At 38.1% G+C, this 288,358-nt stretch overlaps 8 protein-coding genes, 3 long non-coding RNA genes and 1 pseudogene across 11 annotated transcripts; 6 read left to right on the top strand and 6 right to left on the bottom strand.

Moving 5' to 3' along the window:
- The first annotated feature begins 69,646 nt into the window (after nucleotides 1-69,646).
- Nucleotides 69,647-77,220, top strand: LOC107809847 (vacuolar-processing enzyme-like). Its single transcript, NM_001325844.1, is given in 9 exon segments — nucleotides 69,647-69,952; nucleotides 73,003-73,167; nucleotides 73,245-73,401; nucleotides 74,021-74,106; nucleotides 74,254-74,453; nucleotides 75,048-75,096; nucleotides 75,370-75,576; nucleotides 76,395-76,601; nucleotides 76,774-77,220. Coding segments are annotated over 9 exon segments (1,473 nt in total). The 5' UTR covers nucleotides 69,647-69,733; the 3' UTR covers nucleotides 76,957-77,220.
- A 10,274-nt stretch (nucleotides 77,221-87,494) lies between these two features.
- On the bottom strand, nucleotides 87,495-94,509 carry LOC107809845 (vacuolar-processing enzyme-like). The gene is made up of 9 exons (XM_016634538.2): nucleotides 94,273-94,509; nucleotides 89,818-89,982; nucleotides 89,574-89,730; nucleotides 89,282-89,367; nucleotides 88,967-89,190; nucleotides 88,614-88,662; nucleotides 88,237-88,452; nucleotides 87,939-88,145; nucleotides 87,495-87,820 (listed from the first exon to the last, which is right to left on the bottom strand). The coding sequence occupies exons 1-9, from the start codon at nucleotides 94,435-94,437 to the stop codon at nucleotides 87,683-87,685; spliced, it is 1,407 nt and encodes a 468-aa protein (XP_016490024.2). The 5' UTR covers nucleotides 94,438-94,509; the 3' UTR covers nucleotides 87,495-87,682.
- A 4,453-nt stretch (nucleotides 94,510-98,962) lies between these two features.
- On the bottom strand, nucleotides 98,963-99,852 carry LOC142162741 (uncharacterized). Its single transcript, XM_075219412.1, has 2 exons — nucleotides 99,178-99,852; nucleotides 98,963-99,082 (listed from the first exon to the last, which is right to left on the bottom strand). Exons 1-2 carry the CDS (start codon nucleotides 99,850-99,852, stop codon nucleotides 98,963-98,965), a joined length of 795 nt encoding a protein of 264 aa, XP_075075513.1.
- Nucleotides 99,853-100,978: 1,126 nt separating this feature from the next.
- Nucleotides 100,979-103,045, top strand: LOC142162740 (uncharacterized). Its single transcript, XM_075219410.1, has 2 exons — nucleotides 100,979-101,114; nucleotides 102,567-103,045. Exons 1-2 carry the CDS (start codon nucleotides 100,979-100,981, stop codon nucleotides 103,043-103,045), a joined length of 615 nt encoding a protein of 204 aa, XP_075075511.1.
- An 8,349-nt stretch (nucleotides 103,046-111,394) lies between these two features.
- Nucleotides 111,395-112,466, bottom strand: LOC107795900 (uncharacterized). Its single transcript, XR_001650271.2, has 2 exons — nucleotides 112,188-112,466; nucleotides 111,395-112,075 (listed from the first exon to the last, which is right to left on the bottom strand). It is a non-coding gene; the product is annotated as an uncharacterized LOC107795900 (long non-coding RNA).
- Nucleotides 112,467-121,905: 9,439 nt separating this feature from the next.
- LOC107763491 (vacuolar-processing enzyme-like) lies at nucleotides 121,906-157,898 on the bottom strand (annotated as a pseudogene).
- LOC107795901 (uncharacterized) lies at nucleotides 123,327-127,547 on the top strand. The gene is made up of 2 exons (XR_012708325.1): nucleotides 123,327-123,755; nucleotides 123,930-127,547. It is a non-coding gene; the product is annotated as an uncharacterized LOC107795901 (long non-coding RNA).
- Nucleotides 152,661-155,247, top strand: LOC107763492 (uncharacterized). The gene is made up of 3 exons (XR_001643033.2): nucleotides 152,661-152,797; nucleotides 154,406-154,554; nucleotides 155,001-155,247. It is a non-coding gene; the product is annotated as an uncharacterized LOC107763492 (long non-coding RNA).
- Nucleotides 157,899-163,482: 5,584 nt separating the features above from the next.
- On the top strand, nucleotides 163,483-169,504 carry LOC107763489 (uncharacterized). The gene is made up of 4 exons (XM_075250897.1): nucleotides 163,483-163,532; nucleotides 167,165-167,258; nucleotides 167,801-168,211; nucleotides 169,228-169,504. Exons 3-4 carry the CDS (start codon nucleotides 167,834-167,836, stop codon nucleotides 169,309-169,311), a joined length of 462 nt encoding a protein of 153 aa, XP_075106998.1. The 5' UTR covers nucleotides 163,483-163,532; nucleotides 167,165-167,258; nucleotides 167,801-167,833; the 3' UTR covers nucleotides 169,312-169,504.
- Nucleotides 169,505-174,865: 5,361 nt separating this feature from the next.
- On the bottom strand, nucleotides 174,866-179,603 carry LOC107763487 (vacuolar-processing enzyme-like). Its single transcript, XM_075250893.1, has 9 exons — nucleotides 179,375-179,603; nucleotides 177,198-177,362; nucleotides 176,945-177,101; nucleotides 176,629-176,711; nucleotides 176,306-176,523; nucleotides 176,133-176,181; nucleotides 175,725-175,958; nucleotides 175,373-175,579; nucleotides 174,866-175,272 (listed from the first exon to the last, which is right to left on the bottom strand). Exons 1-9 carry the CDS (start codon nucleotides 179,525-179,527, stop codon nucleotides 175,135-175,137), a joined length of 1,404 nt encoding a protein of 467 aa, XP_075106994.1. The 5' UTR covers nucleotides 179,528-179,603; the 3' UTR covers nucleotides 174,866-175,134.
- A 6,417-nt stretch (nucleotides 179,604-186,020) lies between these two features.
- LOC107763488 (uncharacterized) lies at nucleotides 186,021-193,157 on the top strand. Its single transcript, XM_075250889.1, has 5 exons — nucleotides 186,021-186,141; nucleotides 187,508-187,777; nucleotides 188,116-188,221; nucleotides 191,577-191,720; nucleotides 192,521-193,157. Exons 2-5 carry the CDS (start codon nucleotides 187,521-187,523, stop codon nucleotides 192,806-192,808), a joined length of 795 nt encoding a protein of 264 aa, XP_075106990.1. The 5' UTR covers nucleotides 186,021-186,141; nucleotides 187,508-187,520; the 3' UTR covers nucleotides 192,809-193,157.
- A 98-nt stretch (nucleotides 193,158-193,255) lies between these two features.
- Nucleotides 193,256-195,060, bottom strand: LOC107819254 (putative protein phosphatase 2C 72). Its single transcript, XM_016645345.2, has 5 exons — nucleotides 194,810-195,060; nucleotides 194,397-194,705; nucleotides 194,189-194,306; nucleotides 193,850-194,073; nucleotides 193,256-193,737 (listed from the first exon to the last, which is right to left on the bottom strand). Exons 1-5 carry the CDS (start codon nucleotides 194,990-194,992, stop codon nucleotides 193,543-193,545), a joined length of 1,029 nt encoding a protein of 342 aa, XP_016500831.1. The 5' UTR covers nucleotides 194,993-195,060; the 3' UTR covers nucleotides 193,256-193,542.
- Nucleotides 195,061-288,358: the final 93,298 nt, after the last annotated feature.

The following is a 288,358-nucleotide window of genomic DNA, read 5'->3' as shown; positions in this document are numbered from 1 at the left end:
TGGGATGGACTCAAGAGAATTGATAGTCCCAATTAAAGGGTTAAGCCTCGAGTGAGTATTTACCCAACTTGAACCCTAGTTGCTTGAGCTAATTTGCCTACCCATTTGGTCTCGAGAGAGTTAATTGGGCAAAATCACTCTCTCTACCGAGAGGTGTGAGAGTGGGTAAAATTGTGCAACGGTTATAGCATAAGCCCCAATTATATTAATCGAACCTTAGTAACATCTACCCATCAATTAGTCACCTAGGTAATGTCATGACCCTAGTGCCCTTCTTCCCATTAGATACAACTTAGCAATTATCTCGTAGCATAATTTATTTTCAATTAATAGTTTGATAATAGTAGTTTATAATCAAAAAACCCAAAAATGTATGGAAGTGACTTTAGGAACAAATACATAACTCGAGTCTAGATAGATACTCGACTTCATTCCTAGCTCCTTGTGGAAATCGATCCGGACCCTCATATCGGGTAAAAGCTATTGTGGTCCTCTCTTCCTACCTTTTAGTAGTGTGGAGTTGGCAGCGATCAGTGAAAACATCACAAGTTAGTCAAAGCCTTTGTAACCGTAGTGTGACAAAGTGTCTTGTGGTAGAAATACCACAAGTTAGTCAAATTCTTTGTAACTAGGATAGTTATAGAGTGGCTTGTGATGAAAGTATCACAAATTAGTTGAAGTCTTTGCAATAGAGTTATTGTAAAGTGGCTTGTAATAGGGAGATTTCAAGTTAGTGAAGTTAAAAGCCTATAGGTGTAGGTCGTAGTTTTTTTATCCCCTTGTATGGGATTTTTCCACGTAAAAATCCATGACCTTATTTACATTCAGCTTTACTAGCTTTCACTGCAGAACCTGATAAAGGACCAGGTACTCTGCTATTTAGTGGACACATAAACTTAGCACTGTACCAAACTGATATAGGACCAGATCCCTATACAGTTTGGTTCATCAGTACTTTCAGAGGAAACACATAGAGAATCCGGTTCTCTATACAGTATGGTGGACCAACAGTCTGTAACACTTATGATGAGTAAGTGTAAGGTCTCCAGCAGATCATGTGTGTACTAAGACGTGTGAGCTTCTGGAAAAGGAGCCCTAAGGCATGAATATTTATCCACCCATATGGTAAAAAGCCATGAGAGAATCAGAAGGTAGATACAAGTTTCAACAAGTAAAAGAAGCAAGATGAAGAAGGGAACGAGGTTCTCAGCTAGAGAAGATTATCATTACTTACCACTCAGGAAGGGAGATATAAGCATTTTGAGTTACCTTCAACAATAATAGAAGTATGTATAATTGGCAACACCCATCTCAGTTATGCCCTATAGGGGCTAACAGGTGTAGTTTAAGAGGAGGACGGGATATCAGGATCCAGATAGGGTTAGAGTAACCCAAAATAGTGAATGTATTGTTTGTGTTAGTTGACATTTTCGGAGATTATTGCAAATGTGATAATAGATCTCCTTGTGAGACACCCAGATGATGCACTCTAGAACAGTACAACTAGATATGAATACTAGAGTGTTCAAAAAAATTTAAAGATAGGCAACCCAAAGAGCCAGTGGATGGAGTAATGGGAGCTAAAAGCAAGAAGACGTCTTGTTGAAGTTTTCAGAACAAAGTGATAGAAATAAATATTAGTGGAAATAAGAAGAGAGTTAATAAAGCATTATGAGTAAGATGTGACACATGGATGGCAATGGTAGATAAACACATGACAGTGGTATAGAGTCTATAGTAAAGGGACGGGAAAGATGAGAGGTGACATGCCTTGAGATAACAAAAGAGTATAGGCCATAAATTCATATCCTCATTTCGAGAAAAAAGTTTGTGACTCTAACGTGATTAGCAAAAGGAAAAGTTAGACCCTAGAGTAATAGAAATCAGTATGGACCGGTGAACAAGATAAACTAAATATAAATTAGGGACTGAGTGATTTGGTAATAGTCACCATCATGAGGATTTCAGAAATTGCGTTCCGGCGATAATAGAATGGACAATAGAAGAATAGCATTTAAAGGTCATTCAGGAAGACGTTTCCCTAAAGCAAGCAATGTGAGTAAAGTTAAGCTTAAGGGACTATGTGTGCTAGTTACACTAAGTGAGGAATTTTCTTATCCTTGTTACAGAAGGATTATCGCAAGGCAAGTAAGGGTCATCGATGATGTGAAAAGATGCCAAAGATGAAGAGATAAAACATCTATAGGTAGATCGTCGTAACGCTAAATCTTAATACTCCCCTAAAGGGGGAAATATGGAGTGATATGGCATTAAGTCAGAATTTAGTGGTTCTAGTAACTATGGAATGGTAAAGGAAGAATGCAATAAAAATGAGAAACGGATGAGATTTGACTTATTCAAATCCTACATATATGCTACGATTCCAGAACATTATGCAAACACGATGTCAAGCAGAAGAAGTAAGGGTTTCTGCCCGAGATGTTATTGATAGATAAAGAGCCAGTGCGAGACGTAAGTTAAGACAAAGGAAATAACCTAAGAAAGATTACGCGAAATATTGATATGAGAATGGGCCAATGAGTAGTTAGTAGTTGATTTAGGAAGAGCCTAGTTATGGCTAGACAAGAGGATACAGACAAATCAACAGATTGTGCAAGATAAACATAGTGAACCCTAACATGGGAATTCAGTCTCGCAGATATGACATTGTAACCCTTGAGAAATATTCAGATAGGAGATGTGGTAGTTAAAGGTACCGTATGAGTGTTACGAAAATAAAAGAGAGTGTTACTGGAAAGACAATCAAAATATTAGTTCAGAAGCAAGCAACCCTACAAGCACAAGGGCATGGAGGTAAGTAACTACGAATAATTATAGGCGAGTACGAACATCAAAATTCTATCGGGAATACGATGTAATGAGCTCACAGCTTTACAAAAGTTAGAGGGTCCTCCCTAAGTAATACAACAAAAGACTAGCTGAGGAAATAAGGAAGAAGGCTTCAACCTAAACATAGTAACTTGAAGAAAAAATGGTCATATAAAAACAGTCCCATTACAACATGGTATGCACTCCATAAAAAAGTGGCACCTACCGTGGATAATAAACGGAAAGTAAAATCAAAAGTAATATTTGAGATCATATGAGTTGCACAAACATTCCGGCATGCGTGGGAACCAAGATAAGCTAAGTATGCACACAACAAGGAGGCAAAAAGAACATGAAAAGTAATAGCTTACATTTAAAGAAAAATGAGGGGGAACGAAAGGAATTATTCGATCAATGATCCATAGTTAGTTACGTTATGAACTTAAGGTTTTAGAGTATTATCCATGCAACATATAACAATCATACAGCCGTAGAATATTCTGGTATAAGCTAAAAGAAAGAATTGAGCCCAAGTCATAGACAAAGAATTGAATTGTTAGAAGATTGTATCATGGATATTCCATAGCGTCTATGAAAGGTTAAAGTAATACCATGAGCTACAGATTGGAAGATAGCTTAAGCCTACATAAAGGTTGATCAGTGGGAAGAGGAAACTAAAGAGTTACATTAACTAAGTAAATCGGGAGTCTAATACTGAACCCAGAAAAATTATAGAAATCGTGATTGAAAACATTACTGAATGACTCTTAATATTAGAGGTACAAGATAAATAGTACAACAGCCATATTCTATAATGACCCTACAAGAAATCCAATTAGAAGAGTACCAGCCTCATAAAAAGTTAGTATGGAGCTACCACCAGATTGTGTATGCACCAGAGGTGTAAGTATTAGAAGAGAGCTTCAAGTTGTGGATGTGAATTATACCTATGTGAAAGGGGGGGTTATGAAAGAGATAGAAGATATGATGTGAGACTTTAACATAAGTAAGGTAAAGGTGGACAACGTACGAGATACTCAAATTCAGAAGGTTTAGAATAGTCCTTACTTCGGATAAAAGGCTAGAAGTGCGGGGATTCAATATCCAAGAATGATAGCAGCGTCGTCAGTGGCATATCTTCCCGCCTATGGTTTCCAAGTACCAAGAGGTCTAGTTAAGAGAGTAAAGAAGAGTTAGAGATTATGTGATGTCTTGCTTGATGTTCCAAAATAACATAAGGAAATCTATGGTGCAAGCAAGTTGGAGGAAGGTTGCGAGTAATATAAATAGATGTGTATAGGTCGTAAGCTAAAGTATGGTAAAGCGACAAGATTTTAGGAAGATAGGCATAAGGACAAGAAAGGGCGAGTAAGAAGGTGACGAGAAGTGAATAAGTCCTCGTGATTAAGCCCGGGAAAACAAAAGAGCTAATAGTTTCTGTAAGTTATAGAAAGCTCAGTATAGCCTGAATGAACTCAAAGGAGTCTAAGACTAGTAGTATTTATAAGAGATGGAATGTTGCCCTGATAGTAGAATAAGGGTGTAATTATGATAGATAAAGGATGACGTTTGGGCCTTCGATTGAGTAATGATTTGAAGAAAAAAAGAGGGGGTTTCATGAATTGTACAGGATTAAAATACCCACATAATGTGAATCACATTGGGATGCTATGAAATAGGGTTATGGAAGTATAGTATCACCCCCAGGTGGATCAGGAAAATCACTTCTAATGTTCCTTGATGCGATGTGAACCCTAGCAGTTGTGTTACATAAAAGGTTAAGTTATCAGTGGTAGATTATAGATCAATATTGAGGTGAATAAATAATGGATAGATAAAAGTTATAAAGTATGAGATGAGATTAGGCCATCATTCCTAAGATGAACAGTAATGAGGAAGCATTAAAGGAACTAAACTTATACAAATATGATAAGCAGTGAAAGAGTAACCTGGAGTTTGGTAGCAGACCTCAGTAACGATAAATCGAAGTAGGAGTTATGGTACATCATGACCTACCTAGATGCAATAAAGTCATACGGATGCATAATCGGGTGTATGAATTAAGATATAGCAATATTCGTAAGTTCAACAAATTACAGAGCAAAGAACTTCAGTGTACTTTGTCACACCTCCTTTTTCCGCACCAGAGAGGGTGCAAGGGAGTTTTTCCAATTAAAGGACAATCGAAACGGGATTTGTTTATTTATTTCAGAGTCGCCACTTGGGAGATTTAGGGTGTCCCAAGTCACCAATTTTAATCCCGAATCGAGGAAAAGAATGACTTCATATTACAGTCTGCGCACCAGAAATCCGGATAAGGAATTCTGTTAACCCGGGAGAAGGTGTTAGGCATTCCCGAGTTCCGTGGTTCTAGCACGGTCGCTCAACTGTCATATTCGGCTTATTTATCTGATTTTAAATACAATTATGAACCAATGTGCCAATTTTAACTTTTTACTACTTTATTACTGTTATTTCAAAAGAATGTGAACATCGCTTAAAACACGTCTTTGGATTGCGTCACATGAAATGCACCCACAATCCGGAACGCATCTTATTTGATGTTTTGGGATCGGGATTTGGGTCACATGAAATGCACGCCCAAGTTTAAGAAAATAGATTATTAAACACGCGCCTAAAGCGACTATCGTGTTATTATTTTGGGAAGGCCACGAAATTCACTAAGCGGCCCTCCTGAATTCTAAGTAATTTAAAACGAATATTTACTGAGGGCCCCGCAATTTGTATTTTTTATTCGGCGAGGCTCATCTCATTCTTATTTTTAAAAGGATATCCTATAGCAACTACGTTTCTTGTCGTGTTCGTCTCTATCAATTGAAAGCAGTAGATAGTCCTAATTAATTACATGTTTGCGAATTGTTCGTAGCAACATTCAGAAAAGCTTGAAAATCAGAAATGAGGCTGCATGTGCAATCAGCCGAACAAATAATCATAGGCCCAAATCCAGCCCATGCGTGAAAGGCCAGACCTGGGCCACTGCTTGTCCGATGCGGACCTGCCCAGTCTGTTTTGACCTAGGCTCGACCTTTATGAGGTTGAGGCCCTGAATTTGTGCTCTTTATCTTAAAACATGATCTTAAGGGTTATACATGGCAATTTATTAGAAAGGAAAGAACCTATTTACAGTATACGGATTTCATGCTTGGACTATACCACAAGCTCATACTATACCATTGAACTAAGTAGGAGATACCACCTACTGCCTTGGGCATACTCTCATCATCAACCTATATGCACATTCTAGCATTCAACTACCATACATTGACATTTATAGGCATGAAGACTGTCTCTAGTACCCAGAACAGAATGTAAAAACTATTACACATTACATGAATATTTAATATAACAATCTATGTGCAAGAGTCATCCTTCAAGATTCTTCATTTTTGCATTCATACTCATTTTCAATTACATTTCTTGACAGTGCATTGGTTGTGTACCTGGTATAGAGGAACAAAAGAAGAAAGAAAAAGGATCAGCTGAGTAGTGAGCAAACAACAGCAACAGCAGAATTCGCAGCAACAACACAGCAACAACAACCAACCAACAATGATGAAGCTCAGCAAGGAGTCGAGCAACAAATAAACAATCCTAGAAAAACAGAGTAGGAAATAACAGCCCAGAATGTTGAATGTAACAGCAACAGAAATCCAATGACCACAAGAAAGCTTGGCAAACGACAGAAAAAGCAAAGCCACAAAGACAACCTGATCAAACTGGACTCTTACACAGTTTCTTCTAGACAATACTCATTCACAATGTTCTGAAATTTATTCCTGTTTTTTCCTTTTCCAGTTTTCTTACTCACAGAATCTCTCAAGACTCAAAAAATTGAACCTTTTCTAATGGAAGGTCTCCTCTTTTATAGCCTAACCTTAACACTTTACAGTCTGTTTTACAACTCAAAATTGCCCCCCCTCTGTTGTTTTTCCACTCACTTGTTTTAAATAACCAAGCTCCCATGAAATCCCTGACAACCCCTCTCTCTTTTTGGTTGTTAAAGTGTACTGATCACTTGTTTGTTTAACCAAAGTATGGGTAGTAGGAATATAATCTGACAGCACATGCTGTCCGATTATTTTAATTCCTTAAAGCAAACCATACACATGTTGCCCACAGTCTAAACCAAATGGCATCGTGTTTTAAAATCAAAGCCTGAATCTGCCATTATAACCTTTCCCCTAGATGTTATTTAATTCGATTTGAACAAAATCAATAGGCAATACAATTCAGTTTCTAATGGGACTCAAATACGATCACAGCAGAAATAAGCAATACGAATCAAGTTGTTACCATTAACGATTGAAACTAATTGACGACATATATCGACTCGACTATATTAATCGTAACACATAACAATCAATCGTTCATATAAACAACACGTATAGAGTCCCGAATGACCTCAGACAAATTTGTTCAAACACTGGGAACTTATGTGAATTAAACTCGTTTGACGACTAATCTAATTGATGAACACGTATATCACAGGGTATATTCAGAACCCAAACAGAAGACAATTGGCCAAATAAAAGGCCTTTAACAGAGATGGAAGAAATCCGAATGAAAAATAACAAAATAACAAACAAACACAAAGAAATATGCTGACAACTTAATTAGAAATAAAACAAAAGAAAGGAAAACTTACCGAAAATGTTTAAATCAAACAGACCCAAATCTGATTCAACTTCGAATTTTTGAGGCCGAACAAACTTTAATCAGGGCGTTCTCACATGAGAACACCTTGATTAAGGTCTATTAGACCTCAAACCCATGTCAAACCTGGCCGGGTTCCCCAGGTGCATGTGTTTCAAGTTCTGGATTTCCAGATCTGGATTTTTAGGAGTTGTGGGTAGATTCGGACCAAACCAAGCTTGGTTTGGTCACGAGGAAGGTCAGGGGAGTGTCTGGTATGAAGATGGGGTGGTTTGGCATAGGTCCAGGTTCGACTCAAATCTTCAAATGAAGATTCGAGTCGAAGGAAAGTGATTCGAGGTTCGTGGTTAGTGGATTCGTGTTCAGGGTGGTTGGATGCTTTAGGGGTGTGAAGGGGGTGGTCACCGGCGTTCGTGCCGCCGGGTTTTGGTGGAAAGGAAACCAGGGCGGCGTTAGGGTTTGGGGGTTTCAGGGTTCGGGGAAGGAGATGACTGAAAGGGGGGGTTCGGATAGGGGGTGCGGGGTAAAGGGTCAAGTTTATATATGGAAGGGGAAAAGAGATTGGAGCCGTTAGATCAAGTGATCTGAACGGCTTAGATCTATTGGTGGGTAACAGGACGGGGTCGTTTGGTATGGGAACGGGGTCGTTTTGGTTTAGGTGAGGGGTTGGGTTAAACCGGCTAAATAGGTCGGGTCATGAGGGAGCCAGGGACCGTTGGATCAATGAGGTTGGACGGCTCAGATCAACTTGCCTGAAACGGCGTCGTTGAGGTGAGTTGGACAGCCTGATCTGGACCGTTCCTTTGAATCAGATCAACGGCTTCAAATGGGGACGCCGATACGACGTCGTTTGAGTCCGTGCTTGGGCAGGCTGGGTTTGGACTGGATCAGTACTTTGGTTTTGGGCCTTGTTTCGGGGCCCAAAATCGGATTTTCCTTTTCTCTTTTTTTTCAATTTAAACAAAATTCCTAACACAATGTAAAAATTAAAATAAACCTACTCACATATTGAGTGACACCCACAACGATAAACACACATAAATGGACAATAAAAAATAAAAATAAAAAATAAAAAATAAAAAAAAATGGTTAGATCACAGCTTAGAACGAACGATGCACACATATATTTTTTTGAATTTTCTTTTAACGCCAGGCATTTTGTATTTTTGTTTGGTAATGACTAGATGTAAAATGGACAGACCCATAATTGACTAACAACACATGTCACGGAAAACTCGAAAAATTGTACAGCGAAATCATTTGTCACTATTTTTTATTTTCTTTTGGAGCGATTGCTCGTAAAGCAAAAATCACGTGCTTACAGCTGCCCCTCTTTGCACGAAGACACGAAGGGTTTTCGCGCAAAGATAAAGCGAGCGATTTTTGCCCGTCCGAATACTCCGTGTGAAGCATTTTTTGAAAGATATTTGACCGAACCTTTGCTTCAGAGGTTTCCTACATATCCTGGGCTGAACAGGAATCAGGTCAATGTAGTTCGGGAAATTTTGGTAGCTGGGACTACCGTGTGACTGTATTGCTTGCTGTTGTTGTGCGCTGTTGTATGCTGCTGTAGGATGCTATTGCTCAACCGATCTCCCTGTTACATTGCTCTAAAAGGAAAAACAAGAAGCTAAGCTAGAGTGTGAGATCTCATATATCTTCAACTTGTTCTTGTTGTCTTGCTTTCTTGTCGGCTGACGCTTTCCTCTGACGCCTTTATTTTGTGAACTTGGAGATGATGCTGGTCCTTCACCTTTTCTGAATGTCAGTTCTCATCACTTTGCTTGATTTGCTGGGAACATGGCTTTCTTCCTTAAATCTTTCAATGGTTTCTTCAGTGGTATGGCTTTTCATCAGAATTGTTATGTTGGGCATGCCATAATGTTTCCGAACTGCTTCTTCTGAGACGCGTTCTTTCTTCCTTTTGAATGTGCGCTTGCTTTGGCAGACTTCTGCTTCTCGGTGCTGGGGATTTTATTGTTTTTACTGCTTGGGGCTCTCTGTTGTAACCTTCCGTCTTCAGGTGGGGCTACTGATTCCAAACTCTAGAGCTAAAAGTGTTCCCGCATTATACTGGTGGGCGACCTAGAACTTAAAAGTATTCCCGCATTATACTGGTGGGCGACCTAGAACTTAAATGTATTCCCGCATTATACTGGTGGGCGACCTAGAACTTAAATGTATTCCCGCATTATACTGGTGGGCGACCTAGAACTTAAAAGTATTCCCGCATTATACTGGTGGGCGACCTAGAACTTAAAATGTATTCCCGCATTATACTGGTGGGCGACCTAGAACTTAAAAGTATTCCCGCATTATACTGGTGGGCGACCTAGAACTTAAATGTATTCCCGCATTATACTGGTGGGCGACCTAGAACTTAAAATGTATTCCCGCATTATACTGGTGGGCGACCTAGAACTTAAAATGTATTCCCGCATTATACTGGTGGGCGACCTAGAACTTAAAAGTATTCCCGCATTATACTGGTGGGCGACCTAGAACTTAAAAGTATTCCCGCATTATACTGGTGGGCGACCTAGAACTGAAATGTATTCCCGCATTATACTGGTGGGCGACCTAGAACTTAAATGTATTCCCGCATTATACTGGTGGGCGACCTAGAACTTAAAAGTATTCCCGCATTATACTGGTGGGCGACCTAGAACTGAAATATATTCCCGCATTATACTGGTGGGCGACCTAGAACTTAAATGCATTCCCGCATTATACTGGTGGGCGACCTAGAACTTAAAAGTATTCCCGCATTATACTGGTGGGCGACCTAGAACTTAAATGTATTGAAATTGTTTCCCCGTTCTTCCGAGAAAATTTTCGACAATCGGCAGAAAATTTTCTGCCCCGGTTTTGGTGCCTTCCTTGGCGTTGCAGCTCGCTGTCCTCATCAATCCTTTGTTTTCCTGCAGCAGACAGAAGGATTTAATTAGTTTTTATCGTGGTGGTAGAGGGTGCCTTTCTGGCGGATGATCTTCCTTTCTTCCCCTTTTCTTGCTCTTTGTCCCATAATTGGTCGGCGGGCAAAGTTGCCTGTTGGGGGTCTCTAGCGTGCTGGGGATTGGTTTTCAATTTATCCCTTTCTCTGCTTTCTCTTTAAACACATGATGTGGGAGTCTGCTACTAACTCCCGAAACCACTCCCTTTTGGAGCATACTTCTCCCAACATTTCCGAGCACAATCCCTGCATTGCCTGGGGCCGGCCTTTAAGACTGTTTGTATTATCCTGCATTGGATGAATTCCCCTTCGGTTTCTGGTAGTAAGCTTTGAAAAATCCTTTAAAGACACATTTTAGGAAAAGAAATAAAGATATGGACAAGAGAAAAACTTTCTGAACCAATATTTTGTGGGAGGAGACAATCCAAAGGACTTATCTGGAGGACACAACTGGTCCCCGTGATCATGACGTGCGCCATAGATTCCCGACCCAGTCTATTTGTATCAATCGATTTGCCGGATGGTCTGACTTGCTGGGGATGATAAATGACTGTCCATGCTGTTGCAAATGTGGTAGCTTTTGTTGATTCGTCTTGTCGCCTCATAGTGCCCTTCGAGGGGTTTTCACTAATGAGACTCTCTCTTTTCTCTCATCTCCCGGCGCCTTATGGTGCCTGTGAAGGTTTTCACCAATAAGACTCTCTCATTTCATATCCCTCATCTTACATTGCCTCTCGGTGCCTGCGAAGGTTTTCACCGATGAGACTCTCTTATTTTATTTCTTTCGATGAGTCGGGGCGTTGTAGATACGACCCTCTCTTCTGGAGATTCCTTTGACTATCAATTCATTCTCGGTCTCACGATCCTTTTCTTTTCTGGGGATCAGTGTATTATTCTCGGTCTTATTTGCCGGATTTGGCATTTCTCGAACATTGATCGGGGGGTCTTTTGGATGTTGACGTTGGTTTTGGTGTGGGATTGAAGAAAGGCTACAAAAATGAAAACAATTTGAAGGGTGATGTGTTACAACTTTTGGAATCAAACCTTTGTTGGAACTTAAAACATAACCTCTGCCCCAGTTCTCTTGCTTGGGGAATTTTTTTTTTTATGCTTATGTTGAGCTATGTGCGTTACGCACATTGTGCCTATTATGCACACTATGTACATTATGCATCCTATATTTGCTATGATGCATACTATGTACATTATGCATCCTATATTTGCTATGATGCATACTATGACCGAGCCGTGAGGCGCCTACGTATCCTCTTTGAGGAATCAGGTCAAACGTAGTTCCCAACGGTTTTATATTTCTTGATTTTTCTTTTCTTTCTTTTCATTTTCTTTTCCTTTTCTTTTTCTTTTTCTTTTTCTTTCTTTTCGTGATTCCAAAAGAGGGGTATTGAAAGAATTTGCTCAAGGCCCAAAGGGGGAAGCGAGGGTTAAAAGTGTTTGGATAGAAGAAAGAATTGCCTCCGTCATCTCATTATTCAACAAATGCCAAATACAAACAAATAAGCCAAAATTGCCATAATTTAAAGAAATTACGCATAATATCTCTTGACTGCATCTGAATTAATATCCATGTCGACACATCTACCTTCGACATCTGTCAAACACAAAGCACCATTGTCCAAGACTCTGGTCACGATGTAAGGCCCTTGCCAATTTGGGGCGAATTTGCCTTTTGCCTCGACCTGATGTGGGAGGATCTTCTTCAATACCTGCTGCCCTACTTCAAACTTCCTGGGGCGCACCTTTTTATTATACGCTCTTGCCATTCTCTTCTGGTACAGCTGACCATGGCACACTGCTGCCAATCTTTTCTCATCTATCAGGCTCAACTGTTCCAATCGAGCTTTGACCCATTCATCATCATCAATCCCGGCTTCAGCGACAATTCGGAGGGACGGAATTTCGACCTCCGCTGGTATCACGGCCTCAGTTCCATACACCAACAAATAAGGAGTTGTGCCTATGGAAGTCCGGACGGTAGTGCGGTAACCCAACAAAGCAAAGGGTAATTTCTCGTGCCATTGTTTGGACCCTTCCACCATTTTTCGCAGTATCTTCTTGATATTCTTATTGGCTGCTTCGACTGCTCCATTTGCCTTAGGACGATATGGGGTGGAATTGCGGTGCGTAATCTTGAATTGTTGGCATACCTCTCTCATCAAGCTGCTATTAAGATTCGCACCGTTATCCGTGATGATCACTTTTGGGATCCCAAATCTGCAGATGATATGGGAGTGAACAAAGTCCACCACTGCCTTCTTAGTTACTGATTTGAAGGTTTTAGCCTCAACCCATTTGGTGAAGTAATCAATGGTCACTAGAATGAACCTATGACCGTTGGACGCTGCTGGCTCGATGGGTCCAATGACATCCATGCCCCATGCTACAAACGGCCAAGGTGCTGACATCGTATGTAACTCTGTTGGCGGAGAGTGAATCAAGTCTCCATGTATCTGGCACTGATGGCATTTCCTCACGAAAGTGATACAGTCGTGTTCTATGGTGAGCCAATAACACCCTGTTCGAAGGATTTTTCTTGCCAATACATATCCACTCATGTGTGGCCCACAAACTCCAGCGTGTACTTCTGCCATAACCGTTGTTGCCTGCCGGGCATCTATGCATCTCAACAATCCCAGATCCGGGGTTCTTTTGTACAATATTCCCCCACTGAGGAAGAAACCATTCGACAAACGCCGAAGGGCTCTTTTTTGGTCTCCAGAGGCATGTTCTGGATATATCCCCATCCTGAGGTATTCCTTGATATCGTGAAACCAGGGTTCGCCATCCGCTTCTTCTTCTATGGCATTGCAGTAGGCGTGCTGATCACGGACTTGGATGTGCAGAGGATCAACATACATTTTGTCAGGGTGGTGCAGCATTGATGCTAAGGTGGCTAAGGCATCTGCAACCTCATTGTGAACTCTCGGGATGTGTTTGAACTTTACCGATCGAAATTGCTTGCTCAGATCATGCAAGCATTGTCGGTATGGTACGAGTTTTAGATCTCGTGTTTCCCATTCTCCCTGAATTTGATGTATCAAGAGGTCCGAGTCTCCCAAGACCAAGACGTCTTGGACATCCATGTCAGCAGCCAGGCGCAGACCCAGAATGCAAGCCTCATACTCGGCCATATTGTTGGTGCAATAGAAGCGTAGTTGAGCCGTAACAGGATAATGCCGTCCTGTTTCAGAAATAAGTACTGCTCCTATTCCAACCCCTTTTGCGTTTGCAGCTCCATCGAAGAAAAGCTTCCAACCCGGTTCCTCGGGTAATTCCAACTCGTTCGTATGCATCACTTCTTCGTCAGGAAAATACGTTCTTAAGGGCTCGTATTTTTCATCAACGGGATTCTCGGCCAAATGGTCTGCCAGTGCCTGGGCTTTCATGGCCGTCCTCGTCACGTAGATGATATCAAATTCTGTGAGCAGAATTTGCCATTTTGCCAACCTTCCCGTGGGCATAGGTTTCTGAAAGATATACTTCAACGGGTCCAAACGGGATATGAGATAAGTAGTATATGAAGACAGGTAGTGCTTCAACTTCTGAGCTACCCAAGTTAGGGCGCAGCATGTTTTCTCGAGTTGAGTGTACTTGACCTCATGTACTGTGAATTTCTTGCTAAGATAGTAGATGGCCTGCTCCTTCCTTCCTGTGTCATCATGTTGCCCCAGTACACAACCAAATGAATTTTCCAAGACCGTCAGGTAAAGGATTAGGGGTTTCCCGGGCTTAGGCGGGACCAATACGGGTGGATTAGACAGATACCCTTTGATTTGGTCGAAGGCCTCCTGACACTCTGTTGTCCAACCTACCGCAACATCCTTTCTCAGCAGCCGAAATATGGGCTCACAAGTTGCTGTGAGTTGAGCGATGAACCTGCTGATATAATTGAGTCTACCCAGAAAACTCATTACCTCTGTTTTGTTCCTTGGCGGTGGCAAATCTCGGATGGATTCAATTTTGGATGGGTCTAACTCAATCCCCCGTCGACTGACGATGAATCCTAGCAACTTTCCTGATGGAACCCCGAATGCGCATTTGGCCGGGTTAAGCTTGATATCGTACCTCCGGAGTCTTTGGAAAAATCTCCTTAGGTCTGCTACATGGTCCTCCTGACGCCAAGATTTGATGATCACATCATCGACGTACACCTCAATTTCCTTGTGTATCATGTCATGAAACACCGCAGTCATTGCTCGCATATACGTTGCCCCGGCGTTCTTTAACCCGAACGGCATTACCCGATAGCAGTAGGTTCCCCATGGCGTAATAAACGCTGTCTTCTCAGCATCCTCTTCGTCCATTAGGATCTGATGATAACCCGCATAGCAATCCACAAAGGATCCGATCTCGCGCCCCGCGCAATTATCGATCAGGATATGAATGTTGGGTAGCGGAAAATTGTCCTTGGGACTTGCTTTGTTGAGGTTGCGGTAGTCGACACATACCCTGATTTTTCCATCCTTCTTAGGGACTGGTACCATATTGGCCAACCACTCGGGATATCGAGTGACCCGAATGACCTTCGATTGCAACTGCTTGATCACTTCTTCTTTGATTTTTACACTCATTTCTGTTTTAAATTTCCTTAGTTTTTGCTTGACCGGAGGGTATGCCGGGTCAGTGGGTAGTTTGTGAACCACTAAATTGGTGCTTAATCCAGGCATATCATCATATGACCATGCAAAAACATCTTTGAATTCCCTGAGAGTTTTGATCAATTCTGCTCTGACATTTGGCTCAATGTGGATGCTAATTTTGGTCTCTTGGACGTTATCAGTGTCTCCTAGATTCACAGCCTCGGTGTCATTTAAGTTAGGCTTGGGTTTCTCTTCAAATTGGCATAGCTCTCTGTTTATTTCTTCGAAGGCTTCACCTTCGTCACATTCAGATTCATCGTCACAAACGACCTTTTGCATCATCGAGTCAGTTTCAGATTGATTTATTAGACTAGGTCGAAGATCCGCTGTGCATGCCATGTCATTAGAACCAGTAAAAAGAGAACTGTCCAGAAAGAAAAAGAACAAGACAAAAATTAAAATGAGACAAAAGAAAAGAACTTTATTAAATTTGCGGGATAAAAAGGGTTCACACTTTTACAAAACGAAAGTAAAATTTGGATTACACCCTTGAATAATCCGATCAAACAAACAAACAAACAAAACATTAATCAAAGCCTACTACCAAGACTCCCCTCGGACAGGAAGAGGAGTAACCGTCCAATTGTTGGTCTTGGCCTCAGGCCCCACAAATTGTATCTCTGTTCTGCTGGGACCCTCTCCAGCTTCCACCATACTGACATTCGCGAATAGTCTCTCAAAACTTTGATTCAGGTCTTCACTTATGCCGATCAAAGGTCCTCGAATCTTTGGGATCGCTGACCCCTTGGCACTAGCTTTAACAAAAGACCTTGAGAGGCGTGGCACTGGTTTAGGCAGAAACCAGACTCTCTTCTTCATTTTTCGCGCTTGCTTCCTGTCTGCTGCGGTTGGTTTGAACCCCAACCCGAAAGTTTCCAGATTCTTAGGAAGGGAGACAGGTTGGACTATCCCTTGAAGTTCAACTCCCAGGCCTTTTCCCGGCACAAACCCATTACCCAGCATTTTTGATACCATCATGACTGTTGCGGCAGTCACCCTAGGGTGCGGGATGATTTCTCCTTCAGAAATTTTGTTGGCCGACCCTGTATCGAGAATCTGGTAGACCCAGGGACCCTTGTCATCAGTGGTCTCTATGAAAGGCACAATGGTTCCGCCCATGGTGCATGTTGTATCCTCGCCGTGCAACACGACCTCTTGTCTTTCCCACTCGAACTTCACTGTCTGATGTAGGGTGGAAGGCACCGCTTTAGCTGCGTGAATCCAGGGTCGTCCTAACAGCAAGTTGTAAGATACCGTGGCGTCCAATACCTGGAATTCCATGGTAAATAGGACCGGACCAATGGTTAATTCAAGTACAACATCCCCCACAGTGGCGGTTCCGTTTCCGTCAAACCCCCGGACACAGATGCTATTCTCCCGGATTCTTCCACGGTCAATCTTTAACTGGTCCAGGGTGGATAATGGACAAATATTGGCGCTTGAGCCGTTATCCACCAATACTCGAGTTACCACCGAGTATTCATATTTGACAGCTAGGTATAGAGCTTTGTTATGCTCCGTACCTTCCACCGGCAGGTCATCATCTGAGAATGACACTCTGTTCACCTCGAAAATCTTGCTAGCAATGGTTTCCAGGTGGTTTACAGAAATCTCACTGGGTACATGGGCCTCGTTCAATATCTTTAACAGGGCCCGACGATGTTCCTCGGAATGGAGGAGTAATGACAATAGTGAGATCTGGGCAGGTGTTTTTCTCAGCTGCTCAACCACAGAATAGTCTTGTACTTTCATCTTCCTCAGGAAGTCTTCAGCCTCTTCTTCTGACACTGGCTTCTTGGTTGCCACTGGGTTGGTTTTTCTTAACTCTACCGGAGCAAAACATCGACCTGATCGAGTCAGCCCTTGCGCTTCACAACTGACTTCTTCCACCTGTTTTCCTTGGTACGTCACCACTGCTTTTTCATATTTCCAGGGCACAGCCCTGCTGTCAAGCATTGGCAGTTGGACCACCGGCTTTATGGTCACCCGTTCTCTACATACCCCTTTCAACATGACTGCCGGTGTGGGCAGGATCCCTGGTATTACCAACTTGCTTGGCTCGGGTTTGCTTGCTATGACGGACGGGCTCTTCCCCCATATTACTACCGGCTTGACGCCTTCTCCCTGCGACTGTACATTTGTTCCTCCACTGATTAAGACTTCTTTTGGGGCAGCTTGGATCATCATCACTATTTTTGAGGGTTTTCTTAATTCTCCTCCCTCACACACCAACTCAATCATGTGAGTTTCGTGGTGCGCTGGCAGTGGGTTTTGGTTGATGTTAGGAGCCTCCGGTGTTTGGACCTCGATCTTATTGGTGTCAATAAGATCCTGTATGGCATGCCTTAACTTCCAACACTTCTCGGTATCGTGCCCGAGCATCCCTGAACAGTATTCACAACTGATTGAACGATCCAAATTCTGAGGCGGGGGATTCAGTTCCCGAGTATGGACAGGACTAACCAAACCCAATTACCGCAGCTTGTGGAACACAGCGGTGTAGGTTTCTCCCAGTTCGGTGAAGGTTCTTTGCTTCCGCAACCTGTCATTTCTGGCATCTGGATTTCCCCGGAAACCTGCCCCTGAAGGATTTCTATATGCCCTTGGTGGAGGGTAAGTGTTTTGTGGTGGTGCATATATGTTCTGGGGAGCCGGTGCGCGCCATTGTGGGCGAACCGGAGGCTGAGTGTATACCTGGGCTTGGTGTACGGAATAATGTGGTTCTCGAGGTGGATAGAAATTTTGTGGTGGGTTGTATGGGTAGTTTGACCTGTGAGGCCTGGGTTGGTTGTAGTGCGGCCTGCCAGCCCTGGACCAACTGCCTGCCTCGATCGTGGCAACCTCTTCTTTCTTTCTTCTTAACGCACCTCCCGTGCCGCTTTGAATAGCCTGGGTTGTGGCCTTAAGTGCCGAATAGTTTAAGATCTTGTCCGACCTCAAACCTTCTTCTATCATGACCCCTATTTTGACCACCTCGTTGAAAGATTTTCCAATCGTTGTCACCAAGTGACCAAAGTAGGTTGGATCCAATGTCTGCAAAAAGTAGTCTACCATCTCTCCCTCTCTCATGGGAGGATCGACCCTAGCTGCTTGTTCTCTCCAGCGGAACCCGAATTCGCGAAAACTTTCCCCGGGTTTCTTCCCAGTTCTCAATAACGTGAGACGGTCAGGGACTATCTCCAGGTTGTACTGGAAATGACCTGTAAAAGCCTGCGCCAGATCATCCCACGTGTACCACCTGCTGAAATCTTGCCTGGTATACCATTCCAGTGCAGATCCACTCAGACTTTGGCCGAAATAAGCTATCAAAAGCTCATCCTTGCCTCCTGCCCCTCTCATTTTGCTACAGAATCCCCGCAAATGTGCCATGGGATCACCGTGCCCTTCATATAAATCAAACTTGGGCATCTTGAACCCAGCCGGAAGTTGGACATCTGGGAAAGGGCACAGATCTTTGTATGCCACGCTGACTTGATTGCCCAGCCCGTGTAAGCTCCTGAAGGATTGCTCCAGGCTTTTGAACTTTCTCAACACTTCATCCTGTTCAGGGGCCTTAACCGGCTTCTCAACCTCTGCCGGTACTTCCAAATGGGGATTGTAAGCCTGTGGTTCGGGTGCATGGAATGTAGGCTCAGGGGGATAGTATTGTGTATCATGAGCCTGAAACAATGGCTCACTGGTCGTTCGCTGCAAAGGGGCTGATGCAGGTCCCACAAAAATGGGAATATTGGGTGTTGGGAGAGGTTGATGGGGTGGTGGAGCTTGGGAATCATGAGGGCTTCTTTCTGGATGATAGAGGGGATTTGGGTGGCTTGTGGAAGGGCCAGAGTGAGGGTACTCCGGCATGTGTCCCAGTGTCTTAGGGCTCTTTTGTGTTTTGGCCAGGGCTAGCTGCATTGCATGCATCTCTAGTCCCATCCTTTCAATTTTTTCCATTGCTTCTTTTAGCAACTGGCTCATCGGCCTTTCTTCCTCATTACTATTCTCTGAAGTTGTCATGCTTGTTGCTACCGGTCCTTTGGATCTGGTTTGGTATGAATGTGTTGCCAGAATTCTTTAACAACTAACTGTCTGGTATCAGACAACAACAAACTTTGTTAGTGTTAGAGCTTAACAGATTTGATCATAACACATAGAGGATGCAATGCACCTAGGCAGTTAACCGTTTCTACATGCTTTGCTTCAAACCACATGCGTCATCCTGGTTTGTTCATTCGTCTCTTTTTAAAGTATTTTGCGAAACCCCGCGTTTTATTTTATTTACATTTTTTCCTTATTTATTAAAAGCGGTCGAATCTTATGGGGATTGCCTACGTATCACGTCCCCGCGTGAATCAGACCAGGCGTAGTTCTGCCTCAAAGCAAAGACACGCAGTAATTCTTCTGGAGTCACTTAATTTCATTATCAAAATTTGTTATTACACAGTACTTAAAATAAAAATAGCAGAAGTACAGACTCCACGGTTTTAAACTTGGTTTGATGAAAAGAAAACAACATATGGAAAAAACAACCAAAGCCAAATAAACAGGACTTGACCAAAACTAATTCTCCAATTTAAGGGCCCGCGAGGCATCATTCGGCCTTTCCGCGGCTCTAGGTGTAAGGTCTCTTTGCAGGTTCTTCAACTCGTTCATAATCCGGCGGACGCAGCCCATGATGGAAACAAGGAGGGTCTTCCGAGGTGTTTGCTCACATGCCAAGCATTTCATGTAGATGTAATGCCCTATTTCATCAATCCTTGCTCGGATGTCATCTCTTTCACTGAGCAACTGCCTGATTTGTTGGTTTTTTAACCCCAGTGCCTGAGCATTGTCAGCAAGTTGATCCTGAAACAACTCCATTTGTCTTTCCATGCAGTCCATTGCATCGTAGCACTGTCTTCTGTCGGCCTGGGTGTCTCGTGCTTGTTTGACGATCCGATCATGTAGAGTGGAGCTCATCTCCCTTAATATTCTGACGCTCATTTCATAATCCCTTATGACCTGTTGCAAATGCTGCTTCCGGGCCATTGCGTACTTTGCCCCTCTGACCTTCATCCTTGTTATGCAAGCTCTTGATTGTTCTAATTCTTCTTGGCCTTGGATGACCTGATTTCTCAAACTTGCTATCAATCTTTCATCAGAGCGACGCTTCTGTCGGTCAACGTTACTCTTACTGGCTTGGCGAAGGCGGGCCTTCAAGGTTTGGTTTTCTTGGGCTAACTTGTTTCTTTCAGCCTGCTCCGAGGTGACTTGCACATTGTTCTCAAATACAAGCCTTTCAACTTGTTGCTTTAGCTTCCCGATTTCGACCCGGTAACCTTTCTCCCTTTTTAACCATCCTCATTGCTCTTGTGAATCATTGGTGAAGTGTTGGACGTGGGCCCTTTTAGCAGGTCTTTGCCGAGTCTGAAACCTCCTTTCGAACCAAGCATCGTACTTTGGGTCTACCTCACCTTTAGCTAGTTCTCGTACCATGGTTTTGGGCTCCAAGAATCTACATTCATGCCACAGTTTTCTAATCTTCCCCTCGGGGAATATGACTCCCGGGCTCAATTCCAAGGCATGCTTGCTCAGATTTTCATCATTAGGGATTACTTGGAACCTGCCCAGTTGTCGTAATACCCGATGAGGGGCATATGGCTGGATGCTGCGAAGCCCCATTAGGAGAACATGACATTCTTCAACCGACATGTAGATAACCTCAGTATTAGTCAACCAACCAAATGCCCATTCAATTTGGTCAGATGTTGTTGACCTTAACCGTGTAACCCATTCTTCGACACCTTCAGGAAATCTGGCGCCTGTCATGCGCTTCTTGAATCCGCTGATACAATTCCTCTCGGTCAAACCGTGGTTCATGTATCCTACTCGGTGATGGAGGTGTTCCTGCATCCATAGCTGAAGTAACAGGTTGCAACCTTGGAAGAACGTACCTCCTTCTTGGCATATAGTTAGAGCCCGGTAGATTTCGGACAAAATCAAAGGAACCACAGTACTATTGGTTCTTTTGATCGCCACGTCGGCCATCCCTACCAGACCTATCTCTATCTTTTTGTCCTTCCTTGGGCAGACCATGACTCCCAAGAATGTTGTGATAAAAGCCAAAGTACGTCTTGCTTCCCATTTGTTTCTGTTCCCGCCGTGAGTTAGCCCAAGGTTCGGTTCCTCGAAACCCTGCGGGGTCCCGTACCACTGATACAAGAAATGGAGATCACAACACCCTCTCGATAAATCGTCATGTTGTACCTTCCGACTAATGCTTAGTAGATCCAGAAACGCATGCGGGGACACTGGCCTTGGCGAAAGCAAATATTGCCCTCTTAACTTCTCATTCAGTCCCGCATATCCGGCAACTTCCTCAAGTGTCGGTGAAAGTTCAAAGTCAACAAAACGGAATACATTGCAGGTGGGGTCCCAAAATGGTATTAGAGCTTCAAGAATATCTGTCCTCGGCTCAACACCCAACAAATTTACAAAACCTCCCAATATTCTTCCTATTACCCCTTTGCTATCGGCTTCCAAGTCATTCCACCACATGTGGAGTTGTAGAGGGACCTCGCTGAGGGCTGAGAATGGTTCATTTTGCTCTGTGTTCATCCTGCACATTTATTAGGGTGACTTTTTAGGCGAAAACAAAACCCTTTATTTTGACTCTAACCAAAAATCTTTGGACAAAAACAAAAAGAAAATTTATTTATATACATGTGTATACATATATACATGTATGCTTTATGGTATATCATTTTTGGTAAAAATGGAAAAAGAGTTGGACCCGATGAGGGTTGCCTACGTATCTCACATCCGGTGAGAATCAAACCGACGCAGTTCGGGTGATAAACTAACTGGTCTATTTATTTCTATTTTTTTTATTTATCTATATTTTTTATTTATTTATTTATTTATTTATTATATATTTTTTTGTAAAAATTTCCCAACATTCAAAACCGGTCATCATGCATGTTTGAAGCAAATAAATGCACAAGCAGTGAGTAGGATGCATCAGGATGGCCTTTTCTATTTCAGGTTGCTATTCCTAGACGGACCCAACCCCTGTGTTGAGTCCCCTAAGTCAAATGCACATGATGCAAATAAACGTTCCTACTAGGGATCCGGCATGTGGCTTTGTTATACTAGGTTCAGAACCTGGGTGTTTGTTCTAGACCTGGCTTACCCGAGCGGACAGCTCGAGCCGAGGGGGGCAGCGTACCGGGAATACAGAAGCTTCACCGGCTTAGCAACTTATCCGAACCTCGTTCTAAATTGGGATTTGACACTATACAGAAAAGAAGTCATACGAAGTACGCCCTTCTTCATGATTTAGAAGACTCAGAGAGAAGATGGATTTCGGCACAATTTATACACAGTTCACATAATATCAAAGCGGTAAAAGCAACATTTAGCACATTAGGCTTAAAACATGTAAAAAATCAGATAAAGCCAAATATAACAATTTATCTAAGCTCGAATTTCTAACCCTGAACCAGTGGTTCTGGGTTAAAGTATCCCCAGCAGAGTCGCCAGAGCTGTCACACCTCCTTTTTCCGCACCAGAGAGGGTGCAAGGGAGTTTTTCCAATTAAAGGACAATCGAAACGGGATTTGTTTATTTATTTCAGAGTCGCCACTTGGGAGATTTAGGGTGTCCCAAGTCACCAATTTTAATCCCGAATCGAGGAAAAGAATGACTTCATATTACAGTCTGCGCACCAGAAATCCGGATAAGGAATTCTGTTAACCCGGGAGAAGGTGTTAGGCATTCCTGAGTTCCGTGGTTCTAGCACGGTCGCTCAACTGTCATATTCGGCTTATTTATCTGATTTTAAATACAATTATGAACCAATGTGCCAATTTTAACTTTTTACTACTTTATTACTGTTATTTCAAAAGAATGTGAACATCGCTTAAAACACGTCTTTGGATTGCGTCACATGAAATGCACCCACAATCCGGAACGCATCTTATTTGATGTTATGGGATCGGGATTTGGGTCACATGAAATGCACGCCCAAGTTAAGAAAATAGATTATTAAACACGCGCCTAAAGCGACTATCGTGTTATTATTTTGGGAAGGCCACGAAATTCACTAAGCGGCCCTCCTGAATTCTAAGTAATTTAAAACGAATATTTACTGAGGGCCCCGCAATTTGTATTTTTTTATTCGGCGAGGCTCATCTCATTCTTATTTTTTAAAAGGATATCCTATAGCAACTATGTTTCTTGTCGTGTTCGTCTCTATCAATTGAAAGCAGCAGATAGTCCTAATTAATTACATGTTTGCGAATTGTTCGTAGCAACATTCAGAAAAGCTTGAAAATCAGAAATGAGGCTGCATGTGCAATCAGCCGAACAAATAATCATAGGCCCAAATCCAGCCCATGCGTGAAAGGCCAGACCTGGGCCACTGCTTGTCCGATGCGGACCTGCCCGGTCTGTTTTGACCTGGGCTCGACCTTTATGAGGTTGAGGCCCTGAATTTGTGCTCTTTATCTTAAAACATGATCTTAAGGGTTATACATGGCAATTTATTAGAAAGGAAAGAACCTATTTACAGTATACGGATTTCATGCTTGGACTATATCCACAGGCTCATACTATACCATTGAACTAAGTAGGAGATACCACCTACTGCCTTGGGCATACTCTCATCATCAACCTATATGCACATTCTAGCATTCAACTACCATACATTGACATTTATAGGCATGAAGACTGTCTCTAGTACCCAGAACAGAATGTAAAAACTATTACACATTACATGAATATTTAATATAACAATCTATGTGCAAGAGTCATCCTTCAAGATTCTTCATTTTTGCATTCATACTCATTTTCAATTACATTTCTTGACAGTGCATTGGTTGTGTACCTGGTATAGAGGAACAAAAGAAGAAAGAAAAAGGATCAGCTGAGTAGTGAGCAAACAACAGCAACAGCAAAATTCGCAGCAACAACACAGCAACAACAACCAACCAACAATGATGAAGCTCAGCAAGGAGTCGAGCAACAAATAAACAATCCTAGAAAAACAGAGTAGGAAATAACAGCCCAGAATGTTGAATGTAACAGCAACAGAAATCCAATGACCACAAGAAAGCTTGGCAAACGACAGAAAAAGCAAAGCCACAAAGACAACCTGATCAAACTGGACTCTTACACAGTTTCTTCTAGACAATACTCATTCACAATGTTCTGAAATTTATTCCTGTTTTTTCCTTTTCCAGTTTTCTTACTCACAGAATCTCTCAAGACTCAAAAAATTGAACCTTTTCTAATGGAAGGTCTCCTCTTTTATAGCCTAACCTTAACACTTTACAGTCTGTTTTACAACTCAAAATTGCCCCCCCCCTCTGTTGTTTTTCCACTCACTTGTTTTAAATAACCAAGCTCCCATGAAATCCCTGACAGCCCCTCTCTCTTTTTGGTTGTTAAAGTGTACTGATCACTTGTTTGTTTAACCAAAGTATGGGTAGTAGGAATATAATCTGACAGCACATGCTGTCCGATTATTTTAATTCCTTAAAGCAAACCATACACATGTTGCCCACAGTCTAAACCAAATGGCATCGTGTTTTAAAATCAAAGCCTGAATCTGCCATTATAACCTTTCCCCTAGATGTTATTTAATTCGATTTGAACAAAATCAATAGGCAATACAATTCAGTTTCTAATGGGACTCAAATACGATCACAGCAGAAATAAGCAATACGAATCAAGTTGTTACCATTAACGATTGAAACTAATTGACGACATATATCGACTCGACTATATTAATCGTAACACATAACAATCAATCGTTCATATAAACAACACGTATAGAGTCCCGAATGACCTCAGACAAATTTGTTCAAACACTGGGAACTTATGTGAATTAAACTCGTTTGACGACTAATCTAATTGATGAACACGTATATCACAGGGTATATTCAGAACCCAAACAGAAGATAATTGGCCAAATAAAAGGCCTTTAACAGAGATGGAAGAAATCCGAATGAAAAATAACAAAATAACAAACAAACACAAAGAAATATGCTGACAACTTAATTAGAAATAAAACAAAAGAAAGGAAAACTTACCGAAAATGTTTAAATCAAACAGACCCAAATCTGATTCAACTTCGAATTTTTGAGGCCGAACAAACTTTAATCAGGGTGTTCTCACATGAGAACACCTTGATTAAGGTCTATTAGACCTCAAACCCATGTCAAAACTGGCCGGGTTCCCCAGGTGCATGTGTTTCAAGTTCTGGATTTCCAGATCTGGATTTTTAGGAGTTGTGGGTAGATTCGGACCAAACCAAGCTTGGTTTGGTCACGAGGAAGGTCAGGGGAGTGTCTGGTATGAAGATGGGGTGGTTTGGCATAGGTCCAGGTTCGACTCAAATCTTCAAATGAAGATTCGAGTCGAAGGAAAGTGATTCGAGGTTCGTGGTTAGTGGATTCGTGTTCAGGGTGGTTGGATGCTTTAGGGGTGTGAAGGGGGTGGTCACCGGCGTTCGTGCCGCCGGGTTTTGGTGGAAAGGAAACCAGGGCGGCGTTAGGGTTTGGGGGTTTCAGGGTTCGGGGAAGGAGATGACTGAAAGGGGGGGTTCGGATAGGGGGTGCGGGGTAAAGGGTCAAGTTTATATATGGAAGGGGAAAAGAGATTGGAGCCGTTAGATCAAGTGATCTGAACGGCTTAGATCTATTGGTGGGTAACAGGACGGGGTCGTTTGGTATGGGAACGGGGTCATTTTGGTTTAGGTGAGGGGTTGGGTTAAACCGGCTAAAGAGGTCGGGTCATGAGGGAGCCAGGGACCGTTGGATCAATGAGGTTGGAGGCTCAGATCAACTTGCCTGAAACGGCGTCGTTGAGGTGAGTTGGACAGCCTGATCTGGACCGTTCCTTTGAATCAGATCAACGGCTTCAAATGGGGATGCCGATACGACGTCGTTTGAGTCCGTGCTTGGGCAGGCTGGGTTTGGACTAGATCAGTACTTTGGTTTTGGGCCTTGTTTCGGGGCCCAAAATTGGATTTTCCTTTTCTCTTTTTTTTCAATTTAAACAAAATTCCTAACACAATGTAAAAATTAAAATAAACCTACTCACATATTGAGTGACACCCACAACGATAAACACACATAAATGGACAATAAAAAATAAAAATAAAAAATAAAAAATAAAAAAAATGGTTAGATCACAGCTTAGAACGAACGATGCACACATATATTTTTTTGAATTTTCTTTTAACGCCAGGCATTTTGTATTTTTGTTTGGTAATGACTAGATGTAAAATGGACAGACCCATAATTGACTAACAACACATGTCACGGAAAACTCGAAAAATTGTACAGCGAAATCATTTGTCACTATTTTTTATTTTCTTTTGGAGCGATTGCTCGTAAAGCAAAAATCACGTGCTTACATACTTATAGATGCCTAGAGGGACATTTTGTCAAGCTCTATATATGTTCATAAAGTAAGGCCTAGAGATTGGCTAAAAACTGGAGGAAAAAGGAGAGAAGGGTTGCATAGCACACTTACAAGGTCAGAATCGTACTGGCTGTATGATAAAAGGTAGCAACAGTTACTAGATTGAAAGGATTCCGACCACAAGTCGTGGTGTGAGAAAGAAGCCTAAAGGGGGGATGCCCGGCATTTGGATTTATTCATAGAACAGTTGCCTAGATGGAAAGAAGAGTACTAAAGTATTCGCAAGAACTATAAGTTATGATAATAATAAGTGCATCAGTCAAATATCGAGGACGAATGTTCCAAAGGGGAGAATAATATTACATCTCGTATTTTCATATGTTAAAGTTTCGTCGTAAGTTAATCAACGTAAATTCGGGAATGAGATTATTTTGAGATTATAAGCATTATGCTATTTCAAACAAGGGATGAGTAAATTCGTAAAAGAAAAAGGGTAAGCAAATCGAAGAAAATTAATTTCGCCGAAGATTGACATTTTGGGATAAAATATAGTCTCAACTATAATACCCGGTATTTATGGACTTGTGCCATATAAGGTACCACATGATCGTGATAGTAGGTTACATAAAGTATGTTAAAAGTGAGTAGTATTTTAAGTAATTTGAGATAATTCTTAATTATGTGAGTAATTTATTAATTATTGGTTTAATGGGAGATTAGCAAGATAATTAAGAATTTGTGGATAAGCCTAAAAGTCCCCCAACGTGGCAGCAAGTTTTGGCCTAATTAGTGACTCTTAAGATACATAGTAAGGTGGCACATTTGGAGGAATTTGTTTGGCTTAGTCATCACAAGTGGGGCCCATACCCACTAATACAAAACTCTTCTCTAAAATCACCAAATGAAGAAGGGTCACACTTACTAACGGATGAAAATGCTTCAAGCAAAGATCATATTTTTCAATGGTAACGTGAGTTACTTCAACAAGAATTCATACGAGACTTCTTAGCATAGTAGCAACGGAATTTTGCGATTCTAAGAGAGTACAGTGCAATCTTTTTCAAGAATATCATATGGATTTTTTCCTACTTCGATTTGTTGTTATGTGTTGTCACAATTGACGTGTGTTAGAGGGATTGTCAAGAGAATCGGCTCAGGAATGTTAAAGCTATCCCTTCTTTCTTTTTGGCATGATCCATACGATTCAAACGAAACGTGCAAATGCACAACTTCCATAAATGACTCTATTCATAGAAATACTAGAGGTTCCTATGTTCTTGATTCCCCATATGTCTTATTATTCTATCGTTTGTCCATGGGTCTCAAAAAAACGTAAGTTGATAAAGTTTATTACATGATATTAATTCAAAGAAACAATGGTCTTATGACATTCCGAAAGATTTTATGGATGTACTTCTCATGCATTGCATTCACATATACATGTACATTGACCCATGACCAGATGACGTTATATACGCGTATATATGTATATTATATGTATATGGGATATAGGAAAAGTTTACGGCGTTATATACGCACCACCACCTGATCAGCTGGTATACGTTGATGATTTTGCCCACAGTGGCCGAGATGATATGATGGGATGCCCTTAGAGGCTTGATGATGTTATGAACGCATATACCTATGCATGTCATGACATTTATACGTATATGCATGACATTATAAGTATTAAATAATTCACAGAGCTATTCAGACTTACATGTTGAGTCTTTTACTCCATGTTTCTCTCATGCCTATTATTTGCTGATTCTCATTTCTTACATACTCGGTACATTATTTGTATTGACGTCCCGTTTGCCTGGGGACGCTGCGTTTCATGTCCGCAGGTCCCGATAGACCGGTGGAGAGTCTTCCAACTAGGCTATCAGCTCAGCAGAAGATGTTGGTGCGCTCATTTTGCTCTGGAGTTGCTTATTTGACCAGTATGATTCGGCCGTGTATTGTTTAGTATGGCGGGGCCCTGTCCCGACCTTTATTGTATTTATCTACCTTTAGATTCTTGTAGACATATGTCATGTACGTAAAAGATTGTATGGGCTTGTCGGCCTATGTGTAGTGTATGAGTGATCATTTTGGTCTTACAGGCCTGTATGTCTTATGTATAAGTCAGTATTATATGTTTTATTCTAGTGATCCTACTGTAGCCTTTCCATCTCATTTACCTATGATAGCATAATACAAAAGATATGTTATGTTGATATTCGGTTGAGTAAGGTACCGGGTGTCCGTCGCAGCCCATTGGTTTGGGTCGTGACACATACCCGATGATTTTCTTGAATAACACACAAAAAATTGCCACAAACTGAGTTCCCAAAGTTCAAATGTGAAATAATAGCCTAACCCTCGTTTATATAGTACATGGTATGCACATCCCAAGTTCTGTGGCCGCGATCCAAATTGAGCGGTCGCACTTTAGCAAAATCTGCACTACCAGGATTTAGTAAATTGTCCATAACCTTTTGTATAAATATTCAAATGATGATTTCCTTACTTTTCTGGAAACTAGACACAAAGGGCTACAACTTTTGTTGTTGGATCATCTCTAAATTGCTTATAGAATAAAAGATATCAGCTTCCGAAGTCAGACTAACACCGATCTGTGGCCGCGAGAAGAATTGTGCGGTCCGCATTTTCCCTCCCAGGTCCGCACTTGAGGCTTTTCCTCAGCACTCCAAAAGCTTCCCCCGCACTTCCAAAGGTACCAGAACAGCAATAGAGTGCCAAAAATGCCCAGACTCGCTCAAAACTCACCGTGAAACATACTTGAGCCACTTAGAACCCCGTCTGAATGTACCAACAAGACCCAAAGTATCATACGCACTTAGTCGAACCCTCAAATCACCTCAAACAACATCAAAGACATGAATTGCACATGGATTCAAGCCTAAAGATTTTTGAAATTTCCAAGTTCTACAAACGACGCTGAAACCTATCAAATCACATCCGATTGACCTCAAATTTGCACACAAGTGATAAATGACACCACGAACCTACTCCAACTTCCGGAAATCCAATCCGACCCCGATATTAAAAAGTCCACTCCGATCAAACTTTCCAAAATTACAACTTTCGTCATTTCAAGCCTAATTCTACTACGGACCTCCAAATCACATTCCGGACGCGCTCCTAAGTCCAAAATCACCTAACGGCTAATAGAACCATAAAAACTCAAATCGTCGTTTACACATAAGTCAACATCCGGTTGATTTTTCCAGCTTAAGCTTTCAATTATGAGACTAAATATCTCAATTCACCCTGAAATCTCTCCGGACCTGAACCATCCAACCCGGTAAGTCATATAACATCTGTAGAGCACAAAAAGGAGCAGTAAATAGGGGAACGGGCTACAACTCTCGAAATGACGTGCCGAGGTCGTTAATCCTTCCGCTCTTAAACAAATGTTCATCCTCGAACGGGTATAAAAAACATACCTGGTGTCTCAAATAGGTGTGGATATCTGCTTCGCATCTCGCGCTCGGTCAACCAAGTAGCCTCCTCAACGGACATACCTCTCCACTGCACTTTTACTAAAGCTATATCCTTTGACCTCAACTTTCAAACTTGTTGGTCCAAAATGGCCACCGGCTCCACATCATAAGTCAAATCACCATCCAACTGAACCGTGCTTAAATCTAAAACATGAGGCGGATCGCCGGTGTACTTTCGGAGCATAAAAACATAAAATACTGGATGCACACTCGACAAGCTAGGTGGTAAGGGAAGCTTGTAAGCCACCTCCCCAATCCTCTAAAGTACCTCCAAGGCCCAATGAACTAAGGGCTCAACTTGCCCTTCTTTCCGAACCTCATAACACCCTTCATGGGTGATACCTTCAGCAGAACCTTCTCCCCGACCATGTAAGACAAATCATGGACCTTCCTGTCGGCATAACTCTTCTGCCTAGACTCCGCCTTGCAAAGCCGCTCTTCAATCAATTTAACCTTGTCCAAAACATCCTGAACCAAGTCAGTACCCAATAGCCTAGCCTCACCCGGCTCGAATCAACCCATCGGAGATCTACATTACCTCCCATATAAAGCCTCATACAAAGCCATCTGAATGCTCGACTGATAACTGTTGTTGTAAGCAAACTTCGCAAGTGGGAAAAACTGGTCCCATGAACCTCCGAAATTAATGACACAAGTGCGTAGCATGTCCTCCAGTATTTGAATAGTGCGCTCGGACTGTCCATCCGTCTGAGGGTGAAATGTTGTATTCAGCTTCACCTGAGTACCCAACACTCGTTGTACGACTCTCCAAAACTGAAATGTAAACTGTGTGCCCTATCTAAAATGATAGAAACCGGCACACCGTGAAGGCGAACAATCTCTCGGATGTAAATCTCAGCCAACTGATCTGAAGAATAAGTAGTACCCACTAGAATGAAGTGCACGGACTTGGTCATCCGATCCACAATTACCCAAATAGCATCTAACTTCCTCGAAGGCCGTGGACTACAAAATCCATGGTGATCTGATCCCACATCCACTCCGGAATCTCTATCCTCTGAAGCAAGCCAACCCTGATGCTCATATTTTACTTGATGACAGTTGAGACACTAAGTTACAAACCCCACTATATCCTTCTTCATTCTCCTCCACCAATAGTGCTGTCTCAAATCCTAATACATCTTTGCGGCACTCGGATGGATGGAATTCCGTAAGTTGTGGGCCTAATCAAGAATTAACTCCCATAGCCCATCTATATTGGGTACACATATTTGGCCATGAATCCTCAACACCCCATCATCAACAATATTCACATCTCTAGAATCACCGTGCTAAACTTGTCCTTGAGGACAAGTAAATAAGGATCATCATACTGGCACTTTCTGATGCGATCAAATAAGGAAGACCGAGAAACCACACATACTAGAACCCGACTAGGTTCCAAAACATCTAATCTTACGAACATATTGGCCAAGGCTTGAACATTAACTGCAGGAGTTCTCTCACCAATAGGAATGAATGCAAGGCTATCCATATTCACTGTCTTCCTACTCAAGGCATCTGCCACCACATTGGCCTTCTAGGGATGATACAGAATAGTGATATCATAGTCCTTTAGTAGCTCCAACCATCTCCGTTGTCTCAAATTTAGATCCTTCTGTTTGAACAAGTGTTGGAGGCTACGATGATCAGTAAATACCTCACAAGACACACCATAGAGATAGTGCTTCCAAATCTTCAATGTGTGAACAATGGCAGCCAACTCCAAATCATGAACATGGAAGTTCTTCTCATGAGGCTTCAACTGGTGCGAAGCTTAAGTAATCACTCTACCCTCCTGCATCAAAACACACCCAATACAAATCCGAGAAGCATCACAATATACTGTATAAGAACCAAAAGTTGATGGTAGAACTAGAACTGGAGTTGTGGTCAAGGCAGTCTTGAGCTTCTGAAAGCTCTCTTAACACTCATTCGACCACCTGAAAGGAGCACCCTTTAAGGTCAATTTGGTCAAGGACGATGCAATAGACGAGAAACTCTGCATGAAGCGACGGTAATAACCAGCTAAACCAAGAAAGTACTAAATCTCTGTAGCTGAGGACGGTCTGGGCCAACTCTGAACAGCCTCTATCTTCTTTGGATCCACCTGAATAAGCTCATAGGACACCACATGCCCCAAGAACGCCACCGAACTGAGCCAAAACTCACATTTGGAGAAGTTTCTCCTCCCTTAAGCGTTGTAACACAATCCTCAAACGTTGGGCCTGCTCCTCCTGGCAACGAGAGTACATCGGGATATCATTAATGAACATAATAACAAACGAGTCGAGATAAGGCTGAAACACATTGTTCATCAGATGCATTAACGTTGCTGGGGCGTTGGTCAGCCTAAAAGACATAACGAGGAACTCATAATGACCATAACGGGTCCTAAAAGCTGTCTTTAGAATATTCGACTCCCGAATCTTCAACTAGTCATACCTAGACCTCAAATCAATTTTGGAGAACACCCTCACTCCCTGAAGCTGGTCAAATAGATCAGCAATACACAGCAAAGGATATTTGTTCTTGATTGTGACCTTGTTCAACTACCTATAATCAACGCACATTCCTCATCGTGTCATCCTTCTTCTTCACAAATAGAACAGGCGCACCCCAAGGTGACACACTAGGCCGAATAAACCCCTTATCAAGGAGTTCCTGAAGCTTCTCCTTCAACTCCTTCAACTTAACTGGTGCCATATGGTACTGAGGAATAGAAATGGGCTGAGTGCCCGGCACCAAGTCAATACTAAAATCAATGTATGTCCTTTTCGGGCAGCATGCCTGGCAAGTCTGCAGGAAACACCTCCGGGAAATCTCGCACCACCAGAACAGAATCAATAGTAGGTGTCTCTGCACTGACATCCCTCACAAAGGCCAATTAAGATAGAAAACCCTTCCCAACCATCTAATAGGCCTTCTTGTAAGAAATCACTCTACTGGGAACATAGTCTAGAGAACCTCGCCACTCAATCCACGAAAATCCTGGCATCGCCAATGTCACGATGTTGGCGTAACAATCCAGAACAACATGACATGGAGACAACTAGTCCATACCCAAGATCACATCGAAATCAACCATACTAAGCAACAATGGATCAACTCTAATCTCCAATACCCCAAATGGTCACTACATATGACCAATATATACGATCCACAATAATAGTATCGCCCACCAACATAGAGATATGAACAGATAAAACTAAGGACTCATGAGGCATATCCAAATAAGAGGCAACATATGAGAAGACATATGAATAAGTGGAACCTGGGTCAAATAATACAGAGGCATCCCTGTGGTAAACTGAGACAATACCTGTAATTACCGTATCTGAAGCAATGGCGTCTGGTCTGGCAGGAAGAGCATAGAATCGGGCCTGGTTACCCCTTGATCGGCCTCCCCCTCTAGGGCAACCTCTAACTGACTGGGCTCCACCCCGAGCTGGCTGAGCGGGTGGTGTAGCTGTTGGTGCATATGACGCAACCTAACTCCTCTGATGCACTGGACCTACCTGACTACGAGGACACTGCCTCATACATGCCCAAACTCCCCGCACTTAAAACAACTTACTGGTGCTGGTGACGGGGACTGATGGGGGACTTGAGCATCGGGATAACTGGTAGAAGGACCTAACATAGATGAGCCCTGAACCGATAGCGCATTGGACGAATTCTAAGCTGGAAAGGCACTGAGAGATGAGTGACCCTGATGAGAACTGTGAGAACCATGGCCAGATGATGCACCACGGTGAACTGAGCAAGCCCTCTGAGCATGCTTATAAGGGCGATCCCTGTCGTGGTAGAATTGACCTCCAGAAGGAACATCACTAAAACCACCTGACCCACAAGGCCTCTTGGCCTCCCTCTCAACCCGCACCTGGTTGCGGACCATCTCTATCTGCTAAGAAATGTCAACAACCTCATCAAAAGTAGCACCAAATACCCTCTCTCTAGTCATAACAACTACAGCTGAAACGTGAGGCCATCAATGAAGCTCCTGAAATGTGAGGCCATCTCAAAGAAACTTATTAATTTTCAAAGATATTCACCAAAATGGCTATCATATTAAGACTACAAATGATGAAAAGATTAAATATCTTTATATTACTACAATAATGTCCGGTAAGAAATATGTGCTTGAAATGTTACCTGCTCTTTCCTCCGGCTTATACTACACAAGTATTAGCGGGATTGAAACACATGCCATAGTAAACGAGAAGTTTACTAATCAAGATAATTTTATTATTTGTCATGACCGGTTGGGCCATCCTGGTTCTAATATGATGCATAAAATAATTGAGAATTCACATGGACATGCAATGAAGAATCAGAAGATTCTTCAATTTAAGGAATTCTCTTGTGTTGCATGTTCTCAAGGAAAATTAATTATTAGACCATCAACTATTAAAGTTAGGATGGAATCCCCTGCATTTCTGGAACGTATACAGGGTGATATATGTGGGCCCATTCACCCTCCATGTGGACCATTCAAATATTATATGGTTTTGGTAGATGCATCTACAAGATGGTCACATGTGTGCTTACTATCAACTCGCAATATGGCATTTGCGAGATTGTTGGCTCAAATAATAAAGCTAAGAGCACAATTTCCAGATTATGCAATTAAGACAATTCGTCTTGATAATGCTGGTGAGTTTACATCCCAAGCCTTTAATGATTATTGTATTTCAACTGGGATAACAATTGATCATCCGGTTGCTCATGTTCATACACAAAATGGTCTAGCAGAATCATTGATCAAACACCTCCAATTAATTGCTAGACCAATGCTTATGAGAACAAAACTTCCCATTTCAGTATGGGGTCATGCTATTTTGCACGCAGCAGCACTTGTGCGGATAAGGCCCGCAAGTTATCATAAAGTCTCCCCATTGCAATTGGTTTTTCGTCAGGAGCCAAATATTTCCCATCTTAGGATCTTTGGTTGTGTGATATATGTTCCAATTGCTCCACCACAACGCACAAAGATGGGTCCTCAAAGAAGGTTGGGGATATATGTTGGATATGAATCTCCTTCTATTATAAAATATCTAGAGCCGATGACTGGAGATTTATTTACGGCAAGATTTTCTGATTGTCATTCTGATGAATCAGTATATCCAACATTAGGGGGAGAAAATAAACAGCTGAAAAAGAAGATAGATTGGAATGCATTATCACTGTCTCATTTAGATCCTCGAACAAATCAATGTGAACAAGGGGTTCAAAAGATTATTCATTTACAAAATATTGCAAATCAATTGCCAAATGCTTTCACTGACCTATCAAGGGTGACTAAGTCACATATTCCAGCTACTAATGCTCCAATTCGAGTTGATATCCCGGTAGGACAATTAATTAAAGCAAATGAGTCTAAGTCATGCTTGAAACGTGGTAGACCAATCGATTATAAAGATAAAAATCCTCGAAGAAGAAAATGATCAAGTGAATATAACACAAAGGTAGTGGCTCAAGAAGAGCCCCAAGACGTAATAAATGATAAGACCTTAGGAGAGGACCAGGTACCTGAAAATAATGAAAATGAAGAGATATCAATAAGTTATGTCTCAACCGGGAAAAGATGGAACCGAAATAATATTGTTATCGATAACATTTTTGCTTATAATGTTGTTGTTGAAATAATGCAACAAGAGGAGGATCTTGAACCAAAATCTGTCAATGAATGTAGACAGAGTAATGATTGGCCAAAATGGAAAGACGCTATCCAGGCAGAGTTAACTTCACTTGGAAAACGTGAAGTCTTCGGACCCATAGTTCAAACACCTAAAGGCATAAAGCCAGTAGGGTATAAATGGGTTTTTGTGCGAAAACGAAATGATAAAAATGAAGTCGTTAGATATAAAGCGCGACTTTTGGAACAAGGGTTTTCCCAAAGGCCTGGAATTGATTATATGGAGACATATTCTCCTGTAGTGGATGCTATCACCTTCAGGTATCTCATAAATATGGCAGTGCAAGAAAAACTTGATATGCATCTAATGGATGTTGTTACAGCCTATTTGTATGGATCATTAGACAACGAAATTTTGATGAAAGTACCTGAGGGATTTAAAGTGCCAGAAGCATATAAAAGTTTTCGAGAAACTTGTTCAATAAAGCTTCAGAAATCTTTATACGGATTGAAACAATCAGGTCGTATGTGGTACAATCGCCTGAGTGAATACCTGTTGAAAGAAGGGTACAAGAATGATCCAATTTGTCCTTGTGTCTTCATAAAAAGGTCTGGATCTGAATTTGTTATAATCGCCGTGTATGTTGATGATTTAAATATCATTGGAACTCTTGGGGAGCTTTCAAAAACAGTAGACTGTTTGAAGAAAGAATTTGAAATGAAAGATCTTGGAAAGACAAAATTTTGTCTTGGTCTACAAATTGAGTATCTGAAAGATGAAATATTTGTCCATCAATCAACATACACCGAAAAGATTTTAAAGCGATTTTATATGGATAAAGCACATCCATTGAGTACTCCGATGGTTGTGAGATCACTTGATATAAAGAAAGATCCATTCCGACCTCATGAAAATGATGAAGAGCTTCTTGGTGCCGAAGTACCATATCTTAGTACAATTGGGGCATTAATGTATCTTGCCAATAATTCCCGACTAGATATAGCTTTCTCAGTAAGCTTATTGGCAAGATTTAGTACTTCGCCAACACAAAGACACTAGAATGGTATTAAACATATATTCAGATACCTCCAAGGGACCATTGATATGGGTTTATTTTATTCAAATGAATCCAAGCCATCATTGATTGGTTATGCATATGCAGGATATTTGTCTGATCCACACAAAGGTCGATCTCTGACATGCTATTTATTTACAAGTGGAGGTACAGCCATATTATGGCGTTCGACAAAACAAACTATGGTTGCTACTTCTTCAAATCATGCAGAGATAATAGCCATTCACGAAGCAAGTCGAGAATGCGTTTGGTTAAGATCTATAACTTAACACATTCAGCAAACATGTGGTCTTTCTTCAAAAGAGAATATTCCAACAATATTGTATAAAGACAATGTTGCATGCATAGCTCAATTCAAAGGAGGATATATCAAAGGAGATAGAACAAAACACATTTCACCGAAATTCTTTTTCACTCATGATCTTCAGAAGAATGGTGAAATAGATGTACAACAAGTTCGTTCAAGTGATAATTTGGCTGATCTGTTCACTAAGGCGCTACCAACCTCAATATTTGAAAAGCTGATATATAAGATTGGAATGCGTCGTCTTCGAGACATTAAGTGAATTTTCATCGGGGGGAGTAACTACACGTTGCACTCTTTTCCTTAACCAAGGTTTTGTCCCACTGGGTTTTCTTGGTAAGGTTTTTAATGAGGCAGCAAGCAATGCATATTATAAATAACTATGTACATCCCAATATTTTTTTGTAAGTTTTTAATGAGACACATTATCTTACATGGACATCCAAAGGGGAGTGTTATGAATAGTTTGTACATTGGATACTACTTTGGATACTACATTGGATGCTACATTAGATGCCCATATTGTGAATAACTTAAAGATTAAATTTTCTACTTTATGTCCATCATCTTTACTTTTTATGCCTATAAAAGGCCATGTAATTGCAATGGAAAAATACACCAAAGTGAAAGAAGAAAACACTTCTCCCTTCTTTCTATCTCTTCTTATTTACATTTTACTGCATTACTTTATTTTATTACATCAAGAAATTTTTAAATAGCAAAGTTTTTATAAACATGGGTAAAATCCCAAAACACGAGTATGGAAAATAACTCTCAATATCGGGGTGTCACTGAGCCCATGAGCATCTATACATAACAAGTCAAGAAATAAAGTGTCTATCCAAGTCTGGATCTAAATACAACGGAAGAAAAAAAAATAAGGAAGGAGAAACAAGGACTGCGGACGCCAGACAGCTACCTCGATATCTCCAATGGTCAGCTACGTGAAATATCAACACCATCCGCGTCCAGGAACTCCTGGATCTGCACACGAAGTGCAGGGTATAGCGTGAGTACAGCCAACTTATTAAGTAACAATAATAAATAAGGAACTGAAAGATAGTAACGAGCTACACAATTATAATTCATTTTCAACAGATTCAACAAAGAAATATAGACATGCTTCCCAACTCCGGCAAATTTAGTCAAATCAGTTTGTTCATGCCAAGTTCAAGTAAAACCAGATAAAAATATCTTTCAAAAGGTTTCAAAACAGTGATATAAGGCAACTATGTGCAACAACAATAAAATCATATACAGTCTCTCAGGGCAACAATCACTCAGTCCCCTCATTCACTCCAACCTCACAATCACTCATTCCTCATAGTCACTCAGCAGTCGGAACTCGGCACTCTCACTCAGTAGGTACCTGCGCTCACTGGGGGTGTGTACACACTCCGGAGGGGCTCCTATAGCCCAAGCACTATATCAAGCCAATCATGGCATAAAACAATGAAACATGTTCCGGCGTGCAGCCCGATCACATAAATATCCTCACAATCAGGCCATAGGCCTCACTCAATCACCAATCTCTCTCGTCTCTCAGGCTCTCAGAAAGCAGGAATATCAGCACAAACAACAATAATATGATGTATGAACAAGAATAATAGAGACTGGATATGATATGCAGGTAAAAATTGAGACTGATTACAAATAGCATTTAGTAGGTAATTCAGCAAGTAACACGGCCTCTATGGGTCCTAACAATACCAACACATAGCCTAAACATGGACTCTAACAAGATTTCACAGTGAATTTCTATAACACATAGAGAGCATATAGCTAACAACAAGTTTATTCAACTTTCCAATTTCACGGAATGGACCAAGTCACAATTCCCACGGTGCACGCCCACACGCTTGTCACCTAGCATGTGCGTCACCTCCAAAACAATCACATAACACAAAATCTAGGATTTCATACCCTCAGGACCAGATTTAGAACTATTACTTACCTCAATCCGAGCAAATCTCTACTTCAACACACCTTTGCTAAAACAAATCGGCCTCTGAATGCCTCGAATCTAGACACAAACAATTCAATACAATCAACACGAGCTAAAGGAATAAATTTCATAAAAAATACTAAGCGTTAAGTCAAAAGTCAACTCAAAAGTTGGGCCCTGGGCCCACATCTGTGAATCAGGTAAAAGTCATAAAATTTGAATACCCATTGGACCACGAGTTCAACCATACCCAAATTAGTCAAATCCGATCACAACTCGACCTTTAAATCCCCAAATTATAGTTTATGAAGTTTTTACAGTTTTCCCCAGATTTCCATCTCAAAGCAATAATTAAATGATGAAACCAATGATATATTCATATATATTAACCAAAACCAAGTTAGAATCACGTACGCTGATAATTTTCTTGAAAATCCTCGAAACAATGCCACAACCCGAGCTCCGAAAGTCCAAATGTGAAATAATACCCTAACCACGTTTATATAGTACACGGTATGCACATCCAAGGTTCTGCGGCCGCGATCCAAATTGAGCGGTCGCACTTCAGCAAAATCTACACTACCAGACTTTAGTAAATTGGTCATAACTTTCTGTACAAATGTCCAAATGATGATTGCCTTATAGTTCTGGAAACTTGACACAAAGGGCTACATCTTTTATTTTTGGATCATCTCCAAATTGCTTATGGATTAAAAGATATAAGCTTTCGAAATCAGACCATCGAAGCTGTAGAATCTCCGATCTGTGGCCGCGAGAAGAATTATGCGGTCCATACTTTCCCTCCCAGGTCCGCACTGGTGGCTTTTCCTCAGCACTTTGAAATGTGTCTCCACACTTCCAAAGGTACCAGAACAACATCAGAGTGCTGAAAATACCCGAACTCGCTCAAAGCTCACCCCGAAATATACTCGAGCCACTCGAGACCCCGTCCAAATGTACCAACAAGTCCCAAAACATCATACGCACATACTCGAACCCTCGAATCACCTCAAACAACATCAAAAACAAAAATTGCACATGGATTCAAGCCTAATGAACTTTGAAATTTCCAAATTCTACAAACAATGCCAAAACCTAATAAATCATGTCCGATTGACCTTACATTTTGCACACAACTCATAAATGACACCAAGAACCTACGCCAACTTATGGAAATCCAATCCGACCCTGATATCAAAAAGTTCACTCCTGGTCAAACTTTCTAAAATTTTAACTTTCGCCATTTCAAGCCTAATTCTACTATGGACCTTCAAAACCGAGGTCGCTTACATATAAGTCAATATCCGGTTGACTTTTCAAACTTAAGCTTTCAATTATGAGCCTAAATGTCTCAATTCACTTTGAAATCTCTCTGGACCTGAACCAACCAACCCGGTAAGTCATATAACAGGTGTAGAGCAAAAAAGGAGCAGTAAATGAGGGAATGGGCTACAACTCTCATAACGACCGGCCGGAGTCATTATAGCAAAGCACACAAGGCGGAGAAGATGGTGGAATCAACTTGCAGGTAATCTTCAAAGCACAATAGGTGGCGATAGCCCAGCCCAGAACCAGAGCCACCCATCGAGTAGGATTGAGCTCGAACCATCCGGGAAATTTGTTCACAAAGATGAACCAATCTTAGAGAGATCAAATGATAAGGAGTAAGGAACCAACCCGGTAATCATGAAGATGCTCGAGGAATTAAGAAAATGGATAGAGTCAGGGGAGAAGAAAATCAACGCAAACGATAAAAAGGTGGAAACCTACAATTTCATGGTTGATCCAATCCCAGGAGCGTCACCGATATTGAAGGTCCTGGACTCCAAGAAGTTTGTAAAAAAGCCTTTTCCTCCGAGCGCAGCTCCCAAGCCGATCCCTAAGAAGTTCTACATGCCCGAAATTTTGAAGTACAACGGAACGACCGACCCGAACAAACATGTTATCTCAAACACATGCGCCATCAAAGGGAATGACTTGGAGGATGATGATATTGAATCTATCTTGGTAAAGAAATTCGGAGAGACCCTGTCAAAGGAATCCATGATATGGTATAACAACTTACCTCATAATTCTACTGACTCATTTGCCATGCTTGCAGATTCTTTCGTGAAAGCACACGATAGGGCTATTAAGGTCGAGATGAGGAAATCGAACCTTTTCAAACTAAAACATAAGGATAATGAAATGCTTAGAGAGTTTGTATCCCGGTTTTAAATGGAACGAATGGATATTCCACCGGTTGCTGATGCTTGGGTCAATCAAGCTTTCACCCAAGGACTCAATGTTCGAAGCTCGGTGGCTTCACAGCATCTGAAGCAGAATCTGACAGAGTATCCGATAGTTACTTGGGATGATGTGCATAACCAATGTCAACCGAAAATCAGAGTCGAGGATGATCAACTTGGGGCTCCTTCCGGATCTGTTTATCCTGTTAGATCCCTCGATAGAGCTAAGAGAGATATTGATTGTGAACCAGGTCAAGTAGGGATCGATACCGCCATACAATGGAGATCTAAGGAGAAGTGGGTCCGGAAAGAATTCTGTGTAAAATCAAAGGAGAAATGATTGAGATCAGAATAACCGGGGTTTCATAAGCAAGAACACTTTCGACAGGCCTATCGGGCCTAAAAAAGCATCGAGGTTATCATGATATAACTTTAATGTTATTGTTGCTGCCATCGTGTCAGCTATCGGATGCATTAAGGACACCAAATGGCCTCAACCTCTACAAATCGATCCGGCTCAAAGGGATCCAAACCAAATGTGTAATATCACAGCACTCACAACCACATAATAGAGGATTGTCGATAGTTGAGGGAGGAGGTAGCCCAGTTATTCAACAACGAACACCTTTGAGAATTTCTGAGCGACCGAGCCAAGAATCATTTTAGAAATAGGGATTCTAACAAACAGACCAAAAAAGAAGAACCTCAACACGTTATTAACATGATCATCGATAGGGTCGATGTCCCTCAAGGGCCAATGTTAAAGCGCACCGAAGTATCCATCACAAGAGAAAAATGGACTCGAGATTACATACTAGAGGGAACTTTGTCTTTCAATGACGAGGACGGAGAAAGGATCTTGCAGCCCCACAACAACGCACAGATAATATCTGTACTCATAAAAAATCTCAAGTTAAGCGTGTGTTAATTGATCCAGGTAGCTCGACCAACATCATCCGATCAATGGTCGTAGAACAACTCGGCCTACAAGATCAAATCGTGCCTGTAGTTCGAGTTCTGAACAGATTCAACATGGCATGTGAAACCACCAAGGGGACATAACATTACCAATGAATACCGGTGGGACCATCCAAGAGGCCAAGTTTTATGCGATCGATGGAGACATGAGGTACAACGCCCTGTTCGGGAGGCCATGGATCCATAACATGAAGGCAGTGCCCTCGACTCTTCACCAAGTGTTAAAATTCCCAACTCCGAGAGGGATTAAAACAATCTACAGAAAACAATCAGTCACAAGTGATGTTTACAGTCAAAGAAGTTATTCCGATATCAACACTCGCAACGTCAAAGGAACCAAGTTCGGGTACAAATAAAGAGAGGCCAAATAGTAATCACGGATACCGACCACGACCCAACTGAATAAATAGGGGACTGACAAACACGTTGATTACGGGGTTCCTAGATCTTTTATAGTCCCTGATGATTCTGACGCTACTAAATCAATAATCAAAGAGCTGGAACAAATCTTATTGATCAAGCATGTACCCGATCGGAAGGTATACCTGGGCACAGGGTTAACTCCCGAGCTTAGGAAAAAACTCATTCAATTTCTTATAACTAACATAGATAGTTTCACTTAGTCCATCTTGATATGAAAGAGATCCCACCGGAGATAACCACTCACAAGCTAAGCCTGGACTCAAAATTCCATCCACTCAAGCAGAAGAGGAGGAACCAGTCCGAGGTCAAACATGCTTTCTTTAAGGACGAGGTATCCAAACTCCTTAAAGTAGGGTCCATTCGGGAGGTTAGATACCCGGATTGGTTAGCAAACGTAGTGATAGTCCCTAAGAAAGGGAACAAATTAAGAATATGTGTAGACTATAAGGATTTGAACAAAGCGTGTCCCAAGGACTCTTTCTCTTTGCCCAACATCGATCGATTGCCATGGCCGACCACGAGATCCTCAGTTTTCTTGATGCCTATTTCGGGTACAACCAAAAATGGATGGACCCAGATGATCAGGAAAAAAACCTCTTTCATCACTAAGTACGGCATATACTGCTATAACATGATGCCATTCGGATTAAAAAATGTTGGTGCCACTTATCAACGCCTAGTAAATCGGATGTTCGAGGAACAAGTAGGGAAATTGATGGAAGTTTACATTGACGATATGTTGGTTAAGTCCATGTGAGTAGAGGACCATTTAAAACATTTGCACGAGACCTTCAGCATATTGAAGATGTACAATATGAAGCTGAACCCGGAGAAATGTGCTTTTGGAGTCGGATTAGGTAAATTCCTCAGGTTCATGGTATCCAACCGAGGAATTGAGATCAATCTCGGCAAGATCAAAGACATCGAAGATATCACGATCATGAACAACGCGAAGGTCGTGCAAATATTAACTGGACGCATAACCGCCCTAGGGCGATTCATCTCGAGGTCCTCCGATAAGAGTTACCGATTTCTTTTGCTATTAAAGAAGAAGAACAACTTTCCATGGACCCTAGTATGCCAACGGGCCTTGGAGAAAATCAAGCAGTATCTATCGAGCCCACCACTGCCTCACACACAGAAAACAGACGAACAAACATGTACTTGGCAGCATCGGAGATAATGGTAAGTGGAGTCCTAGTCCAGGAAGAACAAGGTACACAATTTCTAATTTACTATGTTAGTAGGACTCTAGGTGAGGCCGAAACTAGGTAGCCTCACCTAGAAAAGTTGGCACTCGCTTTGCTAAGCACCTCTAGGAAACTTAAACCATATTTTCAGTGCCATCCTATATGTGTTATGACTACTTACCCATTGCGAAATATAATGCATAAACCCAAACTCTCGGGACGACTGGCCAAATGGGCCGTGGAAATCAGCGGGTACGATATTGAATATCAACCCTCGACAACCATTAAATCCCAAATTTTGGCAAATTTCATGGCTGGCGTAATTTGAAGTCGAAAGAGAGTTGTTGGTAAACTTGGAGATGTCTTCGAGAATCTAGGCCCTCTTTACGGACGGTGCCTCGAGCGCAAAAGGGTCCGAACTTGGCATTGTGTTGAATCCACCAACAGGCAATATAGTTAGACAATCTATTAGGACTTTAAAATTGACTAACAACGAGGCCGAATATGAGGTCATGATTGCAGGTCTAGAACTAGCAAAAAGCTTGGGGCGGAGGTGATCGAAGCTAAGTGTGACTCCGTCCTTGTGGTAAACCAAGTTAATGGAACATTCGAGGTCAGAGAAGAACGTATGCAAAGGTACCTGGATAAGTTGCATTTAACATTACATCGCTTCAAGGAGTGGACCTTACAACACATGCCCCGGGATCAAAACAGTGAGGCTGATGCCCTTGCTAGCTTAGGGTCATCGGTCGAGGATGATGAGATCAACTCGGGGGTGGTCGTGCAACTCATGAGATTGGTGGTGGAAAAAGGTCATGCCGAGATCAACTCTACAAGCCTGACTTGGGAGTGGAGAAACAAATATATGGAATATCTGAAGACTGGAAAACTGCCCTAGAATCCAAAGTAATCAAGGGCCATGTGCACGAAAATAGCCCGGTTTAGCTTGTCTGAAGACGGAACCTTATTCAGAAGAACGTTTCATAGCCCACTAGCGATATGTCTAGAAACGGGAGATACCGAATACGTCCTAAGAGAAGTTCACGAGGGAACCTGCAGAAATCACTCTGGTGCTAAATCGTTAGTTCGAAAGGTAATCAAAGCCGGTTACTACTAGATCATCATGGAAAAGGACGCAAAGGAGTTCGTACGAAAATGTGATGGGTGCCAAAGACACGCTCTGATGATTCATCAACCCATGCAGCTGCATTCGGTTGTCACCATGGTAGTTCATGAAGAGGGAATGGACATCGTCGGCCTCCTTCCATGGGCAACTAGTAAGGCTTAATTTATATTGTTTATGACTGACTATTTTTCTAAATGGGTGGAAGCCCAGGCGTACGAGAAGGTCAGGGAGAATGAAGTCAGCGATTTCTTTTGGAACCACTTCATATGCTGGTTCGAAATGCCGGCTAGGATCGTATGCGAAAATGGGAAACAATTCATTGGTAACAAAGTAACCCAATTTCTTGAAGACCACAAGATCAAAAGGATCCTATCAACACCCTATCACCTTAGTGGGAATGGACAAGCAGAATCGACCAATAAAACCATACTCCAAAACCTTAAAAAGAGGTTAACCGATGCTAAAGGAAAATGGAAGGAAATCCTACTTGAAGTCGTATGGTCACATCGTACAACCTCGAAGTCCAGTACCGGGGCCACCCATTTTCATTCGTTTATGGTGTCGAAGCTCTAACATCGGTCAAAGTCGAAGAACCAAGTATAAAATTCCTATATGCAATAAAGGAATTGAATGACAAGGCCATGAGTACGAGCCTAGATCTATTGGATAAAAGGAGTGAAGACGCGCTCATTTGGTTGGCTTCCCAAAAATAACGGATTGAGAGATATTACAACCGAAGGGCCAACCTTCGATACTTCAATGTCGGGGACATAGTATTAAGGAAGGTCACGTTGAATACCCAAAACCCAATTGAGGGAAGTTGGAGCCAAACTGGGAAGGGCCATATCACATCATCGAAATCACCCGAAAGGGATCCTACAAACTCGGAACAATGAACGGCGAACAACTACCAAGCAATTGTAATATAACTCACTTGAAATGATATTACTGCTAAGGTACGAACCCATTCATTTTCTTTTACTTATATTTTGAACTAACGCTTGTAGGTAACAGCAAGGAGTAGTACAAAGTTTTTAGGCCTGAAAGCACGCGTTGCACTCTTTTTTCCTTGAACCAGTTTTGTCCCAAATGGATTTTTCGGCAAGGTTTTTAACGAGGCAATAGTGGATTGTGCTAACTTAGAATTAGACCGGTCATGAATCAGTGTCCAAGATCACATTAACAGTATTAGAGGCTTCTCTATGATCAACCTCAAATACTTGGGGACACTACCCTCGGATATCGACTTTAGCAAGGAAATTAACTTCGTGACCAAAGGGTATCGATCGATAGGATTAATTATAAGGGCCAAACGGTCAAACGAAATGTGCCCACATAGATTTCTCGAGCCCTGGCACAAAGCATGTACACATGCATAACTATTATGCACAAGAATAAAAAGAAGTCTCTTCCTTGTGGATAAATATCTTGTCCTTTAAAAATTTTCTTGCATTTTCTCAAGGAATTTCCTATATCCGATCCCCTGAAGGTATCGAGCCCAAGGGCCACCTTCATCTGAGCTCAAACAATCACTATCACTCGGGGACTGCCATCCGAAAACAAACTCAAACGGTCTGAGCTATCAGAGCTGGGGGGCATAAGACTTATTAGGCAGCGCCTGAATTTGAAACGCTACGGCCACCCCCATTCGGGGACTGTCATGTTAGGAAAGCCCGAATAACTCGGGATATCGATATTAACACGGGGCAACACCCGAACTAAAAAGGCTACGACCATATTAACACAGCTCGGAGACATCCCAGACCCATAACAAAAATAATATGGCCTTAAAATTTCTTAATCGGTTCTAAAGGCTACCCTCGAAAAGGTCTAAGTACTTTGGGGGAAAAATATTTGGTCACACCAAACCCCCATGATGGCTTAAAATGAAATAATGTTGAAGGCAAGGTTTGTTCAAACCTCCGAACATAAACTAGCTATTTCATGCTAAGGCATTTCTATATTTGCAAATATAATTAATAAAGCAAAAGAAAAATTCAAAAGATGTTGAAGGGAAAAATCCTTATATACATATCAAAAATTCTTTTTACAAGGGCCAAATGACCTCAACAAAAGGGAAATACAAAAAGTAAAAAACAAAAACATCTAAAAAGGGCCTAAGTTGCCTAGTCTTCTTTGGGGGCCGCATCATCACCTTCGAGGTCTCCCCCACCCTCGGACTCGCCCAACTCTTCAAACTCTTCATCATCTTCGAGGTAGGCCAATTTTTTGGCCTCGTCTTCGAGCTCTTTGGCACTCTCAATCTCAACCGATAAGTCAAAACCCCGAGCATAAATATCCTCAAAGGCCACCTTTCGAGATTGCCACTCTGCATGCTCGATTATATCCTTTGCTCGAACCTGAGCTGCCTCGACATCGGCCTTATAAATGGACACCATCTCCTCGGCATCAACTTTAACTACTTTGGCCTCCGACTTGGCTGTCTCAAGCTCCTTGGCCAGATTTTCTCAATCAGAAATGACCGAATATAGATAAGACTGGAGCTCCTTAGTCTTTTTGGCCTACACCAAGGCCTTTTCCTTTACAGCTCGAAGCTGGACCATAGCCGAAGTCAATTGTGCCCGGGCAGTCTCCTTTCCCGAGGCCAAGTGATCCCTGTTCTATTTCCATTCTTCGGCCTCGGCCTTTACCGTATCAACCTCTGCTCGGAGTTGTTCGATCTAATCAAGATTCTTTTGAACCTACGAGTTCAGACCATTACTCATCGTCATTAACCTCAAATACTCTTCTTACCTGCTCGACCAGGTTGGCATGCTCCTTCCGAGCCTCTAGCTCAGCATGGAGTTTCTTAAGCTCCCCCTCACGTTGCTCGATGAGAAGTTTGTAAGCATCCCTCTTCTCAGTGATCCCTCGAGTCTCGGCCTCATGTTTATTTAACTCTTCCTAATATTAGAGAAAGTCTCGTGATGAAGCACCGAGGCCTACAAACACAAAGAAAAAAAAGCTACGATTATTTACGACTTAATCTAAGTACATAATAGAAGTAATCAGGAGGCATACAAAGTTACCCGGTTTAACGCCTGTTAGGTTTCGTAGAACAGGCATGCGCATCCACCTCGTTCATCTTGGCTTGATCCTCTTTGGTCACCAGGCACCGAAGATAACTGGCAACCCCCACAGGTACAAAGAGGACCCAGGCATCCTCCGGAATATACATGATAATCGACCATTTCCAGTTAGGATTCGCACTCGAAGTTGGGAGCTGGTTGACTAGTTTCGATCTTGAAGAAGGCCCGTTGGTTCCCGAAGACAGACTCTTTCTTGGCACCGATAAGTCACCCAATCCGGTGACGTCCTCTGTGGCAGTAGAGTCTAATCCATCAAAAAAATTATGAAAGGGGTCTTCCACCCCTTGGGGCCCCTTGTTGGAGTGTCCTCTCAGCATCTGGGCCTCATTGATCATGGAATCAGTAAATAAAGGTGACTCGGAGAGATCTATCACTCCAAGTATGTCCTTCGGGGCATTGTCCTCTTCCCGATAAGCACCGGCTATGGTCTCTTTGTCGGCCTCCCTAACATGGGGCAAAACGGCCTCGCCCATCTCTAGGTCGGAGGCCTCGGCCACTGCCTCTTCATCAGCCCCCGTGATTTGAGGAAGTTCGGTGTCGCCTCGCACGCAGGCTACCAGTTCAAAAGCTTCTTCTTCTTCTTCGGACTCATCCCTCAACCGATGGAGTGAGTCTGATGGGAACTCTTGGGCGCTGATTCTTTCTTTGGATTTGTGCACCAACCTCTTTCTCGATTTTTTCTTCTCCGAGTTCAGAGAATTCGAAGTCCTTTTTCTCTTCTTCTTTTCACCCTGTCTCAGAGTAAGGGACTCGGCTAGGCAATCCTCATCACCGGATGGAGGCCTCATTACGACATCCTTGGAATGACCTGTAAAGAAAAAAGAAATGAGTAAGGCCTCAGCAGCACGGAGGAAACCCAAGTGTTATCCACTCAAGAAAGGAATCTCACCGTAGGAATGGGCCTCCCACCGGCCCTTCGAAATCTTGCTCCATGCGCGCTCGAAATTCGGTTTCTATGACACAAGGCCTTCGACCCACTCCTTGAGTCAAGGAACATCCGGGACCCGAGCAATAGCTACATCGCCATCAAACATCGATAAGAAAGAAGGAAAAGAGAGTAAAAAATAAATTCTTAGAAAAATGAAACTTTACTTAATTTTTGTGTTCCACCTCTCGGGGAACGGCATGTACTCGACTGGGATCAGGTCTGAGTTCCTCACTCAGACAAATTGGCCTAGCCAACCTCGATCCTGATCTTTATTGATGCTTGAGAACGGGCTTTACTTTCCCGACGCGCAAGTTTAATCAGTCCCCCCGAAAGAGTCGGGTACTGTATAGGCATATCAGATGGTCGACGGTGAATGAGCATTCGTCAATCTTACTCACGAAAAACCGGAGAAGAAAGACAATCCTCTAGAATGAAGGGTGGATCTGACCATGGCACACCTCGTACCTTTTACAGAATTGGATAATTACTGGCTCCAACGGGCCAACGTAAAGGGATAAGTGCAAATACTTAAGTATCCCTTAACGTGGATAGTGATATCTTTTTCAGGCCCGGGAACCACCACATCTTTTTTGACATAGTTGCAGTCTTTTTTTACCGTAGGAAGAATTTCTTCTCTGATCGAGCAGATGTACCTCGAGACCTTCTCACACAGGCGTGGTATTGGTGAAGGTTTCTTAACTTTAAAGTCGAGGGTCACCGAGCACCCACCAGGAATGAACGTGCTTAGAGGAGGTTCCACCGCTGGTTCTTCACCGGCCGGAAGTGATGTGGAAGTAGTTTCTATTTGGGAAATTATTTTTGAAGTCTTCACCATTTTCTTTTAAATGGAGGGTAAAAGATGAAAAAGAGGATGTTAAAGTGGTACACTTGATGGTTTGGAGTGAAGACAAGCGAAAGTTCTTACAAAGATCTCAAAAAATCAAGATACAAGTGCTAGAAAAAGTAGAGATTTCTAAGGAACAAGAGTGGAGAAGGTTTGGATGTAAAGTTTGAATGAATGAAGAAGGGGGTATTTGTTTTCAAATGACAGTTCAAATCCAGGAGTGGTCGACCAGCAACTGACGAGCATTTAGTTCCATTAAGACGTGGTTGACGAGAAATTTCATTCATTTTGTCGTTTCTGGCATGAAGTATCGGGGTGAGAATTGGAAGCTAATATCGTTTCTCGTCGTTTACTCTTCGAAAAATGAGGGAACTATACAGTAAAAATCAGGCTCGTCTATTGCGTGACAAATCGGGGCTCGAAACGTAAAGGGTTGAAAATCGACCCCGAGTCTCACCAAACTAGAATACGAGGTCAAAATGTCCGTCCTCGAGAACATTGAGTCCATGATCCACGAATTGACCCTGACCCCGAATGATCTCGAGAAAACATTGCCGGTATAACCAACATAAGACCGAAATAACGGAAGGCCGAAATATCATTAACCGGTCGGATATCACGGCGGGAATCTCGGCACATATCAATAAGGAACCGGCAAACCAGCAATTAGGAGATTTTTTACCTTTTATAGAATTTTACCTAAAGTGGGACTCCCCTACTATGTAAAGGAGGTCTAATTACTTGTAAAACACATTGTAACAGTCATTCAGAAGCAATATATTACTTTTCTCACTAAACTCTTATTTTACCTGTGTGCTTGATACCGATTGAAGTTCGTCCAGTCCAAGGGTAGCCCTCACCCCAAGGTTGTAATTGTTCAATTCGTGTGGTTTGGAATTACTTTATCATACTTTATTTCAATTTATCATACTTTACCATACTTTCGTGTGGTTTGCTATTCAATTCATCACTTGTGTCAATTTAATTCATGTATCCTTTGTTATGAATCAACCCCAACCCAATAAGGAATTCAACACACAAATAGCAATTAGGCTGAGAAGAGCTATTGGGCCGAGGACAAGCAATTGGGTCAGGCTAATTTGGGATCCAGGTTGAGTAATTAGTCCAAGAACAACTCTATTAAAAAGAGTAGTGGTTGGTAATTTGGGGATTATGCGATTGTTGAGAATTCTGTTCCCCTCTCGTCTCGCTCTTCCGGCTTCTTCCTCTGGTCTCTCTTTTTCTGTTCTCCATTGGCTCTCTCTCTATCCTTCTTCTCTGAATATCCCTCTTAGTTCTAGTTTATGTTATTGTAATGATTGACTCTTTGAGTTCATGAATTAAACCTGTCATTTCCCTCGTTTACTTTGTGTTGTGAATTTGAGTTCATTATATTGGTGCTTTCATTGATTTGGACTCCAATGGCAGTGGTGATACTGGATAAGTTCAGCAATGGCAACCCAGAGGGGCTGGGTTTATCGGGCGGAGCGTTACTTCAAATTTCTGGGTTTCTCCGAAGAAGATTGGTTACCTCTTCCATATTTTTACCTGGAAGGTGATGCCCTCAGTTGGTTTGATTGGCTCTTTCGCAACAAACAATTCTATGATTGGAACCATTTCAAGGAGAAATTATTTTTGCCATTTCAGAAACTACATGTCATAGATTCGAAGATGAGGCTTGCCGATTCATCCTTGGCGTATCATAGCTACATTAGCCACTCTACTTTGAATTCGTCTGAGGCTCAGGTATCTCCTTTAGCTGATTTACGCCATAATTCCAACTTCTATGAGTTAGAATTTGCATTCAAAGTTGGTAACTCAGAGGCCAAGTATGTGTTTGATGAAATGTCACATGGACTTTTTGCCAGAACATAAGAGGAATATTCTTCTGTTACAACAACGTGCCAAAGCACAAAAACAAATGCTTATGTCTCTCACTTTGTACCCGAGTTGGACGATTATTAATCACCTAAGGTGTTCGACGCAATGTTATATAGTTGCTGCCCCAATTTATTTGTCGACGAACAATCAGATGCCCCAATCGACATACCTGATTTAGAAGCTACAGGTCCTACAAGCAGCGAAGTCCAACAGTTTGATAAAAGTGTTCATAGAGATATGTCAGAGAGGTATGTTACTGCATCTTCTCTTGATCATGGCTCTAGTGAACAACACATTGATTGTGAGACCTGGGATGACCTATATCTTGCTGATTTTTTTATGGAGCGTGAGACTATTGTTAATTTATATCTTGCTAACTTATTTATGGAGAATGAGGATGAGATTTCACCAGGTGAAATGCCTTCGAATGAAACAATACTTGGTGTTGAGCATGGAAAAGATGAAGGTATTCTAATGGTGGTGAGTGTATCACATATTGCTTTCTCAACAAAATTCGACAACACTTGTAAGGATTATTCGACCATAATTGTGGTCAATTTCAAGGAAATTCCAGAAAAATCATCTTGTCGTACTAATACCACTTTTATTGACCACCTTCTTTTGACTCAATTTCCATTTAATCCAGGAATACATTTCAAGTCCAAGTATCGAATACTCAATAGCCACTGCTATTGATGGGATCTACTTGCATGTTTTTCTTCTTCACATATGCTAACTCTATGACTCAAGTGTGGGATTCCATAGGGCACTCGTTGCATCATCATTATTGCGCTCGCTATTTTACTAGGCCAACAACTGACTCCAATGCTCCACATCTTGGTTTAGTTCTAAATGTTGCTGAAAATTTTTACAGAGAAGGAACTGCACAAGTCCTTCAAATTGTCATAGCTGGGAAAACGGGGGTAAATCCGAGAGCCCAAGTTACTTTTGAAATGCATGTAGTCTTCGATCTGGGAGGAAGCCCTTTGGACGTACCAATTCTTGAAGCCAGCGATGGTGTCTTTGAAGCAACCTTGAATGCCATAGCTACTCTATTTATATACAATGCACCTCTCTCTGTTGACACCCTTGATCTTCAAGATTGGAAAGCAACTATTCATGAATTTACCAAGTTAGAATATGGCTTGTCATGTTTTGGTTTTTATTCCCTTATTGAATCACATTCTATAGGTGCATTAGAGTTAATGGTGCACTAGGTGAGTTGCGGAGAAAAATAAAAGGGAGTAGAAATATTGACTCCACTGTTTGTTTGGGGATGTTTGAAACTCTAAAGCTTCGTCCTGAATTTAATGGCGTAGTTGAGTCTATGGCGGGGCATTTCAGCACTTTGAGTAGGAGAACAAATGAACAGTTAATCACAATGGACCTATGGGTTGACATACCGGAGAAAAAGGACAGCCAAAGAAACTGCCCAGCATTTGTTGCCTTGCTAGTGGCACAACTTGCCCTTGTTATAGAGGGGGTTCTTGTTCTCCTTCCTACATGTGATAGAGATGAGCTCGCCATAGAAATATGTATACCAAGGTTCGTGTTAGTTATTGATGCTGCTGCAGTAAATATCATTTTCCGCACTAAGGTTGCTGGCACACATGGGGGTGCTGATTTCTTTTTGATATGCAAGTGGACTGTCCAGCTAGGCCTTATACATGTGAATGTTTATCTAGCTACAACTAGTTTACCATTATCCTTTATTGAAGGATTTCTTGTGTCGAACCTTGAGGACAAGGTTCTTATTGAGGACGGAGGTATTGTTATGAATAAACTCCAACCCAATAAGAAAATCAACACACAAATAGCTATTGGGCTGAGAAGAGCTATTGGGCCGAGGACAAACAATTGGGCCAGGCTAATTTGGGATCCAGGTTGAGTAATTAGTCCAAGAACAACTCTATTAAAAAGAGCAGTGGTTGGGGATTTGGGGATTATGCGATTGTTGAGAATTATGTTCCCCTCTCGTCTCGCTCTTCCGGCTTCTTCCTCTAGTCTCTCTCTTTCTGTTCTCCCTTGGCTTTCTCTCTATCCTTCTTCTCTGAATCTCCCTCTTAGTTCTAGTTTATGTTATTGTAATGATTGACTCTTTGAGTTCATGAATTAAATCTGTCATTTCCCTCGTTTACTTGTGTTGTGAATTTGGGCAAATTTAATTGTTATCCAATTTTGGTGGTAAACGGATTCTTTGTTTAAAATTTAAAAATATCATGGGGCTTAAACCTTGTGAGGCTGTGGCTTGGGGTTTACACACAATACCATGGCAAGATATGTTTTTACCTGCGCTTAATTCTCTCTTGAAATACAATGATATTAAAGAGACGTTCTCGCAATTTAACGAATCATAAGGTGCAGAAATGTAATTACAGAAAGTAAAGCCTAATACGTTTTTCCAATCCCAAAGTATCGTAGTCAGAAGGTAATGGACGCGAAATTCAGCGGAAACGCGAGCAAACAGGTGTGTTTTTTTTTTTTTAATTTTTAAATTCCCCTTCCTTTTGATTTCCTTTGCTTGAGTTATTGCTCATTTGATGACTAAAACTCAAGACCCTGAAATTGTAGGTAGAGAATGCCGATCATCTGAGCGAGCCCTTCTTGTCGCAACCAGGTGTGATCGCTTGACTAATTAATCAAAAGAGCTATATGCTATCACTGAGGGGAAAATAGTGGTTTTCGTTTTGCCAAGTTCGGAGAAATCATAGTGTAAAATTTAGCAGGGTGTTTATATCAATCCAATAAATATATGATTCATGTCTTTATAAACAAGATTATCACTAAATTGTTATTAATTAAATATATATATTTTCACCTCAATTTATCTGTATAATTTAGTGTAAACACTCAGTATAATTAAATTTTTACCTATTTTGCTTTTCGGTCCAAGATTCGATAAGGGTCAATGTTACTTTGTTATGGGTTTTCTTTGATTTTCCAATTATCATCACTTATCCATATATAACTTCATTTTGCTATTCTTTAACAATCATACTGAATTGACAATATGATCGAGCATCATAATGAATTTTAACTCATCCCTACCCAAACTAACAAATTATTATCTTACATCAGGGGAGATATGGTTTTGTAGTTCTTACAGATATTATTTAGTTACTTCTATGTTACTTTTCACGAATTGACCTCCTATGAGGAATAATAGATTAACGAATTACTTGGAACCTTTTTATTTTAAAGAGTAGACGTTTCATTTTCTAAGTCTTAAGCAAGGTTGCAGAAAAGCTAATTTTCGAAGGGAAAAAATTGGAGTTAAGTATTCAATTTGATCAGAAAGGGATGTTTTTAATCCTAACACTCAAAATAATTGTAGAAATATAATTTCTAAGTTAAGCATCATTATTTCCCTGAAGAAGTATCTTTTTTAAAAACAATTCTTGGCTTATCAAATGATGTCACATGGAACTGAGGATGTCACTCTTCATCGTCTACTTGGAAAAGTACATTATATTATTTTATATTTTATTATGAAGATAAAGTTGTCGGACACATAATTTAAGCGAATAAACATATACTTTCTTTAATTTTACGTGCTTGGTACGTAAAAAAATCAAGCGACCAATAAAATCCTATGCTTAAGGTTAAGTTTAAGCTTTTAAATTCAATGATTACACAGTTCATATTAATCAGCAATTTACTTTTCATCCCATTCCAATTTAAATTAATTTCTAATTTAAAATGTAAAAATATTATTATAGTTTTCTCAATCATTTCAAAAATATTTTAACTATATAAAATCATGATTGTAATTTGTAGTAACTCTTATAATCTTTAAGTATGTAACGTATAATTCAGAAAAGTTCAAAATCGATGTCTAAATTTAGATGAAAGAATATTATTCGTTTTTAAAATTAGAAACATTAATGTTTTTATTCTAGTTCGTTATTTTTCTAATTTTTTTATTTTGGATAAAAAAAAATGTAGAAATGCCTAAAGGCTAAAAGGTAGACGCGGCTATAACGCTTTGAGCAAGCCTGGTGCTACAGATACTATTGACTAGAGACTAATATCATCCACACACCCAAGTCCCAACAAAGTGATAAAGGATATTTGTTGGGAGACCACAAATCTTAAATTAAAGTAGAACGCACAAAAAAAAAATATGATTAATCAGTGAAATAGTTCTTTCTTTTCTAAAAAATAATAATAATACCTAGCCTAGTATACCAATAAAAGAGAAATTATTACCAATTCTAGGAAGAATAATATTTTGTTGTTGCTTCAATTTAGGAAGAAAAAAAGGCGAAAATTACCTCAGAACAAGAATGTATAGGAGACATAAAATTAACTGTAGTTTGTTTTGAAGATTAATGGAGCAAGAACCTGTGACGAAGTGAATATATGTAGTCCAAATTGCGCACGATGGACTAACTGAACTAATGCTCAAAATGACACGTCAGTAAATATCTACCCAACCTAAACCGTCCAGTCTAGACGGATTGAACATGTTATATTTTCATGGCTAAAATTAAAACATTAACTGTGAATATCGAGTTGATTGTGAGAGATCAAGGGATCGTAATTGTATGATGTTGTGAAAGGAACAATGTATCTATACCCAATAATCAAGAAAGAGAAGGAAGATGTTAATTGTTCAAATCAGAAGTAAAAGCTTCACTTTGAGGCCAAGTTTCAACGGCGTAGTGATTTTGACCCCATGATAATCTATGTACTCAAAATTACATCCCAAAAGATTTTTTAGGCATTTGACAAATAAGTGGAGTAAACGAAGATAATACGCTATACGATCAATATGGATTCGGTGGAAGGATATAATCCTTCCCCGTTAACCAGAGGTTTTGGGTTCGAGCTTTGAGTATAAAAAAAAAAATTGTTAGAAAGCGATTCCCCATTAAATAAGCCTTATGTGACGCTCCGAATATAGTTGGCTTCCAATGCGGCCATTAGACACCAGATGGGTAAATCTAATCCAAAAAAAGAAAAGAAATACGCTATACAATGTAGATGGGCTTCCGCATAGTTATTTTAAGGGAATCTTAGAGAAACGTCCCAAATAAATTCAAACTTACCAATCATTCACCATTAATCATAGACTTAATAAAACTAGTCAAACACATATAACAATTGAAAATCCAAATAAATAAGGCTCTTTCTCTCCAAAAATCACACGCGAAGATCGCCTTCCATATTTTTAAGCGTGATTAGCAACAATGCAAGGCGGAAAGGAAATTTCATGGATGAGGTAGCAAATAAGGTGATTATATATATATATTCCAAAAATCTAAGCAAAAAATGATCTTTTTTAATGGGCATAGTTGAAATTCATTGAAAACATATAGATGAGTTAATACACAAAATTTGAGGAAGATTGGAGGTGACTTGGACTAATTTGGTATCAAAATTCGTAGTTAAAATGGAGTTCAAAAAATTCATCTGCGACACATGTATCTCACATACAGGTATATATGGATATACACGTGATAACATCTGATACAAATATGATACACATGTGATACACAGTGTAATACACATATCATTTTTTTCATGTTCATCTTCTACTTCGAATTTTTAATTCAAACCACCTCAAAACTCCACCAAGTCATCCCAAAATTGAGATTCAAGCTCCTTAAACCTACTCAAAAGAAAGCAAAAATTAAACATTTTTTTCCTAAATAGTTAATTGGCTAATATTAATAATATTTTATGAATTAATTAATTTTTACAATAAGCTACTTGTAAATAGACATGGCTGATAGTTTCCTCGTTTTAAATCGCCTTTTACGCTGTTGAATGATGTCTTTAACTGAAGTTAATACGCTATATGAAATCGGTTCATGTGAATAAAGTAAAAAAAAAAAAAAAAAAGAAAGAGGAAAAAGTAGCACGAATCACTTGAATCGTTTTTATCTTTCAACTATTGCTTTGTTACTTTTAATTATTCCAGCTGTTCCTTTTTTAAACTTTTTTCACAATTTCGGTCGAGCTTTTTCTTTTTTCCTATGTCTCTTTTATTTTCGGTAGAAAAGTGGGCAAGAAAAATCTTTGTTTCGAAGGAAGGAATGATAGAAGAAAAAATTAAAATGACTATTGCGATATTTATTGGGTTACAATACTATGTCATTTCCGGTTCTTGCCTTTGAGTTCCTCTTTTTTACTTTGATTCAAATATCGTTTTTTCTTTGTACAATATAAATTCGTGAGTAGATTAAAATTTAGAAATCTTAAATTTATTTAATCAGTTTGTGTTTGGAATGAGCTTAAATAAAACTGTATGGGTCTAAATTTGACCAACCACGACCGACGACGAGTACGACGATTGACGGAGCCTCCTTGGATTGACGTCCTGAGGGAGACGACCCTGAGACAAACCAGAGACCGGACGACCTTTGTAATAATGTATGGCTATTAGGGAACATTAGGAATATTTCTTATATTTTATCTTTTATAATTTAGAAGAGTTTCTCTCTTAGTATAAAAAGAGGATAATCTTATAACATGCATTCCGAACTCTGGAGAGATTACTATTTACAAATAAAAAGAAACCTCGTTACCTATTTTCTCTTTATCTATCACCCTTTCTAGAGATTATCATTCTCAGCTAAGATTTACCCTTTCATCTTTGATTGATTTGTTCAAAAAGGTTTTAATATCTTTTGAGTCAAACAATTTGGCGCCGTCTGTGGGGATTTCTATAGCTGAAATCGTAGTTTTCATCTAGATTCTTGAAAGAAATAACCACCTCTCTTTAGCTTCATAAAAACCAACGATGGCGGGAAAGGGAGAAGCGAGGCTAAAGGCAGTAGTGGGTGTCACAAACAACCTCCTAAATTCCCTCAACGAAGCCAGTGGAGAAGACAATGAGAATCCAACACCAAGTGTTACACCCGAGGGGGAGATCTCACCTCCTCCGCACGGGGATCTAACGATCTTGCGCGAGAGGGAAACCTCAACATCCGCAGCAGGAGAAGCGTCACCGGCTGTCAAGAGGCTACTAGAAGAATGGTTAATGAGTGCCTTGAACAACATGCTCGAGAAACCCATTCAGGGAGGTATCGAAAACGTGCCACCCACAGAAACCGCAGTTGCTGCCGATGAGCCAAACGCTACACGAACAAGAAACACCCTTACTGTTACTGATACAGGCAACGATGTACTCACGGCCATCTCAAAGAAAATGGAAGAGATGGAAAATGAGAACAAAACACTCCACGACTAGATGAAGGAACATTAGGAGAGGGTTGATAAAATACCAGGCGCTCCGAAGTTGTTACCAAAATGCGATGTGGGCCGATTCGTCGAACAGCCATACAGCAAAGGGGAAGCTCCCCATTCTATTCCAAAGACCTTCAAAATGCCGCCATATTTGAAAATATACGATGGGACCACGGACCTGGAGGATCACATAATCCATTACGTTACCGTAGTAAAAGGTAATGACCTATCAAAAGAACAGGTACCGTTTGTGCTGCTGAAAAAGTTTGGCGAAACTCTAACGGGGGGAGCGTTGACATGGTATTCCCAACTACCAGCACGATCGATATCGATGTTCGAAGAGATGGCAGATAAGTTCGCCACCGCTCACGCAGGAGTGAAAAAGGTCGAGGCTAGGGTCAATGATATCTTCGTCGTCAGGCAAATGACGAACGAGGGACTTCGGGATTTCCTAGCCTGATTCAACAAAGTAAGGATGAGCCTACCGAACATGTCAGAAGGGATAGCGGCAGTAGCCTTTCAAAATGGGTTAAACAGAAACTGGTCAAAAGCGACCAAAAAATTACTCAATAGACTCATGAAGTATCCCCTACCATGTAGGAAGAAATCCACAACGCCTATTGCGCCGAAGTGAGGGCAGACGAGGATGACCTAAACGGCTCGCTTCAGCAATTAACATTGGTCCAGACCGAAATGAGGAGAGATCGACGCAACGACGGGCGAAGGGATCAACTGCCACGTTTCAATCGAGAAAAGCATCAGCCTTATATCCGAACACCCAATTCGCCTCCTCCATGACATGCGGATGTCGCGCCCTGACACACCGCACCCCTCCGCAACAAAAGAGGTATGCCTCCATTGCTATCTACTCATAACTTTTGTGTTTCCCCTTCAGATATAGTGTACACACTAGAAAAGCTTGGCACGAAGGTGTAGTGGCCGCAAAAGATAAAATCGGATCCGAGCACTAGGAGGTCGAACGACCTATGTGAATTCCACCAGGAGAGAGGACACAAGACCGAAGACTGCATAGTTCTGCGACAAGAAGTTGTAAGGATGTTGAACCAGGGATACCTGAAAGAACTGCTGAGCGATAAAGGACGGGCCAACTTCGCTCGTGGGGACGACCAACCTCAAGGACCTCCAAAGCCACCATCACCAACTCGTGCCATACAAATGATCATTGGCGGCTACGGTAATCAGCCATGTGAAATTCACCACCATGCATAAACTCAAACAGACAATTGCCCACGAACGGTATGATGACCTCGAAGATAGTATCATCTTCGATAAGTCGGATACCGACGGTTTGTCTTTCCCACACTATGATGCTTTGGTTATAACTTTACGAATCACGGATACCAATGTGAAAAGAATAATGGTGGATGATGGAAGCGGCGCGTGTATTGTTCACCCACGAGTTCTCGTGCAGATGAGACTCGAGGATAAAATAATACCGCATTGCATAACACTAACAGGTTTTTATAATGCAGTAGAGCAAACATCTAGAGAAATAGTGCTACCCGTCCTGGCAGGAGGGGTCATCCTGGAAACGATATTCCACATCATGAATCAGGAAACAAGCTACAACGCCATCATAGGACGTCCATAGATACACGCCATGAGAGCCGTCCCGTCAAGTTTCTATCAAGTAATTAAATTTCCCACCCCATGGGGGATATTCAGCATCCGAGGCGAGCCACGCACCGCCCAAGAATGCTACCGGATCGCCCAAGATTGTACACACACCAAACAACTAAAAGGGGCGAGTGCCGAGGCATAGCAATCAGCCATGTCGGGAACCAAACCCGACGTACAAGTAGAAGCCATCAAAGACCCGGACATCATAGAAGCTTGCAAGGCAACTGTAGAAGATCTCGATCCCGTCCAATTGGACGATATCGACAGCACAAAAAAGGCTTATGTTGGACACAACCTCTTGGAACCAAGTAATATCATGAGTTTTTAACTAACAACGCCGATCTGTTTGCCTTTTCCCACTCAGATATGCCAGGAATCCCAAGGGAGATCGCCACACACAGGATGAATGTCGATCCACTTCATCCGCCGATATGGCAAATGAGGAGAAAGTTCAATGCCACCATCAATGAGGCGGTCAGCGAGGAGGTTGATAAATTACTCGCTAATGGTTCCATCTGAAAGTCAAAATACCCCAAATGGGTCGCCAATGTGGTCATGGTCAAAAAGAAGAATGGGAAATGGTGGATGTGTGTCGACTTTACCGATCTGAACAAAGCATGACCGAAGGACTCCTTTCCGTTGCCCCACATCGACCAGCTCATTGATGCGACAGCGGGGCATGAACTGCTGAGCTTCTTGGATGCCTACTTTGGTTATAACCAAATTCTAATGGCCGAAGAAGATCAAGAAAATACAACTTTCATCACTCACCGAGGGGCATACTGTTATAAGGTAATGCCATTCGGACTCAAGAACGCATGGGCCACATATCAAAGACTAGTCACCAAGATGTTCAAAGAACAACTCGGCAAGAACATGGAGGTTTATATCGACGACATGCTAGTAAAGTCGACAAAGAAAGAGGACCACATCGGCCATCTGAAAGAGGCCTTCGAGATATTAAGGCAATACGGAATAAAACTGAATCCCAAAAAATGTGCCTTCGACGTAACTTCGGGAAAGTTCCTTGGTTTCCTAGTGTCACAAAGGGGTATCGAGGTCAATCCGGATCAGATCAGGGCCATCGACGCAATACCGGAGATACTGACCAGCAACAAGCAAGTGCAAAAATTGACAGGATGAGTAGCCGCCCTATCGAGGTTCATTTCACGGTCCTCGAATAGATGTCACAAATTCTTCAATGTGCTAAGGAAAGACAACAGACTGCAATGGAATGAAAAATGCGTCGACACCCTAAGAAAACTGAAAGCGTAGCTGTCTTCGCCACCACTACTTGTCAAAGCGGACTCGGGAGAATGTCTACTTGTGTATCTAGCAGTGTCCGAAGTTGCGGTAAGCGCAGTCTTGGTCCGTGAAAACGAAGGTACATAATCTCCGATTTACTATATTAGCAAAACCTTAATCGATGCCGAAACAAGGTACCCTCACCTTGAAAAGCTAGCTTTGGCATTAGTCATAGCTTCACGAAAGCTTAGACCATATTTTCAATGTCACCCCATAAAGGTGGTGACAACCTTCCCCCCTAAGAGGGATCCTACACAAACCCGAACTATCGGGTAGACTGGCCAAATGGGCCATAGAATTAAGCGAGCACGACATAACATACCAACCACGAACTGCTATTAAGTCGTAGGTGCTCGCTGATTTTGTCGCTGATTTTAGCGCTGAAATACTGCCTGAAGTAGAACAAGAAGCGCTCCGCGCTTCCACGCATACCGACCTCTGGGTCCTCTACACTGATGGTGCCTCTAACGCCTCGGGATCGGGATTGGGACTCGTCCTCGAAGTCCCTACAGGCGAAGTAATTTGCCAGTCCATACGATGCCCCGATATGACTAACAACGAGGCCGAGTATGAAGCCGTGATTGCAGGTTTGAAGTTAGACCTCAAATATGGCACTCGACGGCTCGTCATCCATTGCGACTCCCAACTCGTGGTGAACCAAGTCACTGGGACTTTCCAAGTCAAAGAACAGAGATTACAGAAGTACCAGTCGAAAATTCACAAACTACTGCCAGAATTAGATGAATGTCACCTCGACCAGATACCTAGAGTGCGAAATATCGAAGCAGACGGCCTCACCAAACTAGTTGCGGCCACCAAAAATATCAACAGGGAAAACGTGGTCACCCTCCTCCACTACACAATAGACCATGTTGAGGTACATTCTGTAAACCTAACGTGGGACTGGCGTAACCGCCATATAGTATATTTTTAGGATGGAACTCTCCCGCAAGATAAAAAAGAAGCCAAAAAGCTCCGGGTACAAGCCGCTAGATACAGCCTCGTAAATAGTGATCTCTACAAATGAACGTTCGGCGGTCCCCTAGCCAAATGTCTTAGGCCAAATCAAACAAGGAGAGTATTGGAAGAAGTACACGAAAGGCACTGCAGCACCCACACGGGAAACCGTGCCCTCGTCCGATGCCTCATTCGCGCCGGATTCTACTGGCCCAACATGAAAAAAGATGTCGCGGACTATGTCAGGAGATGTGAACAGTGTTAGAAATACGCCCCTATGATACATCAAGTAGGGGAACTCCTTCATTCTGTCACTTCACCATGGCCATTCATAAAGTGGGGAATGGACATAGTCGGCCCCCTCCCAACAGGACGAGGTAAGGTGCGTTTCCTTTTGGTTCTAACTGATTACTTTTCTAAATGGGTGGAAGCAGGTGCATACACTCAGATACGTGAGCAAGAAGTCATCGCGTTCATATGGAAAAACATAATATGCCGCTTTGGCATCCCCAAAGAAATCAGCTGCGACAACGGACCTCAGTTCGTCGGAAAAAGAACGACTGAGCTTTTCAAAAAATGGCACATCAAACGAATACTCTCCATGCCATATCACCCTGCCGGCAATGGTCAAGGCGAATCCTCCAATAAAGTAATACTGAGTATATTGAAAAAGAAGCTTGAGGATGCTAAAGTGCTATGGTCTGAATTACTACCGGAAGTATTATTGGCATACCGTACTATGCCAAAAACCAGCACAGGTGAGATGACATATTCACTGGTCTACGGGACCGATACATGATACCCGTCGAGGTCGGAGAGCCAAATTTGAGATACTCCAAGGAGAGCGGATCAAGCAACAACGAAAGTAGGCTATAAGATCTGGATGAAGGCGAAGAACGGAGAGACATGGCCCACATAAGAATGGTAGCCCAGAAGCAACAAGTGGAAAGGTACTACAACAAGAGGGCCAAGGTGAGACCGCTCAAAGTCAGAGATTATGTCCTCAAGGCTAAAACACAAGCAGCCAAAGACCCTAATGAGAGAAAACTGGGAACAAACTGGGACGGACCATACAAAATCACAGCCGTAGCAAATAAAGGAGCATTCTAGTTAGAAACAATGGAGGGAAAACTACTCCAAAACAACTGGAATGTCACCCATCTCAAATACTTCCACTTCTAAAAGAAGGCTTCACCTAATCAAACTCTTTTTCCCTCACCCGGGTTTTGTCCCAATCGGGTTTTTCCGGGGAGGTTTTTAATGAGGCGGCAAGGGAGACGCCTCGAGGTTCGAAGTGTTGTTCATCACCCATCAACATGGTCTCCGGAGCGAAGTAATGAAGGGACTGGATATAGATAATCGTCTCCATTGTATGTACAGAGTCATGTGATTCTTACAAGAATATAATCAAATCTCCATTGTATGTATAGAGTCATGTGATTCTTACAAGAATATAATCAAATCTCCATTGTATGTACAGAGTCATATGATCCTTACAAGTATATAATCAAACCTCCATTTCATGAATAAAGTCGACATGTCTTCCAACGGGAATACGATCAAATCTCCAACAAGAAATGGCTAAGGCCATCGACAAAAATATGAGTTCGAACTACGAAGGGATCCTACTTCGATGACAGTTCGAAGCAACATCCCAATGGCCAAGGCCATCGACAAAAATATGAGTTCGACCTCGTTCGAACTACTACGGGATCCTACTTCGATGACAGTTCGAAGCAACATCCCAATGGCCAAGGCCATCGACAAAAATATGAGTTCGACCTCGTTCAAACTACGACGGAATTCTACTTCGATGACAGTTCGAAGCAACATCCCAATGGCCAAGGCCATCGACAAAAATATGAGTTCGACCTCGTTCGAACTACGACGGGATCCTACTTCGATGACAGTTCGAAGAAACATCCCAATGGCCAAGGCCATCGACAAAAATATGAGTTTGACCTCATTCGAACTACGACGGGATCCTACTTCGACGACAGTTAGAAGCAACATCCCAATGGCCAAGGCCATCGACAAAAATATAAGTTCGACCTCGTTCGAGCTACGACGGGATCCTACTTCGACGACAGTTCGAAGCAACATCCCAATGGCCAACGCCATCGACAAAAACATGAGCTCGACCTCGTTCGAACTACAACGGGATACTACTTCGACGACAGGCCGAAGCAACATCCCAATGGCCAAGGCCATCGACAAAAAAAAAAAAAGAGGAATCTTCGCCCAAAATCTAAATCGACTTAATAAGCTCGACATGTATCCTGGATATCATAAACATTGCAAAGAAGAGCGAATCGACAAAATATATTTTACATTGCATCAAAATCGCCTAAAATCAAATCGACTTAATAAGCTCGACATGTATCCCGGATATCATAAACATTGCAAAGAAGAGCGAATCGACAAAATATATTTTACATTGCATCAAAATGATTACACTTGTCTTTACATGGGCTCAAGTACGCCCCCTACAAAAACCCCAAAACAAAAGCAAGTACAAACAAAGACTACACATTACCCCCCGGTGGGGTAAGCATCTTCGTACCACGAGTCCGAAGCAAGACGGTTCACGTCATCAGAGTTGATGTCATCTCTATCAGGTGTAAGGGGGTCGTACCCGTATGCCTCATGAGCTACACGAGCTTCGGTGTGCATGGCCTGAAGCTCTGCCTCAGTTGTCCTCCCCTCGGCGTAAAAAGCCTTGTACACGTTAAAACGAGCCTCAACATGGACCCACAACTCATATAAACGATGAGGCACGATCGGATCAGCTGAGGCATGAGATGTAGAAGGCTGAGAACGTCGATTCGCATCCTCTGCCCTCAGCAAGGCCACTTGTCCGTTTAACGTAGACAGCTCCGCCTCCAGTTCCTTGATACGCCCTTCGAGCCCCGCAACCTTACAACTAGAGGCCTTCTTCTCTTTAGCCAGCTCCGACCTGCAAACGCGGAGGGCATTCTCCAAAGATGCAGTTCCAGAAATAGCTGCCGCCAACTTATCAGTACCAGCGCTCAGCTCGCCCTTAAGCCCCTCTACCTCCACCGCCTTCGCACTTAACTCAACGGTCAAACTGGCCACCTTTGGCTGCAAGTCGGCATTTTCGTCCATCACCCCCCTGCTCAACTCAAGGTCGTCATCCTTCACTTTAAGGGAAGCCTCGAGTTTACTATTACGGGAGACAGTCTTCATGAGCTCCTCATCCCGCTCCCTCAACTCTTCGATCTTACTCTCTAGTTGGTCGTCCCGCTGTTTGAGCCCCTCGCAAAACAACTGAAACTCAGGGTCCTAGTGATAAATGTAGGACATCGCGCGATGCTTAGCACGATACTGATGATATTTGGACGACATCTTCTCATAAAGGGTCGTCCTTATCCTCTCCCTACGCTCTCACTCAATCTCCATGAAAAGTTAGAAACAAAATGCAGAACAATGATCACCACACAAACCCAACGACGAAAAGGAAAGGAAAGTCACCTACCCGCAAGGCCATACCGACAACCTTCTGAGACAACTCCATGTCACTCATCGCCCTAAGCACCTCATTTTCAGGGGCAGCAAATAGAGGAGCTAGAGCAGATGCCACTTGCTCGCAGTTCAGCAGCAAGTTATAGTCCCCCGGGACGACTATGTGACGATCAAACCCTTCTATTCTGACCTCCACATGAGTATGGCGGCCTACGAACTCATTGAAATCCTCTGGGTCGACATCTGAACCTAAGTCGTCACCCTCAACACGGCGGCCTATGACGTTGAACGATGCACCACCCTCAGTAGAAGTTACTGAGCCGGCTCATGGGTAAACTCCTTCCATTTGGGGAGATCTCCCCGATAAAATGGCGTCACCCATAAATACGGGCACGGGCGCCATCTACGACGCCCTGCCTCTATCAGCGTCCATGGCCATGCCCTTCCCAAGCTCCACCTTCCTTTTTTTTCTCGATAACGGCTCATCCCCGTTAGAAGATTTGTCCAAAGGGTGTGAGGCCGATACCGAAAAAGCCTCTTCCCTCACGAACACGACTCGAGAGGGACATTCTAATTGAATAGGTTGAGGATGACCCCCTCGAATAGACTCACTCAAAATAAGCTACATATCCACGGCAGCAACGGCCTGCTGAAATGTAGGGATTAGCGTCCTACGCCTAAAAGCTCCTCGACTTGTCATCACAAAGGGTCGTATTAATAAACAAGGTCATACGGCCAACGAAGTGGTAAGGAAAACATTTACCAGAGGGGACTTTAGGGTCGTAACGCTTCACGAAGGTGGGCCAATCTTGGGTTTCTGCTACATAAGGCAACAGACGGGCTACCCAATCCCTGATATCCGCAATCGGGCGAGGTGGACGTCCCATAGCTGCAAACGGGAAACCAACGAACTTTATAACAAATACAGATGAAGGAAGAGTAAAACGAGTGATGACATTTACGGGTCTCATTCCGTCGCTCCGGGAACCTGGCAGAGTCAGAAACGACATGTTCAGTTTTGACAAAGAAGTACTTATGCCAAAACTTGCGACTTGCCCGGTCATCTGTCCCGACCACTAGCCCTTTCGTACCATGGAGCCTCAAATGCACCATGGTACCCCTATGGAAGCCAGACGTGAACAGGTGCAAAAGGTGGTGGATAGAAATGTTACACTCTGCCAACTCTGCATACTTGGTCAACAACAAAAGTATCTTGAGCGTATACGGTGAAAGTTGTGCCGGATAAACTTGGTAGAACCTGCAGAACTCTTCCGCTAAGTGGAAGAGAGGAAGAGTATAGCCAACTATGAAAGGGTACTCATAGAAAGTGCAGTACCCAGGTTTGTGGACATCTACGAAATCTCTCCCCGCCGGAACCATATCTACATGAGCGGGAATGTCATACTTTAGACGAAGAGCATCAATATGAACTTGCTCTGTCTCAGAGAATACGGGGTCTGGAGTAGGAGGGGGATCTTTGAGGAAGTCACTACGAGATAAGGGATGTCTCGGCAGTAGTTCCTCCACCGTAGGAAAGCTGTCACCCTCTTCCACCACCGTATCTTCACCGCCAGAAGGGGGCCCGTGGACAATGGGGTGGCCTCAGGAACCTCTTCACGAGAACGACGGGACCTTGGCATAATATCGTTCAAAGAGGTATTAATACAAACGGAAGAAGGAGGAAGAAGCTTCGAATGAAGAACGTAAGAAGAAGCAGAAAGGTATAAGGGCAAGCTCGGAAGAATGAAGGAGGTTATCAAGAGTGGAATGGCTAAAATCTTTCGAAAAAACAAACCCTTCACCTATTTATAGGGTTGGGTGGCGCCAGAAGTCACAAAGTAGCGCTGAAATCGAAGCATCAAGCCACCAACTCCTGCCTCGAAAACATGCGTGATGATGACGCACGTGAAAATGACATCATTTCCCAGTAAAGCATATTACCTGGTGCCTTGCTAAGAACGATGACCTTCCCCCATGGCCACTCCGTAACGTCTCAACGGCTCAAATTTCTCCATAGGAACACATCGAGGATGCACCCAGTTGCGACCCCGACAAGTGGAGGGACTAACTGTATGGGTCCAAATTTGACCAACCACGACCGACAACGAGTACGATGATTGACGGAGCCTCCTTGAATTGACGTCCTGAGGGAGACGACCCTGAGACAAACTAGAGACTGGACGACCTTTGTAATAATGTATGGCCATTAGGGAACATTAGGAATATTCCTTGTATTTTATCTTTTACAGTTTAGAAGAGTTTCTCTCTTAGTATAAAAAGAGGACAATAATCTTGTAACAGGCATTCCGAACTCTGGAGTGATTATTATTTATGAATAAAAAGAAATTTCGTGACCTATCTTCTCTTTATCTATCACCCTTTCTAGAGATTATTATTCTCAGCTAAGATTTACCCTTTCTTCTTTAATTGATTTGTTCAAAAAAGTTTTAATATTTTTTGAGTCAAACAAAAACGATATGTCAAGGAGAATCCATATAGTCAATTTTAACTTTATTAAAATTAAGATATAGTAGAAATAATAATTGTTATTGCTTAATCCTTATCGTAGTGTTTTTCACTAGAATAAAGTAGAAATTTAACCGCAATGGAGAAACTCAGAGTAAGAGAAACGCTAGGCGGTAGCCAAATCAAAAGGAAAACAACCGACAAAGATAGGCTAAAAGCAACCAAAGAAAAAGGAATTAGTCTATAATGTTTAATACTTAATTTCTTTACAACTCTTTTACCGAAAAAAATTGGATGCCCACGTCACTCAAATTCTTTATGGTCTGTTTATTGCAGATTAGTGTTAGCAATATGTAAAGATGCCTTTTCCACGCCAGTTTTAGTTTCTGCGCAAATATATACCAAACCCTATCTGTCCCTAAATTCTTAGTACTCCAATCTTATTTTACCGTAGAACAAGAGGAACTATCTCGAACAATATCGCAAAAACAGTCCAGATTCTAATAGTAAAAAGTTGGAAATTAATTACCGAAAGAAAAGAGCAAACAAGAGGTTGTATCAGCAGTTACGTATAACAAACTTCGAAAAGAGAAGAGTATAAATCATAGTAGGTCCATGAAAAAAATCTTTACATAAATAGCCCGCTAAATTTACTGTTTATTTTTTCTTAGCAGGTATATATAAATTATACACTTATTATATAATTATTCTACATGAATATTATATATATTATACATTTTCTGTCTATTTTAGTTTAATTTGGGTTATTTAGATTAATTCTTTACGATAAAATAAAAACATAGTAGGTCCGTTTAAAGGCGGATGGTCCAATCAAAAAGCAAATCCAAGCCGACTTGGATCTCAACCGTACACGTCATATCAATGAATATCCATATCAAACTCTATAAATTTACATATCCATGACGGAACATTGTTATATAAATTTACATAATCCATTTGCCGCCCCTACCTTTGATATAACAGCTTCTTCCATTTTTTTTCCTTGTATCACCGGAGCTGATAATGATTCGTCACATTGCCGGTACTCTGTTCATAATTGGACTCGCACTTAACGTCGCCGTTTCAGAGAGCCGTAATGTTTTGAAACTTCCGTCAGAAGTTTCTAGATTCTTCGGTGCCGATAAGAGTAATGTCGGCGATGATCATGATGACGACTCCGTCGGTACCAGATGGGCTATCCTGCTAGCCGGATCTAACGGTTATTGGAATTACCGTCACCAGGTCAGATTATCCACACTATTTATCCTACATATTTTTTTACTTATTTTTTCCTACAATAATTTTATTCTCTAGCTTTTGTTTTCATATTTCCCTTCATCTCCTGAAAATAATCACTTCCACCTTTTCTTTTTGTGCGACTTTTATTTTGCTTGTGAGTGCGAGTTGCTTAAGGATAATATAAGTTAATTGAATCTATGTTAGTGTTATATTTATTTATTGAAGTATCTTTGGACTTTGGTGATTGTCATTATATATTGAATGGTTGAGGTGTTATAACAGTATCAACCAGTGACGACGGACCCAGAATTTTGTGCAAGCGGGTTCAATCTTAGAAGTCTATAACTTTAGTCGTAAAATACTAATTGTCAAGTGGGTTCAAATAAATATTTATACAAAATTTACACAGCTTTAATCCTAATATATATATATATACACAGTATTATTTTTTTGTGAAGCGGATTCAACTGAACCCGCTAGCCACCACTCGGGTCCGCCACTGGTATCAACATGAATATTTCAGGTCAAATCATAGTGATAACACTAATTAAAATAAGTGTGAGTTTGGAGCTCACTTGCTCCAACTTTAGTGAACATAGTTATTCGGCACATACTTTTGTACATTATAAAAGATTTGACAATGAATGAGTTTGATGCACGCAAATAGATATTTGTCAAACCTATCCAAAAAAAGTTTATAACGTAAGTGCTTGGTAAAATTTAGAAGGTATGGAGATTCAGACTTATTTGATACAACTTTATTTTATTTTATTTTACTTTATAAAGCTGAAAGGTGAGTCTTAGTTCTCAACCGAAAATTAGTTGGACATGGTGGGAAGTTACTATTGGTGACAACCACACAAGAGCGAAGTTTCTTAATTCTCTATGGACTTACGTGTGTTGCTTGACCTTTTCCTTTTTTTTTTGGCGTAATTATGGATGTTGGTTGTGGGCCCAACCACTGCAATAGATATTTCTCCCATACTCACTCTTTATGTGATATTGGTTGACTCAGATGAAGTTTAAGAAAGTAAAATTGAAATTTTGTAATCTAAAATAAATCATAAATATTTTATGGTTATGAATTGTCTCATTAAGGAGTTTAAAGCTAAATAGTTTATAATTATAGGAAACAAGAAATTATTTTTTGCAACAAGTTAAAAAGAAAGAAAGAATTACAAAAAAATACACATGGCTTCACACCATAACAAAAAATGGCCAATGTTTTTAAGTTTTACCTTACCTAGCTCATATTGTACATATTTTGAAAGCACTGCAAATTCAAAATTTGTGTTCTTACAATCACTGCTTCTAAAACCTATGGAGTTAATTATGTATTCTCACAACCATTACTTTCACTCTCTCTTCTTCTCATATCTTCTACATATGCTTCAAGGGATCGTGTATTTTCTGCTTCTCCCCCTACGTCACCTGGTTGCAATGTAAGAAAATTGAAAAGTAGAAGTCCACTATTGAAGGCCATTCAAAGCTTTGCTTTCGAAAATATGATTTTTTGAGTTTGTTAGTTGTTTGGATTGGGTGTTGTTCCAATTGATTGCAAATATCAAAAGGAGTTCAACATTTAAATTTGAAGTGATTTGGAATAGATTTGAGCAAGATTTGAGTTAAATTTCAGAAAAGAAACAAGGAAGAAGACGAAATCAGTTTTTTGTATAATCTTGTATAATAGTGTATATGAGTGTATAAACATATCTTATACTTTATACACCTTTATACAAACAACTGTAGACAAACTTCTTCCACGATTTTCAGTTGCAATTCTTGTTCAAAACCAGTCCAAATCTCCATTAATGACTTCAAATTTTATATACAACCTCCTTATACTATTTCTAACAAGTTTCAATAATACCCACTCCAAAATTCTCACGAAATCAAATTTGGAATTTAAACTCACATATTTAAGCTTGTTAAAAATCTAATTTTCACTACCCAAGTGGATTTGATTTGTTGAACTAATATTTGAGTCACAGTATTCAAAAGTTAACTTAAAAGCTTGAGCAATCTTTTTTAAAAATTAAATAGTAATTCCAAGAACCTATTGGAGTTGAATGTTGAGTATTATCTTATTATTTTTGGGCAAGTTAGTTGTAAATTAAAATATAAGCTATAAAATTAAAAAGTAGGGAGCTCAGTTGTTATTATGTGAAATTTTCCAAAAGAAAATTGTGTCACGTAAAATAGGAAAAGTAAAATTTTCCTTAAATTTGTTTCCATTTAATATACTCCATTAATTAGGACCAGCTTCGAGAAAGCTGGTGTGGGGTACACTGCCACTGCGCTAGTTGATATTTATGCTTTGGTGTAAGGTGTCATTTTCTTGGTTTCTGATGAGTAGGAAGGTGTTTTAGACTATAGTTGTATTGTAGCTAATGTATGCAGCTTCTATGAAGTTGAAAGGTCTTCTTAATACAAACAAGTATCTAAATAATATTTTTTGGGTAATAATTGTTGCAAAATAGCATCTTCCTCCAATAAAACAATCAATTCATTGTGTCTCAATTGCAAAGTAGTTGAGATTGACTTTATGAATCTTCTACATGGTTTTCTATATACTACTGACATTGTAAAGTTATTTACATTATTGAAGACATAATTAAGTAAATAAAAGTGTGTTCTCTCTAATAGCTTAAGCTTTTAGATTAAATGGTCACACATTTCAACATGATATGATATAAGAGCAAGTAAAGAGGTTCTGGGTTTGAGCCTCACCGCCATCCAATATCAAAAAAAAAAAAAAAGTTCCACGTGCTTGGCTCATAAAAAAAAATCAATCCTGCACGTGAGGGGGCGTATTGAAGACATAATTAAGTAAATAAATGTGTGCAACTTAAGCTTTATGATGAGATGGTCACACATTTCAACATACTATTTTCAAATTGTGACAGTAGGTTAGTTACTATTTTTACCAATTACCAATTAATGTTTGTTAAGGGATTTACCGATAATCATCTAATAAGTAATCTGCCTAAATATTTGTTACACCGTGTATATACAACTTAAAATCTTAATATGCACTGTCAACCTTGACTCAGGCTGATATATGCCACGCATATCAACTGTTGAAGAAGGGTGGTCTCAAAGATGAGAACATTGTTGTGTTTATGTACGATGACATTGCTAACAATGAAGAGAATCCAAGACCAGGAGTTATCATTAATAGCCCTCATGGTGAGGATGTTTACAAAGGAGTTCCTAAGGTAGGTGTATATACTTCCTCATATTTTAACATAATACCTAGTAATATCAGTTTCTGAGAGGCTGTCTCTTGAGGCAGGATTACACTGGGGATGATGTTACTGTTAACAACTTTTTTGCTGCTCTCCTTGGGAACAAAACTGCTCTTAGTGGAGGCAGCGGAAAGGTGGTGAATAGTGGTCCGAATGATCATATCCTCATCTTCTATAGTGATCATGGCGGCCCTGGAGTGCTTGGTGAGTAACTTCTCAGTACTTCTAAATACTGATTGTTTCACGAAAATCTTTGATCCTTTCCTGTTTTACCTTTCCTCTTAGCTTTTTTTAAAGTGCTAGACAGACATTGATGTCTGCTGGTCCTTGTTGTGTTAGAAAAACAGGATGTAAATTGGTTATATATGTATTAGACTGCTATCTGTTGAATCTGCAACAGTTCTTTGAAATTCTGTTTCTAAAGCAAATGTCTGGAATAATGGCGGGCCGAGAATTCTAACAAGGGGATTTAAGAAAAAACTATAAAGATGACACATCTAGTATGTTTTAACCACTTTTATCACTCACTAAAAGTTTTTTCTAGAAAAAATAATTCAAGGATGCATTGGGGAACTCCGATTGAAAACATAGGGCAGTCGACTTATTGCATCGTTTGGGCGCTTACTAGTTTCTTGACTTTATTGTAGACTTGAGTTTTTATTCTAAGATTAGCAATTATCATCTACAAGCATATAGCTTTGTCAAGTTAATATATTCTCCTTAACTTTTAAACTATATTTCTATAATTAATCTTCCATCCTATTTCATATTCTTCTTATAGTTCCTTCACCTTATATGCTAATTACACTGTCATGTACTCTAGGGATGCCTACCGATCCTTACCTCTATGCAAATGATTTGATTGACGTGTTGAAGAAGAAGCATGCTTCTGGAACATATAAAAGCTTGGTAAGCTGTTATATTTCCTGCCAACTCCTACTGAAATAGGTTCATATATATATATATATATATATATATATATATATATATATACACACACGTGTATAGAATGTGTCCTTTTCCATTCTCTAAGTTATTTCTTCTGTCTATTTGCAGGTATTTTACCTTGAAGCTTGTGAGTCTGGTAGTATATTTGAGGGTCTTCTTCCTGAAGGTTTAAATATCTATGCCACAACAGCATCAAATGCTGAAGAGAGTAGCTGGGGAACCTATTGTCCTGGAGAGTATCCCAGTCCTCCTATTGAATATGAGACTTGCCTGGGTGACTTGTACAGTATTTCCTGGATGGAGGACAGGTACATGCGGCTTTTCTGACCTTCTTCACCTGCTGCTTTTCCTTTGCTGTCATTACATAAATACCATGTTGAACAGCTTTAAGATATTTATTTTAGTTTAAGATGTGTTGTGATTTTTGACTATGATATTTGTCAAATGTGTAAGCTTTTTTTAGACCTTCTTGCTTTGCTAATGAGTTCATCAGTCCTATAAATATTATTGGCAATTTGGCATAGAATTGAAGACATTCTCTTCTATACTGGAGATTGTACAACTTCTGTATCAACAGAGAGCTATGTTTGAAAAATTTTAGTTTGTCAAGCCCTATAATATAAAATATCATTGCCATAGAAATTGAAGACACTCTTGAATTCTTCACTGGAGATTATAGAACTCCTAAGTTACTGCTCGAGACTTTATGAGAATTTCTTTCCATTTGTTATTCCTTCACGTTCAACTTTGTTCATTATGCAATTATGAACATGCTAATTAGCGACCCCAACTAGTTGAGACTAAGGGATAGTTGTTATAACTATAAATCTGCTTATGAAATTATTTTTATTAGTTTCAACAGCATAATTTTTTGTTGACTCTGTATCTTTGTGCCTGAGCAGTGAATTACACAACCTGCGGACTGAAAGTCTGAAGCAGCAGTATCACCTGGTAAGATCTTATGGACGTGGAGAATAGTGGTAATCCAATAGAGTGCATGATTCATCAGAAAAGTTAAAAATAATAGTAGTAAAATGAAGAACTTACAAAGTGAAGCCAATACTTCTGAGTTGTGAAAGTGAGAAAGGAAAAAGGGGTAAGGTGGATGTCATTTTATACTCTGATGATTTGGTTCTTGCTGTGAATAATCATGAACGTGCACGTTTTATATGATGCCATTTAAGAATTGTGTGCTGTAATCATCTCTAATGCTGGTTTTTTCAGGTCAGAGAGAGAACTGCTACTGGGAATCCTGTTTATGGTTCACATGTCATGCAATATGGTGATCTACATCTCAGCAAGGATGCTCTATACTTATATATGGGTACAAATCCTGCTAATGATAATTATACTTTTATGGATGACAATTCCTTGCGAGTATCAAAGGCCGTTAACCAGCGTGATGCAGATCTTCTGCATTTTTGGTACAAGGTATGTTCCAAGTTTATATGTGTTTTTACTGTAGACGTTAGTATCCCAAGGATGAAAGAAGTAATTTACCTACACCTGTAAAACGGCAGGAAATAAATGCACATCAACTGGTGGTATTATCATCTATAAAAACAGGCACCTTTAGGTGCCAATGAGTACTTTATTTGATCACCATATTTGAGGTGACATAACTACTATAGAGGCCCCTACATAATGTTCAGGTCAAAGAAACACTGAAATTTTTGTATCTGATGTTCCTTGCCATGTGATTTTTTTTTCTTTCTGTTTCTTTTTTAATTAATAACTCACCATCGAATAGTTCAGAGTTGAGCATTTCAGATATCAACTGGATCAACTGAATGTGTACTGAGGTGGTATTAAGCTGAATGAACTATTTTTAATCAAGCAAAGCTATAGGGATCTTGAAATTAAAGTTTCTTAGGGTTCAAAAGAGCCAATGTGGCGTATTATTATGCTCTTTTATGTTGAGGTTAGTTTTTTTTTTTTTTTTAAAAAAGAAAAGCACACTTTTTCTGAGGTTAATTCTAGTGCCGGCACACTTTTTGTGAGGTTAAGCTGCCAAAATGATGCTTCTACTGGTTTCAAAACATGAGTAATATTGTCATTGAAATGCAGTGCAGAGAAAGAGTTTAATCTGAAAAACATGATTCTACTTCTTTATTTATGCACTGCTGAATGAAAATTGGTGCCTAGTTCGTCCAGTTCATGAGTCATACTGTCGCAGAATTGTCCTTCTGCCCCTAAACAAAGAAAATTCTTCATATCTGACTTCCCTGTTCTGTTGTCCAAACTGGCAGTTCCGCAAGGCTCCTGAGGGCTCTGTGAGGAAAATTGAGGCTCAGAAACAGTTAAATGAAGCAATATCACATAGAGTGCACTTGGACAACAGCATAGCCCTTGTCGGTAAACTTCTATTTGGAATTAAAAAAGGTCCAGAGGTGCTAAGTAGTGTCCGCCCTGCTGGTCAGCCTCTTGTTGATGACTGGGACTGCCTTAAATCCTTTGTAAGTACACACCCCATTTTCATCAATATCTCTAGAATTTGCTGGTGGAAAGGAAACTTTCTTTTTTTGTAGCTTGTTTGAATATATGGGTATGTGGCAGAAATCATTTGTATTGGATGGTTTCATGGCTTATATTCATCGGCAATATGTCTTATTAATCCTGTTTGTGCAGGTAAGAACATTTGAGACACATTGTGGATCGTTATCCCAGTATGGAATGAAACATATGCGCTCCATTGCTAACATATGCAACGTTGGAATTAAGATGGCGCAGATGGTGGAGGCATCAGCACAAGCTTGTCCCAGCTTTGCATCCAATACTTGGAGTTCCCTCCAGAGGGGTTTTAGTGCATGATTGGCATCTAATGCTCAAATATGTCGTGATTATCAGTATGAAGATTGATATAGTGATTGTAAGATGGTTCTTTAGCATAATTGCTTCCTTGTAAATACAGGTTAGAAGCGCATCATTATTGAGTTGAAATGTACTAGAAGCAGATATCTTATTGTAACTATTGTTATAGTTCGTCATCATTGTATATAACTCTTACTATGCAAAAGCTCTGCCTGAACAAACTATGTTTGGAAGAGAATGTAAGCTTGACTTTCCTTTGAATTAAAAAAAAGGTCGTTTCATGACAGAGGGAGCTTCTGAATGATAAACCAAATAGTGATGGTATTATCCATATGCATCTTATTTGTTCAAAGGTACTAATAGTCTTCTCAAATTTAGCAAATTGATGTCATGAAAGACTTACCATCACTCAACTTATAATTGAGAAAGCAAGTCACAAGAGACTTCTTTACTTACTCGCGTCTTCTTTCATGTATTTTTTCTCTCCAATTTGTCACATACTTTTTCTGTACTGGTCACATTATAGTATGTTTTACATAGAGGCCCGGATATGCCCTATAGAACATACAGCTTTCCGTTTGCCTAGTAATTCAAGCTGTGGAGTGGTGAGATCGTACACGCAAGTATACGTGGCCAAACGCACACGCAAAAACATGTTGCTAAAAACTTGTTGCTCTCAAACGCACACGCAAGTATACGTGGCCGACAAGTAATATAGGATTGTACGTCCAAATATCGTACCCACAGGGACTTGTGATTAACTCTCAACTAAATTAAACCAAATAATTAATCTATTCAAGCGAACTCTAACATATGAATATTTAACTAAAATTAATCTAGAGTAGTAAATTAAGAGATTAAAGAAAATAAGTTGGCAAATTATAGAGATGAATTCAATGTGAGCGAACATTCTAGATCTATGGGTCAGCTAACAATCCCGTGGAGTTTTCCACTTAAATCGTCTAATTAATTTATCTGGTTTATTGATTGACGGGGTTAATATTGCTCGTAGCCTTCTCCCAAAGTACTACTCGCCTATTCAAGCTAACCTAACGCATATATTCCTATGGAATTAGGATTAACAAGAACACATTTATAATTCCTGTATAATAACCAAGCAAGGCGATTAGGTATATTCCTATCCTAACCGCAAATCCACTCCCCCTCAGAGTTAAGATCTTGTTCTACTCAATCTTATATGCAATCTAGAATTCCCTCTCCCGAGTTCAATCCTAGATTCGTAGATATTATTCAATTGGTGATCAAGCAATCAAATAATTAAACGCAAGATTGGATAAATAACCCAATATGATAAATAATAAGAACAATTTAAACTTCAAACTACAACGTTCATGTAGCGCCTTAAAACTCTAGAACTAATAAACTATGAAATTAAAGGAAGAGAAAAGAAGAAAAACTAGTTAGAAGCCTCCTCCAAGCATGGTGTGTGTTGCCCCACGTGAATTCTCCTTCAAAGTGTGTTAGATATCTCCAAAGTCGCGTCCTCCCCTCCAAAAATAGGTTTAATCTTGCTTTTATACATGTTGGGTAGGTCTAGGGCCGAAATAATCTTGTCCCGGGCGAAATTGGATAAAATCACGTCACTGGCGCCCTGGGTAGCGCCAGGCGCCCACCAGGGCGTTGCCTCAAACTTCCATTCTACCTCCAGCGCCACAGGTGGCGCCATGCGTTGCCTGTGGCGCCCAAATGCTTCATTCGTCCGGTTTTGTTCGTTTTGGCTCAAATCTTGCGCGTTTCGCCCCCAATTGCTCCCGAATCATTCCTACACATAAAAACACTTCAAATTAACATAAATTATAGCATTTAACATCCCAAATTCACAAAACAAAAGTAAAATATGAGGCGATATACATAGAAATATATATACTTTAAGCTAAACATCAATCGTAAATCATATTGAAGGTTGCAATAAGAGCTTCTTTTTCTATTACTGCATGAAAGTCCCTTCAATAGTCCTTTCCAAATTAACAAAATCAACGTTCGTCTCTCTCAAAGATTTAAGATGGTTAAAACAGAGAGAAGCATAATATACTACAAATATTTTCTTAAGATAAGAAATGTGGCTTCACACCGAGTCACGGTCTGCTAATTCGCCCCAATCAATAATCTGGTTTGCAAGAAGAGCTCTGCTTATATTGCATATATATTGTGGGTCCAACCCATTGTTAAAACAAATAAATAACAAGTGAAATAGGCATGTGCCTATAGATAGGTTGGCAAAGAGACTTGGAGCCGAAGGTTAAATTTGTGGAGGAGAATTAACAATTCTCCTGCAGCATTCTTGGAGGCTACATAATTTCTCCTATAAAAGGAGAGCTCTTTCACTTTTTTAAACACACCAACAAAGAGATAAAGAAAGAGTGAGGCATCACAGACATGGTATAAAAAATGGTCTGTGGGAAAAATACAGAGTGTGAACGATATTGTAGTGAGGTGGAATATCAAAAGAGGGTTATTTTTTTTGAGTGTTGTAGTAGCCTTTGCAGTATTTTACTCGGGCCTACAAAGTGTAAAATTTCTTAATATAGTGATATCAGTTTCTCCTCTTGGGATCGTATTTTTTTTTCCCTTATTCAAAAGGGTTTTCCACGTAAAAATCTTGGTGTCATTGTCACTCTTTTATTCTTGTTGATTACTGTATCTCACTGCTATATTATTATTCCGCTTTTATTACCGTAAATATTAGTACTATGGGGATTTATTCCTAACAACTGGTATTAGAGCACAGGTTCTGCTCGTTCATAAAAATACTATTCATTGTCGGTAGTACTATACTCGGTAAAAAAAAATGTCCGGAGTAAAGTACGAGGTAGCAAAATTCAACGAAGATAGCAGTTTCTCAACATGACAAAGAAGGATGAAGGATCTGCTCATTCAACAAGGACTACACAAGGTACTAGATGCTGATGCCAAAAAGCCTGATACCATGAAAGCTGAGGATTAGGTTGACTTGGATGAAAAAGCTGCTAGTGCAATCAGGTTGCACTTATCAGATGATGTGGTAAATAACATCATTGATGAAGACACCGCATGTGGTATTTGGACAAGGTTGGAAAGCCTATACATGTCCAAGACGCTGACAAATAAATTGTACTTGAAGAAGCAGTTATACGCCTTACACATGGGTGAAGGTATGAATTTTTCGTCACATTTAAATGTGTTTAACGGACTTATCACACAGCTTGCCAACCTCGGAGTGAAAATCGAGGAAGAAGATAAAGCCATCTTGCTGTTGAACTCGTTGCCATCTTCGTACGATAATTTGGCAACAACCATCCTGCACGGAAAGACTACCATTGAGTTGAAAGACGTCACATCGACTCTTCTACTCAATGAGAAGATGAGAAAGAAGCCTAAAAATCAAGGACAGGCTCTCATCACATAAGGTAGAGGCAGGAGTTATCAAAGGAGTTCAAGCAATTATGGTAAATCTAGAGCTCGCGGGAAGTCCAGGAACCGATCCAAGTCATAAGCCAGAAATTGCTACAATTGCGATCAACCAGGTCACTTCAAAAGAGACTACCCAAATCTAAGGAAGGGCAAAAGTGAAAGCAGTAGCCAGAAGAATAACGACAACACAACCACCATGGTGCAAAATAATGATAATGTTGTTCTCTTCATAAATGACGAAGAAGAATGCATGCACTTGACAGGTCCAGAGTCGGAATGGGTGGTTGAAATAGTGACATCTTACCATGCCACACCGGTAAGAGATTTTTTTTACAGATATGTAGCAGGTGATTTCGGCACTATGAGAATGGGTAACACAAGTTACTCAATGATTGTGGGAATTGGTGACATTTGTATCAAGACAAATGTCGGATGCACATTGGTTCTAAAGGACGTACGACATGTACCTGATTTGCGGATCAACTTGATCTCGGGAATTGCTTTGGACCGAGATGGGTACGAGAACTATTTTGCAAATCAGAAGTGGAGACTCACCAAGGGATCATTGGTGATTGAAAAGGGAGTTGCTTGCGGCACGTTGTACAAGACAAACGCAGAACTATGTCGAGGTGAATTGAACGCGGCACAAGATGAGATTTTCTGCAGATTTGTGGCACAAAAGAATGGGTCATATGAGCAAGAAGGGATTGAAGATTCTTGCCAGGAAATCACTCATCTCTTTTGCCAAAGGAACAACAGTAAAACTTTATGACTATTATTTATTTTGTAAGCAACATAGAGTCTCATTTCAGACATCGTCTGAAAGAAAATTGAATATGCTTAATTTAGTATATTCTGATGTTTGTGGTCCAATGGAAATTGAATCGATGAGCGGTAACAAATATTTTATTACTTTTATTGATGATGTTTCACGTAAATTGTGGGTTTATATCTTGAAAACCAAAGATCAGGTGTTTCAAGTTTTCCAAAAGTTTCATGCTGCTGGTGGAAAGGGAGACAGGTCGAAAGTTAAAGCGCCTCTGAAGTGACAATGGAGGTGAGTACACTTCAAGGGAATATGAAGAGTAATGTTCAAGTCATAAGATCAGACATGAAAAGATAGTTCATAGAACCCTACAGCACAATGGTGTCGCCGAGAGGATGAACCGCACCATTGTTGAGAAGTCGAGAAGCATGCTCAGAATGGCTAAACTACCTAAGTCATTCTGGGGTAAAATAGTTCAGACAGCCTGTTACCTGATCAATAGGAGTCCATCAGTTCCATTGGAGTTTGACATCCTAGAGAGAGTTTGAACTAACAAGGAGGTGTCCTACTCACATCTAAAGGTGTTCGGTTGCAAAGCTTTTGCACATGTACCAAAGAAGCAGAGAACAAAGCTGGATGATAGATCCATTCCCTGCATATTCATCGGATACGGAGATGAAGAGTTCGGGTACAGATTGTGGGATCCTGTAACGAAGAAGGTCATTATAAGCAGAGATGTAATCTTCCGAGAAAGTGAAGTTGGAGCTGTAGATGATCAGTCAGAAAAGACAAAGAATGGTATAATCCCTAACCTTGTTACCATTCCTTATGCTTCAAACTATCCCACAAGTGTAGAAAGTATTGGTGAGGTTACTGAGCAGGGGGAGCAACTTGCTGATGATGTCGAGCAAGTGGAGTGTTACAACCCATGTTTTTGTACGTGAAAGTACGTCGTAAGTCCGTTGATGTAAGCTCAGAAATGAGATCCTTTTGGAAAGTATATAAAGTGATTTTACGTCCCATATTTTTTTTTGCAAGCCTTTGAGAGTTAATATTCAAGGATAAATGTTTATAAGGGTACATGTTGTTACACCCCGTACTTCAGACGTTACTATCATTATAGGATTATTTAATGTAAACTCAAAAAGGATGAAATCCTTCTACAAGGATAAGAAAGGTTTGCCGAAGTGTTAAGTAAGTTAAGATGAATATGATACTTGTTAACCATGATTTAAATGAGTTTAAAGTCATGATATGACTATATATGATGTTTGTATATGAAGTATAAAGTTTGAGAAAAATCGGATCTATGTTGCGGAAAAATCGACTAAGGATTTGCTTTGTAACTGAGTTTTTTGAGAAATATATTTCGTGTGCTATATGATGTTTTTTGGGACATATTATATACCAAATTGAAGGTCTTGGAATTTAGTTTCCAACTCTCTTAACCGTTTGCTCATACGACACCCTGATAAAAAGTTATAAGCGTTGGAAGACGAGCCAATTATAGGGTGCCAAGTAGCATCTTTTGACTTTTCAACAAAATGGAGATTTATCTTCTTTATCTTGTCTCTTTCTGCATATTTCCAGAGAGCATGACCAAATAAGAATTTCAATGATACTATCATCCGTGGCACGAAATCAAGTAGCAATAACATCAAAATGATCTGTGCGACGTAAGTATCGCTATATCACTTTTTTTTTCTTTATAGTTTGAGTTTAGAAGGTATTTTGAAGTTAATAAAAATTCCTAATTTCTGGTTTTAAGATCTTAAATATCAAGGAAGGTTGATTAATTGATTTCATAATAGTTAGAACTCACGGGACGGTGATTGAAAGCCGTGAGTTCGAGTTATTTGACTTGTAATGGACTATTTTTGGGCTGTTTCGTGTAGCTTTTGGGATGTCTATTTTGTTTCTATTAAATGGAGTTTTTGGAGGATAAATGGTGTGGAGAAACACCACATAATGGCAAAATCATAGATTAATCGTTATGTTTGACACTACTATAGTCGTCGTTTTGGATATGAATTGATTGGGGTGTATTGGGTTGTTGTAAGCTAAATATAATATGGATTTCGACTTGAATCTATTGTATGAGGTAATTATATTGTGTTCCTACAGGTTTTTAAGGTTATCTTGGCATTGGTTAAGTTAAATGGATGAACTAGACATGAACTAGTGAATAAAGTTGCTAATTAAGAATAATTGGAGTTGTGGATCATTTTCTTTGTTATGGATATATGGTATAAGGATGGAATCATTGATGAATGGCTTCATTATCATGTTAATGATACTATTAAGTTAAAGTAAAAAGTCTATAAGGGATGATATGGGGTATATGAATTCCAATTGGAGCTTGTCGCTCGTCGTAAAATAGTTATGACTTGTTGTTGTTTTATGGTGTCTTGTTATTGATAATTATGTATTGCTGGATTTCTCTGGTAATTGTTGTTGGTATATGATATTGGAGGAGGCTCTTGTTACAGGGGAGATGCTGCCCAAATTTATATAAACGAGCTACAAGTTTAAGTTGTAGACTTGGCCTTTATTCAACACTGATTTTGAATCTCCTTATGCAATGGTAGATTGAGTTGAGTTGTTTGAAGAGTAGCTTGAAAGGTATTAAGGACTCACCATGGTTAAGTATATTAAGGCACTTCCCTCTTTCTTTTGGCATGATCTAAAGTGAAATGAATACGCTATTTCATAATGGATCTACTCCTAGAAACTAAGGTTGTCCATGTTGTTCTTTCCTTATAAAGTTATTTTAAGCAAGTATGTATGATCCTTGAATCCTATAGAAGCTCATATTGATGGTATGATGTCCATAATGTTAATCGAAGGTGCAACGACCTTAAGTCACTCCAAAAGGTTTAGAATGTGATTCCATGAGTCTAGCATGCATTATATATAGTATCTATTTTACTCTACCGAGCTGCGCTATAGTAGGCCGGGTACGACACCTATTGTGCAACCACTGATTAGTTGGGTTTATCGAGCTCCACATGCCCGGGTACGATTCTAGCGAGCCTTATGATGGCAGGGTACATTTTTACCGAGTCCTCTTTGAGGCCGGGTACGATATGATGATGATGATGCCTACAGAGGCGTATGTTTTTAAAAGTTTATGTATATATATGTATTTTTAAAAGTTTATGTATATATATGTATTATTCATTTCATGACAGTATCCCCCAGAGGCACTCAGATGTTACACATTGTATCTCCTCTATCTCTTTTTACATTAATGTTCTTGTTTATGCTTTCTTGTCTTACATACTCGGTACTTTATTTGTACTGACGTCCCTTTTGCCTGGGGACGTTGCGTTTCATGCCCGCAGGTCTCGATTGATAGGTTGACAATCTTCCTAGTAGGCTATCAGCTCAGCAGAGGTGTTGGTGCACTCCACTTGCTCCGGAGTTGCCTATTTGGTCAGTATGCTTTGGATATGTATTGATTGGTATGGTGGGTCCTGTCCCGACCTTTATGATTTTATATACTCTTAGAGGCTTGTAGACAGATGTCAGGTTTATGGATACTTGTATGGCCTTGTTGGACTATGTGTTGAGTTTACAAATGGTCATGTCGGCCTTATAGGCCAATATGTCACATGTATAAGTTTGTATATCATGTTGGGTCGTCATATGTTGAGTATTCCCTTACGTTTTATTTTTGTTATCTCATGACAGGTTTCTGGCTCATTTACTCAAGATAGTATAATAAGAAAGATATGTTATATTGGTACTCGATTAAGTAAGGCACCGGGTGCCCGTCACGGTCCTTCGGTTTGGGTCGTGACATGGAGTATCCCACTAAGGAAGAAGAACAACCTCAACCTCTGAGGAGATCAGAGAGGCCAAGGGTAGAGTCATGTAGGTACCCTTCCACGGAGTATGTCCTCATCAGTGATGGGGGGAGCCAGAAAGTCTTAAGGAGGTGTTGTTCCATCCAGAAAAGAACCAGTGGATGAAAGCTATTCAAGAAGAGAGGAATCTCTACAGAAAAATGGCACGTACAAGCTGGTTGAACTTCCAAAGGGTAAAAGACCACTGAAATGTAAATGGGTCTTTAAACTCAAGAAAGATAGAAAGGGCAAGCTGGTTAGATACAAAGCTCGATTGGTGGTTAAAGGCTTCGAACAGAAGAAATGTATTGATTTTGATGAAATTTTCTCACTTGTTGTCAAGATTCTATTCGTACAATCTTGAGCTTAACAGCTAGCCTAGATCTTGAAGTGGAGCAGTTGGATGTGAAAATTGCATTTCTTTATGGAGATTTGGAAGAGGAGATCTATATGGAGCAGCCAGAAGGATTTGAATTAGCTGAAAGGAAACACATGGTGTGCAAACTGAATAAGAGTCTTTATGGGTTGAAGCAGGCACAAAGGCAGTGGTACAAGAAGTTTGACTCATTCATAAAAAGTCAAACTTACATAAAGACATATTCTGATCCATGTGTATACTTCAAAAGATTTTCTGATAACAACTTTATTATATTGTTGTTGTATATGGATGGCATGTTGATTGTAGGACAAGACAAGGAGTTGATTGCAAAGTTGAAGAAAGATTTGTCCAAGTCATTTGACATGAATGACTTGGGCCCAGCACAACAAATTTTGGGGATGAAGATAGTTCGAGAGCGAACAAGCAGAAAGTTGTGGCTATCTCAGGAGAAGTACATTGAACGTGTACTGGAACGCTTCAACATGAAAAATGCTAAACCAGTCAGCACACCTCTTGCTGGTCATCTGAAGTTGAGCAAGAAGATGTGTCCTACAACAGGGGAGGAGAAAGGGAACATGGCTAGAGTTCCTTATTCTTCAGCAGTCGGAAGCTTGATGTATGCAATGGTATGCACCAGACCTGATATTGCTCATGCCGTTAGTATTGTTAGTAGGTTTCTTGAAAATCCTGGAAAAGAACATTGGGAAGTATCTAAGAGGTTCCACAGGAGATTGCTTGTGTTTTGGAGGATCTGATCCAATCTTGAAGGGCTACACGGATGCTGATATGGCAGGTGATCTTGATAATCGTAAATCTACTACATGATACTTGTTTACTTTTTCAGAGGGAGCTATATCCTGGCAGTCGAAGTTGCAGAAGTGTGTCGCACTCTCTTCAACTGAAGCAAAGTATATTGCCGCTACTGAAGCTAGCAAGGAGATAGTATGGCTAAAACGGTTTTTTCAAGAACTTGGATTGCACCAGAAGGTATATACAGTCTATTGCGACAGTCAAAGTGCAATAGACTTGAGCAAAAACACCATGTATCATGCAAGGATAAAGCATATCGACGTGAGATATCACTGGATTCGAGAAAAGATAGTGGATCTATGCAGGTCAAGAAGATCCATACAAGTGAGAATTCTTCGGATATGCTGACCAAGGTGGTACCAAGAGACAAGTTCGAGTTATGCAAAGAACTTGTCTGTATGCACTCAAACTAGCAACCCCAGTGTTACCTCCTTCCGGTGAATGGGTCTGGAGGGGAAGATTGTGGGGTCCAACCCATTGTTAAAACAAATAAAGAACAAGTGAAATAGGCATTTTCCTATAGATAGGTTGACAGAGAGACTTGGAACCAAAGGCTAAATTTGTGGAGGAGAATTAACAATTCTCCTATAGCATTCTTGGAGAGTAAATCTTTGGCTATAAAAGGAGAGCTTCAACTCTCATTTCTTCACACCAACAAAGAGAGAAAGAAAGAGTGAGGTTTCACAGACAGGGTATAAGAAAATAGTCTGTGAGGAAAATAGAGAGTGAGCGATATTGTAGTGAGGTGGGAATATCAAAAGAGGGTTATTTCTTTTGAGTGTTGTAGTGGTCTTTGGAGTATTTACCTCCGACCTACAAAGTGTAAAATTCCTTACTATAGTGATATCAGTTGCTCCTCTCGGGGTCGTGGTTTTTTTTCCCTTATTCAGAAGGGTTTTCCACGTAAAAATCTTGGTGTCATTGTCACTCTTTTATTCTTGTTGATTACCGTATCTCACTGCTATATTATTATTTCGCATTTATTATCGTAAATATTATTACTGTGGGGATTTATTCCCAACATATATGATACTCCAGCCCCAAAAATCTAACTATGTTATGTACAAACAAAATCAGGTTCTTAGGTTCTACCAAAAAAGTAAAAGCATCTAACCTATAAAAGAAACCCTGCAGTATTTCTTGAAAAGGATGATCGAAATGTTACAACAATGATAGAGGGAAAAATGTTATTGCATCAGAATCCTTTTTTTCTTTATGGTAATCTGTCTTCTTTCTCTTTTTGCTTGCATAACTTGTTCTTTATAAGCTAATTAACCATGTCTATTCAAAATAGAAGACATAACTGATATTGAACAAGACTTGGTGAACAAATAAAAAGGTCAAAATGCTTCATTATTGATAAAGTAAAGCTTTAGTACATGGAAACCGGGCAAATTTCTGCTTCTAAGCAGCGTTATTCGGAGTGTAGCTATCTACTAAAAGTGAAATTTTGCAGCCATGACACAAACTGGCTAAACATACATTATATCCTTTTGCCAAGTGTACCCCCTACTAACTTGAACATGCTTGTGCAGATGTAGCAGCCATTTGTTCACTCGCAATTCCAGCGTTGCAGATGTTGGCTATACCACGTATGTGTTTCTTTCCATACGAGGTTAATCTTCCACAATGTGCCTCAAATATCTTGACCTATTCGCAAGAATAGAGTAGTCATATATTCTCATTCTCATTAAAAGAACAAAAAATACAAAGATTGAACTGAAGTACCACAAAGAATCTTGCTTTTATCGCCAAGTTAAATACTTACGTAGGACTTAAGGCAATCCCAGCTGTCAACAAGTGGTTGTCCAGCAGGTCGAACACTGTGTAGTATCTCATTACCTTTTTCAACACCAAAAAGAAGCTCCCCAAGATGTTTTACATTGTTGTCCACTTGAGTTCTCTGTGATATAGCTTCAGTAAGTCTCGCATGAGCTTTGAATTTCTCATCAGAGCCTTCAGGGGCATTTTGGTGCTGCAAACATTCAGAAAAAAATGAATAGAAATCGTGTGGTGTAAGAAAAAGAAGTCTATCAATTGTGCTGCAAAAAGAGGTAGAAACATACTTTGGTGAACAAATAGAAAAGTTCAGCACTGCGCTGATCCACACTCTTTGATGATGTCGAGAATGACATGGCATTCACAGAGGCATGACTGTGGTTTGTGGAAGCTTCACCCATATATGTGGAAAGTCGATCAAAGCTCACCACTATATCACCGTATTCTGTGACATGGGAGCCATAGCCACCAAATGCTATGTTGGTTGCAGTTCTATTTGCAACCTGAGTGACAAAATGAAATCATAAAGCTTCCATTAGAAGTGAAAAAAAGCATAGATGTAGCATATAGGATCTGAAGCATTAACAATTGCTCTTCTATTTTTTTGAACAAATTTCTTAAAGCATATAGTACAATATTTGTCCACAACAGAACAAACTCTTACTCGGCTATGCTGCCCTTGCACACTGTCAGCATCTCGATCTGTTACATCGCTGTTCACAAGTGCAAACAGTTATTAGTTTGACATAAGTCATCTTCTAAGTATAAAATTCATCTTTTAAACTTCATTCTAGAATTATCGAAGAAAATATATACAAGAATCTGTATTTGGCGTAGTCGTTCCTAACAATGTGACAAGCTTATAATTTTGGTATTGACAGATCATGATATACTCAAAATATATCGGCTTTTTAACAAACTAGATCATATGGGAAGAAGCCTAAAATCGATAAAATGCATCGACTCACTTTTTGCTCATTGACTAACAAAAAGGAGGTGACAAAAAATTGTTTATACCTATCTTCCATCCAAGCAACACTGTACAAATCTCCCAAGCACACACCCTGAAACTCGGGAGGGGGACACTCAACCAAGCAGGGATCATCAGGAGTACCCTCACCACAATACGTCGCCCAACTATCTTCATTAGGTTCTGATGCAGTCATGACATATATGTCTAGACCTTCAGGAAGAAGACCATCAAACATGCTTCCGGACTCACAAGCTTCTAAGTAAAACACCTAAAGATGGAAACTATAGACTTCAAAATTTTACTGATCAAAACTTGTGCCAAGGAAAAGAAAGCCTGAAAAAATAAAACAAGCAAGTTACCAGTCTGTCATATGTCCCTGAAGCATGCTTCTTTTTCAACATATCAATCAGATCATTAGCGTAAACATCTTCTCCACTTGGCATCGCTGATAAAAGTAAAAGCATGATTCTGATCAGTTCCAAAGTATAATAAAAACCAGGAGAGAATCACCAAATGGTTAGCATTAACATTCACTTGGCAATCAAGAACCCTTTCTCCTAAGAGTGTGACATATATAATCATAACTCAAAAAATGTGAAAACATAAGACTAAACAAAAGTTACGCAGAATACGGAGATCGAGGCTACTTACAAACCACACCAGGGCCACCATGATCAGTATAATAGATGAAGATATGGTCATTTGGACCACTGTTCACTACTTTCCCACTGCCCCCAACTACAGCGCTTTTGTTTCCAAGGATAACATTGTAAAAGTTGTTAGCATTAACATCTTCAAGCACATAATCCTGCCTCCATCAAGAAAAATAACCAAACACTATAATCTTGAAATAAAATTTTCAAGGAATTGAACTCAGAAAGAACAAAAAACAAACCTTGGGGACACCTTTGTAAACATCATGGCCATGTGGGTTATTGATAATGACTCCAGGTCTGGGGTTCTCTCTATTGTTAGCAATATCATCGTACATGAATACGATGATGTTTTCATCTTTTAGACCTCCATCCTTTAGTAATTGGTAAGCGTGACATACATCAGCCTGAAAGAAAATATGTAAGGAATAACATTGCTCAGACCAGCTATGTAATATGTTGGTCAGATGTGTACGGGAGGAATAGGATTGTATTATAGCTACCAGTGAGTCAGTGACTTTCCCTTTTTATTTCGATTTACATATTATATTTATGTTGCTCCAACCCATATGAATTTTGAAGAATCCGCCAGCATTTCTTTGAGTCACTGACTATAATGTTTTGCTTTCCCTTTTTATTTTGATTTACATTTTTCTTTGTTTTGTTTTGTGAGAAATTCTTTAGGTCCTTTCGTTCTGTGTTTGATCTTTCAATTAAAATTTAGCTGCCTAAAGTTTATTAAGAAAAAAGGGGTAGGATGGTTGAAGGCTGATAGTATTTCAAATTGAAGTTAAAAAGAGTATTTAAAAATTGATGTCAACCACAACTTATATTTTCAAATTTGAAAGAGTCGTAAAGATTTTTTTATACAATCACGTGTCTTTAATTGTTATAGCAGGTAATATGTCTTATTTTTAAGGTTATAAATTTTACATTTTATGGTGTAAACTGTAGATGTTTTTTGAATAATGTTATATTGTAAAAGAAATGTACACCATAATCTATATCAGTTAAATATTATTTAGGGCTAAACCAGGACTGGCGTGATGGTGTAACCCTTTTTTTCTTTTCTGTGAGAAGTTCTTTTATCCATTTGTTTCTGTTGTTTTATCTTTTAAGTTAAGGCTAATTGCAAACGAATCTCCATTGAGATTTAGGTTATTAAAGTTTATCGTTATATTTTCTAATACTGCAAATATTTCTAATTTACCTTATTTGTGACAACGTTTATTCAAGACATGGGTATTTTTCAACTTGCTTGCTATACAGAAATGTAAGAATTTTAAAATTGTCTGAAATTAGGATTAATTAAAAAATAGTTTAGAGTTATAAAATGCACAACAAATTTTAGTAGCGCATTAGAGAATCAATAATCAAATCAATAATCAAAGGACAGAACCTAACGTTAAGTATTTAAACAATAAGATTCTTTTTGCATCTATGTGCAATGTGCTGTTACCACTTATTGAGCAATTAAAATATGTTTTTTTCTATAACTAGTATTGGTACCCGCGCGGATGCGCGGACACTAATCATGTCAAATATTTAAGTTATTTGGATTGTATGTAAATAATCTTAAAATTTACACTTTTTCAGTAAATATAGATAATTATTGGATATTAACTACATGAAAAAAATTAACCATTTCTTCTATTTTTCTTTTTTGATACCATTCTTGCCGGTATCATTGGATCCTAAAAATAGTCAGGAAGCAAAATAATAACTCATATTTATGGCAAAACAATCAAATGTTAAGACAATGAATGACTCTTTGGATAAGACTTAACTCTTTTATTACTACTTGACATCTTATTTGGTGTGTTGATATCTCTTAAAAAATATTTCTTTCTTAAAATTTCAGTTTCTAAAATATTATTTTTCAATAATAATGTAATTAAAAATATTATTTTTAATTCAAAACTCATTTTAGTTGGCTATCTAAAAATATAAAAATTCTTTACCTAATGAATTCTTTTACTCCATTTTGATATTTGACATTAACCATGTTAAATATCTGAGTTATTTGAATTATATGTAAATAACCTTAATATTTAAACTTTCTAAATAATTATAGATAATCGTCAGATATTAATTAAGAAATACTACATGAAAAAAGACTAACATTTTCTCAATTCTCGTAGTGATAATTTTATTTTTGCACTATTTTCATAGGTATCATTGGAACCTAAAAATAGCCACAAAGTGAAATAATAACTCATATTTATGGCAAAGCACAAAGGCTGATACGATATAAACGATTCTTTGATTACGACGTGACTCTTATACTACGACTTGAACACTTCTATGGTATGATTTTATCTTTCAAAAAATATTTTGAAATTTTAATTTCTAAAACTTTATATATATATATATATATATATATATATATATATATATATATATATATATATATATATATATATTATAATAATGATTATATTTATAATGATGCAAGTGAAGATATTATCCATAATTTAAAATCCACTTTAATCAGCTATCTAAAAATTTAAATAATTCTTTGGCCGGATTTATTTTAGTATGACTCCACTTTAAGTTTATCGATATCTCTAGCCCCAGAATTTGAATTTGTAATACCCTATATGTACAAAAATTTTGTTCTTTGAATCATTAAATGTTAAATTAGTTTATTATTATTATAAAATATTGCATATATTGTCTTAAAATTATCAAGTAGTTTATTTTTCGACACCATACTTGGCTCAACCTCAATGAAAACTACTCAAATTGCATTCCAATTCAAATTCGAATATCATATGAGTTTGTTAGTAGTAATTTTTTAAAAACGACACATAATGTAAATTAAAAAAACAATATTCTAAGATATTCTTATCTTATAATCTATGTATTTGAGTTGCAAAAAAATATTTGAAATCGATGAGATTAACTTTCAAATTTTTTATACTCAATAAAGATGAAACATAAGAAGAAATTTGTTGTCATCTTTTATTTTTCGTTTTTAGATCTTTCTAACATTTTTTTCATTAATAATTATTTTATTTTATCTTATTTTTTATGTCATTATTTCTTTTATTACAAAAAATTAATTTATTTCTCTATAAAAGGATGAGTTTTAATAAAAGTTGTCTACACATGAACTTTAATTATATTTTTAGTCTTTGGTTGAAATTATTTTATATTTTTCTTTTGGTTTTATCTAATCAGCTTAATAGGTGCTCACCCGACCACTTAAATTAAAAAATTGAATGATGTATAATTTATATATAATTCATATATAATATGTGTATAATCGTGTGTTGTCGGTATATCATCTATTTATATTAGCTATAAAAAGTAAATAATAAATATGGCCTAATATTATGTAAATATTCCGTAAGATTTCGATTTTTTCAGTTTATCCATGATATAACTTCTATTATAATAATTTTAAAACTCTCTACTAATGTTCAAAAATATATTATCTTTTTATTATTTTTGAATTAAAAAAAGTAAAGAGTTTTTTTGAAATAATTTGTTTACATTTAAAAAAAATATTTCACGTCATACCAATTTTTTCTTTATATATACTCTTTGTTACACTTAAAAGTCGCTATAGAAACTATCAATTAGAAACCAATTTATCTCTTGTTGAGTTTGAAATAAATCCTTTCACATAATCTAATGATTCAAAACTAATATTCTTCAACGAAAAAAATATTATACCCTTACAATATTGGCTTGACTACAGCTAAATGAAGGGGTTTCAGCTTATACCCTTCAATTCCTTAAATGTGCTAAATTGAAATTAATGATAGCAATTGTATAACCAAAGTTTTGTTATTTGTTTGATGTCCATTTATACAAATTGACTCTTCAAACAAATATTCTTCAGAAGAAAAAAGAAACAACTTTTATTTTAATATTGACTGATTTTATGATGTTTCTTTCTCCAGTATGTATATTTACTTTATTATATATGTAAGTAAACTTTTATTTGGTTTTGTAAACTCTTTTTTGTTATTTAGATAAACATAGACGTGTACCCTATATATTATATTTATTTTAAAAAAAATCGTTTTATTCAAATCAGCTACAGTTTTTCAAAGAACTATACTTATAGAATTTTAAATGTGAAAAAGTTTTATAGTTATATGGAGTAGTTTTTTTTTTGCTAGAGGCGAAGTAATATTTAAATAATTATAAATAAAAAAATGTTCCTAACATGGTTGCATATGATCATTAAGTATGATAACATGATAAAAAAAGATAAATTTTATTTTTAATTCAAATTCGAATTTTAGAACTTTATCTATAAATTCAAAATTATCTTTTAATTCAAATTCCGTATATATATATATATATATATATAATTTGTATTTAACTAAAATAGTCAAATATAGAATAAAGTTATCGTATACTATTGATATTTATTAGTTTGCCACTTGGCTTAACCATAGTGTCAATTATATATGGGAACTTTCTTGCTTTAATATATATATAGATTTATAGTGAAGGGAAAGAGAAATAGAAGAATATGGTACGAATTGAATATTGAATTTGTATGACACAAGATAGAAATTCTATCCGGGATTACTTTAATTAGGTATACTCATACAAGAAGTGTCAATAGTTGTTATACATCTAACTATCGTCAAGGCTATTATTAAGTTTACAAAGAATTGCAGAACTTACATTATAAAAATATATTAGGCAACATAAAAAAAAATTAGGATGATAACCTGATGCCTATAATTTTCCCAGCCATTAGAGCCAGCAACTAAGACAGCCCATATGGTTCCTTCCGATTCTTCGGTCAAGAATTGAGAGATACTACGACCTTCAATAATAACCCAAATTGAGAGCAAAACAAGAAAGATGACACTAACATTACACCTAAATATCATAGTATTATGTTTTGAGGTTAACAAAGAAAGCACTCAAAATGATGGGATTATTGAGTTGTTATGAATAGGTGCATGTATGAGAAATTTATAAGAGTGCAAACTCCTTGTATACCAACATTATATTAGGGACGTGTCACTTAAGAGACTAATGAGGACAACGTAGATTTCAAAAATCTAAAGGGAAAAACAATCATAGGAACTCACGAAATATGTCAAAAAAATTGACAATTGCAATACACTTATTCTCATTGCTTTAAGCGAAATTTCTTGTCTTTTAATAAGTTTGTCATGTCATCACATTGTTATTGTACTTCTTTTTGTCCATTGGAGTGGACTGATGCAAATAAGGAGATCAGGTACCGGCTGAGGATATTAAGGATTAAATGACAACCGCTAATGTTAGAAAATTACAAAACCGCTATAAGTTATACGCACAAGAAGAACATACTTATAAGTATAAAAAACTTACTCACACTTTGTGTTTATACTAAATTAGTTTACCATGATTAGTATTATTGAGGCAGTCCTTCCCTAAAGCAAGTAAAGCAATTGCTTTAGGTTTGGGAGCTCATTTTTTATTATACCTAATAGGCTATATATAAGTTTTTTAAAGAAAAAATTGAAGTGAAAATGTTTGATTTCTTTCTTTAACAAATATAGAAAAAAAAAAGGTTTGCAACTGGTATGATTTCTGCCAAGGAAATCACATTTAAAATGAATATCAAACTGAGATCACTAGATGATTCAATTTTAAATATTGGCATAATCTTGAATGTTCCTTAAAGCATAATAATCAATCCGATATTGATGATTTAGATTTATTTTCTGAATTAAAAGTGTCAAGGAAAATAGTATCCAGGAAAAATGTAAATCACACTAGGCAAGCTCGGTGCGACGAGCTCTGGTTGAGGAGGCTGCCAGTAGGGGAATGGATCCTAGGTCTCCCATGTGGAAAACCACTCACACCAATCAACTCAGTCATCCCTTGCGGGCTCCAAATGCCTATAGTGCTTGTAGAATTATGATAAATAACTCATGTTATCATTGCTTTAGTGGAAATAAATTTCAAAATTAAAATTGATAAAATTTTATGTAAGATCAACAATGTTTCAAGAAAGGTTAAATGGATTAGTTATATTTTTAATTGAGAAAGACTTATTAGGAGAAATTGATTATAAGAAAATTATTAATAATATTGCATTAAAAAAACCTAGAAAAAGACTTCAAATAAAAAAATATTATTAAGAAAAAAAGTCAACGCCCCTTATAAAGTTTGCTTTAGGCCACAAAATTCATCGGGCCACCCCTAAATTCAATGCGTGTATCAATTTACTATAGTTAACTGATAACGGTTTATACAAATTAAAGATAAATGCCATGTAAATTAGTACGCTGATTTGTACAGTAGGTGGGGGATAAATTATTCTCTTATAAATAAAGCTAACCCCTTTGAAGAGATCAGAACCAAAACTTCGAGCACCTTAACATCAATTAATTTTTTCATTTTAGCAAGGTCTCGTTGAAGTTTGAAGATACTTGTCTTGATTTAACGGAGAAGAGTAAAACTATTCATTACTGTCGGTGACTGTGAGTAAAATAATAGTTAGGATAATAACCTGATGCCTGTTAAAATATGGAGTATTAGTTAGGATGATAAAACCTATAATTATCCCAGCCATTGGATTAAACCATTTATTACATTTAAGGGAAATTACATAAGTTGCCACCCGAACTATGACCCAAATCCCGCTTACACATTTTCTGTGGACCATAATAACATTACACACACAACCTTTCTAAAGTGTGCCTAGTACACACCTCCTTTGACCAGGTCTAAGCGTGTGTAATACAAACTGGACCAAGCGCATGGACACTATTTCAAGACAATTTCTGTCTTTAATAAACGGTCAAAAACACATTTCAACGACCCTTTTTAAAAGATTAAAAGGGCCTTAACCCATTTCTATCTATACTAACCCGATTTTCATCTTCTTCTTCCTCCTTAAAAGCTCTAAATTGAAGAAAATTTTATCTTCTTGAAGCCAAAATTTATTCCTCTTCTTGAAGCTCGAAGCCAATATTACAATCTTCTTCTATTTCTTCCTTATCTTTTTTGACATAAGGGTTAAATTTCTAGGGCTCAATTTTAAGGTTTGGGAAAATGCATAATCTGAGAAAATTTTGTTATTGTGGTGAAGAAGCTGTGGTGATACAGTCATGGAGTGTTGATAATCCAGGTCGCCGATTTTACGGATGTCCATTTTATGAGGTAAATCTCAATTGTACTTTTCTAATCGATTTTATATTCCGTAATAATTTTCTCTCTTCAATTTTTCAGAGGGACAGACGATCGGCATGTAATTTCTTTATGTGGTTTGACCCCCCAACTCCAGAGCACTTGAAAATGGTGATTTTGGGGCTGCTGAAGAAGAAGAGGGCATTTGATGCATTGTTGAAGGAAAATAGAAACCAAAGAAATTGGAGGAGATTGTGTGTGCTGATTTTAATTGCAATTGTGTTGAAGTTGATTGTGTTAGGTAGTTCTAAAGATTGTTATATAATGTAAGAAAATGAATGAAGTATTTTGGTAGATTTTGTATCCCTTTGTTAGAAATGAATGAAATCTTTTGGCAATTGTTAATGTTGTTTTGTTTGAGTTTGTTGCTGTGTGAGTTGAATGATTTTTTTTGGCAATTGTTAATGTTGTTTCGTTTGACTTTGTTACTGTGTGAGATGATAGTGCAGTTAAAACACACCTCAAATTGTGACTGATAAAACACTGAAACACAGTCAAATAGTGGCTGATATACAGCTCAAATGCTGAAATTTTCCAGAAATAACTGCATACAAAAATGATAGCAAAAATGCTTAACAACATACCAAAATAACAGCATTCATACAACACTAAAGACACATCTGCCCAGAAATTATTAAACAATACTAAAAATATATTTCATCATAGAGTAAACGTGTTCATTACAGTCACCTAATAGCAGCAGCCTACCTTAACAAAAATATACGCTGCCCAGTTTTACAGCATACCAAAATAACAGCAGGCTTCCTTAACAAAATAACAACACTAACAGCAAACCTAAATAACAGTTCCGAATTAACCTAACAACAATTCCAAAATAAATTACAGTTCCAAAGGGAAATTACAACAGTTCCAAATAAATTAACAGTGACAATAACAGAATTCAGTGGTTGTTCTGGGATGGCTGGGATGATGAACTTGCTTGACTTAAATTGGATTGAGATGAGGCAGTTCTGGAATGAGTTGCAGCAGTTCTTTCAAGTTGTCTTCTAGTAATGGCTGGTCTACCATTCCATTTTGCACCACTTCTTGGCTTGTATGCACACTCCAGAATATCTACCGAGGACCTCTTTTCACCACCATGAGAGACCACTCTTGGCTTACCTCCACCAGACTGCCAAAAAACAAAAAATATTCAGTAAAGTTGTTAAAGCAAACAAGATATAAAATTAACTTTGAACTACTTACAAAAAAACTTGTGAACCCACTGCTTGATTGAAATAGTTCAAACCCAGAACTTCCCCTACCACTACCAGTTCCTCTTCCTCTACTAGCAGTAGTTCCTCTTCCTCTACCAGCAGCAGCAGGGGCAGAAGTAGTTGGAGTTCCTGTTCCTCTTGCTCTGCCTCTTCCTCCACATCTTTGGATATATGAAGCATTTGCTGGAGTAGAATCTGCAGGCCTTGCTTTCTTAGGGCAGCTCCTCTTGTTGTGTCCATATCCACCACAGTTTGAACATGTCATCTCCATACCCCTTCTTGAAAGCTTTCTAGAAGTAAGATGTTCAATTTCTTCTCTTCTTCTCTTCTTCTTTGGTCTGCCAGGCATCTTTTTAATTGGTGGGGGTTCAATTGGTGGATTGGTAGATGTTGGCCACATCTGCATGTTTGACACAGGCTGGATGAATGTTGAATATGCCTTCAGATAGGTGGATTTGTGGTACCAGTGAGATATGTAGTTAATTGGGTCAAGGTTCTTGAAATGCATTGCTGCAATGGCATGAACACAAGGGATACCCTTCAGCATCCATGACCTGCATGTACAAGTTTGAGCTTGCATATTCACACAATGCTTCAGCACCACTCTTAATGAGGTATCCTCAACCTCATAGCCATATTCACCATTCCACTTGATTGTACACCTCATAAATTGGGCCATGTTATCCTGATACACCTTCATAGCAATTGGGGATATATCACATATCCATGTATCTGCAAACTCCCTCAACTTTTCTATTCTCTCCATCATCTTCACTCTAATTTCCTCCAACATTGTGATAATTGTCTTGTGCCGAGCAGCAAGTATCCAAGCATTAAATGTCTCGCACATATTGTTGTCAATTATATCACATTTCCTGTCACAGTTGAAGTATGCTCTACACCAGGTTTCCTTGTTATACCTTAAGAGGCTCTCACATATCCCATTCCCAAGCATATTCAAACTGTCCAGGTGAAAATTCAGTTCTGCTACACATGATGCTCTAGCACACCTCTAGAAGTTGTTTCTCCTCTCTAATCCTCTCCAATCTTTGGACCAGTTTGCTAATATATGTCTGGCACACCACCTATGTTCACTTTCAGGCAACACTTCTGATACAGCTTTAAGCAATCCCTTAAACATAAAAAGAATTGAATTAGTTGCCAACAAAAACAGAAATTAGAAAAAATAAATATTAACAGAAAACAGAAACAGAAGAATATATTCACCTTTTGCATATCAGACATGATAGTAAGATCCCTTCCATCTTGAAGCTCTAAGTCATGAGTCACACACTTCAGAAACCATGTCCAAGTGAAACTGTTCTCAACCTCTACAATGGCCCAAGCTATAGGAAACATCTGATTATTTCCATCCTTTGATACTGCTACAAGAAGTTGACCCTTACAAATGCCTTTTAGAAAACAACCATCAAGGCCAATTATCCTTCTGCAACCCTCAGACCATCCTTTTTTCGTAGTATAGAAGCAAACATAAAATGAATTGAAGACAAGCTTGCCTTCACCTTGATCTTCTACCTTCACAACACAAGTTGTACCTGGATTTGTCTGTAATAGAATATCTCTATAATCATAGAGTCTCTTGAACTCAGCATGCACATCACCTATTATCTCCTTTTGAATTTTTGCTCTAGCTCTATGTACAGTAGACCTACCAACATACATGTCCAGTTCATCCTTAATGAGTTTCTTTAGCTCCCAAACTTTCATATTTGGTTGACACACAATCTTATCCCTGTAATGCTTTGCTAGGTATCTAGAGTTGCAAAGCTTGTTTTTATTTGTTTTGTAACACTTGTGGACAGGGCAATACCTTTTTACCTTAAAATTGTTGGATCTGCCATCTTTGCTTGCAGCCAAGATCCATGGACATTTTGGATGCATGCATCTTACCCTCACCCTACCAGGTTCATTATTATACTTTTAAATTTGAACTCCTTTCTGAATTGCATACTTACTAACAACAAACCTAAATTGTTCAACACTCTCAAAAACCAGCCCCAACTCCCAGGTTATTTTCTTGACAGTTGGATCAAATATCAGGGCTTTCTTCCTCCTCTTGGCAGCCATTTTCTCCTTATGTTCTTCATCAAATTCATCTTCAGCATCTGAAGGAAAACTTTCAGCATCTGAAGACCCAAAGTAAGGCTCATTTGTCCCTACTAAGCCTGTATACCTATCTTGCTTGCTACCAGTTCTTAATTCATCAAAACCAATATCAACTTCTGCATCACCTATGTTAATATCACCTCTATCTTTTGGCCTTTCACTCATTTTCCTCCTATACTTCCTCAGTTCATCCCTACACTCTACGAATTCTTCATGAACATCAGATCCATAATCCTTATCATCAGGAACATGTAAATCTACTCCATCACTCTCATCACTATCACTATTGTCAAAGTCTGAATCATTCTCATTGTCATCCTCACCTTCACTATTATCAAAGTCTGATTCACTATCTACTCCACTCTCTTGTTCTCTTGAAGGTGCAGGGGCAGGAGCAGGTTCAGGAGAAGGGGAAGGGGAAGGGGAAGGGGTAGGTTCATGAGTAGGGGCAGATTCAGATTCAGATTCACTATCTTCCTCTTCTTCTAAGACAGTTGTGCTCTTAAAAGCTCCACTATTAGACCCATCAACCCCTTTACTAGCCTCATTTATGTCAACAACACATAAAGGGGCAGCATGAGCCACATAAATATCTAAGGTATCCCCATCTTCCAATTCATTACAAATGTCTAAAATATCCTTGTCTGTGAGAATATTTACCAATTTATTTGTCCTATCCATTGGACAAATATACAACTCAGCCACATTTTGAAAGTCATAGATCCTAGTGTAGTTCATCAGTTCAATAAGAGACAGTAAATCCACATCTACATCTAAAGTTAATGTTTGACTACCACCCACATAACGAGCAAAGTTACCAGGAACTAATACCCCATCATGGTACCACCTGAGGGTAATGATTTTAAAAGACATTATCTGCAAACAAAGAAGGAACAAATAAATGGACTTTCCACATGCAACAATTGAAAATAAAGAACTACAAATGAAATATAAAAGTGGAGACAAAGACAAGAGCATATCACATTGTTCAAAGCAATGCTATTACAATAATCAGTTAAACTATAGCTTTACACACGGTTTGCAAACACAAGACAAATCTTTTTTATAAAAAAACTATCTGTAAAGGCAACAAAACGACAACTTCACAGTCATATCGACAATGACAAAAGATTCCCCTTTTAAAAAGTCCGATAACCCTAAGCAAAATAGAAGAAATTTCAAAAAAAAAAAACTAGGTTCAACCCCACCCACTACTAAAATAAACGGGTAATGCAAGCAGAAGAAAATTACTAACCTATTAACTGCATAAATCCACCGGAAATCCACGATGGTCGCCGGAATCGCCTTTACAGTAGCTCCTTCTAGATGTATCGGATTTTGAGTACTAACTTGGGTAAGTTTGGTTTTAACGCTTTTACCTTGTGGGTCGGGTAGGGTCAGTTAGGGTCGGGTAGGGTCGGGTAGGGTCAGGTAGGGTCAGGTTAGTTATTATAAGGTAATGGGTTAAAATTATGTAAATTCAAACGCGTGACATACACGGATGTCTTATTAACAGGATCTGGTCAAAGGAGGTGGGTACTAGATACACTTTAGAAAGGTTTCTTGTGTAAGGTTATTATCGTCTATAGAAAGTGTATAAGGGGGATTTGGACCAAAGGTTGGGTGGTAAACTACGTATTAAGCCTACATTTAATGGACCCATTTCTTTTTTTGAATAGTATCACGCTGATTATACATATAATGTTATCAATAGAATTGTAATTACAGTGAATGTCTATCTTTTAGAGAGTTTTACTTTGTGGCTAAGTCATTTTTTTCCTGTAAATAGAGGGGTCTTACCCATTGTAAATCATCCCAAAATTCAATAAGAATTTTGTCTCCCTCTTTCTCTGCAATATTGTTCTTATTCTTTTGTTATTTTTGTTTCACATTATCAACACGGGACTCTACCATCTCAAGAAGCACTTTGAGAAGATTAAGGTATAACTTTCCTCCTCTTTTTAATTATGATTGGCATTATGAAAAGAAAGTTCGTTGCCCTTGAAATTTCGGGCAGAACTATATGACATGGATGTTGGATGTTGAAATCCATTTAGATGCAATGGATCTTGGAGGCGCCATTAAAGACAAAACTTATGCATCCCCCCAAGACTGTGCTAAGGCCTTGATTTTCTTGCGTCATCACCTTGATGAAGGGTTGAAAATAGAATATCTCATAGTCAAAGATCCGCTTGTTTTGTGAAATGACTTAAAGGAGAGATATGACAACTTAAAGTTGGTCACTCTTCCACAAGCACGATATGATTGGGCTCATCTGAGGCTCCAAGACTTTAAGTCTGTTTCTGAATATAATTCTGCGATGTTCAGAATTATTTCTAAATTGAAACTCTGTGGAGATACCATCACTGACTATGATATGCTTGAAAAAATGTTTACAACATTTCATGCCTCCAATATGGTCCTGTAACAACAGTACAGAGAGAAAGGTTTCAAGAAGTACTCTAAGTTGATTTCTCTTCTCCTTGTAGTTGAACGAAACAATGACTTGCTCATGAGAAATCACGAAAATCGACCCACTGGGACTACACCATTGCCTGAAGTGGATGAGGTGTATTCTCATTATGCTAAGCGTGGAAAAGGCCGTGGCTCTATTCGTGGTCGTGGTCGTGGCCGTAGACAAAAAAGAAATTTTTCTGGTGTTAATCACCCCCCAAAGAAAAATAACCACCAAAAGTGGAAAGAGAAAGATGAGAAGCCAAAAGCAAATGGTTCAGAAACTGAATGTTATCGTTGCGGTGGAAAAGGGCATTGGGCAAATATTTGTCGTACACCAAGACATTTGGTTGAGTTTTATCAAGCATCTCAAAAAAATAAAAGCCCTGAAGCTACTTTTGTCTATGACAATGAATTTGACATCACCCACTTAGATGTGGCAGACTTTTTTGAGCCCCCTGATAGAAAAATAGACCACTTGATTAGTGATGGATCTGTGGTTAAAGATGATTGAGTAGTTTGATTTTCATTTTTCTCATTCGTAGTAGTTAGTGAATAAACATTATGTAATCATATTTTTTTATATAAGTAGTAGTTATTAGTATCAATTAGTATTATTTGTTTTATGAAATAGTGTTAGTTCGTTTTGATCAAATATTGCTCTAGTGTTCGTTTTAAACAATATTTCAGTAAGGGCATATTATATATGTATATTAAATGTATTTTTTATACAAATATAAGATTGAGGTCAATGTATATCGAACATGTAAGCAGAACTGTACGTAGCTCCACCTCTAAGATCATGGAGATTATAAAGGATTTATGTGGTTAGTGACAATCATATTGATGTGTAAAATTAAGTTAGTAGCTTTCTGTTGAGCAATAAAAGGAAATAACAACTTGTCCTTATTTATATTTACGAGTTGCGTCAGAAACTATGCGCATTGATTTTTCAATCTAATTATTATTGTAATTTGAAATTCGTAGGTTACAAAAACATGCATTGTTACAATTGTTTCCTCAAAGCATTGTTCGTAAATCCAATTCCATCTGTGTGTGTTTTTTACTGTGCAAGACTATTAAGGAAATCAATGCAAAGGAGTCCATTAATCAAATGGTCATTCAACTATCCCAAATTATCTTCTAAAGTCACTTTACTTTCGTTTGTAACAACAAAGTCACTGAACTATGCCTATGACACTCAGAAGGTCACTCAACTAGATTTTTCAAATTTTGGATTGCCAAATATCTATTTTACCCTCTAAATTATAAACGTTTATCTTCTTTATATGTTTTTTTTAAAAATTTTAATATTATAATTTTCCCTTTTTAATTTATATTATGGACTTACCTATAGAATAAATAAATACTATTTATAAATTAAAAAATTTAGAAATATTTAAGCATATATAATGCTGGGAAAAAAATAATGAGCATAGTAAAAAAATTAATTAGAATAATTTATTAGTAATAATAATTTTAGTATTAACAACAAAAATTCAAAAATTTATTTACACAATTCAGAATGAAAGAAAATAAAGGTTGTAAAATATATATTGCATGCACGTAATATAAAAATAGTTATTTACGTAAAAATATTTTTATAATATACATTATATAGTCTTGAAAATTATGCTCAATTATATTATTATATTTCTATCAACTTTCCGACGACACAAAGTTATACCACCGGAAAGCAAGGGGATTATCTGTATAGGGTAAAATATGCTATGTTAAGTCGTGCATGGAATATATATAACATAATTGAGCATAATTTTGAAGAATATATAATATATATTATTAAAATATTTTTATTCAAATAATTATTTTTATATTACGTGCATGAAATAATATTTTATAGTCTTTATTTTCTTTCATTCTGAATTGTGTAAATAAATTTTTGAATTTTTTTTGTTAATACTAAAATTATTATTACGAACAAATTATTCTAATTAATTTTTTTACTATGCTCATTATTTTGTTACTCCAGCATTAAAGATGCTTAAATACTTTTTATTTTTTAATTTATAAATAATATTTATTTATTCTTTAGGTAAGTCCATAACATAAAATAAAAAGAGAAAATTATAATATTAAAATGTTTAAAAAAATAAAAGAAAATAATATTTATAATTTAGAGGGTAAAATAAGTATTTGGTAATCCAAAATTTGGAAAATCTAGTTGAGTGACATTCTTAGTGCAATAGGCATAGTTCAGTGACTTTGTTGTTACAAACGAAAGTAAAGTGACTTTAGGAGATAATTTGGGATAGTTGAGTGACCATTTGAATAATTGACTCCAATGTAAAGTATAACTATATTATTTTTAGCTACATAATTGCTCGTATTATAATCAGAGTTTGCTTGAAATTGCATTAAAAGGTCATTATTGAATCATTGATTTCACTTTGTTTCTTTTCCCTTTTATCTAAAAATACTAACATTTATTCGTATATTTCTTTTGTATGTCAAACAATGGGAAGCAAATATGGATATCTCACAAAACAAACTTGGATCAAAGTTCAATTGTAAAAATATTTGTTTAATTGATTCATGTAAGTATGTGTAAGGCAGATGTTACTATAATTTCTGGTAGTAGTAATTTAATTTAAGGCTCTGGAAGAGCTGCTATAACTCTGGCCAATGGAACAATTCTTATCATAGATAATGTGATGATATGCTATAATTACGTATTTTAGTCGATTATTACACTCTAATTTACTGCACTTTAGTTGAGTTTGCGCTTTAATCGCTAGTGTTTTGCACTAATTGTGTGTTTTATGCCTTGTAGGTGCGATTCCGAGCTATATAAATGTTATGTAATGAATTTAAGTGGTTTGTAACTTTGAAGTCTGAGTAATAGCTCAAGGAATTAAGCCGGGATCGCGTTCAGGGATCAACGGATGATAAACAACAAAACGAAAACTCGAAGAGGTATATTGCACACTGTCTAGTAAAATAGACATAACTTTTTACTCAAAACTCCATTTGGGCTCTATAATATATGGTTGGAGAGATAACTCAAAGGTCTACAACTTTCATGTTTTGTGTTTTTCCAAATTCTAAACGTAACAGGGTGAAAAACCGCGGTTTTGTCGAGACCGTGACAGAACCGCGGCAGAGGGCAGTCGCGGACAACTGAAGAATCTGAGAGGGTGTTTGGCCACGGTTTGACCGCGACCGTGGTGGAACCGCGGCATGATGCATAAATTTCAGGGACCAAAGTGCAAAACACGGGATTTTAAGCCCTAAACCTTATATTAAACCAAGGAAGCCGACCAAGAAAAGGATTGGACATATTTTTGACATAGGTTTGACCTAAGGAGGCAGAGACACAATAGGAGCAAGGCTTGGGAATTCTTCTACAAGTTTTTTCTTTCCTCTTCCTATTTTTCGTTGTTGGTTATGACTTTTAGTATTGTAGTTTTACATACTATTATGAATAGCTAATTTGTTATCTAGAGTTTTGATAGAACCTTTTGTAGGATAAATTCTTGTTATGTTTTTATATAATTGAGCCGTAGTATAATCTCTATTTGTTCAACTACGTTCTTATTGTAGTTAATTGAAGAACTCTCAATTAGCTGTACCTATTTAGTATGCATAACTCGGGAGAGAGTGCATATTTAGGTAATTGTTGAACAACACCACTCCCAGAGTATATGAGGGATCAATAACCGAAGGTTTAAAGGCGGTATTAGGGATAACGAAGCCTTGAGTGCGATCTGAAGTAAGTTGTATCAAAAGCCAGCTAGTGTAGCTCGGGAGAGTGCGTCTAGTAAATTGTCGTGATTACTCGGGAGAGATTTACGGTAATAAGAGTGCTCATGATCGGTAGAGAATACTTAGGCGAAATTATAGAAGACATAGCGAGAAGGATTCCGACAATTGGGGAAATCATAACTCTAGACCTCCTTAATCTTGTCTCTAACTCTTAGTATCTTTAGTTGTTAATTTATTATTTTAATTTGTTAATCAATTAGTTAAACACAAGAATCTAAATATCTATAAGTTAGGAACTGTTCAAGCTTGTCTTCTTGGTGATAGTGAACAGCTGTAGCTAAGCCTTAGTTCTCTGTGGGATTCGACTCCGGCCTTGTAAACCGGGTTATATTTGCATAATGCGATGTTCTCCTCCAAGTCCAAAAGGAACTTGTTGAGTTTTAAAGATATCTGCCGAAATGGATATCATATTGAGACAATAGATGAGAATAATTTTGAATATTTCATCATTACCAAGAATGTCTCTGACTAAAAAAGGGTTATTGAGAAGTTCTTATCTTTATCTTGTGGCCTGTATTAGACAAGAATTAGTGCAATTGAGGCACATTTTATTATAAAACAAAATGTAACTGATTTCAATACTTTTGTACTTTGGCATGATCGATTGGGACACCCTGGATCAATTATGATGAGACGGATTATAGAAAACTCAAATGGGCATCCATTAAAGAATTTAAAGATTCTTTTAAATAATGAATTTTCTCGCACTTCTTGTTATCAAAGCAAGTTAATTATTAGACCATCACCAACAAAGATTGGGATTGAGTCTCCTGCGTTTTTGGAACGTATACAAGGGGACATTTGTGGACCTATTCACCCACCTAGTGGGTCGTTTAAATATTTTATGGTCTTAATAGATGCATATTCTAGATGGTCTCATGTGTGCCTATTGTCATCTCGCAACCTCGTGTTTGCAAAATTAATAGCACAAATAATTCGATTACGGGCGCAATTCCCCGATAATCCAATTAAGTCTATTGGACTTGATAATGTTGTTGAGTTTTCATCCCAAGCATTTAATGATTATTACTTATCAATTGGGACAAAAGTAGAACATCCTTTAGCTCATGTTCACACTCAAAATGGCCTTGCAGATTCTTTAATTAAATGTCTGCAATTGATAGCAAGACAGTTACTCGTGAAAACGAGGTTGCCCACTCCTGTTTCTCAAACCGACAAATTATCATAAATATTCCCTGTTGCAATTAGTTTTGGGTCATGAACCTAATATATACCATTTAAGAATTTTTGGATGCGCAGTATATATGCCTGTAGCACCGCCATATCGCACCAAAATAGGTCCCTAAAGAAGGTTAGGAATATATGTTGGGTTTGAATCGCTGTCCATCATTCGCGATCTTGAAACATTAACGGAGAATTTATTCACTGCTCGATTTGCAGACTGTCGATTCGATGAGACACTTTTTCCAAAATTAGGGGAGAAATTGGTGAAACTAAACGGAAAATTATGTGGAAAAATTCATCATAGTCCCATCTTGATCCATGTACCTCAATTTGTGAAAAAGAGGTGCAAAAGATTATCCATTTGCAGAGAATAGCAAATCAAATGGCAGACGCATTTACGAATTTGAAAAGGATAACAAAATCACATAACCCTGCAGAGAATGTTCCAATCCTTATTGATGTCCCTATTGGACAATCTTCTAGTGTCATAGCTAATAAGTCAAAAGCACGCCTAAAACGTGGCAGACCATTGGGTTCTAAATATCGAAATCCTAGAAAAAGGAAAACAAATGATCAAAATGATACTACGAAAGAATCTCGTGAAGAAATACACGATTTAATAAATTCTAAGATTCATGAGGAAACCACTGAGCCCGAGACTCAAGAAAATAAGGAACTATCAATAAATCCAATCGATATTGAGACAAATTTAAATCGATTGGATATAGTGGTGGATTATGTCTTTGCATATAATGTTGCATCTAGCATTATGCAAGATAATGAGGATCTTGAACCTCAATCTGTTGGAGAATGTCGACAAAGACGTTATTGGCAAAAATGTCAAGAAGCAATCCAATCAGAGTTGAATGCACTTGCGAAACGTGAAGTTTTTGGGCCTGTAGTCCAAACACCTAATGGTGTTAAGCCTGTTGGCTATAAATGGGTCTTTGTACGCAAGAGGAATGGGAAAAATGAGGTACAAAGATATAAGGCACGTCTTGTTGCACAAGGATTTTCACAAAGTCCTAGTGTCGATTATGAAGAGACATATTCACCCGTTATGGATGCTATAACATTCTGTTATCTCATTAGTTTTGTTGTCCATGAAAAACTTGACATGCATTTAATAGATGTGGTTACCACCTACCTTTATGGTTCACTTGATAATGAGATATACATGAAAATTTTCGAGGGATTTAAAATGCCTAACGCACATAATTCAAAGTCCCAGAAAATGTTTTCAATCAAATTGCAAAGATCTTTGTATGGTCTAAAGTAATAAGAACGTATGTGGTATAATCGTCTTAGTGAGTATTTATTAAAGGAAGGTTATATAAATGATGCCATTTGTCCATGTATTTTTATAAAGAAAACAACATCGGAATTTGTTGTACTGGCCGTATATGTTGATGACATAAACCTTATTGGAACTCCTATAGAACTCCAAAAGGCAATTGATTATCTAAAGAAGGAATTCGAGATGAAAGATCTCGGAAAGATAAAATTATGTCTTGGTTTTCAAATTGAACATTTGGCAAATGGAATTTTTGTTCATCAATCTGCCTACATAGAAAAGGTACTGAAACGGTTTTACATGGATGGAGCACATTCATTAAGTACTCCGATGGTTGTTTGATCACTTGATGTGAATAAGGATCCATTCCGACCTCAAGAAGAGAAAGAAGAGCTACTTGGTCCTGAAGTACCATATCTTAGTGCAATTGGTGCACTAATGTATCTTGCTAACACTACAAGGCCTGACATAACTTTTTCAGTTAATGTCTTAGCAAGATATAGCTCTGCTCCTGCAAGGAGACATTGGAATGGAATCAAACACATATTACGGTATCTAAAAGGAACTACCGATATGGGCTTATTTTATGGCAATAATTGCAGTCCTGATCTTGTTGGTTATGCCGATGCTGGGTATTTATCTGACCCACACAAAGCTCGATCTCAAACAGGCTATGTGTTTACTTGTGGTGGCACTGCCATATCCTGACGATCGACTAAGCAATCAATTGTGGCTACTTCATCTAATCATGCTGAGATAATTGTTATTCATGAAGCAAGTCGAGAATGTGTCTGGTTGAGGTCTATAATACATCTTATTCGAGAAAAATGTGGTTTGAAGCGTGACAAACTACCCACGATTTTGTATGAAGATAATGCAGCATGCATAGCCCAATTGAAGGGAGGATTCATAAAAGGAGATAGGACAAAGCACATTTCACCAAAGTTATTTTTCACACATGATCTTCAAAGAATAGTGATATTAATGTGCAACAGATTCGTTCAAGTGATAATATGGCTGATTTGTTCACAAAATCTCTACCAACGTCAACCTTCAAGAAGCTAGTGTACAAGATCGGGATGCGAAGGCTCAAGGATGTGAATTGATGCTCTCATAAGAGGAATTTAATGTGCGTTGCACTCTTTTTCCCTTACAAGGTTTTGTCCCACTAGGTTTTACAAGTTTTTAACGAGGTAACCAAAATGCGCATTTCTAAACATGTGTACTCTTTTTCCTTTTCTAGATTTTTTTTCCATTGAATTTTATTTTAGTAAGGTTTTAACGAGGCACATTACTTATTGAGTAGATATTCAAGGAGGAGTGTTATGAATACAATTGTAATTAGAGTGAATGTCTATCTTTTAGAGAGTTTTACTTTGTGGCTAAGTCATTTTTCCCCTATAAATAGAGGGGTCTTACCCCATTGTAAATCATCCCAAAATTCAATAAGAATTCTCTCTCCCTCTTTTTCTACAATATTGTTCTTGTTCTTTATTGTTTTATTTCATGTGCTTAGTTTCATACTTTTTCTTAGAGGGAAATACACCACCAAGAATTGGTACAACGGAAAAAGAACGTTATTTATCTAAAAGTTGAGTTTGTGCGTTTGAATTCTTTTTTTTTTTGTCAATAAAAGAGACATATATTAGAAGTTAAGTAATATTACAAGGAGCAAGAGCTGGTGGGGATTCAGCATTACAAAAAAATAATTGATCACTCCCACCAGCATTTACTACAATATCCCTACTAGGACCAGCGTTTGCTACATTATCCATACTAGTATTCATCACATTATCAAGACAAAAAGAAATGGGTTCCATTGCGAGAGTTGTACATAAAGGGCGCCTATGAAGGGTGCCCCGTTGGTCCCCAGAGAATAACTTCAAATAATTATTTTAAGATGAAGTTAAAAATCTTTTCCAGAACTTGTGAAACAAAACGTATTTTGCAAATACGTTAAGATTATTTGCAAGTGAAGTAGTTAAACAAATGGGAAAATGTCCTTCGGCAAACATCAAATCTTTTTGTGATAAAGATTGTCAATTTTTAAAACGGAACAGCACTTCCATAAGGCAATATACTGTTACATGACCACTGCTTATTGTTCCACGAATTAAATCATGTTTCAGTTGGGTGTGATGTAATCTCAAACAAAAAGAAAAAGTAAAGGGACATAATTGGAGGAGACAAAAGAAGAAAACCTTGAGCTTTATTTTAACATTCAAGTTCTTTTTTTCCGAAAACTTCAATTTAAAAATAAATAATCATCCCTTGTTCAAGTTTTCACTTGCTCTTACTATCGGAGCTAAAATTATGAGTTGATAATAGTTTTGAAAATTACCCATGATTTGATTTTCCTTTTCCGGAGTTCCCTCCACACGGAAAGTTTAGCGGGACCTTACTCTATACGAGTTAAAAACATACCAACAAGTAGAGGCGGATCATCCAGGATTTTAATTTGATGGGTTCAATTTTTATATTTTAAATTTTATCATTGAATTCATTACGCAATTAACATTATGGGTTCAAAACATAGTATTTATTGAAATTTGGTAATCTTTTGCATATATATCTTATTGAGAAAGAGAGAGATCCAGAAAATGAAAGAATTCTAATATCTTTCAATTATCCAGAACTGAGGGATTTACAAGGTATTTGTACAAGCAAAAGAGTCTCAATTATCTTCTGATTACTAGCCTACTAATTGCTAGACAAATAACCCTGAAATAGGGCAGCTAATTTGCTATACAATTTTAATGTTAGTCATAATAGGACATCCCTGAGATTGGGTTGTAAAATAAGATTTAGTCAAAACCTTCCCTCAAACTAATGCTATGTATCACAAAGCAAGAGTTTGGACAGAAGATAATTGTGTCGACTTCTAGACATAGCCTTTGTGAACAAATCTGCTAGTTGATCTTTAGATGATATATACCTCAGATTAGTGCTCCGATCTTCAATCAGTTCTCTGATGCATGTAGTGACAATCTACGTCTATGTGCCAGGTATTTTCATGATGAACGGAGTTGGTTGCTATTCGAATTGCACTGGTATTGTATCCATACAATATGGTTAATCCTTCGATCTTGATGTCAAGTTTTGATAATAGCCTCCTTAGCCAAATGATTTCAAAGCATGCAACAGACATACTTCTATATTCTGCCTCTGTGGATCACTTCGATGTTAGAGATTGTTTTTTACACTTCCATGAGATCATGCACGAGCGAAGCATCATGCACCAGTCTGTAGTGGATCGTCTTGAATCAGGGTATCTAGCCCAATCTGTATCAGCATATTGTTAGGACCCGGTGGCACTAAACACTACTGCACAGCGGAATAAAATAAATGATCAACGAAACCAAAAATAAATGACACAATATTTAACGTGGTTCACCTAAAACGTTTAGGCTACGTCCACAAATCCGACACCAACTTCCACTAAAACATTTAGCAGGCATACAAAGAGAGACTTCCCCAATAATTTGGAGGTACAACAATTCCTGAGCTCTACCCAAAATAGTGGCGCACACAAAAGTGTTTCCCGAAAAATACCCGACTAGTATTTCTACTCACTATTTTGTCACTCCCCTGTTAGGAAACATTCCTAAAGGAACTATATCTCTCTCCCTCTCAAACTCTTTCTTCTTGAGTTTTGATATATTTTTTGGTGTGTTATACAATGAAATGGAAGGGGGTATTTATAGTTTTGAGATAGGGACCAAAAATGCAAATCTCACCTACCAAGAAGGATCAATTTGCAATATTCCCATCTCACCTACCACTCATTGCATCATTGCTTATCTCACTAAGGAGAGTTGCATCATTGCTTACCTCTCCCATACATCACCATAATTGTTGGAAAAACTAACACATATTTCACCATGTCCAGCGATGAAGATAATGGAAATACGAGACTTCGACTCACAGTACCCTTTATGTATCTAATAACCCTGAGCAAAACTGAGTAGTGATCTTGTAAGGCTTAGTGACGAATTGACTTAACACTTATATTGCATAAGAGATATCAAGATGACTCATGGAAAGATATATAATTGACCTAACCAAACGTCTATACAAAGTTTGATCTCCAAAAAGTTCTCCTTCTTATCATCTGTGAGATTAGCTAACTGAACAAGATCTTCGACATACTTTTGCTGACTCAATCATATGCCTTCTTTTCCATAAATCATTTCCAAGCCCAAAAAATATGTTAGCTTTCCTAGGTCCTTTATCTTGAATGAAGAGTCTAATAGGTTTTTCAGATGAGAGATTCCAACTTCATCATTTCCTGTGATAATCATGTCATCTACGTAAATAAGGAGAATAGTAATGCCTGAGCTGGAATGACATAGGAATAATGAATAATCTGATATGCTCTGAGTAAAACTAGCACCTAGGATTGTTGTTCAAAAATTTTCAAATCAAAAGCGAGGAGCCTGCTTTAATCCATACAAATATTTTTTAAGACGGCACACCTGATTTGCGCTAGAATGTTTATAACCTAGTGGTAGATTCATATAGATCACTTCTTGCAAGTCCCTGTATAGGAAAGCATTCTTCACTTTCAGTTGATGAAATTTCCAACTTTTTATTGACGCTAAATGTAATACCACTCATTAATACAGGGGTAGTTAAGTAAATTGAAAAAAATAACTAATAAAACAAAAAACAAGAGTATGTAATTGGGCTTTAACCCATCAATAACGTGTTAGGTCATTAGGAGAGAAAAAAACAAAAGTTAAAGGGATTTTGTGGGAAGGGAGTGCAGCAATTATGCTGCGGCTAAACAGCAGCTATAGAACGGGAAAAAAAATAGACGCAGAGAAAGAAAAAGAGAGGAGAAGAAGAAAGAGGTTGGAACCAAGCTTTAGAAAATAGGTAACAAAGTATTCTTATAAATTTTATTCTACTGACATGATTTTATACATATTGTCATGGGTTGAGGTAAAGGGTAATAACAATGATTTGGATATAGAAGTATCAATTTACTTAAATATGAGAATACCCATAAACTAGAATCAGATTTCATTCGAGATAGACTAAGTGAAAAAAAAATTAGTCAAATTAGATTAGCTATATATTTCAAAATTTTGGGTGAGCAGACAAGATGCTAAGTTAATTTTTCTGTTTGTACTCCTTTAATTCTATTAAGAAGATATGGAGGTGTAAACTCAATACTACTATTTCCTCCATATTTCCAATATACTTGGAAAAGAAGTTTGAAGTAAGGTTTGAGAATAGAAAATGCATTCACAAATAGATATTTATTTAGATGAATGAATTGTGGAATTGATGGGTGGTAACAGTATACTTATATCGATTTATAGATTTACACACAAGTTGAGCATTTGGATCGATAAGAAGTCGAGATTTGGCTAGTTGGCTTTTAGAGGTGAGTAGTAATCTTACCGCAATTTGTGTTTTCATAACCTGCATGGTTTATACATTATTTTAAAAATAAAATATATTACCGAATGTTTGAAATTGTATGTGGGACAAGTCCTTTACTTGATATGATACTGAACAGTTTACTTGAGATGTTTTACAGTTATTTAAAATGTTCTCACTGTTACTAAATGTGTTTTATTACTACTTGAGATATGATTACCTTTACCGAAATGAGATTACATGATTTGATAAGAATTGAAATACCATGTACTATTGTGAAATACGTTCATATGAATATGTACTGTTTACAAAGAAAAGTATAAATGGGAGGAGACTTTGAAGGATCTTGTAGCTAATGGAAGGTTCGTTAGACCTGGTGCACCTTTTATTTACCGATTACCAAGTACAGTTAGAGCCCTCGCTAGTGGGAAGGTAGAACTAGCATACAGTTACAGTTTTCCCTCGAGTAGGGACCTACAGTTATATTTGACTCCTTGTACGAAGGGGTCCACACAGTGGTACAGATTACATGATCCTTTATTGGAAATCTCCCAAACATAAAGATTTGCTATGAGACAGTACTTACCGATTTTATTACCGAATTGTTCAATTGATTTTGTTATACGAAACACATGATGAGACTGATTATTGTTTATTGTTTCTGAAAGGGCATTCTTATGATATTTTCTATACAATATACTAGCATGGTTTCTGACTTGTACTCACTGAGCTAGCAACTCACTTTCCGCTATTTTTTTACAGAGATAGCAGTTGACGCGAGCGAGGATTTCGTTAATTAGGGTATACAAGTTGATAGTTCCTGGTGAGTCCCGCACTTGTTCGCGTGGGCGAAGAGTTTATTTATTTGTTATCGTCTTTTTTTATTAACTCATAGAGTTGCTCCATGGTCATTCTTTCGTTATTATAGACTTATGATGAGTATTGCACTTTCTTATCGAATTTGGAGATAAATTAGTATTTGTGGCTGTTAGTGGGTGTATTATAATGGTTGAGACTTGTTTTGGTTAATGGATAAAGTTATTGTTAGTTGGATTAATATTAGGATGTTTGGTTGTTGATTTTGCAACATGAATGTTTTTTTGATAGTCCAAAAATAGGAAAAACTCTGTCCGTTTCTGTAAAATATCAATGAGTCTTACTTAGGGGCACTTGCTCCTGAGCGCCGGTTATGACCCTAAATTGGGTCGTGACACTAAAGCAAGCAATATACGTACTGTCTTCATCTTAGCTACTGGAGCAAATGTTTCATCGTAGTCGATTCCATACTCCTGTTTGTATCCTTGAGCCACCAATCTTGCCTTGTATCGATCTAGGGATCCATCAGCTTTCATCTTGATTGAGTACACCCATCTACTTCTAACAATTATTGCATTTTATGGTCTATACACTATATCCCACGTATTATTTTCCTCAAGGGCAACCAATTCTTCATGCATTGCATCCTTCCAACATTTCTGGTTACTTGCATGCATATAAGAACTTGGCACAACTATAGAATTCAATGTTGTTAGCAAGGCATATGATCTTCCATATTCACCTGGTGAATGTCACGCCTCGAACTTGGGCCTAGACGTAACACAACACTCGGTGCCTGACTACATGTGACCGACCGAACCAACTGGTTGGCTGAATCAACATGTGATATCATAACATACCAAATGCGAAAGATAAACTAACACATGCTGGTATACTAAAAGTCTGACTGATAAAGATCAAAGTGTGGAAATACTATACAAGTCTGAAACATGTCTGTAGCTAACATTGCTAAACATAAAAAGCTTGTGACTTTGTCTAACTGTTACTCTGGTCTATGAAGCATCTATTGAAGTACTGAAAACACTGTCTATATGTAAATACTGAAAAGTTGTAAGGTAATGATAATGCCCTGAAAGAACTGGGGATCACCCAATAGCTGGTACGAGAATCCTAACGCTCCGAATCGTCAACCTGTAAATTAGTACCTGCATCGTGAGATGCAGGCCCCAGGCAAAAAGAGACATCAGTACATTTGAATTGCACTGGTATGTAAAGCAACTGAAAGAAAGAATTATAATTGCTAAAACTGAAACTAAGCTGATAACTGAGAATTGATAATTGATAACTAAAATGATAACTATTGAAACTGAAACTGAAATAATAGCTGATAACTGAACTGATAACTGATAACTGAAACTGAACAAAGGAAGTAAGGATATGAATACTCCCTCTTCTAAATGATGAACAACCTGTTTATATGAATGTTAAACTGCGGCCTCATGCCCAATATATATGTGCACAAACAGCGGCCTCGAGCCCAAGTATACGTATACATAACTGCAGCCTCAGGCCCAAAGATGCATAAAGCATAAACTACGGCCTCAGGCCCAAAGATGCATAAAGCATTAACTGCGGCCTCAGGCCCAAATATGCATAAAGCATTAACAGCGGCCTCAGGCCCAAATACAAGGGTTCAACATTCAGGGATTTAAAATCAGGAACTGAGAATCATACCGCAATACATGATACTGAAATATTGAATCATATTGAGTTGCACGATACTCGAATGATAAATAGAACTAGATTGGGACATGTACTCATGAACCGATTATGAAAACTGAAACTTCAACTGTTTATGACATGCTGTGTAATCTGGACTGAGACTTATGGGCATCAAACCCAAGTCTATATTGATTATGTACTGATTTCACAACGTTTAGAATGAAGGTAATGAATGGGTTACGAAGCTAGAGAATAGAAGTTCTACGCCTATTCATGGAACTAAGGTATAATTACTTTCTGAGGAAACTAGTAATAGTCATAATGAATGGGATGTAGGGAGAATCGTAAACATTCCCAAACGTAAAGAGAGTTAGCCTCACATACCTCAATTTCACCCCTTAGTGATACTACAATGATCCACAACACTAAGAACCTTCAATCTAAAATAGAACATCCTATGGAACCAATCTTAGTAACAAATTCCATAACTTAAGCCATTTAGGCATATTATCAAACACATTGTAGGCATAAATCTCTACATCTCATCACCATATAGTTAGTTCATCTAATTACCACCATTCATCAACAATTTATCCCACCATCATGATTAACCAATTTATAACTTCCAACATCATATATATGACCATCCATCCACACCCTACCAACAAAGTTCCATTAAATAAACATCTTTCAATCTCTATAATAATTGTGTAATTAAATTGGGAACTTATGGTTTCCAATCACCATACAAGAGTTCTAATACTTATTCATACTCATATTCCCTTAATAAATACATACATGTAAGTCTAAGGGTGTGGGATTACCTTTTTGGAAGAAATCTTGCAAAACCCTCCTTTGAGTTCTTGAAGAAATCTCTTGAAGATCTAAGTATTTTATGTGTAGATTTCATCAATACTAGTGTATAAATGATGAAATTTATACTACGATAATGGAGACTGCTTACCTTGAAGATGGGAGGGGTTGGAAGTCTTGAGAGAGTGGAGGAAAACCCTAAAATTCGTCCAAATGAAGTGGGGAAAATAACCCTCTAAAGGTTTTATATCAAAATAGGGTGGGTTTGGACAAAAATAAGATTTGCACAGCTGCGGTACATGGGGCACCGCATGGGGCGCGGCGATAATGAAAAATGTGTCTAGAAACAAAATTTGGAAGTGCTCTGTTAATCTACACAGCCGCGCTGCATGGGCGACGCATGGGGCGGCGTGGTAGTGTAAAATTCTACCAGTTTTTGGTAATTTGGTCATAACCTCTTGTAGGAGTGTCCAAATGACAAACGGTTTGAAGCGTTAGAAACTAGACTCAAAGATATTTCATTTGATAGGTTGTGCATCACATAATAGCTTATATAAATGTAGATATGCTCGTGCAAATTTTGGTATTGTGCGTGCTCATTTGGAATTTTAGTCTATCGTGTAATTTTCTAACTTGGCTTAGACTTAGGTCTTTTCTTGGACCCCAAGTCATTTATGATATGCCTCGTACACTTATTATCATAACCAATTGATAACCATCACATTAATACTCATTTAATGCATCCACAACTGATTCAAATTTACGGGGTGTTATAGTGAGTATCCATATCGATTTGGAGCGGGGACGTGACGAAGTGATCATCTAATGGAATTTTGATGAGGAGGAGAAGGTTGGTTATTAAGATTTAATGGATTATTATGTGTCTCAGGTTGTTGAGGTAAAGGATTAGCGTTCACCGAAGTAGTATCATTATCAAAAAAAGATTCAGTCATCAGTAGTACTTGTTGTAGCAGCAGGCAAGTTCGACGATGGACCAGTGGCTAGGTTGTTATGGCCAACAGAATCATGAGTGAAATTTTTTGCAAAAAGGATTTAGTAGAAGATTGTAGTCTTTACTAGCATAAGCAAAAGAATTTTCAAAGAAGATAAACTGTCGAGAAAATCTCAATGAATGACATATTGGATCATAACGCAAATATCCTTTTTGAATGTCATTGTATCCCACAAAAATACACTTAACACCTTTAGAGGATAATTTATGACATTCATTATCTTGAAGAAGAACAAAACATACACAACCAAATACTTTAAGATGCGAGTAGTCGGGCAATTTTTTTAAAAGAATAAATAAGGGCGGCTTTATTTAATGAATGAAGATGATTGTCTATTTATAAGATAAATAGATGTTTAAATGGCTTCAGCCCAAAATAGTTTTGGAACATTTGATGTATCAAGAAGAGCTAATGCAGTTTCAACAACATGTATATTTTTACGTTCTATCACACCATTTTGTTTAGGTGTACAGGGGCAAGCACATTGATGAATAATATTTTTTTCTTGAAAAAAGTTAGAAAGGTTTGTATTGACATAATCCCCTCCTGAATCTAAATGAAAAATCTTGATCTTTTTTCCAAACAGGGTTTCTATAAGGTTATAAAATTGTTTGACAATGTTTGATACCTCAGGTTTTTGTTTCAACAAGAAAATCCAAGTATAGCGAGATGCTTGGTCAATACATAAGATAAAATACTTGTATCCCAAAGGAGATATAACAAGGACCCTAAATATCACTATGAATTAAATTGAAAGGAGTAGAATAAGTATTATTGCTTAATTGAAATGAAAGTTTATGACTCTTTGATCTTGCACAACTCTCACAAGGTAATTTTGAGGGAAAAATTAGTGAGTCTTTATCCAACAAAATACAAGATTTCAACATGGCCTAACCGAAGATTCCAAAAGTTCCACATTTTATTTGAAAACTCGATATCTTTTTTTGAAGCTGAGAGAAAACATTGATGAAGATTGATATCCCTAGATTGAAGAAGAAACAGCATGCCAACCTTACGCCCCCTGGCCATCATTTCCCCTGTCAATATGTTCTTAATAACACAACTGTTAGGAAAAAATATAACCAAAAATTCTTTCTACAAGTTGTCGAACAGATAAAAGATTTGCAGTAAGTTTTGGTATACAAAGAACTTTGGAAAATGGTTTAATGGAGCCAATGCCTGATGCATATAAAACAAGACCATTTGCTGTAATAATTTAATGTGTAGAATGTGCTCTAGATAAATCAGGAAAAAAATTAATTTCCTGTCATGTGGTTAGACGCAGCCGAATCAATATGCCATACTATTGAATCCGGAATTGTATTCTTACTAGGGTATGTAGCAATCAGAGCTGTAGAGATTGCATTAGGAAGAGCCACCGCCAATGACTCTTGTATCATCTTATGAATATTGTTGCGATCAAGCAATGCCGGTGTTTGATGTGTACCAACATCCCTTGCCATCGCCTAAAAGGCTTTATGAGGAGTTGAGCGTTTACCTGAAAAATGAGGTTTCGTACGACACTCTAGAATAATGTGACCATCCTTCTTACAATAGTTGCAATAATATTGCTTCTTGCAGTGAGCAATGATGAGTCTAGTTTCCTTGTAATAAAAGCACTAAGCTGACTTGTTGGAGTTTCCCGAGGAGGAAGAACTTCTATATGCACCCATGGCAAGGGAATTCTCCATAGAAGCTTGAGACCCCAATCGAGTTTCTTCTCGAAGAACTTCGGAAACCACCACCTCCAAAGCTGGCAGTTTTTTCCTGTTGAGAATGCTGGCATGCAATGACGAGAACTCAGACCTGAGTTTCATCAGGAATTGGACAGTCCTTGTCCTCTTTTATAGTAGTCATGAGATCCTTCAGTCCAGCCATGGAGATTGAAGCAGCAAAAACCTTATCTTGCTCAGCCCATAATGTGAGTAATCCAGGATAGAAGGAACGAACATTTTTCTCACCTTGTTTCGATTCTGCAAGTAGCCTTTCCAACTCAAATTCTCTAGCCAAATTTTGTTGGCCGAGGGAATGCAGATGACTCCACATTTTTGATGCTTTCTCAAGGATGTCAGCTCCATAGCTATATCAACAGAGACAGAATTGATAAGCCATTTGATGATTTTGCCATTGGCAGCCTCCCAATCTTCTTTTTCTTTGTCGTCTGTGGGTACAACCTTTGATTCATCCAAAATACTAGGCCTTTGCCTCGAATGAAAGCCTTGAAATGAAATTTTCAGATTGGGAAGTTATGCCCATCAAATTTTGTAGACAAGGTATCTCGTGAATCCTCCATGATTTAAAGAAGAAAGTAAATCAGAATCGAAGGGAATCAAAAAGCCGGAGATGAATCAAGGAGAGTCGGAGATGGATCAAACGGATTTACTGAAGAAACGAAAAATAAAGTGTTCAGGAAAAAAAATTCTAGTTTCTTGATACCATATTGAAAAGGAGAGAGATCCAGAAAATGAAAGAATTCTAATATCTTTCAATGATCCAGAACGGCAGGATTTACAAGGTATTTATACAAGTAAAGGAGTCTCAATTATCTCCTGATTACTAGCCTACTAATTGCTAGACAAATATCCCTGAAATTGCGCAACTAATTTGCTATACAATTTGACTGTTAGTCATAATGGGAGATCCCTGAGATTGGGTTGTTAAATAAGGTTTAGTCCACATATCTAAGCTTTATATTAAAATTATTGGGTTCAGTTGAACCTGTATAGTCGAGTAGCTACATCCGCCCCTACCAACGAGACAAGTAAAGTAAAACGGCAACCATTGAGCGTTCATAATCATTCCCCTTGATTAGATAACACTTCTGTGATAAGAAAATGTTTCATTAATGAAAATACCCGCACAATCCAAATCACGTTTTTTATCTTTGGTTGGTATAGTAAGAGAGAGAGAAAATCTCTATACATAAGGGAACGTTATCTATGGTTAGAGAATACACTTGTCCCTCATTAGTTGCAAGGATTTAGAATCTCGTGGATCGATCACTCCACCCATAGCCTTAATAAAATTGTAAAATATTTCGATTATTAATTCTTGCTTATGTTTTCCAACCGTCTCTCTTTCTCTTCATGATAATTACATGGCGTTTATCAAATGTGAAAACTACAAAAATTCATACTTTCTATATGACAATATTTCAAAATTCTGATTGTTTGGGCTTATTTCTTCTTTCATGATTTTAATTTAAGATCGTTCTGATAAGGGCTAGAATTACTTATAAGAACTCTAAAAAAGTTCAATTTGACTTAGTACATGGAGAATGACAAGATGTTTCACCCAAGAGTTATTTTCACTGTTGCTATCTACTAAAGGTGAAATTTTATTGCCATGACACAAAGTGGCTAAACATACACTAATCCCTTTGTCAAAGGTTATCCTCTACTAATTAGGACATGCTTGTGCAGTTGCAGCAGCCATTTGGTCGCTCTCAATTCCAGCATTGCAGATGTTGGCGATACCACGTATGTGTTTTTTCCGTACGATGTTAATTTCCCACAATGTTCCTCAAATGCCCTGACCTATACATTAGAAAAGACTAATAGTCACATTCTCAACAAACAAACTAACAGAGAAATTCAAGTAAATTAAGTACGTAGCACAAACTTTTTATAATTAGGCTGATTACTTACATAGGATTTAAGGCAATTCCAATTGTCAACAAGTGGTTGTCCAGCAGGTCGAACACTCTGTAGCACCTCATTACCTTTTTCAGCTCCGATCCCAAGATTTTTTACATTGTTGTCCACTTTACTTCTCTTTGATAAAGCTTCTTTAAGTGTCGCTTGAGCTTCGACTTTCTCAACAGATCCTTCAGGAGCATTTTGGTGCTGCAAATATTCGGAAAAAACGAATAGAAATCGTGTGGTGTGGGGAAGAATAATTCCACATTATCAATTGTGCTACAAAAAGAGGCTGTAGTAGAAACATACTTTGGTGAACAAATAGAAAAGCTCAGCACTGCGTTGATCCACATGCTTTGATGATGTCGAGAATGACATGGCATTGTCATTGAATAATTAGTAACACCCATACACGCGGCAAGAGAATCAAAGCTCACCACTATATCACCATATTCCATGACATGGGAGCCATAGAAACCATGCGTTAAGTTGGCTGCAGTTCTATTTGCAACCTGAGGAGCATGTCCACAATGAAATCATAAATCTTCCTTTCAAAACATGGAATAAAAGAAAACATTTGAAGCATTAAAAATTGATCTTCTATTTTATGAACAATTACTTAAACAATATGCACGATATGTTTACAATAGTACAAGCTCTTACATGGTCATACTGTCCCGCCACACTGTCAGTTGTTCGATCCTGTACATCACTGTTCACAAGTACAAACAGTAATAAGTACCATGTCCATAATAATAAAGTGAGTTAAAATGGCGTCTTCCAAGTATAAAAATCCTCCAAGATAGTGAGGAAAATACAAGTCTTCCATCCCAACTACGTGAACTGACATACTCAGCTTTCTTAATTTAATGCTTTTGGGTTTTCAACGAAGTAAAATGTATCGGCTTATATGGAAGTAAAATGTCCTCACTACTAGAAATAGGGCCTGTGGCAACGAACATTTATGCAACGGTAACAGAACCGTTGCCATACACTATATATAGCAACGGTTAAAACCGTTGCCAATAGGGCTGGAGGATTTCGCTACTCTTTAATAATCTACCCGTTGCCATTGTACAGGAACCGTTGCCATAGATCTTACTGTAGCAACGGTTGTTACAAACGTTGCAATATTTGTATCTATTGGCACGGTGTTGGGGAAAATTACCTATAGGGACGGTTATGGGTTCCCTCCTTATTTTCCCTCTTCTATTTTGCCAAACCCGCCAAAATCTTTTCCTTAATATTTTTTTTACTCTTATTTCTTATTGAAAATATAAAATATCAGCTTTTTCATTCCCTAAACAACTTGTACTCTATCAGACCCTAAACCCACTTCCTCTCTCCCTAACTCGCGCTAATTATTTCGCAATTTCATCTCCCAATTTCGCTCTCTCTCACTCTCTCTCTCTCTACCAAATTTGTAACATAAACACTGCAATGAGGGTTCTTAGCTATGGGTGGAATTTAGCTTTGTAAAATTAAATACCCAATAGATTCACAAAGTAGCAGAATCGTGGGGGTCTCAAAATCAGTTAGAAATCAATAGTTGAGATTTTGCAAAGTGTATTTGCAGAGACAAAAAGGTTGGGATCTCTTTCTACCATCAGCGTAAGTTTCCCTATTTTTGGCTAGTTTCAGATTTTCAATTTTCTTTGTGATTTTTGTTTGCATGCACACAAATTGGTGGTCTTACTTTTTTATTTTAATTTTATATGCATTTTCTTTATGAGAGTCTTTAATTTATTCAGTAACTACAATTAGAAGCGAGTTTTCTGTTGGCAGTTTCTCCGGAAAAGATCGATTCCTTGAGCGTGTTCACATAATTAGTTTCTCAGTTAGCTTCAATCGCGAGAAATTATTTTTCCAAAAGGCACACTGTGAGAAATCACTAGCTGAAGAATTTGTAAGTTCTTATTTTCTTATTTAGATATATTGATTTTCTTTATTCTTTAGTCTTTTGGGTATCAGTGGTGTATATGTTGCTTTAGATTTATGATTTGAACCGAAACTGGTATGCTAGGCTTTGAATGGTTTGTTCTTTCAAAACAAAAAGGAATCATTTTCCATTTTTTAGGTACAGGGTAAAAGGGTTTCATTATTTACTGCTTTTAACTTATGTGGTTCATGTGCATCAAGATAAGAATGTATCTGTTAGTTCTATTTTGTTGCAATAAACTAAATATATGATGCTTGCATAGAAGGAAAAAAAAAACTGCCCCTTTTTAGATCTGCTCATGTTTTGCTGCAGCTTTGTATTCTTTCTCTTAAAAAAAAACTACTATAGTTTAATAATATATTGGTAAAAAGATACATTAATTAATTAGTGAATGTAAAAGATACATGTATTATTTTTTGATTAATTTGGTGCAAACTCAGGTACTAGTGAAATTTTTCAGCCTTCTTTTTCTCTTGTAGATGTGTGTTCCATGATAGCAATGTTTGAATATTTTAGAAGAGAGAATATATTCCAAACTTTTGTTCAATGTGTTTGTTCAAATATGTATCACGTTTTCCCCTTACTCTTCTGCTCTTGTGTTCGTCAATAATAGCACCATCACATATTAGGAAAAAAGAAAAGGGAAATTGAAAGGTTCTAATCAGGTGCTGGTACTTATTAAGTACATAGAAGTGCACGATGTCGTCTGATTTAAAATTGGGATGTAGGGAGTATCTGCTTCTATTTTATTAGATCGTTACTTGTATTTAGTTTATGAAAAATATTCACTTTTATTCTAGATGTAGGTTTAAATTGTTTGATGGTAAGTCAATTTATCTGTTTGTAAAAGCTAGGTATCTGTTTGTGACAGCACTTCATACATAGATGGGCCTCAGTAAAGAAACATACCAAACTTCTACATCTTACTTACAAAAAATACACTCTAATTGCTATATCTATATGTTGCTACTTATAGAAAAAGTGAGCAGGAAATTATTTGTGTAATTTAAATTGAGATCTTGTTTGTTCAGATCATTTTTTATATCTGTAAAAGTGGTTTATTGGTTAAACCCCTTATATGCATATGCATTATAGTGAAAGGATCTTATTTGCTTGTAGAATACTTATAGTTTGTAAAGATTTAAAGGTTACATATATTGATGAGAATTAAATCACCATCCTTGAATCCTAGATTAACAGAGTACTTGGTCATGGTTTATTTGATAACATTAGTTCTCTTTAATTTTTTTGTAACTTAGCTTAACATAAATCTTAATTTTGGTGATTTACTAATATCTTATAGGAATTAAATGGATTATGGAGATGAAAGTTGGATGAATCTCCTAAGATGGACGGATGAGTATATTCGTGGAGTAAATACTTTTCTTGATAAGGCATTTGAATGAGCTTCCCAGGGAAATAAAATATTATGTCCTTGCAAAAAGTGCATGAATCGCAATTGGCATTATAGAAATGTGGTGGAGGATCACTTGGTAGTAAATGGGTTTGTTGCTGGTTATACCAAATGGGTTTTCCATGGGGAAGGATTTTCCTCGGCAAATCCACCTAATCCATGCAATGATGATGATGATTTTGACATGCGTAACGATATTGACAGACTACTTCATGATACATTTAGAAATATAGAGGGTGAGTCAAGGCATGAAGAAGGAGTGAAAGAGGGACTATCTGAAGATGCAAAGAGATTTTTTAGATTGGTTGATGAGGGAAAACAAGAGTTATATCCTGGGTGTGAAAATTTTACTAAACTAAGTTTCACCATTTGGCTATACTTGCTTAAATCCTTGCATGGGTGGAGTAATGTAGCATTTTCAGACATGCTGGACTTGATAAAAGAGGCATTTCCATTTGCTCAACTACCAGAGTCGTTTAACAAGGCTAGAAACATGATAAGAGATTTGGGTCTTCATTATGAAAAAAATACATGCATGCCCTAATGATTGCATGCTATTTTGGAACGACAATGCGAAGGCTGATACTTGTTCTGTTTGTGGGACTTCAAGATGGAAGAGTACTAATGCAAGTTCTAATATCCTTGCAAAGGTTTTAAGGTACTTTCCCTTAAAGCCTAGGCTTCAAAGGATGTTCATGTGTCCTGAAACAGCTATTGCAATGAAATGGCATGCTAATGAACGACCCAATGATGGAAATTTAAGGCATCCGGCTGATGGAGAAGCTTGGAAGGATTTTGATTCCTTGCACCCGGACTTCGCTAGAGAATCGCGTAATGTTAGGCTGGGTCTTTCAAGCGATGGTTTTAATCCATTTAGAACCATGAGCATTTCTCATAGTACATGGCCTGTTGTGTTGATGAACTATAATTTATCGCCGTGGATTTGCATGAAGCCGGAATATATTATGTTGTCAATGATCATTCCAGGTCCATCATCTCCAGGAAATGATATTGATGTGTACCTACAACCACTAGTTGCAGAACTGAAGGAACTATGGGAAGTCGGGATAGAAACATATGATGCTGATACAAACCAAACATTTCAAATGCGTGCAGCTTTATTGTGAACAATTAGTGATTTTCCAGCATTAGCAATGCTTTCAGGATGGAGCACAAAGGGTAGATTGGCATGCCCCATTTGTAATTATGACACATGCTCTCAATATCTTAAACATAGTCATAAGATGTGTTACTTGGGCCATCAAAGATTTTTGCCTCCTGATCATCCATTCCGAAAAGATAAGAGGTCATTTGATGGTAAGGAGGAGCATAGACCTGCACCTACTTCTTTATCGGGTGTAGAAGTATTTGAAGAATTGCTTGAATTCAATAATGTTTTTGGAAAGGGAAAAAAGAAAAAACTTCGTAACAACAAAAGTCCGTGGAAAAAGAGATCTATTTTTTTTAATTGCCATATTGGGCGCATAACAAATTGAGGCACAATCTTGATGTGATGCACATTGAGAAAAACATATGTGATAGTTTGATTGGGACTTTCTTAGAAATAGATAGAAAGTCAAAGGATCATGTAAGTTCTCACTATAACTTGCAAGAAATGGGGATACGAAAGGAGCTACAACCAAGAGAAGATGATAATGGAACAGTAAGTTTGGCTCAAGCTTGTTTCTCCATGAGTCCAGAAGAGAAAAGCTTGTTTTGCACCGTTATTAAAAATGCCAAATTGCCAAAAGGGTGTGCTTCAAATATATCAAACCGTGTGCATGTGAAGGAGATAAAAATATCAGGGTACAAAAGTCATGATGCTCATTTTATAATGCATTACTTACTCTAGGTTGAAGTTAGGAAATCATTGCCTAAGAATGTTTCGTTGACCTTGATTAGGTTGGGCGATTTCTTTAGAGCTATATGTAGTAAGGTTGTAATGAGAAAGGATCTTGAAAAAATGCAATCTGAAATTGCTGAAATAACTTGTAAACTTGAAAGGATTTTTCTTCCAACATTTTTTGATATAATGCCACATTTGCCTATTCATCTAGTGAATGAAATTAAGCTTGGGGGTCCACGAGGTCACGAGTTCAAGCCGTGAAAACAGGCTCTTGCGGAAACGCAGGGTAAAGCTCCATACAATAGACCCTTGTGGTCTGGTCCTTCCCCAGAACCCCGCTATTTAATTAATACACCGGGCTGCCTTTTTTTTAATATGGAAAGAAGTCTAAAAACAATAAAATGCATCAACTCATTTTTTGCTCTTTGATTACCAGAGAAGGGACCATAAAATTTGTTCATACATGTCTTCCATCCAGGCCACACTGTACAAGTCTCCCAAGCACACACCGTTAAACTCAGGAGGGGACACTCCTGTTGCGGAAGCCAAATGTATATAGTATGAATGAGTCACAACTACTATACCAAAAATTATGGCAGCCACCAAATAATAAATAAGACAATAAAGCAACAATAAAAGGAACACCAAAATTTGCGAGGTTCGGCCAATTTTGCCTACTTCCTCGAACACAACCAATATTTTATTCCACTCCAAAAATACAAGTGAAATAATACTAAAGAGAGAAGATACAAATGCCTTAAAAAGATAAGAAGGCAAATGAGAGGTGTTTTAAAATCCTAAACATTAGGCCTCCTTTTTATAGGGAAACATCCCCCCAAATGAGGTCCTCTACCGATGTGGGACAATATTTTGCCAATCAATAAATCTCCACCTTGACAAAATTCCACTTCTTCAATTTTCTCTTAATAACAAATCTTGGTTGTGTCTTTATCTTCAATCTTCAGTGTTCAACAATGTTGATCAAATCCAAAACAATGTTGAAACTTGACCGCAGTCACCACTTTTGTCAGCATATCAGCAGGATTCTCTGTAGTATGAATTTTGTTTACCGTGACTCCACCTTCTTCTATGATTTCTCGTACGAAATGATATCGAACATCAATGTGCTTCGTCCTTGCATGATAAACTTGGTTCTTCGCTAATTGAATAGCACTTTGACTATCACAAAAAATTGTGATACTTTTGTATCCAATACCAAGCTCTTTTAGCAATTCATGAAGCCAAACTGCCTCCTTCACAGCCTCTGTGATAGCCATGTACTCTGCCTCTGTTGTAGACAAAGCAACTGTTGACTGCAAATTAGACTTCCAACTAACTGGTACCTTTGCGAAAGTAAACACATAACCAGTAGTTGATCTTCGTTTGTCCAGATCACCTGCAAAATCTGAGTCACAATATCCAACTACAGATTGATTGCCTTCCTGCTCAAAAACTAACCCAACATTTACAGTATTATGAATATACCGTAGAATCCATTTCACAGCTTGCCAATGCTCCTTTCCTGGATTATGCATATATCTGCTAATAACTTCAACAACTTGTGAAATGTCAGGTCTCGTACAGACCATTGCATACATCAAGCTACCAACAACATTTGCGTATGGTAACTGTCGCACCTCCTTTTTCCTGCGCCCGCGAGGGTGCAAGGGAGTTTTCTCCAATTAAAGGACAGTCGAAACGGGATTTGTTTGTTTGTTTCAGAGTCGCCACCTGGGAATTTTAAGGCGTCCCAAGTCACCAATTTTAATCCCTGAATCGAGGAGAATATGACTCTGTTTATTATTCTGCGAACCAGAAATCCGGATAAGGAATTCTGTTAACCCGGGAGAAGGTGTTAGGCATTCCCGAGTTCCGTGGTTCTAGCACGGTCGCTCAACTGTTATATTTGGCTTGATTATTTTGATTTATTAAATACATTTTTATTGCATGATTTTATTGTTACCGCTTCTATTTAAATTGTTTATAATTAAAGACCCTTCTTCGAATCGAATCACGCGTACGTGTATTCGTTTTTAATATTTTTTAACGTGAAAATCGTGTCACGCGTACGTATACACAATGATATTGATAATATAATTTATTTATTTATTTTTTCGAAATTTTTATTTATTTATAAAAATAGACTTAAGTTCGAAATTGTGCTTAAAATAAAATTAAGAATGTCCGTCGCTCTTGTATCATTAAATATTGAACCGCACATCTCGAGTTATATGAAATTAATAATGATATTCTCCGAGAAATTTCTTTTATTAAATATTCGATCGAAGTTGCGCGAACGCATAATCCGAATTGCCTTTAGAAATATAATTAGGTTACGCGAACGTATCCCTAATCACAAAAATATTCTTGACGGTAGTATAAATTTGTTTACAAATTGTTTATTATATCCACTTATTTTTATATGAAAGCCATAGAGAAACATTGATTTAGACGTCTCTATATTTCTTGAAAAAAACATTCAAAAGTTATTATGTGTTCACCGCAAATCTTATTTTACGCATATGAATTATATTCCTCCAAGCCATTCAAATTTTAAAGAATTAATGATATGAAAAAGAAACAAACAACAGGTAACTAAAAAATATTATCATTTTTTATCGTGGATACAACATTAATATATCAAAAAATCGAATCGCATATAAAAATGGAAAAAGAATTAATTTGATAAACAAATTAATAGTTCCTGAAGAATTTTCATTGTTTCATTTAAGGCGAACTCTTCTTCTATATATCTTTTACATAAAATGCCACGATTCGTTTATAAATCCTATGTCCTTCTTATGTATTTGTTTTAGTCCAAAGTTGCAATGGTTTGGTTAATGTTTGCAATGGAAGATAAGAGTCAAGTTGATAAGAAAGAGAACTATTATACAAATTGATTCAATAAAATTACATCACATGCAATATAGTTATACGTTTGAACCATTCCTAATATTGTATCAACTCACCTTCCACATATGATTATATATATACTCATCATCATGCTATATATGAACATACAACTTATATCAATCTAAAAAATCAGATTTTTTTTACAAGATATACTAATAATGTAATTTATTAATACTTCCATTCTACTTTGCATTTAGCTAACAATATTACGGGATGTAATTAATGGCCCATTTTATGCCATGTTCGCTACCTTGATATTTTAATCATGACTTCACTTAATGAAAATTCCGAAATAGATGATATTATTACAACACTTAAACGAATTTTAAGAGGTAACAATTATCTTATATTCATTACGCCAAACGTACTACTATATTAATCAACTGAAACAAAACCAAATTTTAACTACTAAACTTGAATGAATGGAAAACAGAATTATAATTCCCGAACTTCATTAATTTGTCATGTTGAAGCTTTTCGTGACATGAATTTACAGATATGTACCTGATATTGGAAGCAAAAGAAAATGATGATGAGAATCAGCAGCAATAATAACAGTACAATAGCAACAACTGCCCAACAATAGTAACAACCCAGTAACAGACCGGTGGAGTAGTAATCCCAAAAACAAAAGCTTTAAGCTTTAAATGAAACAACAACCATTAATACTAATTTCAAACAAAGAAAGAAAGCAGTAGATTTTTTAGCTTTTATTTTTATTTTTGAAAGCTTAAATATTTTTCGGAATTTTTCTCTCTTCTATTCTCTGTCCGTTTTTTTCTCTCTATCTGTATTCTTGTTCTTCCCATTTGTCTTCAAGACTTCCCATATATATAATCCCATCCCATAAATCTTTTAATCAATTAAATCAATACTTTTTCTCTACCCAACCCATTATCTTTCCACTCATCCCCATTACATTAAATAAACATATCACACCACCCCATTATATTTTGTCCCCCGTGCTTTAATTAAAATAATGCAAGATTCCCCTTTAATTTAAATCTTGTCCCCCCTTTATATTAAATAATCATATCACAACCCACCCCATTTCATTTTGTCCCCCATGCTTCAAATAAACAATTTCAAAATGTACAATTCCTAAACTACCCCTTCCGACCTTACTGAAATTACCAAACTACCCCTGAACGTATTACAAATTTACCAAACTACCCATCAGCTATAACACATCAATTAATCAAACTTAACCAAAATATAGACAATATGATCAATTTCTAACAATGTTCAAACAACAATATGAACATGGATGAACATCATAACAACAATATCACATGAACACGATTTTAACAACATTTCAACAACAAATCACATGAACACAAATTGAACAACAAAGAACAACTAAAATTTGATTGAACAATATTTTAGCAACAAACCTATTTTCGGATTTAAACAACAACAACAAACAAGTATATTTAGATTTCTAACTTCAATCATATTGAACTTAAAATCAACTACTAACAACATTACAACAAACAATTCTTATATTAAACTTTAAACAAGATTATGAGAACAATTCAAGCAATAATCATAAATGGTAAACAAGAAATCAAACTATACAAAATTCGGATTCAAGATTATCCAAACAAAGTATGAACATGAATGGATCTATTTTAAGACAACAAACATGACGGATTAAACGATTAAAACAATATATTCCTTTAATACAACTAAATTCTTTAAACAAATAACAAGATCGACGAAGAAACAATTATGAACTTAAACTTGAACTTAACAATATTAACAATTTCTAACAATACATAAACACATGAAACAAATTGAAGAAATAGTTGATTAAATTTCAATTTGAATCTAACAAACATCAAACTAACAAATACTTACTTAAACAATAATACAAACATGAAATAAACATGAAAACAACTAATTAAACTTCTATTTGAAATCTGAAAATTAATTTAACGAAACATATGAACAAACTAAAATTATTTCAACTACGGACAAACAAAACAAACATTGAATCATTTATCGATTTTGAATCCGAAAAACAACGAACAACAAAAAAAATATGGACGAAATTTGGAAACATAAACCAACTAACCGATTCGAAACAACGACGAATAAACGAAGAAGATGGAGAGGAAGGAGCAGCAGTCCGCAGCTGAATGCTCATGGCTGCTCGTCGCAGCTCCTCGCAGCTGAACGCTCATGGCTGCCCGTCGCAGCTGAACGCTCATGGCTGCTCGTCGCAGCTGAACGTTCATGGCTGCCCGTCGCAGCTCGTCGCAGCTGAACACTCATGGCTGCTCGTCGCAGCTCGTCGCGGGCAGCAGTTGACGTGTTCGGAACAGGAGCAGCTGGTCGACCATGGCAGCAGCTCGACATGCTCGGAACAGGAACAGCTGGTCGGAGGAAAGGAAGCCGCAACGATGGGGTTTCTCCTTCGTTGGTCGAGGGTTTTTCCGGCGTGATTGGGGTTGGGGTCGCGAAAGAGGTTGTGTCGTTTGGTGGTGTTTGGACGGTGCTTGGGTGGTGTTCGACGAAGGGGGGTGGCTGCTGGGTAGCCATGGCAGCTCACTGTTTTAGAGTTTGGAGAAGAAAGAAGAAAAGAAGAAGAAGAATGATAGGGGGGGCGGATGACTTAGGTCATTTTTAGGGTTTTTGGTTTTTTTTTTTGTTTTGTTTTGTGTCTTTGAAATGCAAGATAGGGGTATTGGGTCTTTTGGGTTATGGACTGGGTCGACCCAGTTCGAAATGGACTGGGTCGTAGGGAAGATTGGGCCATTTTTTGGGCCTATGGCTTGAAATTGAAGAAGAGGCCCAATTCCGACTTTCTTTATATTTTCGCTCTTTTTTTCTTCTTTTATTTTTCTAAAACTAAATTATAAAAATACTTAAACTATTATTAAGAACTAAATTAAGTTATAAAAGCACAAATTAACTTCCAATAACAATTAACGCACAATTAAGTGTTAATTAAGCATAAAATTGTATATTTGGACATTAAATGCTAAAAATGCAAACGATGCCTATTTTTGTAATTTTCATTTTTTATAAACAAATTTAATTACTAACAATTGTAGAATTAAATCCTACATGCAAAATGCGACGTATTTTTGTATTTTTTATTAATTTAACAAATAAGAAAACACAGACAAATACAAATAATTATCCAAAAATATCACAAAAACACTCAAAATTGCACATCAAGAAAAATCATTTTATTTTGCATTTTTTTGGGAGTATTTCTCATATTGGGCAAAAATCACGTGCTTACAGCTGCCCCTCTTTGCCCGAAGACACGAAGGGTTTTCGTGCAAAGATAAAGTGAGCGATTTTTTGCCCATCCGAGTACTCTGTGTGAAGCATTTTTTTGAAAAAGATTTGACCGAACCTTTGCTTCAAAGGTTTCCTACATATCCTGGGCTAAACAGGAATCATGTCAATGTAGTTCGGGAAGTTTTGGTAGCTGGGACTACTGTGGGACTGCATTGTTACTGTTGTTGCATGCTATTACTACTGCTTACTGATCTTCTTGTTACACCATGCTTAAAAGAAAACAAGAAGCTAGGCTAGAGTACAATTTGTTTTTGTTGCCTTGCTTTCTTGTCTGCTTGCATTTTTTCCCGGTGCTTTTCTTCTTTTTGACACATGCACTTGAGTTTGTGCTGTGACCTCTTGTTGGAACCTTCTGTTTCCCGGTGCCGGGGAATTTTATTGTTTCCTGCTGGGGATTCCTATTGTAACCCTCTGTTTTATTGTTCTCTGACTTGATCTTGAAATGTATGCCTCTGTTATCTGGGCGGGCTCCCAACTTCAATACTTGAAAATTAAAGACTTGAAATGTATGCCTCTGTTATTTGGGCGGGCTCCCAACTTCAATGCTTGAAATATAAAGACTGAATGTATGCCTCTGTTATTATGGGCGGGCTCCCAACTTCAACACTTGAAAAGTAAAGACTGAATGTATTCCTCTATTATTATGGGCAGGATCCCAACTTCAACACTTGAAATGTAATCGTCATTCCTCTCTTCAGGCGGGCTCCTGACTTCAACATCAACTTTGAAAATAAAATCCTATTCGAGGGCGGATGAACCCAAAATATCCTATTCGAGGGCGCATGAACCCAAATATCCTATCCTATTCGAGGGCGGATGAACCCAAAAGATCCTATTCGAGGGCGGATGAACCCAAAATATCCTATTCGAGGGCGGATGAACCCATAATATCCTATTCGAGGGCGGACGAACCCAATATATCCTATTCGAGGGCGGATGAACCCAACAATATCCTATTCGAGGGCGGATGATCCCATTTTCAAAATCTTGGAATTGTCTTACCTCCGACTGTTTTTCTTCGAATCGTGTTGTCTTGCTATCTCTTAAAACTTGAATTAATTTCCTCGTTCCTCCGAGAAAATTTTCTACAATGGCAGAAAATTTTCTGCCCCAGTTTTGGTGCTTTTAAGATCCTATTCGAGGGCGGATGAACCCAAAATATCCTATTCGAGGGCGGATGAACCCAAAATATCCTATTCGAGGGCGGATGAACCCAAAATATCCTATTCGAGGGCGGATGAACCCAAAATATCCTATTCGAGGGCGGATGAACCCAAAATATCCTATTCGAGGGCGGATGAACCCAAAATATCCTATTCGAGGGCGGATGAACCCACAATATCCTATTCGAGGGCGGATGAACCCAAAATATCCTATTCGAGGGCGGATGAACCCAAAATATCCTATTCGAGGGCGGATGAACCCAAAATATCCTATTCGAGGGCGGATGAACCCAAAATATCCTATTCGAGGGCGGATGAACCCAAAATATCCTATTCGAGGGCGGATGAACCCAAAATATCCTATTCGAGGGCGGATGAACCCAAAATATCCTATTCGAGGGCGGATGAACCCAAAAGATCCTATTCGAGGGCGGATGAACCCAAAAGATCCTATTCGAGGGCGGATGAACCCAAAATATCCTATTCGAGGGCGGATGAACCCAAAATATCCTATTCGAGGGCGGATGAACCCAAAATATCCTATTCGAGGGCGGATGAACCCAAAATATCCTATTCGAGGGCGGATGAACCCAAAATATCCTATTCGAGGGCGGATGAACCCATAATATCCTATTCGAGGGCGGATGAACCCAAAATATCCTATTCGAGGGCGGATGAACCCAAAATATCCTATTCGAGGGCGGATGAACCCAAAATATCCTATTCGAGGGCGGATGAACCCAAAATATCCTATTCGAGGGCGGATGAACCCACAATATCCTATTCGAGGGCGGATGAACCCAAAATATCCTATTCGAGGGCGGATGAACCCAAAATATCCTATTCGAGGGCGGATGAACCCAAAATATCCTATTCGAGGGCGGATGAACCCAAAATATCCTATTCGAGGGCGGATGAACCCAAAATATCCTATTCGAGGGCGGATGATCCCATTTTCAAAATCTTGGAATTGTCTTACCTCCGACTGTTTTTCTTCGAATCGTGTTGTCTTGCTATCTCTTAAAGCTTGAATTAATTTCCTCGTTCCTCCGAGGAAATTTTCTACAATGGCAGAAAATTTTCTGCCCCAGTTTTGGTGCTTTTCCTTGTTCTCCAGGTGGACGCCTGACTTCTGATATTTCAACTCTTCTTCCTTGTTCTCCAGGTGGATGCCTGATTGCTATTTCAACTGTCCTTCCTTGTTCTCCAGGTGGACGCCTGACTTCTTATAATTCAACTGTTTTCCCTTGTTCTCAAGGTGGGCGCCTGATTGCTTCTTTGATTCTTCATCCTCATTCTCCAGGTGGACGCCTGATTTCTTCAAAAAAAAAAAAAAATTATCCTCCACTCTGCTTTGTTCTTGCTTGCTGGGGATAGTACCACTGTGGGAGTCTCCTTTCTTCCCCTCCTTCAAATTTGTTTTTGGGTTTTTTTTTTTTTCAACACTGCTGGGGATAAAAGTGTTATTTTCTTGGGATAACGTTGTTGAGGATAACGCTGCTGGGGAATTTTATCCCTTCAAATCGATGCTTCATTTTTTTGGAAGCTGCTGGGGAGGATAATGACTCTTCGCTTTTCTGAGCACAAATGTCATCTCTTTGTTCTGTCTGCTGGGGATCAACTTCCTCCATTGGAAGCTTATTATGTTGGGGGAAACCCTGGTTCAAAGACCACTTCCTTGGTGCTATCTTTATTCTTCCCCAAATGGGTACCTGATTTCCAGAAAATTTTCTAACTGAAAAGAAAATTTTCTGCCCCAGTTTGCATTTTCCCTTATGGTCTTCACTGCCATTCCATTTACCTGTTTCAAACCAAACAAAATTTGTTAGTTTAAAAACCCGGTGGTTGGTTATGATACTCCTACTGGGATGGTTTTTCCCTTTCTCCCTTCCCCACTCTATGTTGTCCGACCCTCTTGGAACTTGGTCGAAAATCTGTCGGGGATGCTCCTACATCTCGATGATCTGTCGGGGGCCCTCTTGGAATTAGGTCCACAATTTTCTCAACTGTTGTTTTCCTGTTTTTCTCCAACTTCCCCTGGAAATTTGGTCTTATTGGGATCTAGGCCCCTTTCATCATTTGGTCTTGCGACCAACTTCTTTTCTCTTTATCGCCTTATCTTTGGCGTGTCCTATTCGCATTTTGCTTTGCATCATTTTGGCAATTGGTAGTAAGCTCTGAAATTTCTTTTCAAAAACAAACTGCTGGGAAGGTAAGTCTTTTAAACCAAGAAATGAAAAAGTGATGATTTCAAAAAATAGAAAAAAGAAGAAGTCTTTCTGAACAAATGCTAGGGAAAAGGAAAGGAAAGAACTTATCTGAATGATATAACCGATTCCAACGATCATGTCATGCATTCCGGATTAATCAACCCAGTCTATTTGTATCAATCAACCTTCCAGACGGCCTCATGTTGCTGGGGATAAACAGGCACTCAACTCTTTGCGGATCCTTCCCGCCAATCTTGTTTTGTCGCCTCATAGTGCCCTTCGAGGGGTTTTCACTAATAAGACTCTCTCATTTATCTCAACTCCCATCGCCTTATGGTTCCTGTGAAGGTTTTCACCGATAAGACTCTCTCATTTTATTTTATTTTTCAGCTGGGAATTGGAGTGTTGCCGATATGACTCTCTCTGTTGGGGATTCTTTCGGCTATCAATTCAGTTCCAGCTGATGATCTTCTTCTTTGCTGGGGATCAGAGTGTTATTCCCGACTTCCATTTGCATTGACTTAGCACTTCTCAGATACTGATCGGGAGGCCTTTTTTGGACATCAATAGGGATTTTTGTGTATGGCTGAAAGGAGAAGGGGGTATCAAAAGTTCAAAAATAATTTTTAGGGGTAAAATAGTACAACTCTTGGAATCAAACTTTCTTGCCAAAATTACAAGCGCCAACTTCTGCCCCAGTTTTTCTTGCTTGGGGATTTTTATTTTGTCACAATATGTTACCTTATGCACACTATGTTACACTATGACCGAGCCGTGAGGCGCCTACGTATCCTTCTTTGAGGAATCAGGTCAAACGTAGTTCCCATTCCTTTGTTTTTTTTTTTGACTTTTCTTTTGTTCTTATTATCATTACTTTTTCCGTTTTCATTACTGATTCCCAAAAGAGGGGTATGAAAGAGTAAATAAGGCTTAAAAGGGGAAGCAAAGGTCAAAGTGTTTGGATAGAAGAAAGAATTGCCTCCGTCATTTCATTCTCTGATAAATGCTAAGTACAAACAAACAACAATTACAATTACCAGAAATCATAATATCTCTTAACTGCGTCAGAATTGATAGCCATGTCGACGCATTTCCCTTCGATATCTGTGGATCATAAAGCATCATCGGGCTTGCTCTGTTTAGATTGCGATAATCAACACACACCTCGGATTTTTCGTCTTCTTTTTTTTTTTTTTTTCATTGGCACCCCATTAGCCCACCAATCAGGATATCGAGCGGCCCGAATAACCTTAGTATTCAGCTGTTTGGTCACTTCTTCCTTAATCTTCCCACTCACGTTGGTTTTGAACTTCCTCAAATTTGCTGGGCGGGGGATAATGCCAGGTCAGTGGGCAATTTTTGAACCACTAGATTGGTGCTTAAGTCCGGCATGTCGCCGTATGACCATGCAAAAGGTTTTGAATTCAGTAAGTGCTTTGATTAGTTCTTCCCTGATGTTTGGTTCCATGTGGATGCTTATCTTAGCTTCCCTGATGTCATCCGCATCCCCTAGATTGACGACTTTCGTGTCATTTGAGTTGGGCCTTTTTTTTTTTTTTTAAATTGGCTCAACTCTTTGTTAATTTCTTCGAAGGCTTCATCCTTATCGTATTCCGACTTATCATCACAATCTTGTACTATAAGTTCGAAATCAGATTGATTTTTTTAGACTAGGCTGAAGATCCGTCGTGCATGCCATGTCATTAGAACCAGTAGAAAGAGAACTGTTCAGAAGAGAAAAATAAAAAGAAAAATTAAAACAATATAAGGAATGAGGAAAAAAAACTTTTACTATATTAAAATACGGGATAGCAAGGTTTCACACTTTGGCGAGCACAAGAAAGATTTGGATTACAACCCTGAATAATCCAGACAACAAAAAAGAAAATCAGAGCCCACTACCAAGACTCCCTTCGTATAGGAAGAGGAGTAGCCATTCAATTGTGGATTTTTGCTTTCAACCCCACAAACTGTACATCTGCCTCATTGGACCCTTTTCCCACCACCATAACTGGCTTGTCATCCACCTTTTCCAACTATACCACCGTTTTCCCACTGGTTAACATTTCTTTTGAACCGACACGGATCATCATCACTGTTTGTGAGGGTTTCTTTAGCTTCCCTCCTTCGTGCATTAGCTCAATCATGTGGGTTTCAAGGTGTGCCGGCAACGGGTTCTGATTGATGTTGGGTGCCTCTGGTGTCTGAACCTCAATCTTGTTGGTGTCAATAAGATTTTGTACTGCATGTTTCAACTTCCAACATTTCTCGGTATCATGTCCGGGAGCCCCCGAACAATACTCACAGCTTACCGAGTGGTCCATATTTTTGGGAAAGGGATTTGGCAATCTGGGCTCAACAGGACTTAACAAGCCTAACTGCCTTAATTTGTGGAACACAGCAGTATAGGTTTCCCCAACTCAGTGAATGTTCTTTGTATTTTTTCATTTCTGAAAGCCTGATTTCCCCGGAAACCTGCCCCTGGAGGGTTCTTGTAGGCTCTTGGTGGTGAATAGGTGTTTTGCAGTGGTGTATGTGTGTTCTGGGGAGCCGGTGCGTGCCATTGCGAGCGAACCGGAGGCTGAGTGTATGTTTGGGCTTGGTTAATAGAAGAATGGGGCTCTGAAGGGTGATAGTAGTGTTGGGATGAATTGTGGTGGTAAGTTGATTGGCGAGGTCGTTGTTGATTATAGTAAGGCGGTGAACCTCTGGGTCCCGACCAAATTCCTGAATCAACTACCGCTGCTTCCTCTCTCTTTTTTCTTCCGATTTCTCCTACCCCGCTTTGAATAGCTTGAGTAGCTGCCTTAATTGCTGAATAGCTCATAATTTTATTTGTCTTGAGGCCTTCTTCCACCATACCCCCCATCTTCACTACCTCGTTGAATGATTTCCCAACCGCTGAAACCAAATGGGCATAGTAAGTTGGTTCCAAGGCTTGGAGGAAGTAGTCTACCATTTCACTCTCCTTCATAGGAGGATCCACTCTTGCTGCTTGTTCTCTCCACCGGAAGCCGTACTCTCTGAAACTTTCATTGTGTTTCTTCTTCAAATTTTGTCAAAGATAGTCGATCTGGGATGATTTCCAGATTGTATTGGAAATGGTATGTGAATGTCTGTGCCAGGTCATCCCAGGTGTACCATCTCCCATGGTCCTGGCGTGTATACCACTCCAAAGCTGATCCGCTTAAACTTTGACTGAAGTAAGCCATCAATAATTCGTCCTTTCCCCCAGCTCCTCGCATCTTGCTGCAGAAACCCCTTAAGTGGGCTACTGGGTCGCCGTGCCCATTGTATAGATCAAATTTAGGCATCTTGAAGCCAACTGGTAATTGTACATTTGGGAACAAGCACAAATCCTTGTATGCTACACTGACTTGCCCACCTAACCCTCGCATGTCTCGGAATGATTGTTCTAGACTTTTGACCTTCCTGAACATCTCTTCTTGTTCAGTATTTTTGGCTGGCTTATCACTTTCAGTTGGGAGGTCAAAACGAGGAGTAGTTGAATATATTTCGGAGGCCTTGAGGGTGGGCTCCGGGGGGTAATATTGGTTATCCTGGGCCTGGAATGTAGACTCACTAGGAGATTTGTGGAATGTAGCCGGGGGAGGTGCTACGAAAACAGGAGTCACAGGTGGAGGAAAGTATGAAACTGGTTTCGGAGGTGGAGACTGCGGTGTCTGAGAGGTGGTTCCTCGGTAGTGTTGGTAAATGGGGAAATTTGGGGATAATTCAGTTGTAATATTATCCTGAGTTTGGGTCATTGATGGAGCAGGGTTAGTTGGGTAAGATGGGGGTAACTGTCCTGTAGACCAGGCTTGGTACATCTCAGCCATTTGCTGCTTGAGTTTAAACATCTCTTCTTTCATTTTCCCGACATCCATCTCCTCTAGCTCAATACCTGTGTCAACCTCTGGGATAGACATACTTTCGGGTATTGGTCCTTTTGATCTCGTGTGATAATGATAATATGCCAGTATACTCTTTAGAGAAACTAACTGCTTGAATTCTGAAAATGAACAAACTTGTTAGTTTTTTGAGAATTTAACACATATATAATTACACGTTGAGATGCAATGCTCCTAGACAAATATCCCCTTTCTATTATGCATTTGCTCGACTGCTTGTGTCGTCCCAACTTTCTTGAAAATTTTATTCACTTTTATTTTATTTTATTTTCTTATATATATTTTATTGTGGTGGTCGAATCTTATAGAGATTGCCTACGTATCATGACCCCGCATGAATCAGACCTTGCGTAGTTCGGACCTCGTGAATAAGTAAATGAACTAATATTTTTTTTTATTGGAACTGTGAAAGAACTGCTCAAAGGAAGTATATATATATTTTTTTTGATCGATTTCTTTTTGAAAGAAAAACTCGTAAAAATTCCTTTTCTTTTGATTTGAACTTTGAGAATTTCAAAAGTAAAAGGAAGTTTTTTTTTTCGAATTTCCATTTGTCTTTTTTTTTATTCTAAAGAAAAAAAATATTTTTGGAATTTTACTTTTGATAAAAGAAATGCTTCTAAAAAATATTTTTTGAATTTTGAATTTTCTTTTCAATTTTGAAAGAAGAATCAAAATATTTTCGAATATATATATTTTATATATATATTTTTTAATAATTAAAAAAAAAATCTAAAGAAGTCAATAATGGAAAATATTTTTGGATTTTTTTTTTTTGAAAATTGGGAGTCTAAAAAAAAACTTTTCCAGACTTTTAGGGCAGGACAAATATTTTTGCAACAAATAAAGATATATATACATTTTTTGGAAATAAAGAAAAACTTTTTGGATTTTTATATATATATATATTTGCAACAAATAATAAAACCACTTTCAACGCGACTCTTTTTATTTTATTATTTTGAATTTTTCAGAAACGAATAAAATAAAAACTATTTTAAAAGTAAGACTCTTTTTCATTGTCATTTTCAGGGGAAGACAAACTATTTTCCTTTATATATATATATATTTATTTTTTATTTTTTTGAAAAATAATTTTTTTGAAAAATAAGACAGAACAACGATTTTTTTTTCTTTCTATTTTTTCTTTGGTTTTAATAAAACAAACTAATAAAATATTTTTTTTTTCATTTTCTCAAAATTTCGGCAGAGTTTTGACAGTATTTGGGCATTGGCTTTTTTTTTTTCAAAAATAAACAGTCAATTCCCTAACCGCTATTTCTTTTTTTTCAATTTTAAAATATTATTCATGATATTCAAAAGTCAGTCAACACACAAATCCGGATCAAATAAATGCGCAAGTAGCAGCAAGTAAGATGCATCAGGATGGTCATTTTTTTTTTGGTACACCTGTCCTAGACAGACCCAACCCCTGTGTTGAGTCTCCAAAGTCAAATGCACGTGATGCAAACAATCGCTCCTACTAGGGATCCGGCATGAAGCTGAGTTATTCTAAGTGAAAAAACCTGAGGCATATTGATCTAGCCCTGGCTTACCCAAACGGACAGTTTGAGCCGATGCGGGGGCAACGTACCGGGAGCACGAAAGTCTACCCGGCCTAGTTACTTGTCTCAACTTCGTCTTATTTGGTATGACTTTAACAGAAAGGTGGGTCACGCGCACGTGTGCACCATAAATTTAGAAGACTCAGAAAGAAGGGGGTTTCGTAGCAGTTGTATATATTCATAATTCAAATAATATTAAAGCGGTAAAAGTGTCATTTAGCACATTGGGCATATATCATGTAAAAAAATCAGATAATAAATAAAGCCAACTATAACAATTATTTTAAGCTCGAATTCTTGAACCCTGAACCAGTGGTTTTGGTTTTAAATCCCCAGCAGAGTCGCCAGAGCTGTCGCACCTCCTTTTTCCCGCGCCCGCGAGGGTGCAAGGGAGTTTTCTCCAATTAAAGGACAGTCGAAACGGGATTTGTTTGTTTGTTTCAGAGTCGCCACCTGGGAATTTTAAGGCGTCCCAAGTCACCAATTTTAATCCCTGAATCGAGGAGAATATGACTCTGTTTATTATTCTGCGAACCAGAAATCCGGATAAGGAATTCTGTTAACCCGGGAGAAGGTGTTAGGCATTCCCGAGTTCCGTGGTTCTAGCACGGTCGCTCAACTGTTATATTTGGCTTGATTATTTTGATTTATTAAATACATTTTTATTGCATGATTTTATTGTTACCGCTTCTATTTAAATTGTTTATAATTAAAGACCCTTCTTCGAATCGAATCACGCGTACGTGTATTCGTTTTTAATATTTTTTAACGTGAAAATCGTGTCACGCGTACGTATACACAATGATATTGATAATATAATTTATTTATTTTTTTTTCGAAATTTTTATTTATTTATAAAAATAGACTTAAGTTCGAAATTGTGCTTAAAATAAAATTAAGAATGTCCGTCGCTCTTGTATCATTAAATATTGAACCGCACATCTCGAGTTATATGAAATTAATAATGATATTCTCCGAGAAATCCCTTTTATTAAATATTCGATCGAAGTTGTGCGAACGCATAATCCGAATTGCCTTTAGAAATATAATTAGGTTACGCGAACGTATCCCTAATCACAAAAATATTCTTGATGGTAGTATAAATTTGTTTACAAATTGTTTATTATATCCACTTATTTTTATATGAAAGCCATAGAGAAACATTGATTTAGACGTCTCTATATTTCTTGAAAAAAACATTCAAAAGTTATTATGTGTTCACCGCAAATCTTATTTTACGCATATGAATTATATTCCTCCAAGCCATTCAAATTTTAAAGAATTAATGATATGAAAAAGAAACAAACAACAGGTAACTAAAAAATACTATCATTTTTTATCGTGGATACAACATTAATATATCAAAAAATCGAATCACATATAAAAATGGAAAAAGAATTAATTTGATAAACAAATTAATAGTTCCTGAAGAATTTTCATTGTTTCATTTAAGGCGAACTCTTCTTCTATATATCTTTTACATAAAATGCCACGATTCGTTTATAAATCCTATGTCCTTCTTATGTATTTGTTTTAGTCCAAAGTTGCAATGGTTTGGTTAATGTTTGCAATGGAAGATAAGAGTCAAGTTGATAAGAAAGAGAACTATTATACAAATTGATTCAATAAAATTACATCACATGCAATATAGTTATACGTTTGAACCATTCCTAATATTGTATCAACTCACCTTCCACATATGATTATATATATACTCATCATCATGCTATATATGAACATACAACTTATATCAATCTAAAAAATCAGATTTTTTTTACAAGATATACTAATAATGTAATTTATTAATACTTCCATTCTACTTTGCATTTAGCTAACAATATTACGGGATGTAATTAATGGCCCATTTTATGCCATGTTCGCTACCTTGATATTTTAATCATGACTTCACTTAATGAAAATTCCGAAATAGATGATATTATTACAACACTTAAACGAATTTTAAGAGGTAACAATTATCTTATATTCATTACGCCAAACGTACTACTATATTAATCAACTGAAACAAAACCAAATTTTAACTACTAAACTTGAATGAATGGAAAACAGAATTATAATTCCCGAACTTCATTAATTTGTCATGTTGAAGCTTTTCGTGACATGAATTTACAGATATGTACCTGATATTGGAAGCAAAAGAAAATGATGATGAGAATCAGCAGCAATAATAACAGTACAATAGCAACAACTGCCCAACAATAGTAACAACCCAGTAACAGACCGGTGGAGTAGTAATCCCAAAAACAAAAGCTTTAAGCTTTAAATGAAACAACAACCATTAATACTAATTTCAAACAAAGAAAGAAAGCAGTAGATTTTTTAGCTTTTATTTTTATTTTTGAAAGCTTAAATATTTTTCGGAATTTTTCTCTCTTCTATTCTCTGTCCGTTTTTTTTTCTCTCTATCTGTATTCTTGTTCTTCCCATTTGTCTTCAAGACTTCCCATATATATAATCTCATCCCATAAATCTTTTAATCAATTAAATCAATACTTTTTCTCTACCCAACCCATTATCTTTCCACTCATCCCCATTACATTAAATAAACATATCACACCACCCCATTATATTTTGTCCCCCATGCTTTAATTAAAATAATGCAAGATTCCCCTTTAATTTAAATCTTATCCCCCTTTATATTAAATAATCATATCACAACCCACCCCATTTCATTTTGTCCCCCATGCTTCAAATAAACAATTTCAAAATGTACAATTCCTAAACTACCCCTTCCGACCTTACTGAAATTACCAAACTACCCCTGAACGTATTACAAATTTACCAAACTACCCATCAGCTATAACACATCAATTAATCAAACTTAACCAAAATATAGACAATATGATCAATTTCTAACAATGTTCAAACAACAATATGAACATGGATGAACATCATAACAACAATATCACATGAACACGATTTTAACAACATTTCAACAACAAATCACATGAACACAAATTGAACAACAAAGAACAACTAAAATTTGATTGAACAATATTTTAGCAACAAACCTATTTTCGGATTTAAACAACAACAACAAACAAATATATTTAGATTTCTAACTTCAATCATATTGAACTTAAAATCAACTACTAACAACATTACAACAAACAATTCTTATATTAAACTTTAAACAAGATTATGAGAACAATTCAAGCAATAATCATAAATGGTAAACAAGAAATCAAACTATACAAAATTCGGATTCAAGATTATCCAAACAAAGTATGAACATGAATGGATCTATTTTAAGACAACAAACATGACGGATTAAACGATTAAAACAATATATTCCTTTAATACAACTAAATTCTTTAAACAAATAACAAGATCGACGAAGAAACAATTATGAACTTAAACTTGAACTTAACAATATTAACAATTTCTAACAATACATAAACACATGAAACAAATTGAAGAAATAGTTGATTAAATTTCAATTTGAATCTAACAAACATCAAACTAACAAATACTTACTTAAACAATAATACAAACATGAAATAAACATGAAAACAACTAATTAAACTTCTATTTGAAATCTGAAAATTAATTTAACGAAACATATGAACAAACTAAAATTATTTCAACTACGGACAAACAAAACAAACATTGAATCATTTATCGATTTTGAATCCGAAAAACAACGAACAACAAAAAAAATATGGACGAAATTTGGAAACATAAACCAACTAACCGATTCGAAACAACGACGAATAAACGAAGAAGATGGAGAGGAAGGAGCAGCAGTCCGCAGCTGAATGCTCATGGCTGCTCGTCGCAGCTCCTCGCAGCTGAACGCTCATGGCTGCCCGTCGCAGCTGAACGCTCATGGCTGCTCGTCGCAGCTCGTCGCAGCTGAACGTTCATGGCTGCCCGTCGCAGCTCGTCGCAGCTGAACACTCATGGCTGCTCGTCGCAGCTCGTCGCGGGCAGCAGTTGACGTGTTCGGAACAGGAGCAGCTGGTCGACCATGGCAGCAGCTCGACATGCTCGGAACAGGAACAGCTGGTCGGAGGAAAGGAAGCCGCAACGATGGGGTTTCTCCTTCGTTGGTCGAGGGTTTTTCCGGCGTGATTGGGGTTGGGGTCGCGAAAGAGGTTGTGTCGTTTGGTGGTGTTTGGACGGTGCTTGGGTGGTGTTCGACGAAGGGGGGTGGCTGCTGGGTAGCCATGGCAGCTCACTATTTTGGAGAAGGAGAAGAAGAAGAAAAGAAGAAGAAGAAGAATGGGGGGGGGGGGCGGATGACTTAGGTCATTTTTAGGGTTTTTGGGTTTTTTTTTTGTTTTGTTTTGTGTCTTTGAAATGCAAGATAGGGGTATTGGGTCTTTTGGGTTATGGACTGGGTCGACCCAGTTCGAAATGGACTGGGTCGTAGGGAAGATTGGGCCATTTTTTGGGCCTATGGCTTGAAATTGAAGAAGAGGCCCAATTCCGACTTTCTTTATATTTTCGCTCTTTTTTTCTTCTTTTATTTTTCTAAAACTAAATTATAAAAATACTTAAACTATTATTATGAACTAAATTAAGTTATAAAAGCACAAATTAACTTCCAATAACAATTAACGCACAATTAAGTGTTAATTAAGCATAAAATTGTATATTTGGACATTAAATGCTAAAAATGCAAACGATGCCTATTTTTGTAATTTTCATTTTTTATAAACAAATTTAATTACTAACAATTGTAGAATTAAATCCTACATGCAAAATGCGACGTATTTTTGTATTTTTTATTAATTTAACAAATAAGAAAACACAGACAAATACAAATAATTATCCAAAAATATCACAAAAACACTCAAAATTGCACATCAAGAAAAAATCATTTTATTTTGCATTTTTTTGGGAGTATTTCTCATATTGGGCAAAAATCACGTGCTTACAGTAACCTTGACATATACTCCTGTTCAGCTTCATCTTTTGGCGACATAGTAGTACTTAGCTTAAAATGGGGAGCAAGTGGAGTACTAACTGGCTTAGTCTTCTCATCTATGCCAAAACGTTGTAGTACTCTCTTCAAATATTCCTTTTTAGATAGACAGAGTTTCTTTGAACGTCTATCTCTTATTATCTCCATGCCAAGAATTTTCTTTGCCTCACCCAGATCCTTCATCTTGAACTCCTTCTTCAGTTGAATCTTCAACTTATCAATTTCTTCCGAATTCTTGGAAGCTATCAACATATCATCAACATATAGGAGAAGATATATAAAGGAACCATCTTTAAGCTTGCGCAAATACACACAATGATCGTACTTGCTTCTCTTGTACCCTTGCCGCGACATAAACTTGTCAAATCTTTTGTACCATTGTCTAGAAGATTGTTTCAATCCGTACAACAATTTTTCAAGTTTGCATACCATATTTTCTTTTCCAGCAACTTTGAATCCTTCTGCCTGAGTCATGTAGATTTCCTCCTCCAAGTTTCCATGTAAAAACGCAGTATTTACATCCATCTGAACTAGTTCCAAATCCAACTGTGCTACCAAAGCCAGCATAATTCTAATGGAGGAATGTTTTACAACTGGAGAAAACACTTCATTGTAATCAATTCCCTCCTTTTGAGCATATCCTTTAGTCACCAATCTTGCTTTGTAGCGAACATCTTCTTGGTTAGAAAATCCTTCTTTCTTTGCAAATACCCATTTGCACCCAATTATTTTCTTTCCCTTCGGGAGATTGGCCAATCTCCATGTATGATTTTGATGAAGGGATTGTATTTCATCATTCATAGCAATCCTCCACTTATCTTCTTCTGAACTTTGGACTGCGTCTTTATAAGTGGTAGGAACATCATCAGCTACAATTGAGGCGGCATAAGCAACCGTCTCTATAAGACGAACAGGTTTTGTTATTGTCCTTTTTGGCCTGCTAGTTGCAATTGATTCAAGTTGTTGTTGAGGTTCCTGAGTTGGAATCTCCCTCTCTACTGGCTCTTCTTCCAGAGGATAATCTTCATATGTTTCCTTCTTTGCTTCTTGTGTAGGAAAAATAAATTTTTCCTCAAACTCCACCTGCTTAGAAGCACCCTCATTTTGTTTGGTATCTTCTGTTACCTTATTTACCGTAGCAGATTCATCAAAGGTAACATCCCTACTGAATATTACTTTCTTTGTCATAGGACACCATAAGCGATATCCTTTGACTCCAGAAGTAATCCCCATAAAAATAGCCTTATTTGCCCTTGGATCCAATTTTGACTCTATTACATGATAATATGCAGTTGAGCCAAATACGTGCAAAGAGTCATAATCTACAATAGGCTTTCCATACCATTTTTCAAATGGTGTCTTGCCATCAATAGCAGCAGATGATAGACGATTAATGAGGTGGCATGCACATGTAACTGCCTTAACCCAAAATTCTTTGCCCAAGCCAGCATTGGACAACATACACCGTACCTTCTCCAGCAAGGTCTGATTCATACATTCTGCCACTCCATTATGTTGTGGTGTATGTCTGACAGTGAAGTGTCGGACGATGCCATCATTTCCACAGACCTTATTAAAATGATTATTTTTGTATTCACCTCCATTGTCTGTGCGAATACACTTGATCCTCCTGCATGTTTGATTTTCCACCATCATTTTCCATTTGAGAAAAATTCCCAACACTTCATCTTTGCTATTTATTGTATACACCCACACTCTTTGGGAAAAATCATCAACAAAGGTTACAAAATAGTGCTTTCCACCCAATGAAGGTGTTTTGGAAGGACCCCAAACATCAGAGTGTACATAATCCAAAATACATTTAGTATTATGGTTTGCTGTACCAAATTTAACCCTTGTCTGTTTCCCTTTGGTACAATGCTCGCAAAACTCCAAGTTGCAAGCCTTTACTCCTTTTAACAATCCTTGATCTGATAAAGTTTTCAAGGATTTACCTCCAGCATGTCCCAAACGCATTTGCCATAGCCTGATTGCTTCTGCCTCTTTTTTGTCACTGGATGTTATTGTTGTTGTCCCGATAAATGTACTACCGCGATAACGGTACATATTATTGTTCTTCCGATTGGCCTTCATTACCACTAGTGTACCGGAGCATACTCTCATCACTCCATTTTCTACAATTATTTTGAACCCTTTTGATTCTAGGGCTCCCACAGAGATGAGATTCTTCTTCAAATCCGGTACATATCGAACATCTGTTAATGTTCTGATCATTCTATCATGGTTCCTTAATCGTATTGAATTAATGTCATATGAGGTAAGAGGGTTGTTATCCGCTCTGTGGATGACTCCATATTCTCCTTCTTGAAAATCTACGAACCAGTCCATGTTGGGACACATATGATAGCTACAAGCCAAGTCCATCAGCCATATGTCTACTGATGTTGATGGCTCTGTTGTAACTAATGAGAAGTCTGAATCATCACAATCAGCTACATTTGAATCCATAATGGCCTTTCCATTGTTATGTTTGGCCTTATTCTTCAACTTCGGAGAGTCTTTCTTCTAGTGTCCCTTTTCTCGACAAAAGACACATTCATCTTTGCTGGGTCTAGATCTTGACTTGGATCTTCCCTTCTTTGTCCTCATTTGATTTTGAGGACGACCCCTCACAACCAGTGCTTCTCCTTCTCCGCCCTTTTGTTTTTCTCCCTTTCTTTGTTCATAGCTGTACAAAACCGAACAAACTTCTCTGAGAGAAATTTCGTCATTCCCATGGAATAGAGTAGTTTCAAGGTGCTCGTACTCATCAGGAAGTGACCCCAACAACATCAAGGCCAAGTCACCATCATCAAAAGTTGCATCTATATTTTGCAAATTTGTGACCAACTTATTGAAACTGGTGATATGTTCGTTCATTATGGTACCGGGAACATAGGTGAAGCGAAACAGTCTCTTCTTCATGTACAATTTATTTTGACTGTTTTTCTTCAAAAATTTATCCTCAAATGCTTTCCATAATTTACTTGCAAAAGTTTCATTTGTGTATGAATATTTCTGCTCTCTAGCAAGGTAGGATCGAATGGTACCGCAAGCAACACGGTTGATAATTCTCCAATCTTCTTCTCCAATAACATCTGGTCTTTTTTCTTCAATGGCAAGATCTAGCCCTTGTTGAAAAAGGACATTTAGAACCTCGCCTTGGCACATCCCAAAATATCCTGACCCGTCAAAAATTTCTACCGCAAATTTCGCATTTGACACAATTCTTGTCATAAGCGAAGATGCCAATGATGACGTATCGTTGACACTTGATGTAGATTCTTCTTGTTTATTGTCTCTCATCTTTGACACAAATATTATTTAATAGCTGACGACACAAATCAAGATTATTTCCTTTCTGGTGTGGAAGATCAGACTAAGCTACAACCGCAGAGCATACTCAGACAGAACCTTGACTCAGTTATCAAGATAAATCTTTTCTGATGTGGAAGATCAAACTATGCTGCAACCACAGAGCATACTTGAACAGTACCTTGGCTCTGATACCAATTGTTGCGGAAGCCAAATGTATATAGTGTAAATGAGTCACAACTACTATACCAAAAATTATGGCAGCCACCAAATAATAAATAAGACAATAAAGCAACAATAAAAGGAACACCAAAATTTACGAGGTTCGGCCAATTTTGCCTACTTCCTCAGACACAACCAATATTTTATTCCACTCCAAAAATACAAGTGAAATCATACTAAAGAGAGAAGATACAAATACCTTAAGAAGATAAGAAGGCAAATGAGAGGTGTTTTAAAATCCTAAATATTAGGCCTCCTTTTATAGGGAAACATTCCCCCAAATGAGGTCCTCTACCGATGTGGGACAATATTTTGCCAATCAACAACTCCACCATCATAGGTACCACAATATGTTGCCCAACTGTTTTCATCTGGTTTTGATGCAGTCGTGACATAGATGTCGAGACCTTCGGGAAGAAGACCATCAAACATGCTACCAGACTCACAAGCTTCTAGGTAAAACACCTGAAGATAGAAAAATATAACATCATCTAACATAAAATTCAGACCTTAAAATTCACTTATCGAAATCCTGAAAGATTTAAACAAGCAAGTTACCACTTACCAATCTGTCAAATGTCCATGAAGTATGCTTCTTTTTCAACACATCAATCAGATCATTTGCATAAACATCTTCTCCACTTGGCATCGCTGACAACAGTAAAAGCATGAAATAAATACGCATATCCTGATCATGATCAATTCCAAAGTATGATAAAAACCAGGAGAGAATCGCCAATTTTGTAGTCAATATATATTAGCTTCATTTACGATTGCCTAACCGTGGCATTAGGCGAGAAGTTCCTAACAAAACTGATTATCCACATTCAACTGTACGTAGTGACTAATAATCCAATATATACTAGAATCAAATGGTTAGCATTAGCATTCAAATAGAAATCAAGAACCCCTAAACTCAAAAAATGTGAAACAGACCAGACTAATTAGCAAATTAAGTTATGCAATATACAAAGAATAATAACTCGATCGAGGAGATAGAGGCTACTTACAAACTACACCAGGGCCGCCATGATCAGTATAATAGATGAAGATATGGTCATTTGGACCACTGTTCACTACTTTCCCACTGCCCCCAGTGATACCACTTTTGTTCGCAAGAATAACATTGTAAAAAGTGTGAGCATTAACATCTTTTCCTACGTAATCCTGTCTCAAGAAAATAATAACACCTCATAATTAAGCAAAAACTCTTAGTCTTGAAAATTTTCAAGGAATATATTGAACCAGGAAAGAACAAAAACAAACCTTAGGAACACCTTTGTAAACATCATGGCCATGTGGATTATTGATGATGATTCCAGGTCTGGGATTCATAGTATTGTTAGCAATGTCATCGTATATGAATACGATGATGTTTTCATCTTTTAGACCTCCATCCTTCAATAGTTGGTAAGCGTGGCATACATCTGCCTGAAATCATTTAATGACCAAACAAATATGAAATATATAACATTCAACTTTCTCTGGCAAAAGTAGCACAGCAGACATTGTTCTTCGATGCGCCACCCAGTGACTAAGATAGTATATTTAACTTAAAATATTCCTCATCTAGGTTTGAGAACATGAGGTAGATTTTTAGCTAAGTAATAACTATATTTTTTCTATTATATAGAAAAGACAAGTCCGGTCGACCAATGGCAAAATTGTAATTACATCAATATGCAAGGTTAAATTGGTAAGATGGATAAACATAAAATGTTTTATGGGTCCACTGCTTGCTCACTCCATGTTTGACGGTAGCTCTAGAAATATCGGCTCTTTCATCTCTTTTCACAAAGAAATGCTCCTCCATTTTTTTGCTCGAATCTCTTCATCTTCTTAATTGGGTGGCAATTGATGACGGGATTCAGGCCTTTTTGGTTGTAGTTTCAGTTGAGTTCCAATTGCCCATTTATTAATTATATGATTTTTTATAGTTCTTGAATGAGGTTTCTCCATAATGATGCCCTTTTGTCATTCTTGCCGTGTCAGCTTAAAACTCATGTGCCTACTTCTATTTCCCTTATTTTCATTTGGAATATCTATTTATTTGCTTTTGTATGTATGAGAATTTTATCTTGCAATTGTCTTTGGGGTTTAATTATGATTTTTTTTTCTCTGGAGCTTTTGAATTATATTATTTTCGAAATTTTTGTTTGTGTGTATTTTTTCATCTGTTCCAGAAATTTGCAAGGATGAGAGGGGTTTATCGAATTGGTTTTTCCTAAACACTTTGACATCTCTTTAATTGCATCTAAATTATCAAAGTGAGGTTCTTGAATTGCTTTGGTAACTCTTTCCTTTTGTCTTATTGTTTTGTAATAATCCATTTTTGAAGTATTTCCTCAGGGATTACTTATTGTTACTAGCGGGTTTCTTATCCACTTCTTGATTCTTGCCGCTTTATATCCGGTGAAACCTTATGTCTAATCTCTAAAGAACCAAAATATACGATGGAATTTTATTCTAAAGATTCACCCTTTTCGGTAAGTTGTTTGTCATGTCTTTTACTTTTTGAAGCCCTCAGTTAAACTTTATATGCCTTTTAAGATTCTGATGCTTTTACATATAATGTAAAAGAAGTTTCTGAAATAGGTTGGATATATTTGTGAAAAATGATAACCAAACATGATCTTTTAGTCATAGTGGATCATCAAAGAGTTTCATTTCATTTGGATGAATCACCTTTATCTGTTTTGGTTATATTGGAGGTTGGGGGATTCTCTACCAGCAATATTTTAAAATGAAATGGTATGTTTATGTATGTCATGTAAGTTAGAATTCAAAGAAGATTCTATAGATACTCGTATTGTGTAGGACCTACCGGTATTTTTTAGCGAGCCCCCTCAGTTTATAAAGAATAGCGTAAAGTAGTACGTTATTGGATATCACATCTTGCAAAACAAGTATCTTTTGGCATCGACTGCATTTTTTTGGGGGAAGTTTCTCTTTTACTCCTTAGCTTTCTGGAGAATGAGGCTTGTGTACTTTTAAGTATTTGGCACAAAAACAATAACTAATATCCGCAATACCAAGCATGTTGAGGTTAGCTATTTGGCACAAAAAGATTGTTGAGTATTGATTAATGGAATTATAGTTCCTCATATTCCCATGACTAACTTAGAAGCTGTAGGAATATAATGAAAACACAGCTCTCTATCATGCTTCATGGAAATGTTTTTTCCTTGATCGCCATGTTGTTGCTTTAAGTACAATATGCTATTTTATTCCCCTTTAGCTTTAGAATAACGAAGAAGTAATAGTTGAAACTGTTTGTTGCTTGCCTTACATTTCACCTACTATGATGGAACACTTCCTAGATCATCATATGTTGCCCTTTGTAAGGATGATTGCCTCATATTGTTAGTACAAAGTAGAGTTGTTATAATGTTTGCCCCATATAAATCCCTGCCTCATTTTGTACTGAAAAATTACTCCAATGGATGAATCTATATCATCTGATTTTGTGTAACTATCATTTTGATTACTGTATATGGCAGGGCTCCATCGGGACCTGGTCATTTGAGTAACGAATTTTCATAATGAAGACAAGAGTTTTATGTGTTTGGCTGGGGATGTTTTTGATGTTCCAATTAGGAAGGATATTATTCATCGTGTTGTGAGATGGCAACTAGCAAAACAACAGTAGGTATGTGCACGATTATTTTGAATCCCAAATTTTCAATTATAGAGCATACATATTGGCGAGCTATTCCTATTTTACTCTATGTTTCTCGTGCCTAAGAGACATTTATCATTTTTCATTTCTCATCTTACTGTCAATTGCTTCTCTGGGAAACAAAGAGACTTACTGGGGGAAAAAGAGAATCGAGATGATCATTTTGAGGCATATGAAGACCACAGAAACTCATATGCCTTTGGGAAAAAAATCGTCTTGCTAAAGAAAATTGTTGCAGACAAAAAATGGTCTAAGGCGGATCATTCAAATCAATCAGTGCCTCCTATTCTCCTACCTATTTTGCTATCTTTATGCTTGTTCCCCTGATTCTACAAGCTTTGTAAAATTATAGATACTTGCCAAGGTAGTAAAGAATTCAAATGGTGTTGTTGACCTACTTTTGATGAATGTTGCAGGGAACCTATTCAACTAAAATCATTAGTGAAGTTATTGGGACTGGTAGAAAACCATGGAGGCAGAAGGGAACTGGGCGAGCAAGGCCTGGAACACTGCGTGGTGCTCAGGTTCTACTTGTGTATATTGCTTTGATGTAAAGAGTATATCTTTCTGCTAAGTAATTTTGAATCACTTTTTAGGACAAAAGTTTCTTGTAAATGTAAAATATCCTGCATAATCCCCTTCTCTTGAATTTCCAATCTTTCAAAATTGCCTGGTTCACAATTACCTTGGTGGAACTTGTTCCGGGATCTAATTGAAGCAAGTATTATCATTATATTTCTTCTTGACTCTTGAGCTTGAAAGCTGTAGAGAGAGAAGATATATCGTGAAGATCTTGTCAATTTGCAATACATACATGTCGAGTCAAGGGTGCAGGTAGTGGTGTACAAAGAAAACCGACAAACCGCACCAACCCGATAATCCGAGTCAAACCGAGAAAAAAAATCCGACTATGGTTTGGTTTGGTGTTGGAAAAAAAACCCGACCATAATTGGTTTGGTTTGGTTTTAACTAAAGAAAGTCAAACCGAAACCAAACCAACCCGACATTATATATATAGAAATTTTAGATATATTTAATATATAAATATACTTATTGTGATGTAATTTATAAATATTTCTTAAAAATTTCGTAATTTTATCTTTTAAGGTATTGTTTCAAGGTTGGACTTAGAACTTTTGAATGCTTAGCCATTAATATTAGTAAATTAAATAATGCTAACAAAAGCCCAAACCAAAATCAAATCAATATTAATGCTAACAAAATACATTCAATTTAATATTACGAACGAGAATGTATTGAATATCTATTTTTTGTTTTGCAATAATTTAGATAAAAATGCATAACTTATTTTTATTTTTCTTTAGCGTTTAGTCATGTAATTAATATTCTCTTATTAGTCTATTTATTTAACATGACTTAGTACTTTTAGATTATGTTTATTTTTATTATGGCTTTTTAATTAGCAATATTTATATTACATAATTTTATTGTCTTTATTGTTGAATATTTTAGGATAATGCCATGACACATCTCATATTTTGTATTATTTTCTTGGAAAATACTTTATATAGTTATATCTTATTAGGATTAAAGAAATATTTTGAGCATACATTATATGTTTTGTTCTACGAAGATTTTACCGGAAAAAAAACCGAAAAAATCCGAATAACTCGAAAACCCGAGATTGAAAAATCCGAGTTTTATTGGTTTGGTTTGGTCTTTAGATTTAATAACCCGACACAATTGGTTTAGTTTAGTAATTGTAAAATCCGAACTAACTCGGCCTATGTACACCCCTAGGTGCAGGCATAAGTTGTAATTATGCATGGTTAAAATATTAGTATTTGGTTTCCTACCCACAAGCCGCATCAACAGAAAGAGAAGGGAGTTAATTTCAGCAGGTATAGACGTAGAAGGGAAAAAAAAGGGGACTCTGGATGTTTATAGAGGGAAACATATTACCTTGGCTACAACATACAATTGCACAAGAGGTGATTGAAGGCGACTTTTTTCTTTAATTAAGTTCATGGCTAACACTAAGAGTGTACATGGACCGGGTTAGTTCGGTTTTATTCAAAATCAAATCAAACCAACTATTTCGGTTTGGATTGGTTCGATTTTGTCGGATTTTTCGGGTTTTCAGGTTTTTTGTTACTTGCATATTATTTCAATCTTACTTTGTTAAATATTTGATTATAAGTAAATATTTGTTTAGTAAAAATATAAAAAATTGACAAACATATTATCGATTAAAATATTCTTATGGGAGAATTCTATTAATAACACATAATAGTTATTTTTTTAGTTGTCTGACAATAATTTTTTGTTGATATACACTTTCAGGTTAACCGAATTTAGTAATTAAACATAAAAATCAATATGGTACCTAAATATTAATAACCACTTCACATTTAAAAAAAATATAAGAATTTAATAAATCTTAACATATGATATTAATATGGGAGAACAAAGAGATAGAAACATTTCGGTAACACTTGATAAGAAAGTGATCATACAACCCATTATTTAAGTTCAATAAATATGGAGCACTTCATATTCTATTAAAATTTATATCCCGCAAGAGAATTCCAAATATTTCTAAATATTTTTTAAAGAAAATTTTATATAAAATCTTAAAAGTATATATAAAAATTATATATTTATATGTCGGGTTGGTTCGGATTTTTTTACGCAATACCAAATCAAATCAAACCAAGTCGGGTTTTTTAATCGGTTTGGTTTGACTTTTCGATTTAGTGCGATTTTTCGGTTCGGTTTGTACACCCCTAGCTAACACACCCATGTTGAGTGATTTTTCAAGATACCATAAGATTGAAGGTGATTTTTTCACAATTTGGAGATATCAGCCGATGTGCATATTTGCTATTGTGGGATTTTTATGAATAATTTTGTCCGTGTTCTTTTGGCATACGGAATTTTAATTGTACATCTCATGAAGTGTTCTTGTTTTTGTAGTTGTAATGTAAAGTAAAGCTGCATTAGAATCAAAATTGTTGGGCCCGCAACCGCGGGCAAGCTAGTCATCTAGTAAAAATATAATTAGTAAAAGAAATTGCTGAGCTTCTATTTTAAATATTAGTAATATATATATGAAGACAATGTAAAAGAAAAATGGTTGGAATAACAACCTGATGCCTATAATTTCCCAGCCATTGGAGCCAGCAACTAGGACAGCCCATTTGGTTCCTTCCGATTCTTCAATTAAGAATTGCGCGATACTACGACCTTCGGTCCTAACCCAAATTGAGAGGACAACAAGAAATACGATTCCAATTTTGTACCTAAATATCATAGTATTATGTGTTGAGGTTAACAAAGAAAGCACTCAAAATGATGGGATTATTGAGTTGTTATGAATAGGTGCATGTATGAGAAATTTATAAGAGTGCAAACTCCTTGTATACCAACATTATATTAGGGACGTGTCACTTAAGAGACTAATGAGGACAACGTAGATTTCAAAAATCTAAAGGGAAAAACAATCATAGGAACTCACGAAATATGTCAAAAAAATTGACAATTGCAATACACTTATTCTCATTGCTTTAAGCGAAATTTCTTGTCTTTTAATAAGTTTGTCATGTCATCACATTGTTATTGTACTTTTATTTTTGGTTTACAACCTAGATGTAGCTAGTTCGTTCTTGTTTTATTAGAACAAATAAAAATAGATGTAGTCACCTTCTAGCTAGTTTCTCAAAGACTTTTGTACATGAGGTTTTCTTGGATGAACAATTCACCACATGGCTTGTACGTGAAACTCGTGGCTCTTTTGCTTTGCTAATGTATCATGAATAAGAGACTTCGATCTCCTTTTGATGAAAAAAAACTTTACCATGCAAATCGCTGAATTCTCATAGATGAATCAAAAGGTCATCAATTCTCATGATTGATTTAGTAGCAGTTAGTCATCGATCAATTACTTATATTTAATGGATTGTATTTCGTTTTTGAATGTTAATTATATGTGTACTTAGTTTTCGTTGCCTTTTTACAGGAATACACACAATATAATTGGTACAATGAAAAAAGAAAGAAATATTTGTTGAAAAATTGTGTTCGTGCACTGGAATTTTAATTTGGATTCAAGTAGTTTGAATGGAAAATTTCATCTGCTGTCCTTTTCAAGAACTGGTGTTTAATTTTTGTTTTATTTTTAAAAGTTGAGCAAATATAGACCCAGCGGCATATATAACTCCTCCTCCAATTTAGCTCAAATATAGGGCGACGAGACACAGCTAATAGATAGTTACTTGAAGGACACGTTGTTGTATTACATTGAGAAATTTACTTTGCGACTTTTATCTTGATAAGGCATGCATTATAATTATATATGATTGGTTCCTGTACAATTAATGCATATCCAATCAATAAGTTTGTATTAAGTAGACGCGCGTATTGAAGGCGGAGAAAGTTGATAATTGTGGTTGGTATACGCATTTCTGCTTATACTTCTTCTTCTTCTTTTGCGGCTTCAGCGTAGTCTAAAGTGTGGTGGGATCGAAGGCATTTTCGTATGAAAATATGGCACTTGCAATGCCCAGTTGGGCATAATTAAGATGAAGTTATGGCAGTTGCAATTCCCAGAGTTCGTTGGCCGATGTTATAGTTGAATCAGAGATGCAAGTTTTGTCAATCCATTATCAAGTTAAAAGGATAGATAGAATAAAGCCAGAAAAAAGTCTTGTCGCCCCACCAAAACTTGTGAATAATTGAATAATATAGATAGATATAATTGAGATCAACAATTCACTATAAAAAAACGTTAAATTTGCGGAGGTTTTATTATGGCGGTTACTATAATCTCCACAATCTATATCGAATTGTGGGGGTTTATTTACCCCCGCAAATATAATATATTTATGGCAGTCGATAACCTCCGCAACCCAAAAAAGAAATGCGCCCACTAACCCCAATGTTTCCTTCGTTTTTTAATCATTTCCCTCTCTTTTTTTCCCAAACCCCTTTCTCATTTTCAGCTAAAAACCCTCTTTCATTTTCAAAAACATTCCTTTAACCAAATTCTTAACAGACCTAGCAGACAAGGGATGAAAATGAACAGCATACAAATTCCTCAAAAATTCCTCTTCGATTTTGCTTTCATAGCAGCCCACTTTTATACAAATTCCTCTTTGATTTTGCTCTGATTTTGCTCTTTCATTCTTTGATTTTGCTTTTTTGCCTTTCTTTCATCATGCATGTGGGTTTTAAGTTTATGTTCTCAGTTAATTTGTATCTTTCCTTTACTGATTTTTTCTCTTTCTTTCATCTTGATGTTTTTCAATTCTCAAGAGAAAGTAGCAGAAATTTAGTAGAATCAGTGCATTTTGAAGAATGATATAACACTCTTTGTTGAAATCGAGATGTAAGTCCTCTTTCTCCTTTTGCATTAGGTATTATAGGTCCTAGAATTTAGATTTTTTGTGTATTTTGTAGGTTCATTTATGTGATTTGAGTCTTAATTGAAATATTTTCTTTTGCATGTGTATTTTAGAACTCATGCGGACCTTCAGAGAAGATACAATTGTCACTAGTTGCTTTTCCTCTCAAGGTACATTTTTTTTGTTTTTCTGTTTAATAATATTGGAGTCACAAAAATATATCTTACCTATTTGAAGTGCAGTAAATGAACATTACCTATTTGAACATTATATATATGAACATTAGTTGTTTTTCTGTACAAAAACTACAGTACTACTTTCCAACCGGCAGAAAATGAATATTACCGATTTGAAGTGCAGTAAGTACTACATTTGAGTATGTGTTGATTTCAATTGGTTGTAGTTTCTTTTGAATTGCTATCTTAGTCGCATCTGTAGAGCTGTTTGTTCTGCAAATATGCTAATTTTGACAGGAAGTATCATATAGTAGCCTAAACTCTAGTAACCTTAGTGATTTTTGAAGCACCTCTTATTCCTCCTATCGCAGGTTACTGACTTCCCAATGGGGAGTCTTTTGTAATTAATTTGTTGTTTATCTTTGATAGTTTAGTTTGTATATTTCCCTCTTTTCCTTTACTATATTGTTTTGTTGTTCTTAAGGTGGTGCTGGGGTTCTTTTCATATATGTAAATACTTTTGTATAGCCATAGAACAAGTAGGAACATATCACTACCTCTACAAGGAAAATGGCTTCAGCTTTCCAAATAAAAAATTTCAGTATAGACATAGAACAAGTAGGAACATATCATTACTGGCTACACTACTATACAGTGGTTTAAAATCAGTAGAATCATAGCTATATGAGCATGAAAAATGGGTCAACAACATATAAAGCGAATCATCGAGGAGTCCTAACAATTAAGAAATTAAGAGAAATCTGTTGCATTTCTCCTATAATAGAAGTGTGGAAATGTGAAAATGTTTAGAAGGAAAGCAAAGTAAAGGACCGAAGTAACATAGAGATTGGTAACAACAATCGATATGTGTATGTGTATGTATTTGGTTCTATCTTGTAATTTGGACTTCTTGTATCAATTCACATCAACTGCTAATTTGCATTTATTTATACATATTGCAGTCCAAGCTACATTATCTTGCAAAATTTTATAATGTTATTGCGTTGATAGGTTACTAAATCATCCTTTCTCATGGAAATATTGTAGGTTACAGTAAACACTCTTGCTCAGAGAAATCCTTATCAGTGGATCGCTTCTGAAAGGTTATATATCAATACTTTTCAATGGATAAATCTTGGATTGGAATGCCTAGAAATACAACAAAGTATTTACTTGGTTTGAATCAATTTCTAGATTTTGCATTTAAGAATGCTTGTATAGGAGATAGAGTAAAATATCTGTGTCCTAAATGTGGTTCTGGGAAGTGGCAGACCAGAGAGATAGTGTACGATCATTTGATTAGCAAGTCATTCCCTCAAAATTATGTTACTTGGATTCTTCATGGGGAAACAGAAGTGTTGGAGAACTCTACAAGCACAGAGGTTATCCTAGATGCACTACCTCCTGAAAATCCTATGGAATTGTGATAAATGAAGTATTCCTGGGTTTAAAGCATGAGGGAATTGATGCAGGTCCGTCACAAGTAGTTGGAGAAAAAGAAATGTTAAATGATCTGCCTTCTTCAAATAACAAAGAATTTTTTGAGTTGCTTAGAGATGGAAGTGAAGAATTATATGAAGGGTCCAAGTACTCGAAGCTAGAATTTTTGTTAAAGTTGTATCACATAAAGTATTTGTCTGGGCTAAGTGACAAGGGAATGACTATGATGCTAGATTTACTGAAGGATGCATTTGGATTTGCAAAGATACCTAATACTTTTTATGAGGCCAAGAATACCATAAAAAAGCTTTGTCTTGATTATATCAAGATAGATGCTTGTCCAAACGATTGCATGTTGTACTGGGGAGATGATGGGGAGATGATGCTAATGAGGAAACATGCAAGCATTTCTTCCACCACAAATTCTCTTTCTTCATCACTTCTTCCACCTACTAACAATCCTCTCTCTATTTCCTCTGCTGTACACTTTACAGAAAAATCTCTCTGTTTATTCTCCAAAAATATTTCTTTTGTCACCTTAGTTTTCAAGGGTTGAACTTGGATGCTTTAGATATGGATTAGCCATCTGAAGAGTTTTCTGTTTGACTTTAGGTTCTGGCAAAGTGAAACCACAAAATGATATTTGACAATTAATTAAATCTCCTCTTATTTGCTAGCTTCTCCTTAATTAATATACTTGGCAGAAAAGTCTACTTTAACATATTAAGAAAATATCTTAGATGAAAAATTAGAAGTACACGTACGGATATCAATAATCTAGGAGGTGACAAACATTACATATAGCTCTGAAGTTGCTGGAATTTGATTAATTCATAGATGTTCTCATCATCCAGTGTGAAATCTTGATTGAGTTATTTTAATATTTTCGCAATATTTTTGCTTCTTTCATGATATAAGGTAAGTAAGAGTGAAGAGCAAGGTCCATGTATTTCTTGTGAAAAGTGAGCTTAAAGCACTTCCCCTGAGATCTTAGAATGGAATTTAACAACTTCATAAATTTCGTTGTTGACTTGGCCATCAAATTCGTCAATTACCATTGTGACCTTATTTGAAAATTCATCAAATTTCTCTTTAAGTATAGAAAAGAGAAGTCTGGACTCATGTACTGCTTTAGGGAGTAACATGGCTGTTGCAGCAACTAAGCTTACTGTGGCAAAAAACCCCATAGCTAGTGCCTAGTGAGTGTTTGAGATTTTGCTATACTAGTATTAGTGTCTTCACACAAATATGAACTTACTCTTTTGGGTTCCTTACTAATTTCCAGTATTGCAAGCTATGCACAGACTTAATACCCTTGAATTTACTGCATGCCTCAATAAAAGAATAGAGAACCACATTGATTTTTATTTTTATCTTTTAAGATTCACAAGGAGATAGCAAGATACTTAAAGTGAAGAAAAGGGACGTGTTAAATTTATCTAATGGAGAACGTATTGTGGTTGATTTTGACGACATGGATTCTCCCATCAGTGAAGGACAAGGCATTCTTGCAGGCTTTTGTGAAATTTTAGCAACTGACTGCTCTATTTTTCCAATTCACTTTGAGAAATGGCCGGATTTACCTGTGACAACCTTCAACCGTTGTTATGATCGATTTATAAAGGTATTATGAGGCATACAATATCTCTATTTTATGTCACTAGATTTTATATTTGCATATAATAATTATCTAACCATTGGTTTATTCTTGAAGCCACGATTTTGTTTTCGAACAACTGAGTCAAATGCAAGACGATATGTTTATAATTCTATGTGTAAGAAGTGGGGCTCAAGAAAGCTAAAGTTGTTTGATAAGGTCTATAATCCACTTAAGAGCAGAGCCGAGATAATGGAAGCGTTCCACTGGGAATTCCACCGGATCAATGGATTTCTTATGTTGATTACCACTTTAAAGAAAAGACACAAGTATTTATTTCAAGAGGTTGAACCTTCGGAGGTTCCATAAGAGGTTGCTTCGTGCCTATTATTATTCTTTACTTGATCACCAATTCTGCTTTACTTGTTCAAAGTTTATGACTTTTCTCCTAATATGTTATGTATAAGATCTAAACAACTATTATGTATAAGATCTAAACAAATAAAGAAATGAAATTAAAGTTTGTTTGTGCCTTTGTTCTTTTGTTAAACAGATATTATGGTTTTACAAGTATACAATAGGCAATTATGTGTAATTTGTGGTATCTTTTTGTAAGGAAATTTGTAAAAGAAATGTTGTAATGTCACGACCCGGATTTTCCACCCTCGGGAGTCGTGATGGCGCCTACTAATGGGAGCTAGGCAAGCCAAACCTTAATTACTTGCTACACTTTTATTTTGCCTCTTTTAACAAACACAAGCCGATAATATGATAAAAGCGAAATTTTAAATAAATAAGCGGAAGTCAACAATTATATATCTTAAGGCTACGTCTATTACAACCTTTAAAACCTCCAATACCCAAAACCTAGTATCACAGTGTCATAGACTGTCTAAGAGTTACTACATACAAGGTCTGAAAAAAATACAATACACTGTTTCTGAACAAAGGAAATGAAACAGAAGATAGAGATAGAGGGAGACGCCAGGGCCTGTAGACACCTGCAGGTCTACCTTGGGTCTCCGAGTGGACTGAAGGAAGCCCTCCAACTACTGTCCGAAAGCTGCTCCTGGATCTGCACACAGTGCAGAGTGTAGTATCAGCACAACTGACCCCATGTGCTGGTAAGTGTCCAGCCTAACCTCGACGAAGTAGTGATGAGGCTAGGACCAGACTACCAAATAAACCAGTGCAGTGCACACACACACACATATATATATATAGCGGAAAAGAAATACAAAAATAACCAGTCAATGTGGGAGGTGAAAATATGTTGTGGGGGAGATAATCGTTCCGAATAGAAAGACATCAAGTAAGGAAAGAAACAACATAACTAGAATATCAACAAGGAAGCAAAAATCAACAATTTGCACGGCATCACCCTTCGTGCTTTTACTCTCGTTCTCACCAAAACAATACACGGCATCACCCTTCGTGCTTTACGCTCTTCCTCACCCAAACAACAATCACAAGACAAATAGGGTAAGAGTATCTATAACCTCAAAGTAAATCAAATAACAACAAGTAATGAAAGAAGCATCATAACTCGGATATCAACAAAGAATCAGAAATCAACAAATGCACGGCATCACCCTTCGTGTTTTTACTCTCGTCCTCACCAAAGCAATCATATAATAAAAATGTGCACGACATCACCCTTAGTACTTTTACTCTCTTTCCTCACCATATAATCAATAAAATCAGCACGGAATGGTACATCGTGCGGCACGGCATCACCCTTCGTGCTTTACACACTTTCCTCACAATAACAAGCAATGCACGACATCACCCTTCGTGTTTTAACTCTCTTCCTCACCCAAACAATAATCACAAACAATAGGGTAAGAAAATAAAGGAAATTTTTGCAATAAGAATCCCGGCAAGGGAACAACAAGTCACCAATTAAATCTCGGCAAGAGAACAACAAGTAAATAATTAAATTCCGGCAAGGGAACAACAAATAAATCAATAATAGCCCGGCAAGGGTGACGACATAATGATCTCTTCTCTTTCTCAATTTTTACTTCACAATTCATTTCACAACTCGAGCCAATGCTTTAGAGGTTCGATTATCACTTATACTTTCACAACTCATTTCACAACTCGAGCCAAAGCTCTAAAAGTTCAATTGTCACTTATACTTTCACAATTTCGCTATACAACTTGAGCCAACGCTCCTCAATGATCATAGGTCACAATTCCTTCCACAAACTTTATACAACAGTTAGAAATCTTCACCAAGGCATGAATAATACAACGTAATCATGAAAATCACAATATGAGACCCACGGTCATGCTTGACACCAACGTATAGATACTCGTCACCATGCCTATACGTCGTACTCGGCAAGAAGCAAATAGCAAATAGGTCACAACCCCTAATCCCTCAAGCTAAGGTTAGACCAAACACTTACCTCGATGCAACGAACACAATTCAAGCCTCAATTACCGCTTTACCTCTTGTTTCCACCACCAACTCGCTTGTATCTAGCCACAATTTGCTTAACGATATCAATAAATGCTAAAAGAATCAATTCTAATGCATGAAAATAGGTTTTATAAAGATTTCCCAAAAAATTCAAAAATCGACCCCGGGCTCGCTTGGTCCAAACCCAAAATTCGGACCAAAACCCGATTACCCATTCCCCACGAGCTCAAATATGTAATTTGTTTTGAAATCGGACCTTAAATCGAGGTCCAAATCCCCATATTTGTGAAAACCTAGGTTCTACCCAAAACACCCAATTTCCCCCATGAAAATAATTGATTTGAAGTTGAAATCATGTTAAAAGATGTTAATAACTGAAGAAAACTAGTTAAAAATGACTTACAATTGATTTGGAGAAGAAACGTTATTTGAAAAATCACCTCTTATGTTTTTGGGATTTTGAAAAGTAAAAAATAACTGAAAAGTCCGTTTAAATATATTCCTCTCAGTCCCTCTCCGCGGACCGCATAAAAAAGACTGCGGCCGTGGAGCTCCACCGCGGACCGCAAGAAATCGAGCGCGGCCGCGGAGGCTTGGCCTTGCTCACCGCGGACCGCACAAATCCCACCGCAGTCGCGGAGTCCCCACCGCGGCTGCGAAGTTTCCACCGCGGACCGTGAGACCTGGCTTCAGAGACCTGCAACTTCTATGAATCTGCAACTTTTTCCTAAGTTCAAAACTTGCCGAAACACATCCGAAACACACTCGAGCCCTCGGGGCTCCTAACCAAACACACGCACTAACTCAACAACATCATACGACCTTATATGTGCGATCAAATCGCCAAAATAACCTCAATAACAATGAATCAAACCTCAAAATCAAGAACTTTTTCTCAAACTTCATCAAGTATCAAATTTAGCAATTTAGGTCCGAATCATATCAAACGACGTCCGTTTTCAACCAAACTTTACAGAAATAACTTAAACCATATATAAGACCTGTACCAGGTGCCGGAACCAAAATACAGTCTCGATATCATCTCTTTCTAATCAAACTTTATTTCAAATTTCCTTAAAAATTTTCAGAAAATAATTTCCTTTAAAAATTCATTTCTCGGGCTCGAGACCTCGGAATTTGATTCCGGGCATACGCCCAAGTCCCATATTTTCCTACGGACCCTCCTGGACTGTCAAATCACGGATCCGGGTCCGTTTACCCAAAATATTGACCGAAGTCAAATTTATTCATTTTACAATCAAAACTTATCATTTTTCACAAAATTTCATATTTAAACTTTCCGGCTACGCGCCCGGACTATGCATGCAAATCAAGGTCACTCTAAATGAGGTTTTCAAGGCGTTAGAACACGGAATTTTTGTTTTAAAACAAGTGATGACCTTTTGGGTCATCACATGTAATTCGGAAGAAATAAATTATTTCACATATCGGTGGCTCCAAATCTAACTCCAGAAGAAGGGCTGAAATGGTATTGATTCATTTTGAATACTTTAATTGAACTAGAAACTATTTTTAGTTAGTTAAATTAATGTGACTTTAACTTTTTCATTTATAGATGGCTGAGACTGGACAAAAGCCTGGACGAGGACAGCTTTATCTCGCTAAATGAAGATGGATCATATGTTAATGAGGCGACAAAAGAGATATGTGTAAGTTTTTGATTTCTTCCATCAAATTTGCAATTATTTAGTACCTAGTAATTAGTGATTGGTTCTAAATCTGTTAGGATAAAGAGAGTTCTTTACACTATTTCCTTTGCCAAGAAATCATAGTAGAAAAAATCAAGAAAAGGTGTATATTCTCAAATTTTATGGGAATCAGAAGGAATAATACAATTCTGTGATTCAGTTAAAAGTGGATTTTTCATATGGAGTTTTAAAGGAAAGAGCAATAATTTTGATTTATGGAGGCTTAATCATTTTATAAGATTAAATGTATTTACTTCTGTTGATTTGCTTCCCTTTAACAAATTGAGGCCAATCGATTATTAGGAGGTAGTAACAATTTATAGCAATTTTCTTATCTTTACATTCATATACATTGAGGCAAAACTGAATGCATAACCTTCTATATGAGGCAAATTGATCTTGTCAGAAGCTGGATATCCTTCTACTCTTATTTTTCTTTTTTAATAACTTATCAATCACTGATCGAAGTTAGGACACTGACTTTTGGTGTGTAATGTATTTAGGAAAAAATTGAACTAGCATTGAGCCAAAGCATCATGGATGAGTCTGAAATTTCGCCAAATGATGTCGTTGGTAAGGTGCTGGGAAAAGAGCACTCTGGAAGGGTAAGGTGCTTGGGATTAGGCGTTGTTCTTGGTAGAGCTTTTAGACAAACAAGACCTCGTTATAGTGATTTGAATGCTTTAAGTTATAATAACGGTTCATGTTCTTCCCAATTACAAGAGAAGTACAATCAAATGTTGAATGCTCACAATCAAAGCCAAGAAAACTATAGAGAAATGATGAATGTTAACACCCAAATGATGAATGCTAACACCCAAATGATGAACGCTTTTAAGGCGTATATGATAATGAAAGAAGGGAGGATACCTGAAGAATTTGCAGGGATCTTTGTTTCTCCTCCTCATTCAACGGTAAGAAAAGTTCATAACTTTCTTATTTAATTTTGAAAACTTTTGTGCTATATGTGGTGTTGGACTCTTTTTCTCACTTTCTTCACTTCGATATCTACACATGCATTCTCATCAAATGTGCATTTTGATCTTTCATGTTGTTCTAGCTACAGCAAATTAGCACTCACAATGTTGCCTTATGTTTCCACTGCTGGTTTACTTCCTTTTGTTGATCATCCCCCACTTATCCCTTTAGATTTGCTTCTTATTTTTTATGCTAAAGAAAAAGGCTTTAATTTGATGGATCTACAATTATCATCTGGTGTTTCATTTCAAGAAATTAATGGCAACCCTTTTCTCTACAGTCATCAAAACTTTAGGTTTCTTGATCAATCTTTTCATAGTGGTGATGTTGATGTGGTATATAAACAAGAATCATTATCTTCAGTTGCTGCATCTCCTGAGACTAATATTATTATTAATGACAGTAGTAATAGTAACAATAATGTTACAACTGCTCAAGGTTTGTCTTTGTCTTTGTCATCATCTCATCATCATAATCATTACAACAACCAAAGTAGTAGTAGTAATAATCTTTTACCTCATTTGGATAACACCCTCGAGATGGATCATAGTGATCTTTGGGAGAATAGTCTGGCAAGCAACTGCAATTGATTACCTTGTTATCAGGTGATTGGCAAAAGCCATATACACCACAAATGTTACTCACAACACAAGGCTGTGTGATAGATTGCCACACAACATCCCAACCGTTCCCATTTTCTTTGATACGGTAAAGCTATTGGAAATTTCCCTTGTCAGTGACCATCGCTAGGTGGTAATAATCTTGAACTGGAGAAGGCTGGTCTGCTATCATGTTGGATATGATTGAGCTTCCATTCACAATAAACATAGTAGCAGTAGTCTTATTAAAAACTAGCTTTACATTATTGTGGTTTATAGTCGGCGAATTCCAGTAGCCCAAATCATTACAATAACCAAGGTTCGTTAATTATATTTTATTTTGATTTTTTTAGCCAGGTGATGCGGCTAGCGGATCTATTTCCCCTATGGATGCAAGAAGATCATATGGTGGAAGTAATCCTAACGGCAACCATTGAAGTTGCTTGCAAATGTATCTTACTCGATTGAATGGCCATAGGAGATCTTTTGTCCTTAATTAATAGTTGGAGTAAATGTTCTGTTTAAAATTAGTTTTAAGACTAACTATAATACTGATGTTTTGTGTTTAATGGATGTAGTAGTTGTGTTTAAAGCAAGTTTTTGAGACTAATGATAATTTACTTTAATGTATTTTATGGTTTATTAATATATTGATGTTACTTGATTCTAGTAAGCAAATTATATAATCTGATGAACATAGTTGAAATTGGATCAGTTATGGGTATAACAATTGCCAAAAAAAAAATTCAATGAATAGCGGAGGTTAAAACTGCCGCAATTTAATGTATAATAATATTGTGTTTAAACTTGCAGGGGTTAAATGAAAATATTGTGAGGGTTTTGATTGCCGCTATTTTTTTAAACGTGTGGTCTTAAAAAGTCAAACTAACAAATTGCGGAGGTTAGACCGCCGCTAAATATCCGCCGCTATATGATAACGACGGTCTCCCATAAAACCCCCACAAATTGATTCACAAATTGATTGCGGGGGTTTTGGAAACCGCCGTAAAAGCAAATTGCGGAGGTTTCTGACCCCCGCAATATGTAAATAAAACCTCCGCAAATTTAGCGTTATTTGTAGTGATTTGTACAAGTTATGCCTCCCATCATAACTTGTGAACGAGGTAAGTTTTACCCATCCAGCAAAACTTTGCGGATAATTTGTCTCAAAATTATGCTCTGTTCGGTATTATTGTTACACAATGCCTTCCTGATGTTCTTTGGAAGGGCAACGTAAGGCTAAGCAATCGATGTCAGTGCAGTTGTTGTCCGTCAATGAGGTTCCCTCCGCACGCTAGACTAGATTGTCAGTGCCGTGCGGGAAAACCAATGTCACGAGCAATTGCGGAAGCTGAGAGAGAATTGGGTTTTGAATGATGATGATGATTTTATTGATGAATGAAATGCTGATTACAAAAGATGCGGTGTCGAGGGGGAGAGACACCAGTACAGAAAATTAATTGCTGAAAATGTTTGATTGCTTGATCCCCCCTAATAATACTTAAAAAAAATTAACCAAAGTTGCATGACTAGTCCTAATAAAGCTGTAGAAGCACACTGAATGAAAATGCTGTAAACTAGTCTATAATTACAATGAAAAGGACTTAGTTTATTACAATGTAGAACCAAGTCCGATGGCATCAACTTTGTTTTGCGGGTCAGGGTCTGTGCGCGCGGTGCTGTGGGCACGCGCGACACTTGCTGTGTTGGCCTGAGGCTGGGCGCTGGTGCTTGGCATCAGGGTCTGTGCGTGAGGCGCTGTTGAAATGGGCCTATAGCTGGGCGCTGGCGAGGCATCAGGATCTGCGCGCGCGACATTGTCAGGGCGCGTGACGCTGTTGTCATTGGCCAGCCACTGGGCGCTGGCAAGAGGCATTGGTGGGGAGACAGAGGCGCATGCGCGCTTGTCACTTGGCACAGCCAAGACCACAGGGCCGACCATGGCGCTAGGCATTGCGAGGCTTTCTAGGCTGCCATGGGGCGCGGCCAAGAGGTCATGGGGTGTGTCTGGAAAGCAATCCATGACATTCTCCCCCACCTGAGTTGGCGTCGTCCTCGGAGCCTTATGATAATGATGATGATGATTGTTGGATGGGAGGTCTGCGCCCCTCTGTTCTTTAAGCTTACTGTTGTAGCGACGCAATGATTTCATGCGGCTGACATGGAAGACTGGATGGATCTTCCACCAGGATGGAGTTTTCACCTGGTGTGTGGACTTCCCAATGCGTTTTCAATGGGCAGGGGCCCGATGTATTTTACTTGCAGGCGAGGGTCATAGGTCCTCTCTGCAAACAAGTACCGCTTTGGGATGCATAGCATTACTTTGTCCCCTGTTTGATGTTGGGCAAAGCAAAGATTTTGTTCGGTGAATCTTTTTGCTCGCTCTTGGGCTTTGACGAGATAGCTCCGCACTATCCCCATGTTGCACTCCCATTCGCTCGAGAATTTGGCAGTTCGAGGAGATTTTGGCATGGTTGATGCATTCACCGTTTGCGGGAGAAGCGGTTGTTGTCCAGTAACAATTTCAAAAGGGCTTTTGTTTGTATGATGGATCTTTTGAGAATTGAAACATAGTTGAGCAGCATCCAAGAGCTTCACCCAATGATTCTGTGATCCGGTTGCAAAGTTGCGGAGATATTCCTCTAACATGTCATTGAACCAGTCTGTCTGGCCATACGATGGTGGATGGATGTCTGAGTTGTGACTCAATGTTGACCAAAAGCACCTGAAGAGATGGGTCCAAAAGTTTCTAGTGAAGCGTGAGTCGCGCCTACTAACAATGTCTTTGGGCAGGCCCCAATGTTTGACAATGTGCGAGAAGAAGAGTCGAGCTGTATCTTCTGCTGAGATGTTCTGTGGGGCTGCTATAAAGGTTGCATAGTTTGAAAACTGATCTATGACAACCAAGATGGATGCAAGATTACCGACTTGGGGCAATCCCGTGATGAATCTGAGGGAAACACTTTCCCATGGTCTCTAAGGGACATGTAATGGCTGCAAGGGTCCCGTCTGTGATGCATGATCTAACTTGTCCTTGTGGCATGGTTGACAAGTCTTCACACGCTGAGGCGCGTCACCAGTCTTTTGAGGTCGATGACATGATGGCTGATTGTTGATGCATAGGGTAGCCAGAACCAGGGGTTCATGTCTGTTAACTACCTTCTCCAACTGCATGGCCAAGATGTTTTCAGCGGCCATCTTTATGGGAAAGCATGGTATGGTGCAGGGCTTGGCCCCGTTTTCTCCCATCATCAGGAGCATGCTGACATATGGTACCGGTATGGTATTGGTTTGCCTCATGAACTCCAAACCCACTATGATGTCGAAGTCATCTATGATTGCGATGCGCAGGTCGATGCTTCCTTTGTATGGGCCAAGTTTCAGTGGGACATTTGTAGATGTTCCACCCAATGTCTGGGGTGGTGAGTTGATAGCCTTGACGCGGCCTTTGCTCTTTTGCACAATAAGACCCAGGCGCTCTACTTGAGTTGAAGCCAAGTAGTTGTGGGTAGCACCCGTGTCTATCAATGCATGAAGGGGCTTGCCGTTCACTTTCAATTCGACGAACATTAGGGTCCTCGCTTGTTTAGGAGGCCTCTCGTCCATCTTTTCCTTCCCTTTCTTGGTGATTGGGACTGAGATTTTCTTAGGAGGACATGCACTGGTCCCCGCTAAGGCATGCGAGATAGAGCCAACAATTGCATTGAAGGCGCCTACCTGGTCTTCTTCTGATGTGTCTGATTCATTTGACTCATCCTCGATAGTTTGATGAGCATTGAACTTTATGTTTGGGCATTCATTGTTCCAATGTGCCCCGCCGCAATGAAGGCATTCTAAGGGAGGCTTTCTCCCTTGATTGTTGTTGATGGATGCAGCATTGTTGCTGCTGGAGGGAAGAGTCTTAGTTTTGGATGCACTCCGATCTCCCCCACTTTTGTTTGGGCCACCATTGCTGGGATGGTTCCCGTTGAATCCCCCTCGGACAGATGGCTGGGGCCTGTCGTTCTGAGTTCCCAAATGATAATCGCCAAGGCATTATGCAGCTTGAATAGCCTTGGGCAGGGTGTCTACCTGTTGTCTTTGTAGTTCCATACGGGCATGAGGTTTCAAACCTTCTATGAATGCGAAGAGTTTGCCTTTGTCCCCTATGTCGCGTATGTTTAGCATGAGTGCGGAGAATTCGCGCACGTACTCCTGCACTGATCTTGTGTGACGGAGCTCCCGTAGCTTTCTCCTTGCATTGTATTCCACATTTTCGGGGAAGAACTGCAGGCGTAGTGCTGCCTTCAATTCATCCCATGTCTGGAGAGTATCTTCACCAGCCTTGATGGCTTCGTATTTAACCCGCCACCAAAGTTTGGCATCACCCTGAAGATACATGGCAGCAATTGCTACCTTTTTGGATTCTTCCAAATGGCCCACGACATCGAAGTATTGTTCGATGTCGAAGATGAAATTTTCCACTTCTTTAGCATCCCGGGATCCGTCGTATGGCTTTGGCTCTGGTATCTTAAGATTTTGTGGAATGGGGGTGAGGTTTGCTGCACCCCTGATGTGGTTGTCGCCTCCTCGAAGTAGGCTCTGTAGAGCAGCATTGACAACATTGAGCTTACCTGTCATGTCGTCTATGGTTTGCTGCATGACAGTTAGTCTGTCTGCCTCCTGTTGCCGATGGGCTAAATCGTCGGCACGCTCCTGTTGGAGGTCCTCAAATTTGCCATGAATATTGGCAGTTTCAATGGCTGTCGTTTGTCGGTCATCCTCAGAGTCACGACTGATATTTGCAATGTCATTTTCCGCTTGCCGCATTCGGCGGTCCAGGTCGTCCAACCTTTGCACTAGGTTGTTGTTTTGAACAGGCACCGTATCCACGATGGGTCGTAATTGGTCAACCGTCTCTTCTAGGGATTACAGGCGCTCCCCATGATTCACCATGGTCAGAAATGGCGATGATGGCAAATGTGTTCCCTCGTCCGATGTCGAGCCTAGGCTCTGATACCAACTGTTACGCAACGCCTTCCTGATGTTCTTTGGAAGGGCAACGTAAGGCTAAGCAACCGATGTCAGTGCGGTTGCTGTCCGCCAATGAGGTCCCCTCCGCACGCTAGACTAGATTGTCAGTGACGTGCGGGAAAACCAATGTCACGAGCAATTGCGGAAGCTGAGAGAGAATTGGGTTTTGAATGATGATGATGATTTTATTGATGAATGAAATGCTGATTACAAAAGATGCGGTGTCGAGGGGGAGAGACACCCGTACAGAAAATTGATTGCTGAAAATGTTTGATTGCTTGATCCCCCCTAATAATACTTAAAAAAAATAAACCAAAGTTGCATGATTAGTCCTAATAAAGCTGTAGAAGCACACTGAATGAAAATGATGTAAACTAGTCTATAATTACAATGAAAAGGACTTAGTTTATTACAATGTAGAACCAAGTCCGATGGCAGCAACTTTGTCTTGCGGGTCAGGGTCTGTGGGCGCGGTGTTGTGGGCGCGCGCGACACTTGCTGTGTTGGCCTGAGGCTGGGCGCTGGTGCTTGGCATCAGGGTCTGTGCGCGAGGCACTGTTGAAATGGGCCTGCAGCTGGGCGCTGGCGAGGCATCAGGATCTGCGCGTGCGACATTGTCAGGGCGCGCGGCGCTGTTGTCATTGGCCAGCTACTGGGCGCTGGCGAGAGACATCGGTGGGGCGAGCCACTGGGCGCATGCGCATGCGCGCTTGTCACTTGGCGCAGCCAAGACCATAGAGCCGACCATGGCGCTAGGCATTGTGAGGCTTGCTAGGCCGCCATGAGGCGCGGCCAAGGGGTCATGGGGCGTGTCTGGAAAGCAGCCCATGACATTATTACTTGTGAAAAAGACATTTTGTAAATTTGGCAAGACTTGGGCACCAAAGCTACGTGTCAAAGCTATTTTTCTCTTACGCTTTGGGATAATTATAACGGTTTGTCAAATGTGAAAAAGGCAAAACATTCATACTTTCTCAATGACAATTCAAAACTTTTTGTGTCTTGGCTTATTTCTTCATTCATGATTTCGATTCAAATTCGTTCAGATAAAAAGGACAAGAATTACATATCCGAACACTTCAGAAGTTCCTATTTGACTTATTAACCGAGACTGGACAAGATGTGCTTGTCGGCAGTCATTTTATTCTCATTGTTGCTATCTATCCAAAGTGAAATGTTGCAGCCATGACAGAAACTGGCCAAACATATACTTATTGATCTCTTCGCCGAGAGTAACCCTCTACTAATTAACTTGAACATGCTTTTGCAGTTGCAGCAGCCATTTGCTCACTCTCAATTCCAGCATTGCAGATGTTGGCGATACCACGTACATGTTTCTTTCCATACGCGGTTAGTTTTCCACAATGTGCCTCGAATGTCTTGACCTAGACATGAGAAAATACTAGTCACATTCTCAACAAACGAACTAACAGAGAAATTCTGGTAAAGTACCCCAAAATTATTATAATTAGGCTGACTACTTACATAGGATTTAAGGCAATCCCAATCGTCAACAAGTGGTGTTCCAGCAGGTCGAACACTCTGCAGCACCTCATTACCTTTTTCAACTCCAAACAGAAGCTCTCCAAGACGTTTTACGTTGTTATCCACTTGACTTCTTTGTGCTACCACCTCATTAAGCTTCCGATTAGCTTCAAATTCCTCGTTAGTGCCTTCAGGAGCACCTTGGTACTGTCAACATTAAGAAAGAACGAATCAGTTTTTTTTTCCTATCTTATATATAATACGTGCAACACACATACCAAGTGACCAGTTAAAAAGAATCGGAATCAATCATGTGGGCAACGAAGAAAACTCCACATCAGAAACAACATACTTTGGATGTCAAGTAGAAAAGGTCAGTGTCACGTTGGTCCACAATTTCTGAGGATGTCAAGAATGACGCGGCATCCATGGGACTGGGAGCGGATGCCATGGGACAGGGAGCTGGACTATGGCTTGTGGAAACAGAACCCATATACTGGAAAAGAGCATCAACACTTAACTCCATATCACCATATTGCATGACATGGGAGCCATGTGTTAGGTTGGCTGCAGTTCTGTTTGCAATCTGAGCATGTCCATATATTGAAATCATTAGTTTTCCTTTAGAACAGGCAATACAAGAAAGCATAAATCGATATAGCATAAAGGATTTGAACCTGTGACAATATTATGATCTTCAAGTTTTTGAACAAGTTGATTACAAATATACATTAGTTGAAAGTATTACTAGCTCTCTTACCCTGTCATACTGGTTATCCAACGTTGAAGTTTGTCGATCTTGGACATCACTGTTCAGAGTTGCAAACAGCAATCAGTTTGGGCATAATTAACGAAAGATGATTTTAAATGTCATCTTGTAAGTTTAAATCTTGAATCAGACTCTCGAGGGGACAAGAATAAAGTTGTGCATACCTGTCTTCCATCCAAGCAACACTGTACAAGTCTCCCAAGCAAACACCGTCAAACTCGGGAGGAGGACACTCAACTAAACAAGCACCACGGCCCAAACCACAATACGTTCCCCAACTGTTTTCATCTGGTTTTGATGCAGTCGTGACATAGATATTTAGACCTTGGGGAAGAAGACCATCAAACATGCTTCCCGACTCACAAGCTTCTAAGTAAAATACCTGAAGATTGGTTTTAAACATCATCCAACATAAAATTAGACCTCAAAATGTTTGTGCCAAGGAACGATTGGCCTTAAATAGTAAAGACCGAAATAAGAAAGTTACCATTTTACTATATGTCCCAGAAGCATGCTTCTTTTTCAACACGTTAATCAGATCGTTCGCGTAGACAAGTCCAGTTGGCATTGCTGATAATAGTAAAAACATGAAACACATATATACATAACTTTAATTAGTTTCCAGTATGATAAACACCAGGTGATAGTAAAGATAACGAAATTAGTGACTGATAATCAAAAATTGGGAATTCCCACAAGTAAAACTTCAGTTTAGTATGTGAATCCACTGTGACAACAAACAAATTAAACTAAGCAAAAGTTATGCAGAATACAAAGAGAAATAGTGTGAAGAAGCTACTTACAAACAATCCCAGGGCCACCATGATCAGTATAATAGATGAAAATATTGTCATTTGGGCCACTGTCCAAAATTTTCCCACTACCCCCAGTGATACCACTTTTGTTGGCAAGTATAACATTGAAAAAATTGTCAGCATTAACATCTTCACCTACATAATCCTGCCTCAAGCAAAAATAAGCCCTCATAAGCAATTAAACATCATTATCTTGGGGAAAAGATTCAAGGAATTTATCTCGAAAAAGAGAAATACTAACCTTAGGAACACCTTGATAAACATCTTGACCATGTGGGTTATTGATGAGGACTCCAGGTCTAGGGTTCTCTGTATTGTTAGCAATATCATCGTACATGAATACGATGATGTTTTCATCTTTCAGACCTCCTTTCTTCAGTAATTGGTATGCGTGACATACATCAGCCTGAAAAATAAAAAATAACATTCATATTTCTCTAGCGCAAAATTATAGTTTTTGTTTTTAATCTTTCCTATGATTTACGTATACTTGTTTTTTTTTTTTTTTTTCTGTTTTACTATCTTTTAATGTAACATTAATTATAAAGTCTATACTAAATTTTAGCTCCTAATGTTGATACAAACAAAAGGTTTAGGAATATCTCATTATTTGAAATTATTTCGGAATGATTAGTCCGAAATAAAAGATCAAAGATGAAATTTTTTTAAAACGTTTTTTACACATATGGGAGAGGGGGGAGGGGAAGGCAACTGGGAAAGAGGATTACAAAGTGAGGCAAAAGTTGAGTTAATTAACCAACTGAACTATTAAGATTTTTCAAAAAAATAAATTACTCATAGAGTGACTACCTTTGAGTTTTTTTGGTTGGGATACTTTGGTGTCACTATTAATTTTTTAACCCGTAATTGAAGTTTAGAAAAGAAAAACCCCACCGAAATTTTAAAGTTCACTCATAAGGATTTTCTTCGTAGCCAGAATTTTAAAGCATGGAGCAGTTACGGTGATTGTCAGGATTTTACCACAAATTCTGACGAATAATCAGAATTTTTCAGTAATATGATTGAAAATTCTAGTGATCGTTATAATTTATGGTGGTTCAAAATTCTGGTAATCATAAAAAAAATTGTGCTTTAAAATTTTGACGAGTGCTTCACAATTATAACGAACGCATTTTAAAATTCTGACGCGGGGCTATTTTTTAAAATAAAAATTTAATAGGATCAAAATATAAATAATGGTTTAAAAAAGTCCATCCAACATAATTTTTTTTGTTTGTGAGAAGTTTCTTATCCTTTCTACTCTACGTGGTTTTATATAGGGGTGTCAATGGATATTTAATAATCGACTAAACCGATCGAACTGTACCGTACCGAATCAATTTTTAGGTTTCTTTTAATAAAAACCATAAGTTTTTATATAAATCTATAACCGTACTGATACTCAGTGTATTTTTTTATTTTATTAAAATAAACCGAAAAATACCAAACCATACCGAATAAATTTACAATGTGAAAAATATATTTATATATTAAGTTTAAGCATTAAATTAAATTTTTTCTTGGGCCTTGGAATTATGAAACAATTACAGCCAACAAGTAATTAAACTCAAAATCCTAATTCCCAAACCTATTATGCTACTTTTATTAAAACTAGATTATTTCCAGCATATTCACTAGCAAGACACAAGGTACTGTAGTGATTATGTGTAGCAAACTAAAATATATTGAATACGCTTCCTTTTGTATGATTTAGATTTATCTTTTTGAATGTTTAATCTTCTATAGACTTTATTTTTTAATTCCAACTTGGTTAATATCTTTCTACTTGTGTGATTAATATTTTTTTTTTGTAGAATAATTGATGGATCTATACTCTAGCCATCTTTCATATTTTCTTAATTCATCATCTTTTAATCTGTAAAAATATCTAGAGAGTTTTGCTAAGTCCTATAAAAGTACGTATGTTATTGCATTCTACTTATACTAGTGACTTTTATATGACATTTATAACAATTACGAAAAACTAACCGAACCGTACCGATACCGATACCGAAGAGAAACCGACATGATTGAGACGATTTTGAAAAGTCTAATTTTGATTATACATAATAGAATAACTGAAAAATTGGTATGATATAAATTTTATAAAATAACCGGCGGAACGGAACCATTGACACCCCTAATTTTATACATGGTCATTTTACCGTTTGCTATAGAAAAATAAATGAGGAAGATAGGGACTCTATCGGTATAAGGTCTCAACTCTCACTCAAGTCTAAAAATAAGCATGTTTTAGTTCAAAATTGTAAAGGAAAGTTTAACAATTTGTAAAGTAAGGATAATGTTATTTAACCACCATAACGACAATTATAACATTACAAAGCTTTGGAAAATTAATTTAATTGTATTAGAAAGATTAGATGATTTAGAGGAAATATAGTTGGGATTGATGATAACCTGATGCCTATAGTTCCACCATCCATTGGAGCCAGCAACTAGGACAGCCCATTTGGTCCCTGTCGATTGTTCTGTTAAGAATCGAGAGATACTCCGACCTTCAACACTAGCCCAAATTGAGAGAAGAACGTGGAATACGACATATCTAATCATTGTATATTATTTTGAGCTTAACCAAGAAATTAAAACACTCAAATAGGAAGGGATTATTGAGTTGTATGAATTGGTGTATGAGAAATTAAATTTATAGGAGTTCAAACTCCTCTAATAAGCTAACACTAGAGACATAGACAACGTAGATTTCAAAGGTTTAAAGAGCAAATAACTATAGGAATTCACGAAAGATGTCTAGACATTGACAAATATTGCAATATATTTATTCTCCTTCTTTTACATGAAACTTATTGTATACGGTCAGAATCGAGTAGCCTGATTTTGAAGGCATAAATTGGGGCTATGAGTTCGAGTCCGGGCGACTCGAAGTGGGGGTCGGACCCGGCTGAAGGACACACGCCTCGAGGGAGCAGATCGAAGGCCAGGCACGACCTATATCGAGGGCAGAACAATCTCGAAGACACTCAAGAAAGAACGGGAATTTCTCAAGGACACGTGGGTCAGGACATAAATTATAGGATAAGATTTGTACAAAATAGTACAAGTTCGTACTAGGTTGCTATACACTTATACCAATAGAATTCTTTACCACAATTATGAATGTACTATATTGGGATTTTTTCCTCCTATATAAAGGGGACCCCAATCATTTGTAAAGAAGATTATTGACTGCAATCGAATATTCTACTCTGCTTTTTTTGTTTACCGTGCTCGACAATTGTTCTTCAGCTTTATCATTTTTACTTTATTGTTCTTAGCTCTCCTCGAGGCCCCTGAGATAATCGAGCTCGAGGCCCCTATTGCTCTAACAATACTGGTTTGATTCATCAATTCTTCTTACTTAAATTTAATATTATTTGTACTTCCACTAGTATTGGAATAAATCACATATTTTTAAAACCACAATTTATCTTTAATTGTTACTCACATTTTCGAAGCTAAGTTTTCATGTCGTTACCATCGATATGTACTTATGTTTTCTTTTATTTTTTGTGTTTAGTGTAGTGATACACATAAATGACCAGCAGTGGCGGAGGCAGGATCTCCACGGAGGGGGTTCAAAAAAATATTTTTATAGCTAGTGAGAATTGAACCCATGACCTTATGTAGATTTTGAACCCCCTTGACCATTAAACTACACATTTGGATTGTGTTAAGGGTGTTCAAAACTTAATATATAAAGATAAAAAACATATTTTGCCTTATATATGCAGTATAATTTTTCGGCGAAGGATGTTCGGGGGAACACCTTGCGCCCCTAAATCCGCCCCTGATGACCAGTATCAAGTTTAACACAATGATAAGACCATTACTAGTCACCCGCATAAGGGAAATTAAAATAGATAATAATTAGAATTAGCTTATTTTTAGGCACATCTGTGAAACTAACAAATGTATAACAGTATACATACAAGATTTTAGTTGCTAACTAATTGTTGCCATGTTATATTACTTCAGTGCAAGGTTCCAACTAATGTAGCAAAAAAGTTTTCCTCTTCTACTTTCTCGTCCTTTATATATTCATGCGCTCACTCCACCTAGATTTTTTTTTAAGGTGCCGTAAATATTTAAAAAAAAAACAAGGATACCATATCTTAAAATGCACATCCCTCTAATTAAAAGCAATTTTGTGTCTTGTACTCCATGTATTTTTCTTCTTGTGTTTAACGAATGTTTCTTAGTGAATCCTTTGTTTTCATAAAATGAAATGTCAGGTAGCGATAACTATGAGGTTAAGAAGGAGTCTATCATTCAAGACAAACAATTCGTATAGTTTTTGATGTCAAATCAACATTTTGTCGGAAAGTCTTATGGTATACAAGGACAGTGATGTTTTCTTCCTTGAACTCTTGAAGTTAACAAATTTGTTTTTTTTGTTTGCGATCTGGTGTTCGGTATCTGTATTGGAACCCGATTATATTCGGATTCAAGCCGCATAGGGCCTCATTCAGGGTGAAGTGCTCCCTACCAAGGATTTTTTCATATTCAGGGCTCGAACTCAATATCTCTGGTTAAGGAAAGAGCAGCTCCATCCGCTGCACCACATCATTTGACGGTAACAAGTTTGTTCTTATTGCATAAGCCAGTTTCAATCTATGAGACATAAGCCCCTTTAAATGTTTCAATTTCCCTTTTTATTATATAATTTTTCAAAAGCTGCAAACTGACCAGTGACCTCTCTCCCTGCATCACCTTTATTGAGGCAATGGAAATACAACTCTCTACTACAAAACTTGGATCATGAAGTTAAAATACTACGATGAAGTAACGAGTAATGCACGAAATAAGAGTTCAATTCTCACTAAGATCAACTCTTTTTGTGCACTAACATGGTATATATAAATCTTTTTTGTGCTCTACCATAACATGGTAGTTAGGTCGGACTAATTAACCTTCAGCCATAGGGTTTTGTGAGGTTATTTTCACTTTACTTAACAAGGTACGTAGGTCTATTGGGGCAATTTTCAGAACATACAATGTTTAATATGTGTGATCATCTCATTGAAAAACTTAAACTTTTTCGAAAGAGCATAACTTTTAATTACTTAATTTTGTCCGTGGAACTCCACCATTAAAAAAAGATTAGGGAAATCAGTTGTATGACACTACTAAAAAACAACTGTTTTCGGACGCAGCAATACCGACGGACTTCTTTCCGTCGCTATTCCGAGGGACTTTCCGACGGAGTCCCTCAGTACTTTTGAAGTTTTTAATTTCTAATTTTCTTTAAAAATAACCGACGGACAACTCTCGGTAAATAATGATATTTTGACCGGTCAAAATTTAATTGGTAGTACCGATGCACTGCCTCGGTAATTTACCGATGGACTCCTCGGAACATTTTATATTTATATTTTTGAATTATTTTTTTAGGTACCGATGATGTCTCTCGGTGCTTTTAAAAAAATAAATGAAAAAGAAAATAAAGTTATTGACGTACTCAATTGCTATTGCATTTACATAATATTTTGAATTTTGTTCTTACATTACCGATGGGCTTCCATCGGTAATTTAAATATATAATGTTATACATAATTATTTTTTACTTTTTATTACGCAATACCGAGGGAGGCCATCGGTAAGTCCCTCGATAAGTATTTACTTAATTATCTTAGTGGTTGATTAGCCTATTTATTGAAATTCACACTAAGTGAAGGTAATTACACTACTTAAAAATATATTAGTGGTAATTACCTTAGTTATTTATAATTACACAAAGTAAAAGTGAATTCGTAGTATCCTTAACTACATTGATTAACATATACATTAGTAATTACACACTAAGAAGAAGTGTATTAGTCGTTTCCATAAGAAATATTAGTGATGGTTTATCTTATAAATTGATAATTACTGTAAGTAGAAGTGTATTAATGGTGTCCTTAAGAAACGTTAATAATTGATTATCATACACATTGATAATAAACTAAGCAAAAGTGTATTAGTTGTACTTAGCTTGTAGATTGATAATTACACGAAGTATAAGTATATTAATAATATATCTGTAAGTAATATTAGTGATTGATTAGCCCATATACATTGAAAATTGCACTAAGTATTAGTGAACTAGTGGTATGCTTATATAAGTAACGTTAGTGGTTGATTGGCCTATACATTGATAATTATACACTAAATGGAAGTGTATTAATGCTATTTGTGAGAAATGTTTGTGATTGTTTATCTTTAGTTTGATAATTAAGTAAGTAGAGGTTTATTAGTGGTATCGTCAAGTAATATTAGTGGTATCCTATAGTAATGCTAGTGATTCATTAGCTTATACATTGATAATTATAATAATTAAGTAGAAGTCTATTAGTATAGTCTTAAGAACTATTACTGATTGATTAGCTTATGGATTGAGAATTACACTAAATAGAAGTGCATTAGTAATATCAGTAAGAAATGTTAGTGATTGATTAACTTATAAATTGATAATTACATAAAGTAGAAGTGTATTAATGACAATTAGCTTATAAATTGATAATTACACCAAGTATAAGTGGATTGGCACATGATCTATTCTAAATTGATAATCACACTACCTAGATGCTATTTCATAGAAATATCTTTAAGATTATTTTGCAGATTATAATAACTATTGATAATTACACTAAGTGAAACCGTATTTGTAATAATTATACTAACTAATAATATAAACTGATAATTAGCTTGTAAATTGATAATTACTCTAAGTAGAAGTAGATTTGTGGTATTCTTAAATAATGTTGGTTATTGATTAGCCTATTCATTAATAATTACACGCTAATATAAGTGTAATAATGGTATCGACAAGAAATATTAGTGATTGTTTATCTTATAAGTTGATAACAATAAGTAGAAGTGTAGTAGTGGTATGCTTTACTAATGTTAATAATTAATTAGTCTATACATTGATAATACACTAAGTAGAAGTGTATTATTTGTAATTAGTAAGTGTATTAATTGTAATTAGCTTATAGATTGTCATTACACTAAGTATAAGTGCATTAGTAATATTCTTAAGTAATGTTAGGTTCGACTAGACTATAAATTGATAATTACATTACGTAGAAGTGTATCAGTGATAATTAATTAGCTTATAAATTAATAATTACACTAAAATTATGGGTCATTAATTTTGGTTTATATTACATGTTAGATTCTAAATAATTATAAATTTGATATTGATTCATGGTAATTTGTTAGTTAGAATTTTATTAATTGTGAATTATAATTTCTGTTATACAATATATAATATTTATAAGTGAGAGAATTATTTTAGAATTTAATCATTAAGTTTCACAATTATTTTAAAAAATAAGTTATCCCTAACTTATAGCCCGTTTGGCCAAGCTTCTAAAATAAGCTTATTTTGAGAAGTGTTTTTGTCAAAAGTACTTTTTAAAAAAAGTGCTTTTGCTGAGAAGTAGTTTGTGTTTGGCTAATAAATTAGAAAAGCACTTTTGAGCAGTAATTAGTGTTTGGCCAAGTTTTTTAAAACTGCTTCTAAGTGTATTTTTCTCAAAAGTGCTTCTCAGAAAAGTGTTTTTGGAGAGAAGCTACTTTTTTATGTTTTTCCTCAAAAACGCTTTTTTCCTTCCAAAAGCTTGGCCAAACACATAAAAAAAACACTTTTGGCCCAAAAAAGGCTTGGCCAAATAGGCTATTAGCCATTCCTCTTCTCTTTCTCCGCCTCAATGTTTCTGTGGTGAATCCCAGGCTTCACCAGCGTCGTCGGCAGTCAATCCAAGCGGCCATCGTCAGCACTCAGGCTCCTCTCCATCTCCGGTAAGTTTTCTTTTTCTTCCACCTCTCTAACTGATTTTAGAGATTTGTTTTCCATGGTTGACATTGGATTGTTAGCCGAGTTTTTGGGGCCGTTTCAGTCTACTTTTTTGGTGGTTTGGGATTGTTTTAAGGTGGAATATAACTAGTTTTGGGGGTGGTTTTGAGGTCGTTTTTGGGTGTTTTGAAGCTGTTTTTAGACTCTGTTTTTTTTTTCCTGTCATTGTTAAGTCAGCTCTTGTATAGCAGGTGTTGCCGCAAGTGTAGTAGGTAGAGTTGCTGTTGATAGGAGCAGTGAGTGCTGCGGTAAGTTACGTATTTAGTCGCTCGGTCAAAAATATTAATAAGCCCTAGCCATATACATATATGTATACACTAAGCGCGTGTTTAGCCAAAGTTTTGGGAGGTTAATAGCATTTTTTTTAATTTTGTGAGGTGTTCAGCCAAGACGAAGAAGTGTCTTGAGCAGCAGCAGAAGCAATTTTTCTGCTTTTGAGAAGAAGCTACAAATTCTAGCTTCTTCCAAGAAGCAGAAGCAAAAATTAATTTTTTTAAGACAAGAAATATCCTTACAGTAAATTTATATTTTCTAAATTATCCCTCATTAATTTAACCTTTTTTTCTTATTCTTTTTTATTTATTATGTATTTATATGCTCCTTCTCGTATTAATCATTGTGCGTTTAAATTTTTTGCTTTATTTACAATGGTTTCTCCTGTTCTTTTGTAGCATACCAACATTATATAAGTCTAGTTTGTAGTTTTATTTCTACTTCTTTTTATCGTGCATACATATATTATTGACGGAACAATACTATCTAGTTTGTTGTTATCTCAACAATAAATAGTGTTGTTCATATAGCGGACTATTTCTTCGGATGGACAGATTTAAGTTAATTACTCAAGAATTTATTGCCAGTTTAGCAATCTAGCGACATTCCTACAAGTTGGAGGAAGTTCATAAACAACCATTCTTAGGGCTACTATTTAGGGATTAACTAATACTTATTTTATCCTGAAAATTTAAACTAAAAATCTTAATTTCAAGAAAATTCAAGATATTTGTGTCCCGAAAAGTAAACTGAAAAATTAAAATTCAGGACACATTAGCTAAGTACCACGGTACTTTAGAGTGTCATTTCTATCAGAGGCATTAATACGATAGTACTGTAAAGAAAGATTCAGATATATTTAGGCCTAAATTAGTACCAGGCCGATGAAACTATTGACTTACCAAATCCAGCCCAATTAATGGGCTTAGCCCAACACCTGATTGGTTCAACAAGCCCAAACTGAAGCCAAGGTGGAGGTATATAAACCTCTGCTCACCCCGCCACCTCTAGAACTCATCGCTCAGACGCTCATCACAAGCAGTGTTATACGTACTCAAAGGTTTGTTTCCCTTTCTGCTGAACCTTACCTGTTTCATCTCAATTTCCTCTGTTTCTACATGTTTTCGCTTAGTCGGTATGATGTATTTGTACCATCTGCAGTTTATCTAGGGTTTATAATTTGCAAGCATGATTTGATAAATCAAATGACCAAGTACTTGTTTTTCTCTCTATTTGTGAGCTCATCCCAGCTTGATAACAGTCAAACCAATAGATGAATTTCATTTGTGTATGTTTTTGTCATAAATTGAATGAAAATAGATAATTCCTACTTTTGCGCCTTCGTTTGATTTTAATTTTTAATGTGTATATCGTTCATTGCATGATTTTTCTTTGGAGTGTATCTCTTCCGGAGAATATTTTGAAGCTTTGAGCAAGTTATGGGAGACTTGATTATGCATTACTATTGATAGTTCATTCTGTTTTATTTTCTTCTCCTTTTATTTTTATTTTTATTCTGAGTCTTTATTTGCAAGAGGAAAACATGTTCTGGAGTCTAGTAGTTTTTGAGACTCAGAAATTGGTCGTGGAACAATGCAGATATAGAAGATTCATGTAGCTAAGTCTAACTAGTTTGGGAGTTGGACTGTAAAGAAAGAAAAACAAAATAAAATTGGTAGAGAAGGAATTTTTAGAATGGAGAGGAAGAAAATGAAAATAGGAATGATTTGAACTGTTTAAGTTGCACATTGAGGATAAAAATATAACTCATCAATAGGGGTGGCAAAATGGTTAAAAAAAACAGTTAACCACCCATATTATCCACTAAAAAATGGGTTGGATGATGAACTTTTTAAAAACAGGTCAAATATGAATAAGAACCATATTATCCACTTAGAAAATGGATAACAAATGTGTCTAACTTTGACATTTAGAAAGCCTGAAATGGGGGTTCATCAAGTTAGAAATACTAGCCTTGGGTCCATGCAGCATAGTTTGGATCTTATCTGGGTGCAAGAGCAGGGAGCCACAGATTAAGCTTCTTACTTAAAAAGCCGGTGTAACCATGTAAAACAGTGCTGCTGAAACAGAGTACTCTTTCAGAATTAAAGTGGAACAAATTGAGCTTTCCTATGGCGGTTAAATGATTGATTATTTAATCACGTCTCATAAGTTTCTAGGTGGTTATTCTTGGTTGCTATACAGGTTTTCAACTAATTCGTATTACATGTTTAAGTTTTTGGAGTGCTGTATGGATTGCTATTAATACCAAGCGAATACTTTCTGCCTTGCCTTCTGTTGCTTGTTTTGATATACCTCTATCACATATTAGTCCCACTACATTGCAACATACTTCACTTCCCTTGTGCATGTAACATCCTCTTTTGGCATTGTAGAGGGATAACATTTCGTTAAATCTCCTGCAGGCTTTATAATTTGATGGAGCTAGAGGATAGCATTTTAGATTTCTCTGATGAAGAGGAGAGCTTCGAGGATGATGATGTTAAAATGAATGATATTGAGGAAGGAGAATTGGTTGAGAGGATTTCTAAGACTGGATTAGAGGAAAGTGGTGATGCATGTGCTAGTTCGACTAATCCCGTCTCAGGCAATAAAAATCAGAGACGCAAGAAAAACAAGAGGAAGAACAAGCGTAAGAGAGGTTCTTCGGGTCCAAAGGTCACAGATATTAACAGGTTTGTTACGCTATACCTTTTAAAGGGGGAAAAAGAAGCTTTGCGTTGCTTATCACCATATGCATATTATGTTTATTTCCATACAGAAAGCATTATTGAGCTTGATCTAGGTTGATGAAGGGCAGATAATTGTCTTTTTAAGTTAGATACCGTATGACTGATGCATGGATTTATTTTCTTTTCTAATCTAGCCATATATAAGTTGCGTTAAAGGCTAACTTTTTGGTCAAAGTTGTTGCTTCATTTTGTATATACTAGTCTTTACAAGAATTAGCATCTTTATTATTTATTGTCGAAATGTAGCAGGCTTTGACTTTCTCTTTGAATTTTGTCTTCAGATTTGTATTGGATGTCTGTAAACGCTTGAGAGAGCGGAAATCTTATCTCATATGGACTGCGGTTGGTTGCCTTGGAGTATCTGCTTTGAGTGATCTTGTCAAAGAGGTATGCTTTTTGTTCTATATGCTTGTTTTCTTAAATGTCGACTTTTGCTGTGTCATATCTGATTGTGGTTTAACCCATTAGTTTAATTTTGAATTTAGACAATTAGTGTGAGCATAACTTCACCAATCTGCCCACCCCCCCCCACCCCCCCCCCCCCCAAAAGATACTAAAGAAGTTAATTTAATTTTTATTGTCACACATACCCCGAAGTTGGATTTCTTGAGTTGGTAAGGTCTAATATGGTTGATGACTCACCTCACAATACTTGCCTTCCCTTCATGTTCGCTGAAGCTTATGACCTCCATCTCAGTACTCATAAAGATGATCTTTTATTTATTTCTTTAGCTACCAGAGATTGGGCATTCTAGAATTTGTCTACCCCTTGATCTGGGGTGAGAAAGAATTACTCAGTGTTGCTAAGAGGTGAGAGATGGGCCTGACTTTCTAACACGATTTATTCAAGGTCTACTGCTTTTTGTAGTTTCTGATGCTCAATGTTGTTGTCCTACACTCGCAGATGCCTCCTGTTGAAGCCATTTTCACTGCTTTCAGTACCATGGACCTCTCTTGCAGGATAGCTTCTGGCTAAACTACTTTATGGTGTTCTATTTAGGTTGATTCTAATGGTTTGCCTGTTTGCTGTTCTACCCTATGGTATGCACATGGCAATGCAATATGCAGAAAATTTGCATCTTCTTCCTCTTTCTCTTTTCCCTCCTTTTTTTTCTTGTCGGAGTTAGAGAGGTGGTGGAGGAGTGTAGAAAGTGTTATAGAAAGTGAGTTGGATGATAGTAAAATGGTCAACGAGGAAGGGGGATGGCTGCTTAAGGATTAGATGTAGGCGCTTTCCGAATGTTGAATTTACTAGTTATTCCTATTTGTCCCAATGTGCTAAACGACTCCGCAAAAATAAGAGCTCTGAGCTTCAGTGATGAAATTGACTGTGCGTTGATTTGACAAAATGTGGTCATTAACTGGTTGCCTCCCAAGTCAGTTAGAACTTTTTGTTTGCTGCCTCTCCTTTTTATTTTGATTGGATTTTGACAGAAAGAGTTACTTGGTTAGAAAATTGCTAGAGCATCAGTTGTGTGGGAATTGCTTTAATTTTTCTGAAGTTAACGAACACTCACAAGGAGACGATCAAAGTAGTGCTATATGGGGGTATTAATTATGGAGATGAAGTCTCTGATCGATTGGATGTTTCTTATTTATATTGAATGAACTTGCTGGAAACCCATTGTTTTGTCTAGGTCTCTGGTTTAGACGTTTAGTGTGCTTATAGACAGGATTCATTGTTTTTTGTCGCAGTAATAACTATAAATAAGAGCATTGGAGAGAGATTGTCTACCTTTGGGTTTGTTGGAGTATGCGGAAGATGTTTTCCCTGATTTGTAGACTACAAAAATATAAAGAATCACAACAGAAGTTGAAGGGAGTTTGCAGTGGGATGTCTTTCTCAAACAAGAGTTTGCATCAGGGTATGTTGGAAGCGAAATCTTATATCATGTGAAATATAAACCAGCAAATAAGTGTGAAGCCATCCCTTTGCTAGCCATCTGGAGTTATGGCTCACCCTAGTGCTTGCTTACTCTCTCTTTTCCCCCTACCAGTTCACCATTTCTTTCCAATTTCCTCTCTTGTTTAAGAGTTTCAGGGACTACACTATCAGCCCCTTTCTTGGAAAGATATCAGTAAATCTCTTTGTACATCTTTATCCCTGCTTATTCTTCCACTCTAAATTCTGTTTTTTTTTTCAAGTTCGTCATCCCTGCACCGGGCACCATCAGCATCGTTTCGTTTGTAGTCTTTACATGGTCATAAGCAGAGAGAGGCCCCCTTGGTAATCTATTACTTTTTAGCTCATTTCCTAGTTTTTCTATCCTCTTTTTCACTCCTTCATTAGTCTATATATATTTATCTCTCTCTTCCAAGGTAAAAAAATAAAAAGATTGAACAGAAAAGGGAAAAGGAAAAAAGAAAAGTTCAAAACAAAGGCTAAAATTATGAAAACAGACTAAGCTGTGGATTCTCCAACACAAAATCACAGTCACCTAACAGAAATTTGAGTTCAAAGCGAGGGCAACTGCTTAGGCATATACAAGAAATCCAGACTTAAAACTTGGGTGCAATTTGATGAGCTTTTGCTATTGATATCGGTACAACATACCAGACCATAGTAAAAATGAAAAAGGTGGAGAAATGGCAAATTTCTATGAGTGAATTTATGAAAGATAAAGGGGACTGGCAAGGGCAGAAGTAAGAGAAACAGGAGAGGATGGGTAAGGAGGTCAATTGGCAAGGGTGGAAGTAAGAGAAACAGGAGAAGATGGGTAAGGAGGACCTGATTATTGAGAGCCACAGTCCATATGTCTATCAAAGGAAAGGCCTCATACAAGATTTGTTGGTGTGTGACACCCTTAATTTCTCATATTGGAATGAGTCGGAGGCTCTTTTCTGTGAATATCCTGCAAAAGTGTAAAATATCATCGTCCAAATTTTTAATTCTCTAGTTAAAGCTGTATTTTTCAAAAACTCCCTTTGAAACTGGAATCCCTGCAAGAAGATGTATAGGCATCAAGAAAAGAACATGTTTGGACATAGATTTGGTTGAAGCTTGAAAAAAAATAGTTTTTTAAGATGAAACGGAAAATGATTTTTGGAAGTTGAAATTGTGTTCTGACATGCATTTTACTTGTAAAGAAGTTGAAGTTTTATGAGTAGAAAACTTCAAAACTTGAAAAATAGTCTAAACCACTTTTTGGAACTTGAAAAATTCATGCTCAAAAACTTCCCAAAACTGGTCACCTTTTTTAACCAAACAATGTTTTCAAAATATTTTTGAAAGTGAAAAAAACTTATGACCAAACAGGAGAGGGTAAATTATTCTATTGAATGTTCAATTGTCAATTGGAGGTTTTTGGTTGTACTTAACTAGCAGCGAATTGCTGGCATATGGCTGTTGCATGTGAGGGTCTGGCGAGTATGTTTTTGCATAGTTTTTTTGATAAATGAACAAGTTAGGCCAGAATAGAACTAAGTTCTGGATTTTGGCAAAGGCAGAGCTTCTGAGTTTTATGATTGGAAATGACAATTTTGCTCCGGAGCCTATTTGCTTATGAAGATGATATTTGCCTGTCCAAAAAAAAAAAACCTAGACCTTTTGTTACTGAAGGATTGCATGTATATGTAAACGTTTATTGTTCTCTGGCCAATGAGTTATACGTACATGTTTTCGGTCGTCATGCTCCTTTTCCTACATATCTAGTGCAAAATTAAAGAGAAAAGCTATTATTTAAATTATAAGTTCTAAGTTACAATTGTGAGTCAGTTGATGATGCTGCAGTAAAATTTACAGGTGGATGCAATTCAGAATTGTGGTGGCCAGAAGACGGCTGATGGCAGGCGTTTCCGAAAAGGCGGTGGGATATTATGGAGCATCCTTAAAGTGCGAGATCCAAATGCTTACAAAGAGATAATGAAGAAAGGGCAGGAGTTTGAGGTGGGTTATAATTCTTTAGCGTTTTTCTTACTCATAGTTATTCCCTGTGCATGTGGCAATTTTGTGGCCCAACCTGGAAAGATCACGAGTACCATCATCAGGTGCAGTAAACATGAATATTTTCGTCTATGCTGAAGATTTTGTTCTACCTACTCTCAAATAAAAGAAAAAATAAAGCATGTAACCTTGAAGAAAATAAATAACCTTTCCTTCTCCAAAAAAAAAAGAAAAGAAAAGAAATAGCCTTTAATACCAATCAAAAAAAGAACAAACCTTTAATAAAGACTACATACCTGTTTGTAAGGTTTATTTTCTTACTTGGTAAGTTAAGATGAGATATAGCTTTATATATTGTTTGACTCCACTCTATATTATTTTGTTGTAGTCAAATATTATGAAATTACCAATGTGTCTCTGCTCGTTGCACTACTGTAATGCTCTAATTTTCAAACTGCATATTTGATCATGTTAGTAATTTAAGAAAAATGTTTGAGTGTCAAATGATGATTTCCCTTGTGCTCTAGTATTACTTCCTCGAAATTAAAATGCACAGTTGTTGGGGAAAGCCTCCAGCCCTTGGATAGCCATGGTTATTCTTGTTGCAAGGACTGCATTTATCTTACCTATCAAAAACACTTCTCAGTTTTTGCTATTTCTCGTAATTCTAATGATCTTTCAGTGATAGCATGCTGTATTTATAAACAATTCCATATAATGTAAACCATCAATCTGCTGGTCACTTCTATTACGTATCTATATGCCAGTGTTCATTAAGAGCCTCATTTCAAAAATAATTGCAGAAGCAATTTAAGCAGGCTAAGCTCAAGCAAGAACCGCTTCCAAATAACGAAGCTTCTTTTGAGAGATCTAGCCAGACCACTGTGGGAGACAAAACTACAGCCAATTCTAAAGATGTTTTGCTGCAACAAGTTCCTGTTGAGCAGTCAAAAAGTGGAGCCAAACGTGCATCTGTTCATGACAGAATAAGGGTGCCCATCACGTATGATGATATATTTGAAGGAATTGATGAAGGAAGGGAATCAAGGGATTCGTTTGGCTTAATACCTTTTGAAAAATCGCTCATATGATATGGTGGAATGAGGCGATCTGAAAGATGTATAAAACTCAATGCGAGTGGCATATGCCGATCAGCTTAGACTAGGGGACTGAAATGAATCAACTTGATTTTTGATAAAGCCTTCTATGGGGTTTCAAGTTGAATTTCACTTGTGAACTCCTAGATCCCGTGGAACTGTTCCCTTTCATTTTGTTCATTCTTATTCAGAGTAAATACATACCTTTGCTGTGGCCCGAAATTGTTCCAAATCAAATTAACATTTTGAAATTTCTTATAAGAATGGAAAGAAGTCGTTGCTTGCTAGCATTATAAGGATTGATTTTGTCTGTAAAATTCTTTTTAATGAAACTTGTGAAATCATGGCTGTAAGTGTTGCCTGGTGCCTGAGACACTTGGGTATTGTTGATAACCAAGTAATAATATGTTGAACAATGCTCAATTCTTTTGTTGGTTCCTCTTTATCCTTATTTATTTCTCAACCTGGAAGCGGGTCTTATCAAATATGTCTATGCACACACTCGCAACTAACAACTCATAAGAGATTATAGCCATATATCTTTGAAGTCTTCCTACATTGGACTCCAAAATATTGATCACAGAATTGAAAATCTGGTTGATTGTTCTTAACCATATTGCTAAATTTCAACAACAGAACCCAAAATTATTGTAGCTCAAGTACAGTGAACTTATGTATAGCTGTGGCTTTTGCAGTCTGGATAAGTGAAGCTTGTGTTTGGCCATAGTTCAAGTACTATTCTGCAGTGATGCACGTTGTTGCAAGAATAGGCAGATTGCAGTGCAATCATCTCTCTTGGTGTTAGGAAATTTCTGCTTCCATGCATCTATTGAAGCCTCTACCACTGCCTTCGCGGCTGCTGCTCCATCATTTGTTGAACACACTATGGAAACGACTTGGTCATTACTAAGCACATCCCATACCTAATGTTACAACGAAAACAGGATATGTCAAGTTTTATACAAACAGAGAAATGGTGACTCGATTTGAAAGACGAGAAACCGAACAGAAACTTCATAGTGAGAATGGACTTACCCCATCAGTTGCTAGAACAAGGAACTGATCATTGGAAGAAAGATGGTGATAGGAGACATCAGGTCTGGAGATAATACCATAGTTTTTTAGCATGAAATCTCCAAAAGCTCTGGACATGGCGAGTCCAGGAGCATCTTCATGGGGTAACCACACTCTCTGTATATGTGCCTCTTTTTCCAGTGCTAGCACTCTGCCACCACATTTCCTTATTCTTTCTGCTTCAGCTGCACCAGATAATTTATGATCTCCGCGTTAGTAACTCAATTTGGATCAAAACTATGCAACTCCTTAGAGCAATATTTAGCTAATTATGTCAATAGTCAGGAGGAGTAGTCTTACAAGGCAGGCTAGGCTTTAAATCAGTAGTTAACTGAACAGCCTCTATTGTTCCTTCATCTGTCTTTCTTCCTAGTAAAGCTCGAGAATCGCCTAGATTAGCTATAACCAAGTCATCATCCTGTTAATATATAAGCAGTTAGAACAACAAAATTGCCTAAATCGGACCAAGTTCAGATTTCTGAATGATCATAGAAGAGTTTCTCATTACCTGTCGTATAACAACCACAGCAGTTGTTCCACTGCAAGAACAGTCCAATTTCTCAAGACTTTTAATTTCTTTATCCACCATCTTAAAGGAGCTGAGACAAGCCTTTTTCCACTTGTTAAAGTTCTTGTTCTTCACTGATTCATCAACTTCTTTCACATTTTGTTTTGGAGAAGTAATCTTTGGCAGAGAAAGTATATGTTTCAGAAGCAAAGATGGTAACTTATTCATAATTAACTTGCTGACTGTCTGTCCATTCTTTCCATGCCCGTCAAAAACTCCACCAAAAACTCCATTTTCCACTCTAAATCCCTGCCAGAGAAGGAAAGTTTCCAATTTTAGGGTACCCTTTACAGCACGAGTCAGATAATAAAACTCAGGCGAACATGCAAATGAAAGAGTGATTGATAACAAACCTGATAGAGAATAGCAGAATCTTGATTGAGTCCTTTGCTTCCTTGTTGAGTATAAACTGAACCAATTTGTTGGCAACAATTGGCACCATTGTTATTGTTGTTGTCTTCATAGTGAACCAAATTTTCATGGCCATAATCAATAGCATGAATCTCAAAAGATTCACTGGATATGCAGATACCCATTTTGTCAACTGTTCTTTTCTTTTGTTTTTTCCTTGTTTGTGGTTCCTAGTTCCTACTTCAACAACTGAAAGAGAATCCTATATTTAAAGAAATTTTAGACCGTTCAAAGGAGTTGAAATGTGAATTAATAAATTCTAAAATAACAGTTGTGTCTCCCAAGGATTAGAGAAACTCATTCAGATTCAATAATTCTGGTTTGCTTATTGTAATGTATTATTCTAGATTACCCCAAGATTCACTTTAAGGGGCATCTGAGTTGTACACTGGTATGATCAACATACGCAAGATTTAATTATTAAATAAAGGTTAGACTTTCTCCAATGGATGCTAGAAAAACAAACCAATTTATCTGTCATTGGAGAAAAATTGTTTAGTTATCAGCTCCAGGTAGCTCTTTTGTTTTAATTTTTGATAAAACAAATTGGTTACGGAATGTTATATGAAATAATCTTCTCCTTAATAAAGTGAATCCTGTTATCTCTCAGTTTGATCATTCTTTCATCATTTACAGCTATTTTCTTCTTGTCTTATTCAGGTTGTAGTCACATTCTTGCTTATAGTCAGTCAATGTATGATCTTAATTTCCCGAAAAAGCCTGAGGGAAGCTGCGGGTTTTTTCTTTTCTTGTAGGAAAGGTCTTATTTGGGTATGACATTAACTAGAGAAAACTTGTTATGGTTATGTCGCTATGTAGAAAAGAGGGTAGGCTTAGGTGACTTTTTTAATAAATATAATGGATAACCAATAAAAATTTCGTCGATTGTAGCTATTGATGATGTATACTGCTTTCTTGATGGTTAAGATACAGATTGATGTGAATTAAGGCATACGGGCTGCAGAGGTTAAAAGGATGCCTTAGCTTCTCTAATACACGAGAACTTGCTACAGTACAACAGTTTAATTTGCTTAGTTATTGCCCATCAAATGTACACAGATTTTAAGAGTGACTTGAACCAATGGCTCAGGTCAACACTCTAAAATCAGGTAACCTAATTGACGACTTTTTGCACTGCCCTTGGCTTTGGGGTGGGGGTTGGGGGGAGGGGAGTTTGATCAGTAAGTTAGCCTTGGAAAATATAATAGGACATTTTGCATTATTTTGATTGTGTTGACTTTTTAAAACCATTTCTGGAGAACTGTTTATTTTTAATAGAATGTTTATTCCAACATCTAAGGATCGTGTCATGGTATTGTTGGTAATTTGAGAATAAAAATATATATATGGTTCGTTATGATTGGAGGTAGGGGCGAAGTAATATTAGACTATCCTTCGCCAAAAAATTATACTGCGTATAGAATAAAATATTACTTGTACGTTATTGATCAAGAAATAGATGTTGAACACCCTTGCGTAACCCACTAGCAAAGGGTGTTCAAATTTTGAATGTCCTAATTGAATTTTCTATCTTCGCCACTGTATTTGGAGGTACCAATGGGTTTAATTGGAAAGCAAACAGATGTTGACAGATATGGCTTGTTCATATTCTGAAAACCATTTAACCATCCAAATAATAAATATACATAATCTCCTTATGATCCTTAACTGCCACTTCTTGAAAATGATATGAGAAAATAAAATGAATACTTGAAGATACCTTTTCAAATCCTTGAAAGCTTATCAAGAACTTAATCTAGCTAATTATACCAAGTGTTATGATCCTAAGGACTTTCATTTTCTTCTCTGATTTTGTAAACTTGGTCTTTTCTTCATCTTGTGGTGTGAAATCAAACAAGTACTTAATAGCCTATCAAGCAGTGGATGAAGCAAGACAACATAGTTCTAATCAAGATTAGAGAGAAATTAAAATCTTCATTTGAGTCTTAAGTTTTTTTTTTTCACATGTAAACATTTTTAAAAAAATAAAATTCCCAGTAGTCTGGGTTGGCATAGCATAACATGGAATACACCTGAGGAGGATGTGGCCTTGCCTCAGTGACAAAAAATGTTTAGTGCGGTATTTCAGTAGAATACTATCACAATTACGGAACACTTAAGGACAATTAACTTACAAAAAAGTTTTGCCTTATCATACTATTTTATTCTCATACTAGGCAATTGCGATCTATCTAAATGATAAGCTCCTTTAGCATCCCTGGGGAGTCTTAAGTTGTTATAAACATAGTCATACTGCTTCTTTTTAATATTGTAGATTGAAAAATATTAGTTTTACACCAAAGGACAATAGTGTTAGTAAAACATTCATTTCATATTTCAATTTCATCCATCATATCTCATAGGCGTCACCAAAAAGTTTTTTAGGCTCCAAGATTTGGTAATACTTCCTTAAGCATCGCAAAGTGTTTCTATAACCCAATTACTTAGCTTTTCTATCGAATATATATATATATATGAGTGAATTACGTTTAACATAATAGTAATATTTTTACAAAAAAAAAAGGTATAGCAACTTATGTTGGGACTTGGGTTTTGTTAATAAAAACAAAAGAGGTATGAATGGAAAATGGTGGGAAAAAAATGGAAGGAAATAAAATTTTGAATTAGTTCATTTTACAAAGGAACTTTGTCCCTCATTGGATAGGAAGAGGAAAATTCTTGTGCTTATATATGGAAGCACTTCTTCTAGCTCTTAAAGAGTTGAGAAGAGAGTGAGTCTTGCGCCGTCGTCACTCGGCTTCGGATTCATATGATTGATTGATAAATTTTTGGACCAAATTTATTTTCCTTTTCCATCATTTAATATTTTCTTTTCTAATATTTTTTCTAAATAATTTCTGCTGAATAGACACCTTATCAAACGAACATGCACCTTTGCACCTGTTGGGATTCAACTTCGTTGGCTATAAATAGAGAGGCTTAGCCTCATTTTTCACCACCGAAATCTGAACATCTCTTCCCTCTATCTTCTGCGTTGTTTTTCAAAAGCAAAAACGTAAGCATTTTGTGTGATTTGCTCCACCATTTGAGTTTGCTGAAGTTCTGTGATTTGAAGTGCCGTTATCACAGAATAACATTTCGTTCTGTCCTGGGAGGATCCGAAATCTTGGGCAACTTTGAGGGGATTAAATTTCTTAAGGACATACAAGAAACTTGTGCGCTCGAAATTTTTCTATTTTGTTTTCTTAAACTAAGATTTACTGATTTTCTGGTTTTGAATACAATGAGATAACAACTTATTACAACTCGAAATAAAGGACCAATAGCTAGGAATTAAACATTGGTAAATTTAATTAATCTAAAATCTAAAATCTTAAATTTTCTCACAAGGAAAGAAAATTATCTTTCTCAATTTATAAAATGTACATTAAAAATTAAACATGATATGCACAAACTCAGTGCAAATGGCATATGGAATCAACTAGACATTTCCTCATTTCAACTTAAGGTTTCATTTCTACAAGTATTTATTCATTTCTCTTATAATTCTCCTTGTACTATTAACAAATACTTTTTAGCTAAGGATGAATAGACTATGAACAAGCTGGCCATACTGTTTAACCAAAAATCTGAGTCTTTGGTCAAAGCTAAAAAGAAGTTCGGGTTACTGATAATCAGGAGACGAAAATAAAATACTTTTGAGAATGATGGTAAAACAGTAAATAGTTTTGAATTTCAATAAGTTCCCAATAATATTCCGTGTCCTTACAAATGATGATACTTCTTCCTTTTATAGGTAATTCTAGGTAAAGGAATGAGTCTCAGCTTTAATGATATAATTATGAGTAATAAATAATATTAAATAAGCCGTTATATAATCATTCCTATTAAATACCAATTTTCTAACGTATCAGGTATTTAATAATGAATTTGGACTCCTTTCTGTCATCAGATCTTTGTCTTTAATGCCTTCTAATCCGTTGGCTTTAAATGACTTGAATTGGTACGAGACTCGTATCTGCACTTCGTCTCGTGCCTATTTAAATTCCTCTTCCCGTGGGTGTCTCCATCCGTACCTCTTAGTCAATTGTTGCGCTTTGACCATTTAACCAAACCACGTGTCATGCCACATCATCTTTAATATAAACTCAGTTTTTTCCCAATACAGATAGTCCCCCCACTTTCCATTTATTTATCAATTAAATAATTGGGAAGTGGATCTTCATAAAAAAGGAATTTTCGCCACAATTAATGCTTATGACAGTATTAACGCCTCAGTCGTCTTTTCTATTTAATGTTCTGCCCATGTGTCATTTTCTGATTGATTCTGCTATTTACACCTTTTTTCAAGATTTCTTCATTCTCACTATTCACGAAGTGATAGTTGCCTTTATTATAGGCTTTCCATCATTACACTTCTAAGTTTGACGGTTCCCATTATATACATAACTTTTTCTTCCTTTGTCTTTTTCGCAAATCTTCAGCAAACATTTTCTACTTTATTTCTACTTTCTTTCGACTTATCCTTCCTAACAATGACATCTTCAAACCCTAACCGTAAAAAGTTCCGATTCTAGACCAATTCCCCAACGCCCCTGTTAGACACAGAAGAGGCGGAGGAGGTAGGCTTCGAACAGGGTTAGAATCTACTCGAGGCGGCTCCTCTGGTTCTTCTTCAAGGAGTTCTATCCCAAAGGCCCCCTCTTCTAGAAGTAGAGAAATTCTTGATTCTTCTCAAGAACCCTTAGTTGATGAGATAGTTCCCAACGATTTATCTTTTGAAAGTGACAAAACGTCTCTTCAAAAGCAAATTGCAAATTTGGAAAAAGCCGATACTTATCCTACAATAGTAACCGAGCTTACAATCCCCACCATAAGAAGAGATTGTAACTGGAAGGATAGTCTTCGAATGTCAATTCCTTCCCCAAATCAGAGAATTTCCTCCTTTAGAAGTGGGTATTCTTTTGTTTATACTTACCCCTTCACTCTAGGTTTTAATCCTCCGATTGACCCAGTTATTCTGGATTTTTGCCGTTTCTTTACAATTTGTTTGGCCCAAATCGGTCCCCAAGTGTGGAGAACAGTGACTTGTTTGAGATACTTATCTTCCAAAGCCAATGTCAATTTCACCTTCTCTCACCTCATTCATTTATACCACCCTAACTTAATACGCCATGGGGTTTTTACCTTAACTGCAAGGAGCAAAAAAGTTCTGGTAAATCCTGAAGATGACAAAGATCGTGGATGGTATATCCGTTACGTTGCTGTTCGTACGGTGGACTTGATTGGAGAAACAAATACTCCCTTCCATGAGAAGTGGAATTTTGCACGTAGGTTTCCTTTTACTTACCGTACCTACTTTTGAGAATTTCAAAAGAAATTTGTTTTTAACCTTGTCTCTTCTTAGTTTTTTATAGCAACCATGGGAGATGTGGAACCTATTCCCAACTTCCGTGGTTGGGTAGACTCAATTTTGAAGATTGCTTCTAGGGAGCAAAGAACTTGGAAATCGATTTCTTCCTTACATGGCTGGAAGGTGAAAACATATGGTATGCCCCTTTTTATATGTTTTTTTTTCTTTCACATGTTAAGCATTTTTTCCTCAATTTTGATCGTGTATATCCTTAGTTTAATCAGGATTTGGCGTTAGAGGAATGACGGCTGAAGTAGCTATGGCCATTCGCATGTCTGCTAATGCTGCTCTTGATTTGGATAAGGCTCGAGCCTTGCTGCCAAAAAGGAAAGCTATAAAAGAAAGTTCTGAGGAAGAGGAGGGTACCTCCCTAATTACCAGGCCAAGGGTCAGGAGGCGAATAATCATTGATGATGAAATTGAAGACACTCTTGCTCGAACCTCAACCACCGAGCCAGTTTTGATTCATGCTGAGGAGGACACCGAACCAAGAGATAATAATGAGTCAATTCAGCATCTTTTTGATAGTGGTTTCGAGAGTGGCGAGCTCGGCCTTGTTTTTGATGAAGCTCCTCTTTCCTCATTCGTTCCTATTTCCTCCATTCCACTGCCAACCGTAAGTATTTCTTTACCAATTTTGACGACTTCTGTTCTTTTGCCAGTTTCTACCGCTCCTATGTCCGTTCCCGTGTTGGTTTCTACATCTTCTCCTTCCATTCCTGTTTCTACATCTTCTCCTTCCATTCCTTCCATTACTCCTCTTCCCTCTGTTCATCATACAGAGACGGGTTCTAGCAGTGGAAGTATGACTATGAGAAGTGTTACTCTTGAAGTTCCTGCCAACCATAGCCTCTTGAGAAAGACTGGTAGAGCCGATGTTTGGATCGAACCCCTAATTTGAGATATTGAGAAGAAGAAGATGGAGAGCCATAGCTGCTTGACTCTGATGAATGACATAGTTCATTCTACTTTGAAGGTATTTTTCCTCTTCTTACCAACAAGTTTTTTTTTATTATCTTCAATCCCTCATTTCTATGAGTTGTCTCTGTAGGCTAACCTCATTGGTATGGAATTAATGGGAAGAATTTCCCTTCTGGAAAGAAAAGCCCGTGAGTCTGAAAAAACTGTTCACGAGGCCAAAGAAATAGCCAGGGAAGCCCAGCTTGAAGCAGCCAATTGGAAAGAACAGTTTGAGAATGCTCAAGGGACCATAGAGGAGTTGCAAGAAAATAAAAACCTCCTGGAGCAGCAAAACCGTGGTTTGACTTCTGAACTGGCAACTGCCAAGGCTTCTTCAAGCCAATTTAAAAGAGACAAAGAGCTTTTGGAATGCTCTTTGTCATAACAATTATCAAAGGCTAGTGAAGAAGTTAGGGAGCTTAAGGCACTTTTGGCTAAGAAAGAAGAGTATGCAGGAGAGTTAGTGCAAAGCTTGACTCAAGCTCAAGCTGACTTACAGACCTCCTCTGACGAGATTCATGCTTTGAAGAGTTCTCATGCCTCTCTTGAAGCTTCCCTTGATTCCCATTTAGCTGAGCACCAAATCTTGAAAAACGATCTTGCTATGTGGGAAAAGGAATATGGACTTCTGGAGGAGAACTTCAACATAGAGGTGAGTTGGGCTTTCCTAAAATCTCGCCATGATGCTTTGATGGAAGCTGCTCAGGAAGGCTTTGACTTGCAGTCTGAACTGGCCAAAGTCGTAGATACCATCGAGAAAAGTCAACAATCTACTGATACTCCTTCTCCTGTACTTGAAGCTCCTGGAAAGGAAGAGCTTTTGAATGAAGAAGTGGCTACTGCAGCAATTGGGGTTGCAATTCCTGCTCCCGAGGGTGAAACTTCTGATGTTCCAAACCCTTCAGTGACTAGCTGAAAATGAAATTGTTGTTTTTGTTTTTATTACTTGGTGGTGTTATCCCTTGGCAACTTTAAGGGATCTTTTGATGAAGTCCCCAGTTATCATAATGGGGCATTTGTAAAAAACAAATATTTTGCTGACTAAGTTCGTACTTGGTCTTTTATATTAAGAAGTTTTTGTTGGTACTTTTGTATATTTTATTCTTGCCCATTTATCTAGGACTTATAGAATAGCTTAGCATTTTTATCCTTTTAAAATGCTTTATGATTCTTTTCATGGATTATCAACATGAGGCTTATAAAAGAGGGCCCTTTTATTTTATCGACACTTAATGAAAAAGACGTCTCAACTTCATAATGGTGTTATAATACGATGAAAGAAATAGGAATACACACGTTTTGAATGAAACAACTTTGGCAAGTTTTTATTCATAAACTTTAACAAGTGTTTGACTATTACATGTATTACAATACATCTACAACTTTCTCGTAACTGTTTTTCTTGTAACAGATTTGTACATAACATAGAATAAACAAGGTTTTTATTCATAACCTGTTTCAGTACATAGTCATGACCCTATCTTTATATATTAAGAAGGGTTTGAGAGGTGACTTTGTTTATGAGTTTTGAGAGATGACTCTGTTATTCTCATGAATGCTGAAGACTTCGTAACTTTTACTCAACACTTGTCTCTTTGTGGCCGACTTTTGTTCGATATTCGTATCTGCACTTCTACACGTATCTGTGTACAATATGTAGTCCCCCAAGTGTTTGAGCGGTGAAGTATGAAGCCTCGAGCACTTGTTTATTTCTTTTACTTTGGCCCTTTTCCTGAAACAGAAAGATATACGGGACTCGAAGGTGTGATTATAGATGAAGACTGCCTAACTCGTGTGTATTTCCATCAGATTAATTGTAACCCTGGGCTGGGAATTTAAGAATACTCCATTTTGCCTTGCAGGTTGTGACTCATCATTTGGCACGAGTTAGGGTGTTTTGCCTAGCATCTAAAATCATTAGTAAAATATTAATAATCCAAGAGAGAAATTTTAACATGGTGATACCTGACCGTAGGTACTTTCTCAAAAGTAATATCTTTTTATGTGGACGACATTCCAATGTGAGGGTAAAACTTTGCCGTCCATTGTCTCCAGCTCCTTTTCCCGCAATGTCACGGACTTTATACGGTCCTTCCCATGTTGGACTTAGCTTTCCTGAGTTAGCAGCCTTTGCAGATTGGAACACATTTTTAAGCACGAAGTCCCTAATTTTGAAAAATCTGAGGCGTGCTTTCCTATTGTAATATCGTTCAATTACTTGCTTTTGTGCTGCCATCCTTATCAATGCAGCTTCTCTTCTTCCTTCAAGTAAATCAAGGTTTACCCGCATCTCTTCATCATTAGATTCCTCCGTTGCCTGATCGTACCGTATGCTTGGCTCACCTATTTCAACTGGAATTAAGGCTTCCGCACCATAAACCATTGAAAATGGTGTTTCTCCAGTGCCTGTTTTAGTCGTTGTACGATAAGCCCATAATACTCCAGGTAACACCTCAGGCCAATTACCTTTTGAATCCTGTAACCTCTTCTTCAAGTTGTTGATAATGACTTTGTTAGTAGACTCCGCTTTTCCATTACCTACTGGATGGTATGGCGTAGATGTTATCCTTTTGATCTGCCAACTTTGAAGAAATTCTGTGGTTTGAGCTCCAATGAATTGTGGTCCATTGTCACACACGATCTCCTTTGGTGCTCCAAAGCGGCATATTATATTTCGCCATATGAAGTCTTTAACTTCCTTCTCTCGTACCTGTTTAAATGCCCCTACTTCTACCCATTTAGTGAAATAATCTGTAAGTACAAGTAGAAACTTTACCTGACCTTTTGCTTGTGGAAGTGGACCTACGATATCCATCCCCCATTTCATAAAGGGCCACGGGGCTATAACAGGATGTAGTAACTCAGCTGGTCTGTGCATATTGTTGCCATACCTTTGACATTTATCACATTTGGACACAAAACTGGTTGCTTCTTTTTCCATCTTAGGCCAATAATATCATGTGCGAATTAATGTTCTTACCAGTGACCGTCCCCCTGCGTGATTCCCACAATGTCCTTCGTGCACTTCTCTCATCACATATTCTGTTTGAGAGGGTCCGAGACACCTTGCTAGTGGTCCACCGAACATCTTTCGATAAAGATTTCCTTGATATAAACAATATCGAGCAGCTTTTTTGCGAAGCGCGTGAGCCTTTCCTTTGTCATTAGGCACGGTACCGTGCTGTAAAAAGGCAACAATTTCGTTTCTCCAATCCCATGTTAAATGATTAAAATTTACCTCGTTTTTATCAGATTCGAGAACGGAATGAAATAAATGTATGACTGAAGCATTTGTATCGTTTGCTACGTCCGCTGCAGATGCGAGATTTGCTAAAGCATCTGCCTCTACATTCTCATCTCTTGGGATCTGCACTACTTTCCAAGTTTGGAATTGTTTTATTAACTCTCGTACCTTTGCGAGGTACTCTTGCATTCGCGTCTCTCTGGCTGTATAAGTCCCCAGCATTTGATTGACCACGAGTTGAGAATCACTCTTGATTATAATCTGTGTTATGCCGAGTTCTCGCGCCAATTCTAAACCTGCAATTACCGCCTCATACTCTGCTTCATTGTTACTTATAGAATGACATTTTATAGCCTGTCTTATAGTCTCACCCGCAGGCGGTACAAGGACTATTCCTAGGCCTGCCCCTTTTACATTAGATGAACCGTCAGTGAATAAAACCCAAGTCCCCGGGTTTGCACCATTAAAAACTAGTAATTCTTTTTCTGCTTCTAAATGCATCCCCTGGCTAAAATCAGCCATGAAATCAGCTAGTACTTGAGATTTTATAGCGGTCCTGGGTTGATAAACAACTTCATATTCACTTAGTTCTATAGCCCATTTTGCTAATCTTCCTGAAAGTTCGTGTTTATGCAAAATATTTCGAAGCAGAAAAGCAGTAACTACATTAATGAGATGACATTGAAAATAAGGTCTTAATTTTCTAGATGCCATGATCAAAGCTAATGCTAATTTTTCTAGCTGTGGGTATCGTGTCTCAGCTTCCAATAAGGACTTACTTACATAATAAATAGGAGATTGTTTACCTTGGTCCTCGCGGACTAAAACAGCACTCACCGCGACTTCAGATACGGCCAGATAGATGAGAAGTTTTTCCCCCGCCTTTGGTTTTGCCAACAACGGTGGTTTTGACAAATAAGCTTTCAAATTTCTAAGGGCTTGTTGACAATCTTCATTCCATTCAAAATGATCTTGCTTTTTGAGTGCAGAGAAAAACTTAAAACACCTTTCTGAGGATTTGGAAATAAATCTCCCCAAAGCTGCAATTCTTCCCGTTAATCTTTGTACTTCCTTTTTATTAGTAAGGATATCAGGGATTTCTTCTATTGCTTTGATCTGAGAAGGATTCACTTCAATACCACGGTTAGAAACAAGAAAACCCAAAAACTTACCTGATGCAACTCCAAATGCACATTTTTCTGGGTTGAGTTTCATATTAAATTTTCGCAAAATTTCAAATGTAACAGATAGATGAGAAATATGATCATGAGATCGCTGGGTTTTGACGAGCATATCGTCTATATATACCTCCATTGTTTTCCCTAAATGTTCTTGGAACATTTTGGTGACCAACCTTTGATAGGTTGCCCCAGCATTTTTGAGACCAAAGGGCATTACTTTATAACAGTAAGTCCCCCTGTCTGTGATGAAAGAAGTTTTTTCTTCATCACCAGGATCCATTTTAATTTGATTATATCCCGAGTATGCATCTAAAAACTTAAAAGTTCATGACCTGCGGTTGCATCAATTAGTTGGTCTATATGCGGTAAGGGAAAGGAATCTTTTGGACAAGCTTTATTTAAATCGGTATAATCCACACAAACACGCCACTTACCATTTTTCTTGGGTACGACCACCGTGTTAGCTAACCAATTAGGATACTTTACCTCACGGATCGATCCGATTTTTAATAATTTTTGGACCTCATCCTGAATCACCTGGTTCTTGAAAGCACCTTGCTTTCTTTTCTTTTGCTTTATTGGTGTGAAAGAAGGATCCTCATTGAGTTTGTGAGTCATCACATCCGATGGTATCCCTGTCATATCAGTGTGGGACCAAGCAAAGCAGTCTAAGTTAGCTTTTAAAAATTCGATTATCATACCTCGCATGTTTAAGCTTAAATTGGCCCCGACATAAACCTTCCGTTCAGGCCATTGCTCAAATAATATCACTGCCTCGAGCTCTTCAATTGTCGTTTTGATGCTTTCATTTTCTTCAGGTTCCTGAATTGTGTCAGGCCTTGAGTCCAAATCTGTCTTTTCTTGTTCAGCTGAAGTTTGATCTTTTTTACCTTCAACTGTTTCCTGTAATTGCTATTTTTCTTTATTTACGGTGCTCGTACTTGTGACAGCGTTGACACTTCTAGCCATTTGCTGATCCCCACGAATTTGGCAAATTCCCCATGGTGATGGGAATTTAATAACCTGATGTAGAGTTGATGGGACAACATCCATGTCGTGTATCCATGGTCTCCCCATGATCATATTGTAGGTCATTTCCATATCAACTACCTGAAATTTAGTTTCTTTGACAACACCCGTAGTAAAAGTTGTTAGAATTACCTCTCCTTTTGTTACTACACTTGAATTGTCGAAGCCTGACAAGGTGTGCGCCTTGGGTATCATTTTGTCTTCAGCTTGCATTTTCCGTAGTACCCTTAGTAATATAATATTTACAGAACTCCCTGGATCAATCAAAACTCGTTTTACATTAGTATCATGTACAAGTAAAGATATTACCAGTGCGTCATTATGTGGAGTTGTCACTCCTTCGGTATTTGCGTCATCGAACGAAATACTTTCATTTTCTAGGACCTGCCGCACCCGTTTCCCGTGTATAATTGTTACCTTAGAAACCTTGTTGGAGGTTGTGTAGGTTATGCCGTGAATATCTTCTCCCCCGCTTATGACATTCACTATCCTCTTGGGTGAAGGAGGTTGTGGTGGCTCTTGCCTGTTTTTCATATAAGCTTGTTTACCTTTTTCACTAAATAGCTCAGTGAGGTACCCTTGCTTCAATAGATAATCCACTTCACTCTGCAAGAATCTACATTCTGAAGTTTTGTGCCCGTGATCATTGTGGAATTCGCACCAATGATCTGGATTGCGTCTATTTGGATTTGACCGCATCTCTTTTGGCCACCGTACCTTATCTCCCATGATTCTTAAAACAACTACGAGCTCGGAGGTAGAGACATTAAAATTATATCCGCCGAATCGTGCCTTTAAACTTCTGTCATCATCTCGTGATTCTTGTCTGTTCCGATCATTCCTGAACTTTGAAGAAGAACCAGAGTCCCTGTTCCTCGATTTTTGATCATATTGCTGGCTATCTTGTTTCGACCGTGGGTCTTTTCCTGCAGGTCCCATATATGGATCGTACCTATTTTTACTTGATTTCTTTTCGGTTTCTGATCTTCGGGGACCACCCCTTTCTTCATGATGAAACTTAGGTACGGTATCTTCTTCAATTCGCAGTTCGTACTATACCTGTTGTAAACATCATTCCAAGTGGTTGCAGGAAATTCTCGAAGACTTTCTTTGAGTCGTCTCGTGGCTTCAGAACTTTTGTCATTTAAATTACTTGCAAAGGCTATTGCAGCCCAATTGTCAGGCACACGAGGTAGAGTCATTCTTTCACGCTGGAATCTATCAACAAAATTTCTAAGCAACTCCGAATCCCCTTGTTTGATTTTGAAAATATCTTCCATTCTTTTCTCAACCTTTTGTGCTCCCGAATGTGCTTTAATAAAAGAATCTGCAAGCTCAGCAAAAGAATTAATAGAATTTTCAGATAAAAGAGAATACCAGGTTAATGCACCCTTGGTGAGTGTTTCTCCAAATTTCTTGACCAGTACTGATTCAATTTCTTGTTTGGTCAAGTCGTTGCCTTTCACGCCTGTTGTAAATGCAGTCACGTGGGTCTGTAGTACCATCATATTTTGGGATGTCAGGCATTTTGAACTTTTTCGGAATCGGAAGGGGAGCAGCACTTGGCTTCTATGGTTGTTGTGAGTATTTGTCCATGTCTACTCCTTTTATTACAGGCGGAACTCCAGGGATTTGCTCAATACGCTCATTTTGTTCCTTAATCTGTTTCTGCAAGGTTAGTACTAAATTTTGCAAATATGAATTATTTGAATTACCTGGTCCCCCTTCATGTGGTTCACTGGGGGTTGCTCCGTTTCCAGAATTATCAAGACCAGAATGGGGATTCTCCAATGTATTATTATTAGGAGTTGGTGTGGGTGGTGCAGCAGGCAATCGACTAACAAGTGCCTGAAGAGCTTTGTCGACCTGTGCATCAATTAGCTTTTGTAAAGCTTCAGTTGTAACTCCTTCAAAGTGTTCAGATTGTTCTTGTTGATCAGCACGAGATTCAGTAACAGGAGTGCCTTCACGAGATTGACGTGGTGAATCTGGAGGGGAGGGAACCGCGTCATTTTGATTTTGATTCTCATGGTTTCCCAATGTGTTATTACTATTATTGTCGGTGTTGTTGTTTGACATGGTGACGACAATGGACAAGATATAGCTTAAAAGAAAAGATTATCAGATTCCCGGTAACGGAACCAATTTGTTTAACCAAAAATCTGAGTCTCTGGTCAAAGCTAAAAAGAAGTTCGGGTTACTGATAATCAGGAGACGAAAATAAAGTACTTTTGATGCGAACTCTATTTCTACATATCCTTGACATAAAATGTTGTGATTCGTGCTTATAAATCCCATATCCTTCTCATATACTTGTTTTTAGTCCAAAGTTATAATTATTTGGTTAATTTTGCTTACGAAGATTGGGTTTGAGATAAATAAACCAATTTTTATATTCTGCCTATGCGAATATTTGCAAACACTAACTCTATATTTTGTAAAAAATCATTGACATTATTTCATATATTAAAAGAAATGAGTTGATCGCGTTCCTAAAATAACTAAGCCATTTGTTATTAAGAAAGAGAACTAATCTACCAATTGATTTAATACTATATTAACCAACTAAAACAAAACTGAAACTTAAACTAATAAAATTTAAATGAGTAGAAGACATCCTTATAATTCCAAACTTCATTTACTTGCCATGTTGAAGCTCTTCACAACATGAGTTTTAAAGATATGTACCTGATATTGGAAGCAAAAGAAAATGATGATGAGAATCAACAGCAGTAATAACAGTACAATAGCAACAACTGCCCAGCAACAGCAACAACCCAGTAACAGACCGGTGGAGTAGTAATCCCAAAAACAAAAGCTTTAAGCTTTAAATGAAACAACAACCATTAATACTAATTTCAAACAAAAAAAGAAAGCAGTAGATTTTTTTAGTTTTATTTTTATTTTGAAAGCTTAAATATTTTTTCGGAATTTTTCTCTCTTCTATTCTCTGTCCGTTTTTTCTCTCTATCCGTGTGTGTATTTTTTTCTCGTATCTCTCTCTATTTCTCTTCTTGTTCTCTCTTCTTTGTCTCTCTGTATTGTATTGTGTTCAAGACTTCTTCTTATAACTCATCCCATAAACCTTTCAATTAATTAAAATCCATACTTTTTCTCTACCCAACCCATTATCTTTCCACTCATCCCCATTACATTAAATAAACATATCACACCACCCCATTATATTTTGTCCCCCATGCTTCATTTAAAATAATGCAAGATTTCCCCTTTAAATTAAATCTTGTCCCCCCTTTATATTAAATAACCATATCACAACCCACCCCATTTTATTTTGTCCCCCATGCTTCATATAAACAATTACAAAATGTACAATTCCTAAACTACCCCTCTGACCCTATTGCAAATTACTATTTTACCCCCGAAAGTACTATAAATTACCAAACTACCCATCAGCTATAACACATCAATTAATCAAACTTAACCAAAATATAGACAATATGATCAATTTCTAACAATGTTCAAACAACAATATGAACACGGATGAACATCATAACAACAATATCACATGAACAAGATTTTAACAACATTTCAACAACAAATCACATGAACACAAATTGAACAACAAAGAACAACTAAAATTTGATTGAACAATATTTTAGCAACAAACCTATTTTCGGAAAACAACAACAACAAACAAGTATATTTAGATTTCTAACTTCAATCATATTGAACTTAAAATCAACTACTAACAACATTACAACAAACAATTCTTATATTAAACTTTAAACAAGATTATGAGACCAATTCAAGAAATAATCATAAATGGTAAACAAGAAATCAAACTATACAAATTTCGGATTCAAGATCAACCAAACAAGTATGAACATGAATGAAAATATTCAATAACAATAACAAACAAACTTTGTTCAAACTTCGAATTAAACTTAAACAAAACAAATAAACATATTCAAATCACTAATCTTCAAATAATCAACTAATCTTTCTTAAATTAAATCCAACGAAACTTATAACAAAGATGCATGATCCAAAAATTAAAACCAAAACATAACTTCACATTAAATCACTAAATTAAAACCAACTTCAAAAAATGAATACGAATTAAATCTATATTAACAACATACAACGGATTTAAACGATTTAAACTAACACCTTTCTACATTAAAACTAAATCCTCTTAAAATTAATAAAACAAACTGAAAATAATTAAATTGAATCTTCAACTTAAATCTAACAACAATATAATTAAACTAACAATTTTTATCTAAAACAAAATAAGAAAAATAAAGCAAACTTATGCTAATTCAAAATCTGAAAATATCAAACAAATTATGGACGTAATAAAACTTAGAATAACTAACCGTGAATGACCAACGACGAACATCGAACGAACTCTAAACGAAACCAACGAACTTAGGCATAAACGGACTTGAAGACGACAAAGAAACAAGCATCATTTGAGGTGAAAGATGAAGAAAAACGCAACAAGAAGCAGCTGGAACGGAGCAGCAGTAGCGCGATGGAGTTGGGCTTCGATGAAGAAGAAACAGCGGCGTCCATGGATGTCGAGCTCAAGCTTGAGCTCGACAAAGAGGACGAAGGCAAACCCGGCGAGAAGCAGCTGAAGCAGAAACGTGAGCAGCAGCAGCAATGGTGAAGCTGAAGACGCAGCGACGCAGCAGCACGACGGAGCGACAGTGGAGCTCATTTTTGGGCTGGTTTCGAACAGCTCTCATTGCTGCGTTTTGGAGAACGGAGCAGCTTGGTCGTTTGGACTTGAGGTTGAGAAGATGGAAGCAGAAGGACCTCCATGGATGACGAAGGAACAACAGTAGCAGCTGCAACGACTGGAAGAAAACGCAGCAACAATGGCGGACGTGAAGCTACTCCAATGGTCGTTTGGTTTCGACAACGGGAAATGGGGGGAAAGCAGCCATGGCTGCTCGTGTTGGGGTCGATGGGACGATGGAGAATGTCATGTGTGTGTGTGTGTGTTGAGGTGGTGGAGGCGTGAGGAAGGGCTGCCATGGATGTGTGCTTGAGAAAGCTTGAGGAAGAAGAAGAAGATAGGAGGGGGGGCGGATGGTTTAGCAATTTTTTAGGGTTTTCTTCATTTTGTTTTGTTTTGTTTTGTAAAATGTAAGACAAAAGGGTTTGGGTCTTTTGGGTTATGGACTGGGTCGACCCAGTTCGAAATGGACTGGGTCGTAGGGAAGATTGGGCCATTTTTGGGCCTATGGCTTGAAATCGAAGAAGAGGCTCAATTCCGACTTTCTTTATATTTTCGCTCTTTTTTCTTCTTTTATTTCTCTAAAACTAAATTTTAAAAATACTTAAACTATTATTAAGAATTAAATTAAGTTATAAAAGCGCAAATTAACTACCAATAACAATTAACGCACAATTAAGTAATAATTAAGCTTAAAATTGTATATTTGGACATTAAATGCTAAAAATGCAAACGATGCCTATTTTTGTAATTTTTAATTTTTGTAAAACAAATTTAATTACTAACAATTGTAGAATTAAATCCTCCATGCGAAATGCAACATATTTTTGTATTTTTAATAATTTAGCAAATAAACATGCACAGACAAACATACAAATAGTTACACAAAATATCACAAAATATCACAAAAATTGCACACCAATGAAAATTATTTTATTTTTGAATTTTTTGGGAGTAATTCTCATATAGGGCAAAAATCACGTGCTTACAGCTGCCCCTCTTTGCCCGAAGACACGAAGGGTTTTCGTGCAAAGATAAAGCGAGCGATTTTTGCCCATCCGAGTACTCCGTGTGAAGCATTTTTTTGAAAAAGATTTGACCGAACCTTTGCTTCAAAGGTTTCCTACATATCCTGGGCTAAACAGGAATCAGGTCAATGTAGTTCAGGAAATTTTGGTAGCTGGGACTACCGTGAGACTGCAATGTTACTGTTGTTGCATGCTATTACTACTGCTTACCGATCTCCTTGTTACATCTTGCTTAAAAGAAAACAAGAAGCTAGGCTAGAGTACAATTTGTTTTTGTTGCCTTGCTTCCTTATCTGCTTGCATTTCTTCCGGTGCTTTTCTTCTTTTGACACATGTACTTGAGTTTGTACTGTGACCTCTTGTTGCAACCTTCTGTTTCCCGGTGCCGGGGAATTTTATTGTTTCCTGCTGGGGATTCCTATTGTAACCCTCTGTTTTATTGTCCTCTGACTTGATCTTGAAATGTATGCCTCTGTTCTATGGGCGGGCTCCCAACTTCAATACTTGAAATTAAAGACTGAATGTATGCCTCTGTTATCTGGGCGGGCTCCCAACTTCAATGCTTGAAATGTAAAGACTGAATGTATGCCTCTGTTATCTGGGCGGGCTCCCAACTTCAACACTTGAAAATTAAAGACTGAAATGTATGCCTCTGTTATTTGGGCGGGCTCCCAACTTCAATGCTTGAAATATAAAGACTGAATGTATGCCTCTGTTATTATGGGCGGGCTCCCAACTTCAACACTTGAAAAGTAAAGACTGAATGTATTCCTCTGTTATTATGGGCGGGCTCCCAACTTCAACACTTGAAATGTAATCGCCATTCCTCTCTTCAGGCGGGCTCCTGACTTCAAACCATACATCGCCATTCCTTTCTTTAGGTTGGCAAGATTTCAACATCTTTTTAAAACGCCTTTCCTCTCTTCAGGCGGGCTCCTGACTTCAACAACAACTTTGAAAATAATCGCCATTCTTCTCTTCAGGCGGGCTCCTGACTTCAACCAATAAATCGCCATTCTATTCTTCAGGGGGGCTCCTGACTTCAACAACTTCTTTTTTTTTTCAAATTATCCTAGGAGAAAATTCATCAGACTAGGATTTGATATCTTATCTTAGGAGAAAGATTCATCGGACTAAGATTTGATATCTTATCTTGGGAGAAAAATTTCATCAGACCAAGATTTTGACTCTAGGAGATAAATCGTCAGACTAGGTCCATTTTGTTGTGATCTTAGGAGAAAGATTCATCCGACTAAGATTTTATCTTGGGAGAAAAATTTCATCAGACCAAGATTTAGACTCTAGGAGATAAATCGTCAGACTAGGTCCATTTTTTGTGATCTTAGGAGAAAGATTCATCCGACTAAGATTTTATCTTGGGAGAAAAATTTCATCAGACCAAGATTTTGACTCTAGGAGATAAATCATCAGACTAGGTCCATTTGTTGTGATCTTAGGAGAAAGATTCATCCGACTAAGATTTTATCTTGGGAGAACAATTTCATCAGACCAAGATTTTGACTCTAGGAGATAAATCGTCATACTAGGTCCATTTGTTGTGATCTTAGGAGAAAGATTCATCCGACTAAGATTCTATCTTGGGAGAACAATTTCATCAGACCAAGATTTTGACTCTAGGAGATAAATCGTCAGACTAGGTCCATTTTGTTGTGATCTTAGGAGAAAGATTCATCCGACTAAGATTTTATCTTGGGAGAACAATTTCATCAGACCAAGATTTTGACTCTAGGAGATAAATCGTCAGACTAGGTCCATTTTGTTGTGATCTTAGGAGAAAGATTCATCCGACTAAGATTTTATCTTGGGAGAACAATTTCATCAGACCAAGATTTTGACTCTAGGAGATAAATCGTCAGACTAGGTCCATTTTGTTGTGATCTTAGGAGAAAGATTCATCCGACTAAGATTTTATCTTGGGAGAACAATTTCATCAGACCAAGATTTTGACTCTAGGAGATAAATCGTCAGACTAGGTCCATTTTGTTGTGATCTTAGGAGAAAGATTCATCCGACTAAGATTTGATATCTTATCTTGGGAGAAAAATTTCATCGGACCAAGATTGTATCGGGAGGGAAATTCATCAGACTAGGACTTTTTATCCTAGGAGAAAAATGTAAAGATCAATGATTTGAGAAACTTACCTTCGTAATTCCTTCTTTTCTTTTCTCCTTCCTTCGCACTGCTTTGTTCTTGCTTGCTGGGGATAATACCACTGCGGTAGTTTTCTTTCTTCCCCTCCTTCAAATTCATTTTTTTTTCAGAATTTATTTTCTCTCAACACTGCTGGGGATAAAAGTGTTATCTTCTTGGGATAACGTCGTTGAGGATAACATTGCTGGGGAATTTTATCCCTTCAAATCGATGCTTCATTCTTCTGGAAGCTCCTAGGGATGATAATGGCTTTTGTTTTTCTGAGCACAAATGTCATCCCTTTGTTCTGTCTGTTGGGGATCAATTTCCTCCATTAGAAACTTATTATAATGGGGCAACACTGGTTCAAAGACCACTTCCTTGGTGCTATTTTTATTCTTCCCCAAATGGGTACCTGATTTTCCAGAAAATTTCTAACTGAAAAGAAAATTTTTTGCCCCAGTTTGACAATCTTTCTTGTGGCATGCATTTCCGACATCAATGCCATTTCCTTTACCTGTTTTAAACAAAATTTGTTAGTTTAAAACGCGGTGGTTGGTTGTGATACTCCTACTTGGGATGACTTTCCCCTTTCTCCTTCCTTGCTCTGCATTCCACAAGGGACGATATTATTTGCTGAGGATAATCCTTTTCTGCTAGGGATATCTCTCTTCTTTCGTGGCATGGCTCGGAGACTTGCATTTTTCCGACCTTTTAGTCTCGCATGAATTTTCCAAGTCATGCTTATTGCTCTCCTTGTTTGTCCACGGGCCTTGGCCTTGAGGTTTTAATAACCTCTGATTTTGGCAAGGATATCCCTCTTGACACTCGTCAATCCTTTTGTCAATTCCCTTTTGCTGGGGATATCTTTCTTGACACTGGCCTTGTGCTCGTTCCTTGCTGACTATACCACTTGGATGTACTAGCCATATCTCATCTTGCATAATTGGAAAGCTGATGGCCTATTTTGAAGTCATTTCCCACTGGTTCTGACCAAACAGACTCTACTGGGGAATTTTCTATGAAAGGAGAAAGATAAAAAGGAACAGAATAAAAGACAAAGGGAAAAAAAGACTCTTTAACAAAAGAAATTATAAATAAAAACCTATCAAACGCAGACACCGACTCTAATGATCATGACATGCATATGTGGCCTATCCTCCGTCGTCAATCGTCTTTCAAGATCTTCCCTTGACTATCCTCCATCTGATTCCCAATCTTATTCGACTTGTAGTGCCCAAAAGGTTTTCACCATCAAGTCTCTCTCATTTTGGTCTTTCTCTCATCTTTTATCGCCTTATGGTGTCCGTGAAGATTTTCACCGATAAGACTCTCTCATTTATATCACTTTCCAGCTGGGGATTTGGAGTGTTGCCGGTATGACTCTCTCTGCTGGAGATTAGAGTCCTTTCTGTTGTGGAACAGAGTGTTATGTTCACCGGTAAGACTCTCATTTGTCTGACTTGACATCTTTTGCAGACTGATCAGAAGGTCTTTCTTTGGACCGTAATGTGGGTTTTTTGGATAGGCTTAGAAAGAAAGGGTATTAAAGGCTAAAAAACAAATCAATTTGGGGTTCAAAATTACAACCTTCGAAATCATATTTGTTTATAACAAGCGCAACCCTTGCCCCAGTTTCTTGCTTGGGGATTATTTATTAAATTTTTTTATTTTTTTATTTATTACACCATGCATACCATGCACATTATGCACACTATGCACCCTATGACCGAGCCGTGAAGCGCCTACGTATCCTCTTTGAGGAATCAGGTCAAATGTAGTTCCCAACTCCTCTTTGTCATTTGAGTTTTTTTTTATCATCTTTCTTTTCTTTTCCTTTTTCATTCTTCTTTTTTTTTCTTGATTTTTTTTTTCTTTACCTTCCAGGCTCGTATTTCCTAGTCGTTGCTATTGATTCCGAATGAGGGGTATGAAAGAAAATTAATAAGGCTCAAAAGGGGTAACGAATGATAAAGTGTTTAGGTAGCAGAACAAAATGCCTTCGTCATTCCCATCTCCAAAACACGCCAAGTACAAACAACACAATTAAATAAACCGCCGAAAACATTGGTAACATCTTTTGATTGCATCAGAGAACCATATCCACACATAACATCGTTGGACAACACTCTCATTTACTTGCCCCAATTTCTCATGGTTTGGGCTTCAGATGATCTCAAACTATTCTTATTTTCAAAGGGGACCCGATCATCCCCAAATGGCTTTATGATCAACTTTTAAGATTAGGCTTAAACTGTGCGCGCATGTCATGTCACTAGAATCGGCGTTGAACAGAAGCAAAACAAAAGGGTAAAGAAAACTAAACAAAGAAGATGAAAAAGACCGGAATTTACTTTTAGACAAAAGGTAGAACCGTTTAAACGACAAAATAAACAGTTACAACCCTAAAACTAAACCAGATAACACCACATTAGGTATTAGACAATAAAAGGATAAGGGAGTTTGACCACAAGACAATATCCGAATTACAACCCTGAAATAATCCGGACGACAGAAATGACAACAAAATAAACCACCCAAAACTCCTCTCTGGCTGACCAGGAGATGGAGCGCCTTTCCAATTGCCCAATACGGTGTTTTAGCCATCATCATTGCCAAGACCATTACCAACTTCAATATCATTATCATCAGTTAGCGGCTTCCCGGGATGACTCTAAAATCCCATGTTACCAGGCATCCTCCCTATAAAGTGTGCATCATGATGTGCAGGTAAAGGATTTTGCGCGACATTCTGGGTGTCATTACCTTGGATCACAATCAGATTTTCCTGGATCAACCTTTCTATTTCTCTTTTCAAATCCCGACAACTTTCAACATTGTGCCCCTGGGCATTGGAATGGTATTCACACCTTTTAGAAGGGTCAAAGCTTCTTGCACGTGGGTCCAGATAATTTGGAGGAATAGATGCAATCATGTTGTGATGCTTTAACCTCTCAAATAAGCTTTCATAGGACTCTCCTATTGGTGTAAAATTATCTTTCAACCTTCGTTCCCCTTTATACTTCTGGCTTGGATGTGGGTTATAGGGCACCTGAAAGTTATGTGGAGGCTTCTGGAGATTTTGTGACGCTCCTGCTCGCCTTCTGGGGCATTTTTGGTGGCCGGGCAACATACTGAGGTGGAACAATAGAGTGCTGTGGGTTCTGAGGGGGATAATCTTGCTCAGGGGATTCATAGATAACTTTAGGAGGCTGCTCATACCTTCGAGATGTTCTCCTAGGACCTCTTCTTGACCCTGATGTCATCATGATTTCTTCAGTCTTCTCATTTGTGTCGCAAAAATTATCAGACTCAACCCGGACAGCGTGAGTTGCAGCTTTAAAAACTGCTTGACTTATAATTTTTCCTGTCTTAAGACCGTTCTCTATTATTTCTCCCATTTTGATTGCTTCCGAGAAGGATTTGCCAACTGCGGACATCATGTTCTGAAAGTAATCTGGCTCTTGCGCTTGAAGGAAGACAGTTATTAGCTCGTGGTCATCCATGGGTGGCTTAACTCGAGCTGCTTGCTCTCTCCATTTAATGGCATATTCCCTGAAACTTTCACTTGGTTTCTTTTTCAGGTTTGAAAGGGAAATGCGGTCTGGGGCAATGTCGACGCTGTATTGGAACTGTTTGACAAATGATTGTGCCATGTCGTCCCAGACATACCAGCGAGACGTGTCTTGATCCATAAACCATTCAGAAGCTACTCCCGTAAGACTTTCCACAAAATAAGCCATCAACAATTCTTCATTTCTTCCCGCACCTCTCAGTTGATTGCAATACCTTTTCAGGTGGGCAATAGGATCTCCATGTCCATCGTACTTTTCAAATTTGGGAGTCTTGAAACCAGGCGGCAAGTGGACATCGGGGAACATACATAGATCTTTGAAGGCAACACTCTTTTGACCAGACAACCCTTGCCTGTTTTTCAACCATTGTTCTAAGTTTTTCACTCTTTGGGTCATTTCTTCTTGTACCATCTTTCGGGCAGGCTCTTCAATCTTTGCAGGAAGATCAAATGAGTACGGGTGGTACTTAGGAGAGTGGTACTGCTCTTGTTGTGTCGCAAATTGTGACTCATGACGAGGCTGTCCTTGCCCACTGGCCCATGCTTGACACCCTCCGGTCATTTGCTGTTTCAGTATTCTATTTTTTCCGGCACAGTAGACTCTTGTTGAACCCTCTCAACAAACCGACCAACTCAACTTTCTTCACAATTCAAAACAAAACATGTTAGAATGGACTCAGTCGGTTCTTATTACTAGCAACATCTTTTTACTTCTTTTTTTTCGATTTTTTTTTCAATTTTTTTTTCATTTTTGTTGTGGTCGAATCTTATGGAGATTGCCTACGTATCATGACCCCGCATGAATCAGACCTTGCGTAGTTCGGACCAATAAAAGATAAGCAATACTAATTATTTTTTTTTCAATTTTCATATTGGGTTTCAAAGGTTTAAAAATGACCTACAAACTTGAAAATCAAACGACTCACATATTATAATCAAAAGTTTTACAAACTCCAAAACAAACGGGCTTCCTTTCTCCGTTTGACAAATGCAACCAAACGGTTATTTTTGCAAATGTGGCCCCTTCCAAATCTCACATGAATTTTGAGGCTGGGGAGGATTATCTTGACACTTTACGAACTTGTCCATTTTTTTACGAAAATAACCTTGCGACAACTGAAAGATACTCTGAGGCTATTTCGGCAAGAACAGTTTAAGACGCGGTCGAAGCTGGCTCGGCTTATTTTGACCAAAAATCTAAACGGTATTCATCTGACCGTTGACTCTTTGTTTTTTTTTTCAAATTACAATAAAAACCAGGTGTTGCAACACGGCCCTTCAGCGCCTCGGGGACGAAGATTTTTAAGGCTGTGTGGGTCAACTGGACCAAATCTTAAAAAACGACCCAAAGGTGGCTGTTTATGCAAAGTCAGCCTTCCGGCGTCCCTTTCGGGAACATTCGGCTGTGTCTTGACAAAACAGCGTCACCCGACTTCTTTATGTCAAAATTAAAATTTAACATAATATATTTTTTTGGCTATTATTTTTTAGCAAAAGGGGAAGTTGGACACCGCCCGACTTATTTATGACAAAATTAAAATTTTGACACGTTTTTTTTTATTATTTTTTTTGGTTTTTGGCTATTTTAGCAAAAAAGGGGGGTTGGACCCGATGAGGGTTGCCTACGTATCTCACATCCGGTGAGAATCAAACCCGCGTAGTTCGGGCCAATTAACCGAACTATTTTAAAACAGGATTTTTTTTTCTTTTTCAGCAACAAATAACAAAACCACTTTCAAAGCACGACTCTTTTCATTTTCATTTTGAATTTTTCAGAAACAAATAAATAAAACTATTTTAAAAGTAAGACTCTTTTTCATTGTCATTTTCACGGGAAGACAAACTATTTTCCTTTTTATATATTTTTTATATATATATTTTTTTTTAAAAATAAGACAGAACAACGACTTTTTTTTTTCTTTGCTTTTTAGTAAAACAAACTAATAAAACATTTTTTTTTTCATTTTCTCGAAATTTCGGCAGAGTTTTGACAGTTATTTGGGCATTGGTTTTTTATTTCAAAAATAAACAATCAATTCCCTAACCGCTATTTCTTTTTTTTTTCAATTTCAAAATATTATTCCTGATATTCAAAAGTCAGTCAACACACAAGTCCGAATCAAATAAATGCGCAAATAGCAGCAAGTAAGATGCATCAGGATGGTCATTTTCATTTTTTGGTATACCTGTCCTAGACAGACCCAACCCCTGTGTTGAGCCTCCAAAGTCAAATGCACGTGATGCAAACAAACGTTCCTACTAGGAATCCGGCATGTAGCTGAGTTATTCTAAGTGAAAAACCTAAGGCATGTTGTTCTAGCCCTGGCTTACCCAAGTGGACAGCTTGAGCCGAAATGGGGGCAACGTACCGGGAGCACGAAAGTCTGCCCAGCCTAGTTACTTGTCCCAACTTCGTCTTATTTGGTATGACTTCTAACAGAAAGGTGGGCCACGCGCACGTGTACACCATAAATTTAGAAGACTCAGAAAGAAGAAGGGTTTCGTAGTAGTTTTATATACACAATTCAGATAATATTAAAGCGATAAAAGCATCATTTAGCACATTAAGCATATATCATGTAAAAATCAAATAATAAATAAAGGCAACTATAACAATTATTTTAAGCTCGAATTCTTGAACCCTGAACCAGTGGTTCTGGGTCAATTTGTCCCCAGCAGAGTCGCCAGAGCTGTCACACCTCCTTTTTCCGCCCCCGCGAGGGTGCGTAGGGAGTTTTCTCCAATTAAAGGACAGTCGAAACGGGATTTGTTTGTTTGTTTCAGAGTCGCCACCTGGGAATTTTAAGGCGTCCCAAGTCACCGGTTTTAATCCCTGAATCGAGGAGAATATGACTCTGTCTATTTAACAGTCTGCGCACCAGAAATCCGGATAAAGAATTCTATTAACCCGGGAGAAGGTGTTAGGCATTCCCGAGTTCCGTTGTTCTAGCACGGTCGCTCAACTGTTATATTCGGCTTGATTATTTTGATTTGCTAAATACATTTTTATTGCATGATTTTATTGTTACCGCTTCTATTTAGATTTAAAGTCCCTTCTTTGAATCGAATCACGCGTACGTGTATTCGTTTTATATATTATATATTTTTTTTAACGTGAAAAATCGTGTCACGCGTACGTGTACACAATGATATTGATAATATATTTATTATAAAATAATTTTTTTCGAAATTGTATTTTTAAATAAAATCAAGAACATTCGCACTTTTTATATGATTAAGTAGTGAACCGTACATCTCGGGTTTTATGAAATTAATTTAAGATCCTCCGATGAATCTTTTTTTAATAAAAATTTGCTCGAAGTTGCGCGAACGCATAATCCGAATTGCCTTTAGAAGTATAATCAAGTCACGCGAACGCATCCTTAATTATGTAAATATTCTTGACGGTAATATAAATTCTCTACAAATGTTTATTGCATCCATCTATTTTTAAATGTAAGAGTCATGGAGAATCACCGATTGGGATGCCACCAAATTTCTTGACAAAGAATTCAAAATTTATTAGGCGTTGCTACAAGTCTTATTTTACGCGTATGAATTATATACCTCAAAACTATTCAAATTTTAAAGAATTAATGATATGAAAAAGAAACAAACAACATGTAACTAAAAATACTACAATTTTTATCGTGGATACAACATTAATATATCCCAAAAATCGAATCGCATATAAAACTGGAAAAAGAATTAATTTGATAGACAAATTAATAGTTTCTGAAGAATTTTCATTGTTATATTTAATGCGAACTCTATTTCTACATATCCTTGACATAAAATGTTGCGATTCGTGCTTATAAATCCCATATCCTTCTCATATACTTGTTTTTAGTCCAAAGTTATAATTATTTGGTTAATTTTGCTTACGAAGATTGGGTTTGAGATAAATAAACCAATTTTTATATTCTGCCTATGCGAATATTTGCAAACACTAACTCTATATTTTGTAAAAAATCATTGACATTATTTCATATATTAAAAGAAATGAGTTGATCGCGTTCCTAAAATAACTAAGCCATTTGTTATTAAGAAAGAGAACTAATCTACCAATTGATTTAATACTATATTAACCAACTAAAACAAAACTGAAACTTAAACTAATAAAATTTAAATGAGTAGAAGACATCCTTATAATTCCAAACTTCATTTACTTGCCATGTTGAAGCTCTTCACAACATGAGTTTTAAAGATATGTACCTGATATTGGAAGCAAAAGAAAATGATGATGAGAATCAGCAGCAGTAATAACAGTACAATAGCAACAACTGCCCAGCAACAGCAACAACCCAGTAACAGACCGGTGGAGTAGTAATCCCAAAAACAAAAGCTTTAAGCTTTAAATGAAACAACAACCATTAATACTAATTTCAAACAAAAAAAGAAAGCAGTAGATTTTTTTAGTTTTATTTTTATTTTGAAAGCTTAAATATTTTTTCGGAATTTTTCTCTCTTCTATTCTCTGTCCGTTTTTTCTCTCTATCTGTGTGTGTATTTTTTTCTCGTATCTCTCTCTATTTCTCTTCTTGTTCTCTCTCCTTTGTCTCTCTGTATTGTATTGTGTTCAAGACTTCTTCTTATAACTCATCCCATAAACCTTTCAATTAATTAAAATCCATACTTTTTCTCTACCCAATCCATTATCTTTCCACTCATCCCCATTATATTAAATAAACATATCACACCACCCCATTATATTTTGTCCCCCATGCTTCATTTAAAATAATGCAAGATTTCCCCTTTAAATTAAATCTTGTCCCCCCTTTATATTAAATAACCATATCACAACCCACCCCATTTTATTTTGTCCCCCATGCTTCATATAAACAATTACAAAATGTACAATTCCTAAACTACCCCTCTGACTCTATTGCAAATTACTATTTTACCCCCGAAAGTACTATAAATTACCAAACTACCCATCAGCTATAACACATCAATTAATAAAACTTAACCAAAATATAGACAATATGATCAATTTCTAACAATGTTCAAACAACAATATGAACACGGATGAACATCATAACAACAATATCACATGAACACGATTTTAACAATATTTCAACAACAAATCACATGAACACAAATTGAACAACAAAGAACAACTAAAATTTGATTGAACAATATTTTAGCAACAAACCTATTTTCGGAAAACAACAACAACAAACAAGTATATTTAGATTTCTAACTTCAATCATATTGAACTTAAAATCAACTACTAACAACATTACAACAAACAATTCTTATATTAAACTTTAAACAAGATTATGAGACCAATTTAAGAAATAATCATAAATGGTAAACAAGAAATCAAACTATACAAATTTCGGATTCAAGATCAACCAAACAAAGTATGAACATGAATGAAAATATTCAATAACAATAACAAACAAACTTTGTTCAAACTTCGAATTAAACTTAAACAAAACAAATAAACATATTCAAATCACTAATCTTCAAATAATCAACTAATCTTTCTTAAATTAAATCCAACGAAACTTATAACAAAGATGCATGATCCAAAAATTAAAACCAAAACATAACTTCACATTAAATCACTAAATTAAAACCAACTTCAAAAAATGAATACGAATTAAATCTATATTAACAACATACAACGGATTTAAACGATTTAAACTAACACCTTTCTACATTAAAACTAAATCCTCTTAAAATTAATAAAACAAACTGAAAATAATTAAATTGAATCTTCAACTTAAATCTAACAACAATATAATTAAACTAACAATTTTTATCTAAAACAAAATAAGAAAAATAAAGCAAACTTATGCTAATTCAAAATCTGAAAATATCAAACAAATTATGGACGTAATAGAACTTAGAATAACTAACCGTGAATGACCAACGACGAACATCGAACGAACTCTAAACGAAACCAACGAACTTGGGCATAAACGGACTTGAAGACGACAAAGAAACAAGCATCATTTGAGGTGAAAGATGAAGAAAAACGCAGCAAGAAGCAGCTGGAACGGAGCAGCAATAGCGCGATGGAGTTGGGCTTCGATGAAGAAGAAACAACGGCGTCCATGGATGTCGAGCTCAAGCTTGAGCTCGACGAAGAGGACGAAGGCAGACCCGGCGAGAAGCAGCTGAAGCAGAAACGTGAGCAGCAGCAGCAATGGTGAAGCTGAAGACGCAGCGATGCAGCAGCACGACGGAGCGACAGTGGAGCTCGTTTTTGGGCTGGTTTCGAGCAGCTCTCATTGCTGCGTTTTGGAGAACGGAGCAGCTTGGTCGTTTGGACTTGAGGTTGAGAAGATGGAAGCAGAAGGACCTCCATGGATGACGAAGGAACAGCAGTAGCAGCTGCAACGACTGGAAGAAAACGCAGCAACAATGGCGGACGTGAAACTACTCCAATGGTCGTTTGGTTTCGACAACGGGGAATGGGGGGGAAAGTAGCCATGGCTGCTCGTGTTGGGGTCGATGGGACGATGGAGAATGTCGTGTGTGTGTGTGTGTGTTGAGGTGGTGGAGGCGTGAGGAAGGGCTGCCATGGATGTGTGCTTGAGAAAGCTTGAGGAAGAAGAAGAAGAAGATAGGAGGGGGGCGGATGGTTTAGCAATTTTTTAGGGTTTTCTTCATTTTGTTTTGTTTTGTTTTGTAAAATGTAAGACAAAAGGGTTTGGGTCTTTTGGGTTATGGACTGGGTCGACCCAGTTCGAAATGGACTGGGTCGTAAGGAAGATTGGGCCATTTTTGGGCCTATGGCTTGAAATCGAAGAAGAGGCCCAATTCCGACTTTCTTTATATTTTCGCTCTTTTTTCTTCTTTTATTTCTCTAAAACTAAATTATAAAAATACTTAAACTATTATTAAGAATTAAATTAAGTTATAAAAGCGCAAATTAACTCCCAATAACAATTAACGCACAATTAAGTAATAATTAAGCATAAAATTGTATATTTGGACATTAGATGCTAAAAATGCAAACGGTGCCTATTTTTGTAATTTTTAATTTTTGTAAAACAAATTTAATTACTAACAATTGTAGAATTAAATCCTCCATGCGAAATGCAACATATTTTTGTATTTTTAATAATTTAGCAAATAAACATGCACAAACAAACATACAAATAGTTACACAAAATATCACAAAATATCACAAAAATTGCACACCAATGAAAATTATTTTATTTTTGAATTTTTTGGGAGTAATTCTCATATAGGGCAAAAATCACGTGCTTACATGTATGATGATGCTAAGACTAGGGTGAGGACTGTGGGAGGTGACTCGGAGCATTTCCCTGTGGTGATGGGGTTGCACTAGGGATCGGCTCTTAGCCCATTTTTATTTTCCTTGGCGATGGATGTACTGTCGCGACACATCCAAGAGGAGGTGCCTTGGTGCATGCTATTTGCCGATGTTATAGTGTTGATTGACGAGAGGCGTAGCGGAGTTAACGCGAGGTTGCTGACGTTGGAGTCTAAAGGTTTCAAACTGAGTAGAACCAAGACAGAATACTTGAAATGCAAATTCAGTGACAGGACCCATGATGCAGATGTAGAGGTTAAGCTTGATGCTCAAGTTATCCCCAAGAGAGCGAGTTTTAAGTGTCTCGGGTCTATTATCCAGGGTAACGGGGAGATTGAAGAAGATGTCGCACATCGCATCGGAGCGGGATGGATGAAGTGGATGCTCGCTTCCAGTGTTTTGTGTGATAGGAATGTGCCGCTAAGACTTAAGGATAAGTTTTATCGAGTGGTGGTTCGACCGGCTATGCTGTATGGGGCTGAGTGTTGGCCAGTCAAGAACTCTCACCTACATAAGATGAGAGTAGTAGAGATGATGATATTGAGATGGATGTGTGGGTGTACCAGGAGAGATAGGATTAAGAATGAAGCTATCCGGGACAGAGTGGGAGTAGCCTCCGTGGAAGACAAGATGCGAGAGTCGAGGATGAGATGGTTCGGACATGTTAAGAGAAGAAGCATTGATGCTCCTGTCAGGAGGTGTGAGAGGTTGGCCATGGAGAGTTTGAGAAGAGGTCGAGGTAGGCCTAAGAAGTACTGGGGAGAGGTGATTAGACACGACATGGTGCTGCTTCAGCTCACTGAGGACATGACCCTTGATAGGAGGATGTGGAGGTCGAGGATTAAGGTAGAAGGTTAGTAGGTAGTTTATAGTTGTTCACCGATAGTCTTAGTAGCATGCATGTCCCTTCATATTCTTAGATTTCTATTATGTTATGTGGTTGTGTTCGCCTCAGGTATTGTATTCCCTGCTGCTATTATTTGGTACTACTTATCCCCCCTTTTTTCTTTTCTCTTCCTTCTTTCTTCCTTCCTTGATTTCCTTCTTTAGTTGAGGGTGTATTGGAAACAACCTCTCTACCTGCATTAGATAGGGGTAAGGTCTGCGTATAGACTACCCTCCTCAGACCCCATCTGTTGAGATCAAACTGGGCTTGTTGTTGTTGTTGTTGTTGTTGTCGTCGTCGTCGTCGTCATTTGGCATTGCTATTCAACTGTCCACCAACACTTGGTATCTATGAATGGATATCATTGGGAGCAAGCAGCAAGCAACTTGGTATTCAACTGTCTACCAACACTTTCCCTCTAATTAGAATCTTCCTTTGTCTTAGCAAATAAATCTTAACCAAGAACGAGTAGGCTATGAACAAGCTGCACAAAATTGATACTTTTCTTTAAAATAAATCCACTTTCTTTTACTTTTCTTTTAAAAATTCTATATTTACTTTTAGTTTTTTAAATTTTCAGCTACCTTTATATTTATTTTTAATTCCAACTTTCTTTTACTTTTTGGTTTGTGAACACTTAATTTTTGACAATATTTAATTTTTATCACTTTTTCTATGTAAATATTTTTAGGGGTTTTAACCTATAATTTTAGCTCTGTTACACTTTTTATTATAGGGGTAGAAATATAAAATTTTAAAAGGTGAATTATTACTATTACTATTATTTTATTTTTATTTTAAAATAATAAAAAAATCCAAAAATATTTTTTTAAAAATTTCGGGAGAGATTAAAAAATAAGAAAAAGGGAAGTATGGAACTAAAAAAATAATAAAAGTGAAAATGGGTGGAATTCTCCTTTAAAAAGTAAAAGAAAGTGGGAAATTTAAAAACTCAAAGTAAAGTTTTGTGAAAATTTTAAAAAAAAAACTAAAAAGTAAAAGAAAGTTGGAATTAAAAATAAATATAAAGGTAGCTGAAAATTTAAAAAACTAAAAGTAAATATAGAATTTTTAAAAGAAAAGTAAAAGAAAGTGGATTTATTTTAAAGAAAAGTAAAATAAGTGGAAAAATAAAAAAAAGTGGGATTTTAAATAAGATTAAAGTAATTAAAGTTGAAATTTAAAAATAAAAGTAAAAGAAGGTGGGAATTTCTTTATAAAAAAAGAAAAGCAAATTGTAAGTGGGATTTTTTTTAATTAAAATATAATAAATAATAAAATATTTAAAAAAAATTGAAAAATTTCGAAATTTTTTGCTATAAATAGAAGAGAAATTTGAGGAAAACAAGAGAAAAAAGAGGAGAGAATTGAGAGAAACAAAATATTTCTTCTTCTACGCTACGGGGAATTTTTACTCGTGTCATTCTTTCAAAAAAAAATCAGCAATTTACCACCGCAAAATTCAATAAAAATACTTCAAAATATCCCTTTTACATGCCAAAGAGTTGTGTCAATAGTCGAGGTCAAAGATTCCGTTTGAGCTCTGTTCACTGGCTTTGATGTTCTTCTTCGCTTATGTTTATTCGACGTTCGTCTGAATTGTTGTACCTGCTCTTGGAGACTCATTTAATTGAAAATCTTGCATTAAAAGGTTTATTCTTCCCTCTATTCTTTTTATCTTATTTTATGTGATTTTATTTATTTATCTTTAAACTTTATAAATAATAATGTAAATCAATCCTTAAATGCAATATGCTTAATCATGCTTCTGAAAATATGGTATTCAAATTTGCTTTAAAGTTTGGAAGATTTGGACATTAATAAGTTTTGGCTTCAATTGTTGGGATGTAGGAAATTGGTATATGATAGCTTATTTATTCAAATATCTAAAATCATACACTTCTTCCACAAACAATTCCATAACTCTTGACCTTACAATAATCTTAAATTAGTTTTAGGAAAACAATGCAAGTGAGCTAGTTTATTTAGGTACGCTTTAAATAATTAAACATCATGGCTATATGTATGGTCTCCGTGACATAATTGTGATACGTAACAAAATAAGTATTAGTACGCGTAACTTATTTCAAGATAACTTTTTCATAATTTTAATCAAGCAATAAAAACAGACATAGGTAAAAGATGAGATCCAATAAAATACAAGTTATCCAAAATAATATAAGCCAAATATAGTCAATAAAGCGACCCTGCTAGAACCACGGGACTCGGAAAATGCCTTATACCTTCTCTCCGGTCAACAGAATTCCTTACCCGAACTTTATTTTTGTAGACCAATAATAATAGAGTCAAATCTTCCTTTGATTAGGGATTCAAATAAAAGGTGACTTGGAACACCCAAAATCAATTCCAAGTAGCGACTCTGTAAATAAAATAATCCCTGCTCAAGTTTGTCACTTTAATTGGACCCCTTTTTACCCCTCCAAAAGATAATGTGTGTTATGGATTGTGGGCTAAAGAGTTTTTCCATTTGAAGTGACAATTTTGAAAGATGGATTATTTTATTTATAGAGTCGCCACTTGGAATTGATTTTTGCCGGTGTTCCAAGTCACCTTTTATTTGAATCCCTATTCAAAGGAAGGTTTGACTTTATTATTATTGGTCTGCGAAAATAAAGTCCTGGTAAGGAATTCTGTTGACTGGGGAGAAGGTGTAAGACATTCCCCGAGTCCTGTGGTTCTAGCACGATCGCTTTATTGACTACATTTGGCTTATATTTTTTTATAACGTGTATTTTATTGGTTCTCATCTTTTACCTGTGATGACCGGGTCAGTCGTCTCATGAGTTACCGCTCCGTTTCTCCCATTTCTGCTTTTAATTGCTTTGTATTATGGTTCTATATGCGATCAGGTTGATTGGTTAGGATTCGGAAAGGATTTGGTAAGAATTGAGCATAAAGTCTCTTTAGAGTGAGTTTAAGTTAGAAAAATCAACTGGATGTTGACTTGTGTGTTAGAGGGCTCGGATGTAAAATCTGATGGTTCGGATAGCTTCGGGAGGTGTTTGGGACTTAGGAGCGTGATCGTAATGGGTATTGGAGGTTCAGAGTATATTTAGGATTGAATTGGCGAAGTTGATATTTTGGCGATTTCCGGTTGATAGGTGAAATTTTTATATAGGGGTCGGAATGGAATTCCGAGAGTTGCAGTAGCTTCGTTGTGTCATTTGGGATATGTGTGTAAAATTTCAGGTCATTCGAACGTGGTTTGGTTGGGTTTTTGATCAAAAGCATATTTCAGAAGATTTTAGAAACTTAGGCTTGAATCCGATGTGTTTTGGGTGATTTGATGTCGTTTGAGATGTTTTGAAGATTGGTACAAGTTTGAATAAGGTTTAAGATATGGTGCCTTTGGTTGAGGTCCCGGGGGCCTCGGGTGAGTTTCGGGTGGTCATTCGGATCATTTTGAGTTAAGAAAGATTGCAGAAAAATGGTTTCAGCTGTTGCAGGTGATTTGGCCTTCGCGTTCGCGAGAGGACCCTCGCGTTTGTGAAGGGCCAGGAAGGGACGCGTTAGGTTTGGCCTTTGCGTTCGCGAAGGGCTGGATTGGTAAGCATCGCGTTCGCGTGAGTTATGGTCACGTTCGCGTAGGTTGGTGAAGTTGAGGCATCACGTTCGCGATGGTGGGGTCGCGTTCGCGAAGAAGAGTTTTGGTCAACGGTATTTTCGTGCTTCGCGAACGCAAGGCTTTGACCGTGTTCGCGAATAAGGATTTTCAGGCCTGGGCAGAATGTTTAAAAGGTCGTCTTGTCCGCGAATGTGAGTCTATTTTACTCCATAGTTGGTCGTTTTTGGAGCTTTTTGAAGGAGGTTGAAGAGGGATTCAAGGGGAAACGTTTGGATGTAAGAATTTTGGACTTAAAACTCGATTCTATTGTGAAATCTACCTAATAAATCATTTAATATAAGCCTAAAATTGAGAAATTAGGGCTTGAGATTAAGAGATTTTAAGTGAAGATTTGAGGGGCCATTTGGGCTCCGATTTTAGTGTTCTTGATATGCATAGACTCGTGGGGAGACGAGTAATCTATTGATGTAAAAATTTCTGAATTTCGAGACATGGGCCTGGGTGTCGGGTTTTGGTAATTTCGGGATTTTTGGTATTTTTTGATTATTTTCGCTTGGGCTTCGTTCCCTTAGCATATTTTGACATCCTCGTTCTGATTTTGGATAGATTCGACACGCGTGGAGGCCGATTCGAGGGGAAAAGGCATCGCGGAGTAGTATTTCACGGTTTAAGGTAAGTAACCATTGTAAATTTGGAACTGAGGGTACAAGACTCCGGTATTGGACTTGTTTTGATAAATGCGGTGGCGCACATGCTAGGTGACGATCGTGTGGGCGTTTACCGGTAGGGATTGTGACTTGGTCCGTCCCGTAGCGACTATTAATTCGCGTATTTGATTTGGAAATATTATGTTATCCCGTATTTTGAATATTTATATTGTATTATGGGTTGTATGCCATGTTTGGGGCCTTGTGCCGACCTGTAGCAACCCTTAGGGGCATTTTGACTATTTTCCTCACTTTACTTGCTAGAAGTATATCCTCAATATTGTTTTACCCGTTTAAATGATTAAAACTAATTTTATCACTCTACTCCTAATTGTGAGGACTGTTTGAGCTGAGTTCCCCAATCTCTATTGATAAGCCCGAGAGGCTGTAAGGTTAATGACTGAGAGAGGTTGAGAACCTAACTGTGAGGATATTTGTATATATGTGTGTTATGGATCGGGCTGCACGCCGCAGCGATATGACGCTTGGGCTGTAGGAGCCCCTCCGGAGTCTACACACCCCCAATGAGCTTAGTCGACTATAAATATATGGATCGGGCTGCACACCATAGCCGTTACTATGATTTATATTATTATTATGAGATATAATGAGCTGAGTGACTGAGAGGCTGCCCGAGGGGCCATATTCTAGGTGATTCCTTGTCCGAGGGGCCTTGTTATGATATTATCACTGTTTTTACTCTTCTTTTCAATAAGCCTCTATTGGATATATTGCTAAGTAATTGATTTCAATGTTTAAACTGGAGATGATGGTTTTTATGATGGAATTGATTTTTAAGCTATATGTTTTGAACTGCTCGTCACTGCTTTCAGTCCTTATTTAGTTTAGTTACTTACTGAGTTGGCGTACTCACGTTACTCCCTGCACCTTGTGTACAGATCCAGGTGCCCGAGCGGCCGAGTGAGGGCTTTCAGCTATTTCAGCATTTGACGGAGACTTCGAGGTAGCTACATGGCGTCCGCAGCCCTATTCTCTTCCTCCTATCTTATTATTTTCCGCATTTTCTAGACTATTGATGTATTAGGTAACCAGACTTGTATTAGAGGCTCTATACTCGTGACACCAGATTGTTGGGGCTGTGTAGATTCCCTGTTATCTTGACTTCTGCATATTTCTGTCGCTTAAACGCTTATAATGAATTTGGTATTTAAAACTTGTGTTAGAAAATGGCTTAAATGTGAAAGGAAAAAGGGTTATGGTAAATTGATTAGTTGGCTTGCCTAGTAATGTGATAGGCGCCATCACGACCGGTATTTGGGGTCGTGACAAGTTGGTATCAGAGCCTAGGTTACATAGGTCTCGCAAGTCATGAGCCGATTTAATAGAGTCTCGCGGATCGGTATGGAGACGTTTGTATTTATCCACGAGAGGCTGCAGAACCTTTAGGAAAATTCGTCATATTCTTGAAATTCTTGTCGTGCGAACTTGTTGATCCGAATACTAAACTTCTATTATTCCATTCTCTCACAGATGGTGAGGACACGAGCTATCGAGCGGGGTGGACGACCGCCAGTTCCACCAGTTGGGGCCACCAGAGGCCGAGGTTGCGGTCGAGGCCGTGGCAGGGGCAAAACAGCTAGGGCAGCACCTGCAGATCCACCAGCTGCCCCCGTTTAGGATCAGGTCCCAGTTGTGGACGCTACAACAGCACCAGCTCAAGCACCAGCTGTGCCCATTATGATTCCAGGTTTTCAGGAGGCTTTAGCTCAGATCTTATCAGTGTGTACCAGTTTGGCTCAGGCGGTCTCAGTTACTACGACCGCATCTACTTCTCAGGTAGGGGGAGGCACCCAGACTCCCGTTGCCCACACACCTGAGCAGGTTATGCAGGGATTCCGGACATTGGGGAACCTCTAGCCCAGCTAGTTGCCAGCTCAGGAGTTTGTGGTACCAGTTATGTCGGATTATGAGCAGCGTCGACTTGAGAGGTTTGGTAAACTCTAGCCTCCTACATTCAGCGGTGCAGAGGGCGAGGATGCCTAGGGTTTCTTGGATAAGTGCAAGCGAATGCTTCATACAACAGGGATTCTTGAGACCAGTGGTGTGGCATTTACTACCTTTTAATTTTCTGGGGCTGCCTTCACTTGGTGGGAGGCATATGAGAGGCATAGGCCTGTTGGTGCAGCGCCCCTTACTTGGCAGCAGTTCTCTGTTCTCTTCCTGGAGAAGTATGTACCACAGTCGCACCGAGAGGAGCTATGCAGGCAGTTTGAGCAGCTGTGTCAGGTGGAGGTGACGGTGATGTAGTATGAGATGCGGTTCTCTGAGTTAGCCCGTCATGCGGTTTGGATGGTTCTTACAGATCGAGAGAGGATCAGGAGGTTTGTTGATAGCCTCACGTACCAGCTTCGGATCCTCATGATCAGGGAGAGGGTGACAGGTGCTACCTCCGAGGAGGTTATTGATATCGCCCGTGAGATTGAGTTGGTTCGCCGGTAGAAGCGAGAGGAGAGGGAGGCCAAGAGGCCTCGAGGATTCGGTAGTTTTAGTAGTGCTCCTCCGAGGGATCAATTCCAGCAGGGCAGAGGTCGTTCATTCAAGCAGGCACATTCGGCTCGCCCAGGTTACCGTGGAGCATCATCAGGTCATGGCTTTCACAGTTCTCATCAGGGCCACTCATCACTTAGTGCCCTTCCAGCTCAGAGCTCGTCTCGTGCTCTATCAGTCCATGGTTTTTCTATGCCAGGTCCTTCTACTGGTCATTCCGGTGCAAGGGGTTCCCTTTAGTCCCCATCTCTAGCACCGGGGAGTTGTTATGAGTGTGGAGAGTTTGGACATATGAGGAGGTAGTGTCCTCGTCTTCGTGATGGTCAGTCTCAGCAAAGGGATCAACCCTCGACTTCTGCTCCGGTTACTTCACCACCCGCCCCGCCAGCTAGGGGTGGAGGTCAGGCAGCCAAGGGCCGCCCTAAAGGGGGAGGTCGATCAGGTGGTGGTCAGGCTCGTTTCTATGACCTTCCAGGTAGATCAGATGTTGCCGCTTCAGATGCCGTGATTTCAGGTATTGTTTCAGTCTGCCACAAAGATGCCTCTATATTATTTGATCCCGGTTCTACCTTTTCTTATGTGTCCTCATATTTTGCTCATTATTTGGGTACACCCCGTGAGTTTCTTGCCTTACCTGTTCATGTATCTACCCCAGTGGGCGATACCGTTGTTGTAGACGGTGTGTACCGGTCATGTGTGGTGACTATTAGGGGTCTGGAGAACCGAGTGGATCTATTATTATTGGGCATGGTGGATTTCGATGTCATTTTGGGTATGGATTGGCTATCTTCGTGTCGTGCTATTCTGGACTGTCATGTTAAGACAATTACATTGGCTATACCGGGTGTGCCATGGATCGAGTGGTGAGGCTTGACCGATTATGTTCCCAGCAGACTGATCTCATTCTTGAAGGCCCAACGTATGGTTGGGAAGGGATGCCTTTCGTATCTAGCCTTCGTGAGGGATGTTGGAGCTGAGGCTCCCAGTATTGATTCTGTCCCAGTTGTGAGGGATTTTCCAGATGTGTTTCCTGCAAACCTGCCGAGCATGCCACCGGACAGGGATATTGATTTTGGTATTGATCTGGTGCCAGGCACTCAGCCCATTTCTATTTCACCGTATCGTATGGCACCAGCGGTGTTGAAGGAGTTAAAGGAACAACTTTAGGAACTCCTTGATAAGGGGTTTATTCGGCCTAGTGTGTCACCTTGGGCTGCGCCGGTTCTATTTGTGAAGAAAAAGGATGGCATAATGAGGATGTGCATTGATTATAGGCAATTGAATAAGGTAACAATTAAGAACAAGTATCCTTTGCCTCGCATTGATGATTTATCGATCAGCTTTAGGGAGCGAGAGTGTTCTCCAAGATTGATCTCTGCTTGGGCTATCACCAGTTGAAGATCAGGGATTCAAATATTCTTAAGACGGCTCTCAGGCCCCGATATGGTCATTATGAGTTCTTGGTGATGTCTTTTGGGCTGACCAATGCCCCAGCAACGTTCATGCATTTGATGAACAACGTGTTCCGGCCTTATCTTGATTCGTTTGTCAAAGTTTTCAATGATGATATTCTAGTGTATTCACGTAGTCAGGAGGAGCACGTTGAGCATTTGAGAGTCGTGTTACAGAGATTGAGGGAGGAGAAGCTTTATGCAAAATTCTCCAAATGTGAGTTCTGGCTCAGTTCAGTGGCTTTCTTGGGGCACGTGGTGTCCAGCAAGGGTATTCAGGTTGATCCAAAGAAGATAGAGGCAGTTCAGAGTTGGCCCAGACCGTCCTCAGCTATAGAGATTCGCAGTTTTCTTGGTTTGACAGGCTATTATCGCCGGTTTTTTCAGGGATTCTCATCTATCTCATCGCCCTTGACCAAGTTGAATCAGAAGGGTGCTTCATTTATATGGTTGGACGAGTGTGAGGAGAGCTTTCGGAAGCTCAAGACATCTTTGACCACAGCTCCAGTGTTAGTTTTGCCATAAGCTTCAGGTTCATATACAGTGTATTGTGATGCTTCGAGAGTTGGGATTGGTTGTGTGTTGATGCAGGAGGGTAGAGTTATCGCTTATGCTTCTCATCAATTAAAGCGCCATGAGAAGAACTACCTCTTTCATGATTTAGAGTTGGCTGCCATAGTTCATGCATTGAAGATTTGGAGGCATTACTTGTATGGCATATCTTGTGAGGTGTTCACTGATCATCGTAGTCTTCAACATTTGTTCAAGCAAAAGGATCTTAATTTGAGGTAACGGAGATGGTTGGAGTTGCTTAAAGATTATGATATCACTATATTGTACCATCCGGTAAAGGCCAATGTGGTGGCCGATGCTTTGAGCCGAAAGGCAGTGAGTATGGGGAGTTTGGCATATATCCCAGTTAGGGAGAGACCTCTTGCAGTTGATGTTCAGGCCTTGGCCAATCAGTTTGTGAGGTTAGATATTTCGGAGCCCAGTCGGGTATTAGCTTGCGTGGTTTCTCGGTATTCCTTATATGATCGCATCAGAGAGCGCCAGTATGATGATCTACATTTGCTAGTCCTTAAGGACAGAGTTCAGCATGATGATGCCAGAGATGTGACTATTGGTAATGATGGGGTGTTGAGGATGCAGGGCCGGATATGTGTGCCCAATGTGGATGGGCTTCGGGAGTTGATTCTGGAGGAGGCCCACAGCTCGCGGTATTCCATTCATTCGGGTGCCGCGAAGATGTATCAAGATTTGAGGCAGCACTCTTGGTGGACAAGAATGAAGAAAGACATTGTGGGATTTGTAGCTCAGTGTCTCAATTGTCAGCAGGTGAAATATGAGCATTAGAGACCGGGTGGCTTGCTTCAGCAGATGGATAATTCTGAGTGGATTTGGGAGAAGATCACTATGGACTTTGTTGTTGGGCTTACACGGACTTTGAGGAAGTTCGATGCTATTTGGGTGATTGTGGATCGGCTGACCAAGTCCGTGCACTTCATTCATGTGTGTACTACCTATTCTTCAGAGCGGTTGATAGGGATCTATATCAGGGAGATTGTTCGTTTGCATGGTGTCCCAGTTTCCATCATTTCAGATAGAGAAACTCAGTTTGCTTTGCAGTTTTGGAGGGCCGTGCAGAGAGAGTTGGGCACTCAGGTGGAGTTTAGCACAACTTTTCATCCTCAGATGGACGAGCAGTCCGAGCGCACTATTCAGATATTGGAGGACATGTTGCGTGCTTGTGTCATTGATTTCGGAGGATCGTGGGATGAGTTTCTACCGCTTGCAGAGTTTGCTTATAACAACAGCTACCAGTCGAGTATTCAGATAGCTCCATATGAGGTTTTGTATGGGAGGCGTGTAGATCTCCAGTTGGTTGGTTTGAACCCCATGAGGCTAGGCTATTGGGGACTGATTTGGTGCTGGATGCTTTGGAGAAGGTGAAAGTGATTTAGAAGAGGCTTCGTACATCGCAGTCGAGGCAAAAGAGTTACGCTGATAGGAAGGTTCGTGATGTGTCCTACATGGTTGGAGAGAAGGTTCTGTTGAAGGTTTCACCCATGAAGGGTGTTATGAGATTTGGGAAGAAAGAGAAATTGAGTCCGCGATTCATTGGGCCTTTTGAGGTGTTTCGGAGGATTGGGGAGGTGGCTTATGAGCTTGCTTTTCCACCCAGCTTGTCGAGTGTGCACCCGATATTCCATGTTGCTATGCTCCGGAAATACATTGGGGATCCGTCTAATGTTTTGGATTTCAGCACGGTTCAGTTGGATGATGATTTGACTTATGATGTGGAGCTAGTAGCTATTTTGGGTCGTCAGGTTCGGAAGTTGAGATCAAAGGATATAGCTTCAGTGAAAGTGCATTGGAGAGGTCGGCCTATGGAGGAGGCTACCTGGGAGACCGAGCGGGAGATACAAAGCAGATATCCTCACCTATTTGAGGCTTCAGGTATGTTTCTTGACTCGTTCGAGGACGAACGCTTGTTTAAGTTGGGGAAGATGTGACGACCTGGCCAGTCATCTCATGAGTTATCGCTCCGTTTCCCCTATTTCTGCTTCTAATTGCTTTGTATTATGGTTCTATATGCGATCGGGTTGATTGGTTAGGGTTCGGAAAGGATTTGATAAGAATTGCGGCAAAAAGTTTCTTTAGAGTGAGTTTAAGTTGGAAAAGTCAACCATATGTTGACTTGTGTGTTAGAGGACTCGGATGTGAGTTTCGATGGTTCGGATAGCTTCAGGAGGTAATTTGGGACTTAGGAGCGTGATCGGAATGGGTATTGGAGGTTCGGAGTATATTTAGGCTTGAATTGGCGAAGTTGATACTTTGGCGATTTCCGATTGATAAGCGAGATTTTGATATAGGGGTCGTAATGGAATCCCGAGAGTTACAGTAGCTTCGTTGTGTCATTTGGGATATGTGTGTAAAATTTCAGGTCATTCAGACGTGGTTTGGTTGGGTTTTTGATCAAAAGCATATTTCAGAAGATTTTAGAAACTTAGGCTTGAATCCGATGTGTTTTGGGTGATTTGATGTCATTTGAGGTGTTTTGAAGATTGGTACAAGTTTGAATAAGGTTTTAAGAAATGTTGGTGCCTTTGGTTGAGGTCCCGGGGGCCTCGGGTGAGTTTCGGGTGGTCATTCGGATCATTTTAAGTTAAGAAAGATTGCAGAAAAATGATTTCAGCTGTTGCAGGTGATTTGGTCTTCACATTCGCGAGAGGACCCTCGCGTTCGCGAAGGGCTAGGAAGGGACGCGTCAGGTTTGGCCTTCGCGTTCGCGATGGGTAGTCCCGCATTCGCGAAAGGCTGGATTGGTAAGCATCGCGTTCGCGTGAGTTATGGTCGCGTTCGCGTAGGTTGGTGAAGTTGAGGCATCACGTTCGCGATGGTGGGGTCGCGTTCGCGAAGAAGAGTTTTGGTCAACGGTATTTTCATGCTTCGCGAACGCAAGGCTTTGACCGTGTTCGCGAATAAGGATTTTCAGGCCTGGGCAGAATGTTTAAAAGGTCGTCTTGTCCGCGAATGTGGGTCTATTTTACTCCATAGTTGGTCGTTTTTGGAGCTTTTTGAAGGAGATTGAAGAGTGATTCAAGGGGAAACATTTGGAGGTAAGAATTTTGGACTTAAAACTCGATTTATTGTGAAATCTACCTAATAAATCATGGAATCTAAGCCTAAAATTGAGGAATTAGGGCTTGAGATTAAGAGACTTTACATGAGGATTTGAGGGGCCATTTGGGCTCCGATTTTAGTGTTCTTGATATGCATAGACTCGTGGGGAGACGAGGAATCTATTGATGTAAAAATTTCTGAATTTCAAGACGTGGTCCCGGTGGTCGGGTTTTGGTAATTTTGGGATTTTTGGTATTTTTCAATTGTTTTCGCTTGGGCTTCGTTCATTTGGCATATTTTGGCGTCCTGGTTCTTATTTTGGATAGATTCGACACACGTGGAGGCCAATTCGAGGGGCAAAGGCATCGCGGAGTAGTATTTCACCGGTTTGAGGTAAGTAACCATTGTAAATCTAGAATTGAGGGTACAAAACCCCGGTACTGGACTTGTTTTGATAAATGTGGTGGCGCACATGCTAGGTGACGAGCGTGTGGGCGTGCACCGGTAGGGATTGTAACTTGGTCCATCCCGTAGTGACTATTAAGTTGCCTATTTGATTTGGAAATATTATGATATCCCGTATTTTAGATATTTATATTGTATTATGGGCTGTATGCCATGTTTGGGGTCTTGTGCCGACCTGTAGCAACCCTTAGGGGCATTTTGACTATATTCCTCACTTTACTTGCTAGAAGTATATCCTCAGTCTTGTTTTACTCGTTTAAATGATTAAAACTGATTTTATCACTCTAATCCTAATTGTGAGGACTGTTTGGGCTGAGTTCCCTAATCTCTATTGATAAGCCCGAGAGGCTGTGAGGTTAATAACTGAGAGAGGTTGAGAACCTAACTGTGAGGATATTTGTATATATGTGAGTTATGGATCGGGCTGCAAGCCACAACAATACTTATATGGATCGGGCTGCACGCTGCAGCGATATACATATTGGATCGGGCTGCACGCCGTAGCAATATGACGTTTGGGTTGTAGGAGCCCCTCCGGAGTCTACACACCCCCAGTGAGTGTAGTCGACTATAAATATATAGATCGGGCTGCACGCCGCAGCGGTTACTATGATTTCTATTATTATTATGAGATATAATGAGTCGAGGGACTGAGAGGCCGCCCGAGGGCCATATTCTAGGCGATTCCTTGTCCGAGGGGCCCTGTTATGATGTTTTCACTGTTTTCACTCTTCTTTTAAATAAGCCTCTGTTGGATATATTGCTAAGTAATTGATTTCAATGTTTAAACTGGAGATGATGATTTTTATGACAAAATTGATTTTTAAGCTATATGTTTTGAACTGCTCATCACTGCTTTCAGTCCTTATTTACTTTAGTTACTTACTGAGTTGGCGTACTTACTTTACTCTCCGCACCTTGTATGCAGATCTAGGTGCCCGAGCGGCCGAGTGAGGGATTTCAGCTGTTTCAGCATTTGACGGAGACTTCGAGGTAGCTCCATGGCGTCCGCAGCCCTGTTCTCTCCCTCCTATCTTATTATTTTCCACATTTTCTAGACTATTGATGTATTAGGTAACTAGACTTGTATTAGAGGCTCTAGACTCGTGACACCAGATTGTTGGGGCTGTGTAGTTTCCCTGTTATCTTGACTTCTGCATATTTCTGTCGCTTAAACGCTTATAATGAATTTGATATTTAAAACTTGCATTAGAAAATGGTTTAAATGTTAAAGGAAAAAGGGTTATGGTAAATTGATTAGTTGGCTTGCCTAGTAATACGATAGTCGCCATCACGACCAGTATTTGGAGTTGTGGCAAGGTAGTATCAAAGCCTAGGTTACATAGGTCTCGCGAGTCATGAGCCGGTTTAGTAGAGTCTCGCGGATCGGTGCAGAGACGTCTGTATTTATCCTCGAGAGGCTGCAGAACCTTTAGGAAAATTCTTCATATTCTTGAAATTCTTTTCGTGCGAACTTGTTGATCCAAATATTATTTTATTAATTCTTTAATTAAAAGAAATCCCACTAACATTTTGCTTTTTTTTTTATAAAATAAATCCCCACCTTTCTTTACTTTTATTTTTAAACTCCAACTTTAATTACTTTTATTTTATTTAAATTCCTACTTTTTTTACTTTTCTTTTTTTATTCCACTTATTTTACTTTTCTTTAAAATAAATCCACTTTCTTTTACTTTTCATTTAAAAATTCTACTTTTTATTACTTTTATTTTTTTTATTTTCCAGCTATCTTTATATTATTTTTAGTTCCAACTTTCTTTTACTTTATAGTTTTTTTTTTAATTTTCACAAAACTTTACTTTTATTTTTTTACTTTCCCACTTTCTTTTACATTTTAAAAGAGAATTCCACCCATTTTTACTTTTATTTTTTTTAATTCCATACTTCCCTTTTTCTTATTTTTTTAATCTGTCCCGAAATTTAAAAAAAATTACTTTTTTCTTATTTTAAAATAACAAATAAAAATATAATAATATTATTTTTTTTTAAATTTCGAGAGGGATTAAAAAAAATAAGAAAAAGGGACGTATGGAATTAAAACAATAAAAGTAAAAATGGGTGGAACTTTCTTTTAAAATGTAAAAGAAAGTGGGAAATTAAAAAAAATAAAATTAAAGTTTTGTGGAAATTTTAATAAAAAACTAAAAAGTAAAAGAAAGTTGGAATTAAAAATAAATTTAAAGGTAGCTGAAAATTTAAAAAAATAAAAATAAAAGAAAATAAATTTTTTTAAAGAAAAGTAAATGAAAACGAATTTTTTTTAAAGAAATGTAAAATAAGTGGAATAAAAAAAAAAGAAAAGTAAAAAAGGTAGGAATTTAAATAAAATAAAAGTTATTAAAGTTGGAGTTTAAAAAATAAAAGTAAAGAAAGGTGAGAATTTATTAATGGAAAAAGTAAAAGCAAAATGTTAGTGGGATTTCTTTTAATTAAGGAATTAATAAAATAATATAAAATAAAAAAATCTGAAAAAATTTCAATTTTTTTTGTTATAAATAGAAGAGAAAATCTGAGAAGAAGGGGGGAAAACAAGAGAAAAGAGAGGAGAGAATTGAGAGAAACAAAATATTTCTTTTTCTATGCAACGGGAAATTTCTACTCGTGTCATTCTTTCGAAAAAGAATCAGAAATTTACCACCCCAAAATCAAATAAAAATACTTCAAAATATCCCTTTTATACGCCAAAGAGTTGTGTCAATAGTTGAGGTCGAGGATTCCGTTGGAGCTCTGTTCACTAGCTTTGATGTTCTTCTTTGCTTATGTTTGTTCGACGTTCGTCCGAGTTGTTGTACCTACTCTTGGAGTCTCATTTAATTGAAAATCTTGCATTAAAAAGTTTATTCTTCCCCTCTGTTCTTTTTATCTTATTTTATGTGATTTTATTTATTTATCTTTAAACTTTATAAATAATAATGTAAATCAATCCTTAAATGCTATATGCTTAATCATGTTTCTGAAAATATAGTACTCAAATTTGCTTTAAAGTTTGGAAGATTTGGACATTAATAAGTTTAGGCTTTAATTGTTGGGAAGTAGGGTATTGGTATATGATAGCTTATTTATTCAAATATTTAAAATCATACACTTTTTTCACAAACAATTCCATAACTCTTGGCCTTACAATAATCTTAAATTAGTTTTAGGAAAATAATTCAAGTGCGCTAATTTATTTAGGTGCGCTTTAAATAATTAAACACATGGCTATATGTATGGTCTCCGTGACATAATTGTGATATACAAAATAAGTATTCACACGCGTGACTTATTTCAAGATAACCTTTTCATAAATTTAATCAAGCAATAAAAGCGGACATAGGTAAAAGATGAGAACCAATAAAACACACGTTATAAAAAAATATAAGCCAAATGTAGCCAACAAAGCGACCGTACTAGAACCATGGGACTCGGGGAATACCTTACACCTTCTTCCCGGTCAACAGAATTTCTTACCCGGACTTTGTTTTCGCAGACCAATAATAATAGAGTTAAATCTTCCTTTGAATAGGGATTCAAATAAAAGGTGACTTGGAACACCGGCAAAAATCAATTCCAAGTGGTGACTCTATAAATAAAATAATTCTATTTCAAATTTGTCACTTCAAATGGAATAACTCTTTAACCCATAATCCATAACACACTTTATCTTTTGGAGGGGTAAATAGGGGTGTGACAGCTCTGGCGACTCTGCTGGGGATCATTTTCAAGAATTCGAGCTTGTACATTAACTTTATTTGGCTTTATTAATTTTTGTATATATTGTGATTTATTTGAGCCTAATGTGCTACTTGTCCATTTTTTACTGCTTTGATATTGTCTAGACTGTACATATAAATTGTCTTTTCGCGCACCCCATCTGAGTCTTCTGATAAGTAATAGTGTTGTGTGTGCTGACCAGCTCCACAAAATTTTCTCTCTGAGATAAAGCCAGTGTGCAGACCTGCTCCTGGTGAAAGATTTAGTCACACATGTTTAGGTGGCGAGAACCACCAGTAAAGCTGGAACCGTTCTACGACCTGCACACTGACGCTCCTCGGCTCGAGTTGTCCGTTCGAGTAAGTCAGTCTAGATACTTTCTCCTATAGGATTTAAAAAACCTAGAAGTACAAGCCACATGCCTGATTATCCCTAGTAGGATCATTTTTGTTTTGCATCATTCGACTTAGCGAAGCTCGGTACAGGGGCAGGGTCCGTATAAGACAGATATCCTCTTTGATACCGGCATGTCTACTTATGTGCTACTTGCCACATCATTTGGAAGGCTTGTTTGCATTGTTGACCGACTTTAGAAAATTAGTTTAGCATAATTAAGAAAAAGCATTCTCCTAGTTTGGTACAAATAGTCCCTTTTTACTGAAATCTTTCGGTGGTCTGGCGTAAAGATTAATTTTTCTAAAAAAATTAAAAAGAATAAAATAGTTAGTTAATCGAACTATGCGGGTCTGATTCTCATCGGATGTGAGATACGTAGGCAACCTCCATCGGGTCCGGCCCCCATTTTGCAAAATTTTTCGAAAATAGGTGTCCATGATATTTTTCAAAAAAAAAAAACTTTAATAATTAATCAACAGCTTTGCCCCTTTTTTTACATCAAGTTATTTGTTTTTTTAGCACATCCCTAATATCTTTCTTGGAAGCACCAAAGGGTTGTTTCTTGAATAATTAGCCATTTTTCTCCTGCAGTAATTTTTACTTTTTGTCACTATGTCTGGCGCTTTTGCTTTCGTCGGGATCGCCGAGCGGTTGTTTTTGTAAAATAGTTAATTTTTAAATTTTTATCTTTGTCCTTTTGGTCATTGTTTCATCCTTTCTTTGTCCGGCCATTTTTCCGTGATAGCCTTGAAACCTTCCTAGGATGTGTTGAAGCGATGTTTACATTTAAGTTAGCCATTTTGTTTTATTTTTTTTAGGGCCCCTCATGTCGTATTGTTTTACCGAAACCTTCCGAATTAGTTGGGCAACTTATTACTTGATCACGTAGGTCTTAATTAACCAGTATTTGAACTAGGGCTATCCCCAAGTAGGGATTTGTGGGAGTCAACGGATCCATACGTTCGGGATTTGCGTGTCAATTAGGTCTAGATAAGTTGTAACCTCGTTCTCTCCTTGTGAAGGTACAACATGAGTACAATGAGCGAACAATTTGGTACCCACAATTTTTTATCGTCGATGAGGTACCCACACTTCTATCAATTTGGTGGAATGACATAGACGGTTATGAACAAAAACAAATAAAAATTTGCTTGGGATATTTGGTTCACATAATAGAGATCAAACCAAGAAATGATGTGATAGAAGCTCTAATTCCTTGTTGGGACCCGGATAACAATGTATTTCACTTTAATGATTGTGAAATGACGCCCACACTAGAAGAGGTCGCAAGCTTCATGGGAAAAGGCCAATATCTTCCTCGTGACAGACCTATCGTACCAAAGAGAGTACATACATGAAAATTTCCGAATCCTTTGAAGATCAATCATGGAAAGCATAAGGGGTTATCCGATCGATGGGTCACTTGGAAGTTCTTGTTTGACAGATATAGCGATAGAGATGCTTTTGAAAACAACTTGGGTCAACTAAAAAATGGCGAGGACACAGAAATATGGAAGATGCATAGGCATTTTGCCTATATGGTTGCGTTTTTGGGTCGTATGGTTTTCCTAGATGTAGAGGGGCATATCGACATCCGATCAGCTGGGGTAGTGCAAGCTTTGACTACCATGAAAGAATCCACTATTGTCCCTATGATTCTTTCAAGTTTGTTCCGGGCTTTGACCAAGTGCCGTGAATGACAAAATTTTTTCGAGGGCTGCAATATATTGCTATAGATGTGAGTTTTGGAACATTTCTACCGTCATCCTGTAATCGAGAAATTCAACCCGCATTGGTCCAATTTTGTTCAAAATCATGAAGAGAGGATGGAAACATGTGAGTTTCCTGAAGGAATTGGAGCTTGGAAAACATTATTTATCACTTTCACTGCAGATCGAGTCACTTGGAATTACCATTGGTCTTCTGCAAAGGATGTTATTTGTTAATCCTCTCATCAACCTTTCCTGATATTAATGGGGCTCAACGACGTCCAAATTTATGCTCCGCTTCAAGTGATGCGCCAGTTAGGACGACGCTAAGAAATACCACCAATAAGGGACATGAGCAAGTTTTCATATGACATTTCTCTAGAAGAGCCAGTCGATGACAAGGAAGTCATGAACAGTTGGTTCGGAGTGGAATTTCTGAGTTTCGTAATATGGTGGAAGACCGTGAAAGAGGGGAGGTGGTCCCCGGGTACCTTGCTTGGTTTCACGACCCCTCATCATTGGCAGATAGGCCAGAAGGGTCCAATAGAATAAGAAGTGACCACCTTGTTGTACAAATGTTAAAGCAAGAATTGGAACAAGCCAGAGAAACCATCTTTCAACAACAGGCCCAATATCAGGCCAACATCATTCAGATCCGGTCAGAGGTTAATAAAGATTACCGAGCCACCCTGCAGGTTATGGATAAGGACTTAAAGACCGCTCATATGAATCTGACATGTTTGGAGGAACAACTTTCTTACAGGGTTAAGTCGGCCCTAAACAAAGCTAAGAAGGGTCGACTCTCTAAAATACACAAGTTGCAAGAAGACTTGAGCATCGTTGAGGAAGCAATGCACCAATAACAAATGGAGTTTGATCTCCAGAGGGAGAAATTCGAGTCGATTAAGAATCACCAACTAGCCGAATTCGAGATGGAGAAACGTAAGTATCATGAGGTAATAGGTCGGCTGCAAAATGATTTGACCGAAGACATGAAACAAATGAACTCAGCATTGGACCGCGAGGCAAATGCACTGAATTTGGCCGATGCCCGTGGGCAACAAATCGATGGCATGTTTGCGTTCCAGGAGAATGTCAAGAGAAGGATACTTGAGATAGCTGAGTACACTGCTTTGGGGTGCACAAATTGTGAGACAATGAATAAGAAAATATTTATCGAATCCGTAATCAACCTCGCTCGCCACATTGCTACAGATCTGGAGGCCCTGTACAAAGATATGTCCAACCAATTGGGGCAGGGAGCACCCCAACAAAGATGATGTCATGCTGATAGTCGCCAAATTGGAGTTTTCTTTGTTGCATTCACTTTTTAAGATGTTTTAGTAGGTGTATTTTTATTTTTTTGAGTCTATGATGAGTCTGTTTGTGACTTTGGTTTTGTAGAGTCTTGTTTCAGTCCGATCGAGTTTGTTGTAGTTTTTTCTTTGCGCATTTTTTGTTTCAACGTTTTGAACCTTGTATAGAAATATATATATATATATATATATATATATATATATATATATATATATATACTGAAAATACAAAAATATATTTTTTTAAAAAAAATTGAAAAATGTTGTGTGTGTTTTACAAAAATAATTCGAAAAGAAAAGAAAAAAATCAAGATGTCTTGCGTTCCTGAACTACGTAATGATCTAATTCATGCGACGACATGATATGTAGGCAATCCACAAAAGGTTCAATCAAATATTTTTTAATGACTCTAAAGTGAGGTATCAAAATAAGGCGAGTGAAAAGAAAAACGAAAAAAAGAGAGAAGGAAATAACAGTGTCAATAAGCAACAAGCTGATAAGCCGGAATAAAACATGAAGTCTTCCAAAAGCATTTTAGAAATGATGACGATGTTAGGAGCATGACATATTACATGTAATTCATATCTTTAAAATGCCTAACCCTAACACGTTTGTTGTCTCTGCATTAAAAGTTTAAGGTGGTTGGTTTGTGGTGAATCTAGCAACACATCATTACTTCACAAGATCTAAGGGACCAGTAGTAATGGATAACAGTGATGAAATCGAGTTGCTCAGTAACAATCCCCAGGGCCAGTCAGCCGAGCAAGAGTCAGAGAAAATAAGAAAATTGAGACAGCAACTGTCAGATGTATATCAAGCTTGGGTTTCTGGTCAACCTCCACCCCAGGGTCCCTCTAAGGGAACTTCCACCGTACCTCGAGCTACTCAACCACTGCTCCATGTAGTGAGTGATCATGTTCTACCACCAGGGTATGTTCCAAACTACAGCCTCCATGCTGCCCCTGGTACCTCTAATATGCGACCTCCAGTCGCACTGGTAGGAACACCTCTCTCGTCGTGTCTGGCGCACCAGTATATACAATCCCGCCACCACCTCCTATGACGAGGCCCAACAACGATCCACTACCTCAGGCTTATGATGGCCAATACTACTCCCCAAATATGGCTTTCAAGGTCTCGGCTCCCTACAATCTGACTCCTCAGTACGAGTCACCAATGAAAAATGAAAAGCCTGCAAAGACAAGTAAGCCAGATGAGTTGGCCAGGAAAATGAAAAGTCTTGAACAAAACATAAAGAACATAAAGGGAATAGGTGGTCACAAAAGTGTTTCGTTTAGTGATCTATGTATGTTTCCTCACATCCATTTGCCACCAGGTTTCAAGACACCAAAATTCGATAAGTATGATGGACACAATGACCCTATCGCCCGCTTGAAAAGATACTGCAACCAGCTAAGGGGTGCATGTGGAAAAGAAGAATTGTTGATGGCATATTTTGGAGAAAGTCTTATAGGGGTAGCCTCGGAGTGGTTCATTGACCAAGACATCTCTCACTGGCATGTCTGGGATAACATGGCTTAAGCCTTCGTCAAGCAATTCCAATACAACATTGATATTGCACCAGATCGCAATTCCCTATCCAATATGAAGAAAAAGCCAACAGAAAGGTTTAAGGAGTATGCCATCAAGTGGAGGGAGCAAACGGCCAAAGTTAAGCCACCCATGGATAATCATGAGTTGATCACTGTCTTTTTGGAGGCTCAAGAGCCTGATTATTTCCAAAACATGATGTTCGCAATGGGTAGGCCTTTTGCTGAAGCAATCAAGATAGGGGAAATAGTCGAAAATGGCCTAAAGACTGGCAGGATTGTAAGTCAGGCTGCTCTTAAAGCCACCACCCAAGCGATCCAAAATGGGTCGGGAAGTTTTGCAAATAGGAAAAAGAGAGATGAAGGTTCTATGATGACTTCGGGATCTAGGGAAGTTCAAAGAGGGTCATCGCACCCTTATGTACAAGTTCCATAGGGGAAATCCAGCTACCCTCAACATTATTATCCTCTACCAATTCCTCAATACTCGGTGGGCCCACCACAGTATACAGTCTTTAATGCTCAATCGTATGTTCGGCCGACCAATCAACATATATGGGCACCAGCTCCAAGGAACCCCCGACCTCAGCAACAAAATTTTTGGGCACCCTACAATGCTCGTCCCAGGCAGGATTATGATTGAGAGCAGAGGCCGGTGGAAAAATTCACCCCATTGGCTGAACCATACTCTAGTCTTTTCCAGAAGCTGAAACAGATGGGCGTGATTGGGCCCATCACTCCCCACCATATGCATCCCGATTCACATAGATTTCAAGCAAATGCTAGATGTGAATATCATTCAGGTGCCCCAGGGAATAGCACTGATGATTGTTGGACTCTAAAAAGAGCTATAAAAAGACTCATCACTGAAAAATTGATTGTGGTAACAAATGGCGAAGACCCTCCCAATGTTACAAACAACCCATTGCCAGCACACAACGATGTTCATTTTGTAGGAATGATTGGACGAGATCTGGAACGCAAGCCATTTAATCGGGCAGAGATGATCGTGGGAACAATTTAAGAGGGAATCAAACATGATGTGAGTCTGAGCCGAGATGTTCCATTGATTGTGAAAGGCGCCTCGAGCTCAGAAAATGTAACTATATTTGTTCCCAAGGTCACGAGGTTGGAAGTTTGCTCTAATGTTCCAAGACCAAAGTCATATTTCCTTGGAGGCCACTCCATCACAAGGCAGAATCAGGGTAGTACAAAGGGTATAACGGGTCTGATCATAATCAGACCTGCCGTGCAACCCCCTGTGACAAATACAAAAACCATTCCTTGGAACTACAACAAAACTGTGATGACGTACAAATGCAAGGAAATCATAGAAGAAGTGGGGGAAATTGGAGGTTTGACTCGATCAGGGAGGTGTTACTCTCTGGAGGAGTTGAGGAAGGACAAGCAAATCAGAGAAGGACAATTGCCAATAAAGAAATCTGTCACCGAAGAAGAGGTAGAATAGTTTTTGAAAAAGATGAAAGTTCACGATTACTCAATCATTGAACAGCTAAGAAAGACTCTTGCCCAAATCTCTCTACTAGCTTTGCTCCTACATTCAAAAGAGCATGCCCGTGTACTAATAAAGACCTTGAAGAGGCACATGTCTCAGAGAAGACCACAGTGAAAGAGTTAGAGAAGATGGCTAACAGATTTTTTAAGGTGAACAGAATCTCCTTTACTAATGATGAACTTCCCAAGGAAGGAACCGGGCACAATAGGGCTTTGCACCGGGTCGTCAAATATGAGGGGCATTATGTAAAGCGAGTTATGGTCAACACAGATAGAATCCGACCTAGCAATGTTCACATTTGGTCTTTTGATGGCTAAATGAGAGATACCATTGGGGAGATCATCCTCACCATGACAATTGGGCCGGTTGACTTTGAAATTGTCTTCCAAGTAGTAGACATGAACACTTCTCATAACTTTCTTCTTGGAAGGCCATGGATCCATATGGCTCGAGCTGTGCCATCCACATTGCATCAGATGGTCAAGTTCAAACATGAAAGGCAAGAGATTATTGTTCACGGAGAAGACGAGTCATCCATTTATAAAGACCCGTGAATCCCGTGCATTGAGGCCAAGGAAGGGTGTGAGTCCATTGTCTATCAAGCTTTCGAAGTGGTTTCTATGGACCATGTTGAGGAAGGAAAGCCCATTCTGCGACCTCGTCTTTCCGCCACATCTGTGATGGTGGCAGCACTAATACTGAGACAAGGTTATAAGCCGGGAAAAGGTCTGGGGGCATCACTGCAAGAAATTTCGAAACCTATTTCTCCATTCAGTAACAAGGGTGCTTTTGGTTTAGGTTTCAGGCCAACACAAGCTGACAAAAACAAAGCTAAGCACCGCAAAAAGTATGGTTAGGACTTGCAGTAACCTATCCCTCACATTTCTAAACTTTCGTCAAGCCACGACTCCAAGAGGGTCAAAATTCCTTGGTGCAATCAAACATTGATGAAATTTGCCATGGCCTCAGCCAGATGTTTTCTGAAGTGAATATGATCCAGGCTTGTGAAGGCACTAGTCATGGCGATGTGCAACTAATTGGCCCAGACACCATGCTCAACAATTGGGAAGAAACTCCTTTCCCCACAAGGAAGGAGTCTTGGTAGTTCGCTTTTGCAGCTTTTCTTTTTTGTATTTTGGGTTACTTTCAGGGTTGTAATCCAGGCATATGATTGTTTTTTATGTTAACCCTTCTATCCTTTCAAAATCAATAAAATGTAATTCAATTTCGTATTAAGTTATGTATCTTTTCCTTCTTTCTAATTCATGTCATTTTGTTCCATTTCAGTTTTGTTAATGCCGGCTTTAATAACATGACATGCATGCATAATTCATGCCTAGATCTTAAAAAGCTGTCTAATTTCGAAATAATGCATCAAGAGGTTGAATGTGATGAAGATGAGGTTGTTGAGGAAATGAAAAGAGAATTAGAACAATTTGAAAACAAGCCTAAGCCCAACCTTAATGAAACTGAGCCAATTAACCTTGGAAGTCATGAAGAAATCAGAGAAACAAAAATAAGCATTCATACTGAACAAAATACCAGAGATGCTTTGATTCAACTTTTATTTGAATACCGAGATGTGTTTGCTTGGTCTTATGATGATATGCTGGGTTTAAGTGCTGATCTAGTGGTTCATAAGCTTCCCACGTATCCTGATTTCCCACCAGTCCAACAAAAGCAACGAAAATTTAAAACGGACATGAGTGATAAAATCAAAGAGGAAATAATGAAGCAATTGAGCGCTACTGTGGTCAAAACTGTCCGATACACCACCTAGGTAGCAAATGTTGTGCCTGTACCAAAAAAGGATGGAAAGACTGGAGTTTGTGTTGACTATAGAGACCTGAACAGAGCAAGTCCAAAGGATAATTTTCCTTTACCAAGTATCCACATTCTTGTAGATAATTGCGCAAAGCATGAGATACAATCATTCGTGGATTGCTATGCTAGGTACCACCAGATTCTAATAGATGGGGACGATGCAGAAAAGATAGCTTTCACCATTCCATGGGGTACTTATTGCAACAGAGTCATGTCATTCGGTTTGAAGAATGCAGGGGCAACTTATATGAGGGCCATGACTACTATTTTTCATGACATGATGCACAAAGAGATTGAAATGTATGTCGATGATGTCATTATAAAGTCAAAGACACAAGGTGATCATGTGCGTGATTTGAAAAAGTTCTTCAAACGGCTGCGAAAGTATGACCTTAAACTCAATCCAGCCAAGTGTGCATTTGGAGTTCCATCTCAGAAACTCCTCAGTTTCATAGTCAGTCGGAGAGGCATCGAATTGGATCCATCAAAGATAAAGTCCATTCGAGATTTTCCACCACCAAAGAACAAAACTGAAGTCATGAGTTTTCTCGGGAGATTGAACTACATTTGTCGGTTCATTGCTCAGCTCACAACCACATGCGAGCCCATCTTAAAGTTACTAGAAAAAGATGCTGCTATCAAGTGGACGGACGATTGCCAAAAAACCTTTGATAGGATCAAAGATTATCTATCAAAACCCCCTGTACTGGTCCCATCTGAACCTGGTAGGCCTTTTTTTTATATATATCAGTTATGGATAACCCTTTTGGATGCGTTCTAGGGCAGCACGATGCAACATGCAAAAGGGAACAAGAAATCTATTATTTGAGCAAGAAGTTCACAAACTATGAGGTTAAGTACACCCTTTTAGAAAGGACATGTTGTGCCTTGACTTGGGTCGCTCAGAAGCTGAGACATTATCTTTTGGCCTACACTACTTACCTCATATCCAGAATGGATCCTTTAAAGTACATCTTCCAAAAGCCAATGCCCATTGGCAGGCTCGCAAAATGGCAAATCTTGCTCATAGAGTTCGAAATCGTCTATGTCATTCGCACTGCGATGAAAGCACAAGCTTTGGCAGATTATTTGGCAGAGAATTCAGTTAATGATGATTACAAGCCACTGAGCACCTACTTCCCAGATGAAGAGGTCAACTGAATAGAGGAGGTAGTTCCGGACAACAGCCGTGTATGGAAAATGTATTTTGATGGAGCTGTTAATATCAGATGAGTTAGGATCGGGGAAATCCTCATCTCACCTATTGGGCAACATTACCCTGCAATGGCTCGACTGCGTTTCTTCTGTACCAATAATATAGTAGAATATGAGGCTTGTATCATGGGTCTAAAAATGGCCCTCGATCTGGATGTGCATGAACTATTAGTTATGGGAGATTCTGACTTTCTTATCCGGCAAGCCTAAGGCGAATGGGAGACTCGAGACATCAAACTTATTCCGTACAGACAATGTGTGCAAGACTTGAGCAAAAGATTCAAATCCATCGAGTTCAGGTACATTCCCAAGTTTCATAACGAGCTAGCCGATGCCTTGGATACTTTAGCCTCAATGCTCCCTTATCCAGGCAACATTTATATTGATCCACTAGAAATCCAAGCTCGGAATCAACACGGTTACTATAATACAATTGAGACAGAACCAGACGGTGAACCATAGTATCATGACATAAAATGATTCTTGAAAACAAGAGAATATCCATAGCATGCAAAGGAGATCAAAAAAGAACTATAAGGCGGCTCGCCAGTGGTTTCTTCCTGAATGAGAAGATTTTGTACAAAGGACCCCGGATTTAAACTTGTTGAGATGCATAGATACCACAGAAGTTGAGCGGATCAAGAGTAAAGTTCATTTGGGGGTATGCGGACCTCACATGAATGGATATGTTTTGATGAAGAAGATTCTACGGGCAGGGTATTATTGGCTTACTATGGAGCGAGATTGCTTCAATTTTGTTCGCAAGTGTCACCAATGCCAAATTCATGGTGACTTGATTCACTTGCCTCTTTCAGAGTTGCATCCTATGTCCTCTCCTTGGCCTTTCGTTGCTTGGGGAATGGATGTTATTGGGACAATCGAGCCAAAGGCTTCAAATGGGCATAGATTCATTTTGGTTGCAATTGATTACTTCACTAAATGGGTGGAGGCCATCACTTTTAAAGCAGTCACCAAGAAAGTAGTATTAGATTTTGTTCATTCCAACATCATCTGTCGCTTTGGTATCCTAAAGACCATTATCACTGAATATGCAACCAATCTAAATAGTCATTTGATGAAGGAAGTATGTGAGCAATTTAAAATTATGCATCGCCATTCTACCCCTTATCGGCCAAAAGCCAATGGAGCCGTTGAAGCGGCAAACAAGAACATCAAGAAGATTCTTAGGAAAATGATCCAAGGGTCCATGCAATGGCATGAAAAGTTGCCTTTTGCTCTTTTGGGATACCGCATGACTGCTCGCACATCTGTTGGTGCAACTCCTTATCTGCTTGTATATGGAACTGAAGTTGTAATACCAACAGAAGTTGAATTCCCTCTCTTTGAATCATTGTGGCATCATAGATTGAAGACACTGAGTGGGTCAAGACTCGATTAGAATATCTAATGTTGATTGATGAAAAACAGCTAGCAGCAGTGTGTTTTGGACAGTTATACCAGGAAAGAATGGCACACACTTACAACAAGAAAGTGCGTCCAAGGCACTTCGAGGTAGGCCAACTCGTTTTGAAACGCATCCTTTTGCACCAGGTTGAAGCTAAAGGAAAGTTCACACCGAACTGAAAAGGACCCTACATCATCAAGAAAGTGTTACCAAAAAGGGCCTTGCACTTGGTAGATGAAGAAGGAAGGGTACCAGACATGACTATTAATGTAGATGCAGTCAAAAGATATTATGTCTAATATATGCCCATTGTAGAATTTTCACGAGTTGATTTCCTCATATGGAGATGACGAAGGCTATCATTTGTTTGCTATTCCAAATAGGTATCACTCTTTTGTTAACTCTTTTGAGCCTTATTTGTCTCCTTTGTTTTGCACTTTTTGGAACCTATGTACTTGAAACAAAAAAAGAAGAAGAAAAAAAAGAAGCCAAACAACAAATCTCCTGAGTCGTTGAACTATGTCCGACCTGATTTCGAAAGGATACGTAGGCAGCCTTACCATGGGTTCGGTCCTAAAAAAAATCATATTCCATATACTTCAAACTAGGGTAACAGTTTGCTTTATTTTACGGTTTTTACTATAAAAACGGTTCCAAAAGTTGTATTTTTCAGTTCAAGGTTCTTTTCGCCTTTTCCCTGTTAGGAACTTCTGATCGATCTTTGAGAACGTTTGCACTCACCATGCCAAGGGCATTGAGCAACATTCCGCATGCAACATCTTAGTCCAAAAAAAAAAAGAAATGAGAGAGTCTTATCAGTGAAAACCCGTATGGGCACTGTAAGGCAACAATGAGCAGAGGAATGTGAGTCTTATTAGTGAAAACCCAGACGGGCACCATAAGGCGACAATGATCATAGAAATAAGAGAGATCAGTTAGCGAAAACCTGCAAAGGGCGCTACTAGCCGAGTGAGGGTCTTCGATACTCAAGCATGAGCACAACCAAGACAGTTTCAAGATGAATATTTGCGACGGATTTTTTGAGAATTAGATATCTCAGACGGATCAGGCGTCCAATCCAAAATGCATGTCATGATTCATTAAAGTCGACACACACCTCCAGATAAGTCTCCCTATTCTTCTCCTCAAAAGGGACAACTTTGTTTAGACCCAATTCCTTTTTTTTTTGCTTTCAATTGCTCTTCTGCTTTTTCCCATAATTATTATTATTATTTTTTTCCTTTGAGTCCCTTTCGGTATATTCTTGCATCAAAAGCAAATCAAAAAATGGCTGCAAAACCGACTATTTGTTTCCTCATACGACTGGGCACGATTTGGGGCATATACGACATTGACGAAGGCACAAATCCATTTGTGATCTCTTTTGATAAGACGAATAAAGTGTTTCAAAGAAAATCAAAGGTCGTCTAAGGAAGACTGTTTTATGGGAAAAGTTTGATAAGCATTACGGACACAAACAGGTGCTGGGAAGACAACTAAGCTTGATCTTAATAGGAAAAATTGTTTTGCCCTGGGGACAAAGGTTAGCGATACCATGGACATCCGGGTATTGAAATACTAGAGGGCAACATCGGAATGACAAGTTATCCAAAAAGAGATATAGATTATCCGAGAATCTCGGTACCACATTTGCCGAATCGATTCTTTGACAATAGTGGCCGTAAATTCAAGCTACTCAAGGCATCAAGGCCACAAACCAATCACCACTTTGAAAACTCACAATTTTTCTTTGTTTGGAGCATGAATAAAGCAATGCAGAATGGTGATTCCCAAAGGACGAATACCACCAAAGGCAAGTTCCTCAAAATCTCCATTTTATTTTATTCGGCATGCATCACTACCATCCATACCTCTTAGTTTCTACAGCTTATCCCAGGTAGAACCTTTTCGCCTAGAAGGATCCTGCTCATAGTTCCGGACAGAAGTACTCTTCGCTCAGGTTGTTTGTACGCAGCTTACCTCGGGTAGAACCTTTTCGCCTAGAGGGATCTAGCTCATATTTTCGGGTTGAAGTATTTTTCGCCCAGGTTTAATTTTCATAGCTTAACCCAGGTAAAGTATTTTCGCCTAGGGGGATCCAGCTCATAGTTCGGGGTAAAAGTACTCTTCGCTCAGGTTGTTTTTACGTAGCTTAACCCAGGTAGAACCTTTTCGCCTAGGGGGATCCAGCTCATAGTTCAGGGCAGAAGTACTCTTCGCTCAGGTTGTTTTTTCATAGCTTAACCCATGTAGAATCTTTTTGCCTAGGGGGATCCAGCTCATAGTTTCGAGTAGAAGTACTCTTCGCTCAGGTTGTTTTTATGTAGCTTAAACTAGGTAGAACCTTTTCGCCTAGAGGGATCCAGCTCATAGTTCAAGGCAGAAGTACTCTTCGCTCAGGTTGTTTTTTCATAGCTTAACCCAGGTAGAATATTTTTTCCTAGGGGGATCCAGCTCATAGTTTTGGGTAGAAGTACTCTTCGCTCAGGTTGTTTTTACGTAGCTTAACCCAGGTAGAACCTTTTCGCTTAGGGGGATCCAGCTCATAGTTCCAGAAAGAAGTACTCTTCGCTCAGGTTATTTGTAAGCAACTTAACTCGGGTAGAACCGTTTCGCCTAGGGGGATCTAGCTTATATTTCCAGGTAGAAGTATTTTTCGCCCAGGTTTAAATTTCATAGCTTAACCCAGGTAAAGTCTTTTCGCCTAGGGGATCCAGCTCATAGTTCCAGGTAGAAGTACTCTTCGCTCAGGTTGTTTTTAAGTAGCCTAACCCAAGTAGAACCTTTTCACCTAGGGGGATCCAGATCATAGTTCGGGGCAGAAGTACTCTTCGCTCAGGTTGTTTGTATGCAGCTTAACTCGGGTAGAACTGTTTCGCCTAGAGGGATCTACCTCATATTTCTGGGTAGAAGTATTTTTCGCCCAGGTTTAATTTTCATAGCTTAACCCAGGTAAAGTCTTTTCGCCTAGGGAGATCCAGCTGATAGTTCTGGGTACAAGTACTCTTCGCTCAGGTTATTTTTACGTAGCTTAACCCAGGTAGAACCTTTTCGCCTAGGGGGATCCAGCTCATAGTTCCGGGCAGAAGTACTCTTCGCTCAGGCTTGCTTATTGTAGTTTATCGTAGGTAGAAATTTTTCACCGAGAGGGATTCAACATTTTTTCCGTAATACATGGTGCCAACCCCTGGTTACATTCCTTTTCCGTCATATAGTGTACCAACCCCTAGTTACATTTCCTTACCAGTATAGGGTACACAAATCCCTAGCTTTATTTTCCAACATAAGGTCTCCACTTCCTATAGTTGATTTTATTTTAGACATAGGTTATCCACTCTCTAATCTCCTTCTCCAACATAGGGTCTCTATTCCCTAGCTGATTTTATTTCAGACATAGGGTCACCACTCCCTAGTCTCCTTACCAGTATAGGGATACACCAATCCCTAACTATTTTTTCCAACATAGGGTTCCCCACTTCTTAGTTGAGTCGAGCTTAAATGCAGGTTACACGACTCCCTGGTATCTTTGTTAATACGGGGTACACCATTTTCTATCCATGTTTTTCCAACATAAGCTATACCAATACTTAGTTGAGACACTATTTAGACAATCAGGATACACCATTCCCGAAGAATCATGTTTTCCTAGGGTACACCAATCCCGACACTTTATTGCTTTTAATAAAGTAGTTTGTAATTTTATTACAATAACTCATGAAATTTTCCTAGTGAAAACTAGGGCAGAAAAATTTCGTTCGTTTGTTTTGGTATCTGAGCAGGTCTTACCTCAAGGCACATGGTTCAAGATGACCAAGAGAAATATCAAAATGGAGAAGCAGATGAAATAATGTGGATTGTTCAAGACATGACTGAAGTCACGTGCATTGCATTTTTCCATTTTGATCAGAAGAATTCGTAGAAGAATGAACTAGCACCTGTAGCTAGCAAGCATCAAGGTTCAGATCAGAGTTTGCGTGGACAAGTTTCAGAAGACTCATAGATAGGAATCTTGTAACTCATAGCTGATAGGCTTGTTTAGTTTCTTTTTGAATTGTGATATAATAATAGGATCGCGGACCGAGCCTCGACGGAACCTCACTCGACTCCTCAACTCATCACTCCATCATTTTTCTTGAACTACATGCAACCTGATTCCCCTATAACCTAGGATATATAGGCTGTCCAAAACTAAGACTCGGTTGCACCCTTTATCTTTTCTCTTATCCTTATTTCTTCTCTTTTGAATAAAGATATATTCAAAAATTAGTCACATGGCTCACCTTATCTTTTCTTGAAAATTCTTCATGTTTCCAAGAAAAGAGGGGCAACTGTGAGCACCTAATTTTTGACAATATTTAATTTTTGTCACTTTTTCTCTGTAAATATTTTTAGGGGTTTTAACCTACAATTTTAGCTTTGTTACACTTTTTATTATAGGATAAAAATATAAAATTTTAAAAGGTGAATTATTACTATTAATATTATTTTATTTTTATTTTTTATTTTAAAATAAAAAAAAATCCAAAAATATTAATTTTTTTTAAATTTCGAGAGAGATTAAAAGGATAAGAAAAAGGGAAGTATGAAATTAAAAAAAATAATAAAATTAAAAATGGGTGGAATTCTCTTTTAAAAAGTAAAAGAAAGTGGGAAATTAAAAAAAATAAAAGTAAAGTTTTGTGAAAATTTAAAAAAAATAAAAAGTAAAAGAAAGTTGGAATTAAAAATAAATATAAAGGTAGCTAAAAATTTTAAAAATTAAAAGTAAAAAAATAGAATTTTTAAAAGAAAATTAAAAGAAAATGGATTTATTTTAAAGAAAAGTAAAATAAGTGGAAAAATAAAAAAAGAAAAGTTAAAAAAGTGGAATTTTAAATAAGATAAAAGTAACTAAAGTTTGAATTTAAAAAATAAAAGTAAAGAAATGTGGGATTTTTTTTATAAAAAAAAAAAGAAAAGCAAATTGTAAGTGAGATTTATAAAATAATAAAATATTTTTTAAAAAAATCTGAAAAATTTCGAATTTTTTTGCTATAAATAAAAGAGAAATTTTGTGGAAAAACAAGAGAAAAGAGAGGAGACAATTGAGAGAAACAAAATATTTCTTCTTCTATGCTACGGGGAATTTCTACTCGTGTCATTCTTTCGAAAAAGAATCAGCAATTTACCACCCTAAATTCCAATAAAAATACTTCAAATTATCCCTTTTATACACCAAAGAGTTGTGTCAATAGTCGAAGTCGAGGATTCCGTTGGAGCTCTGTTCACTAGCTTTGATGTTCTTCTTCGCTTATGCTTGTTCGGCGTTCGTCTGAGTTGTTGTACCTACTCTTGGAGACTCATTTAATTGAAAATCTTGCATTAAAAGGTTTATTCTTCCCTCTGTTCTTTTTATCTTATTTTATTGTATTTTATTTATTTATCTTTAAACTTTATAAATAATAATGTAAATCAATCCTTAAATGCTATATGCTAATCATGTTTCTGAAAATATAGTATTCAAATTTGCTTTAAAGTTTGGAAGATTTGGACATTAATAAGTTTAGGCTTCAATTATTGGGATGTAGGATATTGGTATATGATAACTTATTTATTCAAATATCTAAAATCATACACTTCTTCCATAATTAATTCCATAACTCTTGGCCTTACAATAATTTTAAATTAGTTTTAGGAAAATAATTCAAGTGCGCTAGTTTATTTAGGTGCGCTTTAAATAATTAAACGTCATGGCTATATGTATGGTCTCCGTGGCATAATTGTGATATGTACCAAAATAAGTATTCACACGTGTGACTTATTTCAAGATAACCTTTTCATAAATTTAATCAAGTAATAAAAGTGGACATAAGTAAAAGATGAGAACCAATAAAACACACGTTATAAAAAAATATAAGCCAAATCTAGTCAATAAAGTGACCGTGCTAGAACCACAGGACTCGAAAAATACCTTACACCTTCTCCCCGGTCAACATAATTCCTTACTCGGACTTTGTTTTCGCAGACCAATAATAATAGAGTCAAACCTTCCTTTGAGTAGGGATTCAAATAAAAGGTAACTTGGAACACTGGCAAAAATTAATTCCAAGTGGCGATTCTGTAAATAAAATAATCCTTATTTCAAATTTGTCACTTCAAATGGAAAAACTCTTTAACCCACAATCCATAACACACTTTATCTTTTGGACGGATAAAAAGGGGTGTGACATGGTTGATTCATTACCTTAACTTCTTCATATTGAAATCATTGATTGCTCCAGACACCTTATCAGTAAACTTCATCTTGAATACTTCTTCTTATCTCTGAGGAATATATTAAAATTTAAGTCAATGCCTTAGCTTCATGATATAATATATATTAGGAATAAGCATATTTGGGTAGAATAATATACCAAGACATTCATGTACAGAGGAGCAAATGCTTACTAAATAAAAATTCGATCCAAGCGACATTATTAATGAAGGTGATTTATGGGAGTCGTACTACTTAATGGAAGACATGACTCATTGAATCTATCCAAAAAAGAGAGGACCTTTTACACTTGGATAATAATGCCTAATCAGAATCTTTTTTATTCATATATTCAATACTTGCTTGACTGTCCTATATATGATTGGTCCAAATTTCTAAATCAACTCCAATAACAAATGTATTCTGCATGGATCAGATATCTTATCAAGAAAAGTTCATTTGAAAGCTTCTTCTTATCTTTGAGATTTGTACCGAAAAGTAAAAACCTAATGCATAGAACATTATGTGAAATTCATCTAAAGGGAGATACTCCAATTATATTAGTTGTTTATCCTTCTGATTTTATCATGTGGACCTAACTCTTAAGGATGAGATGAGGTCTAGTGAGCACATTTAACTATGCCTTATAAAAGGATTAAGCGATCGCTGCAAAAATAATTTGATTCAAGAGTCCGAAGTCGAATCCCACAGAGAACCAACCTATTTGCTACAACTTTTCAATATCACTAATGATAAGCTCAGACAACTTTCAAAATTTATGACTTGGTTTATGATTTAACTAAAATTACTTAACTAAGAAAAAAAAACTATCAACTAGCAAGAATGAGGTTGAATCAAGGATAAAAAGGTCTAGGGTTTATGATTTCCCCCAATTGCCAGATTAATTCCTGACACGCTAGCTATAATCCCGCCGTACCTCTCTCTAAAGATGATGATTTCTTGTTTATTGTAATTATCTTTCGATCAATCCCGATAATTTACTAGAAATATTCTCTCGAATTACTCTAGCTGACAATTCGTACAACTCATAAAGATCACGCTAAAGCTTTGTTATCTCTAATTTCGCTTTTAAATTCAAGTAATTAATCTCTTAACTTACTCGGAAGTGGTGTTGTTCATCAACAATCTAATCAAGTGTTCTCTCTCAAGCAACACAAGATAACTAGACACGATTAATCAAGGGCCCTTCAATTAACCACAAGAAGCACATAGATGAACAATTAGAGAGTAAAACCAGCTCAATTATATCAATACGCAATCAAATTCATCCAACAATTGGTTACAGCAACCCTGGATGACAAGTTTAGATACTCATAATACTACTCAAAAATACATAAACCATTGTCAAACAAATATTCATAGAAATAAATATGGAACGGTAGAGAGAAACTCTTTTATTCGTCTTCTTGAATGAACTTAAGGATCTTTCGGGCTCAACTTCGCTTCAACAATGGTGTTTTTCCCTTCTCATGTCAAGCGTGTGGCTGAAATAAGGGTTGGAATATTTTATATCACGTCCCTAAGCCAATTGACTAAGTTGCCCCTCAAGATAAAACGCAGGCAAATTTGCCCTTGTGCTACAGTTGTGCTTCACACAGGGTCTGGTTATGTTTTTCAGATTTTTCTATGCTTTTCCTGTGCTTTTCGAAGTTACTTCACTACCTGGTCCGATTTTTCTTTTCTTCAAAATTTTTCTTTTAGCTTCATTATTACTCAAATCACCTCTATTCTTCACTCTTGGCTTCCTACATAACAAACTTCAATAATTAAGCTCAATCGGTCATCTTTCAACATTCAAAATACCTAAAAATAGACCAACATAGGGATAAAACATATCCAATTATATGTAATTCTAGCATATTATCACCACCCCACACTTAGACTTTTGCTTATCCTCGAGCAAATACATGATATCACAGACAAATCACAAAGAAGCAGTCAAGCTCATTAAAACTCTTTGTCAAGCAATTATTCAGAGACATCAGGCACAAGAGTAAACACCTTTCTTTTGCTCAGATTCATATATTGAAACTCGAAACTTCGCTCCTCACAAATCCCATTGTACCTCACAAACAAAGAAATGCCCCCCAAAAAACACATCTATAGTAACAAATCACAAGCACTAGGGCAGATTAAACAAAATACTTACACTCATCAAGGAATTTCACATGCAACACATACACTACCATAAGCTTGCCCATTATGTCACTATCCACTAATGTAGGAGTCTCAATCCACAGTCAAGTAGGACTTTTCAAAGCTTGTAATGTTGGTTTGGGGTAAGGTATTGACACTTTTGGTTATATAGTGATTAAATCTTCCCCTAAACACTTTAAGCATCACTAATTTTATGTTTCTCACTCTTTTCTCTGTAAACACTTTCCACATTTTTTTCTTGCAGCTCAAACACAGAAGTCCCAACTTATTATTTTCTTTTGTCTCCCTCTTACTTTTCCCAACTACATCTATTTTATTTCTTTTTTTCTTTTTTGATAATGGATCTTCAAAAAGGGAGTATCAAGGGACTTAACTTTCATTCTTTGGTGCAACTTTGAGTTTTCAAGTACATAATATTTTTTCATAACCATAACTTCTGCCCGAATCAAACAACCTAAAGTAGTTAAGGGAAAGATGGGTTAACAAGAGAGATTAATGCAAAATGGACATGGCTTGTAACATGGGTTGCCAAAGAAAAGGTTAATAGGTGCAAATTGGGATGCTAGAGATATTCATTCATTTGGTAGGCTAATTTAGGCACAAGTGGTTTATATCTAAGAAGACCTACTATCATTCTAAGGATCAAAACTTCCTAGGATTTCGTCTCAAATAACAGGCAGGGAAAGTTCTAGACTGACATGCATACACGAAAATGCACAACAAAATTCCCCACACAATATACATGGGATTTACAAGTCACTCCATTTCACCGTCAATGTACAAACATGAGCTCAAAAAGGAGGTTCAAGAACAACTTAGGTGACTCTCACAAAATACAACTTTTTAAGAAATGAATTCTCTTTGCTTCAAGCTCTCTCTATCTTCTTTTTTTTTTCTTTTTTTTTAATAGATTACAATCAGAAAGAAAGAAAAAAAAATGCTTGGAGCAAAAGAAAAACTCACTGGGAAAGAACCAAGTCCAAGAAAATCCAATGAGATTACTATGCTAAAAAAAAATTAAACTACACTACAGATAAGATATTCCCCCACCCCACACTTAAAAATCTGCAATGTCCCCAGTGCAACAAAATAAAGAATAGGGATGAAGAAATATTCCCGCTAAGTATCGTAGCCGGAGGACGTCCGGAGTCGCCAGCATCAGAGTCACTGACGTCCTCCACATCTGCATGACATGTAGTATCATCAACAACAATGGTTGGACCACTCTGAGAAGGTCCAACAACAAGGTCTTAGGCTGGAAAAGCAAGAGTAGAAGTACTAGCATGAGGTGCCACCTCCTTGTCAGACTCATCATCGCTTTCATCATCCTCTTCTGCTGACATGGTTGGTGTGACTTCGTTCTCAGACGGATGAACATCACTATCTTCATCAATGTTTAGTGCAAACTTCGATTCAACACTAAATGGTATAGACTTCATGAAGTCTCTATCGGTTTCCTCTGGCTTCTTAACTTTAGAGGCAGATACATACCATAGTTGTTTGAAGTTATCAATGATCACATCAAATTTCTGGTCAGTACTCAACTTTATAGATTTTTCGGGGCCCCTCACCGTCAAGTAGTTGTCCAATTTAGTCTCAGTTGGCTGCTTCACATCGCCTCATTTATTGGACACTTTAAACTTATCCTTCATGTATTTGGTCAGGATATTTGCATAAAACAAATGACACCTTGACCACCTCAGTGTTTGCTGCATCTCTAAGCATATAAGGGCACCCACATTGACCGTTACGCCCATCATAAGGGCATAGGTTAACAACACAAGTGTGCGCCACACAGTACTAATATGCTTGCATGGTAAGATCCCGTTACAGATAAAGTTTAGATAAACTCTAGACTTCTGGTTCAAATACCTGTACGGTAGCACATGGTGTCGACTCCGACCTTTTCGCTTCCACTTAGCCTACTTGTTGCCATCACATAGAACTTCTCTGGTTCTAGCATAGTCACGCTGCTTTTTCCAACTAAAGTCATTATTTGGGTTGTAGAGTCCTAAATATTCATTGAACGCCGCCGAAGCTTTGTGAATGTCAACCCCTCTTGCCTTAGATACTCCGCGCTCCCAATCTACCCAATTGGCATATAATTCCTGAACCATTATGATGTTGGCATCACCTACTGGCTTGAAGAATGCAACCCACTGGTAGTTCTCTATTAAATCCTTCCGAATCCCCTTGTACCTCTTCTTCAATTTTTCCACATCTACAGGTCTTTCTGCCAAGTACTTCTTTCTCTTAACCATTTCGAAAATCTTTGATCATTGCTACTTTAGTATATTTATTGTGAAAGAGTTGTTTCGCCTTTGTATATCCTTTGCCCACGTAAGCGAGTTGAGGTGAGGTCGTTGCCCACGTATATATAAATGAAAGAGTTTCGCCTTTGTATATCCTTTGATTTTCTTTCCCTTCCCCTTGCTTGTTACATCTTTTGTCTTGGCGTATACCTTTGGATTTTTGTATGGCGAGTCCCGTTTTTTTTGCTTTTGGGAATTCAAACTTTGACCGAACCGAGTAGGGTCTCATTGTGCGAGTCTAAATAGAGTTGCTTCGGACTCGCTTATTTGGGCGAGATTGGCTTTCGATTTGTCGCTTTAGGCGGGATCATTTTGGTCGAATCCGGATTCATCATTCCGAGCAAAGTCAGTTTCGATTTGAACATTTGAGTAGGATTGAATCGACTTACCGATTTAGGCGAAGTCGACTTTTTCATATGTGTTCGAGCGAGGTCAAACTTTTCGTGAAGTTAATTTCTGATCTATTTGAACGAGGTCGAAAGAACTTTCTTCTTTTTTTGTTTGACGATGGCCGGTGGCCATAAAGGTGTTATTTTGAGTAAGATCAAGATAGTAACACATTCGGTTTGGCGAAGGTCATTGGCCATGAGGACGTCATTTTGAACTAGGGTTGAAATGTTAACCCATTGCGATTCGAACGAAGTCGAATCTATCTTTTAGCGATGGCCTTTGGCCGTGGGGGGTCATTTCAAAAGTCGAAATGCTAACCCGCTATGATTCGAGCGAGGTTGAATCCTTCTTTTGGCAATGGCCTTTGGCTGTGGGGGTGTTATTTCGAGCTAAAGTCGAAATGTTAACCTATTATAATTTGAGAGATGTTGAATTCTTCTTTTTAGCGATGGCCTTTGGCTATAGCTGTGTTATTTCGAGCTAAATTCAAAATGTTAAACCCATTGTAGTTTGAGTGAGGTCGAATTCTTCTTTTTAGCGATGGCCTTTGGCCGTAGGGGTGTTATTTTGAGCTAAGGCCGAAATGTTAACCCGTCGTAATTCGAGCGAGGTCGATTTTTTTTGGTGATGGCCTTTGGCCGTAGGGGTATTATTTCGAGCTAAAGTCAAAATATTAACCAATTGTAATTCGAGCAAGGTCGAATTCTTCTTTTTTGCGATGGCCTTTGGCCGTAGGTGTGTTATTTCGAGCTAAGTCAAAATGTTAACCCATTGTTTCACTATCAGATTTTGGAGAATCGCGGATCACCGTACTGTTTGTGCATACGTTGGGGTGAATCCTGGCGTACTCGGTTTTTTTACTGGAGAATATTGGGTATTCCCTGGGGGAATCCCGGTTTTGCTTTGCTTCTGTGTTTCCTGGGTGAGTTCCAGTTTGCTTAATTTTGCTTGCATTGGAGAATACAACGCATTTTCTGGGTGAGACCCAGTTTGCTTAGTTTTGCTTGCGTTGGAGAATATGATGACGGGGAGTATAGAACGTTGCTGTTTCACTCATTGGAGAATGCTACACATGTTCATTCCATACATATATTGGAGAACTCTCCACGTCTCTAGTTTATTCATCACCAGTCTGGGGAAGTAGTCAATAGGCGGGGTGATGAATCATGCTTGAACTTCGGGACGTACCCCTCGTCGCCTCTTCAAAACCTCCCTAAGAAAGCCCAATTGGGACAAAACCCAGATAAGGGAAGAAGATTGCGACTTGAGGGGCGTCCCTTTCCGGAAGTTGAAGTATTTGAAGTGGGCGACATTCCAATTATTTTGTAGTGGTTTTCCTTCTATTGTTTCTAGTTGGAATGCTCTTTTGCTTGCTTTCCCGTGCAAGTGCTCGCGTTACTATTTAAACCAACAATAGAGGATAAGCAAAAATAAAATTTTCCGTACCTCGATCCAACGGGTCAGTGAAAGGAGCGGCGTTGTAGCATTACTCGCTCTGCCTGGTGTTCGAATGGCGGTTTTAAATTTGACGGCCGTGTTCAGCTTCGTTTTTAACAACGTCAAGGCTTCGTGTAGGTTGGGCCCACCTCTCTTGCTGAAGTGTTGAAATCGAGTCCCGGTCCGATCTCGTTCAATTTGTACCAGCAACAGGGGAAACATGCCATACTTTGTTTATGGACAATTTAATGCCTGGAGGAATGTGAAGGTAGGGAAGGATGTGCCATTCTTTCAAAGGACTGCATAGCAAGCTGTCGTCCCCTCATGAAGGGTGGGAATACGGGTTAGTATATAAGGTAAATGCATCAAATGGGGGCGTGGTCATGCCAGATGACCATGATCCTATTCTGAATGTGCGTACGTTGTGCTAACCCTATCGCTACTGGCGAGATGTGGGTTTTACATAGATATTGGTTATAACTTCTACTTTTATGTAGCAGCCTAACCTAGATTAGTACGGTTGTCTCGAAGGTTTATTTACTGCTCTTTCGAGTGGGTGGAAACATTTCTCCGGTTCTAGATCTGAAGGAAACTAAGAAATTTGGCTAAGAAATCCCCACAGATGGCGCCAAATTGTTTCCTCCAAAAAAGTGTAAAACCATTTTGACAAACTAATTATTAATAATATGGAAGGTAAATCTTAGCCAAACATAATTGATCCCAAATCGAAATACACAAAACGGGAAATAGAAGGATAAGAACTTGTAGCATTTATTATTATAATAGTCGTACATCAAGCAAGAGAGATAAGCTTACATCCAGAATGGATTTACGTCATAATCGCGAGATCCAGAAAAAAGAAAGAGAGGGAAACATTGATGAAGGAGAGATTCCTCTTTTTGACTCTCTCATAGTAGCTGTCTTGAATCCCCCCCCCCCCCCGGACTCAACTTCCCCTATATATATTAGCAATTTTCTCTTTTATTCAATGATCTTTAACTGGCGTACTTTTTCATGACCGTGCCTCTTATCGCTCGCCTAAACTTCACGCTCGTTATGCGATATAAGCTTTTCGGCGATTTGACCTCGGCCGCCGAGGTACTTTTTATTATTATGTCGTGTGGGCGTGGTTATGGCTCAGTCGGCCCCTTATCCTTAAGAACGACCGTCCTGTGGCCAGATTTTGACCCATACAACATTTGCAAGGAACTTTGGATTTATCTCTATGTTATTTGGCATTGCTGAGGATGGGTAAAAGTGTGCAAATTATAGTATTAGACGAGTACAATCCTGGCCACTATCATCAAGCCTAACATTCACTAACAAGTCTAAGGTCCTTCAAAATTGCTTTGTCTAACTATAATGAATCATTTCAATATTTTGGATACAAAGAATTCATATGATCGACCCCGACTAATTTAGAGTTAAGATATGGTATTAGTCAAATCGACTTTTTTTCCATATATTGAAATTTGTAAGATTTCCATGGAAGGGCAATGGTGGTAGAAACCTATATATTCATTGTATATTCCAACCTCTTCATTAAATTTATCTGATAGTGGTACGTAATATTTCTTTTCTTTAGTTCTTATATTCAAAGCTTTTTAACTACAATTTTCAAGTAGTCTCCAAAAATATTTGCTCACTATTCCTTAGCTCCATTGAAGTGTTACTATTCCCTTCTATAAATAGACATCATTGGGAGCAAGCAACTTGGTATTCAACTGTCTACCAACAGTTTCCTCTAATTATGGATATTCCTTTGTCTTAGCAAATAATTCTTAACTAAGAATGAGTAGGCTATGAACAAGCTACCCAAAATTGAAAGCTTGTAGCTAACTTATGATATATATCATGTCGAAGCTGCTATCTTTAATTAATACTATGAATTATTGAGCAGCAAATGAAATACTCGTTGTATTTATCCAAAAGGAGATGACTTATCATTCACTGATGATATGTAAAGCCTTTCGGATTTGATTTTGTTCAAAACATGGTTGACCATTGTATGGTTGATTCTATTACCTTAATTTGTTCATATTGATCCTTGATTTCTCCGGACACCTTATCAGTAAACTTCATCTTAAATACTTCTTCTTATCTCTTAGGGATATATGAAAATTTAAGTCAATGCCTTAGCTTCATGATATAATATATATTAGGAATAAGCATATCTGGGTAGAATAATATACCAAGACGTTCATGTACGGAGGAGCAAATGCTAAAAATAAATTACTAATATTCGATCCAAGACATTATTAATGAAGGTGATCGTTTATAAGAGTGAGGCAAACCATGGGGCTGGCCATAGACAATCAATTGGATAATGTACACTGGATAGATTTTTTACATACTAGGAATCCTAAGATAACCAACAAATTCATCACATGGGAAGAAGCTTTTCCATTTGTATTATGGGCGATTTGGAGAAACAGAAATGAAAACAACGTGAACAATACTAGCAACCATATTAACACGACCAACATTATTAACCAAACATTGGAATATCACTTGCTAACATCCAAGTCTACTACTAATAATATAAAAGTCAAGCTTAAAGTAAAGTGGCAGGCTCCTGCAAGGAGTTGGTACAAGCTCAATCTTGATGGAGCCTTCAACAATAGCTGTTTACATGAAGGTGTCAGTGGAATAATACGAAACAACAAAGGCGAATGGATACTGGGCTACTACGACAAGTATCCCACAACATCACCTAACCAAGCTGAACTCCAAGCACTATGGCATGCACTTCAAATAATTATCAAGGAAAACATATTCCCAGTTGAAGTTAAAACAGATACCACGGAGGTCATTCGCTTCCTTTATGAGGATTATCCTACTTATAATGATTTAATTCATGAATGCAGGTGGTTAATGGATAAGGCAACGCAACAAGGGAAGATCACAATGAACCATAGCTTTCGTGAAGGGAACATGGTAGCACATCAGTTGGCAAAAGAAGCTCTAATGTCTCATAATTATAATAAAACTTGTTATTTTGTATCACCTCCTATCTTTGCAATGGATGCCTATTGCAAGGACCAGGATGGCCATATGTATGTTAGATCGTGTTCTATAAATGTGTGTAGTAATCTAGCGGCATTTGTCGAGCCCCTTTTTCCTCCGCAGAGAAAAGTCCGGATTTCGACATTCATAGGGGTAATAACTCATCTCCTTTTGGGATTTAGGTATTTGAAGATTCGCCACCTAACGGATTATGGTGCGTTAGGGCACCTAGAGCGATTAACTCTTAGACTAGTTTGCATTACCAGAAATTAGGGTAAGAGCTTGAAATAACCTTGAAGGGAAGGTGTTAGACACCCCACTTGGTCCACAATGGTGGGTCCCGGCCGAACTTATATTTATGAATTAGTCCATTAACAAATAAGTAGTTGAATTAAATAATTTGCAAGTAAAGCACGTTGGACGTTGTATAACTCAAATAATAAGACAAAGGTTTTGAACAAGTTGTATAAAAATAAAGTTTTAAACAAAAGAAATTTTGGGAAAGGAGGAGTCCTAGGTTGGTTAGCCTATAGGATCACTCCACATAATGTCCGGTAAACACTTCTCAATGAGGGGCTACACGTGACATTAGCGCGTAATCATCATATCCCATATCTACCCTTCCCACCCCGTGGTAATAGCCTAAATCATGCTAGTAAACTTGACGATGCCTATGCGTGCACTACCCATCCCTTCCTTGTGGCCCTGGAGATATTTTATGACCTCTAAATCTGGGCAGTTCTAGGTGACCCCTAAGGTACTTAAAAGGAGAAAATTCTAAGGCGACAGGCAAGAGCAAATAGGACCTTAGCACATAAGGCAGAAAAGAAGCAATTAGAGGCTCAAGTTCACCTCCATAGATAATGCATGTAAATATCACGACTCAAACACAAATAAGGGCAATATTGTTAAACAGTATCCTAAGACATGATGTCTAGGCGAATATCAGAACATATGAGATATGCAGTTTTTATTTTATAAACTCAGAAGTAATGGCCCTATCCGTTTGCCTACTGATTTAAAGCCTGTTAAAATCAGAACAACATTAAGTAGCAGAAATGCAGTTTCAGAGTTACAGGATTTGAAAACGCCCTATAGGCTTGCCTACACGCTGAATAGTGGTGTCCTAAGAGCATGATAACTACGTTTGACATAGTAAAACAGTGGACAAATTTTAAAACATGCTCTTGAGTTCCTATAGGCATTCTTTCTAATAGTGAATCAGGCCAATACTCGAAAGAATTGATTTCAGGAAAAACAAACCACTAATTAGACCAGTTTCGAAGTAAACTAATCATGAACTTGATTAACTTATTTAAACTAAACTAATTTTAGATCTATAGGCAGAATTTCTGACGTTGTTCCCTATAGGCATGGTATCTAATTGTTAAGAGCTGATGTTAGAAACTTGTAGGCATGATAACAAATGAAAACACATGTAAATACCCGTTATAGCAGAAGTTAAACTGGATCATATCTTATAGGCATGATATCTACTTATGAAGTTGATTTTAAGACCTATAAGAATGATTTCTATTATTGGAACCACTTGAGACCTATAGGCATGATTTCTAACATGGTAAGACAAATATAACAAATATAAAATCCTATAGGCATGTTTTCTACCCTTTTACCCCACAAATATGTAACTACCCACCTTTTTCACTATTCACCCCAATATTCGTTTACAAATTATTACAAACCAAATGAATGAATTACATATATAAAAAGAAAAAAGAAGAAGTTACACTATAGGGAGCCTGAAGCAGGCCCGAATAATTTTCCAAAACCTCCAATAGCCTCAAATGCCAATTTCATAAACAACATCATTGTCTAGATGCGTCAGAGTTCCCTAAGGATCTCAAGGATCCCGGACAGTGCTTACACCTAGACTTTGCAACCAAATTGAGTAAGTGCAGTGTGGAAGGGCCAACCTCAGTATGCCAGAGTTCAGAGGGTTCTTCAGGGGATCCCAAGGCAGTATACACACTAAAGGGGGCAAAACCTAGTGACTTAGGAGTAGAGTGAGAGTGCTTGACACAGTTTGAAATGTTTCAGTAGGAAAACAATGTGTTAAAAGAGATTTACTTAAATAGTTTTATAAATAAGAGGGTTGTTTAGTAAAATAGCTTTTGAGAACAGTCATGTAACTAAACAAACAACAGGTCAGTCAAGCAAGTTCAGCAAACACTCAAGGAACAAATCTCCATACAGGGTCAATTGGGGTTGGGGACAAATACGTAGGTATGATGAACACATAACCGGCAGAAGTCCTTTGCACTTATTGTAGGTAGTAAGGCATAGTTTTAGGAGTGTTAGTTAGAACACAGTTACAAAACCAGAGATGCCTAAAGGGATTCATGGGAGTTGGGAGATAGTAGAGTATATGATTTTATACTTAAACATGGCTGAGCATAATATCAAAACAACTTGGGGCAATAGCCCAATAAGTGCATACTAGAACTAGTAGACAAGCATTAAACAAAGTAGAGTCAAGTTACTAGTTCATGAGAGCATGCTGAAGCAAAGAGATAAATTACATGTTGAATAGCAAAACCATAGGTAAAAACAAATCAGGAACATGATAAACTAAAGTAGTAAAGAAATATATTGTTTTTGGGGCTTGAATTGAAATCAGAGCATACCAGTATAGAGATAGTAAACACAAGGTGAAAGAGAACCCAATAGTTAGCCTTGGCTTGTAGCGAGCTGAATTTAGACAGTAGTATGTAACACAAAAGAGAGCAGAAAGCTTTTAGTGTGAAAGAGAGAGTTTTTGAACTAATGTGTTCGTGTGTTTGTGTTAATGGGAGAGTATGTATATATAGTAGTTCGAAACTAGGTAAAATAAGGCAAGAATCACAATAGTATAGTAATTATGGAACTCAGAACCAATTAGAGCAAAATCAGTACAAGTACTTCCTTAACTTAAGGGAATCAGTTCAAACGATAAGAACAAGTAACAAATAAGGAAAGACATCAATGTATGACCAATAAGGAAAGATTTCAAATTCAGTAAGTATAGGGTAAACAATTAGGGCTAAGTTTAGAAAACTTTAATTAAGGAGATAATCAGTAGGAATAAAATACCAAAGCAAACAAGGTAGGCAAATCAATCAATTTGAATAGAAAGGGTAGGAATCGAAGGTTTAAAAGAAGGTCTTCCAATCAAACCATGAAATAGGGAATCCAGAATCAATCAAAGAGAAAATCATGATTCAGTGTTCAGCATATAAATAGAGTAAGATAAGAATAACTAGACATAGCAAACACGAAGGTGAAACAACACTGATAGAAAGAGGCAAGTCTTGAACAGTCAAGACAAACACAAGCACATAGAAGTGATATAAGTTAGGCTAAAAACTCAATAGGAACATATTCGAGGCAAGATAGTCATAGAAACTCAAACAAGAAATGATCAGTCATGATGATACATAGAACCAAACGAAGAAACCTAGAAAATTAGGGCTTTCAACATAGATGAGTAGAAGAGGTAGTAAAATCATAGAATCAGTCAAAAATATGCAAGAAATAGAAGTTTAAACACAAAGAATCAGTTAAACAAAATTATAAAAGAATTTCTGAAACCCTAATTTTTAGAAGAAGGTGAAAAACACTTGAAATCAATGTTTCTTGTAATAGAGTTCTAAGGACAGTGTAAAACATTAAAGAAACAAACTCAAATCGCCCTAGATCTGTATAGATCTAGGAGATATAGGCAGAAATTAGGGGTTCATAAGAAACTCATATAGAGATGAAAGAACATGTTAAGAATCCCAAGGATCGTAACAAATATAACATGATTTTGCTCGAAATCACACCTGAGTAGCCAAGAACAGACAAGTGACGAACCCTAGATGCAAGTCGGCATGGATTTGATAGGTTTTGGGTCGGGTAGGGGTAATTAGGTAATCCTAAATTAGGCTGGGGTATTGGGTTCTATTGAGGCTAAAATTGAAATGCAATTTGGCTAGATTTTAAATAGCCAATTTCTCCCAATATAATTTTTAATAGATAACAAATAATTCCTAGAAAATAATTTTGTGTATTAAAATGATTTAAAATACATATTTAACATTTTAAAAATATAGAAAATCAATTTTATGCATATAAATGTAATTATACATTAATAAGGCTAATATTGCAATTATATGCAAATTAGCTTTAAAAATACAAAATGCAATAAAAATGTACTAAAACTATTTTAACAATATTTTGGCATAAATATTGAATTTAAATGACTAAATTACCACGACAATAATTTGAGGGATAACTATTGGGGATTTTATGACTAAAAAGGGAGGAAATAAATTAATTTAAAATCTTTAAAATTATAGAAAAATTATAAAAACCTTGTGCATGCTTATATATGCATGTGTATGCTATTTTGAAAGTATTTATGCACATTAAAAATGTATAAGGAAAAATTGGGTATCAACAACTACCCCTCTTTACCCGGGAAGGACGAAAGAGTTTTCGGGTAAAGAAATGATGACCAATTTTGATTGTGCGGATATTTTGAAAGACAGAGGCTAGAATCCGGTCTTCGAGTTGCCTACATATCCTTGGTTTTACAGGAATTAGGCCATGTGTAGTGCTGGATTCATCTGCGAAATTTCGCCGATGAAATTATTACAAGAACGGACACGCGATGCGGAAGCGGCTACGGTGAGTGGTTAAGGCTCGGGACTATTGGAGGGAACTGGAGTGAGATCGCTCTTTCTAGGATAGCGGTTGCTACAAACATGTATGCAAAAATTTAAACATGATGCAAATTCCCTTTGGACCATGAAGGTTGTCTTCGGACGGTTAAAGATGACGTCCTCAGACCATGACGTCCTGGGCCATGAATTATTCGGTGAGAAATTTGCAAGCCATGAAATGATGTTTTCGGGCCATGAAGATGGTGCCTCCGAACCATGACGCCTTTGAATAATGGCATGTAAATTGAGAGATCCTCAGGTCATGGCATTGTGTCTTCCGGCTATAAGGATGATGCCTTTAGACTATGATGCCTCAGATAGATTGGCAATATTCAGCCCGTGATATGCAGTAATAATGTTAACAAGACAAGGCTTAAGCAGAGCTTAGCTCGACATAAGAGCAAATAGATAGGGCTGGAAATAGAGCAAAATTTGTGCGCAAAGGGGACAGTGCTTAGTCCCATGTAAATGGGGAGGCAAGGATCAACCTCATGCAAATATCTAGGCAGAGATTAGCCTCATGTAGGTATGGAGCCAAGGATAAGACTCATGAAAATATCGAGGCAGGGATTAGCCTCATGCAGGTATGGAGCAAAGGATTAGACTCATGCAAGTAGGGAGGTAGGGATTAGCCTCATGCGGGTATGGAGTCAAGGGTTAAACTCCTGCAAGTAGGGAGGTAGGGATTAGCCTCATGCATGTATGGAGTCAAGGATTAGCCTCATGCAAGTATGGAGTCAGGGATTAGACACATGCAAGTAGGGAGGAATGGATTAGCCTCATGCGGGTATGGAGTCAAGGATTAGACTCATGCAAGTAGGGAGGCAGGGATTAGCCTCATGCAAGTATAGAGTCAGGGATTAGACTCATGCAAGTAGGGAGGCAGGGATTAGCCTCATGCAAGTAGGGAGGCAGGGATTAGCCTCATGCAAGTATGGAATCTGGGATTAGACTCATGCAAGTAGGAGGCAGGGATTAGCCTCATGCAAGTGTGGAGTCAATGATTAGACTCATGCAAACATGGAGTCATGGATTAGACTCATGCAAATAGGGAGGCGGGGATTAGCCTCATGCAAGTGTGGAGTCAGAGATTAGCCTCATGCAAGTGTGGAGTCAGTGATTAGACTCATGCAAACATGGAGTCATGGATTAGACTCATGCAAATAGGGAGGCGGGGATTAGCCTCATGCAAGTGTGGAGTCAGGGATTAGACTCATGCAAACATGGAGTAAAGGATTAGACTCATGCAAGTAGGGAGGCAAGGATTAGCCTCATGCATATGGGGAGACAAGGATTAGCCTCATGCAAACATGGAGTCAAGGATTAGACTCATGCAAGTATGGAGGCAGGGATTAGCCTCATGCAAGTATGGAGGCAGGGATTAGCCTCATGCAAGTGTGGAGGCAGGGATTAGCCTCATGCAAGTATGGAGGTAGAGATTAGCCTCATGCAAGTGTGGAGTCAGGGATTAGACTCATGCAAACATAGAGTCAAGGATTAGACTCATGCAAGTAGGGAGGCAGGGATTAGCCTCTTGCAAGTATGGAGTCAGGATTAGACTCATGAAAACATGGAGTCAAGGATTAGACTCATACAAGTAGGGAGGTAGGGATTAGCCTCATGCAAGTGTAGAGGCAAGGATTAGCCTCATGGAGAGAGCAAGTAGCAAATAAGAGTAGTGGATGTCTTAGCTAGAGATATATTCGGTGTCTGATGGCCTGATTGATAGTGATCTCTTTGTGTATACATGTTTACGAATGCTATCGTTACGTCAAATGTGTCTGCGTCCAAAGAAAAATTGTAAGTTTTGTGAGGGGAGGCTGGTTCGTGCTTCGTCTACTGGCCTTGCTTTGCTCCATTTTGAAAGCCTTTCAAGTTCACCTTGGAAACACCTGACTGTTATGGAAATAGAATTTTCAAAAATATGCAATTATTGATAAAAAATAGAGTTGTTTTAAAAACGTATTGATATATCAAGTAATTTTGATGAATTAGTGACTGTAACACATCTCAAAGGCATTTCAGCTCTCTCATATTGGAATTTTGAGGGTCCTCCTCAAAATTCTGCCCCAGTTTGGTAGATGATCTTTTGACCGTTTACGGATAACGGATCTTGCTGAACCTTCTCTGGAATTTTGAGAGTCCTTCTCAAAATTCTGCCCCAGTTTCTTAACTGATTGCTAACCGTCTGACACCTGTTGGCGTTGGCTGGACTTGCTCCAGCATTTTTAGGGTCCTCCTCAAAATTCTGCCCCAGTTTCTGAACTTGGGGGGAAATGAAAATTTTATTATGATATGACCGAACCCATAAGGCTGCCTATGCATCCCCTCTTAAACGGGAATCAGGTCAAGCGTAGTTCAATTACATCAAATGAGGGAATGTAAAATATCTAAGCATAGTATCTCTTGACTGCATCTAAATTGATTGGTTTTGGCCAGATTTCTCCATCTATTTCTGCAAGTATCAGTGTTCCTCCTGTTAGCACCCTATAGACCATGTATGGACCCTAGCAGTTAGGAGAGAATTTTCCTTTGGTTTCATCTTGATGCGGGAAGATTTTCTTCAATACCAGCTGCCCTGGTGCGAACTGTCTTAGTTTGACCCTTTTGTTGAAAGCTCTGGACATTCTGTTCTGATAAAGTTGGTTGTGACATACTGTGTTTATCCTCTTTCCATCGATAAGAGCCAATTGTTCATGCAACTCTTTATCCACTCTACATCGTTGAGTTCAGCTTCCCATATGATTCTTAAAGAAGGAATCTCCACCTCGGTTGGGATGACAGCCTCAGTACCATAAACCAGCATGTAGGGAGTTGCCTCGGTTGATGTGCGAGTCGTGGTGTGGTACCCCAAAAGAGAAAAGGGTAACTTCTCATGCCATTGTTTGTGGTTCTCTACTATTTTCCTTAGTATCTTCTTAATATTTTTGTTGGCAGATTCTACGGCTCCATTCATCTAGGTCTATAGGTTGTGGAATTCTTATGTTTGATTTTGAAAGCTTCACACATAGTTTTCATCAGATTACTGTTGAGATTGGCGGCATTATCAGTAATAATGTACTCGGGAGCTCCAAATCGGCAAACAATACGATCTTTGAAAAAATCTGCGATGACTTTCTTGGTCACAGCTTTGTAAGACGCAACCTCTACCCATTTTGTGAAGTAATCAATGGCTACCAGAATGAACCTGTGTCCGTTTGAAGTAGTAGGCTCAATTGGACAAATAACATCCATTCCCTAGGCGGCGAATGGCCAAGGTGAGCTTGTTGTATTGAGCTTGTTTGGTGGCACTTTTATCATGTCGGCATGCACTTGACATTGAAATCATTTGCGGACATACTAGATGCAATCTATTTCCATAGTCATCCAAAAGTAACCTGCCCTGAGTATCTTCTTAGCCAAGAAGAAACCATTCATTTGTAGGCTACAGGTCCCAACATGCACATCCTCAAGTAGCTTAGAAGCTTCCCTTGCGTTGATACACCTTAGTAAACCCAAATCAGGAGTTCTTCTGTACAAGTTCCCTCCGATATGGAAGAAATAATTTGACAATCTCCGGAGCGTGCGTTTCTGAGTGTGATTTGCATGCTTCGGGTATTCTCCTTTTGATAAGTATTCTTTGATATCATAGAACCAAGGCTTTCCATCTGCTTCTTCCTCAACATGAGCATAATATGCCGACTAATTATGGATCCTCACCGGAATGGGATCAATGTAATTCTTATCTGGATGTTGTATCATGGATGACAAAGTGGCAAATGCGTCAGCAAACTCATTCTGAATTCTGGGCACATGTCGGAATTCTATCTTTGTAAACCTCTTTCTCAATTCCTGCACATAGTACAGATATGGTAATATCTTGGAATTCTTGGTGGCCCACTCTCTCTGTACCTGGTGCATAAGCAAATCTAAATCACCGATCACCAACAACTCCTGAACGTTCATGTTGACTGCCATGTTGAGCCCTAGTATGTAGGCTTCATATTTAGCCATGTTGTTGGTACATGGAAATCTGAGATTAGCAGATACCGGATAATGCTAGCCCATTTCTGATACCAAAACTGCTCCAATGCCCACTCCTTTGAAATTTGCAGCTCCGTCAAAGAACATCCTCCAACCGTCATATGCTTCGGTAATGTCCTCTCCTACGAATGATACTTCTTCATTAGGAAAATATATTTTCAAAGGTTCGTATTCTCCTCCCACCGAATTTTTAGCAAGGTGATGTGCCAATGCTTGTCCTTTGACTGGCTTTTGAGTTACGTAGATGATATTGAATTCACTCAACAATATCTGCCATTTGGCCAACTTTCCAATCTGCATGGGTTTTTAGAATATGTACTTCAGAGGATCCATCCTGGATATGAGGTATGTAATGTAGGCACATAAGTAATGCCTCAATTTTTGAGCTGTCCAGGTCAAAGCACAGCATGTGCGTTCAAGTAGAGAGTATCGTGCTTTGTAAGGTGTGAACTTCTTGCTCAAGTAGTATATGACCTGCTCCTTCCTTCTTGTCTCATCATGTTGTCCCAAAACACATCCGAAGGCTCCATCTAATACAGATAGATAGAGTAGAAAAGGTCATCCTAGTTCTGGTGGGACTAGAACTGGTGGTGTGGACAGGTACTCCTTGATCTTATCAAAAGCTTTCTGACAATCCTCTGTCCATCTTGTTTCGGCATCCTTCCTCAGCATCTTGAAGATGGGTTCACATATGACTGTGGATTGTTCTATGAAGCGAATGATATAGTTGAGATGTCCTAGGAAGCTCATCACATCCTTTTTGCTTTTAGGTGGTGGTAACTCCTGAATAGCTTTGACTTTAGATGGATCCAGCTCGATCCCTCGACGACTGACATTGAATCCCAATAATTTTCCTGTGGGAACCCCGAATGCACATTTTGCAGGGTTCAGTTTCAAGTTGTACCTCCTTAGCCTGTCAAAGAACTTCCTCAAGTCTGCTATGTGATCTGCGGCCCTCTTGGATTTAATAATGACATTGTCCACATACACATCTATTTCTTTGTGTATCATATCATGGAAGATAGTTGTCATGGCTCTCATGTAAGTAGCCCCAGCATTTTTCAAACCGAATGGCATCATCTTGTAACAATATACACCTCATGGTGTAATAAAAGCTGTCTTCTCTGCATCTTCTTCATCCATCCAAATCTGGTGATAACCCGCGAAGCAATCTACAAAGGATTGGAGTTCATGTTTGGCGTAGTTATCGCTCAGGATGTGTATATTTAGCAGCGGGAAGTCGTCCTTGGGACTTGCTCTATTTAAATCCCGATAGTCAACACATACTCTGACCTTCCCGTCCTTCTTTTGAACTGGCACAATGTTAGCTAACCTGGTTGGATATTCAACCACCCTAAGAACTTTGGCTTTGATCTGCTTGGTGACTTCCTCCTTGATTTTCTGGGTCATGTCTGGTATGAACTTTCTGAGTTTTTGTTTTACTGGAGGACACATGGGATTAGTAGGCAACTTGTGAGCCACTATGGACGTGCTCAAACCGGTCATGTCATCATACGGCCCTGCAAAAAATGTCCTCATACTCTTTCAGGAAACGAACGTACTCTTCTTTCTCTGTTGGTGACAAGTGAATGCTCATGCGGGTCTCCTTGATGGTCTCGACGTCTCTCAAATTTACTGCTTCGGTCTCGTCCAGATTGTACTTAGGCTTACTTTAAAAAATTTCAACCTCCCTAACGATTTCCTCGGGTATCTCATCTTCTTCCTCTGAATCACTATTCTCATGTTGTGTTGCCTCATTACATGTCACAATTGCTGGTTCATCAGGAAAAGTAATAATAATGTTGTAGAAAAGAAATGTAAAGATAGTAGTGAATAATAAAGAGCAAATGCATTTGATTAAAACTTGAAAAATTGTCCAAACAAAGTACGGCTCGATGAATCGAGCAATCATTTTGAAACAAGTAAAACTTAAAACAAAATTATAGGAAATCTTAAATGCATAGAATGGCTTATAGAAGTAAATTCTACCAAGCTATCCAGGGACTCGGCGGGCTCGGGATGGTGTGGCAGTCCAGTTTCTGAGAACAGCTCCCTTCTCCACAGTCTGAATAGTGAGGCCTTCTTCCTCATCCTCCTCAATTATGGAACCGCAGTCCATGTCCTCATTCTCAAAGAACAAATTCTTCAACCCAGCTAGTGCTTCTTCTTCTGTAGTCCCCTATATTGTGTCAACCTGGTGAAAAGCTTGTTCCAAATGTGGCACTGGTTGCTTAAAAGGGTAATACGGTCCACGCCATGAAGGCGACCACTCATTATACTCTTTCCATGTATACTGGTATCCGAGCCCAAAGGTGGTACCATGATTTTTCAGTTGTATTGGTATAGTGATACCTTGGAGATTCTTTCCTAACCCGTTGTCGGGTTCATATCCAGACCATGCTAGAATGCTTTCTATTTTGTTACTCCACCACTTAACCTTCTCGATGACATTGACTCGTTCAATGTGATGATAGGTTTCCCCTCCGAGCCTTCTTCTATGTCCAATGGTCGGGATGGTTTGACTAGTGTAGATAGGGTTACTTCCATCTCTGTGAATGATTACCTCCTGGTGGTTCCATTCAAACTTCACAGCTTGATGTAGTGAGGAGGGCACGGCTCCAGCAGCATGGATCCATGGCCGGCCCAACAAAAGATTATATGAGGATGATATGTCAAGCACTTGAAATTCAACGTCGAACTAAGTTGGCCCCATCTGCAAGCAAAGGTTGATTTCCCTGATCGTGGCCCTCTGGGACCCATCTAAATCCTTCACATTCATGCTTCCTACCCGTATCTCATGGAAACCTTTGTCCAACCTTTTCAGGGTGTCCAATGGATAAATATTTAGGCTCGAACCTCCATCAACCAAGACCCTGGCAATGAACCTATTTTCAAATTTCACCATAATATGCAATGCTCGATTGTGATTCAATCCCTCCGGTGGTGGCTCATGTTTGTGGAAGATGATCTTATGACTTTCTAATACTTGACCAACCATGTTGGCCATTTCTCCGCCGGTGATGTTATTGGGTACATAAGCCTCACTCAACACTTTCATTAAGGCGTTCTTGTTTGCCTCTAAATTTTGCAATAGTGATAAGATAGATATCTAAGCAGGGACTTTGTTCAGATGGTCAACAACAGAGTACTTCTTTGCCTATACTTTCCTCCACAGGTCATCTAGCCCGGTCTCAATGATAGGTTGCCTAGTAGAGGCCTCCTTACTTGAACCTCCCAGGTGTTCAGGTGTATAGACTCTTCTGGTTCTACTCATTCCTTGTGAAGTGTCAAATTCCTATACCTTGGCCTTCCCTTTCCGTTGAGCCTCTACAACATAATCCCAGGGTATTAGTTTTGAGTTGAATGGGGTGTGTTTGATACTGTCACAGTGAAAGGTGTGACCACTTCTACTTCAAATGGAGCAGGGGTGGCTACAGGTGGAGCCACTTCCACCTCGAGTGGAACTGATGCAGTTACCTCAACATCGATTGGTGCCTGAGTCTGAACCACAATAAGAGTAAGTGTGACTGCAACCTTAAAGTCATCTCCTTCTTGAATAAGCCCGATCGACCCCTCAGGGTCCCATTCTTCATTTGTCTCTATCACATGCACACCATCACCTCTATAATCAGGGAGAGGATTGTTGCGGACATTAGGTGTGTCTTTCTTTGCTTGTATGACCTTGTTGTCAATTAGCGTCTAGATCTTATCCTTCAATGTTTGGCACTCAATAGTGGCATGCCCTTTCATACCGGAATGGTACGCACAAGTTTTGTTCGGATTGACCCATTAGGATAGATTTTCTAATGCCACAGTAGGAACATGAGTGACGTAACCTGCGGCTTTTAACCTTTCATACAGTTGGTCAATGGGCTCAGCAATGGCGGTGTATTGTCTGGGTGGCTTGCAGTCGAAGTTGGGTCTTGGTCTTGGATAATTTTGGCGAGCTTGTGGTGATTGGAAGTGGGATGGTTGGGAGTTGTAGGTGTGATGGGCAATGGCTGGTTGCGAATATCTGGGAGATGAAGGTTGATATGTAGGCGGTGATTCTTGGTATGTGGGTGGAGGTGTTTGATATGTGGGTGGAGGTATCTGATAGGTAAGTGGAGATTTTGGGCCCTGGGCCACCATTATCGCCTCAACATCTCTCCTCTTCGATATGCCACCTGATATGCCACCTGTTTATAGTGCCTTATTCGTGGCTTGCAGTGCCTCAAAGTTCATTACCATCCCACTCTTGATTCCTTCTTCGATTCTTTCTCCAAGTTTGATGATGTCAGAGAATTTGTGATTTTCAATAACCATTAACCTCTCATAGTATTCTAGATCATGTACCCTGACAAAGAATTTATTCATCTGTTCTTCGTCCAAAGAGGGCCCGACCTTAGCCTCTTTCGACCTCCAACGAGTAGCGTATTCACGGAAAGTCACAGTAGGTTTCTTCTTAAGATTCTGAATAAAGAAAATATCTGGTGCATTTTCTGTGTTGAACCTGAACCGGTCCACGAAATCCGATGCCATGCTTACCCAATTGGACCATTTCTTGGGATTTTGGCTGATATACCAAGACAAAGCATCCTAGTAAGACTCCTCATAAAGAGTTTCATATGGATCTTTTCATCTTTTCCGACCCCGACAACCTTGTCACAATAGGTCCTTAGATGAACCCTGGGATCACTAGTGCCATCGAATATTTCGAACTTGGGAGGTTTGTACCCCTCTGGCAGCTCGACATCCGGTTGTATGCACAGATCTTCATAGTTCAAACCTTCTATTCCTCTGTCGCCTTCAACACCTTGAACTCAGCTTGTTAACTTTTTTAGTTCTTCAGTCATGTTTTTAATGAACAGGTCCTTCTCGGAGGATTCTGGTATATATGATATTGGTTGGGTAGAGTGAGGTATAGTTTCTACATATATAGGGTTGCTCTGATGGGTGCCAGGGACCTGGGTGTAATGATGGTCATTGGTGGAGTTTTGGGAATCGGGAATGGGTTGTGGTGTGTTTTGGGGAGTGTGGTAAGTAGTGGTTGGTGGGTACTAAATTGTTTGATGATGATGTTGCCGTGGAGTTGGTATTGGCAGCGGATTGATATTTTGGGGGTGGAGTTGCGTATTGATTTGGTGCTGTAGGATTTTGTGGCTGTTGGTTTTGTGTGTTCTGAGGAGGTGTTGAGTTCTTTGTATTTTGTTGGTGGATATCGGGGACATTGAGGGTGAGTGACAAGTTTGCCAAGCTGCGAACCTGCTCAAGTTCTCCTTGCAATTCCAGTATCTTTTGTTCCAGTCTCAAGACTAGATCATTTTTGGGGTCGGAGTACTACGGCCATCTGAAGTCTTTACGTTCTCAATATTCTCTTTTCGGATTCCACTTAAGTCGTCTATTTTTGCTTTTCCTCTGGCTTTTGTGTTGCTTGGAGGAGGAGGAGGTGGAGGGCCTCTAGATTTGGTGTGATACGCCGATGACGCAAGTATGAGTGAATCAACCTAAGGGGATGGGAATAACAATAAAAAATAAGCAAAAACAAAAAGGTAACAAGTCAGTGAGAATCCTGAAACGTTTGCAGTATTTAAACACATATTGCGAAAATGTAAATTCGTGTCCTACTTTAGGAACCTTATTGTGCCCGAGGTAGGCCTAGAGACAAATAAACTTGGAGAACTTTTAATGCCAATAAATGCTTCATTTCATAATATAAAAATAGACGAATCCCAAAATGACACTAAGATAATAATAAAATAAGTCACTACTGGCACTTGGCCATTACATTTTAGGAAAAAGTAAATAAATCTAGCCTATTCAGTCCCAGAAGGACCTTCCCCAAATTCGATCTTCCGGACTCCATCATATAGATCCCCCAACTCGTGCAGCCCCAGCAGCAAGTAGGCTCTGGCCAGATGTCCTCCTTCAGCTCCTTCAGCGTTCTGTCAATTTTCAATCCTCTTTATGACTTTACCTTCCAGCTCCACTATTCCTCACTCCAGATATTCTAGTTTCCTGTTGGAAGTGACTGCCATTTCTTTTCATTCCTCGATCAACCTTACATTCCTCTCATGTATTTCCCGGTGCTCATTCTCAAGAGTTATGGACCCTTTTGCGTTGCTTGTTATATTTGACTTGAGCTTCAGCTTCTTCATCTATGATTCTGTTCCCTCGATCGGCCCTTGGTGTCACAATTCCTTTTAGATTGTCCTATAACCATGCCGGGTAGAGAGGCTCGCACCCTGCATGATACCTATCTGGCTCAGCGGTGTTCTTCTCCACAATGATTTTGCAGTGCCACATATGCTGAGCTTGGCACTTGTAAGGACATCGTCATCTTGAAAGTCTTCTCTGAAATGGCTCATCTTGACAACCCTTGGTACAACCTGTTTTCTACCTGCTTGCCTCATAACTCAAATAGGGATATATGAGTATATCCCTCTCAACCTGATCAGCACCAAGTGCGGAGCATCCCTGGATCTGATAATAAATCCGTATGTTGGGAACCATTCAAACATCCATTGCACCTGTTCCTCGGTCAGATTGTCGAAGAACTCTACCCATTCTTTGGCACTTTCTGGCTAAGCAAATCTATCTAGAATGTAAGTCATCTACTTGTGGTGATGGAAGGCAATATGGTCGTTCCAAGCCCTTCGCGGAAATTCTTGGCGATAGCGACCCTTTTAGAAATGCTCCTACAACCATAACTGTAGCAACAAGTTACAACCCTCGAAATGCTTGACCCATTTTTGATAGCGCTCCAGAGCCCTATAAATGTCGGTTATGATCATGGGGACTATGGTATATGTCTATTTCATTAATCCCTTCCATCAAAGTCTCGTCGACCATGGCCAACCTAGTGTGAATTCTTTCCTTTTTCATTGGGAACACTATCAGGACTAAGAAGCACACAATAAATACAAACACTCTGCGGTAGATGTGACCCAGAGAAGTGAGAGAGATCTCATCATGGTAGGTATGGAAAGACTTGCTATGGTCATACCTCTCGTACAAGTATTTGAAAGGTATGTAAGATTCCTTCAAGCACACTAGGTCGACATTCTTCTTCAGCCCCATCATCTTTAAAAATCCCCTGCCAGTATGGTTTTTTGGTAACAATAATCCGAGACTATCCCAAGTCAACCCCGCAAGCCCTCCAATTTCTTCTAGGAGTGGTGTCATTTCTATGTCATCGAAACGAAACACAGCCCTTTCACTATCCCAAAATAAAGTGGCAGCCTCAATCAATTTGTTGTTTGGCTCAATATCTAGCAAGGAAGGCAGGTTACCCAGGTACTTTCTCACATGTTTCTTGTCACTTGAGGAAAGGTCCTCCCACCAATCTAGCTGCAATGGTGGGATGTTGCTAACCATACCGAATCTGGGGACCTCGTGCCTCATTTTCTACAAAATAAAAGGGTTAGACCTTACCCCCACCAGACTCGACTATTTATACATTTATAATCAACATATCAGCATTTAGTTATCCAAATTAATGTACAGAATGTGGTTGTGTCCGTTGGGATTATAAAAAACCCGATGGACTTTTGGATAAGGCTTATCTTAAAGGATCATTACGCGGACACCATATTGATCCGACTAGGTTTGACCATGATGCATGCACAATTTTAACTAGAGTAAGGTTTCTATGGGGTTTTAGACTGGTACCCTCAAGTGGACAACTCAAAGGGGAAGGCACAGAACCGTCGACTGCACCGCTGATCGACTGGTTTTACCGCAAATAAGCCTTTCCGAATTTAAGGGTAGTAAATAGGAGGAGCGTAACCACTCATTAAAGCGTTGCTATAGGATTTGATATGCACGAGTGAAATATGATGTGGAGCATGATTTATGCAGTAATTAATAACATGTAGTCAAATATTTGCAAGTAGGGAAAAATAAATACAATATTTAAATAATTGAAGAACCGTTACAGGAAAAAGAAAACAAAGAGACAAGTCAATTTCAGGGATAAAGAACCATAAATGCTTAAAAGAAAATGGACAGTTAAATTCAAATAAGAGAGAAGGGTATGTGATAAAGCATGCTTGGACTAATTCATAAATGATAAGTTCGTTATGGTGAGAGCCTAAAAGGTATCCCCAGCAGAGTCGCCATGCTGTCGAGCCCCCTTTTTCCTCCGCAGAGAAAAGTCTGGGTTTCGGCATTCATGGGGGTAATAACTCATTTCCTTTTGGGGTTTGGGTATTTGAAGATTCGCCACCTAACGGATTACGGTGCGTTAGGTCACCTAGAGCTATTAACTCTTAGACTAGTTTGCATTACCAGAGATTAGGGTAAGGGCTCGAAATAACCTTGAGGGGAAGGTGTTCTACACCCCTCTCGGTCTACAATGGTGGGTCCCGACTAAACTTATATTTATGAATTGGTCCATTAACAAATAAGTAGTTGAATCAAATAATTTGCAAGTAAAGCACGTTGGACGTTGTATAACTCAAATAATAAGACAAAGGTTTTGAACAAGTTGTATAAAAATAAAGTTTTAAACAAAAGGAATTTTGGGAAAGGAGGAGTCCTAGGTTGGTTAACCTACAGGATCATCTCACACAATGTCCGGTAAACACTCCTCAGTGAGGGGATACACGTGACATTAGCGCGTAGTCATCATATCCCATATCTACCCTTCCCACCCTGTGGTCATAGCCTAAAGCGTGCTAGTAAACTTGACGATGCCTATGCGTGCACTACCCGTCCCTTCCTTGTGGCCCTGGAGGTATTTTAGGACCTCTAAATCTGGGGAGTTCTAGACGACCCCTAAGATGCTTAAAAGGAGAAAATTCTAAGGCGACAGGCAAGAAAATGCATGTCCTAAGACATGTAAACAGGTTCAAGTTCACCTCCACAAATAATGCATGTAAACAACACGACTCAAACACAAATAAGGGCAATATTGTTAAACAGTATCCTAAGACATGATGTCTAGGCGAATATCAGAACACATGAGACATGTAGTTTTTATTTTATAAACTCAGAAGTATTGTCCCTATCCGTTTGCCTACTGATTTTAAGCCTATTAAAATCATAACAACATTAAGTAGCGAAATGCAGTTTCAGAGTTACAGGATTTGAAAATGCCCTAGAGGCTTGCCTACACACTGAATAGTGGTGTCCTAAGAGCATGATAACTACGTTTGACATAGTAAAACAGTGGACAAATTTTAAAATGGGCTCTTGAGTTCCTATAGACATGCTTTCTAATAGTGAATTAGGGCAATACTCGAAAGAATTCATTTCAAGGAAAACAAACCACTAATTAGACCAGTTTCGAAGTAAACTAATCATGAACTTGATTAACTTATTTAAACTAAACTGATTTTAGATCTATAAGCAGAATTTTTGACGTTGTTCCCTATAGGCATGGTATCTAATTGTTAAGAGCTGATGTTAGAAACTTGTAGGCATGATAACAAATGAAAATACATGTAAATACCTGTTATAACAGAAGTTGAACTGGATCATATCCTATAGGCATGGTATCTACTTGTGAAGTTGATTTTAAGACCTATAAACATGATTTCTATTATTGGAACCACTTGAGACCTATAGGCATAATTTCTAACATGGTAAGACAAACATAACAAATATAAAATCCTATAGGCATGGTTTCTATCCATTTACCCCACAAATATGTAACTACCCACCCTTTTCACTATCCACCCCAATATTCGTTTACAAATTATTACAAACCAGATGAATGAATTACATAAATAAAAAGAAAAAGAAGAAGCTACACTATAGGGAGCCTGAAGCAGGCCCAAATGATTTCCCAAAACCTCCAATAGCCTCAAATGTTAATCATAGACAATATCATTGTCTAGGTGCGTCAGAATTCCCTAACGATCTCAAGGATCCCGGGTAATGCTCACACCTAGACTTTGCAACAAAATTAAGTAAGTGCAGTATGGAAGGGCCAACCTCAGTGTGCCAGAGTTTAGAGGGTTCTCTAGGGGATCCCAAGGCAGTACACACACTGGAGGGGGCAGAACAAAGTGACTTAGGAATAGAGTGAGAGTGCTTGACACGGTTTGAAAAGATTGTAGTAGGAAAACAGTGTTAAAAGAGATTTACTTGAAATAGTTTTATAAATAAGAGGGTTGTTTAGTAAAACAACTTTTGAGAACAGTCATGTAACTAAACAAACAGCAGGTCAGTCAAACAAGTTCAGCAAACACTCAAGGAACAAATCTCCACACAGGGTCAATTGGGGTTGGGGACAAATAGGGCAGGTATGATAAATACAAAACAGGCAGGAGTCCTTTGCACTTAGTGTAGATAATAAGGCATAGATTTAGGAGTGTTAGTTAGAACATAGTTACAGAACCAGAGATGCCTATGGGGATTCATGGGAGTTGGGAGATAGTAGAGTATATGATTTTATACTAAACATGGCTGAGCATAATATTAAAACAACTTGAGGCAATAGCCTAATAAGTGCATACTAGAACTAGTAGACAAACATTAAATAGAGAAGAGTCAAGTTACTAGTTGATGAGAGCATGCTGAAGCAAAAAGATTAATTACATGTTGAACAGCAAAACCATAGGTAAAAACAAATCAAGAACATGATGAACTGAAGTAGTAAAAGAAATGTATTGTTTTGGGGGCTTGAATTGAAATCAGAGCATACCAGTATAGAGATAGTAAACACAAGGTGAAAGAGAACCCAGTAGTTAACCTTGGCTTGCAGCCGACTGACTTTCTATAAATGTGTGTAGTAATCTAGCGGCATTTGTCGAGCCCCTTTTTCCTCCGCAGAGAAAAGTCCGGATTTCGACATTCATAGGGGT

This window comes from Nicotiana tabacum, chromosome 1, assembly GCF_000715075.1.
Source record: "Nicotiana tabacum cultivar K326 chromosome 1, ASM71507v2, whole genome shotgun sequence".
Lineage (NCBI taxonomy): Eukaryota > Viridiplantae > Streptophyta > Magnoliopsida > Solanales > Solanaceae > Nicotiana > Nicotiana tabacum.
The sequence above is the reverse complement of the archived record's forward strand: the minus strand, read 5'-3'. Positions and strand labels throughout refer to the sequence as shown.

What these genes read in the sequence shown, in the direction of transcription:
- LOC107809845 (XM_016634538.2), bottom strand. Translation starts at nt 94,437, where the DNA reads ATGATATTTAGGTGTAATGTTAGTGTCATCTTTCTTGTTTTGCTCTCA. An exon ending in TTTTCTATTTGTTCACCAAA is followed by an intron (nt 88,146 to 88,236) that starts GTATGTTTCTAC and finishes GAATGTTTGCAG; the next exon opens with CACCAAAATGCCCCTGAAGG. An exon ending in GGGATTGCCTTAAGTCCTAC is followed by an intron (nt 87,821 to 87,938) that starts GTAAGTATTTAA and finishes TCTTGCGAATAG; the next exon opens with GTCAAGATATTTGAGGCACA.
- LOC142162741 (XM_075219412.1), bottom strand. Translation starts at nt 99,852, where the DNA reads ATGCATCCAAAATGTCCATGGATCTTGGCTGCAAGCAAAGATGGCAGA. An exon ending in TCATGTCTGATATGCAAAAG is followed by an intron (nt 99,083 to 99,177) that starts GTGAATATATTC and finishes TTTATGTTTAAG; the next exon opens with GGATTGCTTAAAGCTGTATC.
- LOC142162740 (XM_075219410.1), top strand. Translation starts at nt 100,979, where the DNA reads ATGGACTTTCCACATGCAACAATTGAAAATAAAGAACTACAAATGAAA. An exon ending in AAACTATAGCTTTACACACG is followed by an intron (nt 101,115 to 102,566) that starts GTTTGCAAACAC and finishes TTCTCCTTGTAG; the next exon opens with TTGAACGAAACAATGACTTG.
- LOC107763489 (XM_075250897.1), top strand. Translation starts at nt 167,834, where the DNA reads ATGGATGAGTCTGAAATTTCGCCAAATGATGTCGTTGGTAAGGTGCTG. An exon ending in TTTCTCCTCCTCATTCAACG is followed by an intron (nt 168,212 to 169,227) that starts GTAAGAAAAGTT and finishes TGATTTTTTTAG; the next exon opens with CCAGGTGATGCGGCTAGCGG.
- LOC107763487 (XM_075250893.1), bottom strand. Translation starts at nt 179,527, where the DNA reads ATGATTAGATATGTCGTATTCCACGTTCTTCTCTCAATTTGGGCTAGT. An exon ending in CTGGGACATATAGTAAAATG is followed by an intron (nt 176,524 to 176,628) that starts GTAACTTTCTTA and finishes ACCAATCTTCAG; the next exon opens with GTATTTTACTTAGAAGCTTG. An exon ending in GTTGCTTGGATGGAAGACAG is followed by an intron (nt 176,182 to 176,305) that starts GTATGCACAACT and finishes AACTCTGAACAG; the next exon opens with TGATGTCCAAGATCGACAAA.
- LOC107763488 (XM_075250889.1), top strand. Translation starts at nt 187,521, where the DNA reads ATGGAGCTAGAGGATAGCATTTTAGATTTCTCTGATGAAGAGGAGAGC. An exon ending in AAGGTCACAGATATTAACAG is followed by an intron (nt 187,778 to 188,115) that starts GTTTGTTACGCT and finishes TTTTGTCTTCAG; the next exon opens with ATTTGTATTGGATGTCTGTA. An exon ending in TGAGTGATCTTGTCAAAGAG is followed by an intron (nt 188,222 to 191,576) that starts GTATGCTTTTTG and finishes TAAAATTTACAG; the next exon opens with GTGGATGCAATTCAGAATTG.
- LOC107819254 (XM_016645345.2), bottom strand. Translation starts at nt 194,992, where the DNA reads ATGGGTATCTGCATATCCAGTGAATCTTTTGAGATTCATGCTATTGAT. An exon ending in CTGTGGTTGTTATACGACAG is followed by an intron (nt 194,307 to 194,396) that starts GTAATGAGAAAC and finishes ATATATTAACAG; the next exon opens with GATGATGACTTGGTTATAGC. An exon ending in TTTAAAGCCTAGCCTGCCTT is followed by an intron (nt 194,074 to 194,188) that starts GTAAGACTACTC and finishes TATCTGGTGCAG; the next exon opens with CTGAAGCAGAAAGAATAAGG.